The sequence below is a fragment of the Phalacrocorax aristotelis genome, chromosome 15 (genome assembly GCF_949628215.1).
Source record: "Phalacrocorax aristotelis chromosome 15, bGulAri2.1, whole genome shotgun sequence".
Taxonomy (NCBI): domain Eukaryota; kingdom Metazoa; phylum Chordata; class Aves; order Suliformes; family Phalacrocoracidae; genus Phalacrocorax; species Phalacrocorax aristotelis.
In genome coordinates, this window is record NC_134290.1 from 2,197,221 (window position 1) to 2,421,556 (window position 224,336).

The following is a 224,336-nucleotide window of genomic DNA, read 5'->3' on the forward strand; positions in this document are numbered from 1 at the left end:
CTTACCAGCTGTGTGAGGAACTTATCTTCCACACACTCCAGAAACTTCCTAGACTGCTTCTTCTCTGCTGTGTTGTATTTCCAGCAGACATCTGGTAAATTGAAGTCCCCCACTAGAACAAGGCAACCGATTGTGATACTTCCTCCAGCTGCTTGTAGAATACTTCATCTACCTCTTCATCCTGGTTGGGTGGTCTATAACAGACCGCCAGCAGGTTATCTGCCTTGTTGGCCTTCCCCCTCATCCCTACCCATAAACACTTGACCTTATTATCAAAGTCGATAAGCTCTATGCAATTGAAGCACTCCCCAACATATAGAGCCCCCCTGCCCCACCTCTCCTTCCTTGCCTATCCCTTCTGAAGAGCTTATAGCCATCCATTGCAGTACTCCAGTCGTAAGAGTCATCCCACCATGTCTCTGTGATGGCAACTAAGTCATAGCTATCCTGCTGCACAATGGTGTCAGACATCTAGTTTAATTGCCTTTACGGGGACCTCCAAGAGGGTGATTCAGAGACTGGTGGAATTACCAGTCACATCAGGGCAACAACCTGCACTAACTCTTTCTCTGAGAACCATGACGAATCTAGGCACTGTTAAGATGGACCCTGTGCAGCCCTTGCCAGGACTCTCAAAGACATAGGCCTAATAGTAGAACCTGTGCATTTCTAGAAACAGTAAGGTTTAATTGGTCAAATGTGGCTGCTAAGGGATGCTAATGGATTGTAAAGAAAGCAGGAGACAGGAAGTGGTGAGATGTGTGGAGGTACAAAAGATATTATAGGTATTCAGGGGCAATCTGTGATAATGAGAACTCATTAAGAGGTTCGTGAGACAAAGGTTCTGTCAGGAGGCAGTTATTGTAGCTGAACTTATTGGTTTGTGTTATGCAGAAGATGGTTTAAAATCCAAGAAGTATATCCTGCTGGGACAAGATTGATTAAATTTTAAATGGCACCGACTTGTAGCCACCTACTGAGGCAAAGAAAAAGGAGGTATTCTGCCAGTAGTTTGGTTTTGCAGACTGCAGTGATAGAGGGTAGCTGTATTCCCGAGAACTTGGGAAAGGCTCTTACCTCAGAGGGAAGAACCACTGTGCTGAGACGGCTCAGCAGAAAGCTGTGAAAATTATTTAAGAACATTAACTGAGGGTTTTAAGATGTAGTTCTCTGGAGAACAATCATAAAAATAGCCCTCCGAGAGAATGAGTCAGAGTACCCAATATTCTTGCTTACAGACTTGCACTTCAAGCTGAGTCTTGAAAAAGAAACTGATCGTTCTGCACAGAGCAGAGATATTTCCCAGTGATATGAGTATGTCAAGATGCTGGATAAATTGCTTATTGGGATGGGCAAAGCAGATGGGCTAGAGACATGACAGTTTCAAGATACATATTTTTTTAAAGGTCTTCTTCCCCTGCGTTCAGAGGGTGCCGTAGCTTGACAGCAGGCTTTGTTGTGAGGCAGAATACGGTCTCTCCACCACACTTGGCTGTATTGCTGCCTGGTGGGACCCTCCTCAAAGGCACGTTCATGGCTTGCAGCAGTTCTGGAAAGAAGTTCCAGTGTCTGCACGCGCAAGTCAAAGTCCACATAAAGATCAAAAATGGTGGTTTAATGCTCAGAGTTTGTTTGGGAGTAACGTGTGTCCAGCCAACATGATACACGGAGCTTCCTTCTTGGCTCTCCACAGCACTAAGAGCAGAGTCTCTGCAACTCGTCACCACTACAAACTCTTCTCAAGTGTAGAACCACGCCAGAAGGAGCTGGTGGGACCTTGTACTGGCCTGAGAGACTGGTCAGATGGGCTACGCTTCCCTGGCTTGGTGTAAGATGAGGGAGGCATTTCTAGATCACAGTTCTTGCTGGAACAATGTGGCAATGTGTCACCAAACCGGCCTTACCTGGGACTGTGATTAGCACAGTCAATCCCTGTGCAGCACAGCTGGTGACGTTCAACAAACCTCAATTCAGATCATGGTCTCTGCTCTCCCCAGGCAAAAATGAGCACATTCTCTTTCCCAAATACTCTTAGAAAAAAAGAAAGTAACTGAAAATTTTTGAGTGTGCTGTGTGCCCAGTGGAGGAATAGTAACCTGACAGTAGCGCAAACAGCATCTTTCTAACACAAACAGTGTTATTTCTCAGTATAGTCACACAGTTGCCTCTGTTTCCAATCCGTCTGGGTTATTAAGCAGAAGGACTACAGAAATAATGAGAGACCTGTGAGCAAGATTTTGATCCTTTTCCAAAGAACTGTTGTTCTCTGGCTAGGTCATGGACTCAAGCCTTTCTGAATAGAGCACACAAGATGTTCGCAGGAACCTTTCTCCACCCAGACTTAAGCACCACTTTCAGGGAAGGAGGTGACAGTAACAGTCAATGGCCACATAAGGCTCCAAGCCAAGTTCTACTTATCTGAAGGAAAAAAATACTCCCAAGCATCTTCCAACATTTAGCCATACTTTATCCTCCCTGAGAGAAGAGTAAACCTAGCTACCTTGTAACCCCAAGGGAAAAAGAAAACTGTAAACTGGAAATTAAGTAATTCAATGTCTAAAATTCTCATACTGTATCCATTGCACAATCATTTAAAATTCTTCATATACTTCATCACAATATCTCATGATAGTAAAACCCATCCCTGTTTTACAAAGGGAAGAAGGAAGCCCCCAGGGATTAAGGCTATATACACACAGCAGGGCTGGTACTTCTGTCATGTAGCTCCATGCTCGGACTCTCCCCCCCACCCAAAAGGGGATCACCTGGAGATGGGACACATGAGATTGGATAGAGGTCCCCATATTCCGAAAAGAAGTATTTCACCTTGTTTTAATAACTGCTTGCACAGAAGCATTCTTCCACAGGGGAGCAGGGGAAAACTAATCCACCCTTTTATTTCTAAAGATAATTCTGTATCTGGTCATTCTGGTCTTGACAAGTATGTGGGAACATCCCTTCTCTGCTCGCTGTTCATTCTCATGATTGTCAGGCCATTTAGCAACACTTCACAAATGCAGAGACCGTGGCTATGACGGAACAAAGACAGACCTGCATTATGGGTTCTTGTTGCTGTTAAGTTGTCAAGAAATCTGCGTCACCCAAGCAGTTATCGGAGGGAAATGGCTCCCTGTCTGTTCCCAGTCAGCAACGCCAAACGAACCAGTGGCTCCAGCTTTTCCTCTTTGCAGGCTTCCTGCTAAATCAGTCCTTTCTTCTGTACATTTTGTACATTTTAGTGCCCAAATTTGCTTTGCACTGATAGGCTTTTGCTTAGAAGCCTCTCTTTATAGTGAACTGTCTTTTTTACTTCTGCCTGAACTTCAGCTGCAGAAAACATTCTCATTTTTATTTATTTATTTGTTATTTTGAGGCCTTAAGCCCAAATACCTCCATAGTTTGGGATTTTCAAGTTTTGGACCAGAACTCAGTGCCTGGTGCTTATCACTAAGAAAGACGCCATATGTTTTATTCTATATTGTGGTTAGAGCTGAACAGAAGTTACAGAGCATCCTGAATAGGGCAAGATATAAGAGAAGAGCTGTCCTGGTTGTTATTGATCTTCAGATAATTCTTTCTAATCTTATTTGGTTGGCTCCTAGAAAACTTCTTATTACAAATACAGAATGTTTATGTGAGTGTGACATTTCATCCTGAACTCAGGACAAGGAATAAAGTAACTCAGAATAAGGAATAAAGAAGTAGCCTCAGTATGATGGCAGTGAATATACTACTATTAACCAACAGACAATTTGGATAAAAATGGAGATTATGTTAATGACTAAAACAGGTACAGCAGATGCTTAAGCAGTAGTAAGGAATGCAGGACTTCTACAGTTTCAAGAAGAGCAGAGAAATAAATCTATTGTAATTTATTGCATTGACCCCAACACAGCTGCACCTTGAAGGTTTACTGGCAGGCTTTGGGCAGTGGCCATTATGGTTTTGATTTTAGATGTTTTGGTATCTCCTAGCTGCTGATTATGTTGTTTGTATAGTGGAGCTTGCAGATAGAAGCAATTTGTACAGGCATGTTGAAAGCATTAAACTTAAGCACGAAAAGAGAGAAGGAAGAAATTTGGGAGGCTGCTTAAGGCTGCTTACTGCATTTAGTGACTCAAAATGAATATTTGGATCAAATTCTCTGTAATGTTACACAAAGGAAATTGTTGTAATAAGCAGCATAAAGATAGTAGTTCCTAGCTCTGAAGTAACTTTATTGCAGTATCACACAATGTTCATAAATTCCATTCAGGCAGTGCTGGATAATGACAAATGAAAACCTCTTTATCCAGGAGACAGAAACTAAGCTTACTTGAGAGCCCTTACATTCCAGCGATTCAGTGGGAGCCTAGCAAAGGTGTTATTAATTTATGAGGTGGAATCAGATACGTACAATTTACTGGTTTTCACGCATACTAACTATTCACACAGTTATACTTTTGCTAAGACAGGGACCTGCTGTATTATTTAACTGAATACCGTAGTCAAGGAGTTTTTGGAGTCAAGAATAATTTTGATGGTGATTTCTCATGGAAGGCACAGCAGTGGGTGGACTTATAAGACAGAGACAACTTGTCTGAAAATTATTTCTTTTCTGTGCACGGCCCAAATGTTGAATCAAGAGGTCTATCTGCCCTTAACTCCCTACCATAAATAAATGGGAACATTCAGGAATCAAAGGCTGTCAACTTTTTTTCTTGTTGCCAACTGGCATATATTTGCATTACATCACACTTCAATAATTAATTTAGACCTTTCCCTATGTCTGTTCATATTATTCTCATTATTTCTTCTAGTACATAACCAGACAGGGCACACCAGGGGCATGTTTCAGTTTTCCTGCTTTTGAAGTGGATGAAATTCAATATGTGGCATATTAATTAGTAGAAAGTGTAATGGCTGGAAAGATGCATGTTCAGTTCCTTAGAAATGGTGGATCAGGGCTCTTTTTGCCATTGTATTTCTGTGGATATTACTCAGTTAGCAGTGTCTGTGAGGCTGATGCATTATTCTACTGCTAGGATTAGCGTACGCTGATGCTGTAATAGGTATTGTGAGAGAAATGCCTTTCTTAGTTTAAACATAACTTTGCAATTTTACCCTTACAGCTCTATACTCTTATTTTCCACTGTGGACTATAACTGTGGGCTGTGGCTTTGCAAACATCAAAGGTCCACAATGAGCTGTTAGCTTCGGTAAATTATTCATGGTAAATAAATATGTGAACAGGGAAACTTTCATCTGAACGTTTCCTTCACAGTCTGAGATTGTTTTTAAATTAACTGATAACCTTCTGAAGTACTATCATAATTTGAAGCCAATAAATAAGTTGACTGTGCAAACCTGCTAGTGCTTCAACACATGTGAAGATGTCTTTATATGTTTTTCATGATCTATCCTTTTCCATTCTATCTCCTGGCTTCTGACCTGTCCGATTCAGTCACGCATCAGCATTAAAGGATCTATTACACCAGCTCAGACAGCAATGGGCATCTGCTCGGTGCTGTGAGTGACCTGTGAGGAGCCCTTGTTTTATCTCAGTGTTCCAGTTCCCTGCAAATGAGTTCATGTTCTTGGAAGTTTGTCTCCGTGTGACTGACAAGACAGTCTGTTGTAGCAGTCCTTTGTAGCACTGAAATAGCAGGAACTTTAACCATCTGAAAACAGAGCATCACAGCTCAGCTAAGTCAAATTTCCTTTAGAATCCAAGTGGGGAAGAATGCACCCAAAGTGAGCTTGCATGCCTTAGGATTAAAAGTTAGGGGAGATGAATCTCAGGCAGAAGTTTTGCTTATAAGTCACTTCTAAAGCACATTTTGAGTCCATTGCCATGCTAAGAAGTGTTCTTAGCAGCTGCCTTCTGTAGCATGCCTGAAGAGCTTGAAAATTTAGGCTGTGCTGAATGGAAGCAGTTGCAGAGCCTAAGAGCCCTTGCAGAAAGAACATGCAAGCCTCTCCTCTAAGGAAGGAATCTAACATACATGTCCTCACTACTTTTCTTCTTGGGCCAGGTGGCTATTCCTCAGGTAGGCCTGTGCCTGGTTACTATGGGCCTGTCTGGGATACAGGATGACGGGGTGACTTATGTGTTGGTTGGCACCTGCTATTTGACAGCTAGGCAAAGACCAGAAAGCAGCATTGTACTGTTAAGTTTGACTGATCAGGAACTGCGACGTGCTTTTTGACCAAAGAGAGAGAATACCCAGGGACATAGCCAGTGGTGCACACACTCTGCTGGCGTTGACTTAATTGCTGTGGCCCCAGCTCTCACCCTGCCCTCTTCCTTACACGTTGGCAATAGTGAGACTTTTTTTCTGAAAAAAGCCCACAGACCTTAGCGTGTACTTATTGCCTGACTGAACTCACGTTTGGGTTTGCTGCTCAGAGTTAGCAGGTATTAAAACTCTCAGATATACTTACATAATTTTGATTGGGCTCTGCTCATGTTTTGCAAGGGATGGAAATATTAGCAGCTTAGTTGAATGTATTTGGGATATGTTAAAATAGACTGGTTATGTTTTGAAATTTTTCCACAGCTGAGAAGTGTAGTAGTATTCTTCGTATTTAGGCCTTCATCTCCTAAGAATGCTATCACACACTGATGTTCCAGTGCTAGTTTCTGGTGGACAGTTATCATTTATGCAATTTAATTTAAAACAATGTTGATACAGCATTTATTTAAAATACATCATAACAAAACCACATTTTTTTCTCTCTCACTGTGTGTGGACAGCCTATACTACGTTACATCTAATTTTGACCGTTTTCTTCTAGGAATAGGTACTACTAGGGGGTTTAAGAGCAGACACCTTCTCAATTACATCTATCTTTCTTCTAAACTGGGCACCTAATTTTTCAGATTTCCTGCTATGAGAATTAATTTCAGATGTGGCCATGCAACGCAATGCTGTAATTTCAGCCTTCTGGAAATATTAATGAACGTTTATTTTCTAGGAGTTCCTGAAAACATTTATAACAGACCTGTGGGTTTAAGAATTTGAACAACTTTACCAACTTGCGTGGTATTTGTATTATCAAAGAAATTGCAAAATAATTTGTACTAGCAAATAACTGAAAATTGCCATTTTGAGTAATTTTAATAAATTCAAATGTTTATGAAAGTATTTCAGGACTATTTAATATTATTTAATCTCATTCTGTTAATTAAGACATTTGATGCAGACAATTAATTTAATTAGTTCTCACTCACTGCACAGTCGGCCTGGAATCTCATCATAGTCTTCTCTGGATCATCTCCAGCTTCACACAATACAAACAAGAGCAAAAACACAGGCATGGCTACACATGTTGTTCCGTGGCTGGGCTAGGTCAGTTATCTTACACCTAGGGAGGCCTTGAACCAAAAGGTGAAATGCACCCATTAGGGAAAGTTTGGATCTGGACTCAGATCTGAACTTGTGGGATAAGCGGAACACTAATTGTTCTATAAATAATTAATATACTTAGCACTTTTCCCTTGTATTTCCATAGCATCCCATAGGAACCATATCTCCTTCTCATGCATATGCAACACTGTACTCTTCTTTTATTAAGGATTCCCAAATGCAGTAATTAGAACAGACAAATTTGGATCTGACTGATCAATGCCACTCCAGTTTATTTCAGTGTAATTGCAGTGGCCTAGAGCATGATGGTGAACATGGCCCAAAACTCATTTAACTATTATGTCAGGAGATCGTTCGATGGAAAAAAAGCAACTGAGACACTGTTTCTGGGATATGAAACCCACCAGGAAATAACCAGGACGTAGACATAATGGGACATGATTCTTTTTTCTAATTTATAGATTACATTTATCACAATTTCAAAAAATGTAAAAACAGAGTGTTCACTTTTGTCCTGCCATGTCAAGTCAAGTTGCAGTACAGATAAAGCTACTGTCTGGATAGACAACAGCACATCAGACTGATAAACATGAAAATATTCTATTCTGGAACAGTATGGCCATGCTATGCTCTGTGGCTATCAAAAATCCAGACGCAATACTATCACAGAAAAAATGCCGTAGAGGGCTACTCGGAAAACTGGGCTTTAGCCATATACCTCCAGTCAGGTGATTTCTCTTAGCCCCCCCCTATAGCTAACGGCGAGACAACTGCTTCTCCAGAAACGGTCGGAATCCAGAGTACCTACCTAACTTGCACGGGTGTAGGTACGTCTGGATTTCCGTGTGGGTGAAGGGGTTCTCGTCCCCTTTAGCTACAGAGGGGGCTGTAACTACAGAGGAAGAGTGGCTAGCTAATGCTCCTCACCTATGACTGAGGAGTCTCATTGCTCATCCCCATTCTGTTTCCATACTAAATGATTGTTTTGTTTAATAATTCCAGTATTTGCTTTTTACACTTCATGCATGAGAAAATATTGTGGAATTTGGAGAGGCCTTTTAAAAGGTTAAACAATACTCAGTCCTTGCTTATGTCCTGGATTCTTTTTCCAAGGGTGCAGCAGGATGCACTGCAAACCTGCAGTAATCAAGTCTATCTTTTTTCATGAGCAAAAGCTTGCTTTTTTTGTCATTTTTATCTCAGCCTTTTCGATTATATGGGTCACAGTTCTTCCTCTTTTCCTACAACAAATGGGAACAGTTGGATATTATAATCTTCCCTCCACACTTTCTGTGCAAGGTTTTCATTATAGACCGTATTTCCCTTAGCTGCAACCTGCCCTACTTTGTAAACGTGGTTTGAAGAACCATACGTAGGCAATAGCCTCTTAAAAGCAAGTGTTTGTTAGAATATTCTGAGAAACATTCTAATAAACTATCTGTGCAAGACAACATTTTGATGACTGTTACAGTAATCTGGCACTAGAAATAAATTAGATGCCCAGTTATCAACCATGATGGGTTCTTTTCAGAATGCACTACAATTTATAGCACAATGATTAAATCCATCATATATAGTTGGGTGTAATTTAAAATGTAATGTTCTAAAATATAGCCACCCTAATAAAAAGCTTTATAAATCACATAGGAAACAACCATTTGCCAGGAAAAAAAGGAAAGATATGTCAACAACAAAATAATCCTGTCTTTTTCAGCCTTTTCCTCCTTTAGGGTCTAATCTCGCCCCTGTGAAGTGCGCTGCAAAAGTCTAGTTCAACAACAGAAAACCAGAATCTTGAAAGCTGAAATTGTTAGTTACTGGAAATAACACAGTTGTGTGGGGCTGATGCAGTAATCAGTCTAAAGTCTGCAGGAGATTTGTGTAGCTATAGCATGCCAGCTCCTTTGGAAGGCATATTCTGATGGGAAAGAGTTAACTTGGAGGCTGCTCTGCTTTGTGCAAGAGCAAATTCTTTCCTTTCCAGTGGAATACGCCCTTTATTTTCCTTTTGCCTTTTATTCCTCAAGACTGCGCTTTAGTATGGAAATAGCCACTTACTGCAAAGAGGGAGAGAGTCTCAGCCAGCTGTGGTGGCATCCACAAAACACGGAGCTGAGTGGATGGTTCAGTGGTATGAATGCTGCTGTTTCCCTGCCTTCTGGCACAGCAGCAAAAGAGCATTCCTCACTTCTTGCTGTTGGAAGGGCTCCTGAATGAACATCCTTTCTGCTTCCTGTTACACAACTTCAAATATGCTACAGTGACGCTGGTACATTGGACTCTACCCAACAGTCTCAACTTTCCCTTCCCTCTTCAGTTTTGTCATAAAACACAAGCATAAGGTACACCAAAATACATCTACACCCCATCTTTGACACTGGGCAATGACAGATGATTAAGAAGAGTACAAGGTGCTTCAGACCCCAGTACATCCTCCCAGCTTCTTGCAATCAGCTGTTTATGATCTCTTCAGGAGGATGTTACACAGTGATTTCTTTCAGCCAGTACTCAGTTAAATCAAGGAAACCAAGGTTTTTCTAAAGAAAAACAAACACCCTAACACAGGGCTGCAAATTTTATAATGGGAGAAAATTACACTTCCTACCCAGAAGAACTGAGGGGTGGGATGCAACAAGCCACGTCAGCCCTTGTGAGGGTTAGAACAGAAATGGAGAGGGGAAGATGTCTACTTCTAAAAACTGTTTTTCTAGCTTCTCTAGATGATGAACCTGGTGGGCTGACTAAGGTAACCTTCCCTGATACAGATCTTGCTATTACTTTCAAGGTGCAATTCAGTTCCAGTCAAAGTAGGAAAGATTAAGCTTTACTTCTGCTCATTGCACTTCAAGGCAGTAAATGAAGAACCTATCTACATATACATACATGTATATTTGGTGTCATTATTTCTACACTGATGATTCAAAACAGCTCTGATAATATTTTCCATAAACTAGCTCTTAATAGACTAAGTCATTAAATCATTACTCAGACATGCTTCCCAGTAAAACACGTCTTGAAGGGGCCTCTGAACCTTTCAGCATCCAGAAAGAGGAAATCAAGTTTTTGGCAGTCTGTAGATATAGTAGGATGGGAACTTCAGCAAGAAGAATGTGCCTGTACAGAAACCTCTCTGCCACTGAACAACTAAAGGATTTGTCCAGATCAGTGACCTCACGCCCTTGGGACAAGTCCAGCACTCATCCTTCTTTGGAAGCTGCTTTTAGGCATATGAGAAGAAATGTCACCAGAGACAAGAAATTAAGGTTGGGGTATCTGAGAATCCTTCCCATTCTGCATTCCCATTCCCAGCTGCATTCCTTCTGTCACATCTCTTTTTCCCTTTGATGACTTTCTTTTGGTGGTTGGTCAGCTTTCCTACTGGGAAGTGTATTTTTATTTTGCTTTCTGTAGGCTTGCTGCATAGCAAAAAGTATGGCTACAAACATTCAGTGTGTTGAATAAAAGATGGAGCTGCTGGTTACAAGATCAGCCCTTGCACTTTTCATAACACTACCAATTCTGATTTTGCAGTAATCAATACTCAACAGGGTCAATAAGAATCTTTCCGTTGCCCGTAATAGGAGCTGGAACTGGTCCCCAAATATCGTGGGGTTTGTTAGACTGAGCTTTTATCTCCTGCAATTCTACAACAGTGATATTTATTAAGACTTAGCAAAAAGAATCGTTGTTATTAATGTGTGATGCCAAATATAGTTGCGCCCTTTAACATGCTGGCATGGTGCCATTAATTTACAAGACAACAGAATAGAGTGGCGATACATAAAGCTGAAATTCCAATTAGAAAGACGTACCCTGATTTCTGAATACCCCTTCAGTGATTGTGACATTTATTTACAATAAAACAGCCTACCTCCAAGAAAGAGATGATCCCTGTTTATAAGATGCTGCTTTTTATCTCCGATATAAAACACAGTACTGTTGTTGACGTAAAGGAGAGTTGACTTCTTTTCTACCGTGGTAAAATCCTTCCTATGAAAGGAGAGTAGAAGTGACAATTTCATGACCATTGTGAAGTGGAAGGGAAGGGTGAATGGTGGAAGAGGCATTACTTATTATTTTAATTGATGACTTTTCCTGTAACTCATATCAGCCTAATATCTAAGCAATTCTCATACAACAATAACTTTGTGCCCTGCTACCAGTGAGACCCAGTAAAATGTTCTTACTTCACTTTCACAGAAGTGCAATTGGGTTTGGATGAGACTGGGAACACATCAGGCAGCAGGAAACAGGATCAAGATTCTCTGTCTGCAAGTTTAATGTCTGCGTCCCCCAAACACCTCTCCAGTGCATGATGTAAGTGACCAACCCAAGCTTGCACAGTTTGTTTTGGCTAATGGAACTTGCAAATGCCTGCCCATTAGCTGGAATTGTAAAGGACCAGAACAGACTGGGAGGAAGGATGGGCGGACAGAACACTAATCCAGCAGCTATACCACACGCTCTGTTGACCTTTAGCAAATTGCTTGGACTTTTGGTGCATCCATCTCCAATGTCTTAAATGGGTTACTTTGAACCTACTGCTTCGGTAGACCCTTCCAAGGTGAGCTCAAGATTGAGAGATGTTCACAGAAGTATTTGGGAGAACCTAAGATATCTGCAGGGAAAAAACCCAAAAGTTTAAAGAGCCCGAGTCTTCTTTTACCTGGGTACTGACCTCTAACCTCTTTGTATTGTTTCAGTCCTTTAAATTGGCAGACAAAGACTTGAGCAGGGTTGAAGATCTTGCCTGAAGAAACTCAGTTTGTCAGGAAACAGGAAAAGGGAAGCTGCTATATTGCTCCAGAGGAGCTCTTTTCCACTTCAGAGTAAAAGAAGCAGAATTTTTTTTCATTAGGCTGGTGCTGGAGGAAGAGGAAAGATGATCTATTTTCTTTTTAGAGGAAGAGTCCCTCTTGTTACCTGGTGGCAATCAGAGAGAGCGCCATTGTCAAACAAATACATACTTAAGATATTTGATAATCCCACAAAAACATCAGAGACTCCTAACATTCTCCATAGGCATCCTGCTTTGGGAGCTCAAAGAGCTGCTCAGACATTAGCTAATTACATTTGGCACAATCATCTCATCTTACATGCAGGCAGACACATTAGGTCACATGCTTGGCTGGTATAAAGTTTTGATTTTGGCAGCATGGCTCATGTACTCCAGCTAAGGATGAGCCCCTTTGTTTCCACATCTCATATGTAAGGAAAACTCACAGCCTTGTACCTGCAGTTCCATATAGCGAGGAAGGACCAATATGAAGGTTTCACCTTGTGTAACCGCAGTTCAACCAGGAGCTCCTAAGCCGCTAAATTAAGATTTCTTTTTGTTTGTGTGTAATATCAGCTATTCCCCCAGGGTAACACAAAAGCACTGACAAGGAAACTTGACTCAGATCACAGTGAAGTGATCTCAAAAGAGCAGCAGAACTAGGGTTTCTCAAAACATATAGAGGACTGCAAGGAAGTTTAAAAAAAAAAGGGATAATATGGTAAACAGTGGAGTTGAGGTCTTGCAGGCCAGCATGAGACCTCATCCCACTCATCTGGCAGAAGCGCTGCCACCGATTTCACTGGGCACTAGATCAGTCATACAGTTCTGGAGGAACATTTGCCACTGGATTTTGAGATGGAGGGAAAGAAAAGCACGGACATGTAACACTACCTGTACAATTGCTAGCTTATCACTGCCATGTACAGAATGAGAAAAGCGGGAGCACAACAGAACTTCAAGAGCTTACTTTTTTCTGAGAGCTGTAAGTCAAAGAAATCTGTGTTCTGCACTCTTTTCCTTGAAAAAAAATTGATCTCTTTATGAGGAAGGGGACAAAACAAGGACGCTAATCAATAACATATTTATACATCAGTGGTCACTGCGCTCACCTGGACCCTGGGCTGGCATTGTTTCCCCTTATCGCAGCTGAAGGATCAACGGTTGATTCCTCCCCAGCGGGTCCTCTGGAAGCTTTGACAGGCAGGTAAGCAGCTCATTAAGATCATCAGCTTAGAAGGTCACTGGGTCACCGATTCCATTGCCCAGCAATTGTGACCCACCATGAAATAAACAGTTAAGCCGAGACAGATTCACAAAAGTCACGTATTTATCACTGTATGTAAGTTCATGGGTGTCATTCTACTGCCTTACCCAGCAAAGCAATGGCAAACGTATCTAAGGTCATCGGGGGGGAAATACCTTCAGGTGAAGACCTGGGAAGTGCATCTAAGGATGCTTGGTTTTTCAATACTGATTTTAATAAGGCAAGAATTAATCCATAATCACAGGATAACTACAGAATAAACTCAATACAAAAATAAAATACCTGGATGACAAAAAAAAATTAATGCAAAAAAAGAATTGTCTTAAAGCTTACTATTACCCTGTGCTTGTAATATTTTTTATAAAGGAGAGCTAAAATGAAGAGCTAACAGAGACAATGCTATTTAGATATGGAAATCAGGATATCTACACTGAGTAGATGCTTGTTATAGTGTAGATATTGTTAGAGGAATGTCTGAAGAGATGACCTGACCTGTGATTAGAAACTCAGTCTTCATTCTACACGGTTACATGAGATTGAAATTTGATGGTGAATCTAAGACATTGTACAGGAAGGAGCAACAGTATTTAGCTTTTATTTTCTATGCCGGGCTACAGCCAGTGGAGCACTGTAGGGGGACAAATTCTACTTGTGCGCAAGTGGGCAGTGGGACTTCCTGAAGTTAACTCCCCTCGTCTGAGGCAGATCTTAACAGGCAGTAGTCTTCTGCTTGAAAACAGCTGTCGCTGGAAAACCATCTCATCCAGCCATTTGATTAAAGGTGGAGGACTGTGCACTGAGGGGGGCTACTCTTGTCTGAAACCACTCGCTGAAATCCTCTTCTGGCATCTGCACAATACTTTCACGTACAAACTGAAACACAAAAAAATTCTTTCCTGAGCTTTTGCTTTCTGTGTAAGAGAGCAAGCACGTGGGAAAATTTGACCATTGTGACAATAGAACAAATGTAATGGCTTCTGCTAACAGTTAGTATAGCGCTTTGTATCACCAAAAGATTTTTGATGCAACTTTCAGAAGAGCTAGATATGCTTTAAAATGAATTAAAGGGAAAACTCTGCAATCTTCATTGCAGTTTATATCCTGAACCCTTCCAAGTCAGGCCTTTGTGTTTTAAACTTGCAACTGTCTTCTGCATATCATTGCAGTACATACATTAAAGCAACTCAAAGTTAAATATGAACTTCATCTGGAATCTCTGTCAGTATCAGGCAGGTCATATTCAGTGATGCTCTTCCTGCTCCTAAAATGCAAGTTTCCTTTATCTATTCCAGTCAGAAGGAGCACCAAGGTCCTCCCTCCTCTGTGGCTATTTTTGAAAGATGTGTAAATAAGTAGATATGAGATTCGGCCATGCTCACATGTTTTCCTCTATTACTATTGCACTAATATGAGGGATCAACATGTGAAGGGAACAGAACAGAAGTAGCAAAGAAATAGATCTAAAACCAGCAAGCAACAGAGACTTATATATTGAACATTAAGGCAAGGCTGCCTCTCTGGTTAGTGACTATGCCAATTAGGGCACAAGACAAAATGGCTATTTTTATAAGACATCAAGAAAATACAGGTAGTCTGATCTCGACATGTTGGGTGCTAAACCTTTGTCTTTGTAAGGCACACTAACACTTGATATATGTAAGATGCACAGGAACCTGCTGCCTCTCAGCAATTTCTGTCGATCTTGTAAATTAGGGGAAATAACTGTGATGAGAACAAAAAACACAAGGTGGCATCATTGCCATTTTTTTTTAAGTTAGTACCTGGTTAGACTATATAGCGGTATATATTCTAAACGTATTCTCTTCCCTTTCTTGTGTCCTCGTCTTCCACCAATTGTTTCTAGAACTACAAGAGTTGAGCCCAGCTTAGGATCTTGAGAAGCAGATTTTTTTTTTTTTAATGTTGCTGAAGCAAACCAGAGATATCTGCAGAGTTCCTGGATCAATGACATAACACATTACTTGAATAGCTCATGGATATAACTACTGGGAATGACACAGGCCTTTTCAGGGCACAACAAGTTAATGTTTCTCTTCAAGTGTCCTAACAATTTATGACAGATGTCACTTTCACTGTGGTGGTAAATAAATCAACAATGACATAATAATAAAATTATATTGATTAATAATCCTATGCTTGTCATAAGGTCTTCCTTCTGAGGAGTTTAAAGTGCCTTGTAGAAGATGAATAGTAGCATCTTCATTTAGTGAGATCCTAAATTATTTTATCTGGTAACTTTCCACTGCATGAATTTCACCCATAGGTGCCTCCTTTCCCCACCCTCATCACACAGAGAACCAGGAATTGGACTCATCTCACCTCCACAGCTGCAGCAATTTCTGGAGAACACAACTCCCACACCTGTAGATCAGCCAGAGCCTTAAGAAAGGTGTCTGGATGAATTTTCAAGTCAGGAGTCTTGCCATATTTTTCCAGCTTCTTTAAGATTTTTTGTACATAATGGTCACCCTTCACAGACTCTGGGAGTCTGTCAAGCAATACAGGAAACCTTTAACAGAAAGAACAGCAGCAATAAAAGAGAAGCCCTGGGAACAAATGCATATCTGATTAATAACTCTGGGTTTGCCTGGCATTTCTGCAACTTCACCACCTCCATAGCTTCCATAGAAAAAAAATGGCTCTTCAGGGAATGCAATACTCAGTGTAATTCTGAGTGAATAATGGGAAACAGCTTTACTTTATTGGACTTGTGCACCAATTCCCTTTGCAGGGCATTGGAATAGATGCCTCTTCATTTAAATTTAGGATGACAAACTTAGGTATGAAAGCAAATGAAATCCTAACAAACGTTTCCATTTTATTACAGATTTGTCCTCTTTGTCTTTTCTCTATTTTATTTAGCCTGTACATATTTTCCAGTGCAATCAGTGCCTGATCTGACAGACTTTCTGATTCTCCTCACTATCCCTTTTCCCTGTGCTGTCATCATTTTCCTCTATGTGCTGACGTAAATGTCACTGGTGTAAGTGCACTGTAACATGCAGGCTTACCATTTCACTCTGAATACAGAGATTCAGGAGGAGAATTACATAAATCTCTTGTGAAAAGACTGTTTTGTTTTTTTTTAATGTTCTGTGTAAGTACTGCAGTGCTGCTTTGACAGTCCTGAAGACTTATGTTTCAAACCTTTCTAGACTGTGTATGATTGGGATGTCCTGGGGCTTTCATTGCAAAGGGCTGAGGATTTGGCAACACATCAGCAGGAAGTGCTGCCTCTCTCCAGTTTAGGATAGATGTTACTGGGACAGCAGGAGAGGGTTGAGGAATTTCCTCCTTAAACCAGTGAAAAAGGAAACATGTAGGTTCTTGTCTTCAGTAAAGCCAGTTCTACACTCAGTAGTACACTGCCAGTATGGGTATGGCTGCATACCAACTCATTATCACTGGCTAGATTACCCAGGTTACCGTAACATTGTCATACACAGGCCTTTTATAAACCATCCATATGTTATTTTGAGAAATGAAGCTATGCTCAGTGTACTCTTATCACACTGTTCATATTTTATATTATTTTTGGGTTTTTTCTCACTTCGTGAGAGATGACAACTAGACTGACAGCATACACTAGTAAAGTGTTCCTACTGTGATTCAGCTTTCTTGGCAAGGCAGTGCTTGCAAGAGTATGGGAAAACCAGCCCTATTGTAAATGAAACAAGTGGCATGGTGAAAGCAATTTCTCTGTCATGACTTTGTGTCTCCACAAGGGGGTTGACCAGCCTTGTAAGAGAGTTCTCTCTTCGTACCCCTCATGGACAGCACTTGGCAGAACAGGCCTGTCAGAGAGCGCTATACCTGTCTAACTGCTGGTGTACTCAAAGCAAGACAGCCTCCTCACTATGGAAGCACGATTTTCACGTGAAGGAAGAGAGGACTTGTAGTACTGTTCTTGCATGGGGGGGGAAGTAAAAAGCCATATTGCTATAGTCTCCTTTATGTTCATGGAGCTTTGTCCAAATTAAGGCTTCTTCTAGTGGAACTAGAAGTATAAAAGCAAAACCACACCCACTCCAGTTTCTGGGCTTATTTACATGCCAGATCTTAAATTTGCAGGACAGCTGGAGCATATACGTTTGACAATTAAAACCAGAGTTCTGCTAGATAGGCCTAGACTAGGCTTATTCATTAACACATAACTGATTTGTTTCTGGGCCACCTGCATTTTGAACCTGAGATTAGAAATGGCCTTTTTGTTACATCAAATTATGAAGGACAGAGGGCTTACTAGCCAGGAAAGCAAAAGAGGGCAGGCTGACAAAAAAAAAAAAAAAGTCCCATGCAGTTTGCATGCTCCGTAGTCCCACGTCCAAGGAGTTCACACGGACAGGGCAGTAGGGAACATGCTGTGAGCTTGCTGAGGTATTCTGGTAGGATATTTCTGGTGTGTATTTGGAAGCTGATCGCTGGATACAGCCAATATCCTTTCAAACATGAAACACTAGTAATCTGCAGAATCAGGAAGCATTTAGGTGATTACTTGCCCTGTTAAGTTTTGCAGTATTAGCCACATGCAGTTCATAAACATTAGCGGGAAATATTTTTCTTTTTAACATGTATGGACAGCTAGAGTCAAAGTATCCTTTGCTGTCAGTTTTAGTACTATGAACGTTCTGTTCAGTAAGAAGTTGTGAATCTAACCCGTGTACATTTATACAATATCTCTCATCTCTGGGGTACAGTGTTTTACATAATTCCTGGTAGAAGGAATCTCCTATAAAGCTGCATGCTGGGGAAGGTGTGTGAATACAAGGACTGAATGCTTTTTGTCCAATATCACCGGAAAAGAACTCTTACTTATACCCTTTCTTACCATTTCCAATTAACATATTTGCTGAGCAGGCTGAGATCTGCTCCTAGAGATCATATCTGTAGATTTGTTGCTACCAGTTTGAAAAGCCTGCATTTCCAGCAACTGATTCTATGGTTTCTAGTGATACTTTGCTTTGAGGAGAAAAAAAGAAAGAAAAAAAGCTTTTTGTATTAAAGACACAACTCTGGGACCCTGACCATCTCATTTGTGCTGAGGGTTTCTGTGCCTCCTTACCAGTTTAGGCCATCTTCATCACATTCTCTTTCAGCTCTCATGCCCAGCTGTCTTATTCTTCCCACGTCTCTTCTAAAATACTTCAATTGTTTCAAAGCCTGGTATTTTCGACAACATCGCTCCTCCTGCCCCCTACAAAACAACCCTTAAAAGTTAATGCTGTGTTTTAAACATTACCATATTTCTGCAGAGTTAACTGGGAAGATACTAAGGAAGGCAGAAAACAATGAGTGTGAAGAACACATTGCATGTTTAGTCTGTGGACACTCATAACAGTTGCTGCTGTTGCAGTGGTCCGTATATATTCCTATTTCTACAAATGTATTAAAAAGTGTTTCTGTTTTATATCAACTCCAGGCTGTAGGTAAGAAATAAACTTCAGAACCAAAACATTTAAACTGAAATTCAACCTCCCATTTCTATCAGGTATCCACTGCTTAAAACCAGAAAGAATACTGCATGGTTATTTAGAGTAAAATATTATTTAAAATACAACAGAAGAGAGGTGGAATAGAGTGACCTGAGCTAGAATGTCAACCTAGAGGCTGGGCGTATTATGCATTCCTACAAAAAAGTACTACTGTGTTTAACAAAAATAAACATCTGCTTTTCTTTGCAATAAATCACTTAAACTATATCCTGCCAAACTGAGGTTGTTTCATGTCTAAATGTTGATCAAACAGAATACACCTGTGTGGCTTCTGGAGAATGGTAAATAACTGCAAGTAGTAAGTTTCCATCTGACTTGTCCTGCCACACTGCAGGATGCTGGAATGACAAGTTCCTTATGCAGCCACAGCAGCTGCTGAGGGAAGAAAACAAGGACCCAGCTCCAGATAAGGAAAGCTCTGGGGACAAAAAATCAATCTAAGTACAAAATGGAACAGAACAACGGAAATAAGAAGGAAGTGAGAGGGCAAAAGAAAACTGTGCCTATAACACCCTTCAGAACAGCAACGTAGAGAAGGCCTGATGCTTACAGAGACAAAAGAATTTGCAGACATCACAGATGAATGTGCCTGGGTGAAAGGCTTCGGCTGGTCAACAAGGCAGAAATGTCACTGATCTGGGAAAAGGCCTTGAGAGAGGACATTGCAACTGTTACTGTAAGAAGAGTCAGTCGTGTTGAAGAACAATACAGTGCTCTCCGAACTGAAAACACAAGACAGCCATATAGATTGTATGTGACTGAATTTATTATTCTGTCTTTGGGTGAAAAGGGCTACAATGTCCAAAGTAAATATATCCAGTGTTTTTAGCAATACTTTTTCCAGAAGTCACTCAGAAATATCCCAAAACACTGCTGTAAATATTTAACCTGTAATATATTTTTTTGTATGCACAGGGTCATAAAACTTTCTATCATCATCCCTACATTCTTATTTTAATGTCAAACTATATAAATGCACCTTTAAAAGGCCTGAAGACAAGTCCTAATTCTGGTCAGAAGCAAGGTGTGCGGTGTTTTAAGACTATACAGAAAATGGTCTCTTCCTACCTCTCAAGGTGCTCTAGAGTATCATGTAAACAACAAGCTGCGTCTTCACGTACTGCTGTGAACTTTTGCCTCATATCGGCACACAAGTTAGATTTGCTTTTAATAAAAGAGCTGATATGGCAGCTGCAACTAAAACAACACAGAAAACTCAAATTAACATCTTGTGGTAACCATTCAGTGAGCACCTGTGGTGCTCAGAACATACAGCAACGTGAGCCCGTGTAGATTCTGAGATCTCCTTATTCTCAGTAAAAATCCAAATTTAATAAAATTTAATTTTTTTAATTAATCAAATTTATGAAAGAATTTAATGAATAAATTATTATATTAGATTTGGATTTGTACCATCTTTCATTCCAATTACATCCTTCCAGGAAAGCACCTTCACATTGCATCGAAATGCGCTAAGTGTGCTGCAAGGTTTCGCTGGCCTGCTCTGGTCTCACGTAATAAAATGCCCTCTGACATTTGCATGCCAAATGCTTTCCACACATAAAGCTGAGTTTATACAGCATATAATGTGTTTCAAAACCAGATTTGTACCCTTACCTCTGCCTTCTGGGCCTCTGCTTCTTTGGTATTATACTCTCTTGGTCCTTTTTTGGCATGTTTGCTCTGTAACTCTTCTGAGCCACTGACAGCAAACTGTAAGACACAACAAGGTTTAAAATAGCACACAGTATGCCTTCCCCAGCTGTGAAAAATTCTACAGGTGCTGACAAAAGTGTCTTAATATTATAGATGTGCTGGAGCTATCCAGGTACAAAATTTATTTCTCTTGGCCTCAACTCAAGGGAAAAAAATGCTTCAGCAAAGTCTAATTGTAAGGATGGTTTGTCACGTTGGTGTTATAGCTGTGGAAACCACCACAGAACTGAGTAATGAGGGAACACATCTAATACAAACTTAGCTGGAAATGTTATAGAGAGACAGCTGAAAAATGCAATGGTAGAAACAGAAACAGTTCTACAGGAACTGCTGGAGCATAAGGTCTCTCCTGTTTGCAAAAGCAAGATTCATGGGGGTATTTTCCAGAAAATACATACTGCTTGCACAGCAGTAAATGGGTTATTCTGCCACCCATGCAAAAAGATGTAAATGTCATCTGACTTCACTGAATGCTGAATTCCGTTGGTTGCGGGGGGTGGGAAGAACAACAAAAAGAAAAGGATTAGCTCTGTCCTGATGAGTTGCTTCTCCTAGTCATTCAGACACCCACCAGCTAACGTACCGCTGCAGTCTAGTCGTCTTAACCATATCTTCTTGTTTATGGCCATCTTTTGGCACCTCTTCATGTGTTATTTGAATGACTTTCTGTAGGGCTGATAAAAAAATTCTGTAAAAACACACCAACTCAATAGTGCATTCCTCTCTTCCTTGCAGAAATGACGCCATACATGCCAGCCTGAATGAGACATCCTAAAGAAACCTGCTATTTAGTGTTTCTAAAAATTGAAGTCTTTTCAAAAAAAGCAGCTTGTTAAAGAGGTTTCAAGATAGGTACCCAAATATGAATGCACCCAGTTCATTAATCACTTCTGAAAACATAAGCTTTGTTCATTCAGCTGTGAAAATAAACCCATTAAGTAGAAGATACTCAATATTTGTTGTTTTTTTTTTTTTTTACATAAAACACTTATAAAAATAGCATATTAGAAAAACAGGTAGATTTTAACAAACTATGCAGAAAGTCTGTTTTCAATTCCTGTACTGTGCTGTTAGCATTCTGCTGGCACAACTGTCAAGTCTTCTGAATTTTGAAGTCTACCGCATCACTTTGCCATTCTTCTCATAAACATCATATGCCATTTAATACGTTTAACATCAACAGGTATCTAATTACCCCTCTGTATCTCCTTATCAGCATCCACTAAAATTTAAGACGCATCCATCAAGTAGCCCTTCATTGGCTATAGTTTCCAGATATTCACCTTTGAGCAGATCTCTCTCACTAATAATACTCTTGACTCTCTTTCTGCCTTCCACTGTAATGTGAATGCTTATCTTCTCTCCCTTGAATACCTGGAAAGCCAATTTAACTCACTGTTTTCCTTCAAACTGGCATCCTAATTTTCCTTCCCACTGCTGTTTCATTCCTGCTTCAATGCCAAACCCCTGGAAAGACACTGAGATGGCCATCTAGTCTGCGCTATTCCCCCGAATCACAGAACCCCAGGCTGGAAGGGACCTCAGGGATCATCTAGCCCGACCTTTCTAGGAAGAGCAGAGTCTAGACAAGGTGGCCCAGCACCCTGTCCAGCCGACTCTTGAAGGTGTCCAACGTGGCCGAGTCAACCCCTTCCCTGGGGAGATTATTCCAATGGTGACTGTCCTCACTGTGACAAATTTCCCTCTGGTGTCCATCCGGAATCTCCCAAGAGCAACTTGTGTCCATCCCCCTTGTCCTCTCCATGGGACTCCGTGTAAAAAGGGAGTCTCCGTCTTCCTTGTAGCTGCCCCTTAAGTCCTGGTACATGGGGATGAGATGAGATCCCCTCTGAGCCTCCTTTTCTCAAGGCTGAACAAACCCAGCTCTCCCAGCCTATCCTCGTATGGCAGCTTCCCAGTCCTCTGATCATCTTGGTGGCCCTTCTCTGGACCCCTTCCAGCCTGGCCACATCCTTCTTGTATAGCGGGGACCAAGACTGTACACAGGACTCCAGGTGTGGCCTGACAAGCGCTGAGTAGAGTGGGATAATGACTTCTTTCTCTCTGCTGGCAATGCCCTTTTTGATGCAGCCCAGCATCCTGTTGGTCTTCTTGGCCGCAGCAGCCACTGTTCGCTCATGTTGAGCTTCCTGCCCACCAGGACCCCCAGGTCCCTTTCCACAGAGCTGCTCTCCAGCCAGGTGGATCCCAGTCTGTGCTGCACTCCAGGATTATGTTTTCCCAGGTGTGTGACCTTACACTTCTTGCTGAACTTCATAAGGCTCTTTCTGGCCCACTCTTCCAGCCTATCCAGATCTCCCTGCAAAGCAGCTCTCCATTATGGAGTGTCTACTTTCCCACTCAACTTGGTGTCATCCGCAAACGTCATCAGGCTACACTTGATGCCGTTGTCCAGATGACCTATAAAGATATTGAATAACATTGGGCCCAATATTGATCCCTGGGGGACTCCACTAGTGACAGGTTGCCACTTGGAAAAGGAACTATTTACCACCACCCTTTGGGCGCAGCCTGTCAGCCAGTTCCCCACCCACTGCACAGACCACTTGTCTAGGCCATAACGCATTAATTTCTCCAGGAGGAGACTGTAGGGGACCGTATCAAAGGCCTTGGAGAAGTCCAGGTAGACAATGTCCACTGCCTGCCCCATGTCAACCAGGCAAGTCACTTTGTCATAGAAGGCCACCAGGTTTGTCAAGCACGATCTGCCTAATCACTCATGTAGTAAAACAGCCAGTACAGTTGTCATTAAAAATCCCAAAGTCAGCTGTCAAATTCTAAGTCATCCTCTGAGGTGCTCAATATGTCCTACATGGTAATAAGTAGCATTTTACTGAGTACTCAACACCTTGAAGTAGTAATCCCGAAATTCAAAAGGTCCTTTTCCTACATATTTGTGAAGCACCACATATAATAGAAAATGACCTCTGAATGTTGACAGTGTAAATAGCAGCACAAACTATTTCTACTTGTTAGAAGTACAGAATATTATACTGTGATACATTAGATGTACCTTACATTATAAATATAAGACATGGATGGAACAAGTTGCTGGGCACCAGCTAATGGGATAAAACTTTAAGGACCATGCTTCTAATAAAGATCCTCCAGTAGCTGCGGCCAGGTGAGTTTCAAGACGGCCAAGGTCCCAGTCAGAAACTATGAAGTTCTAGCACTGACTAGTTGTAATGACGGCTCCATGGTGACCTTTACTAGACTCAGAGTGTAAGCCTGTAAGATGCTGGGTATGCCACTGGACCTTCTAGAGCTGAGGAGCAGTTTGAATACAAAGTCTAACCGCAGGGTTGGAACCTGACGTTGACACGGGCAGGGAGCCTCTGCTCAATCTGAGCTAAGACTGCACACACCTGCTCTTGGCATGCAGTGTCAGAACCCTTCTAAGAACCTGCCAGTCCTTTCTATGTATGGTTACCGCTTGGGCAGATTGAGTAGCTGGATACCTGAAACCCATCAACTCTGCAGATGATGGTGCTTTGGGGGACGAGGGCTATAGTAAGCAGTGGCTGCATGTAATGTTTCCTCCAAGATCAGTGGAGTTGTCTAAAGCCAGTCCTGAAAGCAATCCTGTCGGCAGATTTTGGAGGGAGATGACAGAAGCCAACCAGGGCTAATAGCACAAAGATATAGCTCCTCTTTTTGGCTGGTCAACAGGAACAGAGAACACAACATCTCTCTATCCTCCATTTTGTAGTATTAGAACTGTTCCCATTCTCCATCTGGAGAAAGTGGGAAAACAAATACTCAAGCTTGTCCATGTTAATAATATTTTTGAAATATTAACCTTCATAGCTGTGAGCTAGTCAGACATTAATTAGAAAAGAGGAAACCAGCAAAGAATGTAGTAATTTCCCCCGACCTTGATTTCTAAGACTTAATTATCTGTATAACAGGGTACTAATATTTACCTGTTTTGCAGGGATCTAGCAATGATAAATCAATTGAAAACACATGGATCGATCCCAAAGAAAAGGCCCAAATTCAGGTATAAGTCTTATAATGAAGAACCTTCTCACAAATATTTATCTCTTTTAAAAGTATGTTTTTGACTGAGATTTCAAAGCTAAACTCCTGGCCAGAAAGCTTTGGGGATAGAACCCAGTTAGTGTTTAATCTCTCAGGTACAGGTCTCACATTTTACTTCTCAGTGTGAAGAAAATGTGTGCCATTTGCACTGATCCGCATACGCACATTCTTCAGTACACAGTAACCATGAAAAATAAGGCTTACATTCTGTATGTTTAGATCGTATAGTCTCGGTCTGCAGAAAAAGAGGTGGGTTTTTTTGTTTTGTTTTTTTTTAAATGTGGCAAAGGAAGCAAGCTTAGAACACTAATCAGCTTTGTAAAACCTTTGACTGATTGGGGGTACCGAATGATCAATGAGACTGCTTCAGCAGTGACCTGTTGTTATACCACAGCTGCAAGGACTGCAGCTTCCCCATTTACCTTTGTCAACATGATGTAACATTTAAACTTTTAGACCACTACAGGTCATGACTCAGCCAACAGCACTGAAAAATCAAATTTGTATACGCAGACATTCTACAGCAGCAGTCCCCAAACAGCAGCATCTAAACTACAGTTGGGCAAAAGGCTTTATATTGAGTTGCGAATTCTTTCCTTAAAAGAAATCTTTTTGTAAGAGTCACACTCAGCTGTAGTTACTGATTAGCTGCCCACTACAGAATCTCTTTCACATTTTTGAAATATGTGTATGCACACGTGTGGGTTAGGGTTGTGCGTGTTCTCAAAATTATGTCTGTATGGGTTACATGAAGCTTTGTGAATTTGGGGTGTAAGGCTATAGGGCAGCTGTACTTGTAAGTAATTTCTGATTTGGCCATGAAATGTCCTATAACATTTCATGGGGTTATGGGGGTTGGACAAGATGAGCTCTAAAGGTCTCTTCCAACCTAAACCATTCTGTGGTTCTATGATCAGAATTCCAAATTAAACATGATTCTAGCAGCTTCAGAATTCATTGCAGAATCCAACCTTTGCTACAAACTTCCTGCAGAAACTAACTTCCCATGTTCTTAGAGCTAGGAACATAATCCTTGAGAGGACTGGACTGGGAACTCAGGCCAGGCCCTGAAATTACAGGCAATCATGTGACATATGTTGTTCCAAAGGCTACACCAAACATCCTTCCCATACATCACATGTGCCATAAGATATTTATTTCCCACAGCAAACAGAGGCTCCCAGCTGTTAAAGCTCTCAAGATTATTTTCAAATCTCATCTCACTTGCAAACCAATTGTTCACCTCTATCTATAAATGAATTGCTTGAAATTATAGCTTTGAATTCTCCACTCATCCCATTCATGTCATAGGAAGGCCACTTGTCCGTGCTCAGTGCCACAGGCAGCAGCTGCGTAGGTAGTACATAGTATTATCAGTGCAAGCTCCCTGATATATCCACCCTGCTTCTGGCAGTCTGAACCTAAAGATCTTTCAGACCAAGAACATGACTTTTCCTTTATATTTAAGAGTAATTAATTGTTTTTTCTTCCACTCATTTAAATTACTTTTGGACTTGAATATACTTCCAGTGATATATTGTAGCAATCAATTCCTAAGTTTAATCATGCGTTGCATGAAAAAGCTTCCCATTGCTTTAAATTCTCTGCCAGATAATTTAATTTGGCGTGCCATAAGTGTGGTGTCAAGGGAACCTGTGAACCCTCTAATCACTCTTTTCCATGAACTTCCCGCTGTTACAGAGACCTGTCATAACCTTGTGTTCGGCCTTTTCTTTTCTGCACTGAAGTGCCCTAGCCTATTTCACTTGTTCTCATCTGGAAGCTATTCTGTATCTCTAACATACCTCCCCACTTTTGTTCCATCAAACTTTGCTACTTCTGATACCAGCCTGTCTGAATTGGAAGGACCGGAACTGAAGAAGCACACACACAACATTTGTATTTTTGCGTAACGTGTTTTCTGCTTTGTCTTCCACTTCATTCTTATGGTGGTTCTTGCCTTTTTGACAGCTACTGAACATTCACAGATTTATCCCAAATGACTTCAACCGCTCCTTCCTGAGTGGTAATTTAGAGTCTAGCAGAGCATGATGTCAGCCAAATAATGATAATATAAAAATCAATTACAAGGTAATTAGCAGTACTAAATGTTAATGTGCTTTTCTGGTCCAGCTTTACCTAGAAGGAAGGGAAAAGACTTAAGATTACCCAGCTTTGTACTGAAATGCAGAGCTAACAGATAAACTATTCTGTCAGGTCTATGAAGTGCAGGTAATCACTGATGGACGAGTAGGAAGAATAGATTAAGAAACACCTAAGTTAAACAGAACCCCCTAAATTAGACAGATACATATTCAGTGGATCAGTTGGTTATGGCAGAGAACAGTTTCACTGTTTTCATCGCCTGTTGGACCTTATAGATGTGAATGACAATCTGATTATACAGTTGCTGTAACTGAGTATTAATTAAAACTCTCAAAATTCACATGGGATTATATTGTCTTCAAACCAGTTTGCTAGTAGGGAGGGCACAAACAGACTTGTACATAGTTCCATATATCTGAAGATAAATACACTGCTACATCTAGCAGCATCTTTGATGTAGGTTCTCCCTAGAACCACTGAAAGCAAATCATTTGATATTGGCAGCCAAGAAAAGTAACTTACAGGGGAAGAGAGGTTGTTGTTCTTTAGCTTGTGCTGACTCACTCATAACATCAGATGAAGCTACATTAATCTTGACATTGTCTTCAGAGCAGAGTACAGTGGAAGTTTCGCTGCCATGAGGGGTTTGAACACAGGGAGATGACTGACTGCTAAGCTGAGAGATACCTGGTGTATAAGTCTTGTTTATCTTCCTGCTAAGCGGACCGCATCGCGCTTTCCAGGTGTATTTCTGTACGTAGAAGAAAAAGGGAATAGAAAGGAGGGGTTTACTATAGCAATTTGACAACAAAGAATCATATTTCTGTAACTAATTCCAATGTTAGTTCCTTCTGGTCCCTTCTGGTCTTCCTGTAACCTCACAGATTTTTCTCCAGTGACTTCAAACGAGTGAGTGATTTCTCAGGTAGGACCTGCTTCATTTTGTTGTCTTTCTTCAATACTCCTCTGCTATAGCATTAATGCCAACAGATTACGCTAATTTGTAAATGAGTAACACTGCAGCTGCAGAGAGGGTTGGTAATAGAGCAACCTTCTCATGTACAGGGAAGAATAGGTCAAAGCGGTTTGATCCATGTTCAGGTCTCCTCCCGACACCCAATAACCTGGCAAATGAATGTCCTGTGTCAGGAATGCAAAACTGAAGTCTGAAAGCAGATTGAATTCTGAAGGCTTGATAATCAGAACAAAATGTATTATAAAGCAAGTGCCCCTGAAGGAATCCAATATTTCCACTAGAAGTTTCATATCAAGTATGAAGAGCAGTCTTCAAGCAGGTGGGTTGGACAAGATGATCTCCAGAGGTCCCTTCCAACCCCTACCATTCTGTGATTCTGTGAAGTAATATTAGCATAAATGACAAAGGAAGTTGTCATTAATTCAAGGAGGAAACAAAGAAGAGTCTCAGCAGTGTAACTGCTAAAAGACACATCAGGACTGACATGAACTTTGGTTTCTCCTGCTCATGTTCATTTGGACCTGACTTCAGAGAAGTGGTAAGGCTGTCTGGAAAAATCAGAAAGCCTCAGAGAAACGATTCTGTTATTTATGTGACTTGCTGACTTTCCCTCTCTGTTTGCTAACAGCAGGAAGTATATTTGCATAAAAACACAATCTTTGTCTTTTAAAAGTTTCACAACTTGTGCTGCTTATTCCCCAACAGAAATGGTAATCTTTATTGAATTTTCATTATTATGTCATGAGGGTACAAGCTGCAGGTGTTGACAAATAACAAGACCAGATAGCCTGTATGTAAACAACAGCTCATATTTCTAAGAGTGCCTCACCTGGGGTTCTAAAAGCACTTCACAAAACTTGTTTAAATCAGCCTATAAGGCCCCTATAAGGGGGCAAAGCAAGGAACTAAAAGTTTAAGCAAACTGCTGAAGATTAAAATGTAAGATGTGCTACAGAGTGAGAAACCCACTGGTTCTTCATTGAGTTCTCCTAATTATACTCATTTCCCTTTCATTTTCCTCCAGTCGCTTCAGGAGTTTCAGAAAGGAAAGCCTTTCTGTGGTTTCGGAAAGATAGTACAACAGTTACCAAGTGTTACAGATAATTTTCTAGTGTTTGATTTCCTCTCAAGTACTAACTTTATTTTTCTTTTGAAAGGCTTTCATCTGAATTGCTGGGTTTCTCCTTTCCTTGGCTTTACTTTGAATGGGCAAGTGAATCCTGCTTTCTTTAAAAACCTCAACATTGGGAATTCGTTTCCCAATTTAGCTTTAAATTCTGTGTAAAAAGAAAAAAAAAACAAGCAAATAATGACTAGAATTTACTAGAATAAGGCCTCCAGTCTGAAATGCCCATTTGACTGGAAAAGACCAATTTGTGTGAACAAGTACCTCTTCGTGACTCTGGGCCAATAGAAGGGACAAGTGCAAACAAGAGGCTAGTTATGTTTTAGCTGAATGTTGAGTCCTTCCCACAACAGTACTTATCACTAAGACCAAGCCACAGTTTAAATCAGCTACATACTGCTTTTCCTGTTACCTGGTTATCAAATTGTTAGTCTTCAAAACCTAGAGAGACAAGTAGTCTGCACGCACAAGATCCAGAGCATAAAATGCGGTATCAGGGAGTTCATTTAAGCAACAGAACAAATGGCTGAAAAGTTGGATTAGGTCCCAAGAAAGAACTTAACAATGAAGTTACCTTTGTATTTGTAATAAAGACCTCCCACAAGTGCGTTGCTAACTTTTCCTCTTCAACTTCTTTTACTGTTTTTTTACAACCACCAGGGTCCCTAAGTGAAAACAGTTTAATTAGTTTTCCATTTTGAGTGCACTGCTTTTATTATGAGTACTTTTAAGAAATGTGATAAATGGAGCGTAAATGGTGGCAGACCACTACTATGATGTATATCTTTGCTTACAAGAAACGGAAAGACAATGCAAGATGTAAGCCATGAGTATGTTATAGTCACAAGTGAAGAACCACCTAAAGAAAGCACAGTTGTTCTGCAAACTATGATGCATGTACTGGGCCACATTATGCTCTCAACGTCCTCTGTGCAAGTACTGAAGAATTTTGTCCACTATAGCAATATTTCACAGATACAAATGACAGCAGGTTCATACAAATTTGATTTTTCAGTGCTGTTGGCTGAGTACAGCACTTGCTGATGACCTGTAGTGGTCCAAAGTTTAAATGTTACATCATGTTGACAAAGGTAAATGGGGAAGCTGCAGTCCTTGCAGCTGTGGTATAACAACAGGTCACTGCTGAAGCAGTCTCATTGATCATTCGGTACCCCCAATCAGTCAAAGGTTTTACAAAGCTGATTAGTGTTCTAAGCTTGCTTCCTTTGCCACATTTAAAAAAAAAAAAACCAAAACAAAAAAAACCCCCTCTTTTTCTGCAGACAGAGACTATACGATCTAAACATACAAAATGCAAGGCTAATTTTTCATGGTTACTGTGTACTGAAGAATGTGCGTATGCGGATCAGTTCAAGTGACATTGAGAGGGAGGAGTAGTGATTAGAGACAGTAACAGAGAGCAGAAGGAAGCAAGCAACAAGAGAACGCACTACTTCAGAATCCGGAAATTAATCCAGAGCCTCATGCATTTATACTCTGCTGTCAGCCTATACCTGTGAGACTTGCTGACAAACTTTATTTTATCCCAGTCTATTGGTTGGTCCTCATACGTAAAGGGGTGAAAACCTCATCCACAATACATACTGGACTGATTCTCCCCTCCAATTTATCAGGCTAATTTTCTACAATGCTACTCTGCCCCCTCTGTTATATGTAGGCACAGTTTGGCTTGACTGAGAATACAGAGAAAACACAACAGCTTTGAAGAGCTCTGCTCTGCAAATCAGGGCATTAACTGTTCACTCTTTTACCAGACACTCATGAATAATTTAAATACATGTTATGTCCACATTATTATATTGAGTAAAAATGTTGGGAATTTAAGTTAATATTTACTTTTAACAGTATAAAAGTTCAGAAACAATGCGTCTTTTACAAGTACCCATCACTGTCATACACAGTTTCATACACAATTCACAGAATAAAACCAGCTACTAAATATCACTTAATAGCCGGCTTTGTTCTGTAATTATAATGTATATGGAATTTCTGTTGAGTTCACGGAGATAACCCTCCAAGGGAAGACTATGGGAGCATTCATACATATATTACTACATGTGTTTAATTTGCATAATTATTAAACAAAAGAGAAAAGGGAAGGAAACCACAACTAAATTTGGCTGGGATAGCTCAGTGTTTTCTTAGTTTTGTAATTTGCAATTATAGGGGACCATGCTGTGCTACCGACTTGACTGTACAACTCCCTGCTGACTGCACAGCGGCAAAGGTGATGCAAAGTTTGTTTGTTACATGGCACAGAATTAAGAACATTTCACTCACATAGTTATTACTGGAAAGAAGAGTAACAACAACATATAAAGGACAAAAGATCCCAAGCTCCTTATTCCATCTACTATCATGCACTGTGCACATACTTTGGATTCCAACAGGTTAATATGGAACGCATCAAGCTGTTGGATTCAAGAGTCATAGCTTCCAAAAGCCAGTGTATGGCACACAGCTGTCGGAAAAGATGTTCACTGCAAAGAGGAGACACAAATGTGTTATAGAGTCAGGGAAACAGTCAAACTGGCATCATGTTGGCTGAAATAGATACATCCAAGCATTTCTGTAGCAGCAGGGTTTTTCATTCTCCCAGTGAATTCTAGACACCTCTCAAGGTTTTTGTGATGTTAATACATAAATCTGAATCCTGAAAGCATATTTTTGGATGTGAAATTTTCAATGGACTTATCTTAGTAATGTGCCCAGTGCTTTCGTACCTATGAGGATTCCAGCATTTATCCCTTTATGGTATGGATTCTTAATGGGTTTTGGAATCTACAGTAGCTTCTAAGTTTTGCATTTAAGAAAAAGCAGTGTGTGAGTTTAAAATCCTAGATCCATCTTTTTCTGAACTGAGATTATCTTTGGCATTTTAGCTTGTACCTCATGAAAATGTAACTATCACTTTATAAATATATAAAGACACTTTTGGTGACTAAAGAACTTAGTCACTAATATATACTATCTGTTCTGTTCTAATACAAAAGATATAGAAGCGTACATGGTACATGTACTGTCTTCTCCCTCTGTTGTAGGCCTACTTTTTTTTTAGCTAGTCAAATGAAATTTAAATTTTCATAGCCTTTCCTTCAAATGAGCCTACTCTTGAAAGCTATACCGTGTAAGCAAATTTTATGCAACTTAGTCAGAATTTGCTGAGTCAAGATCAACAAGGCAAATGATGTGTGTTTGTGTACATGCACACATACAGACTTTTCAGTAACTCATTAGGATTCAATCATTTAAAGTTAGAATTTAAAAATTGCTATTAGTAAAAACAGACTATTTCACCATAAATTCCTGAAACTCTCAGGATACGTGTTTACCGGTTGAACAGCAGCTCTAGGTATATGTTTTACGGTCTGTGTTGCTGTGAGTTTTGCTTATGTCCTACCAAGGAGGGCAGAACATAAATCTGCATTCAAATATACCTTTTTGCTCCAGGGGGGCTTGGAATCAAAACACTAGTGTAAACAGGACTGAAAGACCGTAAGGTCATTTTTCTTTCCTTCTTCCCTGACTTCCTCAGGTGGTTGCCTTCTGTTAGAGAGCAACTGTGGGAAAGGACAAAGACCAAAGTTTAAAAAAGTACTTGAAATAAAGACATTGCCAAAAAAACTGTGTTCATGTCACCACACTCCCTCTCTTCTCCTCCTTACATAAAAAAAAAATACTTAGGTATATTTCTGAATTGTTCATGACTGCATTTATTATAATTTATTAATGTTACAAACCTGATATTTATGTTTACCAGGATATATAATGATTTATAATATGTTCATAGTACTTTATAAATACTGTATTATTTGTATGTACATATTTATACTACTAATCATCAGCAATTAAGCATTTATGTGAACTCAAATTTGGGGACAGACAAAAAAAGGTGACTGTTCTGTCTGAGAAAAGATGCTGAGATACTGCTTACATTCCATTACACTTATTTTCCGTTGGTATCATGCCAATAGCATCAGTGGGATTATACACACACGAGGCCAAAATTTCAAAATGTGCCAGTGAAATTCTGTTCAAATTTTCCTGAGGTAACATATTGTGTGCACAGAAAACTATGAAGGTTAACTTAAAAAGATTCACCCCAATGCAAAAGAGTCTTGAGTGCTGGTCAAACCAATGTAGCAGAAAACTGAGCTCTTTATAGGCTGTGGGCAGTTTCTTCACTGCCACAATCCTGTTTGGCCATTTACACTTGTGCAAAGTGTTTATAAATGTTACCAAACAAGAAAAGGTGATGTTTACAGCTGTTCTTCCCAAATGTAAATAACTACCTGCACCTGGTGTTAGACAATGGAGATTCAAGCTTAATTAGTGCAGTGAAATATTGTAGCCTTCATGTATCAGTAGTATACAGAAGATAGGAGGTCCACACAGAAAATATAACATGAACTACTGTATGCTGGCTCATAAATTAGAACAAAACTGAAATGATACTGGCCTTAAAAAAAGAGAAATAGCTGAGACGTTAACTGAGAGCTGAGTGGTGGGTGATTCAAAGCTATATGCGGATTTCTTCTTCAAGGGGCAATGGGCACAAGCTGGAACACAGGAAGTTCCAGCTAAACATGAGAAAAATCTTCTTTCCTGTGTGGGTGCCAGAGCGGCGGCACAGGCTGCCCGGAGGGGCTGTGTGGTCCCTTCCCTGGAGACATTCACACCCCGCCTGGACGCGGCCCTGTGCCCCTGCCCTGGGGGTGCCTGCTCAAGCAGGGGGTGGGACGGGATGAGCTCCAGAGGGCCCTTCCAACCCCCCCCCAGTCTGGGATTCTGTGACTCTTTAGTAGAGACTTCCTAGATGAATGAACGAATGATTCTGGATTAACATTTCCATTCTACATCTGAAGCAGTTTGGGATATCAGATTACTATTGCCTGCTATAAGCTAGCAAATATTTGGAACAAGGCTTAAGGAGTGTGTGCCCCAAGCATTCCATTGATACCAATTTTCTAAAGCAAAGCCATGACTGTAAATAGTACATACAACACTAGCATGGGCATTGGAGCACTATATTTAAATAGAGATCAACATGTCTATTTTCTTCAGCTAATTAAGAAATTAACAAACTTACCTATTGTGTTGTCTAGCAAAGGAGATATCTAACAAAGATATAAGTTGGCAGGTGTTCCTGCTGTGCCAAAAGAAGTTTCTTACACAAAACCTCAAGAAGTGGTTGTCTTCATTCAGATATTCTTAGCTAAATTGTAACTGCAAATTTGTACTTATTAGAGATGATCGGGCACATGAATTCCACAGACTTTGTTGTTCAAAACAACATGTCTGTCTCATACTTCCTCAAATCACACTTTCAATTTCCTCTCCTCTGTAGTCCTAACGAACAACAGAATGCTGGAATACACAGTGGGATCATTGCACACACACTGAGGTGTTTGACAGAGCCCGTATTCCTGCTACGCAGGGTTAACCAAACTTCTGCTTTGTCTACTCTTATGATAAGAAGCTGTTACCAAGTTTAGAGTACTGATACATTAAAAATAGTTTTAACACAATTGAATGCTGTAACTTATGTAACAGCAGTAAAAAAGTCCCAGAAGAGGCTTAATATTTGCTGCTGTCTTACAGGGGAAAAAGAGGAAGGGGGGTGGGAAAGGCCTACATCCATCACTGGGATCTGTGCATACAAAACCGTGCCAACAGTTTCAGCCGCTGTGAAAGACTGAAGCCAGACACCATCTGTTAAAAGGACACTTTATGCCCCAGCAGTTTAATGGTGCTTCAGAGCTTTTCTGATTCCATGAAGTTCCTAATTTTTGAAGTCAGCACTGTGAAAGCTAGGAGTGAAGTAAGTCTCCACAACAGATAATGATCTGTATTTTGTATCTAGGCCTTTTTTCCCCCCACCTTTAAACTGTTTACCCCTGCAGATGAGCTCATGTGCAACAGCACACAGCTGGAACTAACGTGCGCTGGTAGGGTTCCTGCATGTGTGTAAATCACATGGGACAGTCTGAATGAGTAAAGGCACACCTGTCATAGCCACTCATTTATTGTTTCACATGTGTTTCATCATGTACTCCTGTTCCACCCAACACATCCTGGAGTTGAGAAGGTTCTCCATAAGACTCCCTACTTTTGATATCTGATCATAAGTCTAATGATTTCCTTCTCAGAAATATTGGCAGATGTTAGAGGTCTGTCCTTTAAAAATGAAGTTAAACTCTCAATTATTATTAATTTTAAGCAACACATTGAAAATATTAAAGGATATCAGGTTTACACTAGGAACTTTTGCTAGTCTAGACTTTTAGGTTAGTTGTAAGATTTTTTAAAATAAATTTTTTAAACTGGCGAAAACCCGGGTGCAGATGTGGGATTAAAGTGGCTTTACCAGTATTCACTCACAAGCCTGATACACTCTGCATCAGTAAAATGTTTTTTTACCGCTAGGAGAAGCCATACCTAAAAGAAGATGGTTTTGCCTATGCAGGTATACCTTCATAAAGGAAAGAGGAACATTAAATCTTTTAGGTCAGCCTTGCTGAAGAAAGAAGCCTTTCCTTACAGAAGAAAATAGACTATTTTATTATTGTGACCATTCAGATTATTGAAGGCAATGCTATTTTTCATACCTGTAATAAATTATTTGTCTACAATAAATGTGGATTGGCTGAGTTATGGTCACATAGAACACTTACATATCAAAAAGAATAATAAGCACAGAGTTTACAAAAAAGCGTTCAGGGAGGTTTTTTTATTTATTTATTTATTTATTAAATAATCTTTTTTACCAAAAATGTTCACGTGGCCTTTGTTAACCTAGGATCAAAGTGCTTCACATTGCTATTTAAATAATACAGCTGTAGGTGACTTGTTTAAGTAAGGAGAAAGTTTTAGATAATGCAGACATTAAAAGCCAAGATTCCAAAATACTTTGACTAATACCCTATACCTTTTCTCCTTCCATAACACTATCTCTCAGTAATACTTTACTCCTTTCCCACCTTTTCAGTTAGTGACCATTTAGAATGCTGGATATTAAATGTTACTGTAGTAAATACGATACTTTACTGTTCAAAGTCTCTCAGCCTGCCTGTGCTACTTGTTTGCTTTTTGGTCTGGGTTTCATACTAGTAGGAAAGATTTTATTTCTTATTTTTTAATAATGGTTACGTATTGTTGTCCCACTTATGGCTAGGTCATGATTGCATCTCAGATGACTGTGGAGACCGAGTTTTCCGAAGTTGAGAGTCAGTTCATGGAAGAAAGGTGAATGAAAGGAAGCCGGTACCTGGGAGTGACACAAGCTGCAGCAAACCGATGAGAAAAGACTGTTAGAGACAGATGAGCTTTTGATGCAATAAGGCTCCAAAGGTATGTAACCTCTAGATGATCTACACTCTCCTGCTGAGCAAGTATTTAATCATCTCATCACCTAGTGAGGGTTGACAAGTGGACGACAACTACAGCATTACAACAGGCATTAGACATGCACTGAGGAGACCAGCGTGAGCCAAAGGATTGAAGGCTATCTAATGATCAAATGGAGAGAAAACCTGAAGAAGGCAGTAAGTAATAGGTCTGAACTAGCGAAGAAACCCACTCTGCAAGCTAAGCCACTGTCGTGGTTTAGCGGCAGCTCAGCCCCACACAGCCGCTCGCTCACTCCCCCACCGGTAGATGGGGGAGAGAATCAGAAGGGTAACGCTCGTGGGTTGGGATAAGAACAGTTTAATAATTAAAATTAAAAGAAACAACAACAACAGAAATGCAATGTAAAGGAGAACAACGAGAGGCGCAAAGCCCCGGGGGAGGGGGGAAGGGAGGGGAGAGGGGGAACGAACCGCCGAAACGAACCGCCCGCGCCGCAGCCGCTCGCCGCCCGCCGACCCGACGCCGCGCCGCCCCCGCGCTGCCACTGCCCCCCCTCAATATACTGGTCATGGTGTCACATGGTATGGAATGAACCTGCCATTGGCCAGTCGGGGTCAGCCGCCCCCGCCATGGCCCTGCCCCTCCCAGCCCCCCCCCCGCCACGCGGCAGAGCGCGGGAAGCTGGAAAGGTAGCCGACCCCCACAGTGAGGAGAATTAACCCCTTCTCAGCCAAAACCAGCACAGCCACTTATTCTGCTGACTGCAATTCATTTTTATTCTTAATGCTGTGGTCCCATTGTGGGAACAAAAGCATGGCACAAACTCACCAGGCCTCCTCCTTTTCTCACCAGAGAATCAGTTCCCAGTTGGCTATGAAACGCCTCCTGAGTTCACTAACCTTATACTTTCTAAACTTCCTCCTTTTTAAACAGCACCTTAAGCATTTTTTTTCCATGCTTGCTAAGTTTACAGCTGCTTCTTACCCAGATTTTAAGAATTTTCTCTTTCTAGTTCACACAAGTGGTAATATTCTGCCTCAATACCAAGTAATGACAGAAACTGTCGCTTTTAAAAACCACTGCCCTCAGACCACCAAAAGCCCTCTGGGTCGACTTACGTGTTTATTTCTTCCTCTGACTCCTCTGCCTCAGAGTATTTGGGTGGCTGGAACTCAGACCTCCACCTCATCCCCTGAGCACGCTGGGCTGCTTTCGGTGTGTTCTTCCTCTCCAGTGATTCTTGGTGAAGCATACGAAAGTATTCTCCACCTCGTTTCACAGAATTGATATGACGCCTGCCAAAAATCATCACAAGATGGTCAGCGTACTAAAGACACACTATCAAATTTCTTTGTTGACCACCAACTTAATTTTATAACAGAGTTTTCACATTCTTCTATATTGAAGAGATCAACATTAGTATTTCCTTCTGCAATATGATAACAAAAAGGACAACAATTCCCCCAATATGAGCTGGGAGATCTTTCCCTTACCTCTTTCAGCATTGCACAGGTAACTATGGGTTGTCTTGAACTCAGCATCACTTTGTTCACTACTTGATTTGAAAATTCCCTGCCTAATTCTAATTTATAGCAGCCAATTGACCGCTGGGCCCCTCACCGTCTTAAGTCAGTTGTCACAGCCTGACAGGCACTGCCCTGAAGCTACCTGTTAGCTGCTAAATTCCACTTGCTGTCAGAAGGCTGCACTGTTAGTAATGGGGAAGGTGCCAGCGAAGCCTGTGAGTGAGCTGAAGACAACAGACAGGTATTACTGCAAGGGAAGAAAATAAAAACAGAACCATAATGCACTTCCCTATAGGATGAAAACAGAGGTTAAAAAAAGAAAAGGTGAGCTAGGGCAGTGAAAGGGATACAGCGCACAATTACTCTATAGCCTTTGAATAAAATGTTAGCAAGGATGTAGCAGCTGATCCAAGTCAGACAGGCACGCTTTCAAGTCACATGACACATCCCTTTAACTTCACGTGTTGCTGACTTTTGAATCGAGTGTCATCAGTCTGTATTGATTCTTTCAAACACAATCTAGGCTTGAAAGCTGGGCCACATTTGGTTTACTGACAAGTAATACCTCCCTTTTCTTATCAGACACGAAGGTCATAGAGGGTGCAAATTTCAGCCGCCAAATTCACTAGTTCTCCAGGGGAGCAGTTTACTCCCTCCTTGCTTCCCTTGATGGAAAACCACTTGCGCAATTTAGTGGTTTTGGGATTGGGTTTTATGCTTTTGTTGACATTATTTTTTAATTCCCGCAACTATAAATACAAACGCGAAAACATCTCCAGTTCAGGTAGATTACCTGTCTGCTAGGTATTTCTATACTAACTTTGGAAAAAGAAAGAAAAAAATATATAAGATGATGTTCCTGAAAAGAAATGCTGCATGCTTTAGAAGAACATAAGGGTTTCAGAGGCGTGTCAGACGGGCTTAATGTTTTTCATAAGAACCTATTATTTTTGCATAACAGACTTCTCTTGGAGTACTTGAAAACTTTTAATGGCCTCAGATTCTTGCTTTGTGTCCTTTTCCAGTAGTTTCTCTCCTTTCTGCAAACTTAGATATTTGTACACAGAAATATTTTTCCCCTTCATAGCGATGCTTCTACATTTCTACACTCACTAATGTAAGTATTCCTTAAAGATCAAAACCACTGCTGTAGCTGTGTATTATAATGCCACGAATAGTGAACAATGAGGTTATTACCTGAATCAAAGACAAGTGAGAGATAATTATAAACTAGACAGTTCTTTCACACTAACAGCCATAGCCAGTATTACTAGAGAAAGACGCATAAATGGCAAATACAATTAGTACAGTTTTTTAAGGTTTAGCTAATATAGAAGGCTTTAATGTGTGCATACCAAAATCAGTGATCACTCCCGTATACCAGCAGGAATGAGAAACTTTCTGCACGCTTGGAAATGAATATCTTTAGCCTATGACTTCCTTGAAGTCCCAGATGTTACAAAAACTAGCTCTACAGTCTCCAAGTATGGACAAAGAAACAAAATAGAATTAACAGAAATGCAGTGTCTAGAAGAGCTGCAAAAACCACCTGATTTCACAGAATCCCAGACTGGCGGGGGTTGGAAGGGCCCTCTGGAGCTCATCCCATCCAACCCCCTGCGTGAGCAGGTACCCCGAGAGCAGGGGCACAGGGCCGCGTCCAGGCGGGGTGTGAATGTCTCCAGGGAAGGGACCCCACAGCCCCCCTGGGCAGCCCGTGCCCCTGCTCTGGCACCCGCACAGGAAAGAAGATTTTTCTCATGTTTAGCTGGAACTTCCTGTGTTCCAGCTTGTGCCCATTGCCCCTTGTCCTGTCATTGGGCACTACTGAAAAGAGCCCAGTCCCATCATTCTGACACCCACCCTTTAGATATTTACAGGTATTTATTAAATCCCCCCTCAGCCTTCTCTTCTCAGGCTAAACAAACCCAAGCCTCTCAGCCTTTCCTCATATGGGAAATTCTGGCATCACAATACCCTGTTTATATAATAACTTAATAAATGTAGCTGGGCTGCCTATTTGACAAGTAGGTGAGAATAATTCATTAAAATGCAAGTGTAACTGAGCTAAAATTTGGAATGCATTTATTAAAGTAATTGAGCTTCAGTCAACTGTAGTCACAACACAGGTATTCAACTGCTGTTCAGACATAAGGATTTGTCTTATTTTTCTAAGTTATCTTTATCAGCATGAAAATTAAGAGAGTTTTCTGAGCAGTAATAATGTACCATGGAATACTTTGAGTTTTCTCTATAGGTATATATATTATTATAGATAAGGTCAATGATATGCACAAAGGGGTGACCCAGTAGTGCATTACACATACAGAAGACTGGTTACAAGCATCTTTTCAGTGCTTGGTGTAACTATGTGCTTATTAAATTACTCTTTAAATCCTTTAGGGACTCAAGGTCATCAGTTAATGGTAATACAAGGCCATTAAAGTATTGGGGAATTGAGCTTTTACTGCTAAGATTTGGGATTTTTGGTGCCTTTCCTTGAGTAAGAAATGACTCACAAAAAATAAAAGGAAATCAGAAATTTGTCTTAATTATAATTTAAGTGCTAGAAAAACATTAAGGCAGCTACAATAATAATGCCAGAAACCCTTCCATCAGGGTAAAGACAAGCTGGACGTTTACCAGGGTTTTTTTACATTCTGTTTAAATATTCCTTGTTTAAATACACTGGGTCATCTTCACTAGATTCAAAGGAATCATACTAAGGATGTATTTGTCCCAGAAGATCAAATGTTACAATTAACAACCTCAGATCTACCATGTACGCAGACAAATTCAGTGGGAGATGGCTTACTAAAGGAACGACATGCACTCCTGAACACATGATGCCAAATCCTGCTCAGATAAGCTGGTATAACTTCAGCCTGAGCAGAATTGCTGGAAAGCTGGGCAGAAGGCTGCACACCCATGGGGCTGTCCCTCTAGTAAGCAGCCGCATTCAATGCTGTGGGTGGTGTTACCGGGGTGCTTCATTCTCATTAACTCTTCCTGCTAATCTCCCCCTGTCCCATCCCCTGAGATGCAAAGAAGTTGCAGTCTATTCACACCAGCTTGATTCTTTCTCTTTAAGGCCGAACATTGTACTATGATCATGGTGAACAAGTACTGTGAGCTGCAAGTAAAATAACTATGTATCTATCAAACAGTTTAGCTACATACATATTTCTCTGATGAAGGAAATTGTTAGCCACTGTTTCATAAAATGGCTTATTGAAGTTTCTTATATTAATGGATACAGCCTTTATATCAATAAAGCTAATGACAGAACATCTCCTGCTCCAGATGCTATACAGAAAGAATTTGGCCTTTTCCAGAGGCTTATAGCCAATTGTAAATATCAGCTAAACCAATGTGCCATTGCTCTGGAAGCCACTGAGAACACAGGCTTTCTAAATGACGTTTCCTGTATTTTCATAAAAGCATTTCAATCTGCATCTGCAAGGCTCCCTGCTAGACCAGCAAAACCTCTTTGGGCACAAGGCCAGACCCCGCTGAGGGTGTTGCAACGTGAATATCAGCTGGGCACTGCCTAACTTGTTGCATTAGTGACAAACTGAATATTGAGTTAAGGCTTCCCAGGTGAAAAGTAAGTGCAATTTATGCACACTGCCACTTAAAAGCATTATTAAAAGTAAATATTTTCTATAGCAGAAAAAGTAATACAACAACATTTCTCTATAAAAGAGAAAGCACAGGAGGTAATAGCTTTGAAACTACATTAAATACAGCTAAACCATATTCTGAACATTACAGACTGAAAAGGTGGATTAAAAAAATAATATAATTCTTCTAAATGAACACTTCGCATTATTTGTAGCCATGCCATCATGAGCTGTGATCCCATCAAAAATCTCAAGTGAGGCTGATGAGTATTTCGATCCTGAAGAATTCAAACAAATATCCACTGAAGGAAGCAGCGAGAGCAGGAAGCTTGCTTCATTTGATTAAACCTGAAGTCTATGCCCTTACCTAGTTTTAGAGGGCACTGCGGTACTGGAGGGTCTGTCTTTTTGAACATGTAATAAAATGGAAGTATTGACAACCTGAAGTTATTAAGGAATATATGGTAATCTCTGCTGGAGCACAAGCATTAACACTGCATTAACACTTCAGTTAACACGGAAATAATCAGATTTCAGCTAGTTAAATGTTACTGTCCTCACTGCTGTTTCAGTTGGAATAGGACGCTTTTAAATCATTCCAGTCCCCCAAAATACTATGTTGTGTGTATGTGCATTAACACACATCAGACTCCATTTGAGCTGTTGCTGCATTCTAATAGCTGAAGTAATTCTTGTATGCCCCTTAACTTTCTGACGAGGTGCTGTAACAACTAAATAGCTAATAATTGTGAAACAGCAGGAAATGCCAAGATAAAAGAAAATGCATATGCACACAGTACTTTTCTTATTTACAAGCCACACACAGAACAATAGGAAAGCAAACTCTGCATTTCTTGTAAATTGTGAACAGTGATACTGATTTATACCAGAATCTGTTCCATTCTTTTATCAATACATACTGGAACCATTTCACTCAGTTCTTTAGTGCTTTACATTGTGTTGTATATCTATGCCAGTATGTCCCAAATTTATTTACACTGAGATTGTTTCACGCCTTCCCTGAGTGATGTAAGGCAGTCTCATTGTAAATGAGAATTTGTGTACTGTTCACTTAAAATATACTAAACAGGGTGCACATACTACCCACCTTCTGAAGCCACCAAAAGCCATGGAGCTAAGTTTACGTGGTGGTGAACCTGAGCTAGCAAGTCCTGCTATTGAGCTCTGCATTCGGGTGATATCCTGAAAGCTTAGCATGTGGACAGAAAATGCTTGCAACTATTCACAAGTAATGTCCAGATACTAATGTAAATTAATTAGGAATTCTGGTTTTGTAGTATCTACAACCAAGTCAGAGGTGCAAACACATACACAAAGGCAATGGAGAACCAGGAACACGCTGGCTACTACTCCTATTTAATGGCTGCGTAACTACACAGTAAGAACCAAATGGGTAAATGTGCCTACATGCAGTCATCTTAAATTCAGTAAAGACCAGATGATAATGACATTAAAATCTATTACATATAGTTATTAACCCACAGAAAGTCAGACATAGCTGATCATTTACCATACTGAACCATTCTGGCAAGGAACTAAAATCGTACCATACCAGCATCTGCCTTGACTAGCTGAAGACATACAAACAACCTGCAATACCCTCATTATTTCAGATGTAGATTCCTACTTTCTTCTCCTGCAGATAATATTCTGTACTCAAGTGTCTCTGTTTAAAAAAACAAAACCAGGATCTGCATAATGGGAAAGACGCGTATTATCACATGAAAATCTGACCATGAGATAAGTCAAGAAACAACAGAAGTGAAAATAAAACATGAGTAAACTTGTGGTACATTCACAGAAGGCTGTGCAGCAGGGAGTGAGGATCTTCAATAGTCAAAACGCCACCCCCACACTTCTACAAAAGATGTCACCAGGTGAATGTATTACTGCATATTTAGAGATGTCTCAGGGTGGTTTTCAATTAACTACAAATACATTAAAACATCAAAGGGCTGCTTCCATTGTGAAGTGAGGCAGAACCTCTACTCTGAAAATGAGGAGACATTCTCTAACTCTGAGAAGCACAAACATATTTGGCTACCTGGAGACTGGTTTATTTTTAGCTGGGTATGTGTTCTTCTCAACCTAGAAGGAACGGAGGACAGCAGTTTCTTTTTTAAGAAGAGCCCAGACCACAACATGTGCACATGCACACCCCTTCACTTCTGCCATGCTGTAACTCCCATTCCTGTTGATCTTCATAGAAAGGTTTTGTTTGTGGTAGGCACATTTAGGTTTCAAGCTCTTGGTGTCTCTGGAGAAGCAGATAAACAAAGGTGAGTGGGGAAAGTACTTCCACAGCAGCACAGAGAAGACGGCTTTGTACTGATAAAAGGCAGAAAAATAAATCTGTAAGATTTCAAGGCTTTGCTTTAAATTCTTCTCCAAAAAGCTGTGGGGAAACTATTACTAAAACTTCAAAAGAAAAAAAGTAATCTGGGGATTTCTGGGCTTTCCACTTTCTTGCAGTAAGAATGTACAATAATAAATTAATGTTCATATTACCAATAAAAACTCACTGCTTGTTAAGTGGAACTTCACTGGGGTCCCTGATCCTCCATGAGGAAATACTGCTGGTTCAAGATTTTCACGTGAAAGCAGAAACCACTCCGCATGATTTAGTGTATTGCCTTACCACATAAAGGTATTTACAGAGCAATGATAGTTTACTACTAAATAATGGAAAACCCATTTTAACGTGTTAGCTTTGTTCAAACATTCAGTCACAATGTGTCATTTGGTCTTATAATAGGATAATAGGATTAGACTGTTGTGTTCAGATAGATAGTAAAATCTAATAAGCAATGAACTGTTTCCACTTACGAAATTTCAAACATTAACAAACATTTTTGCACAAAAGGAAAGGAGACTGAAACTCAAACGAATAGGCTGGAAAGGCAGAAATGTTGATGGGAATAGCAGCCTTTCCAGTGATTGATGATAGAGATGATTCATACAGCCATATACTTAAATGGGTGTCTTTGCCCATGACTGCTGTCTAATTAATGTGAGCCATCACTCACGTAAAAGAAAATTTTTGCTTCTGGAAAAAAAAAAAAAAAAGGCAAACTGCCAACAGTGACAGTCCTAGAAACATGCCAATTAGAGTGATTTCTGCCAAGCAGCAAAAGGGCAGAAAACACTGGTTTCCAAGCAACTGACATTATGAAGTATTAAAAACATTGGAAACTAATATTGGCAGATAAACATTTCACCTTCTCAGTTAATACTGCTTTTACAGACTCCACTGTATCTTCCAATAAATCACATGCATTAAGGAATACCAATGGCAATCTCTAAACACTAACATCTTTTTTGTCTGCATGTATTAGGATCAGTATAGATTCACAGGTAAGGACAAATAAGGTCATAATCAGAACTCAAAAAATAACACATTTCTTGACATTTAAAATTTTCCAGTAGTAGCTGCCATTTCAATCACAAAACTTAAACAGTTTTGTATTAAAGTCAACTACACAGCCACCGGCAGGAAGAGAAGTAGGAGAAACTGCTCTTCGGGTAACAGTCAGTCTAACTGTTGTTGCAGGCATAATGCACAAGTAAAGAATGGGCTTTCTGCATGCAGAGTGACTTTTAGAGATCTGCCTTCAGGAAACTTGAACCATTTTAAAGAGCCATCCAGTTTCTAATTTAAAACATAAAAAGCAGCCAGTTGAATACTGTTAAGCTGCCAGCAGTCTGACATTTAGTTTTCTTTAACTAGCACAGGACAGTGAAACATGAATGGGAGCCATTTTCTTCAAACTATGGGGAATGCAATACAGAGGTTTAGCATGCCCTTTTTGCAAGTAGAGGCTTGACTGCCTCATGGAATGGCAAGGACACTTCCCCTTTGAGCTGGTAGCTCAAAGCTGTCGATTCCTAGACATCATCAGCTGAGGATGACACAACTAGTCATTTTCACATGGGTGCCTCTGCTTAGATGACTGTAACTGCAGAGTTTCCTGTTTCCTATCACCTTTCTACCTCCTTTTTACATAAAAAGTATTTTCAGCTGGTCTCATTTGAAGCGATAAGCTTATTTTTAAGCACTATTTTTTGTGGCAATGTTTAACAACAGGATTTCCAGTACACTTGCATGGTCTTGGCGGGCTGAGTTAGTCTACAGAAGTGATTTATGGCAACCTGCTTTTATTATGGATTAACAACTTACGGTGTCTTGGTTTTCATACAATACATCCTCATGCAAGTGTGGATTACTTAACAGTATTTCTGGATCATTGGAACAAAGCAATAAGAAAGGATCTCCCTCAGAGCTGAACATCATTCCAAAGGGGCTGTGCTTCCTGAGTTTGCTTACGTTTAGTAAGAATAGCAATAGAAATGAAAACATAATTCTTAGCTCACAGCTAAAGATATTTGAATGCTCAAGGACAAAGGTGGTGTCTTTTCTGCCATACTGTATTCCACCCACCAAATCTGACATTGGGAAGCATTTAGTCAAGTCAGTCAGGGCTACTTTGTGTCTGCATGGGCAATCTCCACTGGAAGTAAGATGTATTGATCTACAAAGGAAGAGGAATGATCATTATCTACAGATTTCCCAAATGGTTTTCCATTTTGTGCTGCACAAAGATAAGCAAATTCCTTTCTACGTTTTAATGCTCTGTCTAGGTAAAAAGGTAGCTGAGAGCTGACAGGTGTCTCCCTAAAGTGACTGGGTGCAACTTGTCAGCAGCGAAGAGCTGGTACCATTTGCTACTTGGGACAGGTGACAGAGTTTTGAAAGATGAGTAGTGTGAGCAACCTCTGTGTTCTGTTATCATCCTCTTTTATATCATCATGAGGACTCAAGAAAGCATAAGAGAATATTACTGAGAAGAGTTATGACGTAATTATAAGGTTTATCTTCAGTTTAATTATGCTTTTAATGTGTAAGGTAGAGTATTAAAGCTTTATGAATGCAGCTAAGTCTGTTCCAGTAATGACACTTCAAACATTTTTGAGATAATTTTAAAATTCATACTGCTGTGCCATGTCACTGTGATCATTAAAAAACTTCCTCACAGTTTGTTCCATTATACCCTTTCATGCAAACAGGCTGCAAGATCACAGACACTACTTCCTGTGAATATGTACCAATTAACATCCAATTAAGACAGCTGCTGGGTGTTCCTTTCAATCAGGAGAAGGAAAGGCAGCAAAAAACAAATCCACAAAGGTCATTTGTATTCGCTGACTCCCTGTAGTATGCATTAGCCTGCTGCTCTGCTAGCCTGACTGCTTTAATTGAAATTAGAAGATGCTGCCCTGGAGAAGAGAACTCCAGTTTTCTTCTGTCTTGCATTTTCCACTCTGCTTCTTTTTTCTAAAATAGCTCCTTTTCCATAATCTGGAATTGTTACCAATAAGCATTGCTGACATGTCCTTTGGTCCAAAGCAGCAGTGCAGTCATTCTCACTTCAAATTTTCTTTACCCACAACTTCACATCTTAATATTTGATTAAAAACTCTGTGGGATTGATTTCTCTGCTCTTCTTACTGTTCCTTTTTCTACATGCAGCTTTAGTCAAAAGTAACATTGTGCAAACACTCAAGATGAATGGCTAGCACATTTTCATTGTTAAAAGGTCATACAATACCACCTGAATCATTTCCAAGTTTACATAATACAATAAAAATTTAAAAAACCCAAACAAACAGTTAATGTATACCTTTGATTTCCAGGTATTAAGTCTGTTGGATATTTTTCTGCATACTGGGTCATTTGGCTACTGTACATTTCAGAAAGCATTACAGAAATGAGTTAATATTTCAAAAAAACAGTTTCCCTGACTTTTCTCAAGCAAATTTCTCCATCACCATTATAGCTCATATCATACTTCATTTCTTAAATAGTATAAAATACGTGGGATTCATGCTTTAATTGCCACAGTACATAGAACAAATTATATTAGGTGTGTTACAGGATCACTACTGGGATTACAATGTGAAGGATGCATGGTATTACTTAGTAGGACAGGCAAACTTCATCTGAGCATGTGTTCAGACAACAGTGCTTTCCTGAAACTAGTATTAAAGTGACCATTGCCTACACACGAGCTAAAAAGCACAGTTCTCCCGAGTGTACTAAGCAGCTTTGACTAGGCCCTGACCAGGCTAAACTTCTGATCTTCAAAAAGAAAATGTGTGTAAATATATAATTTACTGTTCAATAAATATAAAAAGTAAATACACATTTATTTGTGCAGTAGCACAAGACTAAAGTCTTCCCTTTCTTCATCTTCCAACTGTTTCAATTGCCATGGAAAACTTGTGGTCAGGAATATTTCCACCCAGGCATTTGAAATCACATGAAGCCAATTTTGAATGCAATTGTAAATTAAGTTTATGGGACTAGAAGAAGATGGCAGAGTTGGAGATGCTTTAACAGGTAGGTATTTTCTTACTTATCAGCACCTCAAACTCTGCTTGGGATATTAAAGCCGAGTTGGGTTCTTTCCATCTTCCGCATCAGCAGTAAAAAGGATTCTGCAAGCCAAATTGGATATTTGAGAGCAATTGCACAACATCACTATCCTCTGCGGGTGCAGTACAGGTACAACTGATTGGGATGTAACAGACAATTTGGCCAATAATGTACATAAATTAATATACTCTTGTTTGTCCCTTTAGCTGTATTGGCTTCTGGAGGTGAGAAGGGATGAAAGGCTAAAATCTGGGTTTTAATCACTCAGAGAAAAGATATGACATCAAAGCACATTAGGATCAAAACCATTCACATAATTTAAAAAAAAAAAATAATCTACATTTAAGGTAATTTTGCAGATTGCCTTACCATTAAAAACTCAGTGGAAGGCAAATCTGCATTTATCATAATGTGGTGCAGGAAACAGAAGCGTAAAGTTAAAAGTAGGTTAGACTAAACGCTTCATCTGTTAGAGGAAACAGTTGCGCTCACCCAGAGTAATGGGCTGGATCGCTTAAAATTCTTTCCCCGGGGCTTCTAATTTAGTAGGCCAATTTTGAAAATAAAAATAAAAATCAGAGAAACAGAGGCATCACAGAAGTCTAGAAGAATAATTAAGGCATGTACTTACCCATGACACCCAAATTCCAATTGTAGCTGTTCCAGTGACAATTAATCTTACATTCCCAATTTGACTTTCATAATTTATCTATGAAAGTAATAATATTTATCTCCCTAATAGGTAACAGTGCTACTGAGATGAATAAGACAATGCTTGCATGTACTTGAGTGCTAGGCATTGTAAGATTTGTCAAACTAACATCCCTAAAAGCATAAGTTAATGGTAATAAGATAAAAAATTTAAAAAGTAATTTAAATGAAAATGGTAAGAAAAAAATATGCCCTATATGTTAAAAAAATTTGCTTTCAGTAACAAAAGCAACCTTCATTCACAGTCTGCCATCCATGGCAATTTAAAGGCTATATATTTATGCAGTGAGTTTAGTTCAGATACATTGCCTAGCTTCCAATCCCAATTTACAAGTTACTTGACAGAGCTGCAGAGGGGTCAAGTGATTTGCACAAAGGTACATAAAGAATTAGCTGCTCAGCCAAGAGTTAGGATCGAGATCCTGACACGTGTCTCCCCCCCTACCCCCATTTCTGACCTCCCCATATAGGACTCAAGACAATGCTGTAATACTCAGAAACAGAGAGCAGAAAAAACGTACTTTGTAGAGATGCAATCTGCTTTTTTCCCTTCTGGTATGGACAAGTCATGTCCAGCTTCAGTTTGTACCACCGTTATCCTACATGGCACTGTTTAGCATATGAAAAAAAAAAAGCTAACTTTGAAAAGCATGGCTTTTCATGACTGAATCCTTCAGATTTAGTCCCTCACACAAAAGGCCCAAACCACCACCTTCTGTGAAAGCAGTCCTATATCACCGTTACTCACTATAACCTTGAATATGATCTAGATTTCTATAAAATCAAACATAATTTCAAATGTTTCTACAGCTACAGGTTAAGAAACTCACTCAGTCTACTGAATGGGAGACAATTTCAATGCTGTAGAAAAGCTCAGCTGACCCTAAACGTTGGCCAAGGTACACAGAAACGCCATGGAACTCCTAATGGCGTTTCAAAAGCAAATTTCCCAACAAGTATCAAATCAAGACCCTCTCATGTTAACCTACTAACAAAATGACACTTCCTTTGTTCGAAGTGTAAATTGTAATGAAATGAGCTTGCTTCATCCAAATGTCTACAAATAGATTTGTTAATTTTTTTTTTTTAAATCAAGCCTTTTAGTACCAGTGGTGATGGTAATTTTCATCACACAGAACATTTGCAAGTATTTTTTGCCATACTCATTTGAAAATTAAGAAAAGGCAACTAAAAGCAAGCTCCAAGCATCTGCAATTCATATATCAAAAAGTAAACTGATCTTTGGCAGGTTACGATCAGAAGAACTTGACCTCAAGGACACAATCCCATTGAAAGTAAGCAATGAACAATGAACAGAGTCAGTCAAGCATAACTAACAGTGCATTTATGGCAAAAACAAGTCATGCTTTACTAAAACGGCTTATCCAACCTTCAAAGTACATAGCATTTATTATTTTGTTTACAGATTATTCCTATTTTCAGCCAAGTTTATCAAGTGAAAATTCACTAAAAGTGAATTAACAGAGTAAGTGAATAATAAAAATAATGGGGGGCAGAGAAGGATAAAAGGGAAGAATGTGAAATTTAATGCTATCACAAGTAACTAGTATAACATTTAGAAATTGCTCTGATGTAAAAATTTGGCAATATTTAAAAACACTACATTATTGTGAAATGTAAAGTTCTGATTCCTCTACAGTAGTACATGCAAAGAAGCTACTACTCTTTAACTTCCTTCACTTTTACACAGTTGACTTCAAACAACACAAGAGTCTAAGTTGTGTTCAACATATTACGCTGATACAATACCATGTGTTCTCGACTGCCATATTTGCTTAGATTTAACTTAATTATTAAGTTTTTATATAGATGTCTGTCTTACTGCTGCTTTCATTTCAGCTATTTTTATGTAGTGAATGCCCTTCAAAGACTTAAAGTCTAGAAACCTTGTAAAACCTGTGTGTAAGCTGTACCCTGCTGGGGCTGGCATGGGTGATTTGTCAGTTTTATTTGCAGCAGGCTGTAACTAAACCTTGCCAGATGCAAATCATCCCTTTGTACCACTGCTTGCTGTTTCAGTTGCAAATGTATCTCATTTCTTAGGGTAACACTCACATCAAGAAAGCTAGGAGGTGCCAGGAAAATTTAGAAAACCCTAGAGCCACCTACTGCAAGGCTTATTATGCAGTTTAGCAAGTGTTTAAGCTAATACTGAGCAAATAGAGTGAATGGTCTCTGTAGGCAAGTCTGGAGTGCAATCAGAATGTCTTGCAACAGAAAAGCATTTGAAGCCTCAATCTTGTCAACTTAAGCACCACCTGCAGTGACAATGGTGAAACATGACCGACAACACAGCCTAGGTACATTTAAGAGTATGAGTGCCTAAATCTGAGAGTACTCTTTTCTAAAGTCTATTCCCAATAGGCCTCCCTGGTTTTTGTTTGGTTTCTTGGTTTTGTGGTTTGTTTGTGGGGTTTTTCTGGTTGGGTTTTTTTTTTTTTTCCAAATCAGACCATAAGAACAACCCTGCTAGGACAGAAGTTTATTGTGTCTCATGGCAACAGAATATGCTTTCCAGGAAAAGCATGCATACCCAGCAACTTCCTATGGTCAGTCCTGTAAAACAAATAACACTTGCTGTCCAAACCCAGCTGGTTAGAAGGTACACAGGATCCCAAATCCATGTCCTGTTATAACAGCTCACTATCCATCAGGTAAGGGACACAAGAATTTATTCCTTCCACGTCAGCATCTTCCCAAGACTTAAGTTGGTATATTCCAATGAGGCTATGGAGATATTTCTATAATAGCAGTAGATATTTTCACTATGTTTTTCCATCACATAATGGACATTATATGTCCTAACATTGCTCATTTTTTACCACTTTACTGGCTCATTTTTGACTACTTCATCTTGGCACACCACCACATCACACAAAAGACTGCAAATGAGTAACAAGCAACTTTTTATAAAGAACACAAACAATACAGTATTGACAGAGCTATCAAACAGCCATTCCTTATGCAGCACTGGCAACATTTTGAACGTACATGAAGCCTATAAAGGAAGAACTGCAAACCATCTTTTCTAAGCTGTTAGTACAGTTGATTATTTTGCCTATAACCCAACTGCTGCCACTCCAGAACCAGAGAATCGTTTTACCTTGACTGACCCATCTCTGTGTGTGCTGGATTCCCTTACCTTGAGTGAGCTAGAGCCTTATGGAGAGTCCTCAGCTCCTTTCCTGGTTCTCTGAGTGGGGGGAGCCTCTTCACTGGTTCCAGTGGATCAGACTGGAAGTGATCAAACTGAAAATAAATATTATGGTATTAATTAAAAAGAGCTTAGCATAGAGAGGGTATGTGCAGTCTCAGGGTCCAGTTTTAATCACCAAACGTCATCTGAGTTGGTCATCATCTGGGACAGCACTGTGTCATTTCAAAAGCATGTAAACAAGTCTTACGTGATACCTCTGCACATGGCCATGTGTACATATGTTCCAACAGCTTTCACCTCACTGCCTGACGTCAAGTTTGACAGAGATCTTACAGACAGATAAGCACCCCTGAGCTTCATTAAACTATGAGACAGGAAGAACAGATTGTTCAATGACCTAGACTTAAGGAATGACTGCTGTGAGTACCTATGCATGAAGAAACTACAAAAAGTATGTATAGGAGAGAAAACTGTTAAAAGTCCTAACGCAGAAAAATTTTCAGACTCATAACAAGGAGATGGACATTTGTAAAAACCAAAACAATAAGAAAAGCTCCAACACAGAGCTGATTTTGGATGATAGAACATAACAGTTTTATTATTTTATCTCTCTCTTACTTTTTAAGAATATACTAACCAGGTCAGCAATTTTACATATGGGAATTAAAATCACCTACTTAGTACATTGTTCAAATGCCTCCAACACTTCTTTCTTCTGAGCAGCTATGGAACTAATACATGGGAGACGAAAGCTTGTATTTGTTGTTGAACTAGCCCTGGCTTGTAAGTACCCCTGGGGTTTCCAGAGAACAGCTGCATCAATTTCATAGAATTATGATTGCATGCTGTGCATGTGCAATGGTTTTATATGTGTTAGGTAATAACATATGCAGCTGAGGCAGTGCTCAATGTGCAAAAAGAGCACAGCTAAATTGCTATCCATTGGGAGGCATAGTGCTGGTGTGCAGAGACTAAGGTGCAGCCTAAGGTATTCTTTGAGGCAGTTCTGTGCATTCCCAGTAAAGGAAATAAAGGAGATCCTTTATTATGCACCTGGGAAAGTATGCAATAGGATATTACAGATCTCCAAATACTGTGTTCAGGTTTGGGCCCCTCACTACAAGGACACTGGGGTGCTGGAGCGTGTCCAGAGAAGAGCAGCGGGGCTGGGGCAGGGTCTGGAGCACAAGTGTGCTGGGGAGCGGCTGAGGGAGCTGGGGGGGTTTAGCCTGGAGAAGAGGGGGCTGAGGGGAGACCTTATCGCTCTCTGCAACTGCCTGAAAGGAGGTTGTAGTGAGGTGGGAGTTGGTCTCTTCTCCCAAGGAAAAGCAATAGGATGAGAGGAGATGGCCTCAGGTTGCATCAGGAGAGGTTTAGGTTGGATATTAGGGACAATGTCTTTTCTGCAAGAGTGGTCAGAGCTTGGACCAGGCTGCCCAGAGAGGTGGGGGAGTCACCATGCCTGGGGGCATGGTTTAGGAGGTCTGGGGGTGTTGGGGTGACGGTTGGACTTGATGATCTTAGAGGTCTTTTCCAACCTTAATGATTCAATGATTCTACGATCTCAGTTGGATCTGTAGAGAAAATGCTCACCTACTCAAGAGAGGCTGCAACTCTTATTTCAAATCTTTATGCACATCTCTACTGTTTTTGATTGCTGAAACAAATGATGCTCTGTATGGACAGCAGCTATGATACAATTAAGCTTCACCCTTTCTTAGTATGTTTTTAACTTTAAGAGAACATGCTGAGAAGTGCAAACAAAAAATCTCACCTTTTGAGTCAGAGATAAAAATAATAATTGTAAATGAGAAGTGAAGAGAGAAAAAACGATAAATGTGTTGGTGGAATGTTCCTGGTATTCAAGCCAGAATGCTTCTGGCAGTATAACAGCTGGCACAGCTGCACCATTTAGCAGGACTTCCACAGCACACCTTACTTTTCAACTTTGTTAGCTTCCAACAAATCTGAAACACCTCATTGACTGATTTGAGTTAGATAAAAAAGGAAATTGAATATTGCGTTGTGATAGGTGAGAAATTGCTGGATGCTGAAGTCAGGCTAACACTTGTGCTTGCTTCCTCAAATAAAAGCTTTGAAAAAGAATTTAAAAATCATTAGGTTAGTCGTCAGTTTTCATATAATTGCAAATGTATCATAATTTCTCTTTCATTTACATTTTATCCTTCTTTTATAAAAAACTTATGATCAAATCAGCTGCCTGGCATTCAGTTTTGTTCTAAAGAGAAAGGAGATGGATCAGATTTTAAATAAGGTAACAAAGACAACTTATGATGAAAAATGAAATCTTTTTGCTGTATTCTGAAATAAAATTCAGTCAAATTAATTGCATACAGAGAAATTAAAATGTGTTTTAATTCCAACATTTTATTTCTATTTAAAAGGCCTGAATTGCATTGGGATAGATAGCCACAGACTACACTGTAACTCTGCATTGTTGCATGACAGGCCTAAGTACACATCAAAGAGAAAGTACACTTGGGTGGTCTGGGATGAATTAGAACAGACTCACCACAGTCACTGTTCTGTGCTGACCGAAAGTGGCATTTAAGTAAAATTATCTACGGGCCTTTCAGCGTTTAAAATTGGAGGTTAAGGTCACACCAGGCAAAGGCTGAAAAAAAGGGATATAGGCTAGATCTTCAACAACTGTTAATCTGTGCAGCTCTACATAACACCCATAGGAACAGCCCTTTCATCTTCAGGTTTTTGAGATTTAAGGATGTGCAATATTGACCTATGTACTTCAATAAAAACAAGAATTTTTGAAATAAAAAGTAATTTTGAATGTATTAGCCACTTCTGTGCTAAACTGCAATATAATTTAAAGGTCAGTCTTCCAGAATTGATGCATGGGATAACTAACACAGCTAAAATGAATTTTCAGAACACTATTTTTACCAAAGTACAGTAGAACCCTACATCTCAGGTTGTTTTTTTTTTCTGATACCTTCAGGAGGAGTTTTACCAGAGAAAACCTACGAAATGTTCATCAGTCATCAAAAAGCTGGTTCCTTCTGTACAGGAAGGCTTTAAACCTAGAATTCAGCAAACAGATATCTATACAAATAATTAAAACATTACGTTTGTCTGTTGTCTTCTTTAACTCCATCTTGAATCAGAACTTCTCCAGTAGGCTCACCTCTGGGTTGAAAGAGTACTTTTTAGTAATCTCAGCCACTTCTTTGGGTGGTTTTTCCTGCACATCTTTTTTTACTGGTTCCTAAAAAAAAAAATGAACAAAACCCATGTAACCATATTTGAAATATTGCTAGTTACCTGTACTTTAGCAGATCATAATTTTCAAAATTAAGAGGTGCAAATACATTTTTCTAGAGAAATGCAAACTAAAGCAAAAATAACAGCTAGTCTATTGTAGAAAAACTTAAAATGTCACTAAGTAACTTCGCTGCGCAAATAGATTCTGATACAAAGTACCTGCTAACAAGCTACAGTGCAAAATGCATATGGGCTTTGTAAATCACTATGCTTAAATGCTTAGAGAACATAACTTTTCTCTTGGAAGACTGGTATATAGACTACTGTGTCCAACAAAAAGAAAACCCAATTTCCAAAACCAGGAACAGGAAATTATTCACCTGTAATTGCTCTTCCCTGAAGATATACACTGTGATAGACCACTATTCTTGGGTCTGTGCTTTCACCCACAAGGAAGGCACAGACTCATAAAAAGCCCTGAAGTCAAACACAAGCACATTTTTAGAACTCCTTCAACCATCAGTTTATTCAAGCGGAAGGAAGACCTATTCCCTCCTATTAAAATAAATTGTATAGGTAGATTATTAAAAGACTTCATATCACTCAGCAGTGCTCAGGCTAAAAGGATATGAAAACAGTAATTCCTTTCTGCACTAGTTTCAGATCAAAGAGCTCATTTATTGATTTCAAGCAAAGCAAAGCAAAAGCTGGAGGCCCTAGCAAGTCACATCTATACAGTCAGGGTACAGCTGATGTACAAAAAAAGGCTGCACAGCAGACTCAGAACTGGAGATGAAATAGTTGCTATGCTGTATTGCTTTTGCACAACAGGGCACAGCCTGGAAGTATTCAGGTATCTTAAAAAAACTTAAGAGCATATCATTTCGCTTGTTGGAATCTTCATGAGAAGGCACAAAATTCTTTCCAAGTTTATGTTCCTATGTAACATTTCAGCAGAACAAAGGTTCAAAGTGTAAGTATCTTCACTCGCTGGAGAACTGCAAACAAGCCCACAAACAAGTAGAAAACTAGGGGAGGGGAAGCAAACCCAAACCCAGAAATGGTACTAAGAGCAAAGCAGCTGGAATGGAAATAAAACTGTCTGCAGCCAGAGTATAAGGAGGAACTACTGAAATGTCAAAGAGAAGTCTGAAGGCTCCACTGTTTCATGCAGCCAGGGTGCACTTGACCAAGGCTGTCAATTTGCAGTCTGTCTCTGCTGCTGGCCATCGAATGGCAAAATTTGCCTTACAGAGGGCTACCAACGTACCTGAAAGCCCACCTCAGTGACTGAGAAAAACCACATTCACACACTGAACAAGAGAAGAATCATTTCACATCCTGAGCGGGCACCCACACTTCACCTACAGGAAATGCTCATCAGTGGAAATCACTGGGGTTGAGTATGTGTTAAGTATTGAGAGTCTGTTACACTGAACTTTAGGGAAAATAAAAATTAAGTCTTTGTCATTATATAAATTTAATAATCAATATTTGGTAAATTTTTGCCCAGTGATCAAAGTTATTTATTTTAACCATTTGTAGTAATAAGCAGATTCTGAATACTAAATGTCTATCTGTAAAAACAGGCTTTCAAAAGTAGACTGGATTTTAGAAATTAGTTGCCAAGCAAAACCCTTTAAAAAAAAATAAAACTCCAGCATAAGACATCTGAAATTTGTAACTACATTCCTCTGTATTCATGAGCACAAATAATCTATCCAGAACATATGTAATTGTCTTTCAGCATTATTTATTTCCTCTGATTTACCCTTCTAAATTTCAGAGTACTCTTAAAGGTAGAAAGGTGCCAGATGGATGGAACAAAACACTTGGTAGGTAAAGCACCTTCACAGAAGCTGGTTCAGAAGCAGTTTGATTTTAAAATTGGAAAAGTTTTCATATTTTGGGCAATATTTAACTTGTATCAGGGCACACTTTTTTTTTAAAAGTACAATGAAAAATCCAAGAAATTCTAAGTATTTAGACATCTTTCTTCTTCCTCCTCTTCTGTTATTGTTTCCATGTGGCTATCTTCTCCACACTGCATGTCTATTTGCAATCTGTAATGCTAACCACCATGGCATCACCCTGTAGCACAATAAGCAACAAAGCCAAAACCTACAAACTTTTCTCATCACTTCTACTTCATGCTATTTCCACAGCAAACTGATGCTGGTGGGACTCTTTTTTCTTTTAAATTGCACACATTACCTGTATTTAAAAAGAAAGCTACAAGAAATCTGATTCAGACTTGGAGCAGAAGCATCTCGCACTCAGCAGAATTTCCAGGCTGCTTTACTCCTGACTTTTTTTCTCCCCCCCCCGAGAAGCAACCAAATGTTGACAACAGCCAGGTACCATTGCTTTTACAGCTGGTGATACCTTGAATGACATGATTAAAAACGATTGAGAGTCTCAGAATAACTTACTACTCAAGGGAAGGAAGGGCAGTGGAATGTAGCCCTAAGATTTTGAGGGTTTGAAAGCACCAGTCTAGGGCCTGGAGCCATTTAGCCATATTCGCTGCAAGTGTCTAATGCCACAGAGCACTGAAGAAATGTTTTCGTAGGTGCAACATTTCCTTGCATCCTACCTCTGGCCAGTCAGCTCTGCCAGTTCACAAGGAAAGGAAAGAGAGCTGTGAACCTACCTGACCTTTGCACAGTTGCTCAGGGAGGGAGGTATCACGTAGGCACATGTGATTCAACCAGCCTTATCATGGAAGAGAGAAGGGAATAGCTTCCTTTTCTACAGCATTATCTTTCATTACAATGTCATGTACTGAAAAGGTGCAATCTGATCTTAAAACGGTAACAGTACATCATTATAGAACAGCAGAACTCTTATCTTTTTAATTTGCAGTGCAGATATAAAAAACAGAAAACAATATTAGTATGTCTAATTTGTTCAACTCAACCATATATTATCATAACAATCTGAACAATCTTTGAGTTTGGGTGTTGGTTTTTTTAGTGTTTCCAACTTACTAAGACTTTCATCATCAGTTCAGCTAATTTGCTTTTAAACCATCAAAAGGCCTGTTTCAGTGATCATTTCCTGCTTTCATTATAGTGAAGTAACAAAATCTCATACAACTCCATATGTAAGAAAATAATTAAAAAAACAAAAAAAGCCCATAAACTGATATATGAAACATCATCTTAAAGTGAGATTACATGAGGAAATGACCCCAAAGTTTTCCATGAAAATTACCACCCTAATTTTTTTGAGATCCCATCGAGCAGCGCTCGGCGAAATGAAGTACAGCAATACTGCAGTAGGTGGAGCTCGATGCCACCTGATCGTCTATAGCTCCTGCAGACCTGGAGGTGTCCTCTGCCAGTGCCGTCGCGGGTGGCTAATGGCACACGGGAAGCCCTGGCATTCCTGCTTACTGCCTTAGGCGGCTCTTTGCCTGTCCTCTTCATCTTTAGAAAGAGAACTGACGGCTCTTAAAGTATTTTGGGATGAACAAATCCTTTTGAATTGCTTGCTTCAGTCGCAAACCACCACCTGCAGACTCTCTAGATTTTATCCTAACAATTCTCAAATATTTCCACTTTCTCTTCGAAAAAATTCTGGAAATAAAAAATTGTTCAACTCTGACAAATCCTTTTGTTAGGCACTCTCTCCATTTCACGCACCTGTCATCTTTGTAGCTGTCATTCTGAAAGTTTTGAAAATTTCCAACTTTCTTCTCCAAATCTTATTGTGGAAATAGCCTGGTTGGTGCTGTGTATGCCATCTATAGATGGAGAGTAGAGGTACAAGAAACATTCTTTTAGGTTGTTCATCTTAAAATTGTTTGTGGGAGCTGGTGAAAGAACCTGTCTCTTGGCAATTTCTGAGGTTTTTTTTTTCTCTCTCATTCTGGGTAACTCATTAAGTTTATATGTTGTTGTTAAAAATAGCAGATTGACATACCTATTGCACTCTTCTTCCTTCTAATATATCACTCAAATAGGAGCATTATGGTTGCATTTGCAAACTGTGAATGTGTTTTGATGAAAATAAATCAGCACAGCCTCATCACAAGCCAACACTTAGTCATCCAAATGCAAGATCGACCTGGTGAAATATATTTTTTAATTTTACAAAAATGTTCAGAAAGCTTTTGTGAAGCACTGCATATAGATGACTACTGCTGTTCTGCAGGTGAGATTCTAAATGTCTAATTATAAGGGCAGTATTCTAGCCAAGTACTCAGGATTTTTTATTTTACCCTATTTCTTCTTTTGCTGCTGCTGCTGCTCAATACTGACCCTTTCTGCCCTTTCACTGGAATGTGGGAACATGGAACAGACATCAAGACCAAAAGAGAATTTTCAATTAAATAGAAAAGACTGTGAGGCAAAGGACTTCACTAAGAATATGTTGCAGAAAATTAGGATTATTTCTTTTTTAAAGAGTAATGTTATTTTAGTGCTTCAGCTTTAAAAAAAAAATGCCACAACCAGATCTGCAGATATAAATATATATCAGCATCAAAGACAAGATACCTGTGCTGGTTTTGGCTGAGAAGGGGTTAATTCTCCTCACTGTGGGGGTCAGCTACCTTTCCAGCTTCCCGCGCTCTGCCGCGTGGCGTGGCAGGGGGGGCTGGGAGGGGCAGGGCCATGGTGGGGGCGGCTGACCCCGACTGGCCAATGGCAGGTTCATTCCATACCATGTGACACCATGACCAGTATATTGAGAGGGGGGCAGTGGCAGCGCGCGGGCGGCGCGGCGTCGGGTCGGCGGGCGGCGAGCGGCTGCGGCGCGTGCGGTTTGTTCCGGCGGTTCGTTCCCCCTCTCCCCTCCCCTCCCTTCCCCCCTCCCCCGGGGCTTTGCGCCTCTCGTTGTTCTCCTTCACATTGCATTTCTACTGTTGTTTCTTTTAATTTTCATTATTAAACTGTTCTTATCCCAACCCACGAGCGTTACCCTTCTGATTCTCTCCCCCATCTACCGGTGGGGGAGTGAGCGAGCGACTGTGTGGGGCTGAGCTGCCGCTAAACCACGACAGTCTTTTTGGCGCCCAACGTGGGGCACGAGGGTTGGAGATAACAACAGCTGCTGGTCACAGCACCATGTTGTCCTTTTTGCAGTGGGTGTTAAAAATCGGTGTTGGTTGTTTGAGTCTGCTGTGTTCTGCTGTGATTAGTAATGTTTTGCCTACGAGATTTGTTATACAAACACTCGTTTTCAGCTTTACCTGGTATTTGGGGTTTTTGCTGAAACCGTTACTGTACTTCGGATACCACCTTGTTGAGGCAATTAGCAATTATACCTCCTCCTCTGAGAGATTTTATATGGAGGAAATACAGAATAATACCTTTGCAACTTTGTTCTATGATGTCTGTGCCTTTGTTACAACAACGTTTTTGTATCTTGAACATCCTTGGGTGGTTAAGGTGCAGTCATTGTTAGTTTTTGGGCATGTTGTTTTGGTTTTGACTAAGCAACTTAAGAATATCACCCAGAAATCTGCCCCGAGGCTTGATAGTTACGAGTGGCAGGGCATGTGGGATAGCATGGGCAAATACCTAGGGCAGTGGGCACCCCCAGTGTTTTGGAGTTTCACCCCCGAGCAAGTGCAGAATCCTAAAAAACTAGTAGAATATTTGGAGAAAGTATGTTGTTACGCTGGGAACTCCAGAGAGACACAGATAACTGCAACGTGCTGGGGTCTGGCCCATGCATACCGAGCCCTGCTCAACAGTATTCAGTGCCCCCAGGGGGAAGAGAATGTCTCTGGATTGAAATGCAAAGTGACTGGCACTGTAGACAATCCAGCCCTGACAACAGGCACTGCAGCCACTCAAACCCCCACAACAAGTACCGGAGCTAGCTCAGAAAATAAACCCGTACCAGTATCAGTTGCCCCCATACATAAGACGAAATATTGGAAGCGGACATCAACCCGTTTAGAACGGGATGATGAAGAACCAGGGCCATCGCGGGGAGAGGAGGGAGAAGTAATAAATGAAATAGAGACCACCCGATCTCTGTCCTTAAGCGAGTTGCGAGATATGCGAAAAGATTATAGCCGTCGTTCAGGTGAGCACATTGTCACCTGGCTGCTCCGATGCTGGGATAATGGGGCCAGTAGCCTGGAACTAGAGGGAAAAGAAGCCAAACAATTGGGATCCCTTTCTGGGGAAGGGGGCGTTGACAAAGCAATTGGAAAAAAACCACAAGCCCTCAGCCTCTGGAGGCGACTCCTGTCTGGAGTGAAGGAAAGGTATCCCTTTAAAGAAGATGTTACATATCGCCCAGGAAAATGGACAACTATGGAGAAAGGCATCCAGTATCTCAGGGAATTAGCTGTGTTTGAGGTGATTTATGGTGACCTGGATGATCAACGGTCATCCAAAGATCCAGATGAAGCCGAGTGCACACGACCCATGTGGCGGAAGTTTGTACGGAGCGCACCATCTTCGCATGCAAACTCATTGGCAGTGATGTCCTGGAAAGATGACGAGACACCAACGGTGGCAGAGGTGATAGATAGGCTCCGGGATTATGACACAAATATCTCTTCCTCGCTTGTCTCTGCTGTGGAGAAACTATCCCAAGAGGTCCAGCAACTCAAAGAAGATCTGTCCTACTCCCCACCTCGACAGAGCAGTGTCTCAGCTGTTAGGAATAAGCGTCCTTTGGCTCAAAGAAGGGGATACACACCACGGGCCACCCTATGGTTCTACCTGCGTGACCACGGAGAGGACATGATGAGGTGGGATGGCAAGCCTACTTCGACCCTACAGGCACGAGTACATGAACTGCAAGGAAGAACAGTCACTCAGGGAGGCTCTTCCAGGAAAGCTGCTGCTCCAGTTTCCAGCGAGCAAGTCCCCAGACAGAGGAGTAGAAGCGCAGATTTTATTTCTAAGTGTAATAGAGGGACTCCTGATTCACATTTACAGGAAGTGAGTTGTGACTGCCATGATCAGGACTAGAGGGGCCCTGCCTCCAGCCGGGTGGAGGAAAGGGATAACCGGGCTTACTGGACTGTGTGGATCCGATGGCCTGGCACGTCCGACCCACAGGAGTATAAAGCTTTAGTGGACACCGGCGCACAGTGCACCTTAATGCCATCAAACTATATAGGGGCAGAACCCATCAGCATTGCTGGAGTGACAGGGGGATCCCAAGAGCTAACTGTATTGGAGGCCGAAGTGAGCCTAACTGGCAATGAGTGGCAGAAGCACCCCATTGTGACTGGCCCAGAGGCTCCGTGCATCCTTGGTATAGACTACCTCAGGAGAGGGTATTTCAAGGACCCAAAAGGTTACAAGTGGGCTTTTGGTGTAGCTGCCTTGGAGACGGAGGAAACTGAACAGCTGTCTACCTTGCCCGGTCTCTCAAAGGACCCTTCTGTGGTGGGGTTGCTGAAGGTCAAAGAACAACAGGTGCCAATCGCCACCACAACAGTGCACCGGCGGCAATATCGCACCAACAGAGACTCTCTGATCCCCATCCATAAACTCATTCACCAACTGAGGAGCCAAGGAGTCATCAGTAAGACCCACTCACCCTTTAACAGTCCCATATGGCCAGTCCGGAAGTCTAATGGAGAGTGGAGACTAACAGTAGACTATCGTGGCCTGAATGAAGTCACTCCACCGTTGAGTGCTGCTGTGCCAGACATGCTAGAACTTCAATACGAACTGGAGTCAAAGGCGGCCAAGTGGTATGCCACAATTGATATTGCTAATGCATTCTTCTCAATCCCTCTGGCAGCAGAGTGCAGGCCACAGTTTGCTTTCACATGGAGGGGCGTCCAGTACACCTGGAATCGACTGCCCCAGGGGTGGAAACACAGTCCTACCATTTGCCATGGACTGATTCAGACTGTACTGGAACAGGGAGAAGCTCCAGAACACCTTCAATACATTGATGACATCATTGTGTGGGGCAGCACAGCAGAAGAAGTTTTTGAGAAAGGTGAGAAAATAGTCCAAATCCTTCTGAAAGCTGGTTTTGCCATAAAACAAAGTAAGGTGAAGGGACCTGCACGAGAAATCCAGTTCTTAGGAATTAAATGGCAAGACGGTCGTCGTCAGATTCCAATGGATGTGATCAACAAAATAGCAGCCATGTCTCCACCAACTAGCAAAAAGGAAACACAAGCTTTCTTGGGCGTTGTGGGTTTTTGGAGAATGCATATTCCAAATTACAGTCTGATCGTGAGCCCTCTCTATCAAGTGACCCGGAAAAAGAATGATTTCAAATGGGGCCCTGAGCAACGACAAGCCTTTGAACAGATTAAACGAGAAATAGTCCATGCAGTAGCTCTTGGGCCAGTCCGGGCGGGACAAGATGTAAAAAATGTGCTCTACACTGCAGCCGGGGAGAATGGCCCTACCTGGAGTCTCTGGCAGAAAGCACCTGGGGAGACCCGGGGTCGACCCCTAGGGTTTTGGAGTCGGGGATACAGAGGGTCTGAAGCCCGCTATACTCCAACTGAAAAAGAGATATTGGCAGCATATGAAGGGGTTCGAGCTGCTTCAGAAGTGGTTGGTACTGAAGCACAGTTGCTCCTGGCACCCCGACTGCCAGTGCTGGGCTGGATGTTCAAAGGAAACATCCCCTCTACACACCATGCAACTGATGCTACGTGGAGTAAATGGGTTGCACTGATCACCCAGCGGGCTCGAGTAGGAAACCCCAGTCGCCCAGGAATCTTGGAAGTGATTATGGACTGGCCAGAAGGCAAAGATTTTGGATTATCACCAGAGGAGGAGGTGACACGTGCTGAAGAAGCCCCACTGTATAACAAACTGCCAGAAGATGAGAAGCAATATGCCCTGTTCACTGATGGGTCCTGTCGCCTTGTGGGAAAGCACCGGAGATGGAAGGCTGCTGTATGGAGTCCTACACGACAAGTAGCAGAAACTGCTGAAGGAGAAGGTGAATCGAGCCAGTTTGCAGAGGTAAAGGCCATCCAGCTGGCCTTAGACATCGCTGAACGGGAAAAGTGGCCAGTGCTCTATCTCTATACTGACTCCTGGATGGTGGCAAATGCCCTGTGGGGCTGGCTGCAGCAATGGAAGCAAAGCAACTGGCAGCGCAGAGGCAAACCCATCTGGGCTGCCACATTGTGGCAAGATATTGCTGCCCGGGTAGAGAAACTGGTTGTAAAGGTACGGCATGTGGATGCTCACGTCCCCAAGAGTCGGGCCACTGAAGAACATCGAAACAACCAGCAGGTAGATCGGGCTGCCAAGATTGAAGTGGCTGAGGTGGATCTGGACTGGCAGCATAAGGGTGAACTATTTCTAGCTCGGTGGGCCCATGACACCTCAGGCCATCAAGGGAGAGATGCAACATACAGGTGGGCTCGTGATCGAGGGGTGGACTTGACCATGGGTATTATTGCACAGGTTATCCACGAATGTGACACATGCGCTGCAATCAAGCAAGCGAAGCGGGTAAAGCCTCTGTGGTATGGGGGACGATGGCTGAAATATCAATATGGGGAGGCCTGGCAAATTGACTATATCACACTCCCACAGACCCGCCAAGGCAAGCGCCATGTGCTTACAATGGTAGAAACAACGACTGGCTGGCTGGAAACATATCCTGTCCCCCACGCCACTGCCCGGAACACTATCCTGGGTCTTGAGAAACAAGTCCTGTGGCGACATGGCACCCCAGAGAGGATTGAGTCAGACAATGGGACTCATTTCCGAAATAGCCTCATAGACACCTGGGCCAAAGAGCACGGCATTGAGTGGGTGTATCACATCCCCTATCACGCACCAGCCTCTGGGAAAATTGAAAGGTACAATGGACTGTTAAAAACCACACTGAGAGCAATGGGGGGTGGGACATTCAAGCACTGGGATACACATTTAGCAAAAGCCACGTGGTTAGTCAACACGAGGGGATCTGCCAACCGAGCTGGCCCTGCCCAGTCAGAAATCCTACATACTGTGGAAGGGGATAGAGTCCCTGTAGTGCACACAAAAAGTATGCTGGGCAAAACAGTCTGGGTTCTTCCTGCCTCTGGCAAAGGCAAACCCATTCGTGGGATTGTTTTTGCTCGAGGACCTGGGTGCACTTGGTGGGTGATGCGGGAGGATGGAGAAATCCGATGTGTGCCTCAAGGGGATTTGATTTTGGGTGAAAACAGTCAATGAACTGAATGGCACAATGTGAACTGCTATATAATATTGTGTGTCACCTCTGTGTTGTATCAATGATATCAGAGTACGAGCCTCCCAACCCATGGAAGATCAACTATGAAACAAGCCGTGCAGCAGTGATGGAACGATGACTGACTCGGTATGCAGCAACCCAACGCCACACACCATCTCTCCCACCCGGAAAGACTGATACAACAGATGGAGCCCAGAGTCATGGACTGCGTGAACTCAATGGACATTTTAATGGACATTTTACAGGGAAGATCCATGAACTAAGGGAATGATGTCTGTGTATTATGTTAAAGGACGGGAAGGGGAGGGGTGGTGGTTGGTACGGTTGTATTGCATCATATGGGACCTGGGCATGGTGTAAGTGGTATGGAATAAGGGGTGGAGAATGTGCTGGTTTTGGCTGAGAAGGGGTTAATTCTCCTCACTGTGGGGGTCAGCTACCTTTCCAGCTTCCCGCGCTCTGCCGCGTGGCGTGGCAGGGGGGGCTGGGAGGGGCAGGGCCATGGTGGGGGCGGCTGACCCCGACTGGCCAATGGCAGGTTCATTCCATACCATGTGACACCATGACCAGTATATTGAGAGGGGGGCAGTGGCAGCGCGCGGGCGGCGCGGCGTCGGGTCGGCGGGCGGCGAGCGGCTGCGGCGCGTGCGGTTTGTTCCGGCGGTTCGTTCCCCCTCTCCCCTCCCCTCCCTTCCCCCCTCCCCCGGGGCTTTGCGCCTCTCGTTGTTCTCCTTCACATTGCATTTCTACTGTTGTTTCTTTTAATTTTCATTATTAAACTGTTCTTATCCCAACCCACGAGCGTTACCCTTCTGATTCTCTCCCCCATCTACCGGTGGGGGAGTGAGCGAGCGACTGTGTGGGGCTGAGCTGCCGCTAAACCACGACAATACCCAATTTGTTAAGGTTGTGCTGTACCATATCAATAATGCAAAGCACTTTGCAATTGAGAATCTCTGTGGGCAAGGGGAGAACTTGATAAGAGCAGCTGCCATTCCTTAGTCCCTGGTCTTCTGACCAGGGTCCTGACACTGATGGAAAGGGGCACTCATCCCACTGTTTTGCCATGGGTAGTTTTAATGAGCGAGGGAGTTCCAGTCCTGATAGATCTCCTTCTGCGCTCCAGTGAACACATTACCGTCAATATAGACATATCAGGAAAATGGAATGAGGCAGCTGAAAAGTGAGAAGCGTTGTCCGCTACTGAAAGTATGAGAATGAGATTTGGAATAAGCAGATTCACTTGCACCTCTGTCAGAAATTTCCCCTGACATCCTAAATAAAACATTTAACACCTTATCCCAGCCAGCAGAAACCTTTTTTTTTTTTTACTACAATCAATTTTAGTACAAACTCCACAGCTCATTGTGCCCCAACTCCCTGCATCTGAAAGGGGAAAAATAACACTTCTCTTTCATTAATATTTATAAGTATTCAGATATTATAGTGATGGAAAGCATACATACACAAGGACTGCTGTTTTCATGACAACACCAGCTCAAATATCTTGGTATTGTTTATTCCATCGATTTCCCTCTGTTTACCATGTTTCTTGGGAAAATCCTTTTTTTCATTTTCTTGTCTCCAAAGAATATTTACCTAATCATCATAAGTTTGGTAAGTTTTGTAAAATAATTGGATCTAATTAATTTCAGTTGTAATACCATTGTTGTCAGTGCATTTACCCTACAGTTACTTTTAACCCCTTAAGCAACTACCTTACTTAAGCCACCATCTTTATAGTTCCATAAACTCTTTTCATTAAGATCATTTGAAAAATGTGAGATTTGAAAATTTTGAATTGTGTCCTTGGAAGTCAATGCAAACAATCAAGCAAAAAAACCCCTATCACTGCTGTATGACATGTCTCTTCAAGCTGCTTAGATGTCTGTCTTCTGTTACTATCATTCACACAGTCTCTGGGCAACATGCCAGTAATTTAGGTATATGCAGCACCCAAAGCCTTTTATTCTCACATTTGGTTGTGTACTGGCAATGAAAATATTACTCAGCCTTAGCTAATGTTTTCTAGATATTTTCCCTTAGTAAAGTCAGAATTACCAATGTTGTCCTCAAACCTTATTCCAGAAGACCAAATGTCCCAAAGACATTTCGGATTGACAAAAATCCATTCTACTGAAAATCAATGTAACCTGTGTTAAACTGAAAAAAGAAAACCCTTTTGCACCACAACAGTGCTCACTTCCTCCTTGCATTTAGTAGAGTTTAAAATGGATTACAAAAGTGCTGAAAAGAACCCTTTAGGCACAAAGGACACTCAAAGCAGAAATATCTACAGTAATCTCTCAGAAAATCAGCTTCTTTCTTCTGCTAGTCTAACACAGGATTTCTTATTGGAATGCTATGCTAAAACCATGAAAGTTCATGAACCAAGGCAGGAGTACCTAATAAAATTATGAGATCAATATCTGCTACAGCACAGAGTCTCTATTCAATCCAAAAGGAACAAACAAAACAAGAACATGCTATTCTGTTTTATTTCATAGTGAGAACAAAGTTAATTTGAGAAGGAGTTGGGGAAGACACAGCTGGAGAGCAGAGTTACCAGCCTCAGGAAATTCAAGGAAATGTAATTGAGAACAAATTATCTCTTTAATTACTTTTGACCAAATCCATAAACACCATGGAATAAAAGCATGATGGCTGCCACCTGGTAGAGGACAAAGAACACCAAGTTGAAAATTACCACAAAACTAAAACATAGCCATGTTAAAAACAATCAAAGCACTTCTCTCTCACAGGAGAAAAAAATAAAGAAAGGAGAGTGAGTGATATTAGCTCAATAAACAAGCAGTGCACACAGAAGTTAATGGTCAGTTTTGGCTACTGCTCCCTGTTCATAGCTGTGAAGATTTTTAACTCTTTACTGCATTTGATTTTCAAAAATTGTCCTGTCATTACTCAAGTATCAGAAAAAAAAAAAAAACACCAGCCAAAAAACCCAAGACCTCCTGTTTCCCTCTGTACTTCCATGGTTTCTCCCATGCTGGCTTTTGTTTACTAAACATCAGTGTAGGAATTATTTACTATTTAATTTTGTTAAGACACAGCAGTTATTCTTGTCAGTGTGTTAATGGAGCCAGATTTTACCTCTTCTTTGGCTTCATTCCCAGATATGAGTAGTAATACTCACACCTGGAGGTCACAGATGTGTAGCTAAGCACAGCTGGCTCTGAGTGCAATGGATGGGCCCTAGTCTTCTGGCTAGGCAGAGATGAAGGGACTACAGGGGCTACAATGGTTTCCAGTAGCCATGAAGACTCCAAAGCCTACATATAATACTTACATGGTCCCCATTACTATAGCAGTTGAGCAGTTTACACCCTTTAAGACATTAGTCCTCGCAACATTCTTGTCAAGCAGGAGTGTGGTCTTATCCTCCTTGTATATATGAAGGTAGAACAAGGTAAGTGGCTTGTCCCTGGTCACACACAACATATACAGGAAGGGCAGGGTATTGAAGGTAGGTCTCTGAAGCCAAAAGCTTGCATCTTAGTCTGCAAGCCCCAGATCGCCTCCCACAGTCAATCTGAATCTTAGAGGATTTGTCACTGTCACTGAAGAACACCAAAGGAGGCAAATTTCTGAACCTCCTCGTTTCTTTTCAATCATGTTTTAGTTTAACATTCCACAGCTGTTCTTCATGTGGCTGCTGAGCACTGAAGTTAAAGTGGATTTTCAATGTGCTGTTGACATCTTGCCCTCTACCTCCTTCTGTCTTACTGCAACTCCTCATGGACCTTAAGATATTCAGATATTCAAATGGGTCCTTTAAAAGCCTTGGCATTTATATGTGAGCAGGACAATCTGTTTATTTTATGGGCTGAGGAAAAGAAATTTTACTCTGATGTGACCTTTGCTTGGATTTTGTTCTTGTAGGGAAGCAGAGCAGACATTTTTCACCTCCAGAATTCTGCATCTAGACTCACGGCAAATATGCCAAGACGACTGCATAACTGACCAGTTCGCAAACTCCCCACAAGGTCCCTGACCGTGATCATCTGCTTTGCCCTGCTCCACAGCAGAGCCAAGTTTATCTTAGTGTGAGATTAGATTCTATTGCCTAGTAGAAAATTAAATTTCACAGCACCAAGGTAGCCTGAAGCTAAGCACTGATTTTTCTAGTATGTTCTGTTTCTTTCTCACAGGACCTCATAGTCAGGAGTTACTTCAGCTGGCAATGGCAAAGGACTGCAAAACGCTAAACTGGCTCAGGAGCCTGAGACAAAGTACACTATTGTGTAATAATCTTCACACTACCCTGTGCTGTCTGAATAGCTTAAATAAAAGTTTCACAGAAGTACAATTTGAATTAGCAAAAATAGAGGCCTTAAAAACAAATAGTCAAAAAAGGTAAAGAAATGAGGCGATTTAGGAAGATGGCAATATCTCACTGGTTTTTAAATACTAAACTGTCTTTTTGAGATACACTCTTTCCCTAGCAATAACTAATTCCTTCTTCCTCTTCTGCCTAGCTTGTACCTTAAACTCATGCACAGCCCAAGTCCTTCACACAGGGGTATAACTCCAACCCACCAACACTGATTATGTGTAACCTCTACACAGTAGACAGAAAAGACAGGATGGCGACAAAGGACCAATCCAGCAAACGAAGTGCCTTTTTTCTCTAAAACCACAGTCACGTTAGCTAGAATTTCAGTATTATTGAAAATTCAATATTACAACACAAGTTTTCCCCACAGGAATACATGTCTCGTAGCTTTTGATTAGGTGTAACTGAAGTGCAGATATGCCTAAGAAGTTATTTACTTTTTCAATAGAACAGATCTGACTTCTACTAAAAATCATCACTGGCCCAGAAAAAAAACCAAACTCAGAAAGATGAGCTACTTCTGTCACTGTCAGACCTACAATGGAAAAAGATTCAAGTAACAGCATAATGCAGACAATGCAGTGAGATACACTATATGGCCCGAGGTAAAAGAAACTGGCTTTGGAGCCTTTTTTCTTGTAATTTGCTATAACCCATATAGCAAATAAATGGATTTGGGGCCAAAACCATTATCATCACTGCATCCTTTCCCACCAAAATATGTTCTCTGAGAGGTCCTGAGAGCAAACACCCACCACTTCTACTAGTTTTGTCATTAAACAGAAAATCCTATTCTGCAAAGACGGTTAAGCAAGCATTTTTCATAAGATCTAAATTCATTTTAAACCTCAACAACAAAGAAAAACACAATAAAAAATATAATGACAGGCTTCCTGGCACAATTTTCTCAAACAACAGCTGGCCAAGTATGCCAGACTCACAAGAAAGAAAAAGTTGGCTCTTCTTTCTGAAGGACATTATTTCAAAAAAACTAGATCTCAGAACTTGGAAAGAAAAGTCTTTTTAGTTGGCATAATGATAGGAAAACTATTGGTAGAAGGAACAACTAATTATGGTTAAATTCACCTCTGGAAGGAATTGGGGATGCATAAGCAAGCCCAGCTTTGCCTTGTAGACAAAACACACAGTGGATCAGTCCAATAACTTCTATCTCAAGCTCCAAGACAATTACTTTCATAACTTTTCAGAAAAACTCTTTCATGCAAGAAAGTTGCATCCAAAATTTTCAGCTTTATGTGGGTGATTTTGCTTTAATCATGCTTCAGAACACTTGATAGCTTATGTTAGCAAGGTTTATCAGAATTCATTGTATCCACCTGTATTTGATTTAAAAAAAAAAAAGGCAGAAAGGGCTTAGAGAATTTTCCTGGTACTTAGGGTCAAATTATTGGATGTTAAGTTCCTATATGAGCTACCTTTGTGTCTACCCCGCACTTATTTCTAGAACATCTCAACCTGATGAGGTATACTTATTTTTATCCCACACAGACAAGGCCAGACCAAGTCTGAAAGCCTTCTGATGTGAACAATGATTTGCTAGAAGCCTCACAGCGGACTGAGCTCCCATCTCTGGCCAGCCAGACCCAGAAGTGGTTCATGCCCTACATATAAGGACAAGGTGATTTTTCAGAAACAGTTCTTAAAGAGGCTGGGCAGGACCAATGGAGGCTGAGAACAGCAATGCCATGGAAAATCATGTTCATTTGATTAAATGTCTTAGCTTCCAGAGCTCTATGACACTGGTTGCTCCCAGACAGCACCTGCAAAACTTCAAACTTTGTAGCAAAATAAATGCTTGTTTGACTGTAAAGTACCAAAGTAAAAGTGGTACAAAACGTAGTCATAATTTCCATGATTAAAATTGGTTACTCTCAGATGACAGTAGAAAAGTTTAGATGATGGTGTGTAGGCGACTGAAGAGCTAGAACTGCAATAACCAGAGGTCTAAACCACTATAATTTGTCATTTCAGATGGCGTGACCCTGTTTGCTTGCAAGGGGTATCCTATAATGTGTTTTACCATGATTCTGCTCTAGAGAAAAGCTGTGAATAACTGGAATAGCCATGGTGATTTTTGCTTGTATTTTTATCCTTACAGGACACAAAAATAAGCCAATAATCTTCATCTCTATCCTAGGCTTTACTTTAGCTTTGGCATAGTAGAAGGAATGGACATACCCAAACTACTTTCACAGTAAAACTTTAAAAGGTCTCTCTGTAATGGATGTTCTTCCTATGCTGAAGACTGAGGGTGTCCTATTCGGGACTGCACAAAAGAGATCCATCTTGGACCTCTCCAATTATAGACTGTTTGATTTACTCAGAACTAAGCTAAGAAGCATTCACTCGCATAAACACGCATGCCTACCAAAGCCCTGTTGCACTAGACAATTTATTTGGCCCACATACCCAGTTGGTAAGAAGTTAGAAAGTCTAGCATAGTCTTAATCAGTGTGAAAGACTACTTTAAATAAAGGTCTGAGAAGTCTTAGGGATATGTCAAGAGTCTAATTTCTGGATAATCCATATGGGTGATCTAGAATTAGCTGTGGGACTATGACACATTCTAGTGAAACAGCAGTGTCTTAGTCTTAGGAAAAATGCTTAAACTAATGTATTCTGTTTCATAGCTCTGTTTTTGCTGAGCAATATCTAAACCTCATGTAACAACAGCCTGAAGGTGTTGGAAAGTCTGGTCAGGAATACTGTGGCAGGGGGAGAAAATGTCAAATGCATAGGGAAAGATTGAGCCTGAGCTTGTTAGAGCTACTGTTTCACTTGTATCTTCCCAGCTCACTAGTGGCACTCCAGATGTTGTTATTCTGGGATCACAGTGACTCACGTTTCTGCAGAAGATGATAATGGAAAGCCAACATGAACAGAAAAGCTCAGCTGATTAAACACCACTTCCTCCCATCTATGGCTTTCCTAAGAAAACTTGTGTGGAGGAGAGCTGTGTTAAATTTCTTACTTGGAAAGCAGTCTGTTAAGTGAGTTATTACTCAGGCCAAATAGTTATCAGCTACCACTTTGGAAAAAAAGTCGTCACTTTTGATATCTGCAGATCTTGAACTTCTGGCAAACATTACATCCATTGCAGAGAGGGGCAAGGAAGTTTTGTGGGGGTTTTTTTTTGGTTTGTGGTGTTTTTTTGTTGTTCTCTTCCCCCCCACAAGACAGAGTGACTCACTAGACTAGACTTTCCTAAGGCTCAGTGACTAGGAAAAACAAAATCCTGCAAAGAAATGTTAGAGAAGTTTAGTAACTGTAATTCTCTTCCATCATCACAGCATTTTAAAGCTTTTTTTAAAGGGATGCAGCTTTCTAGCCACATCAAGAAAGATAAAATCCTAATACACAAATTACTACTAATTCTCTCCTCTGAATGCAGAGTAATCAGAACCTCTAAGCAGATTGGCAAATACAAATATTTTATTTTGTGTTACTCTACATGCAGTGAGATACCTAAGGTCAGAATGTAAACTTCCATACAGAGTAGCTAGACAATGAGAATAATATAGTAAGATCATAATGAAATTTATCTATCATTTTTTCAAATTATGTTTTGTCTTTCAAAATTTAAACTTCTACATTTATCTTGCACACTGTCTAATCTTTTGGATATTCTAAATCATATTTTAAAAACTTAGATGATTGAGTTTGTATAATGAGAAATTTAATGACCTGTAAAATGAACAGAGTGCATCTGCCAGCCCTAAAAAAGTCATCTTTTCACCACATGTACATCACAGTATGGGACTGACAGTTCCACTGTTATTTTTCCAGGCAGCTACTCCTGTTGCTTCCCTAAAACAAACATGCATATTTGGATGCAAGTTGAAGAATAAGATTACTAAAATGCTTAAATATTTCTTAAAATATTTCTCCAGTAACACTTTAAATAGAATAAACAAAGGGTATACAATGGTTGCTATATAAATGCACATTCTCCCCAGGTAAACTGAAAACACACAGCTTACAAACAAAATTGTAACCAAATTCTGAACCACCATTGAATTTCGCCCAAGCATATTTTTGTTAAAGGGTGAAATTCTCTGCTGGAATGAAGATCCTAACTGAATCCATATTTTGACAGGGATGAATATGGTCCACACTGCAACAGCAGAATGAATGTGCATCCACAGACTGGCTGGCACCAGCCTCATCCAAGATAAACATGAGACAGATGAACACATCAAGAAAAGGATCCCAGGGGCTGTGTTTTATGAAGGATTACGAAGTATCCTTTAAACCTGATACAAAGTCCAAAACACCTTTCCTATCTATAGCAAGGCCCTCGCAAACAGCCTGCATGGGTTTCAGATATAACATACTGAACTAAAAATGCCCTTTTTTATTATCTATTTGTAATTCATACAAAAACTTAAGCATGCATGCACAGATGCCCCGCATTGTACTTAGTGTAGGCTGGATCATTAGTTTAAGTTAGCTAACATTCTGGCATAGATTTGACTAGGTTATCTGCAAATAAAGCCCTATACCATTTTACCTGTGCCTTAAAACATTTTAAGATTTAGGAATTACTCTACACTTCTTGTAAAAGAAGTTCAGTCCAAACTGCTAACATCTGACACAAAGGAGGGAATGAGCCACAGCTAAACCATGAAAACTTGACTTTCCAAAGGACAGCTATTTTCAGAAGCATTTTGCGATAGCTGTGCCAGCTGCACACACAGACTGCATTACATCTGTGGCCCATTCTCCTTAAGCATTGTCTATGTTTTGATTTCCTGTTTTGTATTCCATTAGTTTTAAGGCTGTATGTCATACCGCCATTAAATCACTGTTTTCAAGCAATAGTGTCTTCCAGCTGACCTCAGAGCTAAACAGCACAAAGACTGACATTCATACAGTTTGCTATTACAACGAATAGGTGCTGGAAAGCCTTACTCCAGAGCCTCTATATTACATAGCTAACTTGCTCTGACTTACCAGTTATTGTCACACACCAGTTCAGATCTCACATAGATAATATAAGCCAACATTAATTTAGGAAAACAGCCGAAAGTGAAATATCTGAAGAGAAAAAAATTACATACACAATATTGTATCGAAAGCAGCTTTCTTAAAAGGGAAGGATTCAAACATTTCTGATGAGCTAATGGAAATGGCAAAGTGACTGTCTGGAAAAGGTTTGTTGTTTGGGGTTTCCCCACCCCCCCACCCCCGCCCAATCTGTTTTTATCTGCTTTCACTAAAAGATGAAGTAAGCTCAGTCAGCAAGTGATTTCCGACTGTCAGACAGCAAAAGTCAAATGGATTCCGTGCTGTTAAGCTTTTACTAAAAGCTAGAAAATCCAAAGCTTTCATCTGATGAATCTAGATAGGGATCACCAGGATCCTGCCAAGGTTTAATTTCTCATTTTTCATGGATTAACATCATTGTTTATAGTTCAGGCTGTTGCATAGTGACGCAGGCTCTAAACAGGGTGACAAGAAACAAACCCAGCCAAACAAATAACAATTCCAAACCATAGCAATGGTTTCGATGGGAGGTTAAAATGAGCTTATTTTACAGAAATCCACCTATGAGCTTCACCAACAATGGCAGCATCTGTCAACGCAGAGCTTGCGGGTGAAGTGCCCAAGAACCCTCCAGCAACGGTATAGCTGTCTGCACAGAGGATTCAGCTCCCTGAACTGTAATGAGCAATTTGTCTCACAGTTTTGATCCACCGTCAGTTTAGCTGACACCGACTCCAGGAATTAATTTTGAACATTTCAGGGTAACCTAATAAAAAAAAAATTGAAGCTGCATGGTATACATCTGCAGATAACCTATCACCTGCTGCAGGTTTTAACAGAAAAGTTAAATGTGTTTCTGTTCTAGTACAAAGGCTTTTAGTTTCTTGAATGCATAAATACATAACCCTAAGACAAAGCATCAGTAAGGTAAAGCAGCATAAAGGACAGAATATTTTAACCATATGCTCTAAGCTAATACTGTGTTGATCCTACATATTAGAGAAGCTTCCTTAGAAAAAAGGCTTTCTTTGTACAACTGAACAGATCCTTTATTTGAACAATCCGCTTACGTTGGAAAACAGATTCAGAGCTAGAGGGGAATCATCAGTTTCCAAGTTTTTAAAACAATTACAATGGAATTGGACTAGAGTGTGTTAGGTTTTTGATTACAAGACAATGGTTATAGATTTTCAATTATCTTGTCAACATCATAAATGCAATGTATAAAAGTCATAGATACTTCTAGCTCTGGCATAACTGATCAACACTAAATAGAACAGTAAATACCAGCTTTAGAGAGCATTTAGGAAGGGAATATAAACTCTCTTCAAATTCAGTCCTACTGTTACGGTGTCGTTACACTGCAGATGGATCACAATCCATCTAGTTTAGTCCGTTACAGGCAAAAATCTTTGGCAGTAGCAAACTGCCACTATGTTGTGGCTTAAGGTTGTGACACTTGACCATTGTGAACACGTGGCAGTCACACCATTCTTCACCAGCCAGCCAAAGGACCTGCCGGTATCTTTACACCGGCAAAAAAGTACTAGTCCTATGAGTTATCAATGACCAGAATTCCCGACCTTTCCTATTTCCCATTCCCCTGCACTCCAACACGTGATGGGGGGGAACATCACTGCTGGGCTCTCATGTGATTTTTTTTTTTTTTTTGGGTGGGGAATGTTTCACACATAGGCTCCATGGGATGATATATACTACCTGCAGTACTGTGTCACAGCCGCTCCAACATAGTCCACATGGCCAGTTGGCAGACCACAGACCAAGACGACCAGTAGCGCCCAGAAGATGGGATCAGACAGTACCACAAATACACAGGGTGTGAGTCTAGTCATGAGGGAATTCAAGGCATGAACCATATGTGTGAGTCTTATTCTAAAATCGCCAGACATGACAGGTTTGACTTTCTGCCTTTAACTCTCCAATGGAAAAAGAGACATGTTTATGCCTTATTTTTAGGCCACAGTTATGAGGTAACTTCATTTGTTCTTAAAAGAAATGCTCCCCAAACAGTAGGACAAAAAATTAGCTACGACGATCATTTGCTATCTAATAAAGCTCTAAGTCTTTAGACTATCTGAACTGGGAGCTAACAGATTCAAGGGGTACCAGCAGTTACAGAATGACTTTGAGGGGAGAGGGAGGAATCAACTGAGACAGAGCAGAGTTCAATAACACACAGGGTTCTTGAAGCACTGAGGGGGAAACACTGACACATAGTGGGACCAAATGATGACAGCTAGTAATCCTGGGCAGTTGAGGATCCTCAGTATGGAAGACAAATGAGGCTATCTGATCACTGGGAACCATTGGTTCCACTTGCAGGAGAGAAATGAAGCACTGAGGCCAAAACTATTGAAGTAAATACATTTTGTACTGAAGTACTGCAGTCCAAGGACTGCTCTAACAGATGAGAAGTGATATGATTTCACCCTCCCAGAAGTGCCACAGGCATTAGCTCAAGGCCAAAGACACAGAAGAGCTCACTCACAGAGACTAGGACTGGCCAGAGGCTTCAGCAGGCTCTGTAATTTACTGCAACTTTAATTGTAGCAGAGAAAATATTACAAATAACCCTAACAGCTTTGCAGTCTCTGTTTCAAACATATGGATTGTTATCTGGAGCCTGATATAACACAGCTAGAATTTGCCCTTTATGACTAAAGAAATTTACTAAAAAGTCAAAGTCATTCTTAAAAAGGGAAGATTTGTAATGGATGCAGTACACACATAAGCGATTACAAATTTAATACGTCACAACAGCTTTATGAAACATCTTTGACCGTTACATGAAATTGTGTAGGTGTGAATGATATTAAATGCTTGCAGACCAAAATCTAGCAGTGCTTCACTTGAAGAACCGTGCCTTACTCCATGATTACTCCACTGAGGTTGATAGAAATGCATATGAAATATCCGAGTATTCCACACCAATAAGGAACCTGTCTTTTGTACTCGTTAGATGAGCAGAGGGGATGCACAAATGTTTTAGCAGTATGTCATCAATGAATTAAGTTAAAACCTCCTTCTTAATGCACCAGAAGAACAGGTTCAAGGCTACAATGCCCCAGGCAATGCCACAGCCTAGTTTTCACAAATAACGCGAAGTAACTCCTTTTTCAAAATGAACAGAACTCAAATTAGCATTATAGCTACTACTGCCTTCCCCATACTCTGCTTTTGAGCTCTTAATGTAAAGAGTGACAGTTATATAGTTGCCTAATTAACTTGACTATTGTCCCCTAAAAATATTCCCTATCTTAGCTCTCTTTCTGTGCAAATAGCATAATGTTAAATTTAACGGAAAGGTCACATTATACTACGTGGTATGTAGTGATATTCCATTATGTCCTCCCCTCCCTGCTTACAGTCCTCCCCGCCATTGCTGTTGTGCATTCAACACTTTCTATAGGCATTTCATGAATAATAATCTACACTAGCCATGGAAAGTGGTGCCTTGCACTGCTTGCAATGTAAGATACATCATTCTACAGTCTCAAGGAAAGCGAAACACCACCAATCTGATTTTACACAGGTTGTTTTTCCTCTGCAAGCCAAACTCAAGCTTTAATTATTACACTTTTCCCCCTCACTGCTGAATGCCTTCATTCACTGTGCCTGCACAGGGAAATATTCCAATTTAAGAACAGGTTTCAAAGTTCTTGCATTCATATCAACTTACCCTGAAACTGTCATTTTCTGTATGCAAAGGATGATTCTGCCGCTGCCACGCAATGTTTGGGGAGGAATTAGCAAGGTGTCCTGGCTAAGCTTCAAATTGCTTAAACTGCTGTCTGCTCACTTAAGCTCACCTGTTTCAGCTGGATATATTATTCTTCACCACTTTCTATCCTGAACTTTCAGGTAGCATTGCTCTGCTCTGTTGACCACAGTTAACCAGGGATGGCTGATATGACCTCTGCATTCAGCCTGCTAAGTGCTTTTGGCATCATTTGGGGTAAAACTGATTTATAAATATATTATCCATCCTAGAAATGAGTACAACCCAACCTAGCTACAGATCTAGTCCTGCATTTCTACATCAGCTGTGATTTTTTTCCTCATATAAAGGAAAATATAAAGATCTCCACATTGTCATGCTCCCCCGTCCCTAATTAAATACCTACCACTTCCTCTATCGATCACATACAGAGTTCCTAGGATCCACATATGCAAAAGAGCTTGGCTTTCCCACCTGAAACATTTTCTTACATTTCTGGTACACATTTATTAATTCCTGACACAACTCCACTGAACATTACATTAGAGAAATCCTCCAGTGCCTGGTAAGATCAGCACTGATGTTCCTTTGTGCTATCAGAGTGACACAACGGAACAGGAACCAGAAACCAATCCATGAATTACAAAGAGCATTAATCTTACTGTCCAGTGCAAGTCTAAACAGATCATACCCGTCAACCGTAACAAACATCTGCTTCTTACACAGCACTTCTAGTCAAATCTCAAAAGGTTTTTTCCCATTCTCTCCCAAAAGTAATCATTTGACAAACTGTTACCAGATAGCAAAAGTTATTTTTAACTGCCACATTGCACCAGGTTCTTCAAATATAAGGAATAGTCCATTCCATTCATTATGTAACATACAGATTATTTGTATGCACTATTTAAGAGTAACAGACGTTAAGCCTGTTAAAACTCTAATGTTTTGAATATTCACTGTAAAGCGTAACCTTTGTAACACACTTCTCTCCTGCCCCAGGCATGATATTGCAGATCAATTCCCAAACCTAGGTGAACAATGCAATTCACTGTAATGACAGCTCAAGCTGTAATCACAGAAGAGTAATGCACCATGACTGTACCAGCAGCCTGACATTTGGCAAGTTTACTAAAACCTTAATAACAATGCATTATTACATTTGATATGCTTCCCTTAATTCATTATGGAAGCAGCCTTTAGGAACAGAAATTGAACTTTTGAAATTGATTAGACTGTTTTGAACTTAATAGCATGGAGATTGTGTGGACCTTACCGGCTAGCTGCTGTTCCAGAGATATGTCAAACTGATTTAGTGATCATAAAGCCTTTATTTTTATAGACCATAACATTTTCACGTAGTTTGGCTCAGGTCAGGATTAGCACCTAACATTTAATGTTCATGTTGTTAATTAAAACTATCACTCTTAACCAAACAAAAAAAGCCCGATCTTAAAAATATATTTCTGTAAGCTTATGTCCTATGTCTAGGCTCACTTATATCACCATTTTTGTTTCACACTCTAAAAGGCAAAGCAAGAACACCTGCAGGAAAACCCAAGAGCTCAGGAACAAAGATTCTTCACTATTTTCCACAGGCAATTAGCTAAGTTAATACACTTCCCTAAGTCACTTCCTCCAAAGGTACAGGAAAGGTAATGATTGTCAGTCTCACAAGGCCATGACAAAAAACATTTCAACAAAACTCCCAGTACACAAGTGCTTAAATGTTATGGTTAATAGTAATAAAACCAACTATTTCAGTACTGCAGGACTGCTGCTCTTCTAAAATAGCCAAGAATTTAACAGACACGTGACTGCAGTAGCAGAGTAAGTCACAGATAAGAATTAAAAAAAATGAGATTCAGAAATCCTGCATCAACAACAGCTTCACTCTGCCTGCTAAAAATCTCAAATACTTGGTTAGCTATGTTGTTATCCTCTAGCTAGAATTACTGCAATATGATGTAATATTTCCCCATGGACATGTAAAAATAAATTTTAGTTCCTAAAAAATGGTGTAACTGACATTTTTCAACTTTTTAGTAAGGGCTCTTAAAAATTAAGCCCAAGTTAAAAGAAATATGTTTATGGTTCAGGCTAACAAAGGGGAATGAGCTTAATTAATAAAACTAACAGTAGCCACTGTACAGTCTAAGAGCCTAATCTGATGTAACATTTGTTGAAGGAGGCAGAAAACTATCTGCTATTGCAATTCAAGAACATATCCAAATTTTATAAAATTTTAGACAAATTGAACTTTCCTCCTTATATCATTTGCTCTGTTCTGGTTCTGTCTATGATGACACCATTATCTATCACCTCACTTCACATCTTCTGCTTATCTTTCATTCCACTCCTCCTTTTAGTATCACCCTCACATAACCAAACTGCTCCAGAACACTAGTTCAGTCGCCTAAAGCTATACCCTTTTCTGTTATTCCATAGCCAAATTATCCAGTCTGCTTATTCACCACTTTCTAATACACCCTCGAACCTTATGCATTCAGGCTTACTAACATTTAATAACATGTACATAAAAGCAGCAATATAATGGTACATTATCATTACATTGCAAGTGTCTGGTGGGTCAAAGCCTCCTTGGATGGGTGAGAAGAAAGTCATATGAGAGAGGGAGATGCCACTAGGCCGTTCATTTCCAAATAGCCTTTGAGTTTGTCTTTTGCAACAAGAAATACATGTTACTATTTTTAAAAAGGAAAAGCAGTGTAGTGTTATGCTTGCTAACATAGTTAAAGGCTACAGAAGACAGTTTAAAAAATACTCAAGCAACCCATTCTATTTACTGGAAACCAACAATATCCATAAAATATGTACAACCAGGGTTTCACTTGCTTGTTGCAAGCAGTGACCCTGGTGAGAGCTGGAAGTGTACATCTGCTTTCATCATGAGAAGCGAAGCAAAGACATCACCTCAGATGGATAACGTGCATGAATTCTGTTCTTCCTGATGATTACCACGCCGAGAGCTTGCACACCCAGTTTATTAACAGAGATTATGGACCCTGTAGGAAAAGTCATTGGTATAACGCTCACAGCTAATTCCACTCCCCACACACTGCACCTTTTCATTGCCATACAAGCAGTAGAATCTTTCTTACAATGTGACACTATAAACTCTGAAATTGTAATCACAGTGTCACTGTGCTTGCACCTGCTTTTTTTGTTTTACATACTCTGTACTTAACCTCATTAATACGTTTTGGCAACAATAAGGTTATGAACTGTAGCCAACTGATAAAGGGCAGTTTTCTAGCTACTGACTTGCACAACCTATTTCTTTCTCTTCTGTCCTGGAGCATTTCTAGCATGTGGGCTTACAGCCAGGTGCAAACTGTTGCCCCTTGTCCTGTCATTGGGCACCACTGAAAAGAGTCTGGTCCCATCCTCCTGACAGCCATCTTTCAGATATTTATAAGTATTGGTAAGATCCCCCCTCAGTCTTCTCTCACCCAGGCTGAGCAAACCCAGCTCTCTCAGCCTTTCCTCATAAAGGAGATGCTCCAGTCTCTTATCACCTTCACAGCTCTCTGCTGGACTCTCTCCAGTAGTTCCCTGTCTTTCCTGAACTAGGGAGCCCAGAACTGGATGCAGGACTCCAGATGTGGCCTCACTAGGGCAGAGTAGAGGGGGAAGATAACCTCCCTCAGCCAGCTGGCCACACTCCTTTTAATGCACCCCAGGATACCGCTGGCCTTCTTGGCCACAAGGGCACATTGCTGGCTGCCAGCACTCCCAGGTCCTTCTCAGATAGGATAAAGACAAAGAAGGTAAAGACGTTCTCAGGAAGGGTAAAGACAAACCTGATTTTGTAGATGCTTTTAGTTTTCATACCGATTTTCACACAGAGGGCATGCACTGCCATCATAGCTTCAAAAACAGTAAAAAGAACCTGTGCATAATTTTGTGTTTCCCATCTTCATTCCCAATTTTTCATCAGAAATGCACAAGGACAAACAAGATAAATTTGGATCACCAGAGAAGCTGAAAGCATGACTCCCGCTGCTACAATCTCTTCTGTACCCTCCCTGTTTCCGGCTTGTTCCCTTTATTCTGTCCAAAACACCAGCCCTTTAATTCCCAAGCTGACAGACTGTCACAAAAAGGTGAGCTGGGCAAAATAGTACGAGAAGGAAGAAACACAACCTTAAATCTAACATTAATTAACCCTTGCAAACAAAGCACATCTCAAAATCCTCACCTCCATGCTGCCAATATGCTTTTTTAAATTAAGAGATACTAAGATGTTTACCAACAGAGACTTTGAGACCATCTCTAGCAAGCAGTGGAAAGATCTAGAAGGGCCAATTTCACCAGCCAACAATCAACCAAAATACCCTAAGAGATACTTGAATCTGAACATCTCCATCAATGCTTTGGCACTTCTGAATAACAGCCATCCCACTGATAATTTACCCTTACATTCTACCCTATACAACTAATATGGAAAAAAAATACTCTGGAAACTATTAGTATTTTGTAGCTTTTCACTTTCAAAGCCAGTTGAATAGTTAATGGAAAGAAACACTGTGCTATCCTCTTTCTCACTAGCATTTTGTTGCAATTTCACATTCTTCAAACAGGAAGTTTCAAGGTATTTCTGAGGCTTCTTCTAAATCTATAATAAAGTTGCTTGTTTTTTTTTAAAATGACTCAGGCATAGCCCTTCTTAGATGCAGGTATGAGACTGAGGTTGATCAATGGCCATATACTGGCTACTCAATTCCAAAAGCACTAGGAGTGTCACCACACCAGTGTAGTCTGGCCTGACCAGTTTCTCCATTTTGGAGATACTAGGCAGACAACCCACCACTCATGTTCTCCTGCTCTTCCCAGAGCAATAAGGGATTATGACCGGCCTTCACATCAGAAAGCTGGCAGGAAAAAGGTTCTTTGCATTACAAGTTCTGCCTTGAAATATGTGTTTTCAGTCTTCTGGAAAGCAAGGTTTTAGATTGGAAACAGTGACAGATCTTTAACTGCAGCAATAACAAATAACATCAGTGTAATTTCTCTTGAAAGAAATTGCTCCGTTTTCTTCTCCAGTTTCCAGCTTAAACCCTTTCATTGCTGATGCTATTGTCAATCTTATCTAGTGACCTATTTACCCAAAGTGCACAATTACAGGACAGAATTTTATGACAAGTATAGAGCAGGCTTTGACACTAATAATACTAAAGATTTTGTAGACTTAGATTGTTTTTAGGGCTTGGTCAGAAAGGCCACCTTTCTTTCATGTAAAAAGTCAACAAGCCACCTCAGGGGTTTTGCAAATGAATTTGTCATAGCAATTAAGGGAAAGAAGCTATATAAACATGATAAAAGGTGACTAACATCACCATGCACCATTACATTAAGGAATAAGAAAGAGACCTTTAACACACTGCTCTGAACACTTAGGAAATAAAAAATACTGTCTGGATAGCTACATTCTTTGACTTTCAATGAATCAGTGCTGTCTGCAATATGCACCCAACCTTTGAGAGGGGAAAAAAACTCAAACTGAACGAAGTAACTTCCAGTTATTTGTAACAGAAGCTGGAAGGGCTTTATCTCGTGCTATGGGTATGGACTGATATTAACAGAAGGCAGAACCAGGCAGCCCCACAGGGAGTCTCTTCCCCCACTCCCACAAGTTTTGAAAAGGCAAGAACCTGAAATCCATTGGAAAGATGCTTCATGTAACAGCTCTGGTTAAAATACATGACCCGTTCAACTTCTCAGGATTCTTCTAGTAAAGACAGCGGCAGGGAGCAGACAGCACATGTAGAAAGGCACCACATAATAAAGCACATCTGAAAACACTCCGACATTGCTGGGGGTAAAAGTTGGGATAATCGGCAATCTAAAGTCGTAAGGGCCACAAGATCCACATCATTGCAAAAGCTGATCACTATCACATTTGGATAACACTGTACAGCATGGGTAGAAGAATCCTCCTTGTTGTCGGTTTTGGTTTGGTTTTCTTTTTGTGGGGAATTTGTTGTTTGATTTTCTTTCTAAACAGAAATGCTACGCTTCCTGAGCTTCCCGCATCCCTCGCCAGTATTGCTAGTGGTTTGCAAGGGGTTTATTTTGCTTCAGTGGGTTGTAGTAGAATGCAATTCTTCCACTGCATTGACCCAGCTTTACTTAGTGTTTTCACTCTAAGATATAGCACATTCTCCATGTGACTGCAGAACAGCAGTTTTCAATGCAACAGCTAGAACAATCAAATATCAGCTCTAATTTTTCAGATACCAAATTTACCTAAAGATACCAAAAGCACCCATGAACATAACGATTTTCTGAACACACTTGTTGCCGGCAAGTATATAAAAAAGCACGCTAAAAGTGCAATTATTACATATAATATCCTACGCCCGTATCATTTTGTATAACTATCCCAGCATACTTACTCAAATGTTTTTAGCTCTTAAAATCTATTTTTCTTTAATAGTATCAGTTTAGAAAGTAGCATTTGCCAGCAGATACTAGCATACTCAAGTCCTGTTGAATTCATAGGGATTTTATCATCATCTTGTTCACAAGCTTTACTGTCATTCACCATTGCAAATTATCAGCTGTACTTGTGGCTGAAGAATACACTAACTCAGAAGGCAGAGGTGACTGCAAATGCATTAATCAGAGATCATGATTTTTACTACCAGGAATGTTATGCTCTCAGACACCTATAATTAGACATATCCAGTATCTACAGTCTTCTCAGTTATTCAAAATATTATGGGGACTGCTAGGTGTGGGTGGGAATGGGGTAAAGAACCCATATAAAGCAAAAATACAGGGAATACAATGTATTTTTAGAATTAGGCTACAGAAATGCTAATTCTAGTATCTCTGAAAAATGCATGACTAGATTTCTGCAGAGCATGCTGGCAGCTTAAATAGTGAGAGTTGGCTTGTGAGCAGCATGAAATCCGTGGGCCTTCCCCAGTTTGCAGGGACAGAATGAAGCAAAGGCCAGGTCAGATTCATTGCCAGGAATATTATTTTTTTTTTTTTTAGTATTTTCAATTTAGTAACAATTACCTTTTAGGAAAAATGGTTAGTCTGAGATTTTCAAAACTATGTAGTGCTTTTAGCCATGCTCTCCACAAGAAGGAACAGCAGGTTTGACTATGTCCCTTCCAATGCTTCACAAATCTAGAGCATAACACATTTAGTGACCCACATGTAATTTATTTTCTGTATAAGTTGTATACTTTTAATTGCGTCAAGTAGCCGAGTTCCAACCGGGTTTCAGAGCACCCTTAAGGATCAAATGCTGACATATTTCAGTACCAAAACAACAACCACCACCACAAATTAACGAACATTTTCAGGATTATCAGAATTTTAATAATTATATCTGCAGATGAAAAAATTTTAAGTAACTTCTATCAGAAGGAAAGATGTTTTAGAAGTCAAGGGTTTAAACAAGAACGCTGGCAACACTTATTGGATGTTGACTATATACAGATACAAGCCTCCGAATGAAGACAGCCGGCAAGATGCTGCTTTAAGTGGTATGTTAAAAATGAAGTGAATTGTCTATTTAGAGCTTAAAACACTTGATCCAAAACTTTAAGCTCTGAATGCAACACACACAATCAGAGCAGCAAATTAAGTAGTGGGTGGACAGAATCTTTTCTGCCTACCCTGAATAATAACCTTGCTGCTTCTGCTGCAGCTGTCAGGGACTGTCCCTTGGGCACACCATTAGAAAGCACACAGCAAAGTGTAGGCTCTGAGTCACAGAAGCTGATGTTACAGGTTGCAGGCTGGAGAGACTTCACTCCATTTCCACATGCAAAATTGCTCTCCGCACAAAACAGCATAGAAAACTCAGAGAGCTTCGGATGTCCTTGCATGAGCCAACAGCACTGAGGAAAAGAAAACAAATGGCAGAATCCTGCAAGCTCATCTCAAGCACCAGTCAGTGACATAGTTCTTGTCCCTGTGGTTTAACTATTCAAGCTTCACTGAAAAAGTAACTTGAGACAGTTCAAGAGCCACGAAGTTAGTGGGTACGCAGAACTAAGGAGACCAGGATAACCACACAATCAAACTATCACAGACACTCCTGGCTAATCTCCTTATGCCCTCCTGAAATCTAACTACAGGTGCAAAGTAAAATACAATATAATTAATCCACTACTTCCAAAGCCATCCCTACTTATGTAAGTTGTATTATGAACACTTTCCTTTTTATACCATTCTTATGCTCAACTTTTGAGCTTTTTACCCACCCCTCAACTGCCGCCATTTATCATTCCTGCTTTTTAACCCATCCTTTACCCTCATGCACTCAGTGATTCCTCTCCTTCAAGACTTGTTACCTTTCCCTGAGTGTTTTCCCATAAGTACAGTCTCATTATGTCATGTTTTCCTTTTCCTTCATTAGCCTGCTATTGTCTCTGCTTCATTTTAAGTGCTCTCATTAAGAATTTTGAAGACCAGTTTCAAAAGCCAGTTCCCAAATCACATCAAAGCAGTCCCATTTTATTCACAAATGTTCCGTACCAGCACCCAATAGTATGTCAGATTGCGAGTGTTCACAGGAAGTCATGAAAATATTGTGTCCAGCATTTCTTTAAACAGAAATAATTATTCCTTTCCCTGGAAATAGGGGCTTGCAGTTTACTTAGCAGAAAAGCCTTCCTGCTTTTCTGTTTGAACAGAACCAAGGAAGTCCGGCCTACCTGTGTAAGCTGCCCCAAAGAGTAGAGGGTGAGTTTCTTCGGGTCTGTGTAGAGAATCTCTCCAAGCTCCTGGTAAGGCTTCCCAGTGGGGGTGAAGAGTCCCTGAGTGAACTGCTTTTGCCTCCTATGGTAGTTTTCCCAGAACACTTGCTCTCTTGGAGGTTCACTGCTTTTGTAAATTGTTCTGCTTCTGGCCAAGACTTTTCCTTCCTTCTGAGCAAAGCCAGGCAAAGGCTGAATGCACACAAAGTCTCGAGGATTCAACATTTTAGGGGCTGCCAGCACCTTGATTCTGCTGTTCTTAGGTGGATCTGGTACCACAAGTGCCTTGAGCCTGCTGTGCCTACCTGCATTTGCTACCACAGGTGCCTCAATTCTGCAGTTTGTAGGTGCATCTGGTACTGGCATTGTTCCAGAATGGGAACTTTGGTGGTTTTAGCCCCTAAATTATCAAAAACTCTAGTTTCCCAGTTATAAAAACACACACCTGCTGCTCAAACTCCAAAGCAAGTCTTTAATTTTCAAAAGGGCAGCCCAGCAGAAGAATCTGCTGCTAACATGGTCTCACTCCCCTCAGCAGCCCCTCAAATAGAAATAAATCCTGAGGGGCCAGAACACCTAAAACCTAACCAGTCTCCTAGGGAACACCTAGAGCCAGAGCACCTCCCTCTGTATGTTTCGTTACACCTAAAACTTCCGTTACACCTATTTTTAACAACAGCACAACCTCCCCCGACCCGCTGCCCTCACGCCAAGGGCCTCCCTCCTCCCAAACTCCGGGGAGGCAGCCTGAACTCCCCCCCCCCCCCCCCCCCTTCCCCGCGGGGCGGCGGGGGGCGAGGACGGACCCCTCTCCTCAGCAGCCTCAGAGGACAGCCCTCTGCCGCGCCGCGCGACGGTTAACGGCCCGCAGCCCGCGTCACTCGGTTGCCCGGGAAACCCCGCGCGGCGCCGTGCAGGTGCACGGGTCGGGCCGTGCACGCGCCCAAGCGGCTGCACCCAGGGCCCCACCCGCAAGGAAGCGGGCTAGAGCCGTGCCCGTGGGGCCGTGCACAAGGGCCTGAGCACTGAGCCCTTGCAGGGGGCGAGCAGTGAGCCCCTTGGGTGGCTGAGGAGCAGGACGTGCACTCGGGGGCCCTGCGTGGGGCGCCCCGTGCCCCGCATGGCGGCCTGCTCACCCTCAGGGATGAGGCCGCGATGTGTGGCTGTGCTGCACAAGCATTGCTTCAGCCCCGAGGGGCCAGCAGAGGAGAGCCGCAAAGGGGTTCCTCTTGCAGAACCCACACTGGGGGTCACCAGGAGGCAGCAACTAGTTTAGGGTTTCTCCAAACATGGAGATGGATTTTTCACCTTTCTTTCAGCTGAGGGACAAGCTAAGATGGCCCCTGGAGCTTAGGGACACCAGGAATTGTGGCTGAGGGAGGACAGGGCCATAAGTAATGTGTTTTGCCTTTAGGTAAACAGAACTTTATCACTGAACAACATTGTTGGAGGGCTCAATGGTTAAAGCACTATAAAAGTAAAGGTAATATTCATCAGTATTTCAATTAATTAAATAGAATCCTTGGCTCCTTTCCTGGGCGGCTGCTTGGGGCGTGTGGCAGAGCAACCCCAGGGCCTCAGGTAGATGCTGCTCAGCCTTTGAGAAAACCCATCAAACCTCACTCCTCCTACGACCGTTTTCAGTAAAAGCCTTTCAAACTTCACTCAAACCTTGTCAAACAAGCGGTAACTGGTGGCAAATGAGAACTTGAGGTGAATTTAATACTGTGTCTATTCAGCCCTAAAATACACGGACGATCAGCAGCAATGGCACATTATTTGAGGTATATGATTTCCAGCAGATTGGGTTTTTAGCCTGTCAAGATCACTCCAACCATTTGAATCCTGTGAGCTCTCTAAAGGTATCTGGAAACACCTCCTCCCTCCTTCCCTCCTCCCCATCTTTCCTCTCAACCCTGAAAAAAACCACCCTTGCTATTATTTCCCTGCATTTTAATCTGTCCAATGCTTCTTTGCTATTATAACTTTTGATTTAGAGTGCTGTGACCAGACATGAGAGGGCAGAAGCGGTGAACAGCCGCCCGAGGAGTGGAGCTGTGGCACCGCACGGCCCTGAGGCTGCAGGAGGACGCGGGAACGTGTGCGGCTGGGAAGGTTCCCCCCACCTCATTTTCCTCCCCAGCTTTATATTTCCTGCAGACTGAACTGTTCCCCAAAACCTGGTGTCTTGCACTGCTTTGTTTTTCAGGAGAAACTTCCCATCCACGCAGTGGTCCAGGCCAGAGGTGCTCACCCACTGATGTGCTAAATTGTGGAGCTGGAAATGCAATTTCTGCTACTTTTCTCATTGGCTGCATCTTAATCATAGATGTTTCCAGCTGAAAAGAAATATTCCAACACACAGTGGTTGAGACAGCCACGAGAAATATCACATTTTGGTAATGACAACCCTCTGAGCACCTGCTTTTGTTGAAACTGGGTGTTGTTTTCAACTGAAATATTTGAGAAAGAACTAGTTTCAATGACTTCCCTAATACAAATGGCAACATCTCATCTAGCACCGGGATTTCAGCTCTGGGGACTTAAGGGAAATATCTGCTAGACAATCACCACATGAAAAATATAAAAGTGGCATTTTGAAGCAGCCTTCATGCCTAAAAATGTGCTTCTACATCCACACAGTGATCCTTTTGCATCAGAAAAATGGTGCTTTATTGATTTTGCTGATTGGTTTGCATTTGAAGAAGCCTCAGCTCAACCTTCAGCTGCAGCATGTTGCAACCTGCTGGGGACTTCAGGCCCTAAAGTGGGAGGCCCCCGGCTGAGTCACGTCACCCCCAGCACCCGCTGCTTATTTAACCTGAGTCAGTCCAGATGCTGCAAGTGGTGCTGAGGGCCGGTGCGGGCACGCGAGAGCCTTCCCGCACCCACACCCTGCAGGCTTTAATGCTGTAACGCTTTGGCGTTGTGCCCAAAACACACTCTGCTTCCCCGGTGGATCCATTTTTAATGGCCTTAAAATAACTGAAATGCTGTTTGGCTTCGATGCTCAGGGCCAGTGGGGGCAGGGAGGGCTCAGAGGGGACGTGCGCAGGGCCATGTCCGGCTGGTGCTGGAGACACCCCGTCTCTCCTGGTCTCTCCACCCTGCAGTTCATGGCCAGGCCCCCTGTCCCACTGGCACCTGCACCCCATGGGCAGCTTGCTAGTGCAAGCCTTGGGGCAAGGCTCTTGCAGAGAAGATCACGCCTTCCTCCAGGCTGTTTGCAATTCGGTTCTCCTGAACTTTGTATGTGGGAGCCCATTCTGCAAACTCCTTCCTGGCAAGAAGTTCCCTGTGGAGCCCCGAGCTCGGAGAGGAGCAAGCTGCTTGTGCCTGGCTCCTTAGTGCCATTCCCATAGAAGCAAACTCCCTCCAAACAGAGGAGGATATGTTATTCAGAAACATACAAAAAAGATGGATGTATGGGTTTGTGTTTTTGGGGACACTCAGACCCATTTTTCCTCAGCCAACAGAGGCTCCCAGGTAAAGCTCCTGTGGTGACCAGCTCCTATCGCCCAGCTGAGGCAGGTGGGTTCTCCCAGCTATTCCCTTCCTCAGCTCCTTTTCTCCCCCACCCTGTTCATCTCTAGTCCCATATTCAAGAAATACTCCAGGAATGACAGGTATGCATTTGTTTCTTTTTTCCTTCTGTGTCATTTCTCCATCCAGCTTACAATTTTTGGTGGCAATTTAACAGCTTTTACAAATTACACTCCTATCTTTTTCTCGGTTATTGTTAGAGAGGAAAAAGTCCCATTTTTCAGTGCGATCCTTCAGGTTTCTGCTGTCACTGTATTTAAGAGTTGGGTTTGGTTTTTTTTTTTGTCCTTAGCTTTTATTTTCTTATCCCTCAAGGGCAGCCTTGGAAATTCAAAGCTGTTCCCTGACTACCAGCAGATCGGGTATTCTCTCTTGGCAGTTCTGCAGCGGCTGTCTCTCTTCCTTCCATCCTTCCACCTAAATGACACCCTTTTCTCAATAAATTACCCTTTGTCTTTCAAAGCGACGTTTCCATTTGTGACAGTTTGGATGTATAATAGTTGCATCCCAGCGGATACCTTCAGGAGTGTCAACTAACAGGCCAATACAAGCTCACTGGTGCAGAAAATAGAGAGATTTATGTACTTTGGGCTTTCTCATCCCCCCCCCCCCCCAATAATTGGGCTGCACTCAGAATTTTCAACATTTGAGTCTAAAGGTATGGTTTCTTGTAACAAAAAAACCTCTCCTGGAACAGAAGGATGACTGAACTGATGGCAGGATTCCCTTTTTTAAACATAACATCCCTTGGGGTCCCTGCAAAGTGCCCCAGGGCAGCCAAGCTCACCCAGCTGTGCCCCTTGGTGTAGGGCTTCATGGTCCTGGTGTGCTGACCACGATGCATAAAGCACCAAAAACTGCTGAAAGGATGAATCTGGCACTGCTGGCAGCGCCAATTCTTCTGCCCCACTTTGGGCATTTAGCAACATTCACCCATCGCCAGCATGGAGCAGCGGGGAGGCAAGCAGCACTCCAAGCAGTAGGTGCAAGGGGAAGGCAAATGGAAATACCACCTGCAGTAACACCCACGGGCATCTCGCACTGTCCCTAAACACGTGCAAGTGGCCTGGGAAGGTTTTCCCACCACCACAGCCGTGCATGCCAAAGCATGCCAGGTTGCTTCGAGAGTTTGCGGAGCCTTGCGCAGAAAGAAGGCAGGTGTGCCGCCAGCAACGAGGAAATCTGTTGCACTGTACTTTGCAGTTATCCAGCATTTTCCACTCTCTATGAAAGAAACATGCCTGAAAAACGGCCGACCAACAAAAGCCCTGATTGCTTATGCTACAGAGGAAACATTGATTTTGCAAACATTTCCTAGCAATAACGACAGCGATCGATTATTGCTGCTTTTCCTCATGATCTTGCTAATAGAGGGTAAATGTGCAGCATGGCTGGAGCAGGCTTAGCTAGAGCAGCGGTATCCCCATGCTCCCTGTGGGCAGGGAGGGATCCTGGGGACCCCCCTGCTGCGCCAGCTGGCACAGCAGGGGGGTCCCCAGGATCCCTCCCTGCTCGTGGGGACATGCGTGCACTCAGTGCCACTGGAGGGTGGATGCAGCAGATAAAGCTCGAGAAGGTCAGATGCTCACACCCTGCTTCCATGGGATGCCGTGTGTGTGGGCACTTCCCGGGGGATGAGGATAGAGATATCCAGGCCCAGGGCTGGCGACAAGAGCATCCCCCCGGGCTCCTGCAAGCTGCCCAAAAGCAACAGATTGGACATTTTTGTAGAAGTTGTCAAGATCCAGACCTTGGCTTTAGCAGCCTGGGACTTTCTTCTCACACCCTGCACCTTCTGTCTCCTTTCCAAACACCAGACAAGCCAAACATTATTTTACAATCCCGGCATCTGGCACGCAGCTCTGGGCAAGCCTCTCAGCCTGTCACTGGTGAGATAAATGAGCCCGTTTCAGTGGTCGACTTCATAAAAGTATATGAAAAGTAGTTAACAAAAGGGTATTTCACAAAGCTGGGAATGCAAATGCAACCTCCGAGATAACTAATTAACTGAAGCAGCCATAAAAAGGGGAAGCAGCTTCCCATCTGTGGAAATAGATGTCATTTTATAGAGGCTCTAATTAGTTATGCCCAGTCCTGGAGCTGTTTTGTTAGTGGTGCATACAGGCTGCCTCCTGCTCTGCAGCTTCCGGGGCTTTTGAGGTAAAGAGAGGGAGAGCAAAGCTTGGGGGAAGGCTTGCAACAGCAACAGACCCGTCCTGGTCCTGGGGAGTTTGGTGCTTTCCATCTCCAGGCCCAGAGGGACTCACAGGGCAGGTTTGCTGGGGGCAGTGGTTCAGCAGCAGTGGTCCTGGGGCGTTGTGGGCTGTCCCCAGCATTGCTGCCCCATCCCATGGGTTTTTGCGTGGTTTGGGTGTACGCTATTCACGGTGTGCCTGCGAGGTGTTCTTTGGGGAGTTAATTGCTCATCACAGCTCTGGGTTTGACAGCTTTTTTTTTTGGTGGAGGCAGCATGTTTACAAATACGTATTTACAGCTGCTGTTTTTGTCCTCCAAGCTACCACCTCCTTGATATAGACCGTCCCAGGTGAGGCAGAAAAAAATCCCATCACAGTTCTTTTATGGAGAGTAATTTCTCCCCTCCTCAAACCTTTCCAGCAACTTTTGGGCAGAAGCTTTAGGTTTTGATACACCCCATGCTTTAGAGGAAAGCACAGCTCACACTGAAGCACTCCCCAGGGAATGCCAGTGCCTGGATGGAGCCTGCTGTGGTTTGTTCCCACCGTGCCACCGCCGCAGCCCGTTCCTGCCCCTTTTAAACTCTTCTCATGCAGCCTTCAGTTTTTTCTTTGCTCCTCCACCTGCAGGGATCCATACAAGCTCCCCCAGTACGCAGTGAGCTCAGCAGGATTAATGCTGGAGCAGGGCGTACCATGGAAATTAGTCACCTCCGGGACCTCAGTCAAGTGTTTTATTTAATGCCTTTTTTCAAAGACATTTGTACTCAAAAAAAAAAATATGAAGAATTATGAGCTCTCTGCTAACAGCATGACTCAGAGGAGCTGTGGGCACACACCATTTAAGTGAGAAGTGTCTTCACAGCACTGATGCAATGTGGGCGAGGAGGGGAGAGGGGCTGCTGCCGTGCACAAAACCAGCTGAAACCTACCTGCTGCCTGCTCTCCTCCCCCTGCCAACAGCTTTGCTACAGAGGGGACGGCTCAGACTGTCAACACGGAGAGCCTGCCACTGAAACAGCACCCAGTGGCTTGGCCAAGGTCTGACATGCCCTGGTACCAGCAACCGGAGCAGCTCTTGCAGTTTGTGCACGGAGCAAATCTGTGCCCAAAACACGGATCAGGGCAATGCTCTGCTACCAAAGGCCATGCTGCCCCTCGCCATGCCATCCCGCCTCTGTGGCTGCCAGGAGCTTGCTCAGCAAGAAGTCTGTGGGACATAGCCAACCCCGCTGGAGCTGGCTTTGAAAATAATGTGCCTTTGCCAGACATTACCTGTAAACTGCCCCGGCGCACAGGCCCATGCACAGGACACCCAAGGCACAAATATTTGCAGAAGCCACATGGGGGTTACCCAAGTCCCTGTGTCAACCGTGGCAGGTCACAGCATGGGCGTCATGGGAGCCAGGAAGGTTACAGGAAAAATGTAATAATTTGTTCAGTTTTTCTCAACACAACATCTCCCACCTGCATCCAGCATCACCTTCACTAGGAACTAATAGATCAGGCATTGTCAGCAGCTGGGAGATGCTGTACAGAGGGAGGGCGACCACCAATGCAATCCATAGGGACACAAGCCTTAACTTGCTTCAGACTGACTTCCAGCATGTTACCAGGATGGTGCGGATTAGCTGCCAAATGGAGGCATTTGGAAATCCTCCCAGCTCTTTCCCAAAGCGGAGGAGGATGAGGCGGCTTTGCCTGTGCCGAACGTGGTTACTCCAACCCCCTTAAGGCCCCAAGGGAGCAGCTGGGAGAGGGGACCTGCATGCCCCGCAGGACCTAGCCTCTGATGGTCAGGACGGGGACGGTGACTTTGCACAGTGCTGCGCCTCGGTGACTCGTGACGCCGCTCCGCCCCAGCTGGCCGCAGCAGCTGGCAGAGGCTCGCCGGGGAGCAGGGTTGCAGCCTGGGTATTATTAGACGTGATGATTTTATTTCTGCTTCAAGCCAGAGTTCAGCTGGTGCAGTTCGAGCTTCACCACCACAATGGGTGCTGGATGTGTCCCATCCTGCCAGAAATGTTCCAGCTGTTCAGTGCCAAGGGTTGGAGGGGCCCAACCTGGACAAACATCACCATGTCCCATGCACACCACCATCCAGCCATGCAGCCTCCCACAAAGTATTTCATAATCCTCCTTTTACCATTAAAACAAAAAAAAAAAGGAAGAGAAGAGAAGCAATGACAATAAACGATGCTAAGCCAGGACACGCAAGGTTCTGGGTTGTATAGCACCAGCTTTGCCAGATCCCTCCCCATTTTGCATTCCCTAGGGAAATTTCCTCCCTGTCTTGCAGAGCTCGAGCTCTCAGAGATCTCTCCTTGCTGCTGTCCTACTTAGAGGGGGAGAAAAAAAATTAAATAAAGCCTATACAACATCTGTATCAAGCTGCAGCACATTCCTCTCCTACAGTGTCATGCAGCATCTGCCCCTGCGACTCCCCCAGCCTGGGCTTGCAGAGCGAGAGGGCTGGGGAGAGCAGCGGGGCTTGGTGTGGGAAAGCAGCTGGTCTCTGCAGCCAGAGAGGGCAACACGGGTGCTGCCATCAGCCTGGAGAGGCAGGGGGATCCCTCCATGCCATCCAGGCATCTGCGGGATGGGGGTCATTTTTCCAAGCCCCTGAGCAGGAGCTCCTGGCACGCATGCAGCCGGCTCCTCAGACCTTGTCGAAACTTCAAGTGCAACACTGAGTCGGCTCTCCTGGCTGCAGCTTGTTAGAATGAATTGAAATGTAGAGGGAAAGTCATTAAGATCTTTTTCATTAACACCATTCCTAGCAGGCCCGGGGAAGCTGAGGTTTTGTCAGATCACGTTATCACCACAGCTTGGCTGTTTCCAAACCCTGAAGAGATTCTTCCAAAAAGCGCAACCACCCCCTCGCCTGCTCCCCTTTCAATCTCCAGCTATTTTTATTTCCCTCCTTGAGATAAAAGTATGTGTGTGGGGGAGGTATTTACACACACATAAGAAAACATAGATGCACATAAAAATAACCTGATGATTTGAGAGAGACATTTCACTTCTGCAGAGCTTTCTGTTCTCCATTGCATTATAAAAACAAAACGCTGAAGTTGTGGAGGCTTGGGGTGGGGCTTGCCGTGGCTCTTGTTGCAGATGCAGCGAGCATCCCTACAGGCTCTGCTGATGCACAGGGTCTGAAGCCCCCAGCAGACAGGGTGGCAGCTGGGGGAAGCATGCACTGAGTTAATGCTGAAGTTCCTCGAGAGGAAAAAAGTAAAGAGAGTTTTGTGACCCTGGAATGTTTATGGCTCACTGTGGAACAAATACACTGGAGATGAATTCCTACGGAAACCTTCTCCTGCCCTTATTACATTAATGATACATTTCCAGATGCATAACTGCCTGTCTTTGCATTGCTTTTACGCTTGAAATGCCTGTCTTAAAGGAAGAAGGGAGAAAGGTGGGTGCCCAGTGCCATCAGCCACAAGCCAACGCTGCCTGGTCTGGGAGCTCAGCTGTGCCCAGGCACCAGGGGGATCCAGTGTCTGCCCGTCCTGCAGGGTGAACAGCCTGGGGGCTCACACGCCTGCCACTCCTCCTGCACCCTGCACATCCCGTGGAACAGATCTGGAATCCACTGACAGCAACAGGAATTTGGGTTTTGGTGATTTTGAGAAATTTGGGTAAGACTGGCCTCTAAGCAGCGCGTGGGTTTGGGAGGGAGCTCAGGCAGCGAGGCAGGCAGGCGGCAGGGCCATGCTCAGCCCAGCTCGGGGTGAGCATCTCTGCCACAAACAAGACAACTTACACACACGAGTCCTGGGGCAGTGCTATCGGTGTCCCTACAAGCCACAGCACCCTGGGACATCGCCACTGCCCTGCCGGTGAGCGCGTCGGGGGCTGCACGGGCCAAGCCAGCATACCTCAGCAGTACAGAACATCCTCACTGGCTCCAGCGCTGGGGAAACACGATCGTGCTCACAGCCCCGGCAGCGACCGTGGTGCACTCGGGCTGGCTGCTGCCAGCCTTGTTTTGACTTTCTTTTTAACAAGCTGCCACACACAGCATTCTTGGTGACAAGTGACAGCCTTGTTGCATTAGCAGTGCTCCACCAAATGGTATTACTATTATTATCTGGTTTTGCGAGTATAATAGATAATATGACAACCCCCCTCTGAAATAACCTGGCGTTCCAAGGAAAGATTCCAATTATTTGCTGAACATTTCAAGCTGTGATAACACAAGACAGTGCCGTGTCGTACCAGAAAGCATTGCTGTGTGTTACACACACTGTACCTGCATGAAGCTTCTTGCATTAAACCGCAGGATAGCTGTCACAGAGTCATTCTGTAATTGCAGGAAGAGATAGCAAGAAAAGGCAGCACTCTGGCAAAGCCTGCCTGGCCAAGGTTGTTTAAAAATACCTAGCCCCAGCCCTCCTGACTTTCTGCAGCACTGCTGGATGTCAGAAAGCCCACGCTGCTGGCGAGCAAGTGCTCCCTGCGGCCTCAGTCCACTGAAATAACTGCTGGGATCTCGCTCAGGATCTCTCCTCCCAAAACTGGAGCCAGATCCCAACCAGTAAATGCTCTGCCACACTGGAAAAACCACAGCAACCTGCCCAACCAGCGACCTCCATTTCATGTTAAGCACAGAGACATCTCACCACCCATCGGGAGCATCACCCTGCCTGCTGGATGGACCTATCTGCCATAATGAATCTGACAACACTAGAAATAATAATTAAAAAGTCTACATGTAGGAGCTTGCCCAGGGATGGGATGAAAGGGCAGCTGCCCCACACAGACCAGGCTTGGTTGGGGCATGAAGCAGCAGCTTCTGACCCAGCAGAGGGTCGGAGGACCCTGGGTGCAGAGCACGTCCCGGGCACTGCGGCTGCTCGCCCTGTCAGTGTTTGCCAGCACGAGTGGGAGGGATGTATGGACAGGGGAAAGGCTTTCCAAGAGCCCCGGGGCTTCTCTCCTGTCACTCCTGGCTCCCCTTCCCAAGAGGGAAGGCAGCCAAGGCTTGCATATTTGCTGATATTGCTCATGGTTGCCCCTGAGCACCCTGGCCCACCCAAGGGAAGTGAGACCCATCAGAGGAGACAAACCAGGCTGCACATGCTGCTTCTGCCATTACTGACAGCTTAAGGAAACAAAAAGGTAAACACACTAATTTTACATTCAAAACAAAAATAAAAACCAAAAAGCCGCAAAGCCCTGTTCTTCCTTGAGTAAAGATGGGTGTGTAACTATTGGCATTTGTCATCTTGGTGCTTTTGCAAGTTGCCAGTTCTTTAAAACCTGGCAGCCGCTACAAGACAAAGTGATATATTTAGCCCAGGAGTGAAAACGTTCCTCACTTGTGAATGTCAAGGAGGGGGAAAAGAAAAACCAAACCTGTGAGGGAAGTGCCTGCTGCCCTGCAGAGTGATGCTGGGGAGGCTCTGCAGCATCGTCTCGAAGCCAGGGGGACACAGTCTGTCCCTAAAGCAGCGCAGCGCCAGGGATGGCTGGCGTTAAGGTGATCTGTAGCCAAATGCTCCATTCTTGCGTTTGGGGGTCTGTGCATCCTGTGGCAGGTGGCTTTCCAAGGAGGAACAGAGCTCCAGCCATTGCATCTCGCTTATGCTGCGAGGCTGAGCCCTGCGGTTTGCCTACAGCTCCTTCTCTTTGCTTAGAAATTGGTTTGGGCAACCCCCGGCCTGGCCCCAGAAATCCCAGTCCTCCCTGGGGAGTGGATGGGGAGGTTTCTTAGCACAAAGGTTGCCTGCATTGACCTGGACTCTAATTTTATGGTAAGACTTACTCTGTCGCTGGCTCTGAGGAGCATCACCTCACCCACACCCCCAGAGCTGTTGCTCCAGTGGGTCTGACAGCCTCTCCCCATCGTTCTGTGGTCACGCAAGGCCCTGAGGAACCCCAATCCTGTAACCCCTCCTGCTCCCCACATGCATCCCAACCTCTGCAGAGGAGCGGGTGAGAGGCTCAGACATGACCCCACCAGGTTTGGGATTGCTCAGTGTTAATTGCCATCAGATGCAGGATTGAGATGAGGCTGTTTCCTAAGCAGTGCACTGTAAGGATCTCACTCGCTCTGTTTGATAACCCCTCTTGCGTCGTTTCAGTAGCAGGTGGTGGAAGAGGGGAAAAAAAACCCACTATAAAATGTTTAGCATCCCTTTAGCTTCAATTTATCTGAAGAGAATTCAAACAGCACAATTTCCCCCCGCCATCTGGGTGCCACTTTAAAAGACATTTTCTCATATAGTTGCAATTTTCAGAAAATCTTGTTGTATAGCTATGGAAATGCAAGATGCTTCCCCTAAATTGTGCATCACTGTGAAGCTTTTTAAACCTCAACTGTAGCTTGTAATATATTTTGACAGCTCACAGACAGCTCCCGAGCGACTTTTGCAGTTCCAACACCACGCATGCAGGGGAGTCCAGCTTTGGGCACTGCAGTCCCACAAGGCAAAGCCCTCGCCTTGGTTTTGTACTGATTTCTGCTTGGTTTTGCCTGTTTTGTTTCACTAATGAGAAGAAGATTCCCTTGCAGAGCTTTGAACCTGCTTGCCAAAACACTTGAAACTGCAGGCTATTGTGTATGGGTGCACACAGGTGCATGTGTCCATGACTTGTATTTCCCACTCATGCATTCCAAAATAGCTTAGAAACACATTAAGCTGCTCCAAAACCTTAGAGAAATCTGAAAGGTCCTTATAAGCATCCTGCAAGTGGCAGCCTGGGAGAGGAGGAAGGCTCTGTCAATGTCCCTGACACACTCAGTTCTTCTCAGACACTCCAAACTACTGCAGAGAAAGGTGCTCCTTGCAGATAACCAACCCCAAAACACAGCTCCATCGGAGAGGGGCGTTGGTGCCAGCACAAGCCACCTCCTTCAGCGCCCAAGCCCCAGGAGTGACTCCCAGCCATTGGCCAGGTGAGAGGGACACCCCAAACTGTGGCCTAAGCCTTGGCTTTCCTGAGCCGCAGCCAGAGCCCCAACCCCTGCCCACACAGGCAGATCCCCTAGTCATGGGGCAAACACCTATGACCAGCGATACACAGCTCAGACAATTCCTCTAGCTTTATAAAAGCAGTTTGCCCCTATCCCTCCTTGGCAGAGGCTGCCCCTGCCCAGCTTGGCAACCCGAACCCCAGCCCCACCAGCCACCTCCAAAAACATCCACGCTCGGACATTGATTTACAGCCAGAGGAAGTGACTAAAGAATGAATTGAAGGGTTAGCGCGGGCCAGCAGGTGGTTAGTGTTAGTTGCCTTAAAGCTTAATGATCGCAAATACAGCAGGAGTAACGCTGGAGCAGCCGCTTCAAGGGGATGGTCTGTGCCCACGGGAGTCGGGACACGCAGCAGCCGGCCATGGCTCGCTGGGCACAGGCAGGGTGTGCTGGCAGGGCTGCCAGGCTGCTGCGGACCTGCGCCGATTTCACCTGCGAGGGGTTGAAGGTGTGGGGCATGGAGCCGGGTTTAAAGGCAGGAGAGCGCTGCTCCTTCCGTGGGGCATTCCAGCCAGCCCCCACCAGGGAACCGTTACCAGCTAGGCAGCTCTGCCCACCCCGCTATGTCTCGGCATCCCCGGCCCCAGCAGCGGGGTGCACAATAACCATCATCGGCTGTGCTCGCTGGGGTGGCCGAGGGCAGGACCCCAAAACAGCCCTGGGCTGGGCAAGGAGAGGGAGTCACTGCTTCCCAGGGGACACACCGGGAAGGCAAAGGCAGGCATTTTGGAACAGTAGAGATTTTGTTTTAAATCCACTGGGTTTGCTAGTTTTTGAAGATATTAACAATTTTTTTCCCCACGTGGCTCCTGCGTGGCAGAAGGTATCTGCCACGGCTCCACAGGTGAAGCTGGAGCAGATGCTGAGCCAAGCTCCCAGCACAGAACTGCAAAGCTTTTGTCATCAAGCACCCCCAGACCCTGGAGTGGTCTGGTGGCTCAAAGTCACTGGCTAAACTCAGGTTCAATAAACCCAGGACTGACCTGGCAAATCAGTTTTGAATGAGGCCAAACCATCTTGTCATTGCCCTGTGTGATCTTAAAGAAGCCCAATCTTGAGAAATTCCCATGGTGTGCGGTTAAGGGAAGTCAGGGACATCTCTACTGGAGCTACAGATGTCCCTAAGGGACCAAAAAGCCATCTAAGGGCTGAGCATCAGCCTTGCTACCCCACGCATGTTGCTTCACAGGGGCCTCACTTTCCCCAAGGTACAGAGCAGGACATTTTCAGTCCTTGAAACACAGGATGCCTCTTCCAGGTTTGCACTGATACCATCAGAAACTAGCCCTGGGAACTCAGGTGGACGCTGATTCCATGGTGTTCTTCCCAAAGCTGGCTCCTGCCGGATGGAGCCTCTTGCAGCAATCCAGAGAGGAGTTGAAATGCCGAGCACGCCTTCCCAGCGTTCACCCTGATTTTCAGAAATTGCAGTAAATCAGTATCGCTGCAAATGGGCCTCTTTTTTTGGCTCTGGCTTGATGTAAAAAGGAAAACAAATGGAGTTTTAAAATGCAGCTAATCAAGGAGTTAAAGAGAGGTTAATCCTAATGGATTAATCAGCTTGCAGGGGGAGGGGAAGGAGGTGCAGGCAGGGAGGAGCAGAGAAGCAGCCAAGCGTGGCTGCTCCTCCTGAGGGCAACAGCAAGTTTCAGAGAGAGTTTGGAGATGGTGGCAATGCTCCTTCTTCCACCCAGCTGCATCCAGCTTGGGGACCACACAGGTTTGATCTAGCAATAACAGACGAGTCCCAGGCTTAGGTACACCTTCCCTGAGAAAACACTGAATCCTCGATGCTTTCATTATCACCCCCTGGGAAAAACAGTGAGCAATGTTTGACTTCACCACCCTCATCATCACCTCCCTTCGGACACCAGTTGGTGATAAAACCCAGGACGTGGGGTGGCCCCGGCCAGCGTTAACCCCTCTGCAAAGCTTAAGGGGGTGACTGGGAAAGGGTTTTTGAGCAGAGCTGAGCTGCCCCGAGGCTTTCCACCATCTCATGCAGAAAGCAGGACCCGCCAAGGCTGCCCTGATCATCCCATGGGGTCCCACCCATGGCTCCTGTGGCCAAATCCAAGTGTCCTCCTACCCAGTAACCCAAGACATCAGCATCTGCCTCCCAGCACAGCTGGACATTCTTCATGGGGTAAAGGCTCTTTATAGGCAGCTAATTGGGCTTAGGCATAAGAAGGGCTTGAACATAATTAGTGACAGTGAAAGCAAGGAGTTTTAAAGAAGGTTATTAATGATATACACCACTGTATACAACAGCATAATTGCAAAAAAAAATTAGATCCATTAAGTATCATTATCAAGGCCTGGAGCTAATCATTTAAGCTTAATGAAACTAATACATTTCTCCAGCACTGGCAGTAGCGCTCATGCCTTGGAGGGGATCAGCAGCTGGAAAGGCTCAAGCCATGGTGTCTCAGCAGCATCACCACTGACCCTGGCCGTGGCACCATTGCCCATGTTGGCGGTGGGCTCCGCATTCCCAAAAGCTGAGCCCGCTTCCAGGTGCTTTCAGAGGCGATTCGCTTATTTCAGTGGGAAATCTTTGGCTTTGGCAGCTCAAAGAGCTTCTGGTCAATGATATCCTACACGAGCGTTTAACACATTAAAGGTTTTCCCCAGTGCCTCACCAGCAGTGAGCCCTGTCCTCGGCATGGCTCAGGCTGGTGCTGCTGGTCTTTGCTCCCTGGGACATTTGGCTTGGGCGTTAACGTCATTGAGAACAGTGAGGTCTCCCAAACCTCCCTTAGCTAGTGCAGGAGCAAGGGTCCCAGATGTCCCCCTCCAGCACCCATCTCTGGGGCTGCCTGGGCACAGGCAGGGCACCCATTCCGCTGCCTTCCCCCCACATCTCCCTCCTCTCCCTTGTTTTGAGCAGCTCTTTGGAGACCAGAGGAGAAATGACTCTGAGCCAAGGCGGTCGCTATGATCTCACTGCTAATTATGCAGAGAAGTCATTTAGCTGTGACTGCGCGTGATGAAGTGATATGACAGAGAGGAACAAAACCCCACAGCCACTTTGCTCATCACAAATTACATAGAAAAAAACCCAAAGTGAACAAACCCAACAGCCTTGACCTGTTCCTGCCCCTCTGCAAGCCACTGCAGATGCTGCGCTACCCCCAAACCCACTGCAGTTCAGGACAGGCAGCTCAGATTGGGAAACAATTAAAAATCCCATTAGCTCCACTTTCCCCTTGCCTTTGTCTGGGTCTGTTTTCGACCCTGGTCCCAGCAGCGGGATCATCGCTGCAGCAGGACTCACCATCACTTTAAAGATGAACCTGGGATTAGCACTGGCCTTATTAAAAACACTCACACCTCATTTTACCTTCACACTGGAGATGATTTAGCTTGATATATTCTAATTAGTTGTAATTTATTGTTTTAATGAGCTCTTCTGCAGGCTTTTTGTGCTTCATAACCACCCTCCTCGGCTGCTATCATAGGTTTCAAGGAGGTCTTTTAATAACAAGATGCTTCCAAGGCTGCCTTGGACTGGAAGATTTTTGTTGCAATATGAAAGAAGAAAATTAAGATAAAATTTGCCTTTCCTCCAGGATGGGTTTGCTGTGGAGCACCTGGCTGGCAGCAGGAGGTTGCACTTCAGCACCCCAATGACAAGACAACCCTTAGTTACCAGCAGCATTTGCAACTGGGTTTAAAGACTAACAAAAGAAAACAAATAGGAGAAAAGTCTCCTTCCTCCTCCCCGTCCCCAGCTACAGCTCATTCTGAGGGAGGAATTCATGGCTAGGAGATGTCACAGTGCCCTCAGGCAGCTGCAGCTCCATGAAGGGGTTAGTGATGCTTAACATCACGGTCACACACACTGTCCTCCCGGGAGGGTCCCTGCTGCTGGCGGGGGTCACTGGCCTGGAGCCTCAAAGCACACCCAGTCCCCTTGGAGATGGGCAGAAGCATCCAAAACACAGTGCCATAATGCCCCCCCCCAGCATTTCTTTATCTGCAGAGGTCTCTCCTCCTCTTTTCTCTACCAGGATGGGCAAAGCTTCAGGAACTTCTTGGTCTGCTCCCAGGGGCCATCCTGCTGCTTCATGTCCAGGAGCTCTTACTGAACTGCCCAGGTGTTGATTTAAGAGAGACAGAAGGGCTGTCTGCTCAGCCAGGGCGGGTTATTTCTATGTCACTGGGCTCTTTCATTAGAGAAGACGACAGTTTTTGCTCCTCTGTCCCCACGGCCATCGTGTGCCAAAGTCTCCTCTTTGGAGACATCCAAAATAAAACACATGAGATTTGCTTTGCAAGTAGAGATCAAAACTGCAGTAAAGCAAGATTTCAAACAGAAGAGAAACTCCCAAAGAGAAACATGAAAAACCCCAATGGCCTCAACTTCAGCAGAGTAACACCTGAGCAGTTACAGGATAGTCTCTGGGGAAAAGGGACTGGCTTGTACCAAAGGGGCCCGGGTTTGTGTGAGAAATAGCAAGAAACCCTCAGGGAGCCGGGGTCGCTCCAGAGGGCTGAGACAGAAAAACACCCAGAAGGGTTATATCAACCCCCCTGTGCAAACCCAGAGAGATAATCTGCAGGAATAAGAACCAGCCACCTGGCGAGAGCCTGGCGAGCTGCACATTGCCTGGAGGGGCCGAGGGGAGGACTGCAGCACGGGGGGACCGAGGAAGGGGATGCTGGAGGAAAACAGGCCGAGCTCCTGCATGCCCATGGCACATGCACAGCTCAGATGTGCAGGGAGGCTCCCAGCGTGGCTGGAAAGCACAGACATACCCACGGGCTAACAAAAGGGTTTCTGAAGCCACCCGAGGACCCCGCAGCACAATCTTACGCTGTGCCAGGAGCAAGCGAGAGACATCAAGTGCATCTCTGCAGGGTGAGCCACCAAGTGTGTCCCGAGCCATGGGCACACGTGGATGCAAGAGCAATGCTTGCCCAGAGCAGAGCCAAATGCAGCTCTGGGAGCTGCTGTGCCAGCCACTGGCCACAGCTCTGCCCAGGCTCAAGCCGGCTCTGACCATGGGAGCTGGGGAGTCAGAAAACAAGACCAACCCAGTTCTTCTAGGAGAAGAAACTGGGCCTTTGGAGGTGGCTGGTGTGTCTGCACAGCTCTGGAGCTTCTTGTGGATTATTTACCCTGCTCCACATGCTGCCAACCAAAATAAATCAATTCAGCTTTTGCTTCCATTTTAGGAAAGCAAATCCTCTGGGACAGGCCAGGAGCTGGTGTCCTGCAAGGAGCCATGTGCTCACCCAGCCCATCCCCAGCGGGGCGTAAACTGGCACTCGGAAACTGCTTGGTCCCGTTGGCCCATGCCCCTGCCTGGCTGAGGGCCAGTGGTACCCACAGAGCCCCTGTGGCTTCCTCAGCAGCTCAGGGCAGACAGCAGGACACAGCTGAGAGGTTTATTCAGCCTCCTGCAAACCAAGTCTCCTGCTACTGAGCCGCCTGGTGAGCTCTCCCAGGCTTGGGTGACCTTATCCTTATCTCTTCATGTCCTTCGTCAGTCTGCAGCAGCTGGCTTGGGCAGCAGGTCCCCCGAGGCCAGTTTCCCATGATGCAGCCCCCTTATCTCATGGCACCACGTCCCCAGTCCCGAGCCCTCCCCATCAGCCTATCCCAGCTCCACATCCACAGCACTGGGAATCAGTCGCTTGTGCTGCAGGAGGGATCACCACTGCAAAGAAGCTAGAAGAGTCTTTCCCAAAACAAAAAGGCCATGTGAACCACCCACATTTCCCTCCAGCTGCCCAGGAGGCCTTTGCCAGGGCTTAGAGCCAAGGTTGCAGGCTCATGGTCCTGCGATGCACGAAGAGCTGATGGATTCTCAGGCTCAGCCCCGATCCCAGCAACTCCCCCCCCACAGCAGGCACGCTCCTCGCCTGGGCAGCGAGGCATGTGCTGGCACCAGTGGCAAAGAGCCTAACGCAAATTGCCCAGCATCTGACTGCTTAATTACTTCAGCCGCTTTCAGACGTGATTGTGTATTTTATCAGAACCGACTTCTTTGAAAGACTTAATTTTTTTTCTTTCTAACATCTGCTCCCGTCCTCAGCCGGGGCACAGCTCGATGCCAGCAGCATCAGCATTTCTCTGAGAGCAGGATCTGAAAGGCCTGGTTAGGATGGCTGCTCCGCCTCCTTCAGCTTTAAAAATCATTTGGCTTTGAATGATGTGGACATTGATAAGTCTAATGCCACTCCAGAAGGAGAAATAAGGGCGCACCAGCCTCCTGGAGTAATTCAGACAGGGCCAGCAGGGGTGCCCCGTGCAAGGCGAATTGCCGATAAACACAATCCTGCCCCTTCTTCAGCATGTGAGATGAGGTCCCAGAATACATAGCCCTGGGTCTGCGTCCCTCCCAAGCCCCCTCGGCCAGCCCTGGGGTCAGATGCACAGGAAGCCATCTCCTCCCCGCGCGTGCTCGCCCACGGCCACATCCTGCGCACAGCAGCTCCCCGTTAGAGCCAATATTAAGCTATAAACCATAATGTGTTATGACACCACCCGATGCAGCGTAATTGCTGCAAACCCATGAAATGCAATGTAATTGGTGGAGTGGCCATTATAGCATTGTGTTACGGGTCTAATGGCTTCAAGCCGTTATCCCACACAGAGGCTGAGGATAAGACAACAGCTCCCGCTCCCCAGTAGCCCCAGCTCTGCAGCGCCCTGGTACCCCAGAAACACACATTTCCCACCCCACCCTCCTCAACAAAGGGGGAGATGCTGATGCAGAAATGCCCCAGTGTTTCCAAACTTTTTTTTTCCCCCCATTTGCAGAAACACCAGCAGGGATTACTTTTTTTTTTAAGCCTCCTTCAATAATCAGGTCATACTTAAAAAAAAAAAAGCAGATTTCCACTTACAATTATTTCATTAATATATGATACTCCAGACAATCCAACAGATTGAGAAGCCTCTGGCTGCACAGGTCCAAGCATGCTGCCTGTGTAAGAGGTCCTTCGTGCTAATTGCCAGTGCCAACCTCAGCCATTAAGAAATTATTGCTAATGCATCTTACAACAGTCTTTATAAGACATTATTAATGAATTCATCAGAAAGCAGAACCAAATAAACAGAAAGTTATTAAAGAAAAAAAAAAAACCTCTTCCCCCAAACTGCAGGATCAGCAGGAAGGAAAGCTGGGCACCACACTCCGACTGCAGCAGCCCTTACCTGTGCTGCAGCTCCAAAGTCACACCTGGAGCTCCTGTTGCCCCAGGGACCTCCCTATATATACCCTGGGGTGGGAGAGGGGCTCAGCTGTGGCTAATTCTCCCCTGCAGCCCCCTGCAGAGCTGCAGCTGGTCCCCGGTCCCTCCAGCCCTGCCTGGGGGAGCTGTTGTCTGCTGTTTGTGGGGTGCCCGGTCAGGACTGCTGTGGGGCCACATCCAGCTGCTTGCTCTGGGGGTGCTGGAGCTGAGGGTTGCCCCAGAGACACATGTGCTTCCCCTGGGGTCCTTCCAAAAGGGCAGTGAGGGGATGGGGCACCGGGGACAAAATTGTGGTTGGGCCTGGGGATGTTTTTTCAAAAGACTGAAAAAAATAATTCTTTGAATGGGTGAAGAAGAGGAGGGGCAGTCTGTGCTGGAGACGTGTCCCTTATGGGGCATGACGGCTCCAGGTGGCACAAGGACACAGGGCTGGAGCTGTGACTCATGACTTTTTCGCTTTCCATCCTGATGTCAGGATTAAATTTCAAGGATTATATTTTATTCATAAAAATTGCTGGGCACAGCCGTGTCTGGCAGAGTTGTCGTGGCTGAGCCCGTCGCAGGCTCCTGCTGACAGGCACGGGGGTGTTGTGCACCGCCTGGGGGTCCAGGCTCCGTAACAACTGTTGAAAATTAAATAAAATATGTAAAGGCAGGGCAAGAGCCCCCAGGTTCCCCTCTGTGACCTGGAGCACGAGTACCATCATGGCCCCCGAGTGCCAGGGTTTACAGCACGTGATGGGCTGTTGTTGGTAACTACATCCCGAATGAGCCAGAGCGGAGCATGTGAGGTTGTATTTTTAACTCCGAGGTCCTGGTGACATGGAAAACCAGCTGCCTGGTCCAGGTGCTGCACAGATTGATGGAAAAACTCCCAATGGCACCTCTGCTTTGCTGACTGTGGGCATTGCAGCGTGTTAACAAATCTTACCCGGTGCTTTGTCCCTAGGAATGGTTTTAAGACTGTGTCTAGAGCCCATCAGAAACCATTGCTGGTACCTCCGCCAGGGAATTAGCTGGGAAGTGCTTCCCACAGAGCTGCTGGTGGGGAGCTGGCAGGGTGAGATGGAAATGGGGATGATGCAAACCTGACTTTCCCAGCTCAGAGGCTGATTTAGCATCCCCAAGCAGGAAAAACATCTGCAACCCCTCAAGAAGGTAAGGAAAGGATGAGCCCGTGATCCTCGCCGGGCTCGGTGCCTTCCCGGCACAGTGTTCGCCAGGACTCGGCATTTGCAGGCTGCAGAAAGGGCTTGAGCAAATGCTTCAGCTGCCCATCAGTGCGACTTCCCCACGCATCCCTCTTCTCCTTCCTCCCATGGGGAGGACCCTCTGCTGGGCGAAGAGGTGGCACACGGTGGCATCCCCCCTCCTCCCTGCTGCCTGCCCACCCACAGCCCTGCGCCCTCCCCGCCGGGCTCAGCCGAGACAAGCAGAGGCTAAGAACATCGGCTGGGTTTTATTCCTCAGGTCTGACAAGTAAAAGCAGAAATTCTCTTTGGAAAAAAAAAAAACCAACCAACCCCCAAAACCCAACGTTCAAAACTCGTGGACAGTTTGCATTTCTCAGGATGGAGACCGTGCCATCAAGCTCCGCCGCCAGATGCACGTCCTTTGCAGTGATGTAGTTTAAAAAAACAAACGACCCATGGAGGAGGAGAAGACACAGGGCTATGGGATTCCACATCAATTTTAGAGAAAAAAGGGCCCCTTTTTGCTATTGTTATAAATATCCCATCCGAGCGACCCAGAGCAAAAAATAACCATAATGAGGATATCTGTTCTGCTCAGCCCCATGGGCACAAAATCTCTACTGGCACCTCAGACCGCTACAAGCCCTCATGGATGGTGGCCTGGCACCCAGCACGTGTGCCCCAGCTCTCAGCTGGTCCCCCCGCGGGGTGGCAGGTGCTGCGGTCCCTGTGAGCAGCACCCATCACCCTTGCGGGAGGCTGTCCGGACGCTGCGCCACAGGGGAGCGGGGATCTGGGGGGAGGAGGGAGAGGGAAGGAGGGATGCCGGGGCACAGGAGGGACATGGGTGGATGGTCAGGCGCAGGTGGCCTCCTGGCTCTCAACAGGGATCTCGCTGCCGCAGCCGCCCTCGCCGTACTGCTGGTAGGGCGGGATCTGGGGCGCCTCGATGATCAGCAGCCCCTCCGGTGACAAGGAGGCAAAGACCGTGATGGGGTCCACCTCGTAGGGCAGCCTGCAGGAGGGAAGGAAAGATGAGATGGTTTAGGGCCTGGGAGGCCGGGGCGGCTTCCAGCTCGCAGCATGCCACATTGCTGGGGGACATTGACCAGTGGGAAGCCCACTCAGGACCTGCAGCGCGTGGGGAACCACCGGTGTCGAGCCAGAAGCCGTGGCGTGGGGCTCGGCAAAGCCCACACTATTACTGCAGTGCCTGGGAATGTGCTGGGGATATTTAAAGTGGCCTCCCTGCTGGTCTGGCCCCTGTGGGTGCTCTGTTTAATCTCCCCGGCAGATGTATTTGACGGGATGTCACCCGCCACTTGTGCCGCCAAGGCTTCTGCAAAGCAGGAGTAAATCACCGCCGTGCCGCAGCCCACGTCAGCCGCAAGCCTTGCCCGTAAAAGGAGCCACGGCGGCTGCCGAGCGCTGAGCAGGAGGGAGCGTGGTGCTCGCCCCAGCCTTCCCGTGGGAGTTTGGGATGCACAGGGCTCCTTTGGGGTGGAAAAGCAAAGCTGAGCTGCTGCCAGTGGAGGAAACCCTTCCCATGCCCTGGGCTTTGCTGATTCTCCCTGTTAACCCTGTGAGCCCTGTGGCCAGGGGTCTGCCCCGGCATGGGCTGGCGGGGCTCACCTGCCTCCGGACTTGCCTTTCCTCCCTGCCCTTTGCTGTTGTTGTTGCCAAAGTGAGCCGTTGCGGTGAGTCAATGCGATAGCAATCTAACTGACATCATTCAGATAGATAGATAGATATACACAGTCAGACACAGGGACGTATTTTGGGGCTGACGATGGTGTCAGCCCATCGTGCCCTGCTGAACCCCAGGGGATGTGCTGGCACCGTGAATGGGGCTCCGTGCACCTCTCCTGCTCCCTGTGCCCTGGCTGGCTCCCAACACAGCCCCAGGCCCGGAGGAGACTGGCAAAGCACCCAGAAAAAGACCTCCTCCTCTTTCACCTCCCTCAGGAAATCACCGTGTGGCCCAAACCAGCCAGGCACTGCTGCAGAAGGGCAGATTTTGGGGTGAAAACAGGCGCAGGAGTCCCCACGTGCATGAGCTGGGGCACAGGGACTGGCAAAGCTCAGCCCGTCGCTGCTGGCGGCATCCCCGCTCTGCCTGTGACCTGCCTGTGCCGCAGGGATGGGGTCCCACAGCAGGCTACTAACATTTGGGGGCTGGTTGAGGGGAAGTGGCAGCCACGCCACGCACCAGCCCCTTTGGTGGGGGGACGCACCAGGGCCAGTGGTACCTACTGGATTTTCTTGGTGAAGTTCTTGGAGACGATCCCTCCTTCCACCTGCTGCTCCTCGTGTTTGCCTGCAGGGAAGGGCAACACCCCACGTCACCACCTCACCGGGAGATTATTTTTTCCCCAACAAACAACAACAAAACCCAACAGGAAAGTTTCAGAGGAGTTGTTTCCCTTCCCCAGTGCAAACCCTTCGCGCTGGGGAGGGCTCAGGGAGTCTCTCCTATGTGGGGAAGGAGATGCCGGACACAGCACACACGTATTTCCAGTGAGAGCCTGGGGTCTCGCAGGCTGCCGAGAGCTTAAGAAAAAGCCCCCAAACATAATAAAGCCTTTGGAGGGGGCAGCGTCCCCACCGTGTCCCGCTCCCCAGGGTGGGCTCCCCTCCACCACACTCTCAGGCTGGGGATCCCTGTGCCTGGAGCATCTCTGAAGTTAAAACCATGCTGGCGGCTGCCTGGACCTCCCAGACCTGCAGTTTTCTCCCTGTGTTGCTGTGAGCCCTGAATAAACACCCAGGGCCATGCTGCATGGCAGCCCCCAGCCCCTCCCTGGGGATCCCGGCCCAGGGCACTCGGGGCAATATGGGATGCCGGTGCAGGGCTGAAGGGATGCTCAGGGCTGGGTGCCCATGGGCACACCAGGTGTGGTGCATCCTGCACCCACTGCCCCACCATTAATTGAATTTTTAGGGATGTGCTTCTGGCTGGCTCATCCCGAGGCTGAGGCCTCTTGGGCTGGGTTGGGGTGGGGATCATGGGGCGGCTGCCCCCTGTTTCCCAGCCCTGGAGCTTCCTCTCTCTCGGCCCCTTTAAAGGGAATCTCCCTCCACGCCGGCCTCACCCCAGCTATAATTAACCCAGCCAAGCTGGGGCCCCTCTTGGCAGCTCTCTGCAGGGTGCCGCTGCCCGCAGCGGTGCCTCCCCAGCCGGTTGGGGCAGAAAGTGGGGAGATTTACCCCAATGGAGCCTTTTCCTTTTAATTTCTGCAGCAAACCACCATGGCCTGTGAGCCAGGTCCCCCCCCGTGGCACCCCTGGACTGCCCATGGGGCTGCCCCAAAGCCCTGCTGTTGCCCTGGCCCTGCTCCTGAGCGTGGGGCTGCTGCCGCTGGCTTAAAATAAAGGTAATTTTTGCATTTTAAAGCAATTTCTTGAGCCGGCACAGGCAAGGCAGGACCAGGTGTTTTCATGCCCCATCCTCCTCCTCCCAGTGCCTTCAGTCTCACCTGACACCTCAACGTAGCCATCCTTGGTTTTGACGGTCAGCTCCTCGGGTTTGAAGCTGTGCACGTTGACACACACCTTCCAGGGCTCGCGGGGAAAGGGCACGGGGCTGCGGCTCTCGGGGTACCCCCCGAAGCGGGTGCTGTAGCCAGGGGACATGGTGGAGGCACGGGCCATGCCGGCACGCAGGGGACCCGGCCAGGTGGTGGTGAGCCGGGGCCGAGCCCAGTCAGGCCAGTCCGCCGTCAGGTCCCCGGGGAAGGGCGACATGCCGAAATCATCGTCCAGCAGGCGCGAGGTCAAGCCGGGCTCCCGGAAAGGGTCGCGGATGCTGCGCCTGCCGGGGTAATGGCAGGAGAAGGGCATCTGGCTGTCGGCCATGGCTTCCTTCGGAGGGGTCCGAGCGTGTCCCTGGGGCTCTCTCACGGAGCCTCAGCCTCTGTGCGGCTGCTCCTGGCTGCAAACTTCCCCAGGGAGCCCGTCCCGGAGGAGACGCATCCACCCCGGGCAGGATGCGGGTGTGTGGCTGTGGGTGGGCGCGGCGGCGATGGTCCCCTCCTTCCCCAGCACCAGGTGAAGGACGAGGAGAAAATCAATTCAGGGCTGAATCACTGGGAGCCGGAGGAGCGCAGGAAGGACGGAGGGAGCTCTCTGGCCGCGAGAAAACGCTTCCTGTCTGGCTGTGATCCCAGGGACTGGGGAGAGGAAAATAAAACTTCTTGGTGGGAGGGGAAAAAAAAAAAACAACCAAAGATCCCAAGACTGAAAAGCTTCTCTCTCCCCTCTCAACTCCCCAGCACTTTATGTGCGACTTTCCCTGCTGCTCCCGGGCAAGAGCTGCAATAAATGCCTGAGCTCAGAGCCGAGAAACTTCTCTAACCTTCCAACCGCTGGGCGAGCGCTATTTATACAGATTTGGGAGTGGGGGGGGGGTGTGTGTGTTTTGTAATTCCTGCCCTGTCAGCTGAGTATTTTGGAGAGGATGAAACAGCCCTGGAGAATCTGGGCTGCGGCAGCTGACCTCTCCCACTGGCCTGAGGATCCTGGCTTCCGTGGGGCCACAGTGCTTCGGCAGCTGCCCTGGCCCCCGCCAACCCCTCCCGCCACCCTGCGCCCAGCCCGCCTGCCCAAAATAGCCCCCGAGCTCAGGGCCGGCTGCTTTTGCCCCAGTGTCACCCATTAAAAATACCCTCTCGGTGGGGCTGGGCCAAGCTGCTCCCCACACTGTAAAACCACGTGTCCCTGTGGCTCTCAGCAGCCCACTGTACGGGGAAGTGGGTTACTGGTGGCACTCCCAGCACAGCGCTGAAAGGGTGGCAAGACCATGAGGGTGCACATTTGAGGGATGCTAGGGCAGAGGGTGGACCCCTTTTGTGGCCAGGAACATGCAGAGTCTTGGCCACCTGGGGTTGCCTGCAGAGCCTGGCTGTGAGCGGAGCTGCAGCGTGCAGGAGGAAAGCCGTGCTCCTCGGGGTGCTCCTCTCCAGCCCTGCCTCCTTGGCCGCCTTCCCCGCCTGGGCCCAGAGAAACGTCCCCTAACCATGGGAAGGAGAAGGATGCCGAACAGAAGGCGGGCAAACTCCTCATGGTGCTGCTCAGCACCTGCCTCCTCCTCGCCTGCCGCCTCCTCTCCCCGCCGCGTGCCCTGGCCCTGCCGCAATCGCCGTGTGCGGGCAGGGCGAGGCAGTAATCACAGCCGCGCGGCGGCGGGGCTAATTACAGGGCAGCGGCGGGGAGCGGGCAGTGCGCCGTGGGAAGAGGCACGGCGGCGGATGAGCTCCCGGCAAGCACCTACCTGGGTGACACAGCCCCGACTGTGCAAGCGGGGGGTACCTGGCGGCAATGAGGGGCTCCCCAGGGAGGTGGTCCAGGCACGGCTTGGGTGGGATGCACCGGAGGATGGGATGACATCAGTGAGGGTCATGACGGATACGGGACCACTTCCTCATGCCGCATCCTCCCTCTTGGCTCTGCCTCACGCTCCTTCTCTCCAGCAGCTGCAATTTTTCTAATAGACTTGATGGAGCTAATTACAGCAGGAAGACTTTAATGCAGCGCAGGCCGTGCAGCAATTCAGCCGATGGTCACTCCAATGGCATTAATCACGCTGCACCAACGCCGCATCGCTGGGGGAGGGAGCTGCCTCTTGGCGCAGGGCAGGGCTGCTCCCCTGTGCTCAGCTCCTTCGCCCCCCCCCATGCTTGGGGGGGACAGCTGGGCATCGTGGGGGTCTCCCTGGGGACTGAGGGGACACCTGGAGATGCTTGGGGAGGTCCCAGGTGCTGGCTGAGCACCCCTGGGTGCAGGGAGGCAGCTGCCAGTGGAGATGCAGAGCATCCCCCGCTGTCCCCTTGCCCTGCCTGGCTGCCTGTGCCTGGCTGGGGGCTCCTGCTGCCTGGGGGTGACAGCTGGGTGTTCTGGGGGACACACTCTGAGCCTGACCTCAGCTGGGCACCTCTCACCTTGGATGGAGAGCAGGATCACCCCAGCGCCCAGCTCTGCACCCGCTCAGGCAAACACTGGCCCGTGGGAAGAGAGGGACAAGCCCTGAGGAGGTTTCAGGCAGTCCCATGATCCTGCCACGTTTACAGGAGCCTCCCAACATCTCCAGTCCAGCGTTTCCCTCTGTAGCTCCGGGCCATCCTCCCTCCCCAGCCAGGAATCCTCCCTGTCGCCTTGTTTATCGCCATTAGTCACACGTCCCCTCCTGCCAGCTCTCGCCCTCTCCGGGCCATCCCGATTTAGCTCCTGTTGTCACTCCAAATGTCCCAGCTGCCTCCCACCGCCGAGCCAGGCCCACAACGTCCACTCTGGGAGTGCACAGAGGCCTTGCAGCCTCCCTTCTCCTCTGAGTGACCTGGGGATGCCGCCCCATGTCCCCAGTGTCCACCTGTGCTGTGGCCAGACCCCTTCTGGGTGCCCACCGGCGCCCCATCGGGAACAGCATGGGGACCTGGTCCAGTGCTACCGCTCCCCCCGGGGCTCCCAGCCAGCCCGGGGGAGCAGCCTGGGGAGAGGACCATCATGTGGGGTGGTGAAGAGACCCCACTGCCCACTGCTCATGGGGAGACGGCTGAGGAGGTGACCTCAGGGGGCCACTGTGGCACAGCAGCACCGTGCAAAGCTTGGAGCGAGGGCTGCGCGGGCAGGGAAGGGCACGGCCCAGACGAGAGCACCGGTGAGCCCAAACGGTGACTTCCATGGTGAGACGGCTGCATTTCTGGCTTGGGCTACCGGTTCCTGAACCGGGCGGGGGGAACCCAAAACACCTGGCAAAGGGCAGCGAAAGCCTGGCCCGGTAAAGAAGGGAGAGCTGCCAGAAATCCTAGCCCACAACTTCTTTTTGCTTCAGCCAGTGCCCTGAGGAGCCAGTCCTGGGCAGCTGGGCACGGAGGCACATGCCCTTCCCTGTGGAGCAGCTGAAACAACCCAAAATATCCCACCATGCGCAGTCAGATCCAAAAGGAACATGACAAACAGGGCTGCAATGAGAAGGAACCACTGTCTGAACTTTTATTGGAACCCTTTTTCTAACCAGGCTAACAACTCAAATACCCCAGGGAAGACTAAAGAGTACAGGATGCATTTCGATGGAGAGCAAAGGGAGTTTTACAATGAAGTCAAATGAAGAGATGCACCGGTGACATTTGGTAAAGAATGAACCGACAGGCGAGAAAACAGAGATGCCAGTTCCCTCGCCGGCTTTTCTCCGGTCTTGGGTTTTTGTTCTAGATCTTCTCATTCCCTGGGTTTGGAAGGTGGAGAGCTGCCCCTGGGCGGGTGAGGTTCAGGGTGTTGTTCTCTAGGCAACAGCCCAAAAGTCAGGGTGCTTGTTGGTACAAGAGCAGAGGTACCGGTACTGCAGAGACCCTCCCAGGCATGTGCAAACTTCCAGGTAGCAGCAAAGTCATGAGAATTATTTATCTGCTGGTAAAGAGGTACTAAAACCACACTGGACACTAAAGGGCAAAGTCTTCACTTAGGCACCTGAATCTCAAACCTTTCTGAAACAAATATAACAACAGCTCCAAGGCTGAGCGCCCCACGGCTCCCGGCCAGCTCCATGGGACTAGCCCAGCACGGGGCACTCGCCTGCCAACGCTGGAGCCACGTCCACCCTCCACCAGCCCGGGCAGCTCTGCCCACGGAGCACAAACACCTCCCACTCAGGTGAAGAGGACAAGGGCTGCGGCGGCGCTGGAGTGACACTGGGGCAGGTCGTGAGTTTTAGCACATTCCATGCTTTTTTCAAAGCTAGGGTAGATGCCTGCAGCAAGCTCCAGCTCATGTTGGAGACGACAGGGGACACTTCCCCAGTCCTGCCCTGGCCACCTTTCCCGAGGTCACATACGGGCAAAGCTACTTGTTCTGGCACAAAGTTTGGGGAAAGGGGCAAAGCAGGACATGGCACAAGGACAAGGGTCTCGGGGCGAGGCAGGGTGGAGATCACGGCAAGTCAGTTCCACCCAGTCCCCTTCCGCACGTCGATGAAAGGGCAACAAGTGCCCCCTTCCCCCAATAACCACTGAGAGCCAAGAGAGGTCAGTGGTGGGAGATCAGAGATCTCCAAGCAGCCCTACGTGGCACAGAGGCCAAAGAGCAGGGTTTTTCCTCCGCCACCGCCAGCCTGTCGCCTCCAAACACCCAGCGCCTTTCCAAGGGGTTGTGGTTTGTCCATAGAAGCTGGTCCAAGATGGAGAATTTTCCCCTGCCTTGCTCATCTCCATCTAAATGAGGTTTCTACCTAAACCACTCTCCAAATGAGTCTAATTTGTCTGCCAGATGCCTCCATGCTGGCAGATGACAGTAATTCACCTCTCTGATAACCTCTCACCAATGTATATGGCAACACCTCAAAGGCTCCTACTTTCACGGACCCGACAGCAAGACCCAAATAGCTCTTTTAAAGTAATGCTCAATAAATAGAAGAAATAAATATTAAATAGAGGCTAAGTCCTCTCAGCCTGTTCAATATATGTACAATGCATAGCAAAATAACAGTGATTGGCTGTTGCAGACAAGTTTGGTACAACTTCAGTCCCCCAAAACAACAAAAACATTGAGAAAAGTTGCGGTCAGCATAAAGCAAAGCTCAACCGAGTGCTGTAACCATGAAAAAAAAGAAAGAACACAACAGTGCTTTGAAATATCCCTTATCTTTGTTTTCCAGCAACCCTGCAGAGATCGTGCTGGGTTTTCTGGAGCCTGGCCCCAGCGCCAGGGTTGGGAGAGGTGGGCCGAGCCTCGCTTGGTGTGACAAACCCAGAGCTGAGGCAGGCCCAGGGAGCGGGAGGAGCCGAAGCCCGACTCCGGGATCAGGGGGACGTTTGGGAGCAGGTGCTGTGACGTGTGCTCTGCCGGGGAAAGGCAACCAGGGCTCTTGTGGGACGGAAACAAAATCACAGGTAGGAAAGAGCCTCTGTGTTTGAGGAAAGCAAACCCTCTGAGATAGGGCTCCCAAAAATGACTGAGAGATTTTCCTGAAGCCTTGAGGCTGCAGCCAGCCTTGGGCATCCCGCCGGCAGCCGGCTGCAGGCGAGCAGCGACTTGCCGACACCGAATTGACCAAGGTGCCTTTCCACCAGGTGAATGCTGCTCTTTGCAGAGAGCGTCAGCAGCAATCTGAGATGCTGGATGTGGAACAAAAATCCATAAAAGCAAGGATTGAGCAAAACAACATAAAACCAAACCAAAACAAAACCCCAGTGCTGGCAAAAGGCACAGAGACAGAAAAGCTCATGGACTTCTTGTAAACCAGCGGAAAGCCCAGTCGTCCACTGACAAGGAGGGTGATGGTCCGGGTTGTACTAAAAATCTTAAATAAATTAAAAAAATAAATACCACCACTGAGGGAAACTAATATGCCTATGCACACGTGCAGATATACCCGCACATATACGTACACATACACACAGAGCCTTGGTTAGGTCCTGTCACCAGAGGCTGGATTTTGCAAGCATCTTCAGCACCGGTCGCTCTCTCACGGTCTCATTTCTTTATTTTTTCCATGGGCGGGTCACTGAGCAGCGATAAACACAGCAGGGGAGCCCTAGCGACGGCATCCTCCCAGGGAAACCAGCGGTGCCTGTGCGGAGCAGCCCGGTTTCGAGTTGTGCGCTGGCTGCGGAGCCAAGGGAAACAGCGGTGGCGGCCAGCTGGCACCCGGCCGGCGCGAGCACGGGCTGGGGCGAGACTTCCCCTCGCAGCGCTGCAAACACCCCGTCACTCAGCTGGCTGGCAAGCAGACCCTCGCTGTCACCTCCGTGAGGTCCCAGACCCGTTTCTATGGTCATATCCGTCGTGTTCCTGCACAAATCTAATGAGATACTCCAGATTTTAACATGAAAGCAGACAAAAAAGCTCTGCCCCGCATCCCTTTGTCCATTACACGCTCTTCGCCCTGCTCCAGAGAGCACAAAGGGACACGTGGGCAGCAGGAGTGACCGTCACTCCTCCAGCCACCTCATCGAGAGGGGCCAGCGGCATAAACCTTTACATGAGAACAGCGGCAAGGATACATTCAAACAAACAAACAGATCAGAAAATAACTTACTGTTAAAAAAAAAATACTGTTAACGGTGACCACCTGCATCCATTCTGGCATACAATTAAAAATCGAATAATAAAAATAATAAATAAATAAATAAATAAATAAATAAAGAGGTTTACTCCAACGCAAATCTGCTCGGGAAACCCCAGGAGCATTTAGCTGCCATGGACTGTACAAGCGGAGGCAGTCCCTGAAGCACAGATCAGCCAGTCCGGTACGAGAGCTGCCGTCACCCCCATGCAGACTCATCTCCTGTCCCACGGTCGGTGGGTGCTGCTGACCCCGATGCAGTGCTTCGATCGCCCGTCCCCAGCCACGAGGAACGCGGGTCAGCATTGTGTTTGATATTTACACTGTTGCACAAAGCCTCTCTTCTTTTCTTTCCTAGTTTCTGACCTCCTGGCTCGCCGCTTCCTTGCTGCAGGTGCCTGTGTGTGTCGGGGGCTGTTAAGGGGCATGAGGCTGCTCTTGAAACACTGGTAGATCTGGGGTTTGTGTTCCCATCAGTGCCTTCGGGTCTGCCCGGGCATTTCAGCATCAAACTGGGAGAGACTTTTTGGGGAAGAAGCGCGAGGTTTTTCTGCCCTTTATGAGAAGGGCGTTCACTGCAGAAGATGGCCGAGGGGCTGCTGTCAGGGCCAGCGCAGGAGGGAAAGCAGTGGCACCCCGCTGCAAGAACACCCCACCTTTGATCCCTCAACCACAGCCCTAGATCGTTTGCTCAGCCCTACCATGAATGCTTTCCTCTATGCCCTAGCAAGTGACCTCCCAGGAGATGGACACCTGTCCCCACCAAGCCACTGACTGTACCAGTGCCCAGCTCTCTGCTTCAGCCACCCTCATCCTCAAATTACCTGCAGAGAGTGAGGTGGGGGATAAGGGACCAGGGAAAGGGGGCGCTTTGGGGTTTGAAGGCACAGGACAAGGGGGAGCAGCAGTAGGAAGGACACTGGGAAAAAGGGACCCCTGGATAAAAACCTCCCCTAATACCACCCAGGTGGAAATACACCCCACACTGCTGCACTTCCCAACAGAAAACAGGTTTATATGCTCGCCGAGGTGACCATCCAGCTCCACCAGAAGAGTACACGGCACTTGGCCTTCCTCCGCTTGCAGCTGTGCCCCTTCACCTGCTGCCAGCGGCACTGGGGGGCTGTAGGTAACTCTTTAGCTGGAGGGGAGGGTGTTGCAATTCTTTCTGCCCCCTCTCCGCCTCCAGCACATGCTGGACCCACTTAGCCCTTTTTCTGTCACACTTAAATGACACACCTCCTTGACTCATTAAGCCCGAACTCGTTAATAATCATACAGGATGGAAGGGGAGGGGATGGAAAAAGGGAGGGAGGGAAGTCTTAAACCCAAATTAGCGTCTCTAAGCGCCCAGGTGTTGTAAGAGAAAGAAACTCCTCAGCACCAGCTCAGCCTGTGCCGGGAGAAGCCTTTGTTACCCTGCAAAACACAGTAATTGCGCAGGCAGCTGGGCTGGCAGGCCTGGCAGGGAGACAAAACCCCGGGGCCGCCCAGGCAGGCTGGGCTCTCCTGCTGCTGCCTGCGGCTCCTTGGAAAAACAGGCAATTAGCGAGGGGCCCCTTCCGTCCCCCCGCTGCGCCCTCCGCCCGGCGACAACCTGGGGCACGGGTGCAGCCTGCTCTGGCTTGGCACAGGCCCTGCGACGGGGCTGCTGCGGCTGCTGATCCCACCTCGGGCGAGCCCGAGGGTCTCAAGGAGAAATGATTTCCTGAAAGCTGGCACTGCTTAAAATTGCTGCCTGTTACGAGGAAGTGGAATTGGGGTCCCCTGGCTCATGCAATTCCCTTTTAACCCTGTGTGCTCTCACTACACCCCACAGCTAGGTTATCTCCATGGCTTCTTGCAGTCCCAGCAGCATTGCACTCCAAGGGCAAGGCTCCCTTTAGAAAACCCTAAACCCAAACTGCAAGGAGGTTCCTCCGAGACAGGAACCCCAGGGCCCCCATCTCTCATGCCGTGGCCTGGCTCTTGGAGCACAGTGTGGCCCGAGCTCCCCTCTCCCTGGTACCCCACCGGCTCCTCGTCTGCTTCAGACCTCAGCGGTTTGTTTGCAAGCGACAGTGCTGGGGGCGGGGATAAAACAACCCTGCAAAAGATGATGCATACCTGGTAGGAAAGGTTAGGAGAAAGAGAGGGAATGGCCTTTTTTTCCCCAGGAATTGCATCAGAAGGGCTTTCTAGCCTTCTATTTATAGCAGGGACTAGCTGACTGGCAATAAATAAATATTCTTTCATGGAAAAGGCCTGCTGCAGAGTGGACAGCAGCTCTGGAGGAGAGACCCCAGGAACCTGATATTTGACGTGGTGGGGGACAGGACACCCCCACTCATCGCCAAAGCTTTCCAGTAAATTCCTCCCTAACCAGATCTCTCCCTGCAACAGAAATTAATTTGCTGGTTCCTAGTCTGGCAGAAGAGCAAGGAGCTGAATTCTTCCCTTTGGACCAGCTGGTAGTGCTTTGGAGAGTGGCAGCAACGGGGAGATGGGGATGTCGGGGAGGATGGAGCAGGTCTGTCGTGACAGATCCTCTGTAAAGCACCGACTCTTCTTCCAGCCCCAGTCTGGGGAGCTGGGACTGATCCACCCACTCTGCGAGGTGGTGAAGGGGCTACACCGGCGCGCCAGGGCTCTTACTCCAAACCATTGAAGGGGGACCCAGCACTGCCACCACATCAGTATTGGGGATGATTGCTATCGATGGCCAGGTAGGTGGGAAGGAAGTGGAGAATGCCAGGAATTTGGAGGCGATGCTGGCACACGAGCTGTCGGCGGCACTCCCTAGCGACGCAGGCTGTTGGAACTGCCTCCTGAGTCATAGCTCCTGCTCCTGCTCCTGCTGCGGCTGCTCCTGGGGCCCGAACTCCGGCTGCGGCTCCTGCCCTCGGTGCTGCTGCTGCTCCAGCTTCGGCTCCGGCTTGTCCGGTAGCTGGAGTAGCTCCGGCTCCGGCTCGGGGAGCGGCTAAAGCTGCTGTACCAGGATGAATAGCTGCTGGCGCTGCTGGAGGAGGAGGGACTGGGACGGTAGTAGGGGATGGGGCGTTTGCGGGCACTGTGGGGATAGAGACGCGGGTTACCAGCAACACAAGGACGGATTTACTGCCAAAATCTCCAAAAAGCACTCTTTAGTGTGCACAACACTCCCCAAAAATGTGATTGTGATTGTTTGAAAACAAATAAGGAAGAGAGCCGTAGCTAACCAGCCTTGGGATTCAAACCACCCACCCCCACGTCCCTGGGGAATGCCCCAAACACCAAGGCTGAGGCTGGGCTCTCTGCTTGATGTTGTCCCAAAGAACCCTCAAGTGTGAACGTTAGAGGCAATATCTGACTCTCTCTACGGTGTGGGACATCTACCACAGGAGAGGGTGAAACAAAAACCCTGTTCGGGGATGCTCCTGGCACCTGACAGCTGAGTCCTTGGTCTTACTTCATCTGCCTTTTGTCTTCATCTGTTGTAAATGAGACCCCCCATCCTCTCTCTGCCCCTAGCTGGAAATCCCCAAGCTCTAGGAGAGGAAGGGCCTGCTGATCAGGCTCAGGGAAACTGGTCTCCTCCTGCAGAAACCTCTGCTGGCAAGGGCTGGGACCTGGGGACAAGCCCCCTGGGGAGTGGCAGCTGAGCCTGTCTCCAAGTGATGGGACCGCATCCCCTTACCTCGTGATGCGCCGAGCTTCGAGGTGGCTGGGAGAGTCTCTCCTGCGTTTCCTTAGGGGTGAATACGACCGCCGCCGCTGCCGCTGCCGTTCACGCTCCCTGTGCGACTCCTTCTCACTGGAGCCGTACTTGTGCTCTCGCTCACGGTCTCTGAGGAAGGCACAGGTTGGAAGCTGTTACCGCTGGGTTTTTGTAGGGTGGGTTTTGGGTGTGGAGGCAATGACCGATGAAGGCACAGATGAAGGGAGGACACTGAGCTCCAAAAGGGACCACTCTAAGCAAAGTGCTCTGGTGGCACCAGCCCTGCGCACACTCACTTAGCTAGACAGAGACACACTCATCTGGCTGGACAGATGGACACCCACTAATTGCGTCTGGGGATTTCAGCAGTGTCTCCTGGTGGCCCTGCATTGCCAAGCTATGATGGCTTCCACGTACCTGAGTCTGTGGATGCATTCTGTAATTAGGTCTGCTAAAATTGCTTTTGCAGGCCGTGCTGCAGAAGCAGGCGAGAACAACCCTGCCAGCAGGCCCCACGTGAGCGGAGGGCCCCCGGTACCCCTGCAGGGCTGCGCAGCTCTGCACAGTCCACCAGAAGGACTGCCGGTGTTGCTATGGTTTTCTCGTTCGTTAAATACCCGTACATGTCAGCACAAGCCCTTCTGTGGAGTGCAGCTGACTTCATACACCCTGCTCAATGCCATCTGCAAAGTGACATATTACAGGTCAAGGGCCTGATCCCTGCATGCAGGAAATGTTCTCCTACACCAGTACAGGGATTGTCACAGCCTGCAAGAATCAGCCTCTGGGAATGTAACATTTTAAGGGTGCAAAATATTCACAGCAGCAGAGATGTTACCAGAAAAACCCAAAGTTATCTCTAGGGCTGAGCTGTAGGATGTGTGTTTTCTATGGGGTGTGGAGGGAGTAGAGTTGCCTGGACTGTTTCCCTCTGCAAGGCTGTGTGAGTGCCAGCATGAGGGTACCTGGCATCTGCCCACGCAGCAGGGGCACTTTCCAGGACCACAGCTCTGAAAAATAGTATCTTTCCCTTCTGCAGTAAGATCCCTCTCTGACAAGGGCTGCAGGCCTGCTGCAGGGGCTGCTGCCTGGTGCGGGCTCCTCGGGTGATGAAAGCTGTGGGCAGACCCAACCGCAGCCTAAAGCTCTGCCCACCATTTACACCAGCGCGACAGAGAGGGGCACTCCCCTGGTTTTCCTATGAGGCAACTCCCAGTCCACAAGGCCCTGGCAAACACCACCGAGCAGCCATCTGTGTGCCGTCGGCTGCATAACGTGTCCCCTGCAAGGGCTCAGAGCAGAGGAACAGCCACTTCACCTGCCACACACTGAGGGTGAGAAACCATGATGCTTCAAAGCCAGGGATAAACCAGGCCTCCTTCCCAGCAACCTACCCCCAAAAGTGCATTGTGTGAAATTCCCCTGAATCAATGCAGGGCAGTTCTTGGCTATAGGAAATCCACTTTTCCCATAGAAAGTGAAAGGCTCATCTCTGGGCTCTTCCCTCTGCAAGCAGCAGCAGGTCTGGGGCAATGAATGGTAGGAAATTTCCACTGGTCTGAGGGGCAACATACCATATGCCTTACTCTGTGCCTCCCTGCTCCCTGTCACCCCGGTGCTGAGGACTAAAGCACCCAGTGAGGAAGCTAAGGGAGCGGTTTGGGGCTGGCAGGAGCCAACAAGTGCTGGAGGCAGTGAGAAAGGGTGAGGCAGCAGATATCACATGAGGAGACAGCTGTACCTGCTAGGGCTGTAGCGGGAGTAACTAGGGCTCCGACGAGGCCTTGAACTCCTGCTCCCAGGACTTTTTTTGCAGGATTTGGAGGAACAGCTGGGGGAACGTGAAGAAGACCTGGGGATAGGCGGGAACCATAAAAGAGTTAATGAGGCTGGAGGGTGAGGCTGTACCAGACTCCTCTGAGTCTGGGCTCATGGAGGGGGAAGAGATGCCCCGTATTTCAGGAACTCAGCTCAGCTCTGCGTGGCCTGTTCACCCCAAGCCATGTGGCCCTAGGCACCCCCCAAACACTTACACCTCCCCCTGCAAGGAGCCTGCCAGCCTGCAAGAGTTAGACATTGCCCAGCATCACAGAGACAGCCGTTTTAGCTCGCCTTACCTTTTTCCTGAAGAGCAGGACCTGCTTCGGGAGTACCTGGGAGAGGCCTTGTGATGTGAGGAGTGGGAGCGACTGGAGCCAGGGGAGGATCTGCCCGTGCTGGTGTATGACTCGCTGCGGGAGCATGGCCTCAACGGGGAGCTGTGGGCTGGGGACGGGAGGAAGTTTCGCTTCTTCTCCTCCGAACAGCTGAGACACAAGGACAGGCACCTTCTGTGAACATATATTTGGATAGTCATTGAAGCTGTGGCTAAACTGGGACTGGTCCCTGGCTGAGGGAGCACCACACTCCAGCCAACAAGTACTCCCATCCTCCCATTCCCCATCTGGGGTTGAAAAAGACCTTCTGGCTCCCCAGGCTGCTGTTGCAGGAGATGCAGTGTGTGTGGGTCAGAGCCCAAGAGCTCACTCTCTAGGCTGTGCCAGTGAAGGGTTGTGGAAGGGGTCTCAGGTGGCATGAGGGGCAGTTCTTCTGCACCAGAGGTGTCGGGTTGGCAGAGCCTGGGTCAGGCCAGTGAGTGGTGCAGGAGGGAGCAAGGTGAGGAGTGCTGGAGCAAAGGAAAGCCAGAGCATGGCAGGGCAAGGGCCTGTGTGCTAGGGAGGGCTGTGCAGCACCATGAGTGGGCACTGAGTGGGCACATCCTGTTGCCTTTGGACAGGGCTACATGAATTCCTGCGCTTCCAGAAGTGCCCTGGGTATGAACTAGGGTTAGACCCCAGCAGCGAGGCAGCCTCCCAACAGCAAGGGCCGCCTGCAATCCCAGGTCCACCCATGTGAAGGCAGAGTTATCCCACTGGAGTCACAATGTGGAAAGTATGTACAGCCCTAAAATTTTACCCTCTGACTGAAAATCGAGGGCTTGTTCTTCCTAACACCAATTCCCCTGGCTCTTTCTCCTTTCTCATTGAGTGCTCCCACCTCCAGACCACATCCTTGCTCTAACTTTTAGCCTTTAAGACGCAAGGGCCTGAGCTGGAAGAGCTCCCTAACACCACTGCCTAAGCACAGCCTTGGGTACCAGCCACCGCACTTCAGTGCCTTCATCCCCAATATCACCTGGCAAACCCCCAGGAATGGGAGGTGGTGATGGAGGCTGGCATCTACTCCCCTCTCTTGATGATGACCTGTGGCACTGGATTTTTGACTGCTGCTGCTGGCCCCGACACCCCAGCGCAGAGCTGCCGCTGTGGCGAGCATGCATGTAGCTGCTCCCACAGCCAGCAAGGGCCTTGCCCCTCCCTGTGCTCCCCATTTGCAGGAGGTGCTATCTTGTAACCCAGGACCAGTCCTGAATGAGCTGGGAAGGGGCAGGCTGGATTTGGCTCATTGGACAGGTGAAAGAACAGCCTGTAACGGTTTTAGTGAAGATGAACCCCCGCTTCTCTTCCCCAAAGTAAGCAGAAGGGAAGAATTAGCACGGCAACCCCCTGATGCACATTTCAGATTTTGCCCAGAAGGGCCAGCAACTCTTTTCTTTGACAGGGTCACATCCAGCTGAGCAGGGATGTGTTCAGGACACAGATCAGCCCAGGGCCAAACCCTGCATTAGCCACATCAACACCAGAAGAGCAGGCACAGGCAATGCCCAGGGGAGTGACGGTTTTAATCTTCCTCCTCAGGGTATAGTATTGGTCACTGCTGGGTTCTGGACTCCACACTGGCAAGACCGTGGGTCTGATCTATATCTAACTGCCTCCAGATCACAAAAGCCTCCCTGCCAACTCACCACTGCAACCAGCAAGCGGGCGGGAGATACAGAGCAACAACATACCAGGTATTTGGCTGCCAGCAGCACTACCGGTAATCACTGACCTTCGGTCTTGTCCCTGGGCATCTGGAGACAGATTTTCCAAAGCTCTTCCCTTGGTCTGGGAAAAGCAACTGGTGAAGGAATTTCCTGAATCAGAGCTGTTATCGCTGTTGGCCAGTTTGGGCTTCCCGGACGAGAAGGCATGGCCAAAGCCATCATGGACTAGACTTCTTTTCTCCTGGCTGTCCTTTGACCTGGATGAGCTCGTTTGAGTGGAGGGAGGGGAGGAAGTATCGTTTCCTGAGTCATATTCATGATACTCTCCATTCTGGCTGGCTAGGTTGCCAGGCGGGCTGTCTGTTTTGGTAAAGAGGTCAGCAGAAGACCCTGACTGAGAGATCTGAAAGCAAAAAAGCCATTTGGCATCGTTTGAATGGTTTGGGGTGGGGGGTTGCTTTTGGTTTTACTTTGCTTTTTTTTTTAAATAAACCCAGAACTTTTACCATCATGATGCACTGAAACAAAAGGAAAGGAAAGAAACAAAGCAAGAAAGAAAGAAAGAAAGAAAGAAAGAAAGAAAGAAAGAAAGAAAGAAAGAAAAAGCAGAAAGAGGAGAAGAAAACAAAAGCGCATATCCCTGAAAGAAATCCACAGTAAGAAGAAACTTCTTTTCCCCCTGCTATGATAACGGGAAGATTTAGAGATCATGCAAAGAGTACCAGCATGCGATTCAAGTTAAACAAAAGAGTTCAACAAAGTAAACGGGCAACCGAAGAATCAAAATAACTAACTAAACAAAAAAGATATAACAGAAGACAAAGCCCTTACTCAACCTTAAAGAGAGGGAGAAAAAAAAAAAGAAATGGGTATATATATAAAAAACCTACATAAACCTTGAAAAGAAAACAAAAATGAAACAAAATCTTAAATGAGTAAATTTTTTAAGCTTTCCTAATAAAGAGGCTTAGTGAATGTCACTAAAGCAAATAAAAATCAAATCAAATTAAGGGCTTCTGTACAAAGTAAAAACTGGCAAATAAACAAGCTTGTCACTTTGAAACTAAAAAAAGGGGGGGAAAACAGAAAAAAGGAAGGGGAAGGGGAAAAAAAGAAAAATCCCTCTGGAAATAAAAGGTATACAGATACTTCTTTGTGTGCTTTTTTCCCCCTGAAGAAGATATAGCTAATGCGCTCGAGTGACCTCTAATAAATTCCCTGGTGTCTTGCGGATAGCATCCACTTACCCATCAAGAACTCCTCCTTTAGTAGGTAAGGTGTAAGAAAAAAGGAAGAGCGGGCAACATAAGTCCATCATTAGAGTCTCAAATTACATGAAAAAAACATAAACCCTCTCTTCAATCCACACTGCCAACTGTTTGCTCGCCTCCTCTATGCAAATGTCATGACTGCTTTTTGTCTGCTTGCTTGTCTCACTTATTATTCATTTTTGTTTCCTTCTGCTTTAAATTAGGCTGTCCAGCCCGTTCCTGGAGGCTGATTGCTTGTGCTGAAAAGTCACAGCTTGCACTAAATCCCCTTGGGTTTCTTGGAAGCAACAAAGGGAACTGAAATAAGGGAAGAAGTACAAAAGTAGAGGAGGAAAAGTATCCCCCCCCGTGCTGCACTGGAGACCTATAGGGAAGGGGACGACAGCCCTGCCCCTGACAGCCTCAGTGTGGGGGTTCAGCCATACCCTGGCTGGGTTTCGGTGGGTTGCTGAACCTGGGCAGGGCTGTTGTCTGGGATCCCTGAGCACCACCAAATGGATTTACATCATTTCAGTTTTAACACCACTGGCATTTGCCTGAGCCAGTCCAGGGACGTACCAGCAGTGGGAGCGAGGCTATGTTAGTGCTAATGTCTGCCCTTGCAATGGGGTGAAAATTGGGGCCAACCACAGTCCCAGCATGTCTGCACTCTTGTGTGGTCTCCTCTTTCACTTAGATGCTCTGCTCTCCTCATTCCCACCCATAAGGTTTGGTCCAGGGTTCTTAGAGTCTAGACACATAGGTTTGGCTTCCCCCACTCAAGATGTCCTCCAACATGTTCCCAGCAAGCCGTGCTCCCTCAGACACCTGCCCACGTCCTCACGCTATGCTCTGGGGCATGCAATGCCCTCCCTCTACACCACATTCTCCACCATGGGGATCTGGGCCACCCCAAATCTGGGGCATTCTGAGCAGAGTAAACCACATTGCAATGTTGGTAGTATCTCAGGGAGCAGAGGAGACCTGGATCAGTTGTCACACAGCAGGGCCAGGGCCCATCCCTTCGGAGAGCTTAGCCTTGGACCGGCTGACACACAGACAGGGCTCTGTCATCCGCAGAGAGGCTACAGACCCTGCATCACTTTTTGCATGGAGGTCCTTCAGCCCATCAGATGGTGCCTTCACATGCCCCCTCCTGCGAGTGACACATGATCTGTGTCCCTGGGCGGGGGTGTTGCTCTCAACCCTGTTCAAGAGGTGCTAACTGGGACAGGGACAGCTGACTCAGGCGCAAGTGCTGAACCAGCAGCGACAGAAACCAGAGTGGAGCTGTCAACACACAGAGCGGCTTTCAGCACACAGTCTGCAGAATGATGACTGCCCACAACATCCCCGTGCTCTGAAAACACCTGGAGTTGGAGGATCTCCAAGTACTTACTGTGTTGCCAGAGAGAGGCATTACTGCTTCCGGGATAAGGGACAAAGGGACAGGAATTTGTTCATCCCAGCAAATCCACACTGGAGCTGGGGACTCCCCTGTCCCCACCCCATACTAAATTCTAAGCCATGCTCAGTCCTAACTCAGAGGCGTTGGGTGCCCCAGCAGCAGACGTGGGAAATGAAGTGATCCTTCTTCACTAGCCAACTTGCACCTTCAACACAGAAGTCCTGGACAGAGCAGAAACATCTCCTTAATGCTCCCAACTAGGAATGAGTGGAGACACACATTGCAAGTCCTCATTTCAGCATCTGGTACTGCTTCTTGCTACTTCTCAGCTCTAGCACTTCTCTGCCAGTCCTTGTTTACTCTAGTAGAAATTGGATTGTCAAAGGAGCATGAGAAAGCCAGGTATCTGGCTCTTTCACCAATTCTTTCTGAAACCCTGATACCACATGAGAACTGGTCTCCTTGCTATGAATCACCGCACTCTCCCCAGCCACACCCCAGAAGATACAGGATTGCACTTTCAAATACGGCACCAGCTTTTTTTTTTTAAAGATGGGTTATGGTTTGCTCTAGATCTGAACCCTAACCAAGAGGCAACCTGCTTTTGACCACCTTTCATTTACAGGCATAAAACTACCATGTGAGGTAGTCCCTGGCTACAGAGGTAGGAAAGGCCTGGAGGGGGCATGGGGCTGCTCTGAGGGACACTGACCCAGAATCACACAGGCAAACACCTTCCTTCTGTTCCCTCCAAGTCTAAACCAAAATGCCTTGTGCTGGTTTTGGCTGGGGTAGAGTTAATTTTCTCCATAGTAGCTCACATGGGGCTGTGTTTTGGATTTGTGCTGGAAACAGTGTTGACAGCCCAGGGATGTTTTCCTTCCTGCTGAGCAGAGCTTACACAGAGCCAAGGCCTTTGCTGCCTCTCACCCCACCCCACCAGTGGGGGTGCACAAGGGGTTGGGAGGGGACCCGGCTGGGACAGCAGACCCAAACTAACCCCAGGGATGTCCCACACTGTATGGCGTCATGCTCAGCACATAGAGCTGGGGGAAGAAGGAAGGGGGGACATTTGGAGTGATGGCGTTTGTCTTCCCAAGTCACTGTTACGCGTGATGGAGCCCTGCTGTCCTGGAGCTGGCTGAGCACCTGCCTGCCCATGGGGAGTGGTGAATGAATTCCTGGTTTTGCTTTGCTCACACATGCAGCTTTTCCTTTACCTATTATTATCTTTATCTCAACTGTGAGTTTTCTCACTTTTACTCTTCCGATTCCCTCCCCCATTCCAGCCTGGGGGAACAAGTGAGCAGCTGTCTGGGGCTTGGTCAAACTACAACAGTCCTTTTTTCTGCCAAGAAATACAGCAGTTTCTTGGCATTTCTATAACAGCTTTTGAGACTTCCACTGGGACCTGGGATGCGTGCTTTTGCTTTGCCGGCACTGAAGTCTACCTTCAAAGTAGCAACTGTTGTCAGCACACCACAAAATCTGTCAGATGACCAAGGGAATCAACAAGATCCTCTGTAGCTCAACATCTGTGGTAGCAGCACTCTGGGAAGAAGCAACATGTGGATATCTGTGAAATACAGAGCCCACACTCCTTGTGAGGGCTGGAGGGTCTGGCTGGGGCAAGACTAGTGCTGGGGAGGAAGGCGGACGCAGCAGCTTCCCAGCTCCACCACCTTGGGGCACCAGGCTGTAGTCAGTAGCTTTCTGAGGGCTCTAGGAGGGATTTCAGTCCCACAGCAAGAGCCAGGGCAAGACTCAAGGTGCTTGACTTGCCTGTCTGCTTGGACAAATTCCCCATCTGACAACCTTGGCTTTGCTTCTGGCCTGATTTTACTGCTTCTGAAAGGCATGCCAGCCACACAAGATGGAAACTGAGCACCACAGAGCTCAACTGAATTCGAATAGCTTTTTGTTTTTCTAGGGTGCCTTAAAAGAGTCTGCTCTTTCATGAATTTAATTTTCTCTATGTGAACATTTGGATGTTGTTCCCCCTCAGTAAGTAATTAAATAATCTCGGTGAACTTTGCTTCCTCCAGCTTTCAGCAGGGAAGGGAACCTACTGCTGCCATCAAGGGAACCCAAGATATATATTTACTGGATTTTTTTTTTTTGTTTCAAATCATTATTTAATCAAGATGAAGGAGGAATAGAAATGAGACCCTCACTTATGCTCCAGACTGTAATTTTGAGTACGATCCTAGACCAAGAGGCAGTGCACTCTAATAGGTTACAAAAATACCATCACTACTCATCTTCCAATTAAATTGAACAAGTCCATTTATTGTGCTGCAAACAGCCCTGAGGCAAGAGATGACTATACGTTTTCTCAGCCATAAGGGGACTGAGACCCATCAATGCGCAGCATGGCACAGCCTCACATATAGTTGGAGGATTACTTTCTTGGGACTTTTTTCTCTTGTTTTGCAACTTACTTCAAAGTGGAGTTAATTTCTTTTTCAGGGGTGCATAATGTCTCCCTTTCTCTCTTTTTCTGTGCATTGTAATAATGAAAACAATAAAAATCTTGCATCAATGACCCCGGCGAGCCTTGCTCTCGGCAAGGGCTGGCAGACATCTGCCAAGGAGCCGCTGGCGCAGGGAGCAGCACCTGCAGAGAGGGACTGCTCAGGGGAATGAGGCTGTGTGCCTGGGCTGAGGTACCTCCTTCTTCCAGAGCAGGGGGTTGGGGGGAGGCCTCTGCCTGGGGGAAATGGGCTCACCTCTGCTTATGATTTTCCCCATCTGAAAAGCCAGCCTCCTATTAAGGGAGTATATAAAAAAAAATAGCAGTGCTGTAGGAACACAATATAACCCCTTTTTGCACAATTATGAATCCCTGACTCAAGGAATCTTGAGTGGAAAATATTTTTTTTGCTAGGTGGAGAGTTCAGGGTGAGGCTTTGTCTACAATAAGGGCTAAACTAAGTCCAGGAGCATGGAGGCAATGACACAACTGTCCCTGCAAGGTCAGAGTTTGGGTTATTTGGGGCTGAAGGGCAACACAGCTGAGCAGCTTGGCTCACAGATCCATTGCTGGGGGTAAATTCCTGAGAATGCCAGGCAAAGGTCTGTTCCTTTGCAAAGATGTTTTCAGCCTGCTGGGCTGCAGCCAGTGTTGCATGACACAGGCCAGGGTGTCCCCAGCTCATCTTGGGCCAGGCTGGCACTGCTTTGGAGCAAGGGTGTGCCTTCCACTGCCTCCTTTGGTACCTGGTATACAGCATGGCCCTCCCGTGGCTGCAGGCATCCCTCCTTCACCCTGGGCTGCTGGCTTTCCTGTGGTCCCTGCGCTGAGATGCAAATTTGTTGGACAATAACCAAGGGTAACCTCAGTCCTCTGGCTGGGAGGGGAGAAAAGGAAAAGCAAGAAGAGAGCAACTTCCATATTTATGGAAGGCTTTGCCTTTCTGCCCTTCAAGGGCCCTCTTATTCTGCCTAACAATTAAAAGAACTTTCCCTATATAAAACAAAACCCAGGCTAGAAAACAGAGAGCAACAGCAAGGCAATACACAGATCTGATACAAGGTTCCCTCCTGCACCTGCTGTCCCAGCCCCTGCACAGCATCTCGTCACTTCTACCTTTCTGCAGATACATGAGCACAAACGGCACCATTTGGAACAACCATATCCCACTGAGCCTCACTGAAAATCTGGCTCAAGCCTATGTTAATTTGAAACATCATAAATGAGTTTCAGTGGAAGTAAAGGAGCTGGCAAGGAAAGTGTATGCAGCGAGCAGTTATCTTCATCAGGTACAACAAAGGCAACTAGGTTCATACCCTGCAGGTATTTATATTGCACTGCTCAACTGAAAGCACAGTGGCATATAATACATCTGTATCAGCGTGGTATAAAGTGTCTGCAGCAGGTTAGGGGTATGCTGTTCAAAAATAGATGCTGCATATTACCCACAGTTTCTCTGCATGCTGAGGCACAGTCCCACAATCCAATTCAATAGGTGGCTGTTGTGGCTGCATGGGATTAAAGGAAGAATGAGAGGGAGAAGCTTGGAAATTCACTGTCAAAAGGAAAAGTAGCAGGGAACTTTGGGGTGTTTCTGCATGTGTGCATGCGTGTGCGTGCAGCAGCTTATGCATAAAGGCAAGAGGGAAAGAAGCAGCAAGGTAGGTGCATGGGCAGGGCATTATTTTGTATGGTTTATCCCTCATAAATTACAGGTAGACCTAGTTAGAAATTGTGGCTGTTCCAGTAGAAAGGAAGAAAAACAAACCAGGGGGGAGGGGAAATGGCAGAATTTACCACATAATGCTACAAATTTTCAGAAGAAAAAGAATATAGAATAACAATTGGCTTGAAAAGCAAAAGCTTTGGTTTGGAAGTGCTATAGCGTTACCTCATGGGAGTTTGTGTATTGTCTCTCTGCATCTCTTCTGCATGCCGGGATTCTCCCTGGACAATCCCTTTCCTTTGAGGATATGGCAATGCATCTCCCCAGGTAAGGGTGGTTGGCTGGGAAGCCTGGGCCAGAGGGCGGGGTGGGGAGTATGACACACCAACCCCCGTAGAGGGCATTTTTGAATCCCGGTTCTGGAATTTTCCACAAAATCTTTTCTTTTCAAGTAATTTATTGTTGATATGTGATCAACGTTTTCTGCAAGAGCACATTTTCATTTCATAACACATCCGGGCTGCTCTCAGAGTAGATTCTGACAAAACTAAGCTTATTTACAGAGCAACCATTTAACTTACGAAAAATGAGAGGCAGAGTTGTGCATAGTCATTAATAAATGAGACTGAAAGTTCCCATTCCATTTTTCCCTTGCTAGTTTTGAGTACATGATATTTAATGACCTTGTTCAGAAAAATTTCAGGGGCAGCACTTAACCAGGGGCTTCAATTTAAACAAGTGCTTAAACGTGCTCTTGAATTATGTCTTTTTTTGGGAACAAAAGGACACTAGTGGGTTGCACAGTAAAGGTACAGCTGCCTTTTAGTAGTTGAAATATTTGCCTGTGTTATTAGCCCATACTAGAAAGAATACAACAGGGGACTGATGACTTTTACTTTGCATCTATCACTACAAAGCTCTGATTTTCCCTGCCCTGCAGCTTGTGTGCTCATTTACCCCGAGTGAAGCAAGTGGAAAGGGGAGTGCAGCATGCTTGAGTTTAGCTCATTTTAAAGCTTTTACAATTTTAAATTAGAGTTTACTCTTGCTCAGGGAACAGAACAGCTGGCAGTCGGCCTCACAGGACTCAGGGAGCCTGGCTTCAGAGAGAGGAAACCTAGTACCAATTAAAAACCAGGCTTAGACTTTAAAACATTTATGTAAAATATGCAGCTTGAACCAAAACAAAAAGAAACCCACCCTGGTGATATGATGCAGTCTTTGGCTGGTTGATTTTTGGGAGAAGCTCTTAACTCATTCCTACCTTCCCCAGTTGTCAGAGGGCAACACCCCAGGCTCATGGCCATAAAAGCTTCATAGCTTGTTATTCTTTCTTTACATGTGCACACATGTGTATCTAAGCGTGGTGTGCAGGTTCTGCTATTCACACTCTACCTTATATGGTTTTATATGCAATGACTCACATGTGCACTACACACTCAGGAGATGTATATAACGACAGCAAATATGCATATCTATAATTCTGAGAGACAGCTTGAGCCTGTCTGTACCCACGTATAATCTCTGTGTATTTTGATCGGAACGCTATCTGTGCGGGTGAGCAGATAGTCTTGCTGGCACTATATCTCATATCTGATGTAGCTGCTGTCTATGGCTGAGCTATTTCCAACTGATTGGGCCTAAAGGAGAAAATTAGCAACTGTATTCCACTTTGGGGCTTGGAGGACTCTACTCAAGACACCTTTGATGTTACACATCCACACGTGCGAGCACCAAATTCTGCACTACCTTGACTCCCATGTAGCAATTTCTCGCTCCAGAATGCCTATCAGGTACTAACGCCATGATCAAAGAGCATCACACCTCTGCTTTGCAGCTACTGGGAACAAAGGGGAAACGTACCACAGGAAAAGGAAGACTTCATATCAATCTGTATCTAACATTTCTCTCCAACTCTTGCTCCCTCAATTCTAAAGGCATGTATTATATCATCTCTTTCCATGTATATGGAAAAACATCTCAAGGCACTGAGCCTGATTTTACCCTTGGCTGCACATGAAGATCCCATTAGCATCAATGAGAGCTGCTCATAAGTTCTGAATTTGGCCCCTGGGCTTGTCAGTCCAGAGGAACAGTGACCCTAGAAGGATCCTGATAGTCAGAAAACATCCCCTGCCAATAATCACCAACTCATTAAATGTAAATGTTTCTTTTATATATGTTTGATTCCCTTTCTTCCCCTGAAGGACTAAACTTTTGGACACGAAGACTAGTCAATTAAGTTCACATCCAGCTGAATACAGACTGCATAACAAACACTTCCCTGTAAAAATACCATTGTGGGAGGCCACTTTTTTTGTTAAATGTCCTCAATTCATTATTCATAAGCTAGAGCCTTTGCAAAGTTTTCCCCTCTCCAGCCCCACCCTTGGTGTGAATGTGCTGGAGAAAGGAATGACTTTAGATACATTGGAGAACAGCACCATTAATAAATCATACAGTTTTAACCAACTTGTCTAACATCACTATAATTAGGTTATAAAAATTTCATATCAGATTTCTTGCCCAGATTGCTGTGGCTAGTGCAAGCAAAAAAGCACAGCATGTAATACTTACTACTTCCTTAGGAGAGAGGAAGCTGTACAGCGGGAGGGTTTGGCTGGCTTTTTGGCTGGCCTGAACCTCTGCAGAGGAGCTTCGCTTTGCTGTGATCTTTGAATGGTGCCGGGAGCGTCTTCGTCGTGTTTTACGTCCTTCCTCCCGAGACCTGGTTCTGTGCCTCCAGAAGACATGAACAGCCAAACCGTTATTCCTCAGTATTGCAGTAGTGCCCACTACCAGCTCCATGCAAACCCTTGACAGCTCTGTGCTAGGCCATTGCGTGTGGGAGTGTCTTCCACATGACTGCTCTGTGAAGTCATGATGGAGAGAAAAGGGATGTTTTGCTTTTCTACTTTAAAAAAAACCCAACACACAAAAGCACCAAAAAACCAACACAAAACAAAACAAAAAACCCACCAAAACCACTGCATCCAGGCTTTGGACCATAACATCAAATTTCAGCTCCAATTTGTGATTTTGTGGTGGCTCAAGGCAAACCATACTTTCACACAGCCTTGAATGTCCCTATGGTAATACACCTCCAAGGGAAGATGTGCTCTGCTCGGTAGTTCAGAGGAGTGAAGTGGGAGAGTGGGGGTGGTTTGTTCAAGTGCTTTCAGAAAACATGAAACATGAATTCATGATGTGTATAAACTATGTGACTTGCTATTGCAGTGATGCCGGGTCTAGCACCAGCACCCACTTAGGTGGCCCCAGGATGCATCTGTCATCCACGGGACAGAGATTTTAATCAGGTCAAAGACAGTGGCTATACAATGCCACAGGCAAATATATTTCCATTCCTAAGACCGAGTTTAAGGCTTTCCTGGGACATCAGCAGTACAGAGCCCTTGGGCTAGGGAAGGGAGACTAGGCTAGAGTTGGCTGTCATGGGTTGATCATCAGCCATGGGGATTAGAAGTGACTGCCAGAGTGAAGAGCTGCAGCCACTGCTCCTCGAGGCAAAACCCTTCTATTGCTGAGACCACAAGAAGCTCAACCCCCAGTGTGTAACATAGCTGCTACCGAATGGGACGTGGCTCTGCACAGAGAGTTTGTGGGTCACACAGGCTATTGCAATCACATTCTGGAGCCTACCAGGAAGTGTCACAGGACACCCAGCTCAGGGAGCAGTGACGTTACCTGCTTCGACAGCTGGGGGAGTGGGAGTCGGAGCTCTCTGAGCGAGAGTGGCAGTGGCGGTGGCAATGGCGATGAGATTTCCGGGTGCGCCCACGAGAGCTTTAAGAAGCAGAGAGGAAAACCACCATTAGGCTAGCAGATTGGGAGGATGCAAGAGCCAGTGGCTGGAGGATAAAGTCAATAACATTCGAATCAGAAAGAGGATCTGCATTTTAAACCAGAGAAACTGGTGTGTGAAACATTGTGCAGGACACCAAAGCATGAGAAATTCTCCATCTCTTCATGGATACACTGACATTAAAGCAAGCCATCTTACCAAGATCTGTGGCAGCATTTTAACTACGAGCTATTAGATTGGCTGTGTAGCCTGCTGGGGAAGATCTATGGACTAGGATGCAGGAGTGCAGCAGACAGCACCAATCTTTTCTGCTTTCAGGACCTTAAAGAACTATGTGCTTGCCTGCTCATCTGCTTGTCCTTCATCATGCAGCCCAGCCTAAAACAACTAGGGGCAGCCTGGGACCTTCCCATTGCTGACCCTCACTGGGGGAGCACTGTCCCTCCAGGCAAGCCATCTAAAAGCTCCAACCCTCCTGTATCTTGCTCTAACCCTCTCTATAGCGCAGGCTCCTTGTTAAAGAGCAGACACAGAAGGACAGGCTCCAAACAGTGACAGCCAGCCAGCCCTCCAGGTGGGAGGGACAAGCCAGTCCTATGGGCAGCTCTAGCGGTCACTATATAAACATAAAGTACAGCTTCCCTAACTGCAGTCTGCCCTATGCATGGTTCCTACTTGAGGGGCAGGACCATTTTGCCTGGCTTCTTACAGGTGACCAGCCACTGCTGCTCCCTTTTCTGACAGGGCCACTGGACAGTTACCAGCAAACCGTGTGCGGGAGCCCAGGTTCAGTGCCCTGCTGTGCTTCCCTTTGCTCCGTTCAGGCTATTCCTGATGGATTACCTGGCCCTATTGCCAACAGCTGAAGTCCCACCTGCAGACAGCAGGGGAATGTGGGCGGCAGGCTACCTGTCACCTTCTGTGCCCACTCCCTCTCATCGTTGTCACAGCAGTTGTTTTAGATCTGGTAGTGTAACCATCTGCCTAGGCTGGCATCGCGGTACCAACAGGCAAAGCTGACATTGGCTTAGCTGGTGGGAACAGTGTGGTTTCATGGCCACACTATACCAGTGACTGACAGCACTAATACAACCCGCCTGGACAGCATTTAGTAATTTGCCGCTGTAAAAACTCAGCAAATCAATTGCTTGAGAACAGCATCTCCTTTAAGACAAAAGGGCAACCTCCAGGGCAATTGCTTGAACTCTGCCTAGCTGTTTTCCCTGATGCTTTTCACACCCTATTTATATTTTTAAAAACCTGACATTTCAGGATCCTCCTTCCTTATTTTCATACAGCTGGAATCAGCAACACTAAACATTTTTCCCTCACATGGTGGATTTGTGTGAAAATCCCCGTGTTTGCTCTTCACCCTCTGCATCAGTCCCTCCAGTTTAAGAGTCTTTGCTTTCTGCAGGAGGAAAAACTGGTCCTGTGTGATTCAGATAACCAGTTGCTCAACACAAAGATAAGCCAAATCAGTGTGATTATACAAAAATCCTGATCTGAGCTGGCTCATGGGATCTATCTGATCCACGCCTGGGAGCAATAAGAAGTTTTGCAGAACCCAGGAGTGGCTCAGCTCTGATTTGTGAGCTGAAAGATGAGGGCTAAAACACCTTGGCTGGTTTATCCCCAAAGAGCAATTCTAGCAGCTCTCATTCCCCTAGATCAGTGCATACCAGCAGGGCATCTGATCTTTGTTTTAACCACATTGTTAGGCTACTGCATACTGGCCAGTGCAGTATGGGTTGGGTTGGGGACATGCCTGCTTTTACAGATAACCTAGGAACCCTCAGTTTCACCACTGAGATTTCTGGGTCCATAGCAGCCCAGTCTGAGGAGAGGGAAAAAAAGATGTGGCTGTGCTACTGAACATGCAGAAATCACAGAGGAAAGGAGATGAGCTTCCTGCATGCAATAGAGATGGCCTGGGCAGGCGGTGCAACATGCTCTGGACCTCATGAATTCCTGGTATTTTCAGTTCCAGTGGGTACTGGGGTGACACTGGCAGTGTCAGGGGTTGTCCCTCTGTCTCCTTTCTGCCTAAGAGCTAAAAGTTGTGTTGGGAAGAATTAAAGGACAGGTCCTACTAATACCAAACCAGCAGATTTCCATCTGCTAGCTCAGTTTCTGTCTCCAGCAGGGTATCCCAAGCCCCAGTAAAGCCAACCAGAGGTTTGGTGCTCCGGGCTCAGCCCCAGAACTGTTTCCTTGCTCTGAAAGCAGGTGAGAAGCTGCAAGTTGCAATTCCAGGGAGAAACAGAAAAGGAAGTGAAAAAACAGAGAAAGCTTACAGACCTTCCTTCCATCCCTGAGGAACCCCATTTTATACCATACGCCTTGCTTGTCTGTCCCATCGGACAAGGGCTGTGCTCCGCTAACCCTCCAGGGCAGATGGGAACCTCAAGCCCAGATTTTTACAACCTCCAACACCTCCAAACAATCCCTAATCCCCATTGCCTTCTGCTCCCATTCAGATATTTGGTTGTATTGTATATCACGAGTAGACCCTACTGTAACCTCCAAGAGGTTACAAACAAGGAGGAGCTAAAGCCCATCTCAGCAAGAGCGTGCCAGCCTGCCCTCTGGGCAGTGGAGGCCATGGGGCACTGTGCTCTGCAGATTTGAGTTCATCCTCTCATGCTGCCCTCATCAGAAAAGCTGGAGTCTCTGCTCAGGACTGGATGAACAAGACACCGCACAGCCTTGTGAGGTACAAAGAAAATACTGAATAAGGCGGTACAAAGGAGAGAGAGAGGAAAGATCTCCAGCCTCTTTCCATCTTTTTCCATTCCATTCCAGCAAAACCAGAACTGCTGGTTTTAGCTGTGAAATAATCTTGAGAATTGCTTAGGGCTGTGCAGTCGGTGTTAGCACCATGGGACCCACCACATCAAGCACTTCCTACCCCACAGCGCTGCGCAGGGCAGGGCAGGGCACACCATGAATTGCTACTTACTGTTTTTTGTGTTTTCTTTCTTCCTTTCTCTTACTTTTGGGGCTTGAAGAACTAAATAAGAAATGGCTAATTAATTCAGAGATTTCTGTTCTGATAAGAAGCTGTACAATCACATGTCAATGTTACAGCTAGATTTCCCAGGAGCGTGCAATAAAAATGAAAGGGATTAACAATTCTGCCACAGCACAGGGGGTATGAGTGCCTGCTGACAAATCTGGCTTGTGGGCTTGGCCAAAAAGAATCAAAGAGATCAGCCATCCTGGTGGCTTTGCGTTTTCCCACAGAAAAGATTAATACTTCTTGATACTGTACACACGCGCACTGGAATCAGGAGAGTTCTTCCAGTACACACCCGGAAAGCCACTGACTCTTGAATGTTGCAAAGACGGGCACTGCCGAGGGATGCCACACTGGTTACAAATAAAACCATAAGAGAAATGAAGACTCAAGATGCAGGATGGATGCAACATGGATGAGGTTGTGCGGGTCTAGGTTATACCAAGAGGTCTTTTCCAGTTATGTGCTTGATTGCACAGGCTGGACTGGATACCCCATTCCTGTGGGATCCGAGGAACACATAAGGCTGAACAGGGAGAGGGTAGCTCCAAACCCACAAGGAATGGGGGGAGCCAAGGGGATTCCACAAGACAACACAGAAGAAAAGTATCTTCTGCCCCCACCCAGTGAACATCAATCTTGTCAGATCTTGAAGAGACCATTAAACTCTTTTCTAAAGGACCACCCACACTTGCTCAACTCTTACCTGTGTCTCCTCTTCTTTGAGGACAACCTGCAAGACACAAATATGTACACTGAATACAGGGTCTCACAAAATGGGAAATTTGAGTCAGAGGCAATGTGGTTAGGCCCTGCAGTTAGGCCCTGCATTAGACTAAGCACTGTGAGACCCCCTCATTTTACCAGCTGGGCAGAATGGTCTTGGCTGTCCTTTAGTCAGCTGGTGAGGGGGTAGCTGAGAAATGCTGGTGTGGTAGAAGCGACTATCACAGTCTGCAAATAATTGAGAATATGATCCTTAGGATGACACATCTACAGAAATCAGATACATCCCCTGTCCCTGGTGGGTCGCTTTTCTCTGTTACTACATCTACACTTTTGCACTGCACTTAGTTTGAGGGGGCAGAGGTGAGTCCAGTCCCTGGTTTTCTGCATGAAGGACCAAGTAGCAGTCAGAGGAAGAATCCTTTCTGTATCACTCCAGAGCAGCCTCACAGCCAAACCAGCATTGTGCCTCAGTCTTGCCTCCTGGAGCATCCCTGGGATGACACAGGAGCCACTGTGCTGGTCATCCTCGTAGAAAACCCTGGGAGCATGGCGGACACTCTGCCTTGCAGTGAGGCCTGGCCCCGGCACACTGCCCAGCCCGCTGTGACCCATCTCAGCTTGGAGCACAACCTACTGCAGAAGCCATGGCCTGAAGTCCTGCCTAGAGAGGCCGTGAGATTGCCTGTGGCAAGGTCAGTTGGGATCTCTAGTTGACGAGGTACCAGCTGTCTGGAAACAACCGCCATTGGTCACTAATGCTTAATGGTCTTATCATGCTGCCTTTTGGGACCAGCTACAGCCTATCCTTGGCTTGCAGGGGTACAAATGGGTACTAAAGGTTAAAGCCAAGGAGCTTCTGATCCAGACTGCTCTCAGGAGATGGTATCCATAAAAGAGCATAAGAATCCCTTCTTGGGAAGGAAGTATTTTAAAGGAGTTTCTACATCCTTGTCTCTCCTCCTCCCTTCCTTTTCTTTAAGATTCAAGCTCAGCTTTTCACCCTGTTATCCATTTTTGGTAGCTTCTCTCTTTGGTTCAATATATTATAAACACATAAACTTTCCAAGGGAGATGTCATCCACAGTTCTCTTCAAATATTTGTTTAATGTTTGAGAGAAAACAGTGAAATATGTGCAAATTTAATATTTAATTGCCCTCTTTAAATTAAAAATGGGCTTCAAAAGGGGAATGTGAAGGCAGTCACCCAGAGCTGGGAGGGAAGGTTGGGATGTGGATGCAGAGAGCTAGCCTGAGCCTTTTCCTGGTCCAGACACTGACACTTTCTGCAGGCTTAGGGGAGAAGGGAAAAGGATCTGTGCAAGCCCAGAGTGCCGATCTTGGTGGCATCCCAGGGGATGGGAAATTAGACAGCAAGGTCAAGGAGCAGGTGGAGGCTCTGCAGATCTTGCACTGATTTGGCTCACCTGTCTCTCTTCCCCCACACCCCAACAGCTCCTATTTATCTGTTGACCCTGGGCATGCACCCCACTTCATGCCCTCCTTGCCCGGAGGGACACTGGCTCTGCCTGCCCTCGGCTTTCACCTCCCAGTGGGGCCCTGCCCTCTGGGCGGCCATCGTTGAGAGTCAGGAGTTGGACACATCTCTGCCCCCAGCATGAGGCTCCACCAGCTGCCTGACAGCAGTAACATCTCCCACTCTTTGTCCAAACCCACCCCACCAGGTGCTGCCAGTGGGGAAGTACATTTTCAAGGGAAAAATACCTGTTTCTTTTTCGCTTCTTGGAGCTTTTCTTCTTCTTCTTCTTCACAGGCGAGGGGCTGTAGGAGGGAGACCTGAGGAGGCAGAGGGGTGTTAGGGACCTCAGGGCTCCCCACAGCACTCCCTGGCCACCTCAACACTTACCCTGCCGCCAGTGGCATCCCACTGGGGTGGCGAGGGTCCGGGGGGCTCCCGGGGCCTGCCCGATGGGCTGCAGGGAGAGCCCTGTCCCGGCCTCTGCCGCCCTGAGGGCGGGGTGAGAAAATGGCGGCGCCTCCCTGGGCCTGCGGAGACCCGCAGACCCTCACACCTCCCTGTAGGGCACCCAGCCTCCATTTTACACTGGCTTTTCCCTGCCCCCTCACACAGCCACGGGCTGCCTGTCCCCTCCTGCCCCACACACCACCGCGGCTGCCCTCACCTCCTTCGCTTCTTACGGCTGGATTTCTTCTTCTTCTTCTTCCCCCGGGCCAGTGGCACATGCTCCCCATCACACGAGGGGCTGCGGAGGGGGAGAAAAAAAACCAAGTAAAAATTTAAAATAACAAAAATAAAAGATGAATCAGCTCACATGGGACTGCTCTCCCCTGTCCCCACCTCAGGGGCATCCAGGGCAGAGAGATCAGTTGTCACGGTGGGCCTGGGGCGGAGGCGAGCGCCTAATTATCCTCTAACGAATAATTTGGTCACAGTTTAAATGAAGTGTCTCCTCCATGGGTTTAATGGAGATATAATGAGACAGCTACGGTACGCCGCGGTGACGCCGGCTGATTATTTAAAATGTATTTGCTGAGGTTAACGATGCCGTAACACATTTATAGGTTTTGTTGCTCTTTGTAAATATGCTTTAAATAATTAATTGGCATTTAATTTGCATACAATAATTATTGCAACCAGATGTATCTAACTGTAATAAAAGACTTGACATATGTTAAATAGCAATTGATTAGAAATATATATATTTATTGAGATGCTATGGTAATTTAATAATATATGCATCTCTTACACAGTTTTTAAACCCTGGGAAAAAATCTCCTGTGAATTAATTTTTGTTTTAAACATATGACACTGAATTGTGTTATGTTTCAATGAAAAGCAAACAACATGGTTAAATTAATGCAGAGCACTGGGCTAAAAAGGTGACAGATACTCTGTGGCTATTCATTAACCAAAATGAATGCTCATAAAGACAGCGGCAACCTACGGATCCCCAGGTTAATCCCCAAATCAGCCTGTGGATCCCCTAACTGATCCCCATATCTGTCTGCGGATCCCCAAATGGGTCCGCAGGAGAGGTTTAGGGAGGGCACAGCCAGCTCCCCAGGGCCTCTGCAAAATCACTGTTGGAAATGAGGGTGCTGGGTTTGCTTCCCCACTCCTCGCCCCGCCGTTGGGAGGAGCTGCTACCAGGGAACATGCGAAGGCAGCCCCGTGTTTGGAAAATGCTGTGGGATCTTCACTGCAGAAAGCGGCTGAACATTGAGCAGTTTCTGCAGAAAGAACCAATATTATTGTTATTAAGGGTCCTAATGCAGAACAAACACCACAGCACATTGACCCATCGGAGGCAGTGACAGCGGGACGTGGTAGGGGGACTCAGGCTTCACTGACCCCCGACACTTGCTCGCCCAGAGCTGGAATTACTACCAAAATGACACCACCATAAAAAGCCAATTGCTTAATGCTTTTAATACACTTTTTTTTTCCCCCCCAATTGCTCTGCAAAATGAACCTGTATACTAATGCTTTGGTTGTGAATTGTGTATAACTGCACACAAAGTGTTCCTGGTGCAGTAAGTCTGAGGTGCAACCACACCGCAGCCCCGAGGAGCACACATCAGGATGCTCAACCCCAGCTCCCACATGCTTTCCCCTAGCACAGATTTGGGCTCCCCAGCAACAGGTCTGGGTGCATATCTCAGCCTCCCCCTGCCCAGGGCCACAGCCAATGGCGAGAGGAGAGAAACCTCTGCTTGTGCCATATCTCCCTCTCACAAGATAAAGCCTTTTGTCTTTGATGTGGAAGCTCTCTCCCTGCACTGATCTGATTTTAATTGTTTCTCCTTGATTGTGATCAAAGTCTAATTAAAAATATACTTTTGATTATTGTTCTGGTTAGCCTGAAATCTGAAGATATGAAATGTGCTTTCTTACTCTTTCTTTCCAGCATCTTTAACCAAACAGGGAGGCTTTAATCCCAGAGACAGTTTAGCAGGCAGGGCTCAGAGACCCTAGCTGCTTTATTTTCAGTATTTGATTCATTTTTCTGCTTCTCAAGGTGTCAGGGGCTAATGATGGACTGATAATGAAGCCGTGTCCTAATGAAGCCAATGCTGCTGGTCTGATCTAGGCGTGGGGAGAGGGGAATTGCCAGGAGTGATGCCCACCCAGGGATACCCTGCAGACCTGGTAGCACGTAGGGATGCTGGCAGATAGCCTGCCTTGAAGCTAGGGCTGCTTGCAAGGAGGCTGTAAGAGCAAGATGTGGAGTGGAAATGAACTATGGATTGGGAGGTTTCTCCCTGCAAACATGGACGGGGATTTCATACAATTGCATACATTTGCTGGATGCTCACGCAGTCATTTAACCCATCCCCAGCTCTCACAGACCCCCAGAGGGGCTGGGTGAGCAGTCACAGACGCATTCTCTGCCACCCCCTCTTCGGGGTGACCCTGCTCACAGCCCTAACTCCTACCTGCGTGACCTGTGGTGAACATAGTCTCGTCCCTCCTTCCCTTTTGCACAGCCATTGGTGGTGGAGGCCTCCTTGACTGCACGGCCACTCAGCTTTTCGGGACGTCTGTCCTCCGCAGGGTATGTCAGGCAGCTGAGGGTCCCGCTGTGGGAGGAAGAGGAGAGAAAGAGAGCAATTGCAAGCTGTCCTTAGAGCTAGACTCATTTGCTCAAGGCTTCCTGTGTACTGGGGAATCCTCTTTCCACAGGTAGGGCCTGTGCTGCTGTGAAGGAGGGCTGCAGGTTGCTCTCAGGACTCCTGAGCCCACAGTGGTCAGTCCTGTGGTGGGAAATGCTCCTACAAAGCTCCCAAAAGCCCCAATTTCCAAGCCAAGTTGCACCCCAGTGTGGGCATGCTGTGCTTAGCTTTCGGGCACAGATACCACAAGCATCACAGAGCCAAGGAGCAGCCAGACGGCCCCGTACTGCAGGGACAGCACCGTGTCTGGGTCCAGTGCAATGGCAAAGGGCAATGGTAGCTACTCGGACTAGCACCTCTCCGTTGTGGGTTTTAGCTCACCAGCTCTGCAGAGACAGCGCTGGTCGTGCACTCTTGTAGTAAAAAAGAAAGCCTTTGTATTTCAAACGCCATTCCCCAAACCTGCTGTTGTACTGCTAATACCTGGCCACAATTCTCATCCTATCACCTTTGCCAGCACTCAGGTGGAAGCAAAGCTTTAGCAGCCAAAGGACAGCCCTCCTCCTCACTCCTACAAATAGGGTGTTGGGTGAGTAAACACACCTGATCTTGCTGAAAGCCCAAACTGGAGAACCTGGGACAGCCCAGCACAGCTAAGGGGAACTAGCAAGTGCCTGTAAGAGACCTGGGGAGACTATGAGAGTTGGCGAGGAGCAGAGCTAAGGCGAGGAAAGCCTGGGTTGAGAGGTGTCCGAGAAATATTGGGACTTGAGTAGTGCAAGCTCAAATGAAGAAAAGAAGCCAAATGGAGAAAATAAACCCAAACAAGCCTGAGCTCAGACACTTGGGAGGAAAGTAAATAGGTTTCCAGGCCCCACAGATGTTTATTTCAAAGCACAAAAAGATTAATGGAAAGCCATAAACCATACCCAGCAGGAGTGCCAAGAACACTATGTTTTTAATGTCATCTAGAGTATTATTTGAATAAACAAAGCAAGCATCAGCGTGTCCAAGCCTGTCCTGGCTGTGGAGTGGTGCCCTTGGTGGGCTGGGCTCAGCTAGCAGAGAAAGCATCCCCATTTCCTCTCATTATCATTCTGAAGTTAATCTAAGGAATGTGCTGTGGGTGCTGCTTTGGGGTTTAGCCATTCCCAGGTCAGCTCTGCAAGGTCCCACTGCCATGTTGGCCACTTGACCTACCTCTTCTTTTGGAAGGCAGCACGCCAAAGCCCCGGGCTATGTGGACCCCCATCCCAGAGCAGGAGGAGGCTGGGGTGTCCCCCTGCCAGCCTTGCAGCCACAGTGGCTCAGGGATGCCAGGAGGGTGCTTTGGCTGCAGACATCATCACAGCCATCACACATGGGCTGTGGGGTCAGGAACAAAGGGCCAGGTGGACGCTACACATCTCGGGGCTTTAATGGGGCCAAGAGGGTGGTTAAAGAGCAACGTGATGCTAAAACGGCATGTTAGCCCTGTTTAGGCATGGCCAGAGGCTTGCAAGCCCCAGGGAGCATCCTGCTGCCTGCCTCAGCCATGAGCACCACTTTTCAGGGCTGGAGTTAGCACAGGAACACCTGCAGAAGAAGGGTCACCCCTCTTTTTCCACCTGTGTTTTCTCTCTCAACCAGACCCCACTTTCTCTAAGAGCTGGCTCTTTCCTGGAGCCCATTTTGTAATCCCTGAACATTTAAGGATGTGCATCAGCCAAATGCACATGACAGGGGTCAATGGGGGGAAGCTGGGTGAAATATTTCCAGCCCAGGACATACAGGTGACACTGGCTGACCCGATGGTCCCTCTGGCTTTAAAAATCTATTACTCTGCTTGTAATAAATCCCCCAGTAGCTTCCCAACATCTATGTTATTTTTAAACATCCGGGAAGCTACATGGTTAATTGCTTTCTTTGTGTGAGCTAATTAGCTTGTGTCTTTCCCCAACCCCTTTTAAGAATAGTCTTCTGAGGCTCAATCATTAGGTTCTATTAAAAATGTCCCCAAATTAATGACCTGTGCAAAGTCTGGGCTGGATCAGCTCCAGCAGCAGAGGCGGGAGGGTCCCTCACCAGGCTGGCAGCACACTGGGACACTGCTGTCTTGCAGGAGGGACCCAGGCATGGCAGGTGATGTCCCTCTCACCCTGGCCCCCACTCCCACTAATGAGATTTTCAGGACCCGGGGTTAAAACTGATTGGACTTGAGGCAACCAAGGACTCCTGTACTGCAATGCACTAGGAACCATTTCTTCTGGGCTTGAAAGTAATTATTGATGGAAATAATTATTCTCCAATCCCATCAAAGGCTGGCTTCAATTCAACCAAATGTTCTCTGATGAATGCCGAGAGTCACTAACACTCTAAACTGGCTGGTAATCCCCTTGCGTTAAGCTCCATAGACAATGATTGAATATATATGTAAAAACACTTTTTTTGTTGTTGTTGTCTTTCGTGTCTTTCATGACTGATATAAAAGTTCTTGCAGTTTGATGTGAATGATTAATGTGGCCTCAAAGGAGAAGACTGTCGCACTTTGCCCTGCCAGACCCTGCCTGCAGCAGAAAGGAGAAAGCCTCTCCGGGTACTTTGCTGGAGCCGGCCCCGGGAAGGCAGCGAGGACACTCGGGGTGACGCAGCTGGAAGTATGGGGCTCGCTCAGCACAGGGGACGTGCTGCCTGCAGAGACGAGTACTGGAGCAGGCAGGAAGAAGAGGAGGCAGGCATCCATCCCTCTGGGCATCCAACGCTACTCTGCCCTTGGAGCGAGGACCACAGCCTCTCTGCCGATGTACAGGTCGCATGTTTGTCCCTGAGGACACACTCCTGGCCATGGGCAGCTGGGCCGTGACAAGGCAGAAACCCACCTGTCCTGCCTGCTCTCCAAGTTTCTCTATTTCCATTAGACACTTGTTTGCACTCATTTTTTTTTTCTTTCTTTCTCCCATGCAGAAATCCAGCCTATCCCTCAGGCCTACCCAAAAGCAGCATCCCTGCTCCTCTCAGGGAGACCCCATGCAGAGGGCACCTGGCAGGCTGCCTGACACCAGTTCAGCACAAAACATACCCTGGGGGACCTCTCTCTGCAGACGGCTTTGTCCCTTCTCTTTGCAGCAGTCTCCAATCCAGGAGGGGTTTGGTTTTGGGCTCATGGCGATATTTGCCAGGTTTCAATGGCTGGGAGGGAAGCAGCGGTCACGCAGGGCTCTCACCTCTCCCACCAGCCCAAGTCTTTCACTGCTTGTCACAACGCAGCCAGCCCACCTTGCATTTTGGTATTGTATTTAAGCTTTCCCATGTTTTCCTCCCCTGACAGAATGTGTTGACAACAGAGGGAAATGATCTGTTATAGAAGTGATGCAGAAAAGATCACTGGTAGGAAAGAACCCAAATATTCCTCATCTGAGCAGGGTAAAACAGTGTAAAACACTGTGGCTGTTTGGAGGAGAATGGGGTGGATGACAGCAGCCCAGCTGTGAGGTGGGGGGGTCCCTGTTTATTTTTACAAAGTGCCCGATACACTTCCCACCAGCCTTTCCCAAAGGTACATCACGTTTCCAAATCCCACTGGGCTCCCTGCTGCCAGCAGCATCCCACAGAGGCCTGTCACCTAATGCCACCCTATCCTGCCTCCCTTCCTTGGGGGGCTGGCATGTCACCCCCAGTTTATGGGGACACTGCTGAGGCCAGATAACCATGCTGTTCCCCCCACACTGGCTCCCTTTGGGACTGGACATCACTGTTTGCTGGGGAAAAGCAGAAAGTCACTGATGGGCTTGGCAGGAGACTTTCGCACCAGGTATCTTACAGGAGCCCGAGGCAGCCATGCACACCAATGGCAGCATGAGGCCATGGCTCTGCAGAGGCCAAGGGAAATACAGGACCAGACAGGTCCTGCAGGGCATTCGCAAGACATGGGAGATGTGCTGGGCTGAGCAAAGACCCCTCACAGGGTTTGTGCAGGGAAGTTGTTGCAGACAACAGAGCTTCCAGAGCCATGAGTTAGCCCCACGAGTGAGCCTTGGCCCCAGGGCAGAGCTACAGCCTTGGGGCATCTGGAGGGCTTGAACCAGCCCGGCCATGGGGAAATATTCCCCCCCTCCATTAGCCCCCACGGGACTGCACTGCTCTTCCTGACCATGGGCAGATCCTGGCACTCTTCAAGGAGGACTGGGCAAAGGCAGAGGGTATGTGCTGCCTCAGGGAGCAGAGCTAACTCACGGCCTATCCCCATCCTGGGCTGCCGCGCTTGGTGCCATGGCCAAGTGCCATCTCATCAGGCCATGAAATTTGGCATTTGGTGACGCACGCTTCACCGGGAGCTGAGCCCAGCGACGCCCGTCCCCTCTGGCCCCACAGTGACATGCAGTAGGTGCGGGTTTGGTGTGCCCTTGAAATCCCTGCGTGCTGGCCTCTCAGCACTGCTGGCACTGGGCAGCTGCCTTCCCCTGCCTGCAGGCTTCCGCATCCCAGCTGAGCTCCTCTGCCCTGGCCCTGCAGCAGTCTCCTGCCACAAAGCTTTCATCAATCATCCTTTTCCCCCACAGTAACTCAACTCCTCATCTCAAGAGGAGAGAAGAGCAGGAAAATTGCCTTTCTAGTGACCTTTCAGCTGCCAGACCCTGCCGCCAGGCCATCTCTCCAACCTCAGCGACATGGTCCCTTGCCACCACAGGACAGGCTCCAGCAGTCCCAGCGCTCCATGGCCTGGCCGCAGCTCCTCTGCCCTTTCCCAGCTGCTTTGCAAGCAGCAGTGTAAGCACACAGGGGCCGGATCATGTTAACCAAGCCTTTTATTTTTATAATTTTTTTTACTTTGCAGACACAGCTGGGTTGGGTGCTGGATGCACAGCCCGAGCAGCAGCGTGGTGCTGCAGGGCACCCAGCCGCATGCGTGAGCACGTTGGAGACCCTGAGCACTGACTGCTCTTGGCAGACCTGCACTGACAGCATTTCCAAGCTCAGGACAGAGTATTTGGAAAGCCAATATGGAAACTTTACTACCTTGCCCTTTTCAGCCCTGGCTGGCTCCACTTTCTGATCATCTTTACGTTCCCTGGTGAAAAGGTAGGAGTGGCTCCAGCCAACCGGAGCCCCTAAAACGAAAAAGGTTAAAGCACCTCTGATAAGCCTATTGGTTGTGAATGTTTCACTGGCATTAAACCAACGATGGATGCCTCGCCTGGGGACTGGGAACATCAGCCCATGAAAGGACACAGGCGTTCGTGGCAGACACAGTGCCCCGAGGGGAAGCAGGAGAAGTCCTGTGCCCGCAGCTGCTCACACCAAGGGATGTCCTTGCCGCTTCTCCTGAGTAACGTGCAAAAGGTGCGTGGACGTGCATGATTGAATATCTCATCTTTCCTCTCCTTTCCTCACCTGGAGGTTTTGGCTGCACAGGAAGGGGCAGGCAGCGGGTTGAGGTCCCCACTTTCCCACATCCCCGCTGCTCTCTGCCACGGCTACCTCAATGTGCCTCTGCCCTGGGCTTTGGCCCTGGCAAGGGCGGGTTGAGCTGCTCACAGCATTTCTAAAATCCATCACTTTGGGCTAAGAAGCCTTTTAGTGCTAGAAAAACGACCCTTTTATTTTCTCCTTTGCTCTCTAGCTTTGCTCTCTAGCTTTGCTCGTCTGATTGAGAAAGAAAATGGTTGAACTGTTCCTTTGTCCCAGGAGAGGGAGGGGTCAGAAAAGAAGGTAGTAAAGACATTTCCTAGCAAAAACTCCAGCAGATGTGTTTATGTAAAGCACTTTGAAATATGCACTAAAAATACCTCTTCAAAATTAGGAGATGGGTAAAATTGTAAGTGCTTCCCACAAACACACACACAAACACCCCACGGCAGGTTCTTTCCCCACCTCATTCAAACCATTATTATTAGTGTGGCAGGAGCCCTGCAGTTTGTTATTGAAAATTATAATAGCAAATCACTGAGATATTTTCCCTGATTACACAGACTCCAAGCCAGTTCAATTTTAATCTTCTCCCCGCTATTTTTGACGTGCATCAACAGAGGCACCAGCTGCAGAAAAGCGCGTGGTTTTCTTGAGGCAGTTTAAACATAGAAGAGAAATACAATTCCATAATACACATTTTTCATCCGATTTTTTGCCAGCGTGACTCGCCTTCCCCTCCTGCTCCCAGGAACCCTACGTCCTGCTGCAAGCCCGGATGCAGCAGTGGCTCCTTTTGCTTCCTGGACTCCAGAAAGGTTTAACGACTGCTCTTAGCACATCCCGGGCCAAAAAAGCAGCTTGGCTTTTTATTTTCCAGCATTTGATTTGCTACGCACGGTTGAATCAGAACAGAGGAGCTTCCCTGCTGGAAGAGGCCCCGGTAGCGGCACAGGGTCAGTGCCAGCTGCTTTGGGGATACCGTGCAGTCACAGCCGGTGGGGAGGGCTTCATCCCGGGCACCAGCTGGTGGCGGCAGTGGCGGCTCCTGCTGCGCAGCAAGGGATGGACAGCCCTGGTGGAGTGTAAAAATCCACAGGGGAAGGCGATGCTCCCGTGTACTGTCTGAGGGAGGGTCAGGCATGAGAGTGAGCACAGCCTCTCCCTGCTTCCCACAGCCAGGTCTCCTTCTCCCTAGGGACAATTCCCATCCCTCTTCCCTTCCAAGCACTCAGCTGCCTTGCAGGGCTTGGCGTCACCTTCCCTTGCTGCCAGCAATCCTGGATGGCTCCACCGACCACCTGCCAGCGACAGCAGAGAGAATCCCAAGCAATATGGCACGCGGTTGTATAATTTCTAAAGGAAACCTGGACCGCTGCCCTGTCTTGAGTGGCTCCTACGGCATCTTGTGCCTCCCACACTGCCAGCTTGGAGGTCCCTGCAGTGCTTTGTGACCATCAGCACCTGCACGCTGCCGGGCTGGGCTTGCTCTCGAGGGGACAATCCTGTGCCTTTCTTATCCTCAAATCCTCCTCCTTAGACAAATACCCTGCAGGTTCCCATGCCTGTAAAGGAGCTAGTTTTCTCCTCCATCAGGGAATAGGAAAGGAGCCTCGGCTTCTCCCTGGTGCCTGGAAACAGAGAGGAAAGTACGGATGTTACCCTGAGCTGCACCATGGCACAGCAATCCTGCACCCCCCCGGCCCATGTTTTGGGGGAGCCCAGGCTCCTGAGTGACCCTGCTGTGGCAGGGACTGGCCTGAGAATGGACTGGGGCTGAAAGCTCACTCTGAACCGTGCCGTAGCCCCACAGCCACTCTCCTCCCAGCTGGGCACAAACGGCACTCCCAGACCCCATCCCTGCCATCATCCCCAAGGCAGGCCAGAGCAGCCATGGGGGCAAACTGCTCCCTGAGGAAGGCAGAGCTGATGGCCAGGCATGTGGGCAACCCTAAGCAGCCCTCATAGAGCTTGCGATTAGGAAATGCCTGGAGCTGAGCTCAAATTTCTCATTAATTGCTTGCCCATGAGCAGCACAGGGTGAACCCTCGAGGGGCGAAGGGCAGGCTGTGGGTAGCATAGGGGAGCCAGTGCTGCCAGCACAACACTGGGAGCTGGAAGCTGAGGAGCACCGGAAGATTATGTTTAACATTTTAGGAGGGTTTTAACAAAAAAAACCAAACCGACGGATGTCCCAGAAAAGAAGCACTTTGCCACTATCTGCAGTGTCATCAGTCTGGAGAGCACCTTCACACCCAACGGACTGCACAGGGCCAAAGCCCCCACCGAGGGAGTGTCTCCTGTGCCACCACAGCACCCTGGGTTCAAGGCAAGACCCTGTGGCGGCGCCTTGCTTCACTGCTGGCTGCCATGGGTGCGGCCGTGCTTGCACACAAGAGTCTGGTCCCTCGCACAGGTTAATCCAGGATCTTTGGAGATCGCTATCCTCCCGGTGAGCCTGGGCTCGCTCTTTAATGAGAAAGCCACCCTGTGGCTGCCAAGTGATGGCAGGGCTGGGGCTTGGGATGTCACATCCATGGTCCTTGGTCATTAGAGGTGCTCTCTGTGGTGCTCTGATTCCCTCCTTTGTTCAAAAAGCCATGCTGTTTGACATGGCGAACAGCAGCGAAATAGTGTACTTGCCAATAACATAGCTCATTAAATTTTAATCAAATAGTGGATTGTAAGCACACAGTTACCAGCAGCTCCTGGGAGCACTGCGAGATCACTTTAAAAATGAATTAGTAATAAGGCATGTTGGAGGCAGCAAGGAGAATACAGCTGGAGAAGATCCACTTGGAGCAGGAATGCTCCCTTTGCCACTCACATAAAGCTCTTTCCTCCTCTCCCTTAATTTGCTTTTTTTGAATTGCTACTGGAAGAAGAGGGGGAAACACACTGGAGGTCCCAACACTCAGATGGCTCAAAAAAAGCAGCCTGTTCACACAGCTGCCGCCCGCCCACAGAGCGGCCCTGGGAATGACTCTGGTCGATGGGAGAAACATGGAGAAGACGGCCATCCCATCCATCCAGGCTGGGGACAGGGGCACTCAAGTCATGGCATCCCATTAATAAGCCACTCCCTGAGCCACCCTGCGTGCCGGGACACAGGCACGCATGCCTGCCTGCAGCTAATGAACAGCAATCTGAAGGGCTCGGCTTGAAACAACTCTGACATTAAAAAATGCTCAACGCCCTCCCAGGACAGACCCACAGGTGCATCCAAATGGGTGTCCCCAACCCGGGTGTCCGGGGGCATCACCTGAGCAGGGCAAAGCTGATGCCGCTCTGCCTCATGTGGCTGCCAGAATTAGAGGAGCTGAGGATAACATCTTCTGCGGACCCTCATGTGTACCTGTGAACAGCAGTCGCGGCGGGAGAGACCCCAGCAGCAGCCAGCAAAAATCAGTCTGCCTCGCCTGGGGGGCCTGGTGAGATGGGGTTCCTGGATATCCCCTCATTCGGGGCTTATCTCCCAAACATCCACCCTGCCACAATGCACAGGACCACTCTGCCAGGGCCGTGCGGGGCTGGGACAGCGCAGTGATGCTGCAAGGAGCAGATGTCCCCACGCGGGGATGCGTGGGCAGCAATTAGCTCCCACGAAAAGGAATTAAGCAACAGATTTCTCCTGCCGGAGAGACAAGCCTACAACATTCCCAGCCCAGGAAGGAAGGTGGCAAGTGGGCTTTAATCCCTCTGCTGCACCCTGCTGGGGGATTTTCATGGCCAGAAGAGCCCCTTTGCCTCCCTGTATCATGTCTCCTGGGTCAGCTGAGCTGGGAAATTCCTGAATTGCAGCATCATGGGTGGGAGAGTTTGGTCTGACTCCAATCCTCCTTCCCTGTAACACTCCCTGGTCCCCTGGCAAACACCTTGGTGGTCTTGCCAGCTGCCCAGGACTGATGAGCAGGCTTTAAGTTAAGGATAGTTTCTGGGAGGAAAGACAGGTCCTTTCCTCCTCCCACAGCCCTCCAAGGAGGGAGAGGTTGGTATGGCCATGCCATCCCTGCCACACAGTGTGCACCGGGGTGCTCGGTGCTGCAGCACCCAGGGCTGTTTGGGGGTCAGAGCCGGAAAGAAACTCCTCTCCTTTCCCAGGTCTTGTCCCCAGCCATCCATGCCACCCTGCAACTCTGAACGTTGTTTTAAATCATCTCCAAAAATGAAGGGGAGGATATTTATTGGCTTGCTGCTCCCTAGGGGGAAGGCTTGGAAGAGGCAGGCTGGTCTCTGGGCTCCTGGGCCCCGTGGCAGACCCTGCCAGGAGGGGCTGGATAGAATCATTTCACTTTCTGGCACATCCATCTTTAATTGGGTGTAATAATGATTTTATTGCTTGCTGGGATTTGTGAGGCTGAACTAATATTTGTAAAATGCTTTGCTATCCTCAGCTCAAAGGCAATCTAGAACGGCAAAGCCCCGGTGTTATTCACATTTGGATAATCCAGAATTATTCGTAAACAAAATCAAGATTATGCAAATATATTCATTAGTTCTCAGAATACCTCCAAGAAAATAGAGGAATTAGTCTTGTTAACAATTGCATATTATGTAAGTGTGTGTCTCAGCACACACAGACCTGCACACTATCGGTGCTGGGGCATATTCCCCTGGGACTCACCCTGGGATCTCAGAATGCTGGAGAACAAGGACCTGTGCAAAGTGACCATCTCAATTTTGGGGTATCCCAATGCCCCACAGCAAGTGACAGCACCTGGCACAGACCCCTGCAGCCCCTGGGGTCCCACTTCAGCTAAAAAACAGAGGTATCCCCAGCATCCCCTCTGCACCCATCACAGACAGCCCACGCATGAAAATCATCACCTTATTCTAGCCAAAACAGCCTGTCCTACTCAAATGAGGATTTTTATGGCACATGCAGGGCCGGGAGGCTGAAGAGGCGGGATCTGGATGCAGCCTCCTTGCTCAAGACTTGCCCTTTTCGCCCTGCACAAGCCCTTGCCCCGACACAAGCCTGTGCCCAGCTTGGCTTTCCACAGCGCAACGCCACCGTCTATTCGGGGTATGCTGGGAAAGGGGAGATAAAGGTGTGTTGAAAATACCACATGGTTTAATTAATGCCACATGCCTTTCACTCTGTAGGTTGTGTGGATTGTTAATTATTTTTATAAAGAAAATAATTAGTCCCAATCAAGGCAGAAGCTCTCCAGAATTACAGCTCATTAACTGCTCTCACATTTTTCTGTTCTATAAAAAGTCATGTGGTGCTGATGAAAATTATAGACCCTTGGAATCAGCATTAAATACAAATTCAGACAGTGTTACCATCCTATTACCATCAACCGCATCGACTTGGCTTCAGTAATTGCAGCTGGAGATGAAGTGCAGGGATTTCTGCTCCGTACAGTCTCTGAAAACAAGCGCTCTGCCCATTAGTTTGCCGGAAACAAAGTGACACCAAGCCCCGACTTGGCTAAGTATGTCCCCGAGGAGGTGACAGCCACCAAGGAGAAAGGGGACAGCAAGGCAGCTTTGCCAGGGATGGGAAGATGAGGGTTGCTTGGGTTCGGTTTGGCACTGGCTGGCGGCAGGGCTGCTCCTGCACAGAGGAGGGGGGGGACCATGCAGGTCTGGCGCTCATCTAATTTAGGAAGGTGAACCAACTAACCAGGCGGCAAATCTGTCCTATGGGCTTGGGTAGCAAGGCTACCAGTCCAAGTGAAGGAAAGAGCTAAGAAGTGCAGAGGAGATAAATAGCAACCTTTAAGCAGTGGGATTATCCTCGAGGGACATGGAGAAAATAAGGTGTGGAGGGATGCTCTTGTCAGGGATGCAGGAGCAACTCCAAGCATCTCCCTCTGACCGTCCTGGTCCAGGCACAGTGCTGGGCTGGCACTATTGAATGCTGCAGAGACCTCGCTTAAAGCCTAATTGAAAGAAATCACAGCACATTAAAGACAGTTCAGGTCAAATCAATACCAACGTGGTGGGGAGGGCAAGCGGGGGGAGCCAGGGCGGTGACCGTATTCAAGCGCCAGCTCTGCGGGCAGGGCACAGGCTGCGGCTGCAGGCTTTTGCTGCCTGCTTTTCTGCCTCAGAAAGGCAAGGTGAGACCCATCGTCTTCTGCTCCGCGCAGGACAAACCCGGCGGCAACGCAGGGTGAGGGCTGGCAGTGACAGCCCGCAGCAGGGAGGGGGCAGGGGAGCCGCAGGTCCTCAGGATCCTGCTTTTCAGTTTCTATTAATCAGGGACGAGCATGCCTTCGGTGGCATTCGCAGCCCAGCAGAGCCGGCAGTCAGCTCTTTGGCCCATGAGCCTTCCCCACAAAATTAACCCGTCCATCCCCGTGGTGGCAGTTTCCATGACGAGTGCCTGCCCTTGAGCTTCTGAGCCCACTCAGAGGGATGAGGATGGGGAAACTGGGGCTGCGGGTGGAAAAACACTTCTCGGGAGCCCCTGAGGGCAATGGGGTAGTAGCTACTGCCATGAGGCGGCAAATAGCAGGAGCCAAACCTGCCGCTGGCACGTGCTGCTGGTACTGTGCCTTTAGCTCTGTCCCTGCAGGTGCAGAGAAGTGCCACGCTTATGGCAAGGATGGGGACCCGGCCACCAGGCACAGCCACGCAGCCCCAGCACACCCAAGGGCAGAGACGTGCCCGGAGCATGAAATGGCTGCGTCTTCCAGCCTGGACTCTCCAAAATGTCAAAAAAACCCTCCAAAATATCTAAAGGACATCCTTCATGTGTGCTGGCTCTTTAACCACATGTTGGAAATGTTTGAGAAAGCAAACGAACTGGTCCAAAAGTGTGCCAAGGACTTGTCCAGCCATCGAACAGTACAGGCAACCAAGTCCCTCTGCCTGGGGATGCTGCAGACTCCTTGGGGCGATGCAGCCAATACGTCCTATGTCCTGCAGAGCTCAGCCCTGCACAGGCACCTCCTGGAGCAGCCAGGGTCTGGAGACACAGAACCAGAGAAGGTCACCAGGCGTTCACGTCCATCCTCGATTAGGAGGCATGGGGCACACCTGGGCTGATGGCCCATGTGCTCCACCGCTCCCCGGCGGTCTGGGCTGCAACATGCCCCTATCGCAGGGAACCAGCGGCTCCCTTTGTGCCTCCTCTGCCGGCGGTGCCCACCCAGACCCCACTGCACCCCCCTCCCCCCAGCACGCGTTACCCGCCTGCCTCTCCGCTCCAGTGCTCCTCCACCATTGTCCTTCATTAACTCGGCCGGCGCGTGGCTGATGGGCGGACAAAGGCAGGGCCGGGGCAGGCGGCTGCGGCAGGCAGATAACCACGGCGCCCGTCCCACACAGCAGGGAAGGGCAGGTGAAACATGGGCACTTGGGCTGCTTTGTTGCTGTTGTTTTTTTTTTTCTTATATGTTCTTGATATTGCAGTTTTTTGGTGAATAAAATCCCCATCCCTTGGAAAAGTTGTGCTGAACCCACTTGTCTTGCTTCTCCCCATTGTAACAAACCTGGCCGTGCTCTGATCGAAGCGGAGGGACTTGAACAGGGCAAATGCTTTATACGCAATAGGTTCCCAGAGTTAAACCACCAGCCTCAGAGGGAAATCAGCCCAAAGCCCTAACTGCCTCCCGCACTCACTATGCCATAGCTGTGGCCTTGCCTGCTCCTCTGGCTGCAGACGGCAAAGCAGCACAGAACAAGTTATATTTACGTGCTGTTATACATTGGTGTTATATATGCACTGCTTTGGCAGGCAGTTGGTTATACGGCAGCTCCAGCTGACCCACAGATTAATTCAGCAGGTGGTCTTTAACTGTGAAATCTCTCTTAATGCAAAAATATTTCTCTTGCTAGGCAATAGCTAATTCTTCATCCTGACAGTAATGTAGCTAAAATCACAGCCTCCTACCCCACTCTTCTGCAGTCACACCCCCAGCACATGCATGCCCAAGCACAGGCAGGCGCAGAGATAAATTCAGTACAACCAGCCCATTGCCAAAGTGCCATCGAGTTCCACCAGGCTGATACACTGCTGGAATTTGGTGTTAGTGGCAGAGAAAATGCATTTTCTCATCATTGCCCATGGGTCTCAGAGCATTTGCAGCCACCTGCATGTGCATGTGAGGTGGCCATCTGCCCCCAGCCCTGGGATCCCCCAGCGCATGGCCTTTGCAGCCCATACCAGCACATTGCAGCCTCCCCTGCCCCTAGGGAGGAAGCAGGAGCTGAGAGGAGAGAGCAGAGGAAACCCACAGGCAGCAGAACCCTGCCCACACTGCCCTGACCCCATCGCCTGCCCAGGCACCCGCTCGGGGGCAAAAGAGGAAAGGGCCTCCCCAGTACCCCCACTCCCACCTCTGCCCCCTGCAAAGCCTCCAGACAGGGCTGGGCTGCAGCAGCTGTTTCTTCTTTCAATAATGTCAAGACATAAATTAAACATGAAGTGTTAAACAGGTCATCGGTGAAGCAGTTAGCTCCAACCTCGCTGCCTCCTGCCTTGGCCACAGGCTGGGACGCACAGCTCAGCCAGCCTGAAACACCACTAGAGTTTTTTAATAGGTTTTTTTCCCCACTTTTTTGGTTTTTTTTTAAGCCCTTCCTGCAGTCCTCACTGCACTGGCAGAGAAAGCACTCCCGCTGTGTGCAAAAAAACCTGCTATTTTTAAACTCCCGGTGTTTGTCAGCGCTTTTGGCTCAAGTGGCTGATGGAGAAGCCAGTTTTGCGGCACCCGGCGTCCTATGGAGGGTTGTGTGGCCTTTGCTGGGCAATGGTGGCACCAAGATGTGCTGCCGGAGGTGGCTGTCCAGCCCATTCATCGCGCCAGCGTGTGCCAAATCCGCACCACGACAAAGCCCTGTTATGACTGCCGTGCTGCTGGGATCCACCGCTCCTGCTGGATTTCAGACACTCAATACCTCTGTATCTTTGCGCATACCCATAAAAATCAGCAAACGGGGTTTGCAAAAGCAAATTGGTTCCCAAGGTGTGGCATTTCTCTCTTCCTGTTGCTGGGAATGCCAAAGGGCCCCAATCCGGGCATCAAACCCAGCCCTGTTTTCCCGCTGGTGACATACAACCCAGCACTGCCAGGGATCTGGACCAGAGGACCACCCAGTGGGGCTGGGAGCCCTGTGTGGGGCTCCAGTGGGGCAGGGTAGGACCGTAGGTCACAGCAGAGCCACGCTCTCTTAACAGCAAAGAGGCCACAGGGGCTTGAGCTGGACCAGGGGATGCAGCAAAGCCCCGGCACCAACTGCAGCCAGACCGCAGGTGGGCTTTGCCAGCCTCGGTCAGGCTTTGCAATGATGAAGAGGTTTCAGTGGCCGCAGGGAGAAAAGGAGAAAAAAAAAAAAAAAGAGAGAGAAAAGGAAAGGGTGGTCATGTATGAAATTATTTCATTTCAGTGACACAGGGTTTGCATTTGATAAACTCATAGAAAAATGTACGTATAGAAAGGTCCAGCCACCAGACACGGAGATGTGGGTACGGGAGAGGGATGGCGCTGAGGTAGGACAGGCTCAGTTCTATCTGCAGCCTTTGGGAAGGACAAATCCTCTGTGCCCGAGGTCCCCAGCGGAGAGCGGGAACCCCTGCAAGCAGCAAGAGCGGGGTCTGCAGAGCCCTTTTCTGGGGACAAGCTGCAGTGGGACGGGCTGCCATGGATGGTGGAGGCAGAACGGTGACAGCCACAGGACCTGCCGGTGGGCAGTGGCACCTTAGCATTCCCTGGCATCAGGGGCGCCACTGCTATTTATTACTTAGGTCCTTGCAGGCCTAAATATTTATTTGTTAGATCTTGGGGGAGGTATATGAACATGTGCATGGGACCGCAGGGTTTCAAAGCCCTGCTCTCCTGCTTCTCTCGGGACAGGAGATGAGCTGGGACAGGGAATAGCCAGAGCCGGTTCTGCTATGGGTGCACCTGCCAGCTGTCCCCAAGCCAGGCAGGGACGGGCCCCAGCCCCGCAAGACCCCAGACTGCCACGTTTTGCCCTGGCCTATTGCTCTGCACGTCGATACCTCTACAAAACAGCCTCACCCAAGTGCTGGGACAGCGCTGAGCCTGGCAGGGCGGGCCCCCGCCCACCATGGGCAGCACAGCCCCCTGAGGTGCTGGACCCTGCTGGGGCTGTGCTCACAAACCTGGCAGCCGCAGCCGAGCCCCTGCGGCTTGTGCAGACATGGGGGCTCCCCAGCAGCCTGGGGAGCATCTGCAGGCGGCTCTGTTCAAGGACGAAACCAAATATCTACAAAACAAACCCCTGGTCAGCCAGCAGACTTTCCCCCCCTTTTGCTTCCTTCCACCCAATTTCACTCCTCATCTGAAGAGGAAGGTGAGGAGAGGAGATCGGATATGGGGAATCCCCCAGCACAGCGTGGGCACCATGAGCTCCCTCCTCCCTGGAGATGGGGGCTGCAGCAAGCCCCAGATCTGGGGAGAGCCACACCCCTCCTTTCCCTATGAGATGCTGTGAACCTTCACTCTGAAGGAGGGCCAGGTTGTGCCCATGTTCTTTGCTGGCGGGTGTGGGAATTGGAGGGACGGGGCCAGATTTGGGCCACAAGCAGAGCTCTCAAATGAACTCTTACTGGTCAGAAACTGCCCATCCTCCAAACCACAGCATTTCCCAACACTCTTCTGGTTTCCAGTCCCTGCAGCACTGGTCTGGGGACAACCCTCAGCCCTATGTCCATTTTTTGGAGGTTTTAGGTAAAAGTGACAGAACCCCATGTGACTGCAGCAGGGCACAGTGGCAAAAGGCAGCACATTTGGGGGTACCCAAAGTCTCTAAAAATGCCCCACCCATGGGCTTGGGATTCCTGTGGGGGCTTCCAAAGGCCCCTTTCCCTAAATTGTTAGGTGCTTGTACACCCCCCCACGCTGGGGCACATGCACCTGGCTAAGGCACTCATGGGTGCTGCACTGCCTGGCCCTCGCTGCATCCCACCCAACTGTAGCAGAAACCTCCATCCCCATCTCCCTGACATGCTGGTGGGGCAACTGCTCTGGGGACAGGGGTGTCCCCCACCCCACTGGGAAGGTCCCCAGCACCGGTCCAGTGGAGCGGCAGATGGATGAGGCTAGGAGGGAAGGAAGAGGAGGAGGGTGAAGGCTCTGCGAACAGCGGGGAGGGGTTCCTGCAGGCACCCCCAGCTCTGCCCCTTGTTCACTTCGCCCTGGCTCCCCCCAACCTCCCGGCAGCTCTCGAGCTGCCTAATTAGCTCTCCCCACTCCCGCCGCAGTCCAGCTGGAGCTGGAGGGCAGGGGCAGACAAAAGCCTCCCTATTGACATCCCCTCTGAGGAAGGGGCTTTTCTTCTCCCCCTCTGCTTTTCTTTTCAAGTCCCTCTCCCCCCGCTTGGGCCGGGACCATGGGCTCATTAGTGCCTGGGCTCCTTGGGAGCTGGAGGGAGCAGATGGCAGCCAGGCGGCTGGCTCGGCCGGCCCTGCTGCTGCCTCTTCCCGCAGAGCAGATGCCCGACCAACAAGGGGGAGGATTAACGGGAGTGGGAGGCCATCAGCACAGCAGGGCTGCCAGCAGGGGCTTTCTCCCCAGAAGCACACCAGCCAATGCTCAGGGGCTGCCAGCCCGCTGGGGATGAACAGGGATCTGGGCTACAGAAACATGGCTGGGAAGCCAGAGGTTGGGATAAGAGAGAGCTGGTCCCCAGCCCGTTAGGGACTCTCCACTGGGCTGAAAGTCACGGGAGAATTGCAGCCGCTTTCTGCTCTTGCTGGGGGTACTCTCATCCCCTGGCACTGCAGTGCCACGGCTTCTCCTGCCCTGTCCCAGTGCAGCCAGGAGGGACACGCTGCCGCCCTTGTCCCAGCAGGTTTGCAGCAGCAGCGACCAGGCCTGTCTCTGAGATCACCCGTGATGGCAAACCAGGCAGCAAAACTGCACTTAATCCTACTTCAGCAACACACCCCTCCCTCCCCCTCTGTGCGCAGCATATCCTGGGGGATTAAGGGTTAAAGCACAAATCCCCTGCACTGCCCTGATGTGACCCACTTAGACCATCTGGCAGGGAGGGATGCAGGAGCCTGCTCTCTCCCAGCACGGCCAGTGCTCACTCGGCATCACCTGCTGCCTAGGAGCTGATACCAGCACCCACAGCCCCCACCCTCAACAGTGCCCTTGCTTTTCATGTAGAATTGGATTTCGGCTGAGTTCAGGGGTGCTGGGATGGGGCAGCCTGTGCCGCACTGCTGTGGCTGGCAGTGTGGGAGTTGGGGACACAAACACCCTCAGAAGCATCCCACAAGCTCCCAGACTGCCACCAGCTCTGGGTCCCAGGGGACCCTGGCGCGTCTCCCGGCCTGGCCGTCCCTGGCACCTGCATGTTCCCTGGCAGACGGGTGCATATGAAATACGCAGCAGCACTGGGAGTCAGGCTGTTGAGTGTGACGGGGCTCCCAGCCACCACAGCGTGGCTAAGGTCACGGCGGGGGAGGAGACATAGGCAAAAGTCCTTCCAAGAGGGCGGAAACAGGGCCGGCGCTATGGCACAGCTGTGATTCCCATCCCCAAAGGCTGGTCTCAGCCCAGCGGCACCTTTAGCATGGGAGGTTTAAAGATATTTTCAGTTCACATGAGCCGAAGCCCCTTGCAGCAGCCATCAGGTGGGGATCACAGCATCCTTATGGACCACGGAGAGGGAGTGAGGGCACCCTGGCTCAGTGGAGGGGCTTGGGGCAGGGTGGGGCGTCCCTGGCCCTGACCCCATCCCTCCCAGCACGCAAGCCCCTCAAACCACCCCAGGATTTTGGACGCGCTGGAGCAACCCCCCAGCAAAGGTAAGCATGGGGGTAGCCCCAGCCCTCACCAGCCTCCCCACACCACGGCGTCCTTCACACCCAGCTGCAAAAGCACAGTCCCAGGCTGCACGGCGAAGCCCTGCCAGGCCCTGTGTGAGGAAAGGTTAATTGGAAAAGCCCCTTTTCCCCATCGCCTCGGTTTTTCCTTTCACACTGCAAACTGGTCAATAATCCATTTACTTTGGCACAGCCCTGCTCCAGGCATGGAGCTGTGTTGGGCCGGAGCGAGTGGCTCCCCCAGCCCCAGCAGGACCAGGAGGGAAGGGATTAATGTATTCTATTGTTCCAGGATGCACCCTGGGTTTGGCAGAGCTTTAATAGTCCAAACCTCCCAGGGAATTCATATGGAAGAGGCTTTATCTCTGGGACGAGCAGCAAGGTGGCAGTGAGGGATGCGGCACAGGGAAAAGCTGGCTAGAAAGGGGGAAAAAAAGTCATCTTCAGCCCCAGGGAAGCCCACCACTGCCCCACAAGGATGCAGGATTGAGCCCTTAGCCGTGCCCAGGGCACCCTGTGGGGGTGGATTTGGGCTATGCCCACTGTGGAGGCTTCCGGCAGGACCCCCATGCTGCAGCTGAGCCCCTTGACACCCCACGAGGGCACAGGCTCAGCCAGCAGAACTGATGGGGAGATGGGCAGAGCTGGCCTAGATACCACACCATCGCCTCCGCCGCTGCAGGAAGCACAGGGCCAGATCCAGGGCAGAGATACGTGGCTTTTGCAGAGGAGCAGCTGTCAAGTGTGGGAGAAAACAGAAATCCAGATGGTCATCTTAATTTTTCATTTGGCTAACTGGTCTCCCTGTCCCCTCTCTGGTGCACTCTGCTTGCTGGCACCACAGTCATTTGCTCTTAAACTAGCCGGGAGCATCGTCAGGGAAAAGAGGCCGATCCAAACAACGGTGCAGTGAAACCTTCAGGAAAAACAAACCCAGAGTGGAGCTGGGCATGGAGATGGCTACAAGAGGAGCTGCTGCAAGCCTTGGGGCCATTCTCCCAGCGGGTGGGGAGCAGGAGCCTGGCTCTGGCTATTGCTGGGTTACGAAGCTGGTGCCAGCTTGGGGTGCTGGGGACATTGCTGCGTCCCCCGATGCAGCGCCACTGCAAGGCCCCTGGGGACATAGGATCTGGCATCTCATAGGCACGATCCTGCCAAGACAGCAGTCTCAGGCTCTGGGCAGAGCCCTGCGTAATGCAAGCCGAGCCAGCAGTCCTGATGAGGGGAGCCGGGGACTGCGGTCTTTCTGCTCCCCCAGCCTTTGGGCTTGGCCCCCCCAGCAGCAAAGCCCCTCTGTGACACGAGGGCAGGGGCGAGCGCAGCAAGTACCCCGCAGACCCCAGCGAGAGCCCCGCCAGGGCTGATCCCGCTCGACACCTGTAGTGAGGGCGGCGGCACAGATGGCTGCACCACAGGGAATATCCCGGGGCCCCGACCGGTGGCACATGCTCCAGGGAGACAAAAGGAGCTGGGCTGCACCGACACAGGGACCTGGCAGCATTGCAGCTGCCTGCACAGAGCACACAGAGCTCAGGGACCCTGTTGCACAGGATCGGCCGGTGTTGAGGTGCAAAACATCGCGGCAAAGCCAAGCTGGCGGGTCCGTTTTGCTGTGTGCTGAGAGCTCCTGACCCCTGCACAGACAGTTCCCGTCCTGCCAGAGCCGGCACGGCCACGAAACGGAGAGGGGCGCACATTTGTTAACTTTTTAACGGAGCTGCAAATGCTCCCAGCTGCAGTCCTCAGCCCAACCGGGACATCCATGGCAATCCAAATTGCCATGAAGAGCCATGCATCATTCCTGGCACTTGGGCTTGCTGTATTTCCCCAATGCCCTAATTTGTTGCCGTGTTACATCTCTGACTGTGAGATAGTTAAACAGCACAGTTTTCTCGGGGACATTCAGGCAGGAAAGAGTGTGTGCGAGCCAGCACCCAGCCCGCTGATGGCCCCTCTGGGTGCCAACTGTAGCCCAACGTAGGGGAGGAGAAAGGCACGGCGGTTCCTCTCCCCAGTGAAGGCTGAAGCCCTGCAAATGCTGCCTGTGGAAATCAGATTTGCTGTTCTGCTTTGGAAGCCTAAGCCATGCCTTTCCCAGTTTCTCACCCTGATTAATGACAATCAGAAAGATCGGAAAAATTCACACTCTGGCAGCTGGGCTGTGGGGGCAGAAATGCCCCCCATCATTGCACAAGCAGCAGGACCCCTGTCCCCCTTGCTGCTGCAGCCCACAGCCTCCACCAGCACAGGAGGCATCTGAAACATCTTGCTCCCTGTGAGCTCTCTGCTGTTTGGTACAGGCTGAGCCCCCGACACCCAGCGTGCTGCAGATGGAGCCCCTCTCCTCTACCCACCCATTGCTTTCTTGAAACTTTGGGTTGTTCCCCTCAGCAGGTGGGGAGCACCCAGCAGCCAAAATACAAATCTAAGAGAGAGGAGACCCAGCAAAAGCCTCCTTTCCTTAACAAGTGCAAAGAGGTTATTTTTAACCAATATTGAGACAGTCAACAAAATAAAACTAGTCTCAATGAGCGACTGCATTGTTGTGGGGAAGACACACGGACTCTTGCCCATGCGATAGCCTGGCTGAGCGGCTCAGTGGGTACAAGCAGCCCCCTCACCTTTTTTCAGCACAGATTTTGACCCTTGCTCTGCCTCTGGCAAACATGGGGGGCATTGGCCTCGCTGGGAGCAGGCAGGCACCACGTGTGCCAAGCCGAGACCGCTCAGCTATAAGACCTGGGGGACGCCAGACCCACAGCTGCCCCAGCCCGTGGCCGCGTGTGGGTGCCTTGAGCAGCTGTAGCCTCTGGGCTGCACCTCCCTGGGGTGCGTCAGACTCCCCCCTGCACCAAAGCAGGGTCCAGTCTGTTCCCCTCCCCAGGCATCCCCTTCCCAAGGGTCCCTAGTGAAGGAGCGATGCAGAGACAAGACAACCAGCAGGACACACACCCCAGGGGTCTCCAAGGCAGGGATGGGGGTGACCACCATCTGGCTGATGACCCAACCACTGCACCCCCTCCGTAGCCCAGCTATAGCTTTCCAGGCCCCATACTCTGCTCCTCTCGGGAGGCAGCCAGCTCCTGGGCTCCAAGCACCACTGAGCCAAAGTTTCCCGGGGCTGCTCCCCTCTGGAGCACAGCACCTACCTAGGGAGGGGGCCCAGCCAGCCAACATCTCCTTGCCCCAGGCACGGGAGGACTCCCAGCTCCTCCCGTCCCTAATTGGGGGTGGGGGGACGAGACACTCCAGACCCTCCTGATGGAGGGATGCTAAGTGGAGGTGGGGAGGAGGCTCGGGGCGGTGCAGCCCCCAGGCGGTGGCGGGATGGAGGGTGTCCCTGAGCACATCCCCCCCCGCGCCGTTCCCTGGCAGCCCTTACCTGGGCAGCGGCTTGCGGGCCGTGATGCTGGCCACGATGATGCTCTCGGGTCGCGGCGTGGCCACGGCTTTGAAGGTGCCTCTCCAGAACTTCTCGAAGAGCTGCTTCTCGCCCTGCTGCACGCTGGCCATGGCCCCCGGCCCGCCGCCGCCGCCGCCGCCGCCGCCGCCGCTCTCCGCGGTGCTGAGCGCTACATCCCCCGCCGCCCGGCCCCGCCGCCCGGCCCCGCCGCCCGGCCCCGCCGCCCGGCCCCGCCTGCCGGGAGGTGTGCTGCCCCAGCCGCCCCCGCCTCCCGTTTTGTGCCGGCGAGGCGGGGAGAGGGGCCGGGCCCGGCCGCCGTCCCCTCCCCGGCGCCGCCTCCCGCAGCTGCTGCGCCCGGAGCCGCGGGGCGCCCCGCACGGCCCGGCCCGGGGCGGGGGGCGGCTGGCCCGGACCCCCCAGGCAGCCCCGGCTGGAGGAGGGCAGCTCCGGAGAGGACCCGGCGGCTCCTCTTGGGCTGGATTCACTCTTGGCCCCTGCGGAAAGCACGGGCTGCCTCGCTGGTCACCCCGCACCGGGGGGGCTCCGGGGGGCTCCGATAGTTCCCACCCTACAGGCAGGTTTTCCGCCCTCGCTCACAGACCCATCTCCACCCTGGTGTCTTTGCAGTCCCCAGGACCCTCCTTGCTCTTATCCCCACCATTACTTTCCCCAGCTGAGGAATGACTTCCAGCTCACTGCTGGATCATGGGCACCCCCACATCTTGCCCGTTGAGGGGCACAAACCCTCCAGGTCTTTTCAGCCCACCAGCCTGGGCCCCCCACAAGATCCCGTGACACAGGCTACTGGTAACCTTTGTGTCTCTGCCCACTCCCAACTGTTTACCAGAAAGAGGTGAAGAAAGAGGGAGAGCCCAGACCCACCAGCCCAGATGGCCAAGGGGGCAGGAGGCCTTGGAGATCACAGCAGGAGGCCATGGAGACCACTCTGTAACTGGTCCATACTGGGACCCATATGGGGAGGAGATTTTGGAAGAAAACCCCTTCCCTGCCCCCCCCCCCCATCCCTTCCCATTTAACACACGCTGGTAGAGGGGTAGGGACAGGCAACATTGCTTCTTGGCCCCATCAAAGGAGCCCTAACCAGCTTAGAAAAGGAGGCTTCACCTTGCAGGGCAGGATTTGACCTGCTGGGGCCAGGCACAGGGGGAGGGGGAGGGAAGGGCTGGGGTGGCACAAGTGCAGTGGTGCTATTTCCCTTTGCCTCTGCACTGAGTACAATAAAAATGTCTTTAGGAGAAAATGCTTCTTCTACCAGATGCTTTGAAGCGCAAGTAAAAGCTGGTGACCTTGGATGAATGAGACTCTTTCTATTGTGCCTTGGAAACCCGCACGATACATTTATGTAAGAGACGGGGGGGATAATGGAGCCAGGAACAATAGGAGTTGGGAGCTGAGAAAGAACGAAAATCACGGAGAAACTTGATCGCATTCTTGTGATAAATATAAAATTAGCAGAAGGCTCATCCTGACAGTGTTGTCTGTCGAACTCCTCCTTCCGTGCCCCTTTTTGCTTTCTGCTCCTGGTGCCCGGGCTCTGTCCCACTGGTACCCGGAGACGGGCGGCCCCGGGCTGCATCCCCACACCAAGAGCTGCAAAGCGAGAGCCTCGGCGGCACGCGCCGGCCAGCAGCAGCAGGCTTTGTGCTGCAAGGCCGTGAATGGCTGGAGACGGATGCTGGGGAAGTGGCGGCAGTGGGAGTGGGCACGGATCCAACAGGGCTTTATAGAAATGCGGTCAGCTCTGCCAGACATTGCCTAAAAAGCCCAATAGGGAAGGATGATATTCATGCACAGCAGAGAGATGCTTGCTGGGAAGCTGCTCCCCCCAGGAAATCTCCCAGAGGCGACAGGCACTGCGACGGGGCTGGGAAAGGCCGGCTGTGAGCTATGGCTCTGCTCTAGCCCAGGACACATTGCACATGCCATGGGCAGGAGACAGCAGAGTTGGGCTCCTCTGGGGGCTGCCATGGCCAGCAACTGGCTGGGCAGAGCAGGAGCAGGGGAAAGGGCTCAAGATCTAGAGCAGCCACAGTGCAGAAGCACAGCTCGGGGAGGGTGTAGACAGCACTGCCGGCAGACACAGCAAGCACCCATCAGCCCCGGGACAACCACCCACCAGCAGGAGTGGGTGCCACCACCACCCCATTGCCCTTCTCCCGCAGACGGGCAGGGACAAGCACTCACTGCCCAAGCAAATCCAAACCTGGGTTTCCTCCGGTCCTTCCAGCCATTCCCATAACACACAGCCTATTTGTTAGGACCTCGTTTCCCTTCAGAACACATTAAGTTCATCAAAGAGAGATCAGGTATAAGGATGCACATGCCCTGGTCTCACTCCGTTTTGCTGGCAAATGACCCAAATATGGGGTGGGGGTCAGGCAGGAGCCCTGCTGGCAAGTCCAGCCCTGCTGCTGGATCAGCCTCATCCCTCTGTTTGCAGCTCATTAAGCAAATACACTGCAAGGCATCAGCCTGTGCATCCCCCTGGGCTTTGCAGGATGAGTCCAACCACCCCCAGCTGCAACCAGGGTCCTTGCTGCACCCCAGGGCATTTCACCCCTTTCCACCAGCAATCCTGGAACAGCTGTAAATGCCCCCAAATTAACTACCAAATAAAAGGAATAATAAATGTTTGCACTATTAAATTAGCAGCACGGGTGGTGTGTGGGCAGGAGGAAGGCTGCAATCATTACAACAAGAATCTTCTCTCCTGGCATACCTTGTGGAGACATCAGTGAGCCAATTAAGCAATTGGCTCGGTTAATGGAGGCTCCTAGGAATAGACTTCCCTCCTATAGAATAACTGTGCTGTAATAAATTGCCTCATAAATAAACAGCCTGAAAAAGCATCACAAGACACCCAGAAAAAGCACTATATCATAAGCAGAAATGATACTTTACATTTCTAGAGTATCTATTAGCCCACAGCATTGCCAACTGTTCCCTGAACCTCGGCTGGTGCCCCTGTGAGGAGCTGTGGGGACAGTGCCGTGGGCCCCAGGCTCCCTGCCCTGAGCCCTCCGGGTGGTCACGGCCCTACCCTGGCAGCAGCATTCCCAGAGCCCCAGCAGATACTGCCTATCCTGCGAGACTGCCGTCTGCCAGAAGCATCCAGCTAGCAGTTACTCACCCCTTGAGCCACCCCGGGTTATTATAAATGCCACCCCGGGTTATTTACAGCCCCAGCGATAACACCGGACCCTGCCAGGTTCAAATGTTCGCCCCCAAACGGGTGCAGTAAACTGTAGCACAGAGAGTGTCTTGTGATGGAAACAGGGAAACCAGGACTTGGAGGGTAGCTGCACCCTTTCCTCCAAAGCAAAAAAAATAAAATAAATAATCTCTTCCTTAGAGAGCTCTTTTTCCGTGATTTTCTTTTTTTTTAATAACACAAAGGAGTGAGCCTGGGCTTCCTCCACCCAGCATGGGGGGACTGCAAACCGGGCTTTCCCCAAGGCTGCTGGGCTACCAGTACCACTTGCTGTACCCGAACCCACAGCCCTACAACCACCCACACCACACAATTAAACACCCAGCACCCCCTCAGGGCCCAAAGCCCCCTAGGAAACCTGAGAGGGACCCACCAGACTCAAAGGCAGGTGGGGATGCTCAGGACCCCCAGCCTTGCCTTCTCCTGCTTTATTCTCTCCCACATTTAAAGGGCCCAATCTCCCCCTCCCACCCCCAGGCTTCAATTTTGGGGGTGATCAAGAAAAGAGAGCGGTCCCTGCTCTGGTGTTCAGCTGCTACCAAGGAGGACAAGTTCTGGGGCTGAGGGAAGAAGTGATCAGGAGGGTAAAGCTGCATATGCACAAGAGGTATCCGAGGGGAGGGAAAGGAGAAAATGTGTTTAACTAGGATTAAATTTTAATCTGTTCCCCCTTCTAGGGAGGAGAAAGCTGCGTTTGTCCTGGAGCTGAACAAATATTTTTCTATAAATGTTGATTTTTTTTTTCTTTTCTTATTTGGCTTATGCCCGTCGGGAAGAGCTGGAGCCTGGTTTTGCCCAAACCACCCCATTCCTACCTCCATACACTGCTGGCACGGTGCTGCTCCACCCATTCCCCAGCGAAACAGGTTTACTGCAAATGCAGAAAATCAATAATTATCTTTGGAAGTATTCATTATCACTCAAGAGTCAATAAACAAAGGCTACAAGTGCCCTCTACTCACTGCACTTCAGAAGCACCTACCAATTATTCCCTTGCCTAAGCCAGTCCTGCCTGGCAGGAGGGGGGTTCTCCACTGCACACTGCAGCGCTGCCGCCTGCTGCAAGGTCTTCCTTCATTGGTCTGGGCAGAGGAGGAGGAAGGGCTCTGTGATTAAAATAACATTTGCAACTGAGATATGAACCTGCAAGGCAATGCACAACTCCACCTCAGGTGCTGTGGCAGATGTGGATGGATGTTGAGCAGGTCCAGCCATGGGGCTGGCCTGGGCAAGGGGTGGGGAGATGCTCGGTGGGGCTGGGTATGAGCTGGTTTTCCCAAGAAAGGCGGCATGGAGCAGGCTGTGGGGTGGGGAAGCAGCAATGGCCATGGGACAACACGCAGCACCACGTGCTGAGCTGGGAAGGGCCCTCGGAGGGTGGTGGGCGGCCAAGAAGCCCCGCGCCACTGCATACTTAACTTGGTAATTGCGTTTTGCAGTGTCAATCAGTTGCATGAGGGCATTCATTGTTCTTTTGGTGGGACATACCTGTTTTATGGCTCTTTCCCCCCACATCGAAAGGGTCCTGGACGGCCCCACAGCCTGCGTGGCCCTGGGCAGAGCCCGACACCCAGGTCCCCTCTCTGCCCGTCCCCACGGCTGGGTACATCCAAGGATGAGGCATTTGCCAAAAGTGTCTTTTCTTTTGTCCTTCCTTTCTCTGCCCGTAGAAGAATTGTTTTTACTCACAGAAAAGCCGGGAGCACCCCCAGCCCTGGGGTGGCTGCAAGGCTGTGCAGGACCCCTGGGGCGCAGGATGGTGGCAGTGGTTGCCCTGTCCTTTCTCTCCATCTCCCTGCCCCATGTCTTACCAGGCGATAAATAAGCGAGCGTCTGGGAAGTGGACCTGCAGCCATCCTTGAAGAGCACTGAGGCCGTGGGTGCTGGGGTGCATCCATCTCCAACAAGGGCCATCCATCAGCACCCGGCTCGAAAGCCTCAGCGTGCTAGATGGGAGGCACCCTGGGATGGTGGAGGACTGTAGGGAGGAGGCCGGGGGGTGTGCAGCTGCACTCCCCTGGTTTGTGATGACGGAGGATGAGGGTGCCCACATCCCCACCATCAGCACTGACTCGCTATGCAGGGCGTCACCCCTAGGCCACCCAATACCCCTGGCCAGGCCCTGGCTGCCTTGCAGCAGTCACAAGATACCTCTCCATCATCTCCAGACAGACACTGGGGACCTGCCGAGCCCCTGTGTCCCCGTCCCCAGGGCCACCTGCAGCAGGAGGACCAGGCATCTCCCACCCTGGCTTTCTGCACCTGCCTCAGTGGAAGCAGCCAGCTTCTCCATCAGCAGCAGGGGGCTCCACAGCTTGCTCACCCACTCCAACAAAAGGTCTGTTTCCTCCCCACTCACCTACCAAAGCTGCCCAGCACCAAGCAGCACAAGAAGAAAAGACATGCGGACAGAGAAGTGTGAGCATTCACAAGCAAAGCCATTTGCAGCTGTGGGAAAGAGGGGATTGAAAGGGCAGGAGCAGAGGGGGGGCAGGGAAGCCAGACCATGGCCTTTTCTTCCCTTTGGCTCTAAAACAGCTCCAGAGCAGGAAGGGGGATGGAGAGAGGGAGATGAAAATATAATTTTTCCCCTTCAAGCCACAGCGGCCGTGGCGGCAAGCTGGTCCCTGGGGACCATGCGGCAAAGCTGCGCAGCTGCCACTGCTCTCCGAGTGCCACTGCTGAAAGGTCAAACACAGCTGGTGGAGGGGGAACAGAAGGGGACGGACCCCACAGCCACACAGGTCCAGGCAGGAGAGGCAGGGTCTGGCTTGCCAGCCTGGGAGCAAATGGAGGAAAGCCCCTCGCTGGGCTGTGGCAGGCCCGGGCAGCCCTTGACCGCAGGCAGAGGGTTCCAGCACCCTGAGAACATGCCCAAGAGATAGGGAGGGCAAAATGCAGAGCTACCCTCATCTTCATTGCCTTCCCCAGCTGGCAATTAACAACTTCCAGTCACACAAATAGCACTATTGCCTGTTGGTAATTACTAGCTAACGAAGCGGAGGCAGCTTGGTTGGATCCCAGCCTCCAGTACAGGGTCTGGCTGAGGGTGGGGTTCAGGGATGCTCAACACAGGTTTGGGCTGCAGAGCTGGAAGGCATTGAGCTTTTGCCTCCAGCTTGTGAAGGGTGGAGAGGTCAGACCCAGGATGCGTGTCCTCCTCCAAGCTGGCACTGGGATGTTCCCGTTCCTGGCTCGCTCCAGGTCCCGATGCCAGCCCAGCGGGGCCAGATCCTGCCCCCTCATCCTCCAGCACCTCCCTGTGCCTGGTTGCACCCTGCTGCACTGAACCCATGAGCCCAACCAGGGGTCAGAGGGGATTTGGTTTCCCCAAACTGCTTGAGCTTTAAAAACCCACCAGGCTCAGCACCCCTCACCTTTCCTTGGCCACCCTGGCTACAGGAACCCATCTCCCCAGGGGAGCCGAGATCCAGATGAGGCTGGAGAGGGACAAGGTACAATCCCCACCCTTTCAGTTTGGGCTCAGACCTCAAAACTCATTTTACACTGTCAGCGCCTCATCCCAAGCCCGCTGGGGACGGGAAGATGCTGCCTGAGAAACACAGAGCTGGCCACAAATCCAAAACTATTTAACCAAATGTGCCTGGGGTACGCTGATGGGGTGAGCAGTTTGACTCCATGTCATCACCCCTCGTTGAGTTTTTTTCTCTGGCTTCCCCCCCCCGATTATTACACTGGGGTAGCAGTAGCCTTGGACAGAGGAGCCCTGTTCTGCCTCCTCAGCTCCTGCCATGCAGGGCTGCCCGTGCCGTGGGGGAATGAAGCAGGAGGGAGCAAAGTGCCGCGTTCCAGCTTTTGTAGACTATTACTTATAATGGAGAGGAACAAAAATACTGTAAAATAAAGCACTTGAGGGCATCAGACTAAGCGTTAAATAGGCTTCTGCTAAAAAAGCTGCTTTGACTGAAAAAGCTTCCTGATTTGAATCGGAGGCGTTAGCCGGCTTGTGAGAAAGCTGGAGCTTTGATGAAGCCAGGGGGACAGGCAACACCATCCCGGGAAAGGGGCTCTCAGGCTCCTCCTGGGGCACAGGATGCTCCCTACTCAGCTCCCTCCCACCAGCCACTTACAGGTGCCTCAGGAGAGCACCCAGTCCCCTAAATTTTAGGCTTCCCATCCCGTCCCTGTGGAGCAACACTGCCCCTGCAAAACACCCAGAGCATTTTGCAACGTTAATGGGCAGCACAACTGCTAATGCGTAAACTTTTACTGCTCCGGAGAACAAACGGAGAGTTTGGGGAGCAGACACTTCCCATTAAGACGCACTAATGAAATGTGAAAATGTTTTACTATGCTGCAATTTTATATATTTTCGAACACAGCCGCAGCTGCAGTGCTGTTCCATTTGTGGCTAATTTAGGCACCAATTAAACGGGGCTAAATTACAGCCAAGTACACTGCAGGAACTGATGTGACTAGGGCCGTGTCCATGAGCCCCAGATCTTGCTGACCTTGCTGTCACTGTTCAAGCTGGTTTGCAAGCCAGATCAGGAGCTGCCAGCTCCTGGTGCTTGCCAAAAGGTCACAGCAGATCCCTGAGGACGGTGAGATTTGCTGGCCAGGGCAATGCGAGGGCCCTGCGCCTCCCACGGGCTCCAGAGCGGTCAGGGCCCTCTGCAGGTGCCCAGCTCTCAGGCAGGTCCTCTCCCCTGTTGGCTGTGGACGGGAGCTTGGATGAGGCTGGGGCTATGGCAAACCCTGCTTGCTCAGCCGGGGACCCCTGCTCCCCCTCACAGGAGCCGTGACATCCTTCCTGGGGCATCTCCTCAGACCCCAATTACCTGGCTAATGCTGGGGCTGCCGCTGCATCCCACAGGTCGCCAGAGCTGTCACTCGCCCCAGCTGCCTCCTGGGGAAGCCTATTCAGCTCAGAAAAAACAAACCCACCTTATTTTTCTGGAAAATGGAGGAGCTGGTGGGATTTTATTCTTCCTTCTGGGTAAAGGAAGGAATAAAGTACCTAAAGGCTTGGTTCTGCCCACTGGCCTCACCTTCCTAGCATCCTGAGAGGGGCTGGTGGCCACAGAGCTGGGTCCTGGCTCCCTTTAGCAGGGTGGGAGCCCAAAGGCAGCGCGGGTGTCCCACAGCCTCCGGTCCCACATGGTTTGCATGGTTTAGGGTGCAGAGCCTGTTCTTAACAGTTTGGGATTGGTTTTTTAGCTGATGATGATCTAAGGACTTGCTCCAGCAAGGATAGCTCAGATGGCTTCAAAAGAGCTGCAGGTTAGTGTTTGGCACCAGCAGCCAGCTCAGCTGCTCCTGCAGCCCCCGGCACGGGGAGCTGCCTGCTTTCCTAAGGGCATTTTTTTGTTGTTGTTGTTGATTTAGGCAATTGCAATAAATCCCCTGTGGCCCCTGCTTTCCAGCTGAGCCAGGTTAGACCAAATTTAGCTCAGGAAGAGCAGGGCTGGCATCCTCCTGCAGCCTGTGGCTATGCTCCTGCCCAGGGGCACCCTGTCCCCCCACGCCCCCTGACTACCCCCCTTTCCTCCAGCCAAATGGACAGCAGGCTTGGCACAGGGTCCCAGAAAAGCTTTTTCTAATAACCACACACATATATATCCATATTTTTAACATGTGTTTCCCAAGGGCAGCCAAGGAACTGATCTATGATGCAGCCCCCAGCTCCCTGGTGGCAGTGCAGGGTCTGGCCCCAGAGCACAAACCCGGGTGGGGGGCAGGCTCCTTCAGCTCACCAGGCTCCAGTGAGGTCTAGCGAGGATGTCTGTCTGTTTGTCCAGATGAGCCACTGTGCTGGCACCCCGATGTTGGGACAGGAGAGCAGCGCTGAGCAGCTGCCCTGGGAAGCAGAAACATGGGATTTTGCCTTCCCAGTGCTCGGCAGAGGCTGTAGGAGCAATGGAGCAGCACAGGAGGGTCCCGTGAGACCAGGCTTACCCAGCTCAGCCCCCACCACAGGTCTCTCAGCCCACCCCCACCCACCTGGGACACAGACCCCCTCCCTGCTTCTCCCCAGAGTATGAGGCAGAGGTGACTGAGGGCTGGCAGACATCATCTGCTGCCAGTCAAAGCAGCTGAGGATGATGGGGAAGATGACCCCCATTCCCTGCTTACCAGAACACCCACCTGGATCATCACCTCTGAATCCCCTCCTGGGTCACTGCCCCCTGCAAGACCCTGGCTGCTCCGAGCCCCTTGGCTGGTGGCAGAGCCCACCCACAGCCCCCCCTGCTTCCACTGCCTCTTACAAGCGGCAGCCGCTAACCAGGCCATGCTTCATAAACTCCAGTTAGCAGGCAGGTCCTTTCCATCGGCCACCACCAAGCCCCAGTGCCTGGGGCTGGGCAAGCAGTAGCCCCAGGGAAGCGGGGCTGGCCCTGGCATCTGCTGGTGATGCCAGTCTGGCACCCAGCAGGCACAGACCCCACCGCTGGCGGAGGCTGCAGCCAGGGACGGACCTCCCCAGAGCGGCTGCTAGCTCCTCTCTAATTAATCCAATTACAACATCGTGTTGGCAGTGCAACCGGTGGATTAATTGCAGTTTGCTCCAGGTAAATGGCAGGCAGAAACGCTCCTGTGTTCAAACATGCTTGTTATTTGCTATTAACTGTGAAACGCCCGGCCTCAAACCTGGCTGGCGAGGAAGGCGGTGCTGCCACCAGCATCATCCTCATTGCAAGAACGGAGACCTCGCTCCTCCCCGACCTTACTGAGCGCCTGCGGAGCCCTCACATCGCTCCTGAAAAACAAATCCTCGCCTAAGGCTAAAAAATGAACGATTAGGGGGACAACACTGGGAGCAGGAGTGCAGAGTAGAAGGCTGCTTCCGCTCAGGTATTTTTTTTTAAATAGTATAAAAAGGAGATTATTGGAAAAGATTAATTGTTCAGACTGTTAAGAAGATGAAAGTGTCAGGAGTAAACAGATGCTGGTCACGATTCAGCACTCATTAAAGCAGGAGAAGGATTCATTTCATATGCATGATTAACTCCTGGCCACTGATGATTTACACAGCAGTGGATCAAAAAAGAATTAATTATTCTACAAGTCAGGCTGCTGCCAGCCCGGCCCTGGTTCCCGCCGGCGCTGCCGATGGCACGGCCTGCGGCCCCCGTGAGCGGGGCTGTCGCGGCCGTCGTTGCCCCGCAGCCGTGCCCGGACCCGGCTGTGCGGTTTCTGCCGCCGCCAGGGGCTGTTTGCCCCTGCAGCACCCAGCCCACCCTCGCCACCATGGCCCAGCATCACTGCCTGGCACCTCCTCGACTGCACCCACTGGGCACCTCTGGCAGCACGCGTTCAACATCGAAGGGGTTTCGTGCCGCCCAGCCCTGCCGGAGCAGCCGCCAGGGAGGTATCGGCTTTCTGACACCCAGCCCAATAATCTCCTCCTCCGTTAGCGGTAATTAACCCAGGGAAGGTTTCTCTCCGCTTGACACCTTTTCCTTCCTTTGTGATTGATGGAGTCTCTTGCCGTTACAAATCCACGCCATAATTAAAGGAAGGAACTCTGCTCCCTCTACCTGATTTATTTTTTAATACAGTCCCCTTTTGATCTCATCTCTCTCTTAATTAAATTACGAGCCGTGAATCAACACCCCACCACTACAAAAGCTGTTCTGCCTCGCTTGCTTTCCTCCACCAAGAGGGAAATAGCATCTCCAAATCTTGGTGACAGGGAATCACCAAGAGTTACATGAAACACCAGCTCTGCTCTTGCTTGGATTTTATGAGGAGCGCAGGGGCCGGATCCTGTGGGCTGGTGGGCTCATGGAGAGCAAACACGAACCCTCTCTGGGACTGGGGGCGCAGAGCACGGAGCGATGCTGGTGGGCGATTTCTTTGCATCTGCCTTGTGTCCCTGGTGGGTGCTGGGGCTGCTGGGGGACATGGGGCAGCTGGGGGACCATGGCCCCAGCCCCATCGCTCTTCTGCCTGCACCTGGTCCCAAGGAGGAGAAATACCTCCCAGAAGCAGCACCTGGGCTCTGCGCTCAGCCCATCCCTGCCATGATGGCAGCAACCCTCCCGCGCTGTGAGACCCCTGTACCCCCCAGGCCCAGCCCTCTGCACCTCCCCTCCCTGCTCAGAGGCCAGCACTGAGGGAAGATCGGATGTCAGCTACCTCACACAGCAGAGCCCCCAGCCACACACAGCTGGCCCACCACGGGCACCTGGCACAGCCGACGTGCATCACCGTGGATGCTGGAGGGCCAGGGAAGCCATGTGTCACTGGGAGCATAATGCCGTAATAACTCTTTCCTGTGCAGTCTGGGTGATGACAGAGCTTTTAATGAAGGATAATGGTATTTTTGCGTTTAAATATACTGCACTGTTGACTCATGACTGCAGCAGCCCTGGGACGGGAGGAGTAAATCAGGGAGGGCTCCTGGCAGCGCTCAGAGCCTCATCCCGCTGAAGGCATCTCCTGCGGACACCCCAGGACCGAGGGCAGGGGAGGCAGGCAGAGACACCCTCCACCTCATCCTTGCTGAGTGCAAATGAGCCTGATGCTAATTTAATGAACTTCTGATGATTATGGCCTTTATTTTTAAATCTGAATTCCTGCAGGAGTCACCTTCAGCAGGGAAAGGCAGCCCCTCTCCGAGGCAGCAGTGGGGGGATGAATTGATTGCCTGTATCTGATTAGCAATTACACTCAGCGCACTTCAGCAGTAAATACTGTCACCCTGGGGCAGGGACGAGGCGATGGCAGATTGCGGGGGTCCCCAGGGAGGGTGCTGGGGGGGCGGGCCGGGAGCCCGCAGGGGTGGGAGCAGCACTTCGGCGTCCGGATGGTGCTGACACCCTCCCTGGGCTCCGTGCCCACACAGCACTGAGCGGGAAGCCACAGGCACCTCCTGGCTGGAGGGGACAGTCCCTAAAATAACTTTCTTCCCAAAGATTTTCAAGGCTCTGAGTGGAAGCCACTGGGGAGATCTCACCGCCTCTCCCTCCCCCAGGATAACTGTCTCCTGCTGCCGAAGCCGCCAGGCTGGTGCTTACAGGCATCTATGAGTTGTGTCTTTAATATGGCGCTGGAATATTTGCCCTATAAATTCTTAAGAACAGATTTATAGATGAGCTATTACTGGCATTACAGACTATTAATAAATCAGTTAAGCCTACATAAAAAAATTGCATTCCCCCCCTTTACGATGGCATAATAAACACATAAGAAGGGACACAAGGCAGAGTGCTGCAGCTGGAGACAGCAGTGCCCGCTGCTGTGGCAGCAGGGCCATGTGCTGTGTCCTCTGGGCCACCTGCCCTGCTCTTAGAAGCCACCAGCCATCCTTCTCTGTGGGGAGGTGGGATGCATGCGACTGAAAGAGCCGTTGGCCAGCTCCTGCAGCAAAGCTGGGGATCCCCCGATCCGGGACACGACTGCCTGGACACAAAGGACCCCGGCACATCCCCTTTTCCCAGCCAGCAGAGGTGTCCTGGGGGAAGCGGAGGGTCTCTGCATGCTGGAGCTCATGCCGAGGTGCTCAGGAGCATGGAAGGGCCATGGGGGACAAGGCTCCAACTGCGCTGCCTCCTCTGTTTCAGGAGGTGAGCTATTTGCAGAGCCAGCTGCTTGGTGCATGCAATCTATTTCTGGAAGAGCCTCGACTGAGAAAGGCAGCAGTGGAGCCACATCGCTGCGAGCAGCCGGCCCCGCACCGGGAGCCGGTGGGTTTCAAGAGCTCTGATGAGCAGGGAAAAGGCAGCGTCTCCCCTTGGTTCCCGGCTGCAGCATCCCACACAGTTGCACTGACCAGCTGGATGTCAGGGGGTGCTTTGCCCCCCTAATTCAGAGTCAGTGAAGCCTGGTGGCTTTATCCCCACTCACGCCCTTGCCCACGGCTTGTTTCCAGGCTGCGGAGGTGCTCAGCTTCCCCACCACCAAGACCTGTAAGACCAGCTCCTGGTGCTGTTGTGGATGATAGGAAACCTGGGGTGGAAGGCTTGAACCCAACACCAGCTCCTGGGATGGGTGTACCCTCTGTGAGGTACCAAGTGAGACCCTCTTCCTGAACAAAGGGCTTGAGGAGAGGTGTAACAGGAGACCGGTCTCGCCGCTGCCACCCGGACACTTGGCCAAGGAGAGGGGCTGGAAGCAGGCGGGCTGGCAGCAGTCCTGCCGCGATGGCCTCACATACAGTGCAGTGCTTCAGTTAGCAGCCGAGCAAAGCCTGCGCCCCCCAGTGCCACTGAGCACGAGGAGCCCCTGCAAGAGCCGGGACATCTCCAAAGGAGCATTAGGGGAGATAAGCAAACAAAAATGCAATATTTTCTTCTGCCACCAAGATCCCATCAGTGCTGGCTGGCTGGGTTTGATTAAACCTCTCATTCATTACATTTGGGAAGAATACAATTTAGCTACCAGATTAAAAGCAAATAAGACCCACGTGAAGGGTCCCAGTGCATCTGTTTCCCCAGCGCCACCACGTGCCATGGCAGGATAGGGGACCAGGGTAGGGGGACAGTGGCACCTTGGGATACCCTCAGCATCCCCACCCAGGGGCTTCCCAGGCTGTGGCCCCTCCGCTGGCCTTCCTCCAGCTCAGAATGCAGCCTCGTGGCTTCCACGTTGTGTGGGGGCTCCCCTGGGGATTGCCGGCACGGGGGACCCACACAGCCAAGGAAGGACCACCACAGGGGTGCAGACTGCTCCTCCAGCAGGCAGGAGCATTGAGGAACCTAGCTGCACCAAGACAGGTCATCTGGTGAAAGGACACCCGTGGGCCACAGCCACCCAGGCGTGATCTGCCCGTGTCAGCGAGCTGGACCATCGCCGGGGTGCACCGAGTCCCCGGGGCAGCAGAGCTCCAAGGCGGTGCAAGGGTGATGTGATCCCATCCCTGATGCGACCCAGGCAGCTGCTGTGGAAGAAGCCCTGCTCTCCAAAATCACCTCCATATGGCCTGTTCAAATAGGCCCACACCCCTTTGCTGCTCTGGCAAGCTCTCACATCTTTGCCTATTACTTTTAGATGAGCTGGCTATTTAAACAGCACTTAAGTATTACAGCTGCTGGGCTGTAAAGCGTCTCCATGACACGAGCCCCCGCTCCCAGGCACTTTAAAAGCCTCTGTGTAAAAGAAATTAATAACAAAGTGAATTGTACTCAAATCCAGCTTCTGAAGAGATAAAGCAGTGGCGAGGGGAGCAGCGGAGGGTGAGGGAGAGGAGTTTCACCTCCCCTCCCCTTCTCCACCTCCCCAGGCAGTGATGGACAATGCCGTCTTCAGAGCATCACAAACCCAGGTCAGCTTAAAACCAAAACACGCTGAGGTTCACCAGGCTGCCTGCTCGGGGTTGTTACTGGCGGTGATGGGTGTCTGAAGTCTAATGGCATGATGTCAAACGATTGCTTTCCAAGCAGGTTGGTTTTTCTTCCCAGCCCGATATTTGGAAGCTGTGAGGGATGGAGTTGCCTCCTGATACCAGTGGGGTTTTGGTCGGGTCTTGCCCAGCAGCCAGCAATCGATGCTCAACCCCTTTGCCACCTGCCTCCAGCTTCAAGCTGCTCCTAGCCAATAGTGTTTGTTCACTTTGTGATGGACAGAATTTGAGGAAACTCAAGCCAAAAAAAATCTCTGCAGCCTCAGCTGGAGGCTTCAGGGCTTTCATCCCCACCCTTTGCTAAATCAGTGCAGCAGCAGACAAACCCACCAGCCCGCTATGGAGCCACCCTTGGTCCTGGCAAGCGCGGAGAAGTCAAAAAATGTATTTTTAAAAGATGCAGGTTCTCAAGGGCTAACCATAATTCACTGCGTGCCCTGTGGGCAGGAACAAGAGACCTGCATGCAGAAAAGAGCATCTTCTGTGGGATTCAATCCCGAGGGGTATGCAGTTTCTTCCTGGTTTTTGGCTGGAGATTTTGGGGAGCTGCACCGCTTGTCTGCAAAATATCCCCAGCTGGGGAAGTGCCAGCGGTTGGGAGCTTGGCGTCACAGCTCCACCAGATGCCACGTGGCCATCATCAGCAGTGATCGATGAGATGTCTGAGCTGTCACTCAGCACTGTGATGACTCTGTGAGTAAACAAAATATATTATGGGAAAATGCTTGTGGAAGAAGAAAAGGGCTGGGCTGCTAACTCCAAACCTTACAGACAGGAGACTCCCATTAGTGTCTGACTGTTCGAACAGGGAGTATCCAGTCCCCAGCTGGATGTCCTCTTGGCTAGCATCCCTCCCAAGCACCATTTGCTTCTGATTTCCAAGGGGATTTGTCTTGCAGAGGCCCTACAGGTGCTGGCTGGAGAGGGAGGCAGGAGCCAGTTTCACCTGCCCAGGGAGAGCAACGTAATGTCGTTCAAAGCTGGAATCTTACCTCCAAATCCGTCTTCCTTTGACAAGAGCAGAAATCATCCACTCAATCTTCAAACAGCAGTTCAAAGCCTTTACATCACCCTTAAGATTAATTGGCAGCTAAATAATAATCCAGGATAAGTCTCATCGAGGCATAAGAACTGCAACATGGTCAGTCAGTGATGTGGGGGATCCAAGGCAGGAGAAAGCGTCACGTTCCTGGTTAAATCCAACATCTCCCAGAAAAATGCAGTCTTTTCCCATATTAATAGCAGTGTCAGGAGTTAATCCTCACCAGAGGAACATTTCAAATAAAACCCACCTCGGGCAGAGGGTCTGTTTGCTTTACATGTGTTAACAGGCGTGTGCTCAGGCAGGTGAGCAGCAAAGCTCTGGTTGCCGTTGGCCAGCCCAAGTGCCCACCAAGGCAACATGTGGCCGACACTGTAGAGGACAGGTTATGGGTGGCACAGAGCTGATGGTCAGGCAGGTCTTGGGGCAGGAGGCTCAGGAGAGAGGTGCGTGTGTAGTCTGAGGACGGCCCTTAAATACAGGGATACCAAGTCAGACCCAGGACATCCTCAAATGCAGACAGTGGCAAGCAGAGGAGAGGCTCTGGAGACTCCCTGCAATTCCCCTGCTCCATTCTTATGTATCATGGCTGGGCACTGAGACCACAGACCTCCAGCATGGCTGTTCCGGCTGCCTTTCTTGCTCTGGACTCCCACCTGGCAATGATGTCCCATTCCAGTGGCTGTCGCTGCAGGACGCAGGGTGCTCCCCAAAGCACGGGTGAAAGCCTTGCAGTCCCACTGCCCAGGGATGCTGTTCTTTTACTTCCAACCCCCTTTTTCCCAAGCACCTCCAAACGCTAGGAAGAAAGATAAATAAATAATCATCAGCAGCAAGCTGGCTGCACCAGAACATTTATTTCATATAATGCATCATTTATTTTCAATTATCGTGGTACTTTCCCCCCAGCTCCCTCCCTCCCTCCCTGTGCACTTGGCAGATTGCTGGTGGAAAGTTTGCTGAGCTGCAAAAGAACCGTGGCAGGAGCAGCAGCTCCGGCACAAGGGGAACGGGCAGATGTGATGGGGACACTGCTGACACCTCTTACAGTGGGGCTGGGGGGAGGATGGCAGCTCGGCAGGAGGGGGTAAGGACAGACACCTCAGGGCCGTGGGTCAGACAAGGAGAGATGTCCCGGCTGTCAGCTAACCTCCAGACTAATGTGCTGAAGGAGGTGACAGCACCGAAGCAGAGGCAGTGACAGGGACGCTGCAGGGGAGGGCACAGTCAGGGATGAGAGCAACGCTGTGGGCATCTTCCTCTTGACACAGTCTCACCCTCTCAGCTGCAGCCAAGCACTGGCCTTCTCTCCCTCTCTCTCTCCTCCAGAGACCAGAGCCAGGCTGCAACCTCCTCTCAAAGCGCTGGCGAGCCGGACCTTGGGAATGGAGCCAAGTCAAGCTCTGGCTCACGGGAGACATCCAGACCTGACCTCTCGGGTGCAGATTGACATGCGGTTTCTGTTGCCAGTAGCTGAAAAACCCAAGCCCACCCTGAGTCCCTGCATGGCCAGGGGACCTCCAGAGGCTGGGGTGGCTCTGGGTAGGACCAGAGCTGCTGTGGCCGGGGTGCTTGTGCAACACCCACCACATCCCGCAGCATCCCCATCCCGTGGGGGGATGCTGCAGCTGCAGCCCAGGCACGGACATGCGTCACTCACTGTCTTTACCCCATACCTGCACCCCAAGCAGCTCTTCTATTCCCAGGGTCTATCTCAGTCAAACATTTGAAGATCTATGACATATCATGAAGGATTTTCTAATGGGGTTCAGCAGACTTTAAGATTTACATCAAAAAGCCCCAATTTATTGAATTAATGCTGCAGAGCAAAACCATGGCTGCTTAACAACTGGAGTATCAGTATTTTACAGCAACATAACTAATAAGGCCATTAATACAAACTGGGCTCACTCCTGACATTTATATCACTGTAAATCTCTCTTTCAGCACTGGAATTATTTATGCCATCCCAGGCACTTGAGAAGCGCTGTCGTCCTTTATCAGGCTAAAAGATTTAAGCCACAAGATGATGAATATAAACGTAATAATAAAAAAAAATAGGAGCCTGAGAAGAGCTGGGACAAGCCCCCGATGCAAAAGTGGGGCTGTCCCTTGTTTTCCAGCAGGGCTGGGACCAGGGGGGACCTGCACCCCAGCGAGGTCCCTTGAGACCAAACCCATCCGATCTATCTGGCCGCAGCTCCCCACGTGCACCAGGTTTGCCCTGAGCAAGGAAGGTTTGGAGGGTTTTCAGCAGGAATCGTGGATGCAGCTGGTCCCCTTCTCCCTGACACCCCCTCCAGAGGAGGCTTCCCAGCACAGCCCCAAGCCTGGGGCGGCCAGGAAGGCTGAAAGCTGCACAGGGTGAGAAAGGTCGAACCCCACCCCCAAAAAGAAAAAAAACCAGCCCCAGCACTAACCAAGCACCCGGGAAACTGCAAATAGGAAGGAGATCAGGTAGGGGGCTGGGAGGGGAGAGGAGCCTGACAGACCTCGCTGAGTACTATTTCTGGCATTATCTGCACAGACAGATAAGGTTTTCATTAATAAACTTGAAGGGGGGGGGGGGCAGAGAGAGAAGCGGCAACAGCTGAGTGCCAGGCGAGAGCTGCAGATGAACCACAACCACCAGTGAAATGCAATCAGGCACAGGGAGCAATTAGGGGCCCGGCTGGCAGCGGTGGCAGCGTGGGGGACACGGGGGACAGTAATTAGCTGCCAAGCCTCTCCCCACTCGGCTTTGTTTTGCAGGCTGCCTCATAATTCACGACATGTTGGAAATGAAATCATTAGTAATCTTTCATAGGCAGGGCCTTATTAAACCCACTATCTGCACTTATTTAATTGGAAGGAGATAAACCCAGGCCAATGCGGGAAGCAGGGTGAGGGAGATGCATCACCTCCGTCCAGCCTTACTGCAAAATAAATGCAGGGGGTGCACATGTGCATGGGGGACGGGGGCTGCAGGGGCTCTGAAACCACCAATTTTGATTTTTTGTCTATGTGAATGAACCCTGAGAGGCAGGAGGATGGGGGAAAGCCCTTGGTTTGCAGGTGGTGTCATCCAGACCATGGGCTCCAGGGCAGCGTTATGCTGAAGCACGGTCTGGCCAGCTTTGTGCTGGCTGCGCAGGTGGATGGGAGCAGCAGGATGGACAGCCAGGGAGGGGACACCCCAGGAGTTGTAGGAATTAGCAGGTGCAGGCAGATCCCCATGGCAATGGGGTGGTCCAGCCCTTTCCATCCTGCACAGCCTCACCCCAAAGGTCAGCGGCAGCACAGGGGCTGCTTCTCAGGCTGTGTCACACGAGACATGGGCTCCAGGTGACATGGGGGCTCCCTGTCAGTGTCACGTGGGGGCCCCTACAGCAGCTTCCTTGTGGTTCTGCTTTAATTCAGATTGGTTCAAACCAGAGATCATTTTTCCCTGGCCCCGAGAGAAGTGAAGATGCTTGTTCCACCCAAAAGACTATATTGTAGAAAAGTTAAAATCAAGATAAAACAAACCCTTTTCCCCAAAAACTCAACCTCTCTGAATGATGCATCCATCCCAGACAGCCACCCTGGGTAACTGCTGACTCCATACAGGAGGTCCCCAGGCCGGCCCGCTCCCCCTGGCTCCCCTCTCCATCTCTCCCCCAGCGCCTGCGGGTCATGGGTGACATTTCCATCAGCTGCACCGCTCTCCCTGGGGAGCCGTGCTACTCCAGCTCCCTCCCCGGGTAGCCGTTCTCTTTGATTGCTGTTGAAAGGAGATAGCCTCGTACTGATGGGGAGATTTCCAGCCCTCCTTCGAAAGTCCTTTGCTTTCTGAGAAGCTGGAGCTCCAGGGCCTCTAGCAAACTCTGTTCACGGAGAGGGAAAATGGAGAGCGATTCGAAAGGTGGAGAGAGAATTGTTTTTCTCCATTTCATTGGAGCGGAGTCTTTAAAAGGCTCCCTTAAACTGTGGCATTGGAAAAGAGGCAAGAGCCACACAGAGGTGAAAGGACGATATTTCTTGAGGCAGGGCAAGGTGCCATCCTGGTAAATATTTAATTAGGAGTCAAACTGCTAGACCAGGGAGTTCTGACTGTGGAGATTTATTGGACACAAACATCATCTATTTGCAAAAGTAAGCAGCTCATCAGAAGTGTTTCTTTCTGGTCGAGCCTGAATCCACACCTAGCTATTTAAAGCCAGAGTAACCTGATGAATCTCTTTATGCCACTCCAGCCCAAGGGGTCTCAGGGGCTGGTGAGGGTTTTGGCTCCTTGCTCTGCCCCAGCCACGGAAGGTGCTTTTAAACCCTGTCCTCATAACGGGAAGCATTTCCTCTCCTCCTTGTCTTCCTCCCCTCCAAAACTGAGAGAATATTAGTACAAACTACAAAGGCCCTGAGGACCCAGCCATGCCCCTCCTGGGCAGCGGGCAGGTGTTCGGGGCTTTGCTCTGGGTGCAGATTTCCTGCCTGCCCCTGCATCCTACCCCGCCAGGCACACGTGGCCAAGTGGCACATGGGTGGGCAAACCCTGCCAGGGAGCGCAGGGAAACAGGACACACGCAAACCCCGCTTCCAAAGGTGAAACACTAAAGCCTACCCATGCCAGGATTTGGTCGCAGCAGTGGTGCTAGTGGTGCGTGACCACAGGTCCTCTCCTGCCTTGCCAGGCTTGTGGGACTCTTCCAGATGTCCATCAGCTCTGGAGAGCCCAAAGGTGGGTGGCCATGACCACGACCACGTCCATCCCCCATCCAGCTTGTAGGCACCACAGGATGGGAGGGGCTACAATCCTCGTTGCTTCCTTCAGTGAACCGACCCCAAGATGGGGAGGTTTGGTTAGAAATGTCCCCGTGCTGGCGAGGGGACAGCATCAGATTTTGCAAGGGCACCAAGAACGGTCCATCAGTAGCTTGGGATCCCAGGAAACACAGCTCAAAGTCCTGTTAGGAGAGGGAAATATTGGTCTTTATACACCCACAAACATTAAGCTTGCAAGTCAAGCCTATATTTAAGAACTCACTAACACTTAAGGCGCTAAACCCCCAGTGTATGAGTGACGGAAAACTGAGAGCTGCTCTACATCAAGCCAAGATTCAGTGTGTCCTCCAGTGCCCACAACACATTTGCAGTGCAGCTTAACTTGTGTCCCGGATGGGAAGGACCGCAAGGATTTATGCCAAATTCCATTCCTCCTTCATACTGCCTGCACTGGTACCAGTTCAAGCCACCTCTCCGATTCCCATTTTACATGGCAGGGAATTGCCAGCATCTCCTTTCTGTGCATCTTTTCCCCTCTCGGTCACTCAAGCAGAGCGAAGGCTTCGTTGTTTCCTTCAAGGTGATAAAGTGCTGCTTCTGCAGTGCTTCTTGTCCGGAGCAATCCATGTGCCACAGACTCAGCCAGATCTAATGAGAATGGCAGCAGCCAGAGCAGCTTTGCTTCCAGGTTTTCCCCTCCCCGTGTTGCACCCCAATGCCTCCAGCCCCCACACTATGTCCTTGGTACTCTCCCAGCCCTCAGCCAGGTAAAGCCAGCCTTGAACCAAATAGAGTTTGGCCCCAAGCTAAGATTAAAAAAAAAGAAAACCTCAAAATCATCTCCTTGAGAAAAAGAATTGAAAGGCCAAGCTCCTCAACTGCTCCGGCTCCTTTGCCCGTAGCAGAAGGGCAAGCAAACTCTGGGCTGCTTAATGAAGAATTGCAGCGTTCAGGGGATGCAGCGGGCAGAATGCTGTCATCTGTGGCTGCCATTCAAATTCATTAAGCACGGCATCACTCCGCTAGCCCTGCCAGTCCACATTCACTTCCCTGCAGCCAGCGAGCACACAGGGCACGGACGGGGGCTGCTCGGGGGCTGCACGGGATACAGACCTGCTACACCACTGCCTCTGGGTTTTTGCTACCCCATCACTTTTCCTTTGCTGCACAGAGCTCTCCCACAGCCCTGACAGCTCAGGGATGTCTCGCCATCCAGCACAGCAAAAGGATCAAAGCTGCGGCAGCAAGCGAGGGGCTAGGATGAGACGCCCCGGGGAGGGAGGTCAGCCCAGCCCCAGCACAGCAACACATGGGGTAAGTTCATGTTGCATCATGCAAGACTAGGGGCGGGGGGGGGGGGAATATCCTATCCCCTACCCTTCTAGGCTCTCCTTTCTCATACCTTATTGCCCATCTTCTCTGTAAGCCAAACACAGCCTTTCTCCAGGTCCTCCTAGGAACAGCAGTGACTTGCCCTGCTTCCCTGTAATTAGCTGCAAAACCACCCCAAATATTGCCCAGCTGAAGAACATTTAAGGACAAAAAAAAATGGAACTAAGCGGCAAGAAAGCAAGCAAAATCCATCATGGTTAATTATTTGCTCTTAATTGTCAAAAAAAGATGGATTGATGAAAGGAGTTTGTAAGCAGGATGATAGCAGGAGTGTACTCAAAGGCAAGCACTGTAGTAGGATCCAAAAGCAAGACTTTTCATAATCCTTGGGCTGTTAATTGTCTAAACACAGGTCCCTTGGAGCCTCCTGAGCAAAGATTAATTAGTTTTTGAAATAATAGCTAAATTGATACTGGGAAGGAGTTTGGATTCCAAAATAATGGCTGAAAATTAGCCAGCCTATTTCTCCATTTCTCTCTGCCACGATCAGGAGGATATTTGTCTCTGTTGTTTTTTCAGAAAAGGGCCATTAATCAAATCAGCAAACAGTCCTTCCCAACCCTGTGGTATTCCATACAGAAAAAAGGGAGGAGGAGGAGGAGGAAGCAATCACCTACGACTGTTTGGGAAAAAGTCCCAAAACCGAGTGGTTAGCAACTCTGGAGATCATCTCCCCAGAAAGGCCTGGATCTGTTCAACTGGAGTAACTCTCCTGGAGATGAGGAACATCTCCTGTGACAAGCGAGCACCTACAGGAAAGGGATTTGACTGTCTTTAAAACAAATTACCTGCACTAATCCCAAATACCGGGATTTATGTCTCCCGGTTCACCCAAGTTTGACGTCTAAGTCGTCACTGCCTGCCAATGCTTTCACCCATGAGTGGGCCACACACGCCTGAGGACTTGTTCCTGCACGTCCCAGGGGTGTGTGCGTGCCGGTTTGTCCCTCCATGGCGATGCTCGCCGTCACCCGCTCCCGCCTGGCTGCACATTTCGCAGGGTGTGCAGGAACATCGTGTAGGAACATCTCCCAGGAGCATCAGTGACAGCTCTGCTGTCACACACGGCTGAGACCATCCGAGGGGCTCAGGAGCTGGCAGATGTACACGCACACACAGCACAGTGGCACACATCTTGTGTCCTGGGAAAACCAGCCAGTGGGAGCCTCGGCTGCTCCAAGCAGCCCCGCAGTGCTCCCTGCCTCCCCGGGCGTCTGACCCTGCCTTGGGGATGGCGTCAGCCGTCGTTACATGTAGGCGAGTGAGCTCACATAGCCCTCTGAGCCCAGACCCTGCAAAGTCCCTCACAGCAGGTACCCATGCGGGTGGGACCCCCTGCCGAAAGGAATGCTGCTTCCTCGCCCCACAGTGACAGGGCGCTCTGGGGAAGCAGCTCTGTTACAGCCCAGTGAAGGCTCAGGCAGCTGAAGGCTGCCCTATCCATCACACCAGCCTTTGCTTGCTGAGCCCCTTGCCTTGAAAGAGCGTCTGCTCCATCATATACGCATAGCTGACATGCGTGAAACCCTTCGCAGCATTTATTGATGTACATTACCTTGGATTTTATGGCATAATAAATAACGGCAGAAAGGCGGACAGCCATCCCCTCAACACTGTCTGCACTGCACTGCCTGCCCTTTGTGGCTTCTCAAATCCAGGACTGCAGACAGTGTCTTTGCCGGGATGTCGTTACGCAGACACCCTGCCAGTGACACGCGTCCGAGGGACAGGAGGTCATGCTCCCAGGCGGGGAGGCCAAGACTTTGTTCCCTTTCCTATTCAGCAGCCTTTAGCAAACAGGCATCACCATCTACCAACAAAGAAAAGGTCCTCCCAAGCTGCTCGCTACCTTTGGCATCAAACAGCCGCAGCCAAACGAGGGGCACGCTGGCTCGGTGCAGGGTGGTTCTCCTCCAATATCTGCCAGAGCCGTGCTGCAAGGCTCAGACCCTCCGCAAAGGTGGCAGCTGTGCCCTTTGCAATATGTCCAGCAGCCTCCTGTAGGGCACTGCCTTGCTCCAGCCTCGGAGCAGAGACCACTAACAGTCAGATCCGCTCTTACTTTACACCGCTTGTCGGCAGGATCAGACCTCAGCGGTTTCTTGCGCTACAGAGGAGGTTTAATCAACACTCAGAGGAGAGATCCCCTTAGATAAGCGAGAGCAGATAACAGGCCCATAGCAGAGGGAAGCCACTCCACCTCCGGGAGGCTCTGTTTATCAGCGCAGGTCTCAGGCAGCACAGAGCACCTACACCGTGTCGGCCAGCAAGCAGCCAACATCTCATCGGTTACGGCACGGCTCCTGCTGCTCTGCCAGCCTGCGTTGAACCGGCTGACAATGGAGAATGATATTCCTCCCCTTGGTCGCAGACCAAAGGCAAGGCAGAGAGAAGGAGGGGGAACCCACCTTGCGGGTGCTGGTCCAGCATCGCCCTCAGCTCCTGGAGCGCACAGGCTTTGGGCTGCGTAACCCTCTGGTCTTGCTCTGCTGCAATGCCTTACTCAGATTAATGGCTCCCGCCATGGGCAAGAGAAGTCAAGTGGATGCTGTCTCCTTGGCCATTACTCTGATTTTTCATCCTTTGCTTACTGTGAATAATAATAATAATAAAAAAAAAAGAGCGGCAGCCCGCCAGCCCAGCAAGCATCCACCGTCACTGCGCAAACACCCAGAGCAGGGCAAGGAGCACCCATCGCTCACTGTGCCCTTTGCTGTCCAACAAGCCACCGATTTACCTCCGCGTGCAGGAAGAAGCATGGCGTGCCAGCAACCCTTAAGCAAAAGAGAGGTACCTCTGCCTCGAGGAATGGCCAGGTCCTGTGCAGAGCCTGGTGATGCTTCCTTCTCCCGCAGAGCGGCCAGGAGCAGTTCCTGGCAAGGGTGTTGTTAGCGTTGCTTCTGACAAGGGTTTGCTTGGATTTATCTTGTTAACAGAAACACACACCCTCAGCTGGGGAGACACTTCTATTGCCAGGTTTTGGGGTGTCTCCACTAAAAATAGAAGTGAGGGGAGCACCATGGCCCAAAGGAAGAGCTATGCTTCAGGAGCCATTACACAGGTAGCTTGCAGAGGCTTTGGACATGCAACATCCACGCCGCCTCCTCCCTCGTTCAGCCAGGCATCACGGCTCCTGGGAGGGCAAGCACAGCAAGCTGGGGAGCAGCTCCAGCTCCCGAGCAGATCTCTGGGACTAAGCTCTACTTGGCCATCTTCATGCCTGGTGCTTTCAGCATAGACTTTTTGACCCTCTGAGTTCTCCTGCCCAACCCATTGCCATCTGCAAGCACAAACACCAACTCTTCTGGGCTCTCCAGCCCACCTGGCGTGGTGCGGCGAGCAAGCGTTCTCTTTTCTGGATTCCCTTTTAGCTGTTTCCCAGCCCCAGGGGTGGAGATAATTTTTCATCCGCTTTTACAAGGTGATTAAATGCTGCATTTGTATAACACTTCATTCTGGGAAACAAATTATGTAAAACACACTCAGTGGGATCTAATGCAAACTGATACAGTCAGCTAGCCGTGGAGACTCCGTTCCCAGGATTTACTTTCTGGGGGCTGGAAGAAGCAGCCTATACAGCCTGCTGGCCTGCTCCAATCCGGGAGAGGGTCTCCACCAGGCAGAGCACTGAGCTCTGGCTGATCCTGCAGCACTGCAGCCTCCTGGGGACCTTGGGGCCTGCCCCTCCTCTGGACAGGGCTGGATGGTTGCATGCATGGCACAGGGACAGGCCAGTCTGGAGGAGGCTTGGGCATAGGACAGAGCAGCTCTGGAGGTCCAGCAAATCTGGATCTGCTGATGTTGCTTATTTTAACAGTCAAGTGGGTTTTTCTTGTAGCTCTTCTGTTGCTACTAGCCATGCTGCAGCACTCTCGCACACCATGCTTGGAGAAGAGCATCTGGCTGGACCTTCACTCATTGCTGTGTTTCCAAGCATCTCTGAGGATGCTCTACCTGCCCGCTGCTTTGACCAGTGCTTACCTAGCAAGAGACAAGGCTAACCAGACAGTTTGCCATGCCTTAGACCACTAACTGGTGGGAAACGATGGTGCTTGCCTGCGGACAGGCCACTCATCATGGAAGGTGTCAGAGAAAGTAGCTCTTACTCCTTCTGGACAGGCTCAAGGATGCTCCAAGGGAAAGTACTGCGGGCACGTAACATGCTGGATTAGGACAGAAACCAAGCCAACCTGGAGCTTGCCTTGGGTGCATGGTTGTTGAAAACAAGGAACAAAAAAGAAATCAAGATTTCCTGCCCCCGATTTGCTGACTCAGTAATGACTCAAGGGGCTAAATTTAGCTACCAAAGCGCTCAGCAGCGGCATGAGCGGCTGTTGGCCTCTCCTTAACCTTATTATCAGACCTTTTAAGTAAACCCTTCACCAGCTCAGGAGTGATTCTGCTCACGCTCCAAGGGGATTATAAACCACCTCTGAAAGCTGGAATAAAGCACATGTACGTACAGAGGTACACACACAGCTTTCTGGTGGCGATGCAAGACCTGGGAGTGCAGAAACAGCACTCGAGCGCATCATGCTTGGTGAGTCGTCATAGCAACAGGGAATTTTAAAAGCAATTAGGTGTGGGTTCATCTGCATCGCACTGAGGGATCTCGGAGAGCCCTGATGCTGCAGGCAGCCTGCCAGGGCTGCTGTGGAAAAGGGGTTCCTCCAGTTCAGAGAGACCTGGTGGCACTGCCTAAACACCAGTAGGCAGACCCAAAATGGCTTTGCCAGCCAGACAGGCACCGGTACAACAGCTCAGCGTGGCCTAGGGAGAGGAGATGCCCTGTGGGGAAACACAGACCTGTGACCCAGGCTTGTTTCTGTACGCGGGTGCAACGAGACAGAGTCAAAGAACTTCAGATCAAAGAAAAGTATAGATTTCTAAACAGCAACGATATTATCTGCAATACAGCTTGACCTGGCTGCAGGCTAAGCTGGCTCCATGCTTTAATAAGACCCATTTCTGTAAGGTCAATCATTACATAACCTCCCACAAAACCTTCATCGACTGTTTCCCAGAAAAGCCCAGCCTGGTGCTTCCTGCGCCATTCAGGGCTCGCGCCGAAGCAGCGTGAGATCCAGGGAGCTGCTCCTCGCTCCTCTCCAGCCCCAGGGCAGGAGCCAGAGGAGCCTGCCTGCCCCGAGCCACCCACGCTTCCCAAACACTGCTGACAGGACCCTTGGCAGGAGCAGAGACAGATTCACACACGTTCGCTGTTAGTTATGCGGGCTGAAGGCATCATCCCTTCTCCACAGATAACACATGCTCTGCTTTTCCAATTCCAATCACATTGCTAAGGGCTTTATTCTCCTCCCCCCCCCCTTTTTTTTTTCATATGCTAAAAATCAGTTCCTCCTCCTCACTGCTAGAAATTCCTCTGAAGTTTCTCATTGCATCTTTTCACTTTTCTTCACAATTTCTACATTTTCCAGGGTCTGTACTGGATGACACACTGTTGGTTCCCAGCTTCCCCTTCCACTTTCCACTTATTTTTCCACATTTTCTGCTCACAGTGGCCACTCTGGCTAGGACACATGCCCTGGCACTCACTTCTCTGGCTGGGGATGTTCCCCTTTGCATCACACAGCTTCCGGGAGGCCCCAAGAGCTGCAGAATCGTGGGTGATGCTGTGCTTGTGCCTTGCTTTAGCATCCAACCTCCCCTTTTATTTATGGGCTACAGAAGGGGTTGTAGCATTTATTAGAGACTGGGACGGGGAGCAGCATTTCAGCTGCCTCCTCCCAGTCTGTCAAGAAAGGGGGGGCAACGTACATCTGCAGAGGGGAGATAAGGTAATCGGGCACCTCAAACGCCTGGGATCTTATTAAAGGAAAGCGGGCTGGCGAGATCCTATCGCTGCACTGAAATATCTGCGACTTTATCCTTGACTGTAACATGAACCAAAACAAATCGAATGAGCAGGGTGGTCAGGTTGGGCTCTCCTGCAAGGCAGGATGGGCAGAGAGTGAGGGGAGGCTGCCCCCAGGCAGCTGGGGCCCCAGCAGAGCCACCAGGGCACACGGCTGGGAGGAGGCGCAGCCGCGGCAGCTCAGCAAAGGGTGGAGATGGCTTGGCCAAAGCGATAAGGGAGTTCCCGGTGCGTGGTGAGGTTGGGCTGTTACATCAACGGGGCAGGATGCTGCTGCAGGGTGTAGATGCAGGGACTAGAAAGACCTCGTGAAGGGCAAGGAGCAGGATTCAGCCTCATGTGCCGAAGGGTGCGCAGCCCAAGGGAGCTCCTGAAAAAGCAGATGCCTGAGAGCCAGCGTTACCCTGGCTCACAGAAGTGCCTCTACCCAAGGACCTTAGGGTTCCCAAGTCACACTGTCCCCATGGCTGGCCAGCATTACTGCTGACGGATAAACCTGCAGCAGCTCGAGCCAGTCTGACTGCTAATGCAGGCATCAGAGCCCGTCCCTGCTGCCCATGATCCTGGCAGCACACAGGGAACCAGAACTGGGTTTTAAATCTGCTGGTCCCAATTCATTCAGGGACATGGGGGTCAGGGAGAGCTCTTGGACAGCCAGCATCTCCGCCACCAAGGTACCACCTCCCAGAGCGGCTCAGCCAGTCCCAGCTCCTCTCGAAGGGCTGTCAGCCCAGTGGGTACAGCTGGAGAACTGTGCCCAAGCATTTTTCCACCCTGTGCTTCTTCCTCAGGAACAGAACAGTTGGTTTGCCAACTATGATTTGTTCCAACCTCTCTGCTCCAGCCGCAGCACAGGGAAGCGGGCACCACAGGCAGCTGATAAGCAGCTCCATGGAGCCAGGTCTTGCCCCAGCAAAGGCCAGAACAACTTGCCCACAGGTGAAGCTCAGGTTTCCAGCTCCTTTCCTTCTGCCCAGGAAGCGCGTCCTGACACCTGGGAGCCTGACTGATCTCAGAAGCCATCGTGCGCAGCTTGTTCCTCTTGGGAACCAGCACAAGGCAAGCAGCAGCGCAGGGAGGGATACCTGCCAACAAACACCATTCATGCCAGTCACTGCCGAGAGGAGCCAAGGGGAGAGGACCCAGTGCCACAGGCTTCTTTCTGCCAGGGCAAAGCTTGCTTTGATCCCACAGCGGTTTGGCAAAGGGGTTTCGGTGGGCAGTTAAAGCCTCACCAAGGTTCTTGGGGCAGGGGCAGGTGCAAACAATATCTCAAGCAGTTATAGCACTCTTCTTGTCAGATTAAGCTTCACAAAAACCACATGAATAATAGCAATAAATTCTCCCCGCCCTTCAAAAGGGAGGGCAGGTGTGCAGGAGCCTGCTCCGAGCCCTCCTGGGAAGCAAAAGTGATTGCAGCCTCCAGGTCCCCACCATGCGCCCTCCAAAAAGCCTGGGAACAGCCTGCCAGCTCAGGGCACGGAGCAGCCTTCGCCTGAGTCACAGGGGGAGCAGGGGCCTCCGTGCCACCTCCCGCCCAGCCACTGGAACAAAAGGAGCCTTGTCATCCTCCCTCGCATGGCGTATGCATGGCGGGGGGGCGGGGAAGGAGGCGCCTCTGTCTGCTGGCAGCGAGCTCTGCCCTCCCCACCGCTCTGGGGGAAGGGGAGCAAACAAATCAAGCCCCCGCAGTCAGGCGCATGGGTAGAGCGTGACAGTATCTCACCCATGGGTGGGCTCTGCTCCGAAAGGGAGGCTTTCCAGCAGCATTTAGAACAAGGCTGTGCAGCCTAAGAGAGCACAGGGAAAGGACCACTGAGCTTTAGCACCTGAGATGGGAGAACCGGCCAAGCACCACAGCAGGGAGCCAACGTGAACATCGGTAGAAGGACCATCACATCCCTATGGGGAAGCTCAGAGCTGCACATCACTTCAGGAAGAGGGGGAGAGAAGTTAACTGAAAGCAGCAATATTTGGGGAAAAGGAGTAGGCATGGGGAGGCAGGCCCAGATCACTAAAGCAATGGATGCAAAAAAGCTTCTGCCAGCTCCTCTCACCCTCTGTAAACACCAGTCAGGGAGCACCATGTTCCCCTGCACACCGTGCTGGGGATCACAGCCTGCCCAGCCCTGCCCAGCCCCTGCTCCAGCAGGGCAAGGAAGCATCCAACATGGGGGCCAAACACAGATCTGGGAAAGTATAACGCATCAAACCAGCCAGCAAAGTGTGTTATTGGTAGGTGTCTCTGTGTTTCCCCACTGACGCTGACAGCCCATACCCTGCCAGGACAACTCCTAGATAGCAAGGCTAGTGTTGACCAACCTACCTTGAGAATCAACCCCGCAGCTTGAGATAATATGTTCTGCTTCTCAAGATGGGATGGTTACAGTGGGCAAGACCCTCATTTAAAGCAGCCCTGCTGCTTCTGGATTCCACAATTCCTTACTCAGAGTTAGCTCAGGCAGCTTTGCATCCCACTGTGGTGGAGGCAAGGAAGCCCCTTTGGGTGAAACAGAGACCTGGAAATCTTCAGGTGATGCAGGAGGACATTACAGCCTATTACCTGCAACTGAAGATGTGCTACCTGATTTATCCAGGGCAAATAACTCTTGGCAAGAGCAACATACTCATTGAACTGCTCTATTGGTCAGTCTGCATTGACAGAAGTAATCAAAGCGCTGATGCAGAAGTAACGTGTAGCAGCTCTACCCAAGCTCTCAGATGCTGATGGGAAAAGGGAGGTGGCGACAGGGCTGACAAGCCAGCCTCATCTAAAGGTTGCAAGAACAAGAGCTCTCATATAGTTTAAACGACATATTAACTAACACAATGAAGGAATGAAAAAGCTGAGAATTATGGAAGAAATCTGTTTCCCTTATAATTTATAAGCATCCAGAACATGATGCTTTTGGACTTAATATCACCAGATACATGATAAGGTTTTGACAATCAGAGGTAACAGAATTTAGATTAAATCATGGAAAGAGGCATACCAAAGGGCCGGGGCTACTCTGTGGTGGGCTGGGGCAGGCTGTCACCACAGCAAATTGAGTAGACCATCAAGCTGCAGGTACCTCTCAGCCCCCAGCAGGTCTGGGATTCCCCAGACAGGTCCCAGGGCAAGTGCGAGCAACCCAGCTAATTGTTTCTATTGGGTTGCTCTGCAAATAATAATAATAAATCATAACGGTCATAATAAATGACCATGCTCTGTAAAAGCATTCTTGAACCAGCTGTGTCATGCAAACGTCCTCAGGAATCAAGGTGCTTGGCAAGATCAGTGTGAACCTGGCACTGGAGGCTCCTCCTGAAGGCAAGACCCCATCTGGCAGCACTGACCTTACGAGGAAGAGGAGACATCCAAGCAGGAGTGGCACAGCACCGTGACTCCATGTTGAGCCTCTTTCAGCAGCTGCGAGAAGCGCACATCAGGAGATTCGTTATCACATGAAGAGCCATGGGTCTGGTGTCATGGTCAACAGGAAAGCAACATATGGAAGATCCATATTTCAGTGAATTCAGAGGATGAGGTGGTACCTCTCATTGCACGTCCCCCTGCCTGCCTTCTCATAGCGGTGATTTCTCTTCTCCGGTTAGCAAATATCACCAACCATGGAATTCAACCTCTGCAGGCAGATGGCTTTTTGCCTTCATAGCAGCATGCTAACAGGGAAGTGGTGGGGGACAGATGCTCCTGCCTTCCCACGTTAAGCAAGAGCTTTGGCTCCAGGATGGCAACACGAGCAGCCCTCGCTCGCATCGGGGCTGGGAGCTGCCACAGGCAGCAGGAGGCAATGGTGAGGGCAACCTTGGCAGTAGGTGCTGAGAAGTGAGCTCCGCGTTCATTCCCATGCAGCCACAGCCGATCACTGCTGTCAGCCGTGGCTTATTGAAATCAGTTCCCCTCTGCGGGCCCACAGCTGCCCCGATGTCCCTGCCCCGATGTCCCTGCCCCTGCATCTAGGGATGGCAGCAGGCGCAGGGTGGCAGGAGAACACAGGACTGACTTGGCAATGAGTTTTGCATTGTGCTGCATTAACCCAGACTAAATTATCCTTTACACTGCTATGCTTCATCTGATAGAATAAATAATAAAACCAGCAAGCAGCAGCAGATAACTTCTTTCTTTTGATAGCTGTCAAGGGAAAACAGACCTTTTTATTTCAGCCCCTCTGCTACTGACTTGAGGGCAGGTTTCCAGATAGCCCAGGTGCCCCTGGAAGGAAGCTCAGCTGCGGTCGGTGTGTCACGAGCACCAGGACAGCCATCCTAGCTGGGTGGAAAGGAACAACCCGTGCTCTTACTGGAGCTCCTAGCTGGTTAAGGAAAGAAAAGTCTATTTAAAGGAGTCAGAGCCTTTTTAACCTACCTTCCTTTGAAAGGGAAAAAGCCTACCTAAATATATCTTACCAGAATTAGAGCTTTTAACCTGTTAGCCTCCTGCAGCCCATTGTCCGGCACGCCAAGAGCTGCTTCTCTGGAAATGGCAATGTTAGTTAATTACTCTTTGAAGTCTTTCCTCCTACGGAGCAGAGCAGCAGCCAAGGAATGCCTGCTCCCTTCCCTGACAGCTCTCTGCAGAGCAGGCTTTCCAAGCCATCAGTAGGCGCGGGGCCAGATCCTGCTCTCCGGAGCAAACACCACATGGATCCCGAGGCAGAGGGAGGGCACCTGGCCTTTCCCCATCGCTCCCCACTCACTCACGCTCCCAAACACCACGGGCACAATCTGAAGACGGCGGCACCAGCCCTGCTTATAGAGCCAGGGCTGTGCCAGCATCCCCCCAGCACAGCATCGGTGAGGCAGCGAAGGTGCCCAGGGGCCGTGTATCTGAAGGGAACTGCCTTTTTTCTGTGATGAAAGGCCACTTCCCCTGCCTGGAGGGGATCCACAGGGGAAGACAGTGCAGACAGACAGTGCAGACAGACAACACAGAAGGGCCAGCATGCTGCATTAACATGCAGCTCCCAGGACCCTGGGCTGCCTACGTAACTCTCCCCAAAGAGGGACAGGGTCTGTCCCCCCTTCTCACAGCAGCATGCAGACCAACAAATAGCTATTGCTCCCCAGTTTTCTCCCTAGACAAGCAAGATTTAAACCAGAAGCTCTTCCCTGCAGAAACCACCCTAGGGCAGGTGCAAAGGGGAAACTTCTGGGGACACAAGTGGGGACTGACAGCTCCAGCAGAGCTCAGGGGACCCTCTGACAGAGGGATGAGCCTGCAGCCTTCATTGCAGATGAAGAGTCAAAGCAGCAAGGAGAGAAAGAAATTTGAACAGAAGGGAATGCACATCTGATCTAGCGTTGGGCTGATGTGTACACTTACCTAGGCTAGCGAGAAGAACAGGTTGTCAAAAGAACAGGCATTTTAGTAACAGCTATTGGTAAGGGTTTCATTTTTAAAGTAATTGCTACACCTCAGGAAAAAAAAATATGCCTTATCATGAGCCAAGATGTTTTTCCTTCAAGAAATCCTTGAGGTTCAGTGTTTCCACTGAGCTCTGCAGAGGACAGAACCCTGCTCCCAGACAGCAGCCAGGGCTGGGGAAGCCACTTTTTGGAAAGTGAGAAAGGCTGGGAAGGAACATGGCACGGCACTGCCCTCTTTGGGTACATCCACCTGCTGATCCCAGGCTCACGGCTGTGCTTGCTGCAGATGTGGTGCACAACTAGATCTTTTCTTTGTGTGCTGGCAAACACCAGCGGCTTTGTTCCTTACTGCAGCACGAGCAAGGTCAGAGATGCACACGCACAGCAGACATTTGCTCTGACAGCCTCACCCTTCCTAACTGGTGGCCAAGAGATCCTATCCTCCCCACAACTCAGCCAAACCCCTCTTCCATCCAAGCTGCTGCCATGCTGAGCCACACACCACTGCTGGGGGGATCTGCTCCTGGTGGGACAGTGCCCAGAGCATAACCAGCCTCCCTACCTGCATCCCCTGGCTGGGAAACGAGAGCCCAGCAGAGCATCAGGTAAGAGCACGCATCTCTTTTGCTGACCCCGTATATAAGATGATGCTGGGGCTCTGCTGAAATCGCTGCTGAGGCTTGGGGTGACTGTGCAGGAGCTGCAAAGGACTGCTCAGATCGACCAAAGGCTGCCAAGATCAGAAAATCCCAGTGCGGCAGAGGAGCAGCAAATTGAGTTCTTGGTATCGCAAGAATCGGCGAAAGCTTTCGGTCCTCTTCCATCTCGTTCAAACTGCAGCCACGCTTGTGATAGTCACGCTCCAGCTTTGAGAACACCGCATGTAAAGAAGAGGGAGCAGCACAAGGAGCATCTACACCAGTGATGTCCGGGCTGCCCTCCAGCCTGCATCCTCACAGCCCAGCTGGGAGAGGAATCACACCAGCAAAGGGCAGCTTCACAGAAGTGGCAGAACTGAGGATCAGTGTGAATCCTTCACCTCTTCCCTCCTTCCCACAGGACTATGGCACATGACTTGGACTTCTTGTGAAACATGAGGAAGCATCATTAGGAAAATAAGTTAAGGACTTAAAAAAAAAAAAAGAAAAGAAAACTCACAGCTGAAAGCCCTGACCTACAAGCACACACCCTGACTGCGGGGGGAAGAAGACCTGCCAGACCTAGGCTACAACATGAATCATCTGCAAGAAGAGCCACGCAGACCTCCTCACTTCATCCTGCCATGAGATCCTCGCACAAACCCCAGGGAGGGCAGAGACTAGGTGTCTGGAGAAGCTGGGCTGTTTGGATCCATTGGAGGAGCAGTGGGTGCAGGAAAGGGCCCTTCTGTGGGGGCTTTGCCAACTTGGGCCGGGTACCTGGGGCCAGAATACTGGTCACTGATCCAACTCCTTTGTAGATAATGATTAATAAAGAACTTGGTTCATTTAATAGGCCCGAGGGACTCTGTGCTAGGATCTACCACAGGGTACAAGAAGTGTAATGCTTCCAACCAGCTTAGGAAGCCCACACCAAGGAAGCGGTAACCAACTGGAGAGTAAAGTGGCAGCAGCACCAAGACACTGGATACTGTGATGACAGCTGGAATGGGAACAGAGCCCAGCCATGAGTGGAGCAGAGAACAGAAAGGCAAGGCGCTGCAGGTTGGTTGACCAAGGAGAGAGAACACAGAAAGAGGGACTGTGCCCAGGAACAGAGTTGGAAATACTGCTGAGAGTGAGCAGGAATTTTAGAAACATATGCAGCTACAAACCAACCTAAACACAAGCACAATAAGAGTAATGAACAGCTTAGAGCAGAGCTACAAACAATGCCGCTATTTTTAGTTACATAAAAGACCCCAAATTATCGGCAGGATTGCTGTCAGACTTTGGGAGAGAAGCGGATCCACCACCAGAACATTTCCCTCTAGGCCAAGGGAAAGCTCAGTGCCTTAGAAAAAAAATGAGGGAGGAAACACTCAATTTAGGCAGTTTAAGTGGAAGGCAGCTCTCCAAACAGCAAATCCACCCCATGGGACTCCTACCTCTACTACTTCTATCCCCTTGGCTGCCCCAAGCCCTTCACAGCTCCCCTGAGAAGCAGTCCTGTTTTTCCAGAGGAGCTGGTCAGCAGGGAGGACACGAAACTCTGCCAGGTTATTTGCTCAAGGAGCCGCAGGCTTGAGTTCTGCTGCCAGTTGCTGGTATCCATAGTAAATTGCAGAGCTACTTTCTTATTTTTTCTCCTCTGTATAATAAAGACTTGGCAAACTGATTGCAAAAATATAGAGTAGAAAGAACATGCTGGTGGAGACAAGAGTAGAGGATGGAGGAGACCAGCACGTTGCTTGGTCACTGCAGATCTTGCCTTCACATGGCCACAAGGAAGGGGACGTGTTACAGCGGTGGGCAAGAGTAATACTGACATGTTCTTTGCCGGGGAGGGTGGGAATTCTCCAGTTACCTGTGAAGAAGCAAGCAAAGGTCTTCACTGAAAGAATTCCCTTAGGACTGGAAGGAAGTGCCCAGGGAGGAAAAATCCATCCACCTGCCACGCCCACGTGCGCACCACCCTGCGGGGTGGCAGCCGAGCAGGCTCACTGCCAAGGCACTGCCACTCACAGACCAAGCCCTCCAGTCTGCTCCAGGGCTCGGGGATCCCACTGAGAGAAAACATACGCGTCCATTAGCAACAACGTCCCTGCCATTTGAGTCAAACTTCTGGATGGGTAATGCTGCTTCAGCATCGTTCTGCCCTAGCCCTCCTCAGCTGCAGGTCTGGTCGGGCTGTCCAAGGGGGACAGCCTCCTGCCTTTGAGCGGCGTTCGGGTGGTGGCTATTTCTGGGCTCTTTGCTGGCACGCAACACCTCTGAGGTTAATTAGATGAGATTCTTCGTCGAGGTCTCTGGAGGAACAGGATTTCCTTTTCTCCGCATTAAGCCCTTGTATTAACACTCCAATAGATCTCAACATCGCAGTGCCCCTGCGACACCACCCATCACACTGCTGGCAACAACAGCAGGTCTATTGCACGAGATTAGCAGTGAGCTACAGAGAATTACAAACAGCAGAGAAAGCAGGAACAGCAGAGCAAGTTTAGAAACGGTCGGCTATAGCAGCAACCTCAGAAGTCACAACTGTGCTTGTGCCCTCAGCTATCGGCCCAGTACTGCAAGAATATCACACGACATTAGAGTCACTGCTGCTCGCAGCAGTCTCTCTGGCTTGTACTCCTACAAATTTCACAGGGACTAGAGATGTCTCAGAACTGTAAGAGGCACCACGCAAATTAAAAAAAAAAAAAAAAAAGAAAGGGACAATGTTCTCAGTTTAATGCAACATGACTATTTGCTTGCCAAAATGGCTTGGCTTCTCTGTCCCTGAACCTTGCAGGTGTTTGTTTAACAGCCTGCATAAATTGAGGCTAATCACAGCTCCGCCAGCTGCTGAGGAGTCCGACAGCCAGGAGGACACGGCCTCGCTTATCTCAAGTGCAAGCTGAGCGAGCTGCTCCCGAAGGCGAGAGCTAATCTATTCAGCCCTAAACGAAGCAGCCGCTCTCTCATGCCTGCAGCCTCGCCAGGGAGAAGTAGAAGGCAGGGTCTGAATGGGATTAGTGCAGGGGAGAGAGAGGATATTTGGGGCCATGCCTTGGCTGCTGCCAGGGATGTGCCTGGGGAAGGGTCTGCCTTTGGCTGTCCCTGCGATGCCGAGGGCTGGGCTGGAGGCCAGGGATGCCTCCCTGGGTCTGGTGAGGGAGAAAACGCGCCTCCAGCCTCACATCCCTTCTGATGTCCCAGCACAGTGCGGAGGGGACAGGCGCCAGCCAGCCAGCGAAGCTAACGTGCCCCCACCCTGCTCCCATCTTGCTGCAGAGACGTGTCGCAGGGAGGGAAGGGACAGGGCATAGCACGAGGGAACCGAGCGCCACTGATGAATAAACTATTAAAATCTAACTTTATGCACCCCCAACATGCATTAAGACATGAATTATATATCTAACGAGCGAAAAAAAGCAGTTTACCTAAAGCATGCTTCTGCCATGAACCCAGGCTTCTCCAGCGCATGAGGCAGTTTCCAGATAAGCCATTCCCTAAAAGCAGTGGATTTCCCGGTTTCGCAACACCCTCGCTGGCTTCATTCATCCACAGCTCTTTGTGACGGGGGACAAGGAGAAGGCAGGGACTTGGCAGCAGCGGGTATGGGTGGACACGTGGGCTTGTATCTCACCTTGGGGCCCTGGCAGGACAGGACAGGATGGAGCAGCATCCCCAGAGGCAGCTCAGATCCCAGCCAGGCCACCTGCAGCCCAACCAGAGCCCGCACGGTGGAGAGCGGAGCCGTCCGCGTGCTGCCTTTACATAGCACACAGGTCACACCTTTCGCAGCAGACAGGGAGGATGTGGTTATCCTCATTTCCCTGCACGTTAAACAAGGAGCAGGAGTCACTGGGCACCCTCCTTCCAGCTGACAACTTGCCAGGACACAGCGCTGCACTCAAGGGCAGAGATGCATCTCCAGCACCCACAGCCTCCTGCCACCCCCTGTGCCTGAGGTCAGTGCAGGGTGCTGGGGGCACCCTGCCACCTTCTGAAACGACGTCCAGGTTCCCATCACAGGCTGACAAGGGCTAGCAGCCGCAGCATCGTTTGTTCTCTTTCCCCTGCTAGCCAGGACCCACGACAACTCCCTGCTCCTCTGCGCTGACCTGGGCAACCCTTGCCTCTCTGGCTTCCCACAGACACCCATGCACCAGCAACCGCTCAGTTCCTCACGATGAAGCTGGGCCACTAGCCAGCACGGTAGAGGCGGGGGCTTAAAACCCAGGCCTGCACACCTCAGTGAGCTCTACGGGGATCATCCCCATACATGAAAGCTGCTTCCCCACGCACCCAGATGTCCAACAGCAGAAAAGCAGAAGCAATGGACTTGTACTCGTGGCATGGCAAGTGCTAACGATTTCTGGGCAGTCATAATCATTTCCAGTCAGACTGACATTCACAGTGACTAACCCTCTAATAAGGCCATGGGGAGGTGGCTGTAAAACACTGATCACACGCCCAGCCCTCACTCATTAGCTAAGGCCAGACCTCCTGCCAGCCAGGTTCCCCCCAAGGAAGGAGCCAGACCATGACATGGGGGGTGGCTCAGCACCATCAGGAACCAGCCCCCTTGTCTTCTCTTTTCAGTTTATTCCAACTTGCACTTTCTTCTTATCATAAGAGCCTGACTCAATTTCAGGGGTTTATTATGCACATAGCTTAAGCTGCCGAAGAACACAGCAGTTAGAGGTTTTAAAAGCAACCCTAACAGCGCAGGCAGTTATTCCTGCAAAGTACAATGGTTTTCAGAGCAGCTTTTTCATTAGCTACCCATATTTAAGGCTGGGCTCTCTACCACTGCATTAAGAAGCAGCAGAACTGTGGTCTATGATCAGCACTTTGCCAGGGAAATGTCCCCTCTCTTGAACAGGCAGCACACCCTCAGCCCTGGCCAGGAAACCAACTCCTGACCTAGGTTAAGCATGCTTCACTCCTGGGTGATTTCAGAGGATCCTACAGCCCGAAAGCAGCTCTCAGCCCCGGGAGACATGATGGGGACTGTGGTCAGGACATAGCTTGGCTGAAGGCTGTGGGATCAGGTGAGCCTGGGACTGGGACTGCGCAGCCCTGAACGGGGATGGTGGAGGGGGAGTACTGGCTAGGTCCCTACCCAAGAAACGATAAAGACCTTATCCAGCCATCTCCAAGGCTCTCTGCAAACAGCATTGGAGCTTGGGAGCAGACACTTCTCCCTGTCACCCCTTGGCCCATAAGATCAGCCACCTTCCCTACCACCCACTGCCTCCATTTCACAGGAAAGCACGCTCTGCATTGCTTGTGCACACAGATAACAACTCAAACCAGGGAGAAAAGTGAGAAAGAGGCAAACACCCTGCTCTCCACCCACGTGCTAGACCCTGACATCCAACCTGATCTCCCTGCCAATGCATCTGCATCCACAGCCCTTGCTCTTCAGCCGCCTGCATGGTCCAGGAGGTGGTAGAAAGCCAGCACCCTGGCTCCGAGTCATTAACCCCGCTTCCGAGCGGCTGAGTAACCCTGCCCCAGCCCACCCCACCTGCTGAAGGCCAGCCCTGCTAACCCACGGGCTGGCAGGGTTATCGCGCTGTACAACTCTGCAGCGCCTCAGCTCTAGAAGGCTTGGGCTGCTCCCTCCTCCTCTTTTGCTTCATGGAAATGCATAATAAGATCTCAGCATGAGCCGAGGAAATTGCCTTCCTTTATCTTGCCAGCGCATTGCCCAGGCTAACCAGTGAAGAACAACACAAGCAACAGCCAGAATACAATTCTCCTCCAGACAGTGGAATTCAGCAGTGAAGTCATCCGCAGCCCCTTTGCCCCTCAGCTTTCCATTTCATTTGCCTTTCATTTTCTGGAGCTGCCCGGCTCAACATTGAACACAAGCCCTGCAAAGGCCAGGCGATGCTCCAGGGCCAGACTCCTGCTCTGCAGGTCAGCCGTGGAGACACAAGGCACACTCCCTGCAGCCCCTGCTCACCACATCACAAGACATCACCATATGCACAAGGAGGAGGTCAGGCTTAAGAAACAAAACCAGAAGCCCCTCCAGCATCATCCTGGCATACTCAGCCGAGGAAGAGGCAGGTCACGCTTCTCCACGAATACCTGGACCAGGACGTTCAAGAGGAACATCACAGCAGGTGGGGAGTTGTCTAAACTCACTGTTTCTAAGCGCTTAAGAAGCCAGGACTCCCCGCCATGAGGTCCCAGAAATTATCCTGACTCTCCCTACAGCATGGAGTTCACTGTAGAATCAGAGGCTCTTCCTGCAAGATCCTCGCTAACAAATGGCCCAGCAGCATGCCAGATGGCTAATAAATCCAGACTTCACACACCACCCGCTCCTGGGAACACTGAACACTTCCCGTGCCTACAAACAGGCATTATAGATCAAGCTCAACTGGAGACGATGGCTGGTGGCTAAATCCATTGTGTAGAGCAATTATTTCATTAGCAGGCTGAGCTGGGTACACAGGCAGGGAGATGGGGCCTGCCAGAAGATAAGACAGAGCTATTTTGCAATAATTTGGCTAATTCTGCATGAAATGTCACAGTTACAGCAGTGCCTCTGGAGCCAAACCAAGACAAGGACCTCATCACAGGTCCTACACAAACTCATGCACCCCAGCCGTCCCCCAGACCTGTGCGAGGGGAACAGCTCTATTTTGCCCTTTTCAAATGGTCCTTGGGAAGCATAACAAGGTGAAGCCAGTGGTTGGACACTGGATGAGGTACTTTGATAAATCTTCAACTTCTTTCCTCGAAGAGCCACCTGGGACACTCTCCTAAAGATGTTGCCAGTCTAGATGGCAAGATGCAGTCCAGCAGTTCATGGGCAGCAGAAGGGAGAGCTTCTCCATCTCCAAAATACAGGAGGCTGCTCCCCTCCCCTTGCCACAGCCCAGCCCCAGCAGCCAGAAATGCAGATAAAATAGGATGGGGGGTGGCGGCTGTTGAAGTCTCCCCTGCCTCTTCCCGGACACTCTTCAAGCACAGGGCTGGAGGGCAGCTCTGCCCCACAACCCCCTCATCCTGGAGGAGCTGGTGTCTCACAGGTAAACAGCACAGCCTGCTTGGGAGGAATTAGTCACAGGGCTTCGCATGTCAGCAAAGCTTCAGTACAGCATCTCTGCAGCTCTGAGCAACAGCCTATGCAGAGAAAGAAGAGGGAAAAAAAATAGCCTTGAGCCAGCACACTACAAAGCTGCCATCGCCAGTGCTGGCAGCTTGAAGGACAGGCACATAGAACCTAATTTTCTCTTGGCCCCATTGATTTTCTGCAGCTCTGCCTCCAGATCTACCACAGAGAGACAGCTCGTTCAGCCACGCAGCAACACTGGAGCAGGATGAGGATACCTGTATCACGATGGGTGCAACTGAAGCAAGCTGAAGAGCAGAGACAGCAAAAAGCACTGCAGGACCGTTGGGTTAATACAGCCACAAAGAGAGGACAGACATTCCTGTTCCTTGGCTGGTTTCCATGCCCTAGGACAGGGACTGCTTTCAGCAAAAGCTAGGGTGCCTGGGTCAGAGTCAGCTCCTCGATGGGCTCCTCGGATCCCTGGCTGGCAGGATCCACCCAGAGCCAGCCCTGCCTGGCAGCCACGTTCATGGGCTTTTCAAGTCTCTCAAATCCTAGGCTGGAAAGCAAACTACAGCAATTAACAGCCCTTGCTGCTGTGAATGGGAACACTCTGTAAATAAATTACACCTCGGAAATTAATAAGTGTTGCCTAATTGAGGTTTAGCATCTTAAATTCCTAAAAATTTTTACAAATCAACAGAAAAGAAGGGAGGAAAAACATTTTCTTAGCTGGAGAGCCCTAATCCAGACCTAGAAGTAGGCAGGACACCTGAGGAGGCTCACCCTTGTCTATTATCAGGTTGCCCTGCTCCAACACCAGCATACGTACATCCCTGGGTCAGACTAATTTCTCCTGCCAGCAGAGCGGCAGTATTGCAAATGGCTTTTAAATATCGAGCTAGCGCTTGAGTGCTTCTAAGGCAAAGCATAACATGCATCAGGGATGAAAAAGAAAAATCAAATCAGATAGCATTAGTCAAGCCTGGGCCTTAGCACATGAGGCAGAGAAAAATTTGGCATTCAGTGTTTGCAGTGGATGAAGCTTAGCATTCCTCTCCTCCTCCTCCTCCTGGTGGCTGCCAGCTCTTTGGCGTGCCCCACCATTGGTGAGAAGCAGGTATGGACCTGGGAGCTCTCAGAGCCTCTGGTGTGCTGCGTGGGGAATTATTTGGCAGCCAAAGTCCCGGGGCATCACACCTCCCCAGCAGGCGACTCCCCTGCCACCTCGCCAGCAGCTTCCTCCCGGCTGCAGGCTCTCTCATGCCAAGTCTGTGCTCCATCCAGCCTCTGAGCAATCTGTCCCCACGGAGGGGGCAATGTGTTGTCCAGATCTTTTCCTTGCCTGGAGCAAGCAAGGATGAGAAGGAAGTCTGAACGCATATTTCTGTGTGATGCTGATATTTTGATCTCCTTCAGATCACTCCCGTCCACCTCCCAGTCACCCTAGGGCTCCCAAGGGACTCCCTCCCCTAGCCCGTTAATGGGAGATCAGGAGACAGGCAAACTGTGTGTTTTCCACACCTCCAGCTTGCTGGGGCTTTTGTCCCCACTCCTCACCTAGCATCCCTCTGGGCAGGCTGGTGGACACGTATCCCAGCCTGCCGGCAGTGGCCCACAGAACTAGCGTTGCTGTGGGGTTGCTGTCCTGCTCCACACACAGGTATCTTGAAGGTTAAAGCAATAATTCCCTCTTCGCCCACCGACATCATTAACACATCCAGGTAAGCAGGCAAACACAGCCCCCTGACACAGAGCCCTGGTTTTTCTCTCCACTAACTCCTGGGGGGCTGGTGTGTGTGGGGGGCTGTGAAACCTTTAATGAATTTGACATAACTCCTAGCACAAAGCAGCTCCACTATTTGATGCAAAGTTTAATTTGATTTCTCACTTGAATAGCTGAGACATCCTTGATACGCTTCCCTCAGTTCCTTCCAGATAGATCTCCTGCATACAATTAGCACCAGGAGTCACCTGCATTTTACCAGCCCTCCCCTCCACTCTAACCTCCACCTGCACCTCCCAGGGCTGCAAAGCAACCCTAGCTCCGATCTTTGGAAAGGGCTTTCCATGTCATCCACCTTCCTTTAGCGAGGGGAAAGCTGAGGTTAAACAGTGGCAGCAACTGACCTGAGCTGATGAAGCAGGCAGAGGCCAAGGCAGGAGCTGCAGGCAAGTCTCCCAGCTCAGGTCACCAACAGCAATCTCTGCAGGAGAGCAGCAATCCTTTCTACCTCGAAGCTGTTGTGTTCCTCCACAGAAGCAGCTGCATTTCAGCTACAAGGCTTGCATCAGCTATACAGCCCTTGAAGAACAGCAGAGTACAATGCTTTGAAAACAGGGAGCAAACACTGTGATTGCTATGAAAATATGGGAAGCACAGGTGGGAACGTGGTGTTGCTTTTTAAAAAAATAATTCTTCAGGTTTTTCTGGCATCTTTTGACAGGACATACTACAACTTCAGCCTACAATCCACAAAGCCTGGGGACCACAGACCTGCTGAACCAGGTTCACTGTCAGGACAGGAGGAAGACCCACAACTTCCCAAGGCCCAGTAGACCAGTGTTGTCCTATACTGCAGCTAGACACAGGCCAAGGTCTTGCCTGAGACTTGAGAGCCCCCGTGGGCTCTGTCTGGCTCAAAACCCACCGGTGAGCCAGCACAAGCAACATCGGCTTGACTGAATCCGTTCCCCTCCCAAAGCTCTGACGCATAACAGATGATTTAAAAATCTTAAAGCAAACCATTGCGGAGTGAAAGATGGATTTGCAGGCATTAAAGCCCCAGACCAAGGAGCAGGCAGACACCTTTGGCTGAGAAATCAATGCTTGGGTTTTACAGCATTTCACACTAAACAGCAGCAGAGAAGAGCCCTGTGTGCACCTCGTCCCTCCAGGGCAGAGAAGGAGAAACCAACAAAAAGCAGGGAAGTGAGACACTCCTACGCTTCCCATAGCCTTACCAAAGCCAGAACAGGTTTTAGGGACCTTGAGTCCACAGGGCATGACATGTTTTCAAAAGAGATCCCTCAGATGATAAACTGATAGGAAAATGATCCATTCTGTACCTCTTCCAGAGAGGGCTGCACCTCGGCTGTTCTCCTGCCTCTGCCCCGAGCACAGCTCCGGCACGTGGCCTCTGGGCTGGTTACGTCCAGGTTGGGGAGCACCTGAGCACAGCATCATGGGGTGCCACACCAAGAAGCCCGATGGACTGACGCGTCCCACCGCTTCTGAGGGGCTGCATGGGATGCACAGCTCTTCCCACCAGTCGCAATGGGAGCGGTAATCCTCTGGCTCTTGGATACATGGGGACAAGCCAGAGCAGGGTTGTGTATTTGGAGGGCAGCACACACATTGCTGCCGTTGGCTCCCGCTAGCTGAGACCCTCAGGGGGCTCCCATCCCACCTCACAAGGTAATCCCTTCCCAGTGCAACACACAGGAGCTGCTGCTGCTCTGCAGGGCCACCCTAGGAGCAAACAGGTTAACCTGGAAAGAAGAAAAAAAAAAGGAAAAAAAAAAAATCCAGAGGCTGGGACTGATGAAGATGCCAGAGGGAAGGAGCAACTCACACAGGGAAGAGGAGGAACAAGCCCTGCACCTGACAGTGGTGTTAAAAGCAAGAGAGACACACTGACAAATTAATACAGACCACAAGAACCCCTGATATTTTTTAAAGCCCATTCTTTTTCACAGCTTTCTTCTTTTTCCTTTGTATGTTGAAAATTCACCTTCAAAAGCAATCGCAATGCCTCCAGAGGGAAAAATACCCCAGCACAAGGCAGACTTCCCTTTAAGCAATGTGAGTCTGTATTACCAGAGTAAAAAGGCTTTCATCTCAAAATCATTCATTTCCAGAGCACTTGACCCAGAAGGAAGTCTCCTTTATTTCTATAAAAGTCACTTTCTCTACCAAAGTCCCATGGCTTCAGACCGGAGCTGCTAGGCAGCTTCCTACGTTCACCATTGCCTGCTCAGAGCCCGTCTCCTGCCTGCGGCAGCGGGGAAAGCCCACGCTGTGCGCCGCAGCAGCCCCCGTGCCGCCCCGAGGAGGGCACAGGGCACTGGTGGGGCAGCGACAAGTCCCGCTCTTGCGGCACCAGGTTGGCAGCAGAGCTGGGAGCTCAGGGACTGCCCTGCTCCCCAGAGTGCTCCACTGCCCCCGCCACGCTCCGTAAGCAACTTCTGCCTGGAGATGGTGCAAAGAGGGACCTTTCCCCCACCGTTTCTACCTTTCAGTAAGAGTCAACACAGCAGTTGCAGTCTCTGGTACCTGACTTGTTTCTCCTCAGACCCTCTAAGCCAAAAGCGGGCTCCCTTCCCCAGAAGGAAGCCACAGACAAGGTTGTATCTGTGATTTTGGACAGCTCGGCAGAGCCACCAGACATGCCAGACAGAAACCAGCTCGTGCAAGCGGCGGAGACGAGGCTTGGGGAGACCATTTCTGAGCAGGGAGCTGTCGCAGCTCCAGGAGAAGCCAGCTGTGATCTGCACCTCCAGGAGCTCACAGACCACGCAATGTCCCCTTGAGGCACTCACGCCTGAAACAGAGGGGAGAAGCGGTACTACCAATTCAACAGGAGGAAGAAGGAAGGCTATTTGCCAGAGAGAGCACGCAGCCAGGCAGCTGGCCCGGGTGAGGCAAGAGCTCCTGGCTCCCACAGCCATCTGAGCTCTCGGGAAGGTGCTACGAGGTGCTGACGAGGATCCCTGAACCAGAGCTCCCAGCCCAGCTTAGTCCTGCTCAGATGCCACGGGCCACTGCCCCATGGGTGACAAGATGGGGGGCACCACGTGCTGGAAACGTGTACCCCTGCTCTATCCTAAAGGGCACAGAATACCAGACGGTCTTGCTCACATGGGACACAGCTCAGCAAGGCGACCTTGTGCTCAGTAAAGTTGCAGTCCATCAGAAGTCGTTGTTCCAACAATGAGTTTTGCAGTACTTGATGTGCAACTTAATGGCCCAGCCTCAGGTCAGGGAAAGGACAACAGGGCCCTCGGCTTACAAAATTATAGCAAATTTCTACCTCTCCAAGCTGGGGAGAAGAACTTGAACCACAGTACCCAAAGTCCTGAAAAAGCCCAGAGACTCCCAAGGCTGGTTGCACGAGAGCTCTGTTAATTCCATGTTTTCTAAGCAGCCCTTGGGGCTGTCTCAAGCGCCTGTTGAGAAGCCTGCAAGCAGCTCCTGAGCATAAGCTCTGCTCTCTCCTAAACAGCCCACACGTGTAGCAGGTCTAGCTCACTCGCTGGCCTCGGCCATCCCAGAGGAAGCAGATTTATGAGGCAGGACTAGCACTAAAGATAACGGTGTAGATGATGATTCCTTAAGCTGAATTGCTCGCCGTGCACTGGGATGCGACATCCAGTGCAAGATACCTACAAAGTTTTATAGAATAAATACAACCTGCTTCAATTTGTACAAACCATCTCTGCAGAAACATTAAAAACTAACATTACGGCGCTAACAGGGAGGAAACAGGAGGAGCCAGGATGTCTGAATTGCCTTTCCAGTGAGGATGCAGTCTGCTGGAAGCACCGTATATAGAGCATGCAAAGGCAGCACAGACGCCCTCGCACATCGGTGGTACATCGCCCAGTGGATGTAGCAGCTTTAGCATCACGAGGTGATATCGTTGCCTGCTTAGGCTCAGCATCCCACTGACACAGCCCAACAGCTCCCCAGAGCGAGCCATTGACTCCAGCCCCGTCTTACCCAGGAGGACAGCGCGCAGCCCCAGCCCGCAACACCGCACAAAGCAAACCGAGCTCGGCTCTTTCCGCTGGCGCGGCCATGCAGAAACGCAGCTCCTGCTTCCCTTCCTAGTGGGAAACGGTACAAAGCAGGCAGCTCTGCACCAGGCCATCAGGAACAGATTCCCACTGCATATGAATTAGCAGCAGGTACAAACAAGCCTCCTCCCTTCCAGACAGGAGCAGAGACCCTGCGCAGGACAGCAGGTTCACACCTGCCTCACTCTCCTCTTCTGAAAAGCAGGTACAACTGTGTTTTATCTGCACGAGGCTTGCCATCCCCAGTCTTTTGACAGCAAGAAGCAAGATGCTCAGAGGCAGAGGTGATTTCTAAATCTACCTGGGTGTTTGCTTGCTATTTCAAGTTGGGCTGATTTCTGCGTGCCATTGGCAGATTTTTCGGCGGGGTTTCTTGTGGTTTGATGCTCTACATTTCCTTCAGTTGACAATTTCCCCAATCCCCCTTTTCTGTATGACCCAAGGAAAGGGCAATAAAAATCTTTAAGGAAAACAACTTTCAAAAGTTATGGAGATGAAAAGGTCCTATTAGACTAATTTTTAGGAGAGCATGGGATGCAGGGAGAAGAAAGCTTAAGTTAGACAAACTATAGTGGAAAAATTGATCTATTAAAGCAGTGGGTGCTATCAGGGAAGCGAGCAATTTCCTGCAAACCAGCAGAGCCAGATGCATTTCTGCTAAAGCAGATCTGTCTTGACTTCTCCACAGCTTTCCCCTCTACCTGCCTGGCTCCTGGCAGCCCAGCTTGACAGCTCTAATGGTGCGATTCGCTTTATTGACCTATTAGCTGCCACCTGCTCAGGATGCAGTCACGGCAGATTTGCCATTGTGTAAGCAGCAGCAGCAAACATAAAACCCTAAATAAATTTTCAAAGGCTGCAGAGCAGTATAATTAATCACAGGGTCTTTCACAGAGCAGCAGCAGCAGCGGGGAAGCAGGCTGGGGAACACAGAAGGCAAGGCTGTGGGATGGGGGGACATCAGGGCCCCCCAGTGAGTGCTGGTTATTTGCTGATCAAGGGAGTACCCAAACAAAGCACACTGGGGAAGACAGTCACTTGCTCAGGGTCAGAAAACGGGTGAGCAGTGAAACAGAGTTTGACCTTGACTCTGACTCTAGCCCCTGCCTTGCCTCTTGATCCTTGGCTCCTGTGTCATCTCTGGCAGGACAGGGTGGGGCCAGGCAGCAGAGCCAGCATTTAGAGAGGTGTAAAGTTAAGACTGCTCCAAGCCCACTCCCTGCCATGCTGAACTTGCATCTTCCCGTTCCCACATTACCTCTGAATCTGGCCCAGACCTGCTGACACAGAGCAAGAGCAGATGTCAAAGGAAGAAGCAGAAGAAAAAGCTTTCAACACCCTGAACTGGTTCCTTCCAGCTCCTCACCTGGCAGATGCACAGGCCTCGGTTCTCCCTCCCTCCTGCAGCTCTCAGCCGTCTCTTGCACGCGCCTGCGAGCGCACCCGTTTGGGATGGCGGTGCCTGCTGCCCACCCGATGGCTGAATTGCTGCGCGAAGGCGCACAGAGTCTGCTGACCGCTTGGGGGAAAAATAGGAGGCCCCAAACTGTACTGAGTTTAGGACAGAGCACATCTCTGGCCGGCATGCCTTGTTGCCTGACAGCAAGGGTCTCCCTTGACAGTCTGCCCCTAAGTTCATCACTGGAAGCAAAGGGAACAGCTTGGCCCCAAGAGAAACCTCATAGCATCTCCACTTCAGAAAGTCATCAGGGAGTCTTGGACTCACCAGGATACCAGAATGGCAAGTCGGGAGCCAGCAGGACTTGTCTGGAAGGAGCTGACAGATAACTTGGCTAAGCCCTCTGCTCCTCCTGTCTTGTATCCTCCCTAACCCAAGGACAGTGGTCAACATGAAGGCGTCCTCCCACTTCAGAGGGGGCACTGCCCTCACCTATAGAGGCAGAGACAAGAAAAGGGTTTTTATTTCCTCCCATTGAACAGGAACCAAATGAGACTAAAGCACAAGTCCTAAAGGCTATGGTGGAGTTGAAGTGTCAGCATTCGCCCTGAGCCCCAAGACCAGCCCACCCGAGATGTGCCTCTTCTTCCTCCCTTACTTCAGCCCCACTCCCTACTCTCTCCATATGGCTCCCATCCCTCTCTGCATGGCTGCTGTCTCTCTGAGCAATACTGAAGCACTGCTGAGCAGAAGCCCTCCTGAGAAAGGGGAAAAAAAAATATATATATATTCCAGCCTTTGAGCCATGCTTTTAATATTTCATCTTTCTTTTTCTGCCAGAAGAAAGTAAATTCCTTATGCCAGCTGGGCTGCAATCTCACCACCACATCTCCCTGCCTCAGACAGCCCTGGCTGCCAGCCCCTCCAGGCAGACGGTGAATGCAAGGCTCATATACCCTCCACACAACCCCTTCTGCTCCTGCACCCCTCCGCAGTGGTCAGGCGGTGGGGTGGCCACAGAGGTGGCAGCACAGTGGGGACCAGGCACCGAGGGGCTGGGGAGGGTGGGCAGGCTGCCTAGGAGCAACAAAATTCAAGACAGATCCAAGACGTTGCAGAGGAGCCCTGCACTGAGCTCCATGAGGCCAGCCGGACACCTCTTGGGACCCACTCTGGTGGGACCCACTCTGCCAAAACTTCTTTGGCAAAGGTGACAAGTCAGCAGCCACCAGGGCACCCTGAGTGACATCTGTCAATAATTGCCACTGAGCCACCTTCTCACATACACACAAACTATCCATCAAGCATCATCTCTGTCAAGCCATGGTTTTATTTTAAATTTAATGTCTGTTAAGTATTTGGACTTTAAATTATTCTGCAGACTCACTCAGTTCATCAGTGCTTCCCTGTCTAGACAGAACAATCTTGTTGTCAGTGAAACAGATTCGCCCTGACATCCCTGTGGTGCGCGGTGATGCGGTTGCTATTTTGGAGAAAGGAAGAGAGCTAAAAAGCTCTTTCTCTTACAGTTTTGAAATGTGATTCCTGTCCACTCAACTTCAAACAAACACCTTGATAAATAATCCTGCCACCTTTGATTTGACCTCTCTCTCCCTGTTAGGAAGCGGCTTGGATGGAGAAAGGGGGAACGGCTCAGCATCCGTGGGATCTGACATGTCCGAGTGCTGCTTGCAGCATGCCTGCCCTCCTGGAAGGGAGGGATTCCCTCCTCTCCTGCTGTGGCTGTTAAATCTGCCTGCTTTGGCTTTCTCCTCCAGGCTGCAGGCTGGGGACTGGAGCTTGGAGATCTCATGGTATCCCTCCATGACACCGAGGTCCCTGCTCCCAGGCACAGACCTGCCTGATCCTCCGCAGCTGCAGGACAAGCCTTGGATGACCAGCAGGGAGATACAGGAGAGACATCAGCAGCCTGAATGAGACATTAAACCAAGTCAAAATATATTTTGCACATCAGTTTTGCCCCCAGGTCTCTGCCAGCACATGAGAGACTACAAACGCTTCTTTTATAATTAAACAAGTGCTTCTCCTCTTTGTGAAACACCTGCACAAAGGCGAAGGTAAATCAGAGCAAGCATTTGGCAGCATTTCATGTCTAGTCAGCCCTGCTGCAGCCTGCAGTACTTGGAGGGGGAAAACAGGTTGATCAAACCAAAACTAATATTTTTCCCCTTTTGCTCTGCCAGTGACAGATCTTTGATGTCTGCAGTCACAAGTGACAAATACCAGTTGGGATCCTTTCATCTCCTCTTCTAATAATACAGCCACCTGCCCATCCAACCCACAGCACGGCAGAGATCACCTCCCCACCGCCTTGTGTGAGGCATCCGCCCCCTGGGCATCACCCCAGGGAAGCACATAACCCCCCAGACTAAGCCCACGAGAAGCTGGACACACACAGAGTCCACCCAGGAACAGAGCGGTCCTTCAACAGCAAGGTGAAGGTCAAGAGCTCAGCCCCAGCAATGCCTCTTGAGGTGCCTGTGGGGAGATGGGGATGGAGAAGAGTCCGAGCGCAGCGACAGGCACATCTGCGGGGCAGCAAAGGGCCATGTTACACAGCTGTTTTTATTCCCCAAATGCCTACAGACCTCCAGGAGCTGCCCAGTTCAAAGCAGACTGCATCAGCGCACCTGCATTAACATTTAATCCCAGTGCTAGAGCATCATGCAATGATTCAGCTGCAAGTGTTCTACACAGAGAAAGAAACACTTGCCTCTGAATATTCAAGGCAGAAAAGTGACTCTATACATTCAAATAGGGAAAATTAAATTGGGAAGGAAGGAAGGACTTGCTTTTTGCACAGGCACCGTCATCGAGCAGCATTAATGGGAAGAGAGAGAAGAAAGAGAGCAGCCTCAGACCACCTCCGCACACTGATTTCCCACCTATCCACATGATTTATAACTTGTGGATTCCTCCCTGTTCTGACCTCCAGGGAGATATCAACCCACTCACAGGAATGATCAGAAATCCACCCACCCCAGGAGCAAGCTGGCTCTGCTGTTTAGGAAAATCCTGCCTGTGTGCCCACTTCTGCTGGCACAAACCGGGATGTGCAAGAGCCAGCAAAGCTGCTCCTCTGGAGCATCCACCAGCACGTCCACCACCAGCCAGGAACCATGGTGCAGCAGATGGCCTGGGGATCCAGACAGGCAAACCAGAGTGGTGGAAGATTTCACCGTCCAAGGGATGGGCCATGCAGAATCAGACCAAAGAACTGACTGTACTGAGGAAAACAGCACCAGGAAAGCACAGGAAATCACATGTGGATGGTAGCCCTTCCCCAGGTGCACTGAGATCATCTTACACAAGATTCTCCACAAGTACATAACCTGATGCCCATAGCTGGCTGAAGAGCATCCCACAGCAGCAAGTTCCACCTTGTGCCTCCTCCTTTACCTAATAGTATTATTTTACCAGCTCATTAATTCAATGAGAAGGTTTTGCCCCAGGTCTGGGGGACCAGCAATTGCTCCTTTGATCAAACCTGTGTCTTGAGCATCGCCTCTCCGTCGGTGGAGGAATGAGCCAGCTTTCTGGGAAGGTACCTTTGCTCCTCACCCCCTCCACCTGCACACGCACCAGCCCTGCTGATGCCCAGCTGCACAATAAATGGAGTTACAGCACCAGCAGAGCTGTTCTCCTGGGATGGAGAGTGTTAATGTATGCACTGAACTGGGGGCAGGAGAGTGAAGCGCTGAAAAATGATGCATGCAACGCCTCATTATCACATCCTTAATAGCCCTAAAATTGCTACGAGGACCTCTGTTGTTTCTCCTCCCCCTGGGTCCTAGAGCAGCCATTCCCATCTGTCGGCAGCAGGGTCTGGTTTCCTCACCAAAGCTCATGGCCATCCAAGCAGACAGGGCACCTCAATGCTTGGAGCCAGTGTCTCCACACCAGGTGTTCCTAAGAGGAACCACAGATGACCAGCCACACTGGCTTGGCTCAGCACATCAGTGCTGAATTAATTGACTCCAGAAGGGGCCACTGGCATCAGGCACCCAAATTTTACTCCTGCACCCTGCTACTGCCCTCTGCGATGAGAGGCAGACCGTGCCTCAGTTTCCCTACCTGTGCGAAAGAGTTGTAGTATCTCCCACCCACCTTGGTAAAGATCTTTTGCTTTTAACTTTTGCTGTGCACTCACAGAGCTTCGCCGATACATTTTGGGGAATTTTCAGCCAGTTCAGAGGTGCTGACGACACCTCCAAGATCACCCAATGTCTGGGCTACAGTTCTGCTCAGGTGTATTTTCATGCACAAGTCAACGTGTCACCCTGGCTGTCCCCGTGCCCTCTCCAGCGGGAGCGGGGTGTGGGCACCGACCACCTACCTCCGGCAGGTCTCCTCCAACACACACCGAAGAGCTCAGTTCTCCACAAACTGAGAGCTGATGCTCTAAGATACAGGCTCAATCAAAGGAGCGATTGCTGGTTCCCCAGACCTGGGGCAAAACCTTCTCGCTGAATTAATGAACTGGCAAAATGCTACTATTGGGTAAAGGCGGCACAAGGCATTAGCAGGTCCTACGTCAGCATGGAGGCATTTAGCTTCCACAGAGCGAGTGGTTGCACCTTTAAAGCACTGCATCTCAGTTCCACTTTTCATGACAGCTGTGCTGAAAGGACTTGACTCCCAAGAAATGCCAAGCCAAGAAGCTTTTAGAAAGGCAGTTCAGTAGTTCTTAAGAGGCAGGGGACATGTGCACCTAATCCAGTCTTAAAACTAATGATTTAATTTACCTTAGGAGAAGCAAGCCAGAATAAATTAATGTCTCCCAGTAGTATAACATAAGCGTGTTTTATCTAGAGATTATGTTGATTAAATCATCAAGTGCCATAATCTTCCCTTCCTACTTCAATAAGATGGGGAAAGAAAAGAACTCCTAAAAAATATAGATATAACCTTCTAAGCCACAGGAGGGAACTGCACATTCATCTCCAAGCACTCTCCTTGCTCAATAAAGCATGCACACAAGACTCCCGACCCACCCTGAAAGAAGCTGCTCCAGTTGGTGTCGTGCTAAGGTAAAATGAAGCTACGTGTTCAGAATTGAAGAGCTGCCAGGAGATGGAGGCTGGAGGAGCTCAGAGGCAGTAGAGGAGTTACACTTACGGGGTTTCACTCTGCAAATGTAATAGAAGAAATTAGATCTGACTTCTCAAGGCTATATATCTGCTTTCAGGATATAAGACACCAAGGCCATTCGTCATGCAAGCTGGAAATTCAAGTGGCTCAGAGCCACCGTGCAGGGAGACAATGCCTCAGCTGAGGGGCGAAAACACAGAAGCCAATGTCTTCCTCCCACCTCCCTAATCACATTTCCGCTTGTTCCTACCACTTCTGCTCTACACTGAAACAAAGGACTAAACCACCCACCTTGATGAATCAACAAGACCTACCTTGACTTTTTCCAGAGTTATCACCTGCTGAGGGTGGTTTTTCAGACAAAGCCTATTCCTGTGGGACTCAGCTGCAAACACTCTCCTGCAGCTTTCTGCCAGGTAATCACGCACAGGCACTTCACATTTAATGGCTTTGTCTGCTGGCTGTTTGGATTGTGTGGAGTGCTCTAGAGCCCTTGGGCAGGGCACTTCAGAAGCACGACACCTTTTATTGAAAGCCGATTCAAAACCACAGTGGTGAGTTTGAAAGCTTCCCCAGAGAATGACAAAGGATCTTGTTGAACTCCTGGCAGAAGAGAAAGGGTCCAAGGCCAAAAAAAAATTATCCCTACAACAACAGAAAGCTCCCTCTGAAAAAGCAAACTCTAAACGCTGTTTATACTGACCCCTGACACCAACAACGGCTCTCCAGCAGGCAATCTGTATTTAGAGGCCAAACCTCAACGTGAGCAATATCGACTCACCCTCCTACCCCTTGTTACACAACTCGGCGTTAGTGTTTATGAAATAAGTGGATTTTGTGAAGGAAAAGCGATTAACAGATGTGGTTTTCTTTGCTTACTGGAAAGTTGGGGCATAAAGGGAAAGGAAGCAAGCTCCCGCCAGCATTGCTGAGAGTGGGCTGCAGCAACCCCAGTCCTCTGCCTCAATTTCCTCGTGAATGGAATAATTACTCCGCTGTTGTAAAAGTTTGGAAGCTTTCAGAAGAGAAACAGCATTATCTGGAAAATTATTTTAATACCAAAATGAAGTTATCAAGAGGAACTCTATGCCCAGTGGCTCATGCAGAAAATATATCTCCATTCAACTACGCTGTCCCTGCAAGGGAAAAAAAAAAATTGTAAAGGAACCGTAGTTTCCAGTTCTGCAAGGAGGCACTTTCCCAGCAGAAGTTTCTCAGAGAAGAGAGACAGCGTGCTGACTTGCCCCCATTCAAGTCTGGAAGCTGCAAGAAGTTGCCTGACTTTTTTTCTTTTTTTTAATTATTAATTTCTGTAGTCCTGTAAACCTGCACGATGATTCACAAAGCACAGGACAGTCATGTTTCTTTCCTTGAACACCTTTCAAATTAAAACTCAGACTCAAGCCCCTTTCTCACCTAGAAGCAAACCACCTAGTTATACCACATAAAACGTACTTCCCTAAAACGATTCAGGTGGAGTAATGTAATTTCGGAACAATTCTTCACATCCTTCTGATGTCATTTTACGTTAAAAATAACCCTGACCCTCTCCCTCTGCAAGTGTGTCTGCCTTCCCAGCTGTGAACAGCATCTCCCTTCTGGGCTTTGTACCTCTTCAGTTCAATTAATAGGGCCCCCAAAAGGCTGAGGACTTCATTACTTCTAAATGAAACATCCTCCAACACACCAATGCCACTTGTCTTCTGCAGGACCCCCGTTCCAGACAAGCGTGACATTTTGACAGCACCCTCACATTCATTTTCCCCAAGAAAATGCACCGATTCATGAAGTTTAATTTTTAGGATGGCTAGAAAATCTCTCCAAGTAAACATTAGACAAACATCCATACGCTGCATGGAATTACCTGTCAAGCCACTTGATAAAACCCACTTATCCGCCAGGAACAAGCCTGACATACCCTTGGTACAGATGCCTTTCTCCCACGACTTTAACCTGTACCTGGAGTTCTCAAAGTCTAGAGGAAGGGAGGGGTTTTCACTCATTGATCATCCTCATCCTGCCAGCACCACTTCTACTTGTGTTTCACCCTCCCTGCTGAGACAGCTGCCTTTGGAAAGGAGGATTTTGAGAAGATATAGAGAGAAAAGTATTACAAAAGACACAGAGGTTGCTTTACTTCTACCCTCGCGCCCAGGGCCTGAGCTGCACTGGGAGAGCGAGTGCTGCCTGTGAACACCACCTTTCCCACATCTCCTTCTCTCAAAATAGCAGACAGCCCTGCAGGCAGCACAGACCTGGAGGATGCTCAGCTCCACGGTGACACCGGCCATCGGAGTCACATCATTCTGCTGCTGCTCGCTCACAGCAGCTCATTCTTTCCTAAGGAGAAAATTCGGTTGCGGGACTTGCTCCTTACTTCGACGCTCCCGACAGGCCAGACCTACAAGCATTTGCCCTTTTTTTTTTTTTTAAACTACATTGCCCCTCCCCCAGGCTGGGGGCAGAAATCCTTCACAGCAGATCAAAGCTCAGAGATATCAGCCAGCTTTCCTTCCTTCCTTTTGCAAACCTTTACCTTTGTGATGCCTTGGGAAAGCCAGTGGCGGTAGGCAGAAAGCCTGTGAACCCCAGCAAGATGGACTTGATTGTCTCTAGCTAAGAAGTTCCACCTTGGAGGGAGAGAGCCTCCTTTGCAGGGGGCTCAGGTCCTCTCTGAGCTGTCTCACACAAAACCCTTCCGCAAGAATCTTTACAGACTCTGTCGTGCCGTACTCAACATCCTGCACAAGAAAATGATTAATTATCCCCAGTGAGTTGCCATCTGTCAGCTGAGCACTGACAGATCTGATTAACAGACCATCCCCATGTTCTCCACCTACTGCAGAGGAAAATATGCTCTCTTCCAATGGCTTATGCTAACACATTTTTACTTAGGATTTGTAACCAGCTTCTCACAGTCAACTACCAAATGTAGCTGATTAGCAGTAACTCGTTATCCACAAGTCATCTGGTCATCTCCTCTGGGCTAAGCCTTAGCCTGCCCAGCTGGATGGAGGAGGGACAAGAGGGTAACACTGAAGAAAGGATCATGTGCCTAGAGGTGTAGATGAAGTTGTGACATAGCTGAAACCTTAGAGCAAGACCTTAAGGAAGATTAAGTTGCCCTAAAGTCCAGAGTATAAGATAAATTAAGGAAGGAGAAGGGTGTTTCTAGCTGAGTAAGGGACACAGCTCTCAGCCTTTGGCAGATCATTACACTCCTATGCCTTAGCCTGAGTCATCAAGTATGTTCTCATTTGCTTCTCTCTGTAGAAACCTTCAAGATTTACATATCAAAACCACTACAGAGGTGAAGCCACTGCTGAGACAGACAGCAGCAGGCACTGGATGCCTTCACAGCACTGACCAAGCGGGAAAGCAGGATGCTCCTGCACTGATGCTGGCTTCTCCCACCCGTTCTGCTCAGCAGCAAAGATTGCCACAGCAACGGGAGACAGAGGAGAAAAATATTTCTCTAGAACGTATTTGGTTGCTTTTTAGTGGATTGACATCGAAGAGTTTGTTTATAGATACGTCAAGAGCATGTCAGTTTGAAATTGGAAGTGAGAGTGGATGGCAGCACGGCAAGCAAAGTACTCGGGGAGAGGAGATTAAACATGCAGGTTCACCTGTTCGAGAGACCTGTGGGACAATGTAGGAGCTCGGCACTAATCAACTTCATCCACTGGGCAAAGGAAACCCTGTTCACTAATGCAAACAGCTTCGTGGTTACTCACCTCCACCACCTCGTGGGGCCCAAGGAGCCTCTGCCTCCAGAACGCCCCCCGTCACGTGCAGGCACCACACGGCCGAGCTGCAGCCTTCTGCTTTCCCCTTGGGAAGGGAACTGCCACAGTGCTGGCACCCACAGCGGGCTGCTCCGCTTCCAGCACCACCGCTGCTCCGTCCGCCGAGCCACATAACGAGACAGTAAACAGGGACAACAAGGTCGTGGAAGAGACTGAAGTCTTCCCCAAAACAATTTAAGAGGCTCATTAAACCAGTTAATAGCGCAGGAGCAGCGCTGACACCGTGCCACAGCGCTTCCAGTGTCCTTTGTAACAACGTCCCAAAAGACTCGAGCATTTAGCTCGAGTGCTAAATGCTACATGGCACCTCAAGAGCCCAATCGAGTGAGCCTTGTCAGGACCTAGAGAGGGCAGCGCATCCTGGGGGGAAAAAAAAACCAAACCAAAACACAACAGAAGGTAACAATCCCATTCTTCGAATCAGAGTGAGGTCTCCCCCGTGCTCTGATGATGATGGCTAGGTTGAGCACCCAGTGAGCGAGCGAGCAAGCAGGCACAACTCACCCTCGCTCTCCTTCGCAGCACCCCATCGCAGCAGTTGCATCAGCAGGCATTCGAGAGACAAACCTGCTCACTTAAAGAACTCCGGGGAAGTGGGGCAGGAGCTAAACAAGCACTTTCAGGTAAACAATAACTGCGTTTTTGCAATTCTGTTGGTAGCCCCTTAGAAGCAGGCTCAGCTCACTGGATTGAAGACTGAAGACCCAAACGACAGGCAGGGTCACAGGACCAGGGGACCTCCTTGGTCAGAGGCATCACGTCCTGCAGCCCCCAGTGATAAACCAAGTACACAGAACCTGCCTGGCCACACGCCACATTCTTCTTCATGAGACACTGCACTGATTCAACAAGGTATTTGGCAATGAAGAGATCCAGAAGCAGTAAAGATGCTCACTATAATAATTTTGTAAAAAGTATCAGTGCCTCAAAATTTAAGTAACTATGCAACAACATTGAAACACAGTGCTGTAACAAGGCATGGTTGGCTGAAAGAGCACGTCAACTGCCTCTTTGGGCTTGTGCCTCTGCTTGGTTGACCGGCCATATCTATTAATTACATCCACCAGAAGTACCTTAGAGCTCTGTCATTCGGCCCAGGAATATGACAGATACAACAAAGAGCTGAGGCATCATCAAGATGGAGTACCTGTCAGGCTCTCTGGTGGAAAGGGAAAAAACCCTCTGCCCAAAGGCTTTGCAGATTACTACCTTTAGTTATAGCAAACTGTAAAAAAAACAGGAGCTGGCATGGCTTGTGAAGGCTACAGCCAGCATTTAAGGCTGCTCACATCCATTAACAAGGCAAGGCTCTTGACACGTTCCCCAAGGCCTTTAGCGC

The 224,336-nt window shown here is 48.3% G+C and overlaps 3 protein-coding genes and 2 long non-coding RNA genes across 6 annotated transcripts; all 5 read right to left on the reverse strand.

Moving 5' to 3' along the window:
• Positions 1-13,236: 13,236 nt before the first annotated feature.
• On the reverse strand, positions 13,237-87,351 carry CCDC60 (coiled-coil domain containing 60). The gene is made up of 14 exons (XM_075110261.1): positions 86,944-87,351; positions 54,922-55,002; positions 51,744-51,835; positions 37,385-37,561; positions 32,354-32,476; positions 31,292-31,396; positions 29,470-29,560; positions 27,316-27,544; positions 21,206-21,296; positions 20,524-20,619; positions 19,975-20,097; positions 18,477-18,608; positions 15,734-15,923; positions 13,237-14,266 (listed from the first exon to the last, which is right to left on the reverse strand). Exons 1-14 carry the CDS (start codon positions 87,349-87,351, stop codon positions 14,153-14,155), a joined length of 2,052 nt encoding a protein of 683 aa, XP_074966362.1. The 3' UTR covers positions 13,237-14,152.
• A 21,007-nt stretch (positions 87,352-108,358) lies between these two features.
• Positions 108,359-113,556, reverse strand: HSPB8 (heat shock protein family B (small) member 8). Of its 2 annotated transcripts, XM_075110281.1 has the most exons (4): positions 113,381-113,556; positions 111,588-112,280; positions 110,365-110,428; positions 108,359-109,126 (listed from the first exon to the last, which is right to left on the reverse strand). In XM_075110281.1, the coding sequence occupies exons 2-4, from the start codon at positions 111,964-111,966 to the stop codon at positions 108,967-108,969; spliced, it is 603 nt and encodes a 200-aa protein (XP_074966382.1). In that variant the 5' UTR covers positions 111,967-112,280; positions 113,381-113,556; the 3' UTR covers positions 108,359-108,966. The 2 variants fall into 2 exon arrangements, with proteins under 2 accessions (XP_074966382.1, XP_074966381.1); XM_075110280.1 differs by lacking the exon at positions 113,381-113,556 and having other exon boundaries at positions 111,588-112,508.
• Positions 113,557-116,557: 3,001 nt separating this feature from the next.
• SRRM4 (serine/arginine repetitive matrix 4) lies at positions 116,558-166,322 on the reverse strand. The gene is made up of 13 exons (XM_075110263.1): positions 166,192-166,322; positions 144,491-144,634; positions 142,216-142,296; positions 141,797-141,868; positions 140,052-140,078; positions 139,289-139,339; positions 136,209-136,307; positions 135,081-135,243; positions 125,772-126,109; positions 123,959-124,171; positions 123,583-123,693; positions 121,821-121,970; positions 116,558-121,214 (listed from the first exon to the last, which is right to left on the reverse strand). The coding sequence occupies exons 1-13, from the start codon at positions 166,320-166,322 to the stop codon at positions 120,944-120,946; spliced, it is 1,851 nt and encodes a 616-aa protein (XP_074966364.1). The 3' UTR covers positions 116,558-120,943.
• Positions 166,323-177,529: 11,207 nt separating this feature from the next.
• On the reverse strand, positions 177,530-203,472 carry LOC142064820 (uncharacterized). The gene is made up of 3 exons (XR_012663211.1): positions 203,238-203,472; positions 181,745-182,593; positions 177,530-181,443 (listed from the first exon to the last, which is right to left on the reverse strand). It is a non-coding gene; the product is annotated as an uncharacterized LOC142064820 (long non-coding RNA).
• An 11,767-nt stretch (positions 203,473-215,239) lies between these two features.
• LOC142064822 (uncharacterized) lies at positions 215,240-220,068 on the reverse strand. Its single transcript, XR_012663213.1, has 3 exons — positions 219,503-220,068; positions 219,092-219,226; positions 215,240-216,006 (listed from the first exon to the last, which is right to left on the reverse strand). It is a non-coding gene; the product is annotated as an uncharacterized LOC142064822 (long non-coding RNA).
• Positions 220,069-224,336: the final 4,268 nt, after the last annotated feature.

Excerpts from the sequence above, each read along its gene's own strand:
- CCDC60 (XM_075110261.1), bottom strand. The coding sequence starts at position 87,351 with ATGCCAGTACCAGATGCACCTACAAACTGCAGAATTGAGGCACCTGTG. Across the intron at positions 29,561-31,291 it reads TTAACCTGTTGGAATCCAAA|GGACCCTGGTGGTTGTAAAA; the intron begins GTATGTGCACAG and ends GTTTTCACTTAG. Across the intron at positions 14,267-15,733 it reads AAATTGCTGCAGCTGTGGAG|TTTGTACGTGAAAGTATTGT; the intron begins GTGAGATGAGTC and ends TTTGTGTTTCAG.
- HSPB8 (XM_075110281.1), bottom strand. The coding sequence starts at position 111,966 with ATGGCCGACAGCCAGATGCCCTTCTCCTGCCATTACCCCGGCAGGCGC. Across the intron at positions 110,429-111,587 it reads TGGCTACGTTGAGGTGTCAG|GCAAACACGAGGAGCAGCAG; the intron begins GTGAGACTGAAG and ends CCTTCCCTGCAG. Across the intron at positions 109,127-110,364 it reads AACTTCACCAAGAAAATCCA|GCTGCCCTACGAGGTGGACC; the intron begins GTAGGTACCACT and ends TCCCTCCTGCAG.
- SRRM4 (XM_075110263.1), bottom strand. The coding sequence starts at position 166,322 with ATGGCCAGCGTGCAGCAGGGCGAGAAGCAGCTCTTCGAGAAGTTCTGG. Across the intron at positions 140,079-141,796 it reads AAGAAGCGAAAAAGAAACAG|GTTGTCCTCAAAGAAGAGGA; the intron begins GTATTTTTCCCT and ends TGTGTCTTGCAG. Across the intron at positions 123,694-123,958 it reads TCCTGCTCTTCAGGAAAAAG|GTCTTCTTCACGTTCCCCCA; the intron begins GTAAGGCGAGCT and ends GCCTATCCCCAG.